Source organism: Pleurodeles waltl, chromosome 2_1, assembly GCF_031143425.1.
Source record: "Pleurodeles waltl isolate 20211129_DDA chromosome 2_1, aPleWal1.hap1.20221129, whole genome shotgun sequence".
Taxonomy (NCBI): domain Eukaryota; kingdom Metazoa; phylum Chordata; class Amphibia; order Caudata; family Salamandridae; genus Pleurodeles; species Pleurodeles waltl.
Genome location: NC_090438.1, coordinates 748,825,288 through 749,113,645, shown reverse-complemented (window position 1 = coordinate 749,113,645; position 288,358 = coordinate 748,825,288). Strand labels below are relative to the sequence as shown.

The 288,358-nt window shown below is 46.5% G+C and overlaps 1 long non-coding RNA gene across 1 annotated transcript; it reads left to right on the top strand.

The window, feature by feature from the left end:
- Positions 1 to 86,423: 86,423 nt before the first annotated feature.
- On the top strand, positions 86,424 to 216,567 carry LOC138259137 (uncharacterized). Its single transcript, XR_011198647.1, has 3 exons — positions 86,424 to 86,526; positions 215,680 to 215,792; positions 216,492 to 216,567. It is a non-coding gene; the product is annotated as an uncharacterized lncRNA (long non-coding RNA).
- The last annotated feature ends 71,791 nt before the right edge of the window (positions 216,568 to 288,358 follow it).

The window sequence follows — 288,358 nt, the reverse complement described above, 5'->3', positions numbered from 1 at the left end:
AACATATCCATGCACAAAATGGCACACGCAGAGACAATAACACTGCATTTGCATCCCAACAGGACCCCTACCCAACGTCACCGGACAATAGGTGCCAGCTACATCCAGTCCCCCCACAGAAGAGGCCCACAGTGATGACAGCAGCTCTGTACGCCGGGATCACGATGACTAGCCTGGCCCATCTGGGACCTCTGGACAGTTGGTTCCCCTGCCACAGTCCGAACCCACCACAGAGCCTCCCCACTCAGGAAACACCAGCACAGCACCCACCCAGCGGGCCCATGCCACTGTCCCCATGACACGTCAATCAGCAGTGTGTCCACCACTACAGGGACCCCAGGCAACCCCACAAACACAGGACGTGCAGGGACCTGGGGTCAGTGGCAGTGGTCCCACGGTTCAGGGGACAGAGGAACAGGACAACAGGGAAGCTGGGAGGACTGCTGTGCGACTGGGGGAGGACAGGCCCAGAGTACCCACTCTCCACGAGGCACTCTCCAACATCATGGGAGCATACCACCATTCCCAGGAGACCATGGGCACGGTACTGGCCAAGTTTCAGGAGACCCAGAGGCTGCAGGAGGGACACTATATGGGGATCAGGGATGACCTCACCAAAATCTACACCATCCTGGTCACCATAGCAGGGGTGCTGGCTAATATGGGCAAGACCATGAGGGAGGCAGTGGCTCAACAAAGGGTCCCTGACACTAGCCAAACTGATGAACAGCCTTCCACCTCCGCTGGCGCTAGGGGACAGGAGGTCCCGCCACAGGACCAACAGGCCACCAGCACCCCACCCCCTGCAGGAGGAGAACCACCCCGCAAACGGTCCCTGCGATCCAGGCAGAAGACAGAGAACATTGCCATGACCCCCTCCAGGAAATAAGACTCTCCTGATTGTCACCCTTCTGTCCCACTCTTTTACCCTGTCCACCTTGAACTGCCATTGCTCCCCTTCCTATGACCCATTGGACAATGCACCTGTGACACCAAGAGACTGGACTCTAACTGGACATTCCTCCACCATCACCCCAGCTCATTGCACATACCCCTATCCCCATTAGCACCTAAATAAACACCCTTTAAGCAAATACCAATCTGGAGTCAGTCTGATGATTCACAAATGTGTTACTACAACATGAGCAAAAAATTGCAAGGTATATGTCCATTTACTCATACAAATGTATGACAGTTGTAGGGCAGCAGAAGCCAGAATGGGGTACACAGATCTGATAAAAGGGAATCCAAAGGGAACAATCAGTGGCCATATACAGAGTATAACAGGCTGCTGTGTACAATGTCCTAAAGTTAACTGATATGTGAAGAGGAGTTACAGTCCCTTACCTGTGTGTTGCTGGAAGTACTGCAGGATGATGTGTGTTCTGTTGTCAACATCTTCTTCCTCTGCCTCTCCTTCTTCACTGTCCACAGGCTCCAACGCTGCCACAAGACCATCACCAGGCTCATCCTTCAGCAGAAAAGGCAGGTTGTGCAACATACAGCATGCCACGATGATCTGGCACACCTTCTTGGGTGAGTAGTACAGTGATCAACCCATCAGATGGAGGCAACTGAATTTGGCCTTCAGGAGGCAGAAAGTCCTCTCAATAATACGCTAGTTTGCCCATGTGCCTCATTGTAGCGTTCCTCTGCCCTTGTCCTGGCATTCCTCACTGGGGTCAGTAGCCATGAGAGGTTGGGGTAACCTGAGTCACCTGCAAATTTCGAGGGATACCTGTTAGACACACACTCACCCTTAGGGACTGCCCCATAGCCATACACCTACTCATACTGTGTTGAGACCTTGGGCTCTCCTATTAGTCACACCCGGTGCCTCTGGAGTTGGCCCATCTCATAAGGGTTGCTGCTAATCCTGATATAGGCGTCATGCACAGAGCCAGGATACTTGGCATTCACATGGGAGATGTACTGGTCCGCCAAACACACCATTTGCACATTCATCGAATTGTAGCTTTTTCTATTTCTGTACACGTGTTCATTTCTGCGGGGGGTACAAATGCCACATGGGTCCCATCAGTGGCACCAATGATGTTGGGGATATGTCCCAGGGCATAGAAGTCAGCTTTCACTGTGTCCAAATCCTCTACCTGGGGGAACATGATGTAGCTGCGCATGTGTTTCAGCAGGGCAGACAACACCCTGCTCAACACGTTTGAGAACATTGGCTGATACGTCCCAGATGCCATGGCCACTGTAGTTTGGAAGGAGCCACTTGCCAGGAAATGGAGCACTGACATGACCTGCACAAGAGGGGGTATACCTGTGGGCTGGTGGATAGCTGACATCAGGTCTGGCTCCAATTGGGCACACAGTTCTTGGATTGTGGCACAATCAAGTCTGTATGTGACTATGATGTGTCTGTCTTCCATTGTCGACAGGTCCACCAGGGGTCTGTACACCGGAGGATGTCGCCATCTCATATGCTGCCTCAGCGGGTGTAGCCTATGGAGGAGAACGGTGAGCAGAAAGTAATTTACCACATAGATAGCACAACTGTGTCAGAACTAATGTTACAGAATCCGTGTGTGAAATCCTAAGACCGTATATGTGCCAATATGTGCTGTGACGCAGTTGGGTGATAGGCCATGTGCTCCCCTGAAATGGAAGCTGACGGACTTGTGAGGAGTGACGAGGGGAAATGAGGTAACTGCGCTGGCGTTGTGCAGCATCACGGTAGGCGGTCGAAGACCGCTGCGCAACTCCGCATTGGTTATCATTGGGCCCTATGGGTCCTAGGAGCCAATGGAGATGTACGCCGGCGGTGACGGTACGCACAGGCGCGGACGTCACCGCCATTTTCTCTCTCTTCACTCAGTTGATACCTGACCATCAACAGGAGAGGACCTACACTGCAAGTGCTGCTGTGACCTGAGTCTGGAAGCGACAATGGCTACAGTGTCTGGGGAAAGGGCCCCTGCTTTCACAGTGGAGGAGTTGGACAAACTGGTGGTTGGGGTCCTCCCCCAGTACACGCTACTCTACGGTCCTCCAGATAAACAGGTGAGTACACTGTGAGCATGATGCGTGGGCAATGCCTGTTTGGAGTGGTGTGAATGTAAGCCACATGTAGGGGGGTTCCCTGAGTGCTGCATGTAAGGTGGTCAGTGTATGTGCGTCAGGGCACGGGTGGGAACTGGTGGGCAATAAGTATGGTGGTCCGGACGGGTGAGTAAATAAAGTTTTTCCCTCTGTTTACCCTCTAGGTCAGTGCCCACCAGAAGAAGGGTATTTTGCGTGACATCACCAAGGAGGTGCGGACCCTGGGGATCTATCACAGGCGGAGCACCCACTGCCGCAAGAGATGGGAGGACCTGTGCCGCTGGAGCAGGAAGACAGCGGAGGACCAGCTGGGGCTGGCCTCCCAACGTGGAAGGGGTGCCCGTCGCACCATGACCCCCCTGATGTTCCGCATCCTGGTGGTGGCCTATCAGGAGTTGGATGGGTGCTTGCGGGCATCACAGCAGCCACAAGGGGGTGAGTACAGTATCAGAAAGATGACTCTGCGTGGTTTAGGAACTAGCTGGGTGGGGGGGCTGTGGGTGCCCCTAGGCCAGGGCGATCATGCCAGGGTAGGTCTCTTGTTTCAGGCTCTGAAGCACCCCTACCCCAATGGTACAATTGGGCAGCTACTAGTGTGCAGGGTCCTGTGGGTGTCAGGTGAGCAGGTGCTGGCATTAGGCATTGTACCCCATGGGCTGGTGCCTACCATAGGGAGTGGTTGGTCAAGGCCTAGTGCATAGGGCAGCTCAGTGTGTGTTGTGTCCGCCAACAGTAGTGGTGTTTCTGGCATTGACCATGTGTGTCCTCTGTCTTTCCCCCCTTCTTGTTTTGTCACCCTGTCCTTGTGTGCATTAGCATCATCTGGCGGAGGAGCTGAGGCACAGGCATCCGAGGGAGCTGCATCCCACATGGCCCATGAGGGTGAATCCACGGAGGGTGATGGCACCAGTGGGACGGAGGGCGAGGGGAGCTCCACGATGGGGACAGGAGGGGATACCAGCAACAGCGACTCCTCCTCTGATGGAAACTCCCTGGCAGTGGTGGACACCTCTGTGCCCACCCCAACAACAGGTACAGCCGCCACCCCCCCACTAGCACCGCCCTCCCAGCAGCCCCTCAGGGTGTTTCCCGTGCCCGCTCACCCAGGAGGGTGGGCATCTCCTTCGCCCCAGGCACCTCAGGCCCTGTCCCAGTCAGCCCTGCTGCCCTCAGTGAGGAGGCTATTGACCTCCTGAGATCCCTCACTGTTAGGCAGTCAACCATTCGGAATGCCATCTAGGGTGTCGAGAGGCATTTTCAGCAAACAAATGCATACCTGGAGGGCATTCATTCTGGCATGGCGGCCCAACAGAGAGCATTTCAGGCTCCTCCAACTTCTACTACCCAGACCCAATCCCCTCTACCTCAGCCTATAACAAGACATAAAAGTGGCTCAGGAAAACATAAGCACCACACATCATCACACAGGCACTCACATAAGCACCATACCCAGGCACACATACCAACATCCACTTCCTACACTGTGTTCCCCTCCTCCACGTCCTCCACCTCCATCCCAGTCTTGTCTCCACTCACACTTGCATGCACTACATCATCAGCCACTGCCTCCATCACCAGCACGCCCATCACAACACACCGCTCATGAGCAATCACCACCCCCACAACCATTCACACGTCCCCTGTGTCCTCTCCCAGTGTGTCTGTGAGCCCTCCTCCCAAAGTACACAAACACAGGCACACACCCACTCAACAGCCATCCACCTCACAACAGCCTCCAGCCCATGTATCTTCATCTAAACTCAGCAGGCGTACACCTCCTACAACCACTACCTCTTCTTCCACTCCCACACCCCTCCATCTTCCCATCCCAGTGTGTCTAAAAAACTTTTCCTAGCTAACTTTGACCTCTTCCCTACTCCTCCCCCCGTCCTTCCCCTAGGGCCAGGATGTCTAGATCCCAGGCCAGCACCTCAGCCACCAAATCTGCGCCTGCTGTTGTCCCTGCAAGTCTGGGAGGATCGAAGGGGGCACCCGTCAGAGCTGCCAGTGTGCCCCCTACAGATGTGAAGGACCACCCGATTCCGCCACCTGCCAAGGTCAAGAAGGGTCCGGCACCCAGCAGGGCAAAGTCGCACCACCCACCCAGCAAGGCCTCATCCAAACACAAAGAGGACAGTGCCAAGGTCCCAGCAGTGCCTGTCAAGGTGGTGAAGGGACACAAAACAAAGGGCAAGTCACCTCAGGGCATGATGCCTCCTGGTGAGGGGCTGAAGACCACCATTTCCTCAGAGATGCCAGCGACCTGTACCACGCTCACCACCACCATAACGACCGCTACTTTCACCGCCGCTGCCACAACATCAGTCTGCAGCATCCTACCCAAGGATCAGCCATCCGAGGCTGCCGGAGACGGTCTGGTGTCTCCCTCCACCACTGCACCACAGGCAGCACTGCCGCAGCCACCACCACCTGCACCCCCATCTGCACCGCCACGTGCCCAGCCGGTGCCACAATATCAGACGTCAGCAGCATCCCCAGTGGGCAGCCATCCGAGGCTGCAGGTGACGTCGTGGACCCTGGACACGCCACTTGAGGCACCACCACCAGCACTGGCACTACCAGCAGTTTGCAGCATGAGTTGCTGCAGGATGGAGTATGCCTCTGCCTCCATGGAGTATCATGCTACCTGTTCCATGTACATCTCGTGGCTCAGACAACCAGGTGAGAGGATGTGAACTGCCACACCCCAGGTGCAGCATCACTGGGCACAAAGCCCCTTCCAGAACCAGTGGAGAAAGGCATCCACTCCCCCTATCTTTGGCAGGATGAAGCACTCTGGTCACAAAGCCCCCTCCAGAACCAGTGGAGAAAGGCATCCACTCCCCCTATACTTGGCAGGATGAAGCACTCTGGGCACAAAGCCCCTCCAGAACCAGTGGAGAAAGGCATCCACTCCCCCTATCCTTGGCAGGATGAAGCACTCTGGGCACAAAGCCCCCTCCAGAACCAGTGGAAGACGCCATCCACTTGAGAGACTGTGGCTTTTCACTCCCCAGGACCAAGCAGTGGGCAAATACCCACTTGAGAGACTGTGGCTTTGCACTCCCCAGGACCAAGCAGTGGGCAAACCACCCACCTGAGAGACTGTGGCTTTGCACTCCCCAGGACCAGGCAGTGGGCATGGAGCCCCCTCGAGGAGCAGTGGCGTTGTACCATCTTCCGGCTGAGGTGCCTCCCCTCCCCTTCCCCCTGAGGTGTCTGTGTTTTTTCGACCTGATGCCCCTGCAGTGTTCTGAGTGTTTTGAGGCAGGTGTCATGTGTGGGCTTCTCCCATCATTTTTGGGACCACTGGTCCACGGACATTTACAACAGACAGTGTACGGCCTTGTGTATATAATGTAAAAGTTTGTATATACTGTTTATTTAAAATTCTACTGCTATATCTGAATGTTCCAATATTAGACTGGTTAGACTCATTTTCTTTTGTCCTTGTGTTCTTCCAGGGGGTGACGGTGTGTACCAGAAATGTTGTTGGATGTGTTAGTGTGTATGTTGTTGTGGGTGAGGATGGGGGGGTGGAGGTGTTGCGTGCCGCGTGTGTGTGTGTCACTCTCTTTTCCCTCCCCTGTGTGCTGGGTGCAGTACTCACCGTCATTGCCGCCGCTGCCTTCTTTCTACTTCGTGGAGTATGAGAAGATACACCAACATGGGGAGGATCTGCAATTCGGGCTCCATGGCATCCTGGTTCTTCGTGGAGTGTCGTAAGGTGAGTGGTTCCCCTTCGATGTACTGTTTCTGCCATGGTTTTGATGTTGTTGGTACCGCCCCGGAAAAGCTGGCGGATTGGCCTCTCAGGGTGGGCAGTACATTGTCTTCTGCCTGTCTGTTGGTGGTGACCGCCGCTGTGTTTGTTGCTACCTCCGTGGCTGTCGGAATGTTAAAGTGGCTGTCTATGTTGGCGGTTTCCGCCGTGCTCGTGATCCCTTTTTTTTTACCGCCAGCCTGTTGGCGATGTTACCGCCGCTATAACACCGACCGCTAGGGTTGTAATGAGGGCCTGAATGTTTAACTCCTGGTGTTGCATGTTGGTGTTTCTGTATATTTGCTACTTTTTTGAATAGTAAAGATGCTCAGTGATGGAATATTTGTGGCTTTTCCCATGAAAATCTTTGGGTCGCATACCATAGATATGTCTGGACACTAAGGACTAAAGGATCACGTTTGGTTTCAATGGTCAACAGTGTCAAACTTCCACCCTGGTAGTTGTGGCTTCTAGACTAGGTGTATCAATGGTCATCTTCTTACTTTATTTTATTTTCGACTTCAAATATTTAAGGTAGATACCGAAAGGTAATCTGACTCTTTTTACTTGGCAAATACATTTTTTCCTTTCAATTTGTCTGCATGCATCTCATTCTGAGTACATCAATAATTAAAACCTAACAAAGCCTCTACCCCCTCTTTCTTCCCCTCTCTCTTTCAATTTGTCTGTCCATCTCTTTCTATAAATGTCTCTCTCGCTCTCTCACTGTCTCAATCTCTGACTTTCTCTCTCTCACTCTCTTCTGTCCCATACTGGGATGGAAGAGAGAGAGAGATTATTATTGCAATGGTCTCTCTCTATACAATGACTTCAAAGTGTTACACCAGCAAGGTGTTTGGTTCCAATGTCATAGGTATGTTTTGCTGCACTAAAGTACAGAGTTACTTGTGGTCAGCTGGTAAAGCGCACAAAGTGTGACTCTGTAGGTTGAAAGTTAAAATTGTGGTTTTGCATGGTAGTGATTCAGATTTTTTACTAGTTTTTTTAATATTAGTGCTGAAACATTTACAGCTTTTTCCCATGAAAATCTTATGGGTCGCATGCCATAGCTGTGTCTGGACTCCAGAGAACAAGGGTCACCTATGGCCTTGTGGTTATGGTATCAGACCTCCACCATCATGGTTGACTGTCCTAGCCTAGGTGTGTTACTTGTTATTCTCCTGCTTTAATTTATAAGTGATGTGACTCTTTTTTCTTGACAAGTAAATTTCTATTTCAAACTTGTCTGCAAACACTTCATTGTAGGTATAGCTATCACCAAACTCTTTCTCACTGTCTCTTTCTCTCTCTCTCCCTCTCCCTTTCCCTCTCCCTCTCTCCCTCTGTCCCTTTCCCTCTCACTCTCCCTATCTTTCCCTCTCACTCTCCCACTCTTTCTCTCTCTCTCCCTCTATCTCCCCCTCTCTCCCTCCCCCTCTGTCTTTCAGCTTGTCTCTGTCAATCTCTTCTCTAAATGTCTCTCTCTCTCAATCTCTGACTATGTCTCTCTCTCTTCCATCCCATAGTGGGATAGAAGAGAGAGAGAAAGAAAAAGAGAGAGAGAGAGAGAGAGAGAGAGAGAGAGACTGTTATTGAAATGGACTTGCCATAAAATGATTTCAAAGTGTCACACTATCAAGATGTTTAGTTCCAATGTCATAGTTATGTTTTGCTGCACTGAAGTACAGGGTCACTAGTGGTCTGCTGATAAAGCCCCTGAAGTGAGAAGTTGAATGTCCAAATCTTGGTATCACATACTAGTGTTCCTGTATACTTGCTAGTTGTTTTCAAAACTAAAGATGCTTAGTGATTGAACAGTTATGACTTCTTCCCATGAAAATCTTTGAGTCGCATTTCATAGCTATATCTGGGCAGCAGTGAATGAGTATCACCTGTAGCCTAGTGGTCATGGTGTCAGGCGTCCACCATAAAGATTGCGTGTTCTAGTCCAGGTGTATAAGTGAGCCTTTCCCTGCTTTATTTTCTTTTCAATGTCAAATATTTAAGGTACATACCAAATGGCGATTTGACTCTTTTTACTTGACAAATATATTTTTCTTTACCATTTGTCTCAAAACATCTCTTTCTAAGTATAGCATTCATCAAAGTCTAAAATAATTCTCTCTCTCCCTCTGTCACTCCCCCTCTCTCTTTCAATTTGTCTCTGTAAATTTCTTTATCTAAATGCCTCTCTCTTTCTCAATCTCTGACTTTCTCTCTCTCTCTCTCTCTCTCTCTCTCTCTCTCTCTCTCTCTCTCTCTCTCTGTCTCTCTCTCTCTCTCTCTCTCTCTCTCTCTCTCTCTCTCTAACAATGGGATGGAAGCAAGAGATAGATTGTTATTGCAATGGTCTCTCCACACAATGACTTCAAAGTATCACAGTAGCAAGATGTTTGGTTCCAATGTCAGAGGTATGTTTTGTTGCATTGAAGTACAGGGTCACTTTTGGTCTGTTGGTAAGGTGCCTGAAATGTGACTCTCTAGGTCGAAGGTTCAAATCCTGGTATGGTATGGTACTGTTTATGTTTATTTACTAGTTTCTTTAATATTAAAGATGCTTAGTGATTGAACATTTACAGCTTTTTCCCCTGAAAATCTTTGGGTCGCATGTCATTGCTATGTCCGGGCACAATAGATCGAGGGTGACCTGTTGCCTAGTGGTTATGTTGTCAGACCTCCACCATGATGGTTGAGTGTTCTAGTCTAGATGTGTCAGTGGTTATTTCCTTGACATACTTTTTTCTCAACTTCAAATTGTTAATGTCTATACCTAGAAGTGATCTGACTCTTTTTACTTGTCAAGTACATTTTTCTTTTCAATTTGTCCGGAAACATATCATTGTAGGTATGCCAATAATCAAAGCCTAAATAAAACTCTCTCTCTCTCTCTGTCTCTCTTTGTCTCTCTCTCTCTTCCATTCCATAATGGGATGAAAGAGAGAGAGAGAGATTGTTATCGCAATGGTCCCTCCATATAATGTGCCATTCTCACAAGAAGATATTTGGTTTCAATGTCAGAGGTGTGTTTTGCTGCACTAAAGTGCAGGGTCACTTATGGTCTGCTGGTAAATTGCATGAAGTGTGATTTTGAAGGTTAAAATCCTGGTGTCACATGGTAGTGTTTGTGTTTATTTACTAGTTGTTTGAAAATTTATTATAATGTGGCCCAGTGCCAACAGTGTCAGACCTCCACAATGAAGGTTGAGTGTTGTAGTCTAGGTGCCAGTTGTTGCTTCCCTGCTTTAGTTTCTTTTCAACTTCAAATGTTTAAGGTACATACCGAAAAGTGATCCGACTCTTTTTACTTGACAAGTACATTTTTCTTTTCAGTTTGTCTGGAAACATCTCATTCTAGGTATATCAATCATCAAATCTTTAAAAAAAAATCTCTCTCTCTCTCCCACTCTTTCAATTTGTCTCTGTAAATTTATTTCTCTAAGTGCCTCTCTCTTTCTCAATCTCTGACTTTCTCTCTCTCTCTTCCATCCCATAGCGGGATGGAAGAGAGAGAGATAGAGATTGTTATTTCAATGATCTCTCAATGCAATGATTTCAAAGTGTCACACTAGCAAGATGTTTGGTTCCAATGTCATAGGTATGTTTTGCTGCACTGAAGTACAGGGTCACTTGTGGTCTGCTGAGAAAACGCCTGAAGTGTGACTTTGTAGGTGTTAGAGTGGAGATTACAGTAATGCTTTAGTGACATAGAAGTCATAATTAGGGGACTTTATATTCACATTTAAAAACCTAACTGAGACACACTAATTTGTATTTTAAACTGCACTTTTTGTCTGATGGTGAATATTGTGCCTACCATAAGCTGTTTACCATGGCAGACGTTGTACCCAACTGTGTTTAATAAAATGCTAACCTGGTTTATAGCAGTGTTTGAGAATAATTTATCATTAGAATGAATTATTATGAGTAGAAATAGTTATGATTTATGTTGATTTGTATGAATTATTAATTTAAAGTTACACGTGTGCAGAAAAATAAATGCATGTCTCTGTCATGTTTAGTGCAATTTGTTAACAAAGATTGCATTAATAATAAAATGCTGTTCATATTTTATGAAATGATGACTAATGAGAGATATTGACGAGTTTTCATAATTTCCATGTTTTTTTAATGGGTGTATTCATTCATTCAATTACTTGTGTTAGCATACCTATGCCTGAAGTTTTGCAGTTGCAGCAGTAATAAAATATCTGAATAATTTATTTCCCTTTAACCTGAATTTTTTTCATTAGGTCATTTCACATGTTTAACAGAGAGTTATTTTGTATTGTGTTCAAGTTCATTCTGCAATAGCCTTAAACTGTTGCAATCCTAGAACATGAGAACTGGAAAGTAAAGCAGTACCATTGTTTAAATGTGTGTTCCCAGGTGAAAGGAGAAAACTGTTGTGAGCCATGAATTCACACCTACCCTGAGAGAATCTGGAGATGTTGCAAACCTAATGAATATTCTAAATTTCATTGGACATTGTTCTTTGACGAAATATGGTTCTACGCAGTGGACTAATCAAATTACATTGTACATTTCTAGTTAAGCAGAGACTTTTGCAACTTTTAGTCAGTCCCTTCTTTCTTCTCATGCTGTTGTCACCACTGAGTCCCTACTTGATGCTTCTAATGCTCAGTTCCCTCTTTGCCCCTCATTCTATTCAGTCTTGAGCTGTTAAGTTCCTTTTTATATTGCTTAATTGCCCCTTTGAATATGATTGTTAATTTGTCCCATTAATGTTTCTGGTGTGCAGCTCGTGTTCTGCACTTTCCCCTGATGATGTTCCTGATGTATTCTGCTGGTTCTGACGTATTTTGCAGCTAAACGTGATCTGTATGCTGCCTCCGAAAGAAGTATAAAATAGAATGTTATTTGTCTCGTTGTCTTATTTTAATTAGTTTAGCATGCTGACTCCTGTTTTATTTTGATTTTTATTAGTTAGTCTAATCTAACCCAAGATCGATAATTTTTCCAAATTATTTTCGTTTTGTTTTCTTTTACTTTTGCCTGCATGTGTTAGTCCGTTCCCACAGATGCTCGTCCTAATTTACGATAGTAATAGAGATAACTGCCCTCATAAAATTTGATGTATTGACCTCTGAATTTGGATGTTGACTGATGTCACCATCTAATTAATTAACATCTGTTTCTGCTGCTCAATTATATCATTGCTTGTGTGCATAATTCTTCTGGAATGTTTAATGGTATTGACAATGAGTAGACTTAACTTTTTCACATATTTGGGCAGTCTACGGTTTTCATTTATCTTTATAAGTTAGTTTTCTGCACTGTTTATGTGACTTTGGCTTTGTGGCTGTAATAAAGCTTTGACAATTTTAATTGATTGAAGTTTTATTTCCATGGCCCGACTGGTTATGGTGTCACATTTTTTGTTATATTGATTGAGAATTGAGTGAATGTCTTTTGCTTTACTACACTCTTCACTGGGTCCAAAGATCTCATCGGCCTCAATGCAACCCTTTTCAAATCCTTTTGTGAGGTGTTTGTTGAATCGTCGTACTCGAAGTGATTGTGGCGCCTTGTGCTCAAAATTGCCCATGTGGTTGCTGTTTACTGGTCCATCGTGGCCTAAGATTCTGGAGTAACGCACTTGTGTATGGAGACACTTGATTAATTGTCTGCAGTGAGGCATTGGTCATGTGGTACCATTGATGATCCCAGTAGTTTTCCTTGAGTGAGTGTGAGTTCTTGGTTGGTATTAGGTGAATCCTGAGAGCAAGTGGAATATCCGTATCAACCAGGGAGAGATTTGCTGGTCGAGTTTCACTGTGCAAATGTGAAGGCCACAGTCAGAAGTGTAGCCCGAACAGGATTCAAAGCATTTATGTCTTACCTGTAGTGAGGAGACAGGTTTTTGATTTTTTAGTTCTCGCAATATTGAGCTTTTAGAGCGTGTATGTGTAGTAGTGTAAGAGATAGCTGCAAAGCAACTTGCAGCTGCTGAGTGAAGTGAGTGTGATGTCATTTGGTCCGTGCTGGGATTGGTCAGTTAGTGAGAAAGCTGCGCACATATTGGTGGACAGTACTGAATCGTTATTGGTTGTGGACAGCTTGCAAAAAGGATTGTGGCATTGAAAATTACTTCCTGTTTTTTTAAGAATTCGTATTTGTGAACTGAAATTAGAGTAAAAATAAGAATTTTCAAAGCTTTAAGAAGGGCATTGAGAGGAGTTGTGTTTATTCAGGTTAGGGAGTGTGAGCCAACACAGCCCAAGGGTACTCAAGCATGCGAGGTGATAGAATCTAGAGGAGTTTCAGCATGTATTTGGATTAAGCCATTGTGTAAAATTACACAGAAAGAGGGTTCATGTTTCCATGTTATGGAACATTTAATTTGAGGATTCTACAGAACTTGAGGAGAATATTGTGCGAATTAAAGCCTCCTCCCAGACTCGCACAATTTGAAGCTCTTGCTATTTGGGAACTCGTGGCTAGACAAAAATAAATACTGACATTTGAGAATAGAATGAGGGGAGCAGAGAAAACATTGGCAGAAGCTAGATTGCATGAGGAACAGAAAATTTGGAGATCAGACATGCTAGAGGGAATAAAAATGTTTCCAGCAATAACAGAAGAGGGTGATGGGAATACAAGACCTAAAATGAAAAAAGAAACATACAGATAAGACAGAGCAGAAGGCAAATGAGAATAGAAAGACAGCTGCACAAGAGAGTGACTCAGAAAACGAGTTTATAAGCCAGCTTTTGATGAATTGTTCCCCACCATATCCTGAAATTGAAAGGACAACACAAAATGTAGTTCCAAATGTGCATACAGCTCCAGTTTCACAAAGTCCGGTTCAGGTAGTCCCAGGTTTACCTGCTTGTTTAGTTGCACAAGTGTCTGCAATTTATTCAGCAGTTCCAGTTGTCAGCACAGCATATTATAGCCCCAGTTGTGGGCCAAATAGTGCTAAATACAGGGATGATTCAAATGGAATTGACACCTAATGTAGCAGCATTGGTACAGATTCGTGACCAGTGGCAGACCATGTCTATGTATTTGCCAGTTCCGGCAATCCCAAATATGGCCCAGAATCAATCAGGATAGACTTTTGGTACAGTATTAACAGGCCAAAGTGCAGAGATTATGACTTTGCGAAATCAGACAAATCTTTCAGGACCAGAAGCATTGGCAGGTCCCATAACAATAGGTCTAGTTGTCCCACTGTATGCTTCAGGAAATACTGGGAGTAGCCTCCAGATCCCAAATCCTGTGTCTGCAGTAGTTTCATCATACTCAACTAATTCAGTAATGGAAAGGTTAGCTATATCTGTTCCAGCTATGACCACCATGCAAATTACAGGTCCCAACCAGATGTTAGATCAAACAGGTCCAATAATAGATGTGAGATGTCCTCCAGGAATTCCAGTTTCACACAGGCCCTCACAAGAACAGGTTGTGAGAGCACCATGTAATACCCCATAGAACCTGACAAAGAAAAACAATATTAGGTTGCAGGGATTTTCAGCACAGCACTTGACTGAAGGGTTGGACAGTCTTAGTGACGCAACAGGTGTAACAAACAACATTGTCAAAACAGAAGAGACCCCAGAGAGAGATAGGACAGTGAATGTACTGAGATGAAAATTAGAATTAAATGAATCAATTGAACGAACACTTGAGTTGGAAAGATTCGATACTTACACTGAGAATGAATTGGGCCTCATGTCCAAAGATATCACACACCAAGCAGGACAGACTTATGAGAGATTAGCCGAGTTAGCAGAGAAATACAAGATTGAATTGGACAAGTCAAAACCTTTCAAGAGGAGTTACAGATTATAATTCAGTTCAAAGTACATTGCAAACATGAGGTCACCCGCCATGAGAACACACATTAAAGAATTAATAACGAATATTCAAACATGGTGAGCATTAGATAAATGAGAAGACAGATGGACAAAGAAAATAGAGCAGAAGAAAGCCAAGTTGAAATTGCCTCCAGTTGGAGCAAATCAAGCTGAGGAGAGTGTAAAAATGCTACCAATGAGAGAGATACCAGGAGAGCCCAATAGAATGGTACAAGTAGACAAAGAGGCTCGTGAAACTTGCAAAATGCCTGTGGGAAGATTTGAACACTTTCTTTGGCATTGTAGGTCTAGTTAATTTGTGGGTTGTGTGCAAGCAGAGTGTTGATTGGCCAACCCGTGAACCGAGAGAGCTCCAGGAACAGGTGCCCCGTCTGAAAAGGTGATGAAGGGTATTACAAAGTGATTGAATTCCTGAAGAATAGAGTTTCCCCTAAAGATGTTGATTGGAAAAGGACTGATAGGACAGCACAGAAAACAAAGGAGTCGATTAATGCTTACTATGAGAGATTGTTGCAAGCATTTAAACAGGACAGTGGGTCATTAGTTATTGAGCTGAAAGACATGAGTCATTTTGTTTTCAGATTTGTGCAGGGATGGAAACCTGAAAACAGCAATATGATCCAGAGACATTTGATTTGCTGGCAGAATAAATCGATTGATGACATGCTGCAGTATGCTCGGTACTATAGTGATGAAATTGAATTGAAGCAGAAAACATTAAGGGAGAAAGTGATGGTGTTGCAAATTAAGTCTGCCCAAGCGGGAATACAGAGTCTGCAAGGGATAATGAACACTAGTGGGATGCATGGTACGTAATAGCAGGGTAACAATGTGTCTCAGTTCAGAGGTAAAGGACACAGTATTCAAGTAGATCAGAGTGGTATGCAGTCAATGAAGAAAATGCATCTGTGTCATGCTTGCGGAAATCTTGGACATTGCAGACGGGAGTGTCCATACAGTATTGTGAGTAATTTGGTGCAGAATGGTGGTGTTGCACAATCGGTGGACAATGGTCAAGTTCAAACCCAAAGACCCCGAATTTAAAATGTGTCTGTTCTTACTGGATTGCAACAGATGTGGATCCGGCGATAGATGCAAGTCCCTCAGCAAATGCTGGTTCCACAAGTCTCGCTGCAACAGCGACAGGCGATGGTTCCTCAGCAAAATATAAATAATAAGGTGAATGCAAATGTGAATCAGTTAATCACACAATATCCGTTGATTGATTTCAGTGATGAGGAAGTCTCCGAAACATATAATAGTGATAGCTTAGATTAGGAAGAATTTGTACTGGCTGCATCCTTAGAAGTGGATCAGCGTGGTCCATATGTAAATGTCAATGTGTTGGGATATTTTATTTGTGGTTGACATTGGAGCAACACATTCCACTGTCAGAACCGCAGAAGTTCCAGACATTCCTTTGTCAGGGAGAAACATACAGGTGGTAGGAGTAGTCAATCAGCATTTGACAAACCAGATTACAGAACATATCTCAGTAAAAATACAGTCCTTTGAAGATTTGAACCAATTTGTGGTTTGCGATTCAAGTCCTGTAAGTCTGTTAGGACGTGAGCTACAGTGCAAATTATACTGTTCCATCAGTTGCAATCACAATGGAATAGCAATCCAAATAGTGATGATGAGCTGCCCAGCAAAACTGATCCTCTCATTCCATTATTTCCAAAGATGACAGTTAATGATTTGCCTGAAGAGTTGCAGGGAACAGTTATGGTGAAGATTTGGGATTATTTCAGGAAAATATATTGGACTTATCAGAGGAGTTGAGCCAGTTTAAATTTAAATAACAGTAAATCCAAATGCAGTGTTTCCTAGGATACCTCAGTATAATATGGCCCCACAAGTAATTGTAGTAATTACACCTGTAATTGAAACTTTTGTTGAACAGGTAGTTTTGAAGGAAATCATGGGAAGTCCGTGTAATTCTCCTATTTTGGGACTGTGGAAGCCCAATGGAAAATACAGCATAGCCCAAGACTTGAGAATAGTGAACAAGATTGTCCTTCCATGTTGTCCTATTGTACCGAATCCTGCTGTGATTTTGTTTCAGATGCGTTATGAAGCGGAATGGTTTACTGTCATTTACTTGTGTCAGGCATTCATTTCCATTTGGCTCCACGAAGACAGTCAATTTTTATTTCATTTAAATTTGTAAGCCATGTATATCCAAGTGTTGCCCTCCTCAGGGGTCTACTGACTCCCCATCCATTTTCAATCAGAGTTTGAAAAAGAATTTAGAGTCCCCAAACTTGCCATTTCATTCAGTCTTAGTTCAATACATTGATTACTTGATGGTCGCACCAAACACGCGTGAAGCCTGTAGGAAAGATACCATTGCCTTATTGAACCATTTGGGTGAAAATGGGCATTAAGTATTCCCCACAAAATTACAGTATTGCCAGAACAAAGTGAAGTATTTGGGTCAATCCATAGAAAAGGGAGAAAGGAAGGTGTCCCAAGAGAGAGTTGGAGCAATCATGCAAATGAATCCACCTGTGACACAGAGAGATGTCAGAATGTTCCTGGGAGTGGTCGGCTGCTGCCGCCAATGGATCCCGAATTTTTAAATGATTTTCAAGCCTTTACAAAAATTGACACACAAAGAAATTACTGATCTGGTACAATTCGATGACACTTGCTTGAAAGCCTTCTCTGAGCTGAGAGAAAGCCTGTGCCGAGCCCCAACTCTGGGAATGCCAGATTACAATAAATGTTTTTCATGGTTTTGCCATGAACGTGAAGGTTGTGTACTTTCTGTTTTGACGCAGGTACGTGGAGGGTTGAAAAGACCAGTGGCTTATTTTTCTGCTACACTGGATACCATAACTGCTGCTTTGCCCCCGGCTGTTTAAAAACAGTCACCGCTATTGGTGTCAGCATAGGACAGTGCAAAGGCATCGTCCTGGGTCATCCTTTGACCGCTTTTGTTTCTCAATCTGTAGAGGTTCTTTTGACAGAAACAAAACCCAACATTTGACCAATGCATGCCTAACCCGTTATGAATCCCTGATATTAGGCTCTCCCAATGTAAACATTAAAAGGTACACAGCTTTAAACCCAGCAACACTTTCACCAGTGGTCAGTGAAAATTTTAATGACGCAAAGGAAGTGTAACATAACTGTCTCGATATGATTAACTATGCACCAAAGCTAGACCCGATATTTTAGATATTCCATTAGACAAAAATGTGTATGTCATGTTTGTCCTGTTTGAAAGATAATGCAGGAAATCTGAGAGCTGATTATGCAATATGGGCTTGGTGTGGTTCATTACTTCGGACAGTTGTGGTCCCAGAGGGGTTTTATGACCTCTTCAGGATCACCAATCCAAAATGGGGAAAGAATTTATCAATTGTTGAAATCATTACAGTTACCAATAAAGATTGCAGTTGTGAAATGTGCAGCTCATCAAAAGTCAAGTGATTATATCTTGTTGGGCAATGCCTACGCTGATCAAGTAGCGAGATTCTGTGTGCTACATTGCACATCCTTTAATGAGGAAAGGATTGAGGGAAGCAGCACCAATGAGACAAACCAAAGTTTTCTGAGTGCAGCAATTGACACCTGGGAAGAGGTTAAGAGATTACAGGAGGAAGTTTCTGAAGAGGAACGCAGAGGTTGGAGTAGAGCTAGTTGTGTTCAGAGAAATGAGAATTATGTTTGGGTTTAAAATGAAGGAAAAGCAGTGTTGACAAATAGTTTGTTGCCTTCAATGGCAAGGTATTATCATGGTTAGGTGCATCTTGGCAGAGATCCAATGATCAGGACATTTAAACAGACATGGTACAACCCCAGATTCAGACTTGCTGAAAAGCAGCGTGTCACAGATGTGTCACATGTCAGCAGGTGAACGCAGGGAAATGCACTGTGGTTAATGTGAGTCACATAGGCAGATCAAGTAGACCTTTTAACAGACTGCGACTAGATTTCATTGAGATGCCTGCATGCAATGGACTGAGGTATGTATTGGTGATTGTGTGTGTCTTCTCACATTGGGTAGAAGCTTATCCAACATGCAGAAATGTTGCAAAGCTGTTGCTGTGAGAGTTGATCCTGAGGTTCGGATTCCTGACTTCTTTGGAATCAGACTTAGGATCTCATTTTAATAATGAGATGATCAAATTGTTCTCTGCGGAGGTACAAATTGAGCAAAGATTGCACTGCAGTTACAGACCAGAGGCATCTGGATTGGTCGAGCAGATGAATGGAACTTTAAAGTCTGGATTAACAAAAGTGTGTGCTTCTACATCACTGAAATGGCCTGATTCATCACCACTTGTTCTGAGGAGCATGTGTAGCACTCCTGACGGGAAGACAGGATTGTCACTACATGAGATTCTCATGGGGTGTGCCATGAGACTAATAGCTGTGCCTGCAAAGGCACTTGTGAAGATTACAAATGATTTAGTGCTGAATTATTGCAAAGGACTAGATGAGATGAGATGATGTGGTTCGCTCTTTGTTTCATCAGGTGGAAGAAGCAACAGTTCAACCATCACAGGAACAGTGCATGACAGCGAGTCCAGGCAAGTGGATTCTCATAAAAAAGTGAGAAAGTGATGCTTAGAGCTGTGTTGGAAAGGGCCGTATCAGATTATCCTAGTGATTATGAAGTGTTCTGGTTTTCCGAACTGGGTTCATGTGAGCCACACATGCACAATTTCATGTCCTCTTGAAGATGCAAGTGCCTGTTCCTCTAGGGTCAGAATCGATGAGTGAAGGGGTCCAGGTTAGCCAAACTGTGAGGACTGGACAAGTGGCTGCTGCAGAGCCTTCACAAGCTGGTGAGAGTCTAACCACATCAGAGACTGAGGTGCAGGAGAGTGAAGTCAAAGTCAGTTGGCTCCTACTTGCTCTGCAAACATTGCAGTACCAGTAGTGCATGAAACACAAACTGTAAGAGGAAATCAGTGGCCCTCAAAAAGTGTAGAACAAGTTGCAGATGTGCTTCCAACTATTGCTGAAGTAGATGAAGTAACTGAAGAATCAGATCAGAGTGATGGTGAAAACAGTGCAAGAAGAAGATCAAAGAGAAAAAGGGTGCCAAGCCACAGATACTCTGCACCCGAATGGACCAACTTTGCTGCAAATGAATGGGAGAACAAATTTATTGCCATTTGTTTCGACTGTGCATATTCAGCTGAACATTGTGGAACTTGAAATTGCATTAGAGGTACATTTTTAAAAAACTTTGCCAATTGATGAACAGAGACACTATTTGCCGGAAGTGCTAATCAGTGATTACAAAATGGTAATTTATTAAAGACATTCCTATTGAACTCTTGTAAGTGAAAGCTTGATTAACTTTCTAGATCAAGAACTGTTGTAAATAAGTGCAAAAAGACTTTGAAGTGTTTTTGATTTTTGAGTTTGCTTTGCTCACGTTAAAAAACCCATTTAAAAGCCACTTTACATTTTTGATTTTGTTTTGATTTTTGAATTTGGTGTTTTTGCTCTGATTTTAGATAAGCCATGAATCTGGATCAGGGTAAACAGAGTAGGTGTAAATACATGTGTATTGGTTTAGCAATAGTGTGTGTGATAGTGAGTATATTAGTAACTGCTGAGTGTGTCAGTGGACAACAATTTAGGGAGCACAGTTACACCAGCGCATGGAGAAATACATATAAAGCAAGATCAATTTTATGACGATGAAAGATAGCTTCATCTTGACAACTCAAAGGGAGATTTGTCTTCTAATGTATACTAAAGATTACTGTATGAATACATTGAAACTATGGATGTGCGTGATTGTTAGGTGTGTACGGAAGGAGTTACATACCATAGTTTGCCTTTGACTTATGGTGTTAGTTGGAGCTTTGTTATTAACACATTTGTATAATCAAGAGTATATTCAGTATTTCTATTCTAATTATGATTTTGTCTTTTCTTTTGTGCTTATTAAACAGCATCTGAGTAGTATTGTTAAGGCAAAGAATATTGACACAGTGGAGGGTTTCTTTGAACTAACGCTAACCTTTGGCACTGCTTATGCTCACAAGAATAATCTGACATGCATTCTTACACAAGTAGAAAAGGATTTCATAAATCAGGTAGGTGACAGGAGAAAGGCAATGAAAATCAAAATAGAAAAAAGGAATAATTTAACAGGACTAGCAGAAAGATGCTACACATCTTCCAGGTGGTAATTCACAGTGATGCCTAGCTTTAGATTGGCAGCATGTAGGGAAGCTATGTATATTCAGGCCACAGTCAAAGACAAATAATACCTTTGTAGGGACTAATGAATGTAAACATGTTTTTGCTTAAGAGTACTTGGACTTTAATGTTAAACGGACAAGACCAAGCCATACCAGGTATTTATTTCATATATAGAAGAAATGCCTATTACAAACTGCTGAAAGGCTGGTATGGTATAGGCTATTCGGGGATAGTTTTTCTGAAAATCTACCATGTGGAGAAATTTGACAATCCAATCTGGAAAGGGAAGTCTAATTCCAGAACAAAGAGAGGAGCTAATGCAGCAGAGATTACAGGTGACATTTTTGGTACAGTGATCACATCTGTTGGTGTGTTTTTGAATGACATCAAGATAAGAAAGTTGTGAAGTATTGTAGATAACATGTCAAGTGATTATGCAGGTGCTATGCTTTTAGTGGACATGTAAATGGTTGCTATGAGATCAATGGTTTTGCAAAATTGTTTTGCGGTAGACATCTTATTAGGCATTGTACCTTTATCCCTGATAGCAGTAAGGAGATAAGGAGATTCATATCAATCATGACGAACCTGAAACATGACCCGAAAGATCTTGAAGAGAAAAATGTCGGGGAATCAATAAATAAAGGGTTTTCGAATGTTGGATCATGGTTTGGAGATCCACGAAAGGTAATTATGAGAATGATCCTGAAACCTATATTGATTGTGACTGCGTGCATTAACGTTGCATTTGGACTTTACAAATCATATAATTTTTGGAAGAAACAAATAGCTAAGAATAAACAGAGGAGGGAAGAAAGTGAAATGGTGAAAATGAGGAGCAGCTATTATAAGAACCTGAAGAGATTTGAGAATTTCAATCGACCAAGGCCCTTACACTATCAAACAGCCAGGCTTTGAGTTGTCTCATTGTAAATGAGACTGTCCTGTTTGTGATGGCATGAATTGCCATCAGAGGAGGGATTGTTAGAGTGACAATTTTGGTAATGCTTTAGTGGCACAGAAGTCAGCATTAGGTGACTTTATATTCACATTTAAAAGCCTAACTGAGATGCATTAATATTTATGTTACAGTGTACACATTTAGTCTGATGGTGGACATTGTGCCTACCATAAGTGGACATTCTGCTTACCATGGTAGACGTTGTGCCCAACCGTGTTTAATAAAATGCTTACCTGATTTAAATCAATATTTGAGAACAATTAATCATTACAATAAATTATTATGAATAGAAGATAATTATGATTTATGTTGATTTATATGAGTTAGTCGTTTAAAGTTACATGTGTGCAGGAAAATAAATGTGCATCTCAGTCATATTTGATGTAATTCGTTAACAATGATTGCAATTAATACTGAAATGCTTTGCATATTTTATGATGTATTAATTATGAGATATATTCATGAGGTTTCATATTTTGCGTGTTTTATTATTGATAATATTTATTCAGTGAATACTTGTTAGCTTAAATGTGCCTGAAATTTTGCAGTTGCAGCAGTAATGAAAAAGCTGAATCATTTCTATCCCTTTAACCTGAATTTTTTTTTATTAGGTCGTCTCACATGCTTAGCAAAGAGTTTTATTTTATTGTGCATAAGTTCATTCTGCAATAACCTTGGGTGTTGCAACACTAGAACATGAGGACTGGAAAGTAAAGCAGTACCAATGTTCAAATGTCTGTTCCCATCTGAAAGGAGAAAGCTGTTGTGAGTCATGGGAAGAATTTGGAATATATCCACTATGTACAGAGTTGATTGTTATTGCCAGTGTCTCATGGAAGGAGAGATGACTTCACATCTACCCTGAGAGAATCTGGAGATGTTGCAAGCCAAATATCTGTTCTAATTTTCATTGGATGTTGTCATTTTCCAAAATGTGGTCCTACTCAATCAACTAATCAAAATGTCTTGGACATTTCTATTAGGCAGAGACTTTTACAATTTTTAGTCAGTCTTTATTCAGTCTTCATTCTGTCTCCACTTAATTTGCACGCTGTTCAGTTCCGCATTTGATTTTTACATTGTTAAACTTCTTTTTGTATTGCTTAATTGACCCTTTGAATTTAATTGTTAATTTGTCCCATGCATGTTGATAATATGCAGCTCATGTTCTGCACATTTCCCTAATGATGTTCCTGAGACCCTCTGCTGGATCTGACATGTTTTGCTATTAAACCTGACCTGTATGCTGTTTCCAGAGGAGGTTTAAAAATTGCTATGTTATTAGACCCCTTGCCTTATTTTAATTAGCTTAGCATGCTGACACCTGTTTAAATTGGACTTTTAGTTAGTCTAATCTAACTCAAGATAGATGATTTTTTCAAATTATTTTTTATCTTCTTTTTGCTTTTTCTACAAGTGTTAGCCTGTTCCCACACATGCTTTTTTGCATTTGCAATATTAATAGCGATAACCATCCTCATAAAATTTGATGTATTGACTTTTGAATTTGGATATTGACTAATGTCACCATCTAAAGATTTTAATTCTGTATCACAAATGATGTCATTACTTGTGTGCATAATTATTTTGAAATGTTTAATGGCATTGATATTGAATAGATTAAATGTATTTCGCGAATTTGTCCAGCCAATGTTTTCAGTTATCTTCATAACTTAGTTTTACGCACCTTTTACGTGACTTTGGCATTGTAGTTGTAAAAAAGCTTTGAAACTTTTCATTGATTGGAGTTTTGTTTCCATGGTCGAACTGGTTATGGTGTTTAAATTTGTTGTTGTAGCGATTAAGATTTGAGTGAATGTGTTTGTTTTTTACCACACTCTTCACTGAGTCCAGAGATCCCATCGACCTCAGTGCAAGCATTTTCTAATTCTGACCTGGAGGAGAAAACTTGCTCTAACATGCGACCCAAAGATGTTGATGGGGAAAAGATGTAAATCTTCCATCAGTAAGCATCTTTAATATAAAAAAACAAATAAATAAACACTACCATGCGATAGCAGGATTTGAACCGTCAATGTCATACTTCATGCACTTTATCAGCAGTCCACCAGTGACCCTGTACTCCAATGCATCAAAACATACCTATGACATTGGAACCAAACATCTTGCTAGTGTGACACTTTGAAGTCATTAATGGAGAGACCATTGAAATACCATGGGATGGAAAAGAGAGAGAGTAGGTCATACATTCAGAGACAGAGATGCATTTAGAGAAAGAGAGTGACAGAGACAAATTAAAAGAGAGAGGAGCAGAGAGAGAGAGGGAAAGAGAAAGAGTGTTTTAGGTTTTGGTGATTGATATACTTAGAATGAGATGTTTCTGGAAAAGTGAAAAGAAAAATGAATTTGTCAAGTAAAAAGAGTCAGATCACCTTTCGGTATGTACCTGAAAAATTTGAAGTTGAAGAGCCATTTAGAGACATTTAGAGAAAGAGATTGAAAGAGACCTACTGAAAGAGCGCGGGGAGAGAGATGGAGAGAGAGTTTTTTTAGGCTTTGATGATTGATATACTTAGAATGAGATGTTTGTGGAGAATTTGAAAAGAGAAAATTATTTGTTAGGTAAAATGAGTCAGAGCACCTTGCGGTATGTACCTTTAATATTTCAAGTTGAAGAGGAAATAATGTAGAGGAACGACCACTGACACACCTAGACTACAACACTCAAACTTCATGATGGAGGTTTGACACTGACACCACTAGGCTATAGGTGACTCTTTGGTCTCTTCTGTCCAGACATAGTAATGACCTGCAACTGAAAGATTTTGATAGGGAAAAGACGTAAATGTTCTATCCCTAAGCATCATTAATATTTAAAAAACAGTAAATTAGCAGAAACACTACCATGCAATAACAGGACTTGAAAAATCAACCTACAGTTTTACACCACATGGGCTTACTAACGGACCACTAGTTGCTCTGTAATTCAGTTGAGCAAAACATAACTATGACATTGGAACCAAACATCTTTCCAGTGTGACACTGTGAGGTAATTTTTTGGAGAGACCATTGCAATAACAATCTCTCTCTCTTTCTCTTCCATCTGATTCTTAGATGGGAGAGAGCGAGAGAGAGAGAGAATGTCTGAGATTGAGAGAGAGAGAGACATTTAGAGAAAGAGATTGACAGAGACAAATTGAAAGAGAGAGAGGGAGAGAAAGAAGGAGAGAGTTTTTTATGCTTTGATGATGAAAATACTCTGAATTAGATGTTTCTGGACAATTTTAAAAGAAAAATATATTTGTCAAGTAAAAAGAGTCAGGTCATCTTTCGGTATGTACCTGTAACTATTTGAAGCTGAAAAGAAATAAAGAAGAGGAATGACTACTCAAACAGTTAGACTACAACACTCAATCTTCATGGTGGAGGTTTGGCACAATGGCCAGTATACTACACTTGACTCATTGTTTGCTAGTGTCCAGACATAGCTATGACATGCAACCGAGAGACGAGAAGACAACAGATATTAATAATATGTATTTATCCATACAGAACAAACTACACTAGTTTTATCCTTCTTTTTTTGTAAGAATGTTTAATTTATACAATAAGGTATTTCACCTCCCTAATGCCCCACTGGAAGGGACACAAAAGAAACTGGTAGCACAGGTAACAAATAAATAACAAAGAAACCACCAAGCAAATCAATAGCAGTAAAGAGCAGAATTAAAGCTGACTGCATGTATTGTAATATAAAAGGGTAGCCACCAAGAAAGGCAATAGCAGTACAGGGCAGAATCAACGCCCATCTGTTATATTGTATTGTAGACAATAAGGCCCATATTTATATTCTGCTTGCGCTGGATTTGCGTCATTTTTTTTTTACGCAAATCTGCCGCAAACTTAACTCCATATTTATATTTATATATTTATATTTTGGCGCTAGACATGTCTTGCGCCAAAATATTGGAGTTAATGACATTTTTAGTCTGTGGGAACCAAACTTGCGTCAATGAGATGCAAGGTAGGCGTTCCCGGGCAAAAAATGCCTCTAAGGCCCTAGAGCCTTATTTATCCTCCCGTGTAAAAATCACACACGGGAGGAGAAGGGCCTTAAATAAAGGCCCTAAGCCTGCTTAGCTTTATTATCTAATGCCTGGGTCTGGGAAGGCGTAAGGGGACCTGTAGGCAGATTTCCATGGTAGGAGACCATGGAAATTGCCCACAGGTGCCCTTCCCTGTCCCCAAGGACACCCCCACCCACCCCTTCCCACACCAGGAGGTCACACACGGATGGGGGACCCATCTGCAGGTGGTAAGTCCGGGTGAGTATTTTTTTTTTGTGGTCCAATGCCACTCGGGGGCTCTGACTTGGGGCCCCCTGCACGGCACTGGCCATTGGGGTGGTAGGCATGACTCCTGTCTTTACGAAGACAGAAGCCATGTTCATTGGGCTTGTGCACCAGAAAATGGTGCTACACTGCTTAGAGGCAATTTCTTTGCCTCTAAACAGTGTAGCGCAATAATTTGTCGCACAAGCCCCGTTTTCCCCTAATCCTCCCAGACCCTGTTTTTCGTCCTTTCAAATCCATTCCTAGACGCCGGCCAGGCACCATATTTAAGGAATGACGCTAGCCAGCGCTATACTTTTTGCCACAAACCTGCGCTAACACAGGTTTGTGGCAAAAAGTATAAATCTTGCATTCCAAAATGAGATGCTGTATAACCCAAACTTCTTTTTTTCCTGGCTAATATCTGCAGATATCATTCTACAGATCCATCCTCCCTCGGGAAATCAATTACTTTGCCCTTTCAGCCTAATTATAGATGTTAAAATCCCACTTTTTGCTGAATTTAATCTGTAAATTGACATACGCATAGCAAGCATGCCTCGGAAGTAGTGGTAACCTAGGCCCCTGATAATCTCTAGCCTGAATGCCCTTTTATTAGCAAAATAAAGAAAGAATACAAAAATGTATTACAAATATCAAAGCAGTTTCCAATTTAAAATTATTATCCAATGTCAACAAAGTTTTTGAGAGTTGATTGAGGGTCAACTCCACCCAGACAGGCCATTTCCTGTGAAATTTCATGACATGATATTCCAGTCTTTGACGGTAAAAGTGGGATGTCATATTGATACCAATTGCACCTGCTAATTAAGTTGGCAGCATTCGGGGCATTAGGGGGAGTGGATGCCTTTCTCCACTGGTTCTGGATGGGGCTTTGTGCCCAGTGATGCTGCACCTGGGGTGTGGCAGTTCACATCCTCTCACCTGGTTGTATGAGCCACGAGATGTACATGGAACAGGTAGCATTATACTCCATGGAGGCAGAGGCATACTCCATCCTGCAGCAACTCATGCTGCAAACTGCTGGTAGTGCCAGTGCTGGTGGGGGTGCCTCAAGTGGTGTGTCCAGGGTCCACAACGTCACCTGCAGCCTTGGACGGCTGCCCACTGGGGATGCTGCTGACGTCCGATATTGTGGCACCGGCTGGGCACGTGGCGGTGCAGATGGCGGTGCATGTGGTGGTGGTTGCGGCGGTGCTGCCTGTGGTGCAGTGGTGGAGGGAGACACCAGACCGTCTCCGACAGCCTCGGATGGCTGATCCTTGGGGAGGATGCTGCAGACTGATGTTGTGGATTCCTTTTTCCACTGGTTCTGGAGGGGGCTTAGTGCCCAGTGTGCTTCATCCTGGAAAGGATGCTGTGAGTGGATGCCTTCTTCCACTGGTTCTGGAGGGGCCTATGTGCCCAGTGATGCATCACTTGGGGAGTGCCAGGTCACAGTCCCTCACCTATGTGTCAGACCCACGAGATCTGCAGTGGGCAGGATGCATGACACTCCATGGAGGCAGGACTACAGTCCATCCGCCGGCGGCTATGGCTGCACAGTGGTGGGAGTGCCGGTGCTGGTGGCAGTGCTGGCAGTGGTGAGGGGAGGCTCCAGCACTTCCCCTGCAGCCTCGGACATCCGCCCACTAGGGCTGCAGCTGCTGGCAGTGGTGCTGACAGTGGTGCCGGTGGCGCTGCAGGTGGCGGTGCAGCTGGTGGTGCTGGTGGTGGGGCTGGTGGCGGTGCTGGTGGCGGTGCTGGCAGTGGTGGGGGGAGGCTCCAGCCCTACCCCTGCAACCTCAGACAGCCGCCCACTGGGGCTGCTACTGCTGGCAGTGGTGCTGACAGTGGTGTAGGTGGCGCTGCAGGTGGCGGTGCCGCTGGCGGTGCTGGTGGTGGTGCTGGTGGCAGTGCTGGTGATTGTACATTGGTCCTTTCTTTATTTCGGCGATCGGAAACATTTAAATACTGGTTACACGAACGCAGCGCACAGAGCATTTACGCGTTCGTCTGGAATCAAACACGGACGTTCTGATTATTTCGGCAGGAGTCTGAGTAAGGACGTCCCCACATAAGGTATATGATTTTGAGGTTATAATATAATAACGTGGCTGCTGTTGTGATATTGTTTACTTTGCCTAACAAGGCTAGGCTGGTTATGGCATGATAATGGAATAGTTTATGCTGTGTTTGTTTATAGGGTGGAGGACAGAGTCTGGAGTGGCGCTTTATTGGGGAGGCAGTCTTATGAATAACCATTGACTGTGAGTGTGTAGTCTGACAAAGGTTACAGGAATTTTCCTTTGGAGGTAATAGCTCAATTGGACATTTTGGATTGGGTTATTATTTTTATTGGGATCGTTTAGTTATAACGTGACAGCAAAAGAATCACACTTGCTCTTATTCATGTCGATCTACATCTCTTTTTTATGCCTATTTTACATAACTGGATAATTTTTTATTTATTTATTTATGCACATAATGGTGTTTTTGGTTGCATGTGTAGGGACTATTGATGCCTATTCTATGTAACTGCATAATTTTTGATTTATTTATTTATGCACATAATGGTGTTCTTGGTTGCATGTGTAGGGACTAGTATCACTATGGGTGTCTTCACGGACCAATTAGGTGTTTTTCTGAACTGCGATTGGGTCATTAGATACTAATTCACTTAATAGGTTTTGGATTATGGGGTCTCACTATGGATTAATGATATTTTTTGAGTATTAGACAGCGTGTATCTTGTCAATTTAAATATGACTGTATTGAGTTTGTTCTTGGTTTGATGATTTTTTCTGGGATTTAGATAAATTGGTATAAGAAGCAACTATATTCCAGCCCTGAAGAATTCAAGTGACGAAACACGTGCTGGCTGTGAGGTCGTTGCAAGGATTTTGGATATTTTGTTCAAATATAAGGCTTCAAAAAACTCTGGAGGAATACTCAAGATTAAATATAATGAACTATGGAGATTACTTGGATCATTATTTGACTATTTGGTGAAGTTGGAAGGGAATGGACTTACATCTTATGGAAAGAAACAAATCTGTGATTAGAGGGGAGAGTATTGATGTGTTTGAATGAAATTAAAGAGCTAAGAATTTTATGTTTTGTTATCTGTTTGAACTATTGCTTTTCTTTGAGCCGATTACTGTGAAATATTTGTTGTGTTGTTTACTTACATAGGAACTTATCAAAAAGGTGAGAGGCTTAATCTTTGGGATAACTATATACTTGTTCAACGGGTGCCTCAGTATTTTCATATTGGTAATTGATTGTTCATTCAGTCAACGTGTGGGGTTTAGGGTGTATTCCCCATTGTAGTGCACCGTTGCAGATTCAGAGGTTGAATTAATATAATCCAAGATAGTTTTTTGGTGCGCCATTTCTCCCACTAGAATACACCCCTTCTGGTAGAGACTTTAGATTATTTATAGGGGAGGGCTGCACAAGTGGGTCTTAAATTGCGATGGATAGAATTAGGGTGGCAGAGGAACTTATCAGCAGTCTTGAGAAAGGCAGCACAATAACGTTCTTCAATCACCCACGGAATGAGGGTCTTAAGAGGAAATTTATTAGGTTGGAGCAGTTGAAGAAAAATGAACTTTCAAAATGGTGGGATGGTGCTACATTGAAGCAATACATAAAATTAAATCGAATCCCAAGAGGTTTGAGGTCTCAGATATTTCCCACATACGATGACTTAGATACTGATTTACTTAACTTATGGGATAAAGAATTGACAGCTAGTTCTCTTAGACTGATGGAAATCTTAATAACTAATTCAGAAAGGAAGGTGGCCTCACTAAAGAAGGAAATTGTTACCTTGGAGGAGGAGATTAAGGAATTAAACCTTCCAGAGGCAACTGATAAAAATAAAAAAAAATTGGAGGAAGTACTATTAAAGAACCAGGAGGAAATTATGCAGAGAAAAACTCTGAAACTTAAGAGGGACGAGAGGGACTACCAGACAGGTAGGGTATTTACGTTTGCTAGAAAATATGACCATTTGGTAAATCTTCCATCGCCAAGACGGGGATCCCAGACATCAATGTCCTCTGATTCTACATCTATAAGTGGAGTGGTATCAAGTGAAAGTGAAATAGAAGGAGCAGCGGGTACATCTGTGCAGGCTAAGTCCGACAATAGAAGTGTTTTTTTACAAGAACTTTTGAGAATGAGACAAAGTCAACGAGATTTGAACAGGAGAAAGGTAGCTACAGGAGGATCAGGAGGGGTGGAAGAAGGCGCAGAGTCAACAGAAAAAATGGGTATGGTAACGAGATCCAGGGACAAGAAAATGTGATACTCAGGGACTCAGCTATTAATATAGTTAATTTATCGAGTGTGACATTATCACCAGATGGTACATCATTGTTGGAAAAGGGATTAAGTTTCTGCCCTACTAGTAGGGGTGACATTTGCAGGGCTAAACTGGATCTCTTTAAGTTCATTAGACGGCTGAAATCAAAGAAATATTTTAAGCTAAATCCTATTGGTTCAAAAATTAAGGATGTTTCAGCACTTAGGGGGTCATTCTGACCCTGGCGGTCGGTGATAAAGCGGCGGCCAACCCGCCAACAGGCAGGCGGTCGAAAAAATTGAATTCTGACCCTGGCGGGAACCGCCAACACAGCCCGCCACTTTAACACTCCGACCGCCACGGCGGGACAGACAAACAGCGCGGCGGTCACCGCCAACAGGCAGGCGGCAGACAATGTACCGCCCACCCTATCACAACTCACCAATCCGCCACCTTTTCCGGGGCGGAAGCCCCGCCGATAAAAACACGGCGGAAACAGACTACGAACGGGAAAACGCTCACCTATACACACTCCACGAGGAAGGAGGACAGCATGGAACCCGAATTACACATCCTACCAGCTATTGTCTACCTGCTCATCTACCAGGAGTACGAACGCCGGCGCAGACGACAACGGTGAGTACTGCACCTACGACACAGGCGAGGGGGGAGGAGGAAAGCTTACGGGCACACACATGCGCCATACACCAACCCCCCCACCACAAATACCTATACCCCAATGCCGAGCAACAAGTCAGAGTGACACCACACAAACCCCCCGGAATAATGCAAAGACACAATTAAAATGATCTATAAAATATATGTATAAATAGCTCCATTGAAGGTATGGGAAATATGCCATATAAAAGATACAAAAATAAGGAATGAACATATTCAACAATATATACATAGGCAAAAAGTCCTGCACATTCCGTAAAAGTTCCATAGTCCGTGGGCCGTGGGCCAGCGGTGCTTGAGACGGCGTTGCCCAGCGGAGCGGTGCTTGACAGGAAGGGCCCAGCGGAGCGGTGCTTGAGACGGCGGTGGCCAGCGGAGCGGTGCTTGAGACGGCGGTGGCCAGCGGAGCGGTGCTTGAGACGGCGGTGGCCAGCGGAGCGGTGCTTGACAGGAAGGGCCCAGCGGAGCGGTGCTGGACAGGAAGGGCCCAGCGGAGCGGTGCTTGAGATGAAGGGCCCAGCGGAGCGGTGCTCGACAGGAAGGGCCCAGCGGAGCGGTGCTTGAGATGAAGGGCCCAGCGGAGCGGTGCTTGACAGGAAGGGCCCAGCGGAGCGGTGCTTGAGATGAAGGGCCCAGCGGAGCGGTGCTTGACAGGAAGGGCCCAGCGGAGCGGTGCTGGACAGGAAGGGCCCAGCGGAGCGGTGCTTGAGATGAAGGGCCCAGCGGAGCGGTGCTCGACAGGAAGGGCCCAGCGGAGCGGTGCTTGAGATGAAGGGCCCAGCGGAGCGGTGCTTGACAGGAAGGGCCCAGCGGAGCGGTGCTTGAGATGAAGGGCCCAGCGGAGCGGTGCTTGACAGGAAGGGCCCAGCGGAGTGGTGCTTGACAGGAAGGCCCCAGCGGAGCGGTGCTTGAGATGAAGGGCCCAGCGGAGCGGTGCTTGAGATGAAGGGCCCAGCGGAGCGGTGCTTGAGATGAAGGGCCCAGCGTAGCGGTGCTCGACAGGAAGGGCCCAGCGGAGCGGTGCTTGAGATGAAGGGCCCAGCGGAGCGGTGCTTGACAGGAAGGGCCCAGCGGAGCGGTGCTGGACAGGAAGGGCCCAGCCGAGCGGCGCTTGAGATGAAGGGCCCAGCCGAGCGGTGCTTGACAGGAAGGGCCCAGCGGAGCGGTGCTTGAGATGAAGGGCCCAGCGTAGCGGTGCTCGACAGGAAGGGCCCAGCGGAGCGGTGCTTGAGATGAAGGGCCCAGCGGAGCGGTGCTTGACAGGAAGGGCCCAGCGGAGCGGTGCTGGACAGGAAGGGCCCAGCGGAGCGGTGCTTGAGATGAAGGGCCCAGCGGAGCGGTGCTTGACAGGAAGGGCCCAGCGGAGCGGTGCTTGAGATGAAGGGCCCAGCGGAGCGGTGCTCGACAGGAAGGGCCCAGCGGAGCGGTGCTTGAGATGAAGGGCCCAGCGGAGCGGTGCTTGACAGGAAGGGCCCAGCGGAGCGGTGCTGGACAGGAAGGGCCCAGCGGAGCGGAGCTTGAGATGAAGGGCCCAGCGGAGAGGTGCTCGACAGGAAGGGCCCAGCGGAGCGGTGCTTGAGATGAAGGGCCCAGCGGAGCGGTGCTTGACAGGAAGGGCCCAGCGGAGCGGTGCTGGACAGGAAGGGCCCAGCGGAGCGGTGCTTGAGATGAAGGGCCCAGCGGAGCGGTGCTTGAGATGAAGGGCCCAGCGGAGCGGTGCTCGACAGGAAGGGCCCAGCGGAGCGGTGCTTGAGAGGAAGGGCCCAGCGGACCGGTGCTTGACAGGAAGGGCCCAGCGGAGCTGTGCTTGAGATGAAGGGCCCAGCGGAGCGGTGCTTGACAGGAAGGGCCCAGCGGAGCGGTGCTCCTCCCGGCGGGGCCCTATTTAGCGGTTCTTGTCCAGGCGGGGCCCTGTTCAGCGGTGCTCCTCCCGGCGGGGCCCTGTTCAGCAGTGCTGCTCCCGGCGGGGCCCTGTTCATCGGTGCTTGTCCCGGCGGGGCCCGTTCAGCGGTTCTTGTCCCGGCGGGGCCCGTTCAGCGGTTCTTGTCCCGGCGGGGCCTGTTCAGCAGTTCTTGTCCCGCCGGGGCCCGTTCAGCGGTTCTTGTCCCGGCGGGGCCCTGTTCAGCAGTGCTCCTCCCGGCGGGGCCCATTCAGCGGTTCTTGTCCCGGCGGGGCCCTGTTCAGCGGTGCTCCTCCCGGCGGGGCCCGTTCAGCGGTTCTTGTCCCGGCAGGGCCCGTTCAGCGGTTCTGCTCCCGGCGGGGCCCTGTTCAGCGGTGCTCCTCCCGGCGGGGCCCTGTTTAGCGGTGCTCCTCCCGGCGGAGCCCTGTTCAGCGGTGCTCCTCCCGGCGGGGCCCTGTTCAGCGGTGCTCCTCCCGGCGGGGCCCGTTCAGCGGTTCTTGTCCCGGCAGGGCCCATTCAGCGGTTCTTGTCCCGGCGGGGCCCTGTTCAGCGGTGCTCCTCCCGGCGGGGCCCGTTCAGCGGTTCTTGTCCCGGCAGGGCCCGTTCAGCGGTTCTTGTCCCGGCGGGGCCCTGTTCAGCGGTGCTCCTCCCGGCGGGGCCCTGTTTAGCGGTGCTCCTCCCGGCGGAGCCCTGTTCAGCGGTGCTCCTCCCGGCGGGGCCCTGTTCAGCGGTGCTCCTCCCGGCGGGGCCCTGTTCAGCGGTGCTTGTCCTGTGTGTCTAGGGAGCCAGACCTGGGCAAGACTTCCCGCTCATTCACCATCCGAACTTGCGGTCGCGGCGCCCTCCTGTGATGGAGTCCTGGGCCCGTGGGTGTCGTCCGTCACACCCGGAATGGGGCTGGTGGGGCCCTCCTGGGCAGCTCGCCTGCTGCCTGACTTCTCCGCCCTGCTGCCCTTACCCTCCTTCGCTGAAGCTCTGTGGCCCTTGCCTCCCTTGGATGATGTGGCAGGTGACAGGGCAAGGCTACTGTCCTTGGTGGCAGCCGTCTCAGTCTTGTCGCGCCAGGCCTTTTTCTTTTTTGTCCTCTTCCCAGGGGGTGGGCTGGCTGTCCCCTTGCTGCTGGCCGATGTTCCTGCCCTAGGATCTGGTGGACTCCAATAGCCCTGCACTTTGGTCACAGTAGATGCAGGGCTGGTGGTGGCTGAGGTGCTTTTTTTACTCTTACCAGATGGAGGGGGTGGGTCAGTGATTGGAACGAGCTCAAGGTTGGAAAGGAAAAGGACTTTGGAAGGACAGGGACGGGTAGGTGTAGTGGGTTTGGGAGTGGAGGAAGAGGATGTGGTTGTAGGAGAGTCAAGTGTGCTGTCTTTGGGTGCAGGTGCCTGTGACGGAGGCTGTCGTGAGGTGGATGGCTGTTGGGTGGGTGGCTGCCTGCGTTTGTGTGCTTTGGAAGAGGGGGTGACAGACACACTGGGAGAGGACACAGGGGACATGTAACTGGCAGTGGGGGTGGTGACTGCACGTGTGTGGACTGTAATGGAGGGTGTGCTGGTGATGGAAGTACTGGCTGATCGTGGTGTGCATGCAGGTGTGAGTGGAGACGTCACAGGGAGGGAGGAGGGAGATGAGGAGGTGGGGGACACAGAGGTGGTAGTGACTGTTGGCATGTCTGCATCTGGATGTTGCTTGGGTGAATGCTTGTGGGATCTGTGGTGCTTATGTCTGGATGAGCTGCCCTTGGGTGTAGAGGTGTGTGCAGGCTGGTCTGATGGTGTGGATGGGATAGGCAGAGGAACAGGAGACTGGGACTGGGTGGAGGGAGTCAGAAGAGGGAGGCTGGAGACAGGGACAATGGCTGCCGTCAGTGCTGAGGCCAGAGCGTTGAACGATCGCTGATGGGCAGCCTGACCCGAATGAATGCCCTCCAGGTATGCATTGCTCCGATGCACCTCCCTTTCTACACCCTGGATGGCATTCAAAAGGGTAGACTGCCCAACAATGAGTGTCCTGAGGAGGTCAATGACCTCCTCACTGAGGGCAGCAGGGGTAACTGGGGCAGGGCCTGAGGTGCCTGGGGCGAAGGAGATGCCCGCCTTCCTGGGCGAGCGGGCACGGAGCAAAGGCTGAGGGGCTGCTGGGAGGGCGGGGCTGGTGCGCTGGGTGGCGGCTGTACCTGTTGTGGCGGTGGGCACGGATGTTGCCACCACCGCTAGGGAGCTCCCTTCCGAGGACGTGTCGGTGTCGCTGACGTCTTCACGGGTCCCCGTTGTGGAGCTCCACTCGCCCTCCGTCTCACTGGTGTACTCGGAGTCTGTTGTATGGCCCTCCGGGGCCATGTGAGATGCAGCTCCCTCGTGCGCCGATGCCACTTCTCCTCCGCCTGATGATGCTGATGCACACATGAACAGGAAGACAAAGAAAAGGGGGGGGGGAGAAATGAAGACAGGTTGAGTGCATGCATTGGCAACACCGTTGTCGCAGAGGACAGACACAGAAGCCCCCTGAACTAGGCCGCACAATGGGGGTACACTACTCAGTTATTGTGACTAGGCCTACAGGTCTATGGACGACAAATGCACACATGGGTGAGGCCGGACCATGGATAGCTGTACTTGGCACCCTACAGAGGTGGGGGGCGGGGGCACAGGGCTGTGTCTAACGGAGGGGCCTAGCCTACAGAATGCGCCCTGGCCTGGAGATAGCCACAGCCCTCCTCCCCCACCCAGACACCTTCACTGCGCGCAAAGATAGCAGAATGTGCTGATACTCACCCCCTTGTGTCTGCTGTGATGTCCTCACGCGCCCATCCAAATCGGGGTAGGCCACCGCCAGGATCCGGGACATCAGAGGGGTCAATTGGCGGCTGGCACCCCTCCTACGTTGGGAGGCCATCCCCAGCAGAGACTCTGCGGTCTTTCTGGTCCCGCGGCGGATGTCCTCCCACCTCTTTCGGCAGTGGGTGCCCCGTCTGTTGTGGACCCCCAGGGCCCGGACGTCCTTGGCGATGGCATGCCAAATGTCGATCTTCTGATGGGCGCTGACCTATGTGACATGTACAGGGTGGTAAAGGAAATCGCATCAGTTTTCTGCCTGGTCAATGTGAGTGGCCCCCCCCTCCCCAACCTTGCCATGTGGCACATGCTCTCATCTTTCGTTCGTTGCACTCCTCATTCGCTCCCCTCCCCACCATCTTACATACACCCCACTCAACACAGGCATAGCACATTCAACGTGCACCCTGTGTACTAATCTGGTGGTCTGGAGGACCGTAGAGTAGCGCATACTGGGGGAGGACCCCATCAACAAGTTTCTCCAATTCTTCGGAAGTGAAGGCAGGGGCCCTTTCCCCAGTCGCAGCAGCCATTGTATCTCCCAGACCGAGGTCACAGCAGCACTTGTAGTATAGGTCCTCTCCTGTGGATGATCAGGTCTCGAGTGATTAATCAGATAGAAAATGGCGGTCACGCCCGCGGCGGTGCGTACCGCGGCGGTGCGTACCGCAACCGCCGGCGCACATCGTCATTGGCTCCTGAGACCCATAGGGTTCAATGTTAACCAATGCTGCTTTGCGTCGTGGTCTTCGACCGCCTACCGCCACGGTGTGCCACGCCAGCGCAGTGACCTCACATCCCACTGTCACACTTCACAGGTCAGGCAGCCGCCATTTCAAGGGCCCACATGGCATGATTTCTACTGCGTCACACAGGCCTAGGCCTTGCATTGCCACTCATACAAGCCATTCAATGCATAGTGATTCGTGTACTGTGCAAGTTGTGTGAACGAACCTGTGGGTTGCTTGACTGTGTGCTCCATGTTGTCCTTCCTAGGCACCGTCCGCTGGGACTTGCGAGGAGAAGGATGAATCCTCCTGTGTACCGACCGCTGGTGGACCTGTCAACAATGGAAGAACGACATATCATACTTACATACCGGCTTGACAGAGCAACTATACATGAACTATGTGCCCAGCTGGAGCCAGACCTGATGTCCCCCATCCGCCAACCCATAGGGATTCCCCCTCTGGTGCAGGTTCTGTCAGTGCTCCATTTTTTGGCAAGTGGGTCTTTTCAGACAACAGTGGCCATATCATCTGGGATGTCTCAGCCTATGTTTTCTAAGGTTTTGTCCAGAGTGTTGTCTGCCCTGATGAAATACATGCGGAGCTACATTATTTTCCCTGAGGTGGGCGATTTGGCTACAGTGAAGGGTGATTTCTATGTCCTTGGACATATCCCCAACATCATTGGTGCCATTGATGGGACCAATGTGGCTTTGGTTCCCCCCAAAGAAAGTGAGCAGGTGTACCGAAACAGAAAAAGTTATCATTCGATTAATGTCCAGGTGGTCTGTTTGGCTGACCAGTACATCTCCCATGTAAATGCCAAGTTCCCTGGGTCAGTGCATGACGCGTATGTCATGCGAAATAGCAGCATCCCTTATGTGATGGAACAGCTACAGAGACACCGTGTGTGGCTAATTGGTGACTCTGGTTACCCCAACCTGTCGTGGCTACTGACCCCAGTGAGGAATCCCCGGACCAGGGCAGAGGAACGGTACAATGAGGCCCATGGGCGATCTAGGAGGATCATAGAAAGGACCTTCGGGGTCCTGAAGGCCAGGTTTAGGTGCCTGCATATGACAGGGGGATCCCTCATGTACTCACCAAAGAAGGTGTGCCAGATCATCGTGGCCTGCTGTATGCTTCACAATCTTGCATTGCGACGCCAGGTGCCTTTTCTGCAGGAGGATGGTCCAGATGGTGGTGTTCTAGCAGCTGTGGAGCCTGTGGAGAGTGAAGAGGAGGAAGACGACGGGGACGACACGGACAACAGGGAGACAGTCATACAACAATACTTTCAGTAGCACACAGGTAAGAATCAGCCACCCCATTTTACATTTACTTAAGGCCTCATGCGTCTCCACTGTCTGTGTTTCCCCCCAGTTCCTGTTAACTGATTTGTGACTTTCCCTTCCCTTTTCAGAGCTGTATGACCCACTGCCTGAGTTCAGCTTTGTTTGCCCATGGACTAAAGCTTATTGAAATTGGTATGTTGTCATCACAAAGTAACTGGACATTATAGCACCGTTATGTGTAATACATTTGTTAAGAATACAAGCAGACTCCTGTTTTTTAAAGTGGAATAAGTGATTTATTTTAAGTGCTACATATAGGTACATGATTGGGAAACGGTGATGGGTTGGGGTGGAGTAATGTCCATGGCAGAGTCCAGTTCTCAGTCGCACAGGTGCATTGTCCATATGCCTGGGTAAGGATGGAGCAGGGGCAGTTCAAGGTTGGACAGGGTGACAATGTGGGACAGTGGGATGACATCAGGGGGTATCTTAGGCTGGCGGGGGTCTTGCAATCCTACTCTGTCTTCTTGTGAGATCTCAGGTTCCGCTTGCGGGGTGGTTCTTCTTCTGCAGGAGGTGGGGTTCTGGTGGCCTGTCGATGTGTGGGGGCCTCCTGTCCACTAGCGCCGGTGGAGGTGGTAGGCTGTTCCTGGCCTGGGCTAGTGACAGGGGCCCTTTGGGGTGCCACATGGTCCCGCAATGTGGTGAAGATCTGGGTAAGGGCCACGACGATGGTCCCCATTGCGGAACCAATGTTCCTCAGTTCCTCCCTGAACCCCATGTACCGTTCCTCCTGCAGTTCCTGGATCTCCTGGAACCGGGCCAGTACCGTCGCCATCGTCTCCTGGGAGCGGTGGTATGCTCCCATGATGGAGGAGAGGGCCTCTTGGAGAGTCGGTTCCCCGGGCCTGTCCCCCCCCTGTCGCACAGCAGCCCTCCCAGTTCCCCTGTGTTCCTGGGCCTCTGTCCCCTGGACGGTGTGCCCACTACCACTGCCCCCAGGTCCCTGTTGTTGTTGTTGTTGGGGTGGTGGGTCAACCTGGGTGCCCTGTAGTGGTGGACACACCGCTGATTTACGTGTCCTGGAGACAGAGGCATGGGCCCGCTGGGTGGGAGCTGTGCTGGTGTTCCCAGAGGGGGTTGGGTCTGGTGTAGCCTGTGGCTGTCTGTGGGGAACCGACTGTCCAGAGGTCCCCGATGGGCCGGGCTGGTCGTCTGGCTCCAGGGAGACAGAGCTGCTGTCATCGCTGGGGGCCTCTTCTGGGGGTGGGATGGACATCTCTGTACCCTCCGTGGCGGTGTGGTGGCGTTCGGGTCCTGCAGGGGTATAAAGGTATGGTTATTGCTTCTGTGTGTGGCATTTCGTGTGATGGGTGGGTGTCCGTGTACCCATGTGCAGGCATTTCCTTGTGGGGGCATTTGTGAGGGTGGCTTGTGGGGGTGATGTGTGTTTGCAGTGGGCATGCTTTGGTGATGGGTGTCCATGCTTTGTGGTCGCATGCAGGGCTTGGTGTTGGGATGGGTGGGTTGTGATGGTGAGCCTTTTGCTAGGTGTTGATGTGATGGGGGAGGGGGTGAGGGTGGGGGTATGATTTGGCATGCAGGTGGGGTGGGGGTGGGAAGCAGTAGTGAAGATTTGCCTTACCAGAGTCCATTCCTCCGCCTACTCCTGCGAGGCCCTCAGGATGCAGGATGTGCAAGACTTCCTCCTCCCACGCGGTAAATTCTGGGAGAGTAGGTGGGGGTCCGCCGCCAGTCTTCTGCACCGCAATGTTGTGCCTTGATACCATGGAACGCACCTTCCCCCGTAGGTCGTTCCATCTCTTCCTGATGTCCTCCCGATTGCGTGGATGCTGTCCCACCGCGTTAACCCTGTCCACTATCCTTTGCCATAGCTCCATCTTCCTGGCAATTGTGGTGTGCTGCACCTGTGCCCCGAAGAGCTGGGGCTCTACACGGACTATTTCCTTCACCATGACCCTGAGTTCGGTGTCACTGAACCTGGGGTGTCTTTGGGGTGCCATGGGGTGGTGTGGTTGAGGTGTGGGGTAGCGTTTGTGGTGATGAGTGTGGTGCGTGTGGTGGTGTGTGGTGTTTGGTGCGTGGATTCTGTGTGGGTGATGGTGTTGTGTGCCTCTGTGTTGTGGGATTGTCTATTCTGTGCTCTCTCTCTAGCCTTCGTCAATGATTTTGGGTCGTAGGGGTTTGTGGGTGATGTGGGTGTGTGTTTTATATTGTGTTGGGTGTGTGGGAGTGGTGTTAGTATGTGTATCAGGTGTGTGTATTTCAAACTGACCAATGTGGCTGAGTTTTCTATGTGTGTGTGTATTTTGAGCGCAGCGGTGTGTACCGCCAATGGAATACCGCGTTTGAAAGACCGCCGCGTGGATTTGTGGGTCAGAATGGTATGGGCGTATTTCTGTTGGCGTGACGGTGGAGGTTTGGTCATCGCCATTTTTTCGCTGACCTTTGGTGTGGCGGACTTTTGTGGATGTCGGGTTTTTGGCGGTTTGCCAGTTGCGGGTCAGAATGACCGTGGCGGTTTACCGCGGCCGCGACGGTGTTATGGCGGTCTTCTGACCGGCGGTAAGCGCCTTTTACCGCCGAGGTCAGAATGACCCCCTTAATGTGGATAATATACCTTCTATTCAAGAAGTGTTTGATACAGCTATGTTGCTTTCTATCACAGAACATGAAGAAGTTCCCATTATTTTTTGACGGGTATTAGAGGATTTAGACATTACTTGTAATACTGGTGAAAGGAGTGGGCTCAAATGTAGATCAAAATGGATTCCTAAGTCATTTGACAATAGAAGTTTGGACTTTTTTTTAATTTAGTTTGTAGGGACTTCGATTCACACAAATCAAAACATGGTCCACCTAGAACAATTAGCAATCTAAATCAAGGAGATTTGAGAGCACTTAAGGATCTAGGTGAAAATGATCAAATTATGATAACACAAGCCGATAAGGGCGGTAATGTTGTTATAATGAATAGAATAGACTATGTCCAGGAGATACGACGTCAATTGGATGACATACAATGTTATGAAAAGATGGATTTTAATCCGATACCGAAATTGTGTGTTATCATCAATAAACAATTGGAGATCTGGCATCAATCCAATTTATTGAGCAGGGAGGAGTATTTGTACTTGAAGGTGGTGAAACCTAGATTTCCATGCTTTTACACATTACCTAAGATTCATTTTCCTTGCCTTCCATGCCTTTTCCTTCAGGTAGACCCATCATCTCAGGTATTGGTGGTCCGACTGAAAAATTATCTGAATATGTTGATGTCTTTTTAAAACCTATTGTACAAAATTTACCATCGTACATTAAGGACACAATGCATATTCTAAGCATTCTTAATGATGTGGAATGGGAGGAAACTATGCTATTGGTAACTTTGGATGTGGTCTCTTTATATACCTGTGTTCAACATAATGTGGGTTTGGAAGCCATAGAGTGGTTTCTGAACAAGCAACCTGCAAGTTGGTGGAAACACACAAGGATGTTGTTAGAAATGATATCCATGATTCTTGACAATAACTTTTTTATCTTTGAACATGATTGGTTCAGACAGAAACAGGGGGTGGCCATGGGCTCCAGAATTTCCCATTCCTATGCAGGACTCTTTATGGGCCTGTTTGAGGAGAGGTGGGTCTGGGGTCCAGGAGCTGCTCATTGGAAGACATTTATTCTTTATTGGGGTCGTTACATAGACGACTGTATCATGTTATGCACAGGTGGTGTTAACCAATTGTTGAATTTTGTTGATTACTTAAATTCTAACGATATGAACGTCAAATTTACATGTCAACACAGTGCGACACGCATAGAATTTTTGGATGTGGAATCGTATATTGAAGAGGGTCGTATAGAGAGTAAACTATTTCGTAAGTCTACTGCATGTCAGTGTTACATGCAGAACGTGCGCATCCTAGACACCAAATTGAGTCAATTCCCTATGGTGAGAGGATCAGAGCACGCAGAAATTGTAGTAAAGACTTGGAATTTTTAAAATTTATTGAGGAAATGGGAAATCGTTTTGAAGCAAGGGGATACCGGCATGGCACAATTAAGAAGGCACAAGATAGAATAAGACACGTTCCGCGACACATGACACAAGATAGAATAAGACACGTTCCGCGACACATGACACTTAAATCGAAAAATAAGAATGAACGGAAGGACAAAGGAGAGAAAGTGAGATTAATAACAGATTTTACAGATTGCACGTGGATATTAAAGAAACATGCCACTAAGCATTGGCATGTTTTACTCCAAGATGAAGTATTGGCAGAGTTTTTGACCAATAAACCAACTTTTACCTTCCGTAAGGGGAGATCACTGAAAGAGATTCTTAGCCCTAGCTTTCCTAAAACTATCTCTAAAGTCAATTGGTTGTCAGCACAGAGAATAGGATTTTATAAATGTGAAGATTGTGGACTCTGTAAATGGGCTTGCCATGGGAAGAAAGATTTCTCTAATTCATTGGGTGAAATATTCACTATTAGGTTGAGTATGAACTGCAATACTTCTTTTGTGGTTTATATTATTGTTTGCAAGTGTGAGCGATTTTATGGAGGAAGTACAATTAGACCATTAAAAGTGAGAATTGGGGAACACGCAAGAGCCCTGATACAACAAGATACTAGATATCCTTTGGTGGTACATATGATGAATTGTGAGTCTCAAAGAACAAGAATTGGTTTTACTTTCTTTGGTTGTGAACAGGTAATGAAAGACCCGAGGGGGGGATAGGGAATTGACGCTACGGAGAAGGGAAGCAATGTGAATATTGCACCTCACCTAAGGGCAGTGGAAGATGGGTTGAATTCGGATAGGGAATTGGAATATTTTCTGGGAACATAGACTCTGACATAAAATTGGGGTCAGGAAGGGATTATACCATCTGAGTTATGAACTTAAACATGACATAAATCAAGTTGGAAGGTGTTTAGTCTTGTTACGTTTTTCCTTATTATAAAAATGATCTTTTCAGAAAGAACTGTGATCTGGTGGATATTTGTGTCAATAATGAGATTACTTTGGGATTTAAAGTATTCTGTAAATTTAATGTATGTACTTACAATGCCTTTTCTATTATGAACAATGAGAACTTCTTGGGATTTAAATTAGTTTGAACATGTAATGTTTGTGCTTATAATGCATTCTTCATTTTTCAATTCCATGTATTGGGCGTATGGTGCATATGTATTTTCCTCCATGACTTGGTTTAATCCACGTTCATTCTTAATTTCTTTCTTTCTTTTTTCTTATCTTTCTTTCTTTGATACAACAATTTTTACTGTCACGTTATAATCATGGTGTTTTTCTATAAAGATGTATAAGGTCATTCCGGGTTGATATTACCTATGGTGGCTTAGTCTAATAGTAGTTAGGTGCTTTGTGATTTAGGGCCATCTAGTTGGGGGCCGTAGGATATATATTTTGATTTTTGGTCTAGTTTGATAGATGAAAGAGAGACTGCGTTTTTTTCTCTAGGAGATATTTATTGTCCTGTTTTTAGGTGTACTAAGTCTGAAATACTCCACGTGAGTATATATATGGGAGGTTAGAGTTTGCACCAGCTTATAGAAAGTAGTAACTGAACGGTTTGTTTACAAGTTTTTACATCAGCGAAATGAGGGTACTATAGGTACTAATTCACTGCGTGTTGGGTACCCTAAATCATTGGTTTGTTTCAAGTTAAATAATCTATAAATGTCCAGGGGAGGCTATTGCCGTTTGGGTTAGTGTATTATGAGTTATCTTGTATTATTTTGTTACGTAGGATCGTGGTTGTATATTTCTTTCGTTTTAGATTCCCTTTTTCTTTATATTCGATTGGTACGGGAGTTAGAGGTGTAGTCCTTCCTTTATTTTTAGTGCAGGATGATTGTACATTGGTCCTTTCTTTATTTCGGTGATCGGAAACATTTAAATACTGGTTACACGAACGTGGCGCACATAGCGTTTACACGTTCGTCTGGAGTGAAACACGGAAGTTCTGATTATTTCGGTAAGGACGTCCCCACATAAGGTATATGATTTGGGTCTTACGTGAGGTTATAATATAATAGCGTGGCTGCTGTTGTGATATTGTTTACTTTGCCTAACAAAGCTAGGCTGGTTATGGCATGATAATGGAATAGTTTATGCTATGTTTGTTTATAGGGTGGAGGACAGAGTCTGGAGTGGCGCTTTATTGGGGAGGCAGTCTTATGAATAACCATTGACTGTGAGTGTGTAGTCTGACCAAGGTTACAGGAATTTTCCTTTGGAGGTAATAGCTCGATTGGACATTTTGGATTGGGTTATTATTTTTATTGGGATCGTTTAGTTATAACGTGACAGCAAAAGAATCACACTTTGCTCTTATTCATGTCGATCTACATCTCTTTTTGATGCCTATTTTACATAACTGCATAATTTTTTATTTATTTATTTATGCACATAATGGTGTTCTTGGTTGCCTGTGTAGGGACTAGTATCACTATGGGTGTCTTCACGGACCAATTAGGTGTTTTTTTGAACTGCGATTGGGTCATTAGATACTAATTCACTTAATAGGTTTTGGATTATGGGGTCTCACTATGGATTAATGATATTTTTTGAGTATTGGACAGCGTGTATCTTGTCAATTTAAATATGACTGTATTGAGTTTGTTCTTGTTTTGATGATTTTTTCTGGGATTTAGATAAATTGGTATAAGAAGCAACTATATTCCAGCCCTGAAGAAGTCAAGTGACGAAACACGTGTTGGCTGTGAGGTCGTTGCAAGGATTTTGGATATTTTGTTCAAATATAAGGCTACAAAAAACTCTGGAGGAATACTCAAGATTAAATATAATGAACTATGGAGATTACTTGGATCATTATTTGACTATTTGGTGAACTTGGAAGGGAATGGACTTACATCTTATGGAAAGAAAAAAATCTGTGATTAGAGGGGAGAGTATTGATGTGTTTGAATGAAATTAAAGAGCTAAGAATTTTATGTTTTGTTACCTGTTTGAACTATCGCTTTTCTTTGAGCCGATTACTGTGAAATATTTGTTGTGTTGTTTACTTACATAGGAACTCATCAAAAAGGTGAGAGCCTTCATCTTTGGGATAACTATATACTTGTTCAACGGGTGCCTCAGTATTTTCATACTGGTGGCGGTGCTGGCAGTGGTGGGGGGAGGCTCCAGCCCTTCCCCTGCAGCCTTGGACAGCCACCCACTGGGGCTGCTGCTGCTGGCAGTGGTGCTGACGGTGGTACAGGTGGCGATGCAGGTGGCAGTGTAGCTGGCGGTGCTGGTGGGGCTGGTGACGGTGCTGGCAGTGGTGGGAGGAGGCTCCAGCCACTCCCCTGCAGCCTCGAATGACTGAAGTGCCACGGTTGGTGTTGTGTGCTCAGATCCAGCTCCAGCACCAGGCCCCCTATCCATCCTGCCTGCAGTGGCCGGCCCTTTGTATTTGCCCTTGGCAGCTGGTGGTCCCCTCTTGCCCTTGCCAGCTGGTGGTGCCTCCTTGCCCTTGGTAGCTGGTGGACCCTTCTTGCCCTTGCCAGCTGGTGGTGCCTTCTTGCCCTTGCCAGCTGGTGGTGCCTCCTTCCCCTTGGTAGCTAGTGGTGCTTCCTTGCCCTTGGTAGCTGGTGGTCCCTTCTTGCCCTTGCCAGCTGGTGCAGGCACACTGCCAGTGCTGACGGGTGTCTCCTTGGAGCCTCTCACACCTGCAGTAGCTGCCAAAACTACAGTGGCCATGGACTGGGTGGCTGAGGTGCTGGCCTGGGTTCTGCCTACCCTGGCCCAAAGTGAAGGACGAGGGGTGAGGGGCAGGGAAGAGGTCAAGGGTGGAGAGGAAAAGCTTTTTAGGGACAGTGGGGAAGGAAGAGGGTGAAAGTTTGGGAGTGGAGGAATAGGGAGTGGTGGTTGGAGGTGTCTGTCTGCTGAGTTTGGGTGCAGGTGCATGGGCTGGATGTTGTTGTGAGGTGGATGGCTGTTGGGTGTCTGAGTGCTTGCATTGTGTACTTTGGGAGGAGGGGGGCACAGACACAGTGGGAGATGACACAGGGGACATGCGCATGGATGTGGGGGTGGTGACTGCCAGTCAAGGGTGTGTAGTGAAAGGCGTGATGGTAATGGGGGTGGTGGATGAAGATGTAGTGCATGTAGGTGTGAGTGGAGACGCTACTGGGGGTGTGTTGGAGGATGAGAAGGAGGGGGACACAGTGGAGGCAGTGGATGTTGTTATGTCTGCATCTGGATGGTGTTTATGTGAGTGCCTATGGGATGATGTGTGGTGCTTGTGTTTGCCTGAGCCACTCCTGTGTGTTGTCTTGGGTGCATGCTGGTCAGATGGTGTGCTTGGGATAGGCTGGGTTGAGGAGAATGGGACTGGGTAGAGGAAGTTGGAGGGGGGAGGCTACAGACAGGGACAATGGCTGCTATCAGGGAGGAGGCCAGACCCTGGAATGATCTCTGTTGGGCCACCACGCCAGAGTGAATGCCCTCCAGGAATGCCTTTGTTAGTTGCAAATGCCCTGCCAGCCCCTGGATGGCATTCACAATGGTTGACTGCCCAACAGAGATGGATTGCAGGAGGTCAATAGACTCCTCGCTCAAGGGCATGGCCTGAGGTGCCTGGGGCAAAGTATATGCCCACCCTCCTGGGTGCGCGGGCACGGGAAACACGCTGAGGGGCTGTTGGGAGGGTAGTGTTGGTACGGGGGTTGCGGCTGTACCTGTAGTTGGGGTGGGCACAGAGGTGTCCACCACCAGCAGGGAGCTACTATCGGAGGAGGTATCAATGTCCGAACTGTCCCCTCCAGACTCTGCCCTGGTGCTCCCCTCGCCCTCCGTCCCACTGGTGTCCTCACGGTTGGTGGATTCGGCCTCCAGGCCCATGTGGGATGCAGCTCCCTCCGTCGCTGGTGCCCCTGCTCCTCCGCCAGATGTTGCTAATGCACATAAGGACAGGGTGACAAAACAAAAAGGGGGAGGAAGAGACAGAGGATACACTTGGTCAGTGCCAGCAACAATACCACAGTTGGCGTACACAACACACAGGGGACAGCCCTATGCACTAGGCGATGCACTACCAGTCACAAGGCTAGTCACCAGGCCATGGAGAATAATGCCTAACGCCAATAGCAGCATACCTGAGACCCACAGAACCCTGTCCAGTAGTAGATGCCCACTAGCATGTTTGGGGGTGGAGTGCAACAGACCATGCCCAACATGGGACCTACCCTGCAATGTTCGACCTGGCCTAGGGGCACCCACAGGCCCACATCCCCACCCAGATAACACCCCACCACGTGCTATTTGCAGAATTGGAAACTGTACTCAACCCCTTATGGCTGCTATGATGCCCTCAAGCGCCCATCCAACTCCGGATAGGCCACCGCCAGTATGCGGAACATCAGGGGGGGTCAGGGTTTGACGGGCACCCCTTCCTTGTTGGGAGGCCAGTCCCAGCTGTGCCTCTGCCGTCTTCCTTGCCCAGCGTCTCAGGTCCTCCCACCGTTTGCGACAGTGGGTGCTCCACCTTGTCGTAGACCCCCAGGGTCCGCACATCCTTGGCGATGGCTCACCATATAACCTTGTTCTGATGGGCGCTGACCTGCAGGGAAATAAACATAGACTAATGCTATCAGTCATACCGTACGGCCTATTACACTCATGCCCCACCATATCCCTCCCATTCCCTTACGCACATACATTGCCCACCAAACATGCAGCACTCTGCCCAGGACCCCTCAACCAGGCACCCCTTACACGAGGCATTCGCCCACAGCACTCCATGCATTCATGCCCCATACATCGTGCACACAGTGTACTCACCTGTTGGTCTGGAGGCCCATATAGCAATCGGTAATGGGGTAGGACCCCATCCACCAGTCTCTCCAACTCCTCCGAAGTGAAGGCTGGATCCCTTTCCCCAGAGACTCGAGCCATGGTCGCTTCCAGAAACAGGTCACAGCAGCACTTGCAGTGTCGGGCCTCTCCTGTTGAAGGTCAGGTAGCAAGTGAGTGAACAGATAGAAAATGTCGGTCACGTCCGCGGCGGTGCGTACCGTCACCACCGGCGTACATCACAATTGGCTACTGGAACCCATAGGGCCAAATGATAACCAATATGGAGTTGCACGGCGGTTCTCGACCGCCTCCCGCAACGGCGCACAATGTCAGCGGAATTACCTCATTTCCACCTGTCCCTCCACACGGGACAAGCATCCGCCATTTCAGGGGGGGCAGGCCATGGCACCTAACTGTGTCACAGACGGCATAAGCACATTTTGGGATTAAATATAAACATACTGTTTCTGTCACAACATGCAATGCATTGTACAATGACAAAATGTTGAAAAGTGACCAGATGCTCATCGTTTTTACCCATAGAGTGCAACCGCTGAGGATGAATAGGAGATGGAGACATCCCCCGTGTACAGGCCCCTGGTGGACTTGGCAACAATGGAGGACAGGCACATTATCCTCACAGACTTGATACGGCCACAATCCAAGAGCTGTGTGCCCAATTGGAGCCAGATATGATCTCAGCTATCCGTTAGCCCACTGGGATCCCCTCTCTTGTGCAAGTCCTATCAGTGCTACATTTCTTGGCAAGTGGCTCCTTCCAAGTAACAGTGGGCATGGCTGCAGGGATGTCTCAGCCAATGTTCTCAAACGTGCTGACCAGAGTATTGTCTGCCCTGATGAAACACATGTGCAGCTACATCGTTTTCCCCCATGTGGAGGATTTGGCCACAGTGAAGGCTGACTTCTATGCAATGGGACATATCCCCAACATAATTGGGGCAATTGAAGGTACACAAATTGCATTTGTCCCCCACCCCTGGAGAAATTAACAGGTGTTCAGAAATCGAACGAGCTTTCATTCTATGAATGTGCAGATAGTGTGCCCGGCGGACCAGTACCTCTTCCAAGTGAATGCTAAGTATCTAGGATCTGTGCATGATGCCTTTATCCTGAGGAATAGCAGCATCCCATATGTGATGGCTCAACTCCAGAGGCACTGGGTGTGGCTAATAGGTGAGCCCTGGTCCCCACCCAGTTGATGTAGGTATATGGGTGTGGGGTTGGCCCTAAGGGTGTGTGTCTGGCTAACAGGTATCCCTCGATATTTGCAGGTGACTCTGGTTACCCCAACCTCTCATGGCTGCTGACCCCTGTGAGGAATCCCAGGACAAGGGAAGGGGAACATTACAATGAGGCACATGGGTGTACAAGAATTACTGAGCGCATCTTTGGCCTCCTGAAGGCCAGGTTCAGGTGCCTCCATCTGACAGGTGGATCCCTGTGCTACTCACCCAAGAAGGTGTGCCAGATCATCGTGGCATGTTGCATGTTACACAACCTAGCCTTAAGAAGCCAGGTGCCTTTTCTGCAGGAGGATGGGGCTGGAGATGGGCCTGTGGCAGCTGTGGAGCCTGTGGACAGTGACGAAGAGGAAGCAGAGGATGAGGATGTGGACAACAGAACAACTATCATACGGCAGTACTTCCAGTGACACACAGGTAAAACACTGTAACTTCACCTTCCAGTGCAGTCTTGTGTAGTTAATTTTCTCTAGGCAGGCTGCTGTTCCCACTACTCTGGCCACTTACTGTACCCTTTGACATGTCTATTCACAGATCTTTTTGCCCTACTCTGGCTCCTGGTGTATAGACTGCAGCACATTACAGGTCATACCTATGTATACATAACTGTACAGTCGAATTGTAATGTCTACAGATTGTTAAATGAATACATCCTTAATTCATTTGACAGACTCCATACTTGTATTTTTTAAGAGAGTTTTTATTTCAGTGCTGAGAAGTAAATTGGGATGTGCTGGGGTGATGATGGGGGAAAGTCCAGGATAGAGTTCAGTCTGTTTGTATCACAGGTGCATTGTCCAAGGGGGCATAGGAAGTGGAGCAATGGCAGTTCAAGGTAGACAGGGTAACAGAGTGGGAAACAAGGGTGACAATCAGGAGAGTCTTATTTCATGGCGGGGTCTTGTCAATGTTCTCTGGCTTCTGCCTGGATCGCAGGGACCGTTTGCATTGTGGTTCTCCTTCTGCAGGGGGTGGGGTGCTGGTGGCCTGTTGTTCCTGTGGCAGGGCCTCCTGTCCACTAGCGCTGGCGGAAGTGGAGGGCTGTTCATCGTTGTGGCTAGTGTCAGGGGCCCGTTGGTGTGCCACTGCCTCCCTCATGGTGTTGGCCATGTCAGCCAGCACCCCTGCAATGGTGACCAGGGTGGTGTGGATGTCCCTCAGGTCCTCCCTGATCCCCAGGTACTGTCCCTCCTGCAGTCACTGGGTCTCCTGCAACTTGGCCAGTATCTGGCCCATCGTCTCCTGGGAATGGTGGTATGCTCCCAGGATGTTAGTGAGTGCCTCATGGAGGGTTGGTTCCCTGGGCCTGTCCTCTCCTTCTTGCACAGCAGTCCTCTCAGCTTCCCTGTTGTCCTGTGCCTCTGTCTCCTGAACCGTGTGCCCACTGCCATTGACCCCAGGTCCCTGAATGTCCTGTGTTTGTGGGGTGGCCTGGGGTCCCTGTAGTGGTGGACACACTGCTGATTGACGTGTCCTGGGGTCTCCTGGGACAGGTGATTGTCACTAGTGTGCATGCTGTCCCACGGCGTTGACCCTGTCCACGATCCTCCGCCATAGCTCCATCTTCCTTGCAATGGATGTCTGCTGCACCTTTGATACGAATAGCTGTGGCTCTACCCGGATGATTTCCTCCACCATGACCCTTAGCTCCTCCTCTAAGAACCTGGGGTGTCTTTGTGGTGCCATGGGTGTGGTGTGAGTGGTGTGTGTGAGGGTGTATGGAGTGATGTTTTGAGGTGTGTGCTGTGAGGTGCGTGGATGGTGTATGGGTGATGGAGTTCTGTGGCTCTGGTTGTGTGGGTGCTCTTGGTGTCTCTCTCTCTCAGTTGCAAATTTCTGTGAGTCGTAAAGGGTGGTGGGTAATGTGTGTGTGTTTTATAGTGTTGTGGGTGTGTGGGTGTGGTGTGTGTATGGGTGTCAGGTGTGTGTAGTTTGAATTGTCCAATGTGGTGTTGTTTTGTTTGAGTGTGTGTATTTTGAGCACAGCGGTATGTACCGCCAATGGTTTACCGTGGTTGAATGTCCGCTGCGGTGATTTGTGGGTTATAATGCTGTGGGCGTAGTTCCGTTGTCGTAACGGTGTGGGTTTTGGTACCGCCAGTTTATCACTGACCTTTGGGCTTGTTGTGTGTGCGTCTGTATAGTGACGGATTTCTATGTGTGTGTCATAATATGGGTGGCGGTATACTGCCGCGGTTGCGGTATGTTGGCGGCAGTCACCATGGCAGTAAGCGGGACTTACCGCCATGTCAGAATGAGGGCCTTTATCACTGCTGATCACTGCTAAAGTGCATATGCTCTCCCTTCTAAATTTGGTATGATTGCTTACACCTATTTGGCACATTTAATTTACCTGCAAGTCTCTTGTACAGTGGTATCCCCATTTCCAGGGCCTGTAAATTAAATGCTACTACTGGGTCTGCAGCGCAGCTCCAGCCACTCACAGAAGTAGCCTTTCAAACCTGTCTCAGGCCTGCTACTGCAGGGCCTGCGTGCACAGTTTACTGCCACAGGGACCTGGCATCTAAATGTACTGCCAGGCCTGGAACACCACTTTTACTACATACACTCCTACGTTAGGCCCTAGCTAGCCCTATGGGCCAGGTGCTGTGTCTTTAAAAGGTAGTGACATACAGCCTATTTGGTTCCTCACAACTTTGAGTGCTGTCTCTGTCATAGGATTGCATTGGAAATGCCCTGACATATGTGTTATTGCCGTATCTATGAGGGGTGGCATAGGTAGGTTTGGTATGGTTATAATGATAGGGAGAAATGTTGCTTACTGGTGCAGGTGGATTTTTTATTACCATTATAGAAATGCCACTTTTAAAAAAGTGGGCATTTCTCTGTGCTTATGACTCTGGTGTTTTGCAGGTTTACTTTAATCCACATCTGGGGCAGAGTGGCAGCTGGGCTCTGTGCATACTTTTCAGACAGCATGTGCACAGGGAGGGTGGAGATATTACCAGAGGGAATTTGCATATTGAATGGTCTTCCTGGGCTGGGAGAAGGAAAGGCGGGGCACACCTGCATTTGTAAAGGCTGTGCCCTGGCCTCCCACAGAGGGCTTGTTTACCCCCTACTGATGTCTTGAGCCAGTGCTGGAGGAGAAAGGGGACATTCCTGGAACTGGTTAGTGCTGGTTGGAACCCTTTCTCCCCCTTTGTGGAAGCTGTGCAAAATGAGTATAAGTACAGGGGGTTTTCCCCCACATTTTTAGACTTTCATGGACTAATGAACTAGACACTGGATGCTGCTAGAAATATTCGCCAGGAACCGCCTTAGTACTGCTCTTGTTGTGCTGACCTGTGACCTGCTAGGTCACTAAGAGGGACTGCCACTACCTGTGAACCCTTGTGCCTGCCTGCTTGTTTGGGCCCTGCAGCCTATGCCCCCGTTTGTGCCTTCATGGGCTGGGTTGGGTGCCTTCTTTCCCTGCACTCTCTTTCCCAAAGCACAGAACTGCTGTGTTCCCTCTGTGCTAGAGCGTGAGGAGTGCTTTATCTTTTTCAGCACGTGAGGAGCACTTTATTACTGAATTCAGCACATTCTTGGGGAGCAAGCAAGCACCCATGTCACCCCTGTGGGCCTCACCTACCTCTGTGACGTGGGAGGTGTCGCATGGAGTGCAGGAGCTAGCGAGGATAATTGCGCTCCATGTGGGTCCCCAGGGCACAAGCTGGAACAGCTTTTGGGAGAAAACACTGCGTGACCCGAGCAGGTCCAAGGCGCTGCCGCACAGCCGTGAGCCACCAAGGAGAAGGACGCCTGCCAGTCGGGCTGGAGTAAGAAGATTCCTCTGTCAGAGCCCCTCCTCTGCCCAGGGACCTGGGGGCCTAACTCTGGGCCAGACGGGGTCCCAAGCCAGGAGGCTTGCCCCACCCTGCATTTTGTTACAGGAGATGCGATGTCTCCAATGATGGAGTAAGACGGGGCTGGCTGGAGCCGCCCCTCTCTCCCCTCACAGTGCCCCCTAAATGGAGGGCCATGACTGTTGGGAGATCGACCCCCAAGTTCGGGGTTGTTTGTGGCAGTGTATGACACCTGGCCAGAATGGGAGGAGAACCTCGATGGAGGTCCCGTGCTGGCCCAGTTGCCTAAACTTACGCCTCTTGAGTTATAGGAGCACAGGAGCTCCTGGGGGGACGGAGCGCGTCCCCTTTCAGAAGCGTTGCAGCGCTATACCTTTTATATCGGAGGAACCATGGGGTGATTACTTCCTAACTCTTAGTTTCTATTGGCAGGATGTTATGCCCTCGTGGCCTCCTGAATATTATGGTATAACCTGCCTTAAGATTCCCATCACATGTTGTGTTTTCCTGTTAAGGAGGACCGTGTGTAGGTTCAGGCTATACAAAAACAAAGAGGGAGAAGGAGGTTCTGGGGCTTGGTCTGTTCTCTTTATAGCCTATATAACATTACAAAAGAGGCCCAGCTAAAAGAACTCCCACAGGATGGATAGGAAAAAGGATTTTCCTGTTAGATAAACCCTCACCCACCAGGGTTACCCCTTCCCTCTTTCCGTTCCACTACGGAGCAGGGCGTGCTACGACCTACGGGATACATGGGAGCACTGATTTAGTCTTGTCAATGTGAATCACAGGAGGGATAGGAGTGGTGGGGTCTTGGGTGAGTTAATAGTACCTGTCTCTTAGTCATTTCAATGATTTAATAGATCTCTTGGAGGCGGTATGATTAAAAAGGGGCTGCAGAAGTTGGGGATGTAATGTACCTGACTTCCTAGTCTACATGGTGGCCTCGTGAGGTCATTGGGGCTTCATGGGCTTACAGAGGCAGAACTAGGGATTCCCATATTGTTTTGATATTTATTTGGGAGTTTCTTTCTTGTGTTTAACGGAGGGAAACCCTATGATGAAGCATGCCACCAAGGAGTAAGCCTGGTGGGTGAGGGTTTTTCTAAGAGGAAAATCCTTTTTCCTATCCATCCTGTGGTTGTTCTATTGGGTGGGCCTCTTTTGTAATGTTAAATAGGTTCATGCTATACATTTCAGGAGGGACATTGCAACTGAGCTGGTAACCTGGATAGTATGAATGTGTGTTCATGATATGTGCCCCTTTTATGTGCATTCCTACTGTTGTCTTGTCATTCATGATCATGGACTTATTATGGTATGAGTATTTCTGGTGATAATGACAACCTGACTACTGCTTGTGCTGCAGAATACCAGTAACCTATATGTTTACCTGACTACTGGTTACTTTTGCAGGGTACTAGTAACTTGTGTGATGTTCTGACAATTGCTGGGGTAGCAGGGTATTAACCCACACCATCGGTCACATCCATGGATAAATATGATTTGGAACATTACCCCTAGAAGGCGTACATGTAGTAGGCGTTATATTCCACATTGCTTAAGTGAGTTGGTGAGAAACATGACATTTTTAGCACATTTGGTTACACCACATGCACACAACAGTGCCCCTCAGCATATTCAATTTGCACAACCACATGTGAGCTTGAATTGAAATAACCCTGATCGGCTGTTGTATCATGGTGAAGAACAAATTGATGACTCAGGATGGTATATTCAAATTGAGGTATCTTCAACATTTCATCATTAAAGCAAGATGCATTAGCCAGACATGAGGCGTATGTGAATTGTGAGGTCATGAGTTGGTTGGTGCATGCAATCCTTGACCTCTGAAAACTGGGCCAGCTTTGGACCCTGGACCGGGGCATAGTATTAGCTGTTGTTCCTTGTGTATGCATCATGGCAAGACAGAAATTGTGCAACAGAAAACAGGGAAGAATGATCTTGCACACCTCTTCTTTGGAATACAATAGCACATCCCCCTGAACTGTTACTTGAGGATTATAATGGTGCACTGTATAATTCATTGGGCTAGTGTGTGTACTCTGTTATACTTCTATAGAGGCAAAGTGATTGACAACTGAAGAAGGTGAGAAGATGTAAAGTGGGAACATACGCACAATCTTCTGTAAATAGTAATGAGGACTAGATTAGTGATTGTTCTGATTGACTTTCATTCATGTTTCACTTATGCTTGCATTTACAGCTGCCATCAAGGATTAGTTAGGTAGGGAAGGGTATTATCATTCGTCATGCTGATATGTCCCAAGTGAAAATGCGTGTCATGTGTGTGGATGCTATACTCATCAAACCGAGACATGTCTCTGCTGTGCACAATATTTAATTGACATCTAACTGCCAAACGACAGATGAAGATGTCATGTTGCATCATGAAGGGCAGCATCAACACATATGAAGAGCCCCTGGTATCGCAACAGCATGGGCATTGAGGAAGTTGCAGCATCGACTATTGTGATAACTTTGTACTGACTCCTTGGTAGATGAGTGCCATGTTTGCAGTCTATGATTTTGAGCATCCAAGGGTGAAATGGAAAGAGAAATAGAACCCCACACCACCTGTGACCTGCCCTGAAATAACTGAGGCATGGTGATGCATTGCTGCAGTTGACTGGTAAAGAATCTTAATACCTGGTGCAAGCACTGTGACTGGCTTATCAGGAAGGTGCCAACCATGACCCTGCTAGTCCTCTGGAGTGATACAGTGACCAGAAAGTGGAGTGCAACTAGTATCTTGATATGGACAGGGATGCATGCAAACAGACTGGTAGTGAAGTTTGCTCCTGTTCCTATTAGGCTACGAGGTCCAGGATCACTTGTAGAGGGAGGCAGTATCTCCCCACCATCTCTTCATCACACATGTCAAAGACAGAGGTCCTCTCACTGTCTATCCTTTGTCTTCTCTTTAAATAGTTATTCTTAGTATCAGGGTCTGTATATCAAGTGCCAACGCAATCACTGTGGAAAATTAGACTGTACTGGTTCTAGCTACTTATAGTGTTGATCTCTGTTTGATTAGTAGCTGGGTTAACGAATGACAGCTGTAGATAGATAGGAGATGGTGGCAGGTGTTCTAAATGAGTCCCCTCTCTTTACTTGGTCAGTATGTATACTTTTTTTTTATTTGAATGTTCTGTTTTCAGTCTTGCCGTTATTATGTCTTAGTATGTGTACTTATGCACCACTTCTATTTTGTGTATTCGTATGGCCATCTACAATCTTTTGTTGTGATTGACTGCACATACCATAGTTCTTCATTGACAGTGTGTTTTGATATAGTTTCTCCAAGTCATTTTATTTAATTCGTATATTGACCCATTTTTTGTAAACGTTGTTTGTGTACTATTGTTGCACTTGTGTTTTTTTTTTCACTTGATCTTTCATTTGTCATAGCAGTGTTAAGCCCTGCCTCCACTGTTTTTGGGTAATTGCAATGCATTTCCTGTAAGTGGACATTGACTGTGGTTTCTGAGTTACTTCAAATCTGTACGGGTGTAAATTTGAGCTGCATTGCTTGTAGTGCTACCTGAGTTGTGGGTGTCTCCTTATGTGAATGTGTGTGCAAGTGGAAGCGCACAATCAACATTTTCTTTTGCCAGCCACTTTGAAGGAGGCATTCTTAATATTTGTGTCCATCCTCCTGACCAAACCACCGCCACATTTACACCTCTGTAGTAAGTTTTCTACTGCATGATAATTAACTAATGTGGTAGACAATAACACCAGCAGAAGTCTGGTTATTACTGTACATACAATTACCAAAGGGGTTTTGAGGATAGCAACATTTTCTGACTGGTGGACAATAGAATGTAGGTTTAGAACTCATTGTCACAAATTGTTTAGTGAAATGGACCCTGTCTTTGACCCTCCAAGTAGTGGTAGTCTAGAGTATGTCTTACTTGTAATGACTAGTAAAGTACCATCCTATGAAAGTATTTAGAACCGATGGATGAAACCGTACAATCATAGGTAATGTTTCAGTGTTTGTAACTTGCTTCAAAATAGTTTTGAAAATTTTATATATTTAATTTGTTATATTTAAAATCTAGTTCAAAGAATCATACATTTTTGGAGGAGGAAAATGTCAAAGGAAAAGAATAGGGGTAATTTACCAGAACCGTTTGTTAGCCATTTTAATTATTATTTTATCATTATAAATGTGTGGAAGTTTTCCGCATTTGAATTATATATGTACAATAGTGTTAGTAGTATTTCATTTTACCTTTTTACGCATGTATATTGGCAACAGTGTAATTGTTAGACTTGTCAGACTTAGGTTGGTCGTTCCACAAACTTTTTGCCCCTATTTTTGTGCTGAAATTCCTTTTTGTTGCTTGAAGAAATTGTGCACTTTACCACTTCTAACCAGTGCTAAAGTGCTTGTGCTCACTCCCATACCAAATATCCAGGGCCTGTAAATGAAATGGTATCCATGGGCCTGCAGCAGTTATAGTGTCTCCGATTTAAGCAGTACCTTAAAACATGTCCCAGACCTGCCATCGCACCCAGAATGGAGTTCTAAACTGCCAGTTCGACTTAGAAATATAATCCCTTTGCCAAGCCTTAAACTCCCCTTTTATTACATTTAGGTTACCCCTAAGTTATGCCCTAGGTAGCCCATAGGGCTGGGTGCTGTGTAATTAAAAGTTTGGACATAAACCTTTAAGTTTCGTATGTCCTGGTAGTAAAAAACTCTTACATTTGTTTTTCACTACTGTAAAACCTACCCCTCCTATAGGATAACATTAAGGACTCCTTATTACATTTAATAGGATGTATTTCCAATTGGAAGCAGATTGCTATGTAATGCTTGTTATCTATGAAATTGTGGTGATAAACCCTCTTTAATGGTAAAGCCGGATTTATCATTACAATTTTGGAATGCCATTCTTAGAAAGTTTGCATTTTCCAGCCCTTAGCCCTTTGCGGCTGCAGTCTGTCTTGAGTCACATAACTTGGTCACATGACTTGGTGTAGCTGACAGGGTTTGTGAAACCTCTCAGACAGTCACAAAATAAGGGTATTAGGTGTGCCTCAATGGGCCATCTGCTGGCAGGATGGGGGGGCGGATCTGAGCCCAGCCTAAATTATAACTGAATAAGGTGTGCTCTTCCTCCACACAAAGGGCCTCATGAACCCAGATTTTCACTGCAGCCAGCTTAGAGCCAGGACAGGGGCAGCATGGTATAAAAACAGTACCTTCAGACCCAATCTTCAGTTCACTCCTGGGCCTGCATAAGAACTCTCAAAGGACTGTCTTCTGGCGTAACCTGCTGTGCACTCTGCAAGACTGCTTTGCTGTACCTAGAAGGACTGCTTTGGTGCCCGGAGCCTGCCTTGAACCCTTAAAGGCCAGCCCTGCTACTGAACCCTGCATCTTTACTGGGACCCAGGACTACCAGAGGGACTCCAAGGGCTAATTTGCTGGCCTCTGTTTCAGAGCCACACCGGCACTAAAGGCTCCTACCATCTGGAACCCACACCTAGACCCAGTCTGAGTGAGTCCTAAACCCCAAAGAGGTGTCCCACTAGTCCTGGATCCTTGACTCTTGAGGTGCCTAGATGGCCACATTTCAAAACTGAGGACTTAGAAACACATTGGTCAAAAACTGCTCTCAGAACTAGGAGGAGACTGGGACCAACTTGCTCATCTATCCCCGATGTGCTTCACCTATTGGATTCACTTTGAGTCTTCTCCTGTTACATTCTTCTCTAGAGAACCAAGGGCAAGATGTATCAAACATTTTTTGCGATCGCAAACGGCCCATTTCGCAAAAATGTGTTTTGGTATGTAACAAGTCCAATTTGCAATTCGGTAACTTGTTACCGATTCGCAAATTGGTTTTTGCGTCTACATACCGTTGCGGTATTAGGAAGGGGCGTGTCAAGGGTGTCCCTTCCTAATACTGAATCGCAGAGGCATGTATGATTGTTTTGTGACTGTGAATGAGGTCGCAAAACAATCGCAGTTACCACCTACTTCAAGCGACGGACCACTGCCTACTCTTAAGAAAACTTTTCATTTTTCATTTATAAATGCATCCCGTTTTCCTTTAAGGAAAACGGACTGCATTTTTTAAAAAAAGATTGCTTTATTGAAAGGCAATCACAGACATGGGGGGTCATTATGAACCCGGTGAGAAACCCCACTGTGTTCATGCTGGCGGTCTGATCACAGACTTTCAGCCCCCTTGAGAACCCGTCGGCTGAATAATATACATTTTGCTGGGTCGAGACATTGCCGACGGCTCCACAAGGAGCCGTTGTCAATATCGCTGTGCGGAGAGGGTGCAGCAGCACCTGTCGCGCAGATCACGACCTGTGCGCCGGGGGACTGCACGGGGGCCCCGAAGCACCCCTTCCGCCAGCCTTTTCCTGGCAGAGGAACCCGCCAGGGGAAGGCTGGAGGAACAAGGGTTGTTTATCAGGAGCATCGCTGCCCTGTCGGATAAAGTAATCCGCCATTGTCAAGCTGCCTGTCGGCGGCGGGCGGACGGCCGCCTGTGGCGGCCCTCCCTTGTTCAGAATATGGCAGTTCAGACCGCCATGCCGGTGGTGGTATTTTCCGCCACCACCGGAATGGTGGTCTGAACAGCCATGTTCGTACTGAGGGCCATGGTGGTCTGCTGAGCCCAGCAGGCCACCATGCCTGTGACTGTGGCCATTCGCAATGGCTCGCAAATTGCAACCTACCTCATGAATATTAATGAGGTAGGTCGATTTGTGAGCCCTTGCGAATCGCAGTATGAAACTCCTGGAGTTTCATACATTTCAATAGCGATTACTTAATTGCGATTCACTTAAAATCGCAATTAGGTAATTGCTATTGGGAAAAGTGATACATCTGGCACCAAATCCTTTTCAGTGGTCCTTCATCAAAGGGGTATCCAGTCTTATTGAACTGTCTTTGGCCTCAGTCCTCTGCCTCATCCCTCTAGAAATCTTCGACTTCCATTTCAGAGACTAAGGCCCTGATTTAGGCCCTCATTACGACTTCGGCGGTCTTGTAAGAAGACTGCCAAAGCCGTGGGAGCCAACATATGTCCAGTGCTGGCGGTATGCTTGGCTCCCTATTATGACTTTTCTGCTGGGCCAGCAGACGCAAACAGCGTTTCCATCCGCTGGCCCAGCGGAAAAGTCACATCAACATTGAAGCCGGCTCGTAATTGAGCCGGCGGCAATGTTGATGTTCATCGGTGCAGCAGCACCCGTCGTGCATTTCACTGCCGTAATTTGTGTAGTGAAATGCCGAACGGGGCTGTGCCTGGGCCACCTGCACTGCCCATGCCAAGTGCATGGGCAGTGCAGGGGCCCCCAGGGCAACCCCGAGTCCCCCTTACCACCAGGGCAGCACTGCTTGCAGCGCTGCCCTGGTGGATTATGACCCCCCAGCTGAGGCCTGGCGGTATCCTGGCAGGACCGGCGGTATGACCGTGGAGAATGCACCACAGTCATTATACGCTAGCGGAACATTACCGCCAGTGTTCTGCTGACCGCCGGGGTCATAATGAGGGCCTTAGTGTTTGGCAGACTTAGGACCATATTTTGAATTTGGTGGAAGGGTTACTCCATCACAAGGGTACAGATATCCTGTCCGTCAAAATATAAATCCCATTATATCCTATGGGATTTATTTTTTGACAGACATGATATCCATCCCTGTTGTGATGGAGTAACCCTTCCACCAAATTCAAAATATGGTCCTAAGTCTGAACGTAGAAATCGTAACAATAGCTTTGACCCAAAGCTATGTGATGATGATGCTTTCTCCTCGGGCACCTCCTGCAGCTTTTTCAACTGAACTTTACCTTCTCAGACACTTTTTCTCAGAATTTCCCCTAAGCCCAATGGTAAGTGCTAAACGATCTGAACCACTCTCCAATATGGTCGGCCATACTTTTCGACTTTGACTCAGTGTTGCTGGACTAGATGTCCGTGGTTGGCCCCTTGATCTTTTAGGCACTAGTTTTCACTAAAAACGTATTTACTCTTTTTTTCTAAATTGGTTTGTGTCTTTTCTTGTTTTTTGTGTTTTTACTTTATTACTGTTTGTGCACTGCATAAATACTTTACACATTGCCTGTAAGTTAAGCCTGACTGCCTTTTGTGTGAAGCTACCTAAGGTAAAGCGCAGGTTAATTTAGTTACTTTTTGTGGTTCACCCTGCAAGGGACTGTGGCTGTTGCTTGACCAGGGCTCAAACTCTAGCTAACCAACAAACCAATTTCTCACAGTTATTAAGTGTATTAGTTTGTTTTAATGGCTTAGGCTAACTAGCACTCAGTAAGGCCTTGTCTCCATCTTTCTTAAAATGACAGCTGAATCATAGTGCTCAGTTTGTGTTTATGTTTCCTCATTTTACAAAACATGCAGCAAAATGTGCACTGTTTATTTTGTATGACAATGACACCCGCTAAGCCTCATACAAGCAGTGCTCTGTATACTCATCATACGTGAGGGGCAGAGTCACATTAGTTCGACTGGGTTATCATATCCCACAAGGTGTCATAAAGGACGATCAGGGCAGGAACACAATAATATGGGGCAGATTGCATTCCTATTCCGTAATCATCGCCAATTGTTATGGCCCTCATATAGACGAGCACCCCTTTTTTGATAAGCTATGGGACCTGATTGCAAACGTCAAACCTAGACTGATACTATGGAGGGGAGACTTCAATGTAGTGTTAAATTCAACAGAGGATCGGTCTCCCAGACCTACTGTGGTAAACAACGTTGCTGCCAGGCATATAGTAGACATATTGAGAGACAATTATTTAGTTGATGCATGGAGGCAGATAAACGCCAACGAGCAAGAAGGTACCTTTTATTCTGGAGTGCACAACAGTGATTATATGACGGAACACCGAATAAAAAACAACTACTAACCTTAACAACGAGGTCGGAACACCGACCTCTCCTTACTACTAATGATTTTACCACGAATGCCTTAACAACGATATTTCGTTGTAAAGGCATTCCTGATCAAATCATTAGCAATAGGCACCATTCACCCTACATCCCTCACCCCACCCCCCCAACCCACACCAAAACCTAAAACCCCCTGACCCCCCACCCACTCCCCAAAACCAAAAACGCCCCACCCCCCCACCCCACCCTAAAACCTAAAACCCCCTGACCCCCCACCCACTCTCCAAAACCAAAAACGCCCCACCCCCCAACCCCACCCTAAAACCTAAAACCCCCTGATCCCCCACCCACTCCCCAAAACCAAAAACGCCCCACCCCCCCAACCCCACCCCAAAACCTAAAACCCCCTGACCCCCACCCACTCCCCAAAACCAAAAACGCCCCACCCCCCCAACCCCACCCTAAAACCTAAAACCCCCTGACCCCCACCCACTCCCCAAAACCAAAAACGCCCCACCCCCCCACCCCACCCCAAAACCTAAAACCCCTTGACCCCCCACCCACTCCCCAAAACCAAAAACGCCCCACCCCCCAACCCCACCCCAAAACCTAAAACCCCCTGACCCTCCCCAAAACCTAAAACGCCCCAACCCCACCCCAAAACCTAAAACCCCCTAACCCCCACCCCCTCCCCAAAACCAAAAATGCACCACCCCCCCAACCCCACCCCAAAACCTAAAACCCCCTAACCCTCACCCCCTCCCCAAAACCAAAAACGCCCCACCCCCCCAACCCCACCCCAAAACCTAAACCCACCACTTACCTTCGCCAACTCCCTTCTTTGTACCTTAACCACGCATGTTCGTTGTTCAGAACATACGTAGTTAAGGCACAAAAATACGAAGTCGTGGTTAAAAAAAGCGTTGTTACGCTTTCGTTAACCACGACTTTCGTAATAAAAAAGTCGTAAAAAAGGATGTTTACCCACAACAGTTGGTCTAGATTGGATTATTGTAAGTGCACCATTCCACGAAGAACTGTGACTTTTCGGCATGCAATGCGGACTCCATTCCGATGATTGGTACTATATGGGAGGCCATAAAGGTTACCATATGAGGCTATTGCATTGCTTAAAGCAACGGGGTTCAGAGGGCTTTGCGCACCACCCTTTCTAATTTAGAAAATTACCTTAAAAATCTTGAGCAAAGGCAGGGAGTTACTGGAGACCCAGCTAATTACCATGATATAAGACTTAAGCTAACAGAATATCAGGAAGTAGCCGAAAGAGAACGCTTGCACTGAGGCAAATATGCAACAGCTCGAGCTTATGGGGAAAGGGTAAGGTCCGGTCAAACATTAGCAGGCATGACGCCCAAACCCCCCACTGCCAACGTCATATTGGAGGTGCATGACTCAGATGGGCAACTGTGCCCAGACACATCAGACTTTCTTAACACCTTTGTACAATTCTATCAATGCTTATACAGCTCCCGCAGACAAACACGGGCTTTCTGGACAATATATCGATGGATTGGCTGAACAATCCTCAGAGACAATTCCTTGCTGCAGATATAACAGATGATGAAATAAGGGAGGCCATTATGCAGTTGCAATTGGGAAAAGTCCTGGACTAGATCGCCTTCCCCCTGACTATTATAAGGCATATGCAGACATCTTAATACTCATCCTAAAGGCGGTTTACCAGGAGGTTAGGGAAATGAGTAAGCTAACTGCTACTCTGCGTGAGGCTACTCTATTGGCGCTGCTTGAACCCGGTAAGCCACAGGCGGAATGGGACTCATATAGACCCCTTTCATTAATTAATGGTGATGTTAAAATTCTTGCCAAAATACATGCCAAACACCTTATGCCGCTTATGCAATTCTTGGTTCAGTCAGACCAATCAGGATTAATTCCAGGGAGGTCGACATCGCACAATCTGAGAACCCCCTTTACTATTATGCACAATATTGATCTAGATATCACCAGGCAGTCTTCCTTTATGCCACCAAGGACTTCGACTCACTCGAATGGGATTTTGTAATGGCCATCCTACATTCTCAACTTATAGTATGAGTGTGGATCAATTGACTTGCTTCAGACCCAATCTATATCTCCAGAGGAACTAGGCAGGGATGTCCCCTGTCCCTGCTATTGTTTGCATTGGCAGTGAAGCCCCTAGTGGCCAAGTTACGACAGTGCAATAGACCCACAAGACAGCCTAAATTAGTTTATGAAGGAGTTTGTCTTTTACAGTGAGCTCTTTGGAATACAGGTAGTCTGGTGGAAATCCCACATCTTTCCTCTGACACCCGCTGTACCACCATTTATCCCTGATTACCCATTACAGTGGTGTGCCACAGATATTAAGTATCTCGGAGTGGTCATCGTTAGGGATAAAGAGGAAACTCTGAGGGCAAATTAAGGTGTGGCACTGATTAAAATTATGGACTGCATTACCAGATGGATTTCCTTACCATTATCCCTTGCATGGTGCATCGGCCTCATGAAAATGATCATATTGCCAACATGTATATACCTATTTTTAAATATACCATACCCTGGGGGACAGCCCTTTTCCCAGGCGTTGCAATCGCAAATGATACAATTAGCATGGGCAGGAAAGCAGTCCAGACTGCAATGGGAACAACTTACGCTTCTTTTCTCCAAAGGGGGATTTGAGGAGCCCAATAAGGAAATATATTACCTCTGTGCACAAGTCCATTACGCCATTTACTGGTATAAACCCACCCCATGCAAGCCACATCTGGCTGTAGAAGAAGGCTACAAGGCACGATACCCTCTGACTCTTATTTAGGCACAGCATTACACTTCCTGAACTCCAGGGACTCCACTGTTGTGTGTACTTCAAATGCCTGGCTCAAAATAGCATTAAAAGCTGGAAAAGAAGTATTATATTCCCCAATGTCCTCGTTGCAGTATCACCCCTTATGTTCCGTTACACATTATACTGCATGCTGCCGGCTCCTCCTCCGATGAGGGTATCTGAGATGGGGAGACCTTTATAGGGACGGTAAATTTAAGACCAGAGAACAATTCTTTGAGAATGAGGCACTGTCACTATTAGATATCTTTCTATATGTTAGACTTAGGCACAACATGAAAGCAGCTATCCCAAACTTTCCAGAGGAACCCCCTCAAATTAAGCGCCATGCAAATATTGTTGCAGATAGAGACACTGTGGCATTTAGTCTCCACGCTGTATGCTGCCTTGCAGTTAGAAATTATGCCTGTTACAGAGCGCACACAAGCCAGATGGCAGGAAGGCGTGGATACGGAAATCACTGACAATATATGGAGCTCCTGTTGCACACAAACTGGAAAAATTGCTTTAAGCAGTTGACTGCATGTAATACATTAGAAATTCCTCCATAGGCTCTATTACACCCCCACAAAGATGTATCGGTATGGCCTAAGCCCGACCGATAGATGACAGAGATGCAATGAGGCGGGATCAGACTTTATACATGTAGCTTGGGCATGCAAGGCTATCCAACAGTATTGTTCAGATTTGGAAAATGTCCTGAGTGAAATGACTGATACCAAACTCACACTCACCCTGCTCATTGCTGTCTTGGGGCACACGGACTAGCTAAGCTCCTGTTATAGGAAATTTGTAGCTCTGACATTACTACTTGCTAAGAGACACATCGCTTGTTGGTGAGGTAGGGGGAGAGCCCCTAAATTCAAGGAACGGCTACCTGATTTAGTTTATTGCAACAACTAGTTAGATCTGTATACTGAGACCCTACCATTACTATCCAGATCAACAGATATTTGGAGCCCCATGCGCTATTATCTGCTAACGCATCCACTCAACACTGTAAACATGGTAAACGTTGTATAGTAATTGACACTAGAGCCAGCTAATATGCACACTAATTAGAATTAGCCAGCATCCCACTGCTACTCAATAGATTTCTTTGTCAAGATGATCGTTACTGCAGATGTACTGTGATGATATACGCTCGGGATGCACAGGATATAAAAATAGGTTGATGTTTGTAGTGCCAATGAAAGCTATTATAAATTACATGATGCACTTGTACCTTGTTTGTGTTCTTTTCTTTTGTTTAGCTATGTTAAAATGTACAAACAAAATAATTTAAAAAATAATTTGCTGGAAGAAGTATTTTACTACTTTCCAAGGCCCTTCCTGTTATCACTCTGTATTACACTCATTCATTATTGTTTCTATTCTTTATGCAATTAGTTTGTGCTAACACTTGACCTGAAGTCAAAAAGAGCTAATTTATATTCATGTAGTAGGTGTGATGCTTAGATGGTAGTATTATGTGATGTTCAAGAAATAATGAAATATGATTTGTCGAAGAAATGCTTCCACTATACTAGTATTGCACTTTTTCCGATTTCTTATGCTAAAAATGGCTATATAAATCCTTGAAATTTGGGATGAGTCAGATCATTTGGGTCTCTACTAAGGATGTTGCACGATTTTCTATTGATTTGCTGCACACTTGAAATTTAGCCTATTTCCTAAATTTTGTCCATTATTGCATTGGTCTGTATTAGAAAGTCTTTTAGGCAAATGACTTCTGAGCATTTTAATAAGATTACTGCTGCATTTGCATTTACAACGTTTCTGTCTTATACTTTGAATTTGCAATAAACCTTCATGGTTTTCTCTGAAATTCCTATCTCAAACTCACTTTATGAGCCAGTCCTTTCTTACTGATTGTATTTTGAAACCTTACTTCAATTGAGTCACATTACCTCATAGACTTAGAATTTAACACTGTTCCCCAGTCCCACAAAACTGGGCCCATCACTGTAATGTAGATTACCAAAGAAATAGTGTGTACACAGCTTTGGTGTCAAAAGTAGGTTACAGAGATAGGAGATCTTTTTAAACATAATTTTTGTCTCTGATCTGGATTGTGTCTATATTTCCCAAGTGTAATTTGGATTATTTGCAGTTCTCCAGTGTTGAGAAGGATTGAAAGTATCAATAGGGGAAAGACTGTTGAGTGATTGAGACTCAGTATGCATGTTGTTGGTGCACAATGGGATTTGTAGTTTGAGAGTGTGAATTTGTCTTGAACCGTGCTTTACATTGGGTGTGAGATTTTTTTTTTCTGTGTTGTTAATTTGCGGTTCAATTAGGTGGTCTAATTACTGTGATTTTTATGTTTTTGTCATATATGTGAAATGGTATTTGTGGTTTTGCTTGTCATAGTGTTTTAATGAAATTAATTGCAAACGCATTGAAGAAGTTGTTGAAATGTTATGTTCTTTGTGGATTAGGGTAATTGCATTTGTCGTAGACTAAGATCTCGAGATATAGGGCCTGATTAATGGTTTGGCAGACAAGGTTACTCCGTCACAAACGTGACTGATATCTCATCCACCATATTACAATTCAAATATTTCCTATGGCACTTGTAATACGACAAAAGGATAGCTATCACATTTGTGACAGAGTAACCTGTCCGGCGAACTATAAATCAGGCCCGGAGTGGTCAATTTCTCTGCAGAATTGTCAGGGAAACCAGATCCTCGGGGTCTGCGCATGTTCCCAACATGTCCACCACAAGACAGCTCCAATACTCTGATTAGAATGTCACAGAGTCTAAGGGAGTCCAAGTGGTGAAAAGGGGATTAGGTAAGGAACAGCTGGGAAGGAGACCTGTAGGAAACAAAAGGTTAAACACACACAATATCAAGATTATATCACATTAATCTTTACTAGACTATGGTTCTATGCATTGTCATGCCGTAACCATGGACAACTTAAGCATGGACTAAATAGCTAGGCCTCAAAACGTCTGGTTACCTGGGAAGGAATCAAGAATGATTAATACAACTTCTCAAATGAATCTCTTAATGAAAAGTTACACATTGACTAGGAACATAAGAACCCTCTAGAATTATGTTTTCAAAATCAAACATGGTCTTTTTGCATGAGGACAAGAAAATAATCTGAACGTTTTCTGGAACACAATAGGAGTTGTATTAAGGGACTTATTATGCACAAATAATGTAACATCTAGAATTTTTTAACTTTTAGTTTTAAATGCATAAACATGAATTACGCACATTGCTGATTTCAACAAGAATATGCAAAGGCCATGAAATGATCGCGCACACTGCAAGCGATCTGAAACATCAAGTTTTTAATTGCGGGAATGAATCGTGCGTCTTGCCGATTCGAATGCCACCTTGTAAATGCCAAGAAATGGTTGCGCACAATGAGTATCAAGAGTTAAACACTAGGAATGAATTTCGCGTCTTGCCGATTCGAATGCCATCATGTAAATGCCATGAAATGCTGGTGCACAATGAGTATCAAGAGTTAAACACAAGGAATGAATCGCACGTCTTGCCGATTCAAATGTCACCATGTAAATGCCAAAAAATTATTGCGCACAATGACTATCAAGAGTTAAACACGAGAAATGAATCAGGCATCTTGCCGATTCGAATGCCACCATGTAACTGCCAAGAAATGGTAGCGCACAATGAATATCAAGAGTTAAACACAAGAAATGAATTGCGCGTCTTGCCGATTCGAATGCCACCATATAACTGCCAAGAAATGGTAGCGCACAATGAATATCAAGAGTTAAACGCGAGAAATGAATCACGTGTCTTGCCGATTCGAATGCCACCATGTAACTGCCAAGAAATGGTTGCGCACAATGAATATCAAGAGTTAAATACAAGGAATGAATCGCGCGTATCGCCGATTCGAATGTCACCATGCAAATGCCAAGAAATGTTTGCGCACAATGAATATCAAGAGTTAAATGCAAGGAATGAATCGCGCGTCTTGCCGATTCAAATGTCACCATGCAAATGCCAAGAAATGGTTGCGCACAATGAATATCAAGAGTTAAATGCAAGGAATGAATCGTGCATCTTGCCGATTTGAATATCAACATGTAAATGCCAGAAACCAAGGGCACATTCACACGCACAAGGAAAAATCTCCCAATATGAAAATTAGGCTCAAGAACTCGAATGCCTTCGAAAACGGGATTGGGGGCCCAGCCCGACCTCCGTCTTACCGCCCAGATCAAGGATCACCAATACAATGGAGGGCAAGGCCTGGAAGATCAAAGTAGGCATCTGGAACAGGAGCGCAGGAATTTGCTGCTGCTCTGCATCGGGACCTCTGAATAGTGAGCACGTGGAGCTGGGCTGGCTCCCTTATATAGAGTCTGGCCCAGCCCACAAACCACACCCAGTCATGCTGCAGAGAAAGCTTCTAGAAGGCCCTGGAAAGGGACCACACCCTGATACACTCTGAAAGCCTGCAGCAATACATTGCAAATGAACAGTATTTACAAGCACCTTGAATATAAATCTTCAGGATTAAACTCTGCAATGCAAAAGGTTAAATAACAGCATATCAACATAATGCATGAATTACGTTATCTCATAAGTGCTGGGTTTTTGCATTCCAGTCGCCCGTAGAGCGCGCACTGCCCTGATGTTAACAAGAATAGTATGTTTTGTAAGGTGCCACATACACACATAGATTTTTGCCTCCATGATTTTCTGTATTAATAGGAATTTCCCAATGTTTAGATTTAATGTGTTCAACACTTGGTATATGTTGTAATTTTTCCATTTAATAGATCAATCCGGCGTGATTGGTATGTCGAGGTTGTGAGATAATTGGTGTGATTGAAACTATACTGAGACTTGGGGAGTACTAAGTGCACTAGGACAACAGTCCAAGGATCAATTGAGGAGTGAAATTTGCAGGTCGAATTTTACTCGCGATTGAGGGGAACAGTGAAAAAGAGTAGGCAAAAGCTGAAGGTTACTTTGGAAGGTTCCTGGAGCGATTGTATCACCCTACCTGTAGTAAATGGACAAATTTGTTTTCTTATTTTGGCTTAGAGTTTTGCTCGCAAATTAATATTGCATTGATTTTATGTGTGGGTTGTGAAAGAACTCTGTACGATAGGCTTTGTCAGCGTCTGAGCTAGCACGCTGAGGAGGGGTGTGTGTGTGTTAGTGTGACGTAAGTGGTGCCGCGCTGGGATTGGTTGATTAGCGAGAAGGGTCGCTCCTGGATTCGTCGATCAGTCCGACAATACAGTAACGCAATTGGAAGGTGAGAGGGTCGAAGAGAATTGTGGGATTGTAGTCAGTTTTCCTGATTGGTTGTTTTCCTTTTATGTTCGATTTATTACTTGATTTGCTTAGTTTAACTCAGTTTGTAAATAACTTTTGTTGTGGACATCAGGTTTGAATACAATTCAGTTGAAAATCAAGTTTTTCAAGGCTTTGATAAGTGCATTGAGAGGTGATGAATATATTCCGACACACAAAGGAGAAATTTGCCCACCAGAAAATACTCCAGCATATATCGTATTTGAGGAGAAGGGTGCAGTAGTATGTCTTTGGTTGAAACATTGGGTTAAGATTACAAGAAAAGAAGGTTGTTTGGCTTTTTTGGAGAATGGAACATTTAATTTGAGAATTTGTGAGAATTTGAGGTTAAAGATGTACAGTTTAAAACCTCCACCGAGGCCAGCACAATACGAAGCCTTAGCGATTTGGGAGCTGGTAGCTAGACGGCAACAGGCATTGAAATTTGAAAAGAAAATGAGGAGAGTAGAAAAGACTCTAGTGGAGGCTAGATAGGAAGAAGAGCAGAAAAGGTGGAGAGCAGAAATACTACAGGGAATTAGATTATTTCCTGCAAGGACAAATGAGGATGAGAATGATACAAAAGATGGGAAGAAAAAGACAAAGGGGTCAACAGAGATTGAAGAACAAAAATTGAAAGACTTGAAGTGAGTCATGTTTAATGATGACAATGAGATGGGTGAAGATGAGATAGTTTCTGAGATTTTAGAGACTTATCTTCTACTAAATATGAATCAGAGAAGTGATAGTGGATCAAATGGAAGTGAAATTAGTAATACAATTTCTACAGCACCATCCGCATCAGAGATATCAAGAGGTATTCTGAAGAATGAAAGAGTTCAGATGGAGAGTAGTTTCAATGATTCATTAAACAATAGACAGTAGTTAGAAATAAACATTCCTGAGATACAGAGAGAGGCTCAGTTTATAAGGACGACTGCTAATCTAGTATTGTCTCCTGGCCAGCAAGGATTGGGTGTAATCCAAAGAGAGCCTGTTCAAATACAGATTCCACAAATGCACAGCATGGGTGCAGGACAGATACAGAGGGCTGGATCTTTAGCTAATCCAGGTGCAATTTCTGTACCTATTACGATGGGTCTGGTAACTCCATTATATGAACAAATAAACAATAGTAGAGTGAATTCTCTGATCCAAGTTCTGAATGGGGTTTTGGAAAAATCAATTCCTAGACAAGGACAAGCTTTGAATGAGACTAATTCTTTAATAGATTTGTCTCCTGTTGAGAATTCCTGGATTATATCTTGCAATAGTCAGGAACAGAGATTAATGGTTCCACAACAATGTGCAAATTCGGGACGAGAGCGAGATTTGGGTGCACAATCTAATGGAGTCTCTTTGAAAGCACAAGAAATCTGCACAACAAATAATGAAGTGGTTGGAAGATTTAAATAATTCAAAAACACTAGAAAGAAAATGCAGGGAAGAAGACACAATAAACAGAGCGAGATTGACAATGGAAGGAAATGAACTTTTGGAAGGGACTATGGGGGTGAATAGACTTGAGTCCTATACTGAAGCCCAATTGAGATATTTGTGTAAAATTATTAACAGAGGAACAGAGAAAGTACACCAGCAGCTACAAGAAATAGCAGATGAATATGATATTGATTTATGAAAAATTAAAGGTGTGAGAAGAGGTTACACATTAAACATGGAGGAGGAAGATTTTATACACATGAGATCTGCAGGGATGAAAACACATCTTAGAGAATTACTTGAAAGAGGGCAAGTTTGGAGTGCATTAGACAAATGGGAAGGCAGATGGGTCAAGAAAAGAGAAAGACCAAAGAAAGATGATGTGACACAGGCAGGAGATCCAGTGAAAATGTTACCGATGAGGGAAACACCTGGAGGGAATTTTGTACATTTACCTTGGAATAGGGGTGATATTTTAAGTTTTACAAATGATTACCTAAGGTTGAGAGAGAAGCCAGTGGAGTGGTACCAACAGACAGATAGGTTTGCGTCTGTGGGAAGACCTGAATACACTTTTTGATACTGTTGTTCCAGCAGATTTGTGGATTGAATGCAAAATGAGTGTGGATTGGCCAACGAGTGAACTGCAAAGAGTTCTGAAAACAGGTGCACCATCTCCTGAAGTAATAAAATATTACTATAAGGTTATTGAGTTCTTGAAAACAAGAGTTTGCCCGAAAAACTTTGATTGGCAACGCATAGATAGAACATCACAGGAAGCGGTTTGTGCCTATTATGAAAGGTAGTTGAAGGCGTTCAAGCAATTTAGTGATTTAGTGAAGTCCCTAGTAAAGTGCACTATATATGCACAAGGCCTGTAGATTAAATGCTACTAGTGGGTCTGCAGCACTGATTGTGCCACCCACTTAAGCAACTCCTTAACCTTGCCTCAGGCCTGCCATTGCAAGGCCTGTGTGAGCAGTTTCACTGCCAATTCGACTTGCCATTTAAAAGTACTTGCCAAGCCTAAAACTCCCCTTTTTCTACATATAAGTCACCCCTAAGGTATACCCTAGGTAACCCATAGGGCAGGGTGCTGTGTAGACAAAAGGCAGGACATGTACCTGTGTAGTTTACATGTCCAGGTAGTGTAAAACTCCTAAATTCATTTTTACACTGCTGTGAAGCCTGCTCCCTTCATAGGCTTACATTGGGACTGCCCTCATATATTGTTTTAGTGGTAGCTGCTGAACTGAAATGAGTAGGAAGGTCACATTTAGTATGGCCAGAATGGTGATACAAAATCCTGCTGACTGGTGAAGTTGGATTTAATATTACTATTTTTGAAATACTACTTTTAGAAATTGAGCATTTCTCTGCACTTAAATCTTTCTGGGCCTTACAATCCACGTCTGGCTGGGTTTAGTTGACAGTTCCCTTCTGCATTCATTCAGACACACCCCAACACAGGATACTCAGCCTCACTTGCATACATCTGCATTTTGAATGGGTCTTCCTGGGCTGGGAGGGTGGAGGGCCTCACAATTGCATATCAAAGTACAATAGCCTGCCCTTACACAAAGGACTGCCACACCCCCTACTGGGATCCTGGCAGACAGAATTGAACTGACCCCCTAACTCCCAACAAGAAGGACTACTTGTGTGGCGAAATTTGACGCACAGCCTGCCAGAAACGACGCACAGCCTGCACCGCAGTGAAAAATTCACTGCACCCCAAACCGGCACGACGGGGCCTGACTTTGCATCGATAAGATCGACGCAGCGCCTGCGTAGCGACCAGAAATTTGATGCTTGGCCAACTGGATTGACTCACAGACAAGCCGGAACGACGCAACCCGACTTCCAGAGAGGAATCGATGCAGCGCCTGCCATGCGGTAGAAATTTTGTTGCAACGCCCACCAAATGGACGCAGCTCCTGTGACTTCGCCCTGCCAGCATAGGAAATCCACGCATCGTCCCTAGGGAGTCCGAAAACCACGCAACCCGAAGGGGATCCACGACCGGGCGCCAGAAATCAACACACAGCCGAACCTGCGTGAAAACTAAATTACACTTTGCCGTGTGCGGCCTGAGGAATCGACGCACACCCCTTTGTTTCCATGCATCTCCTCCTCTGCGGTTCTTTGTGGAGATTTTGCACGCAAACCAGGTACTTTGTGCTTGAAAAAGATATTTATTGCTTTTAAAAGACTTAAGACACTTTATATCACTTTTACAGTGATATCTCAACATATACTTATTGCATTTTAATCGTTTTGACCTGCATCTTATCAGATAAATATTATATATTTTTTCTAAACACGGTGTGGTGTATTTTTGTGGTGCTTTACTGTGTTATTGCATAATTTATTGCACAAATACTTTACACATTGCTTTCTAAGTTAAGCCTTACTGTTCAGTGCCAAGCTTCCCGAGGGTGGGCACAAGATAATTTCGATTGTGTGGGACTTACTCTGACTAGAGTGAGGGTCCTTGCTTGGACAGGGGGTAACCTGACTGCCAACCAAAGACCCCATTTCTAACAGAGAGCATGAATCACTTGATGTTCAGGTTTGTTGAAGGGCTGAAACCAGAAATAAGTCAGATGATTAAGAATCATTTAATTTGCTGGCAAGCAAAACCGATTGATGAGGTATTGCAGTATGCTAAATACTGTAGTGATGAAATCGAGTTGAAGCAGAAAAAGTTGAAAGAAAAAAAGTGATGGTGATGCAGATTAAGGCTGCACAGACAGGACTACAGGGAAATTTTCAGCAGCTGCCACTGAGGAATGGTTTGTTTTCGAGTCAAGGTCAAGGCAGAGGTCGAGGTGGATTGATGTTTTCAGTAGTTAATAGAAATGTGGATTTGAGTTCAGTGGTGATGCAGGGTGAGAGGCAAAGGCAAAATGAGTTACCCTGTCATAATTGTGGAGTAATTGGACATTGGAAGAGACAGTGCCCGATGTTAAATCAAGGTGGAGTTATGCAACAGACAAATGGTGTCAATCCATATCAGAGTATGAGAAGACCTAGAATCGGGGGTCAAAATCAACATTTCCACAATATTGTGATTGATATGCAAGGTTTTCAGCCTTTACAACCAATACAACAGGTACAGCATGCACAACCACAGGTACAGCAGGTACAAATGCCACAAATACAACAGGTGCAGATGGTGCCTGTACAGCAAATGCTCATGCTGAGACAGGTTCAAATGATACAGAGTCCTTTGGATCAACAACAGGTATTGCTTTCGCAAGTGGTCACAAATCAGAAAAAGAACAAAAGTGAAAAAACAGCTGAACAGTTTCCTTTACAAAGTGAGGATGAAATAAAACATGAATGGCCGTTGGATAGTTCAGATGAGGAGGAGTATATGATGGCTGCATCATTAGAAGTGGATCAGAGGGGTCCTTATGTGAAAGGTGAAGTACATGGTCATGAGGTTAATTTTCTTGTTGATACGGGAGCAACACGTTCGACAGTAAGAACTGTAGAAGTTCCAGACATACCAATTTCATAGAGGACAGTGCATATAATATAGTAGGAGTTGCGAACAAACAGTTGACTAATACTCTCATAGAACCAGTTCTTGTGAAGGTTTGCAATTTTAGAGATGTTCACAGTTTTGTCATTTGTGATTCTATTCCAGTGTCATTATTGGGAAGAGACTTGCTGTGTAAACTAAATTGTTCAATTTCGTGTTCAACTAAAGGGATTGAAATTGAGACAAACAGTGATGGAGAGGATTCGGCAATTATGGTCAAAAGAGGGATGGTGTCTCGAGAATTCCCTTTGATTGATCTTGATGATCAAACGGATGAAAATGATCAGACAAATGAAGATAACGATTCAGTAGATTTAATTAATTTCTTTCCAGTCTTTGAAATAAAAGCTCTGCCAATCGATTTACAAGAGAGAGTCAAGTCAAAAGTTTGGGGCTTATGAGGAAAAGACATTGGTTTGATTAAAGGAGTTGAAGGAGTCAGAGAAACAGTGAAAGAGAATGTGGTGTTTCCACAAACTGCACAATATCCAATGACGAATGAGACGATTGAAGGGATAAGACCTGTGATAGAACAATTTTTGGAACAGGGAGTTTTGAAAGAAGTGATGAGTAGCCCGTGGAATTCACCAATAATGGGTTTGAAAAAGCTGAATGGAATAATTTGTTTTGTTCAGGATTTGAGGAAAATAAATGATATTGTGGTGAAATGTTGTCCAGTTGTGCTAAATCCAGCAGCGATAATGTTTCAGATTCCGTGTGATGCAGAATGGTTCACAGCAATTGATTTGTGCCAAGCTTTCTTTTCTGTGCCTCTACATGAGGACAGTAGATATCAATTTGTTTCAAGTTTCTGACCAGAGTCTATTGTTGGTGTAGAATTCCTCAGGGGTTTTCGGAATCACCATCAATTATCAATAGAATTTTGAAAAAGAACCTGGAGTCATTGGTAATGCCTTACTAATCAACATTGGTGCAGTACATTGATGAGTTGTTGATCGCATCAAAGACAAAAGAAGGTTGTAGAGGGGATACAATTGCATTGTTTAACTTTTTGGGAGACAATGGTCATAAGGTATCTCCTACTAAGTTGCAGTATTGCCAGCAGGAGATTAAATATTTGGGTCATTTGAATGAAAAAGGATCAAGGAGAATCTCGAGAGAAAGAGTAACGGCAATAATGAAAATGAAAATAACTAGTTCACAGAAAGAGTTGAGAATGTTTCTGGGAATGGTAGAATATTGTCGCCAGTGGATTCCAATTTTTTTAGCCATTTTTAATCCACTGCAAAGGCTGACACATAAGGATGTTTCAGATCCCATAATGATGGATGAAGAATGCATGAGAACATTTACTGAACTGAGAGAAAGTTTGTGTCAAGCTCCAGCTTTGGGTATGCCTTATTACACAAAACCTTTCCTGTTGTTTTGTCATCAGCGTGATGGGTGTTCTTTGTCTGTCTTGTCACAGACACATGGTAGTATCAATCGTCCAGTAGCATATTTTTCAGCTATTCTGGATAATGTTGCAGCAGCCTTACCAGGATGCTTACGAGCAGTTGCAGCAGTTGAGCAAAGTATAACTCAAAGTGAAAATATTGTGATGGGTTATCCTCTGACAGTGATGGTACCTCATTCGATAGAAATTCTATTGACCAGATCAAAGACACAATAGCTGACAAATGCAAGGTTGACACGATATGAGACAGTAATTCTTGGAGCACCAAATGTAACGATCAAAATGTGGACAGTGCTTAACCCGGCAACACTGTTACCAAATGAGGTAGATGATCCAAACAAAATAGATGACATTCAACATGATTGTTTGGAAGTAACAGAATTATGCACAAAACCAAGAGATGACATTAAAGACTTGACTGGAAGACAGTGATCAAATTATCTTTGTTTATAGTTCCTGTTTAAGAGATAACAGATGTGCATTGCGAGCAGGCTGTGCAGTGTGCACAGTTACTGGCATACTAGAAGCCTCATGGCTTAAAATAGTAATTTCTGCTCAAGTTGCAGAATTGGTGGCTCTTACTAGAGCATGCCTATTCTCAGACCACATGAAAGTAACAATATACACTGATAGTCAGTATGGTTTCGGCATATCAAATGATTTTGGGCAAATTTGGTCACAGAGAGGGTTTCTAACGTCATCAGGTTCACCTGTGACAAATGGTGAAAGAATACATGATTTGCTACAAGCTGTACAGAAACCTGAGAAAATTGCAGTGGTTAAATGCAGTGCACACCAGAGAGGACAAGATTATGTAACTTTGGGAAATGCTTATGCAGGCCAGGTTGCAAAATGTTGTGCTTTAAATGGAATTTCATTCAAAGGAAATTGGGAATTAATGTCTGAATATGATGAAGTGTATACAAATTTTACGATGCAAACTGTTGAGACACTAGAATATTTAAAAGCCATACAGAACAATGTTCCAGAAGAAGAGCGTAGAGATTGGCTATAACATCACTGCATTCAAAGAAAAGATGATATTTGGGTGACAATAGAGGGGGAAGTGGTTTTACCAAACAGTCTGTTGATTCAAATGGCCAGATATTATCATGGTCAGGCACACATAGGGAGAGACACAATGATCAGGTGTTTTAAACAGCTCTGGTATAATCCAAAATTTAGACAAGTTGCTGAACTGGTTTGCCATAGGTGTGTGGTCTGCCAGCAAATGAATTTTGGCAAAGGAACAGTTGTCAACATGGGACATATAAGCGTGGCAGGAGATCCATTCAGTAGAATGCAAATGGATTTTATTGAGATGCCTGCGTGTGCTGGTTTGAAATATGTGTTGGTGATTGTGTGCATTTTTAGTAACTGGATTGAGGCATATCCAACAAGGAGGAATGATAGCCTTACAGTAGCTAAGCTACTTTTGAGAGAGCTAATTCCACATTTTGGTTTCCCGGTCTCTATAGAATCACATAGGGGAAACCACTTCAATAACGAAGTGATAAAATTGCTTTTTTCAGCATTAAACATCCAACAGAAACTATATTGTAGTTATCACTCAGAAGCCTCAGGACTTGTAGAGCAGATGAATGGAACTTTAAAGTCATGATTGGCAAAAGAATGTGCATCAACAAATTTAAAGTAGCCAGATGCTTTACCACTAGTGCTAATGTCAATGAGAAGCACTCCTGATACGAAGACTGGGTTGTCTCCACACAAAATTATAATGGGGAGAGCAATGAGATTGCCAGCAATACCTGCAAATGCACTTATGAATATTACAGATGACATGGTGCTAGATTATTGCAAAAGCCTAGCTGATGTGGTTCGGTCTTTTTCTTATCAGGTGGAAGCAACAACACTACAATAAACACAAGGTCAAGGTCACAACTTGACAGCTGGTGAATGGGTGATCATACGGAAGCATGTGAGGAAGTCTTGCCTGGAACCACGGTGGAAGGGTCCTTACCAAATCATACTTGCAACAACGGCAGCTGTGAAGTGTGCAGGTTTGCCGAACTGGGTGCATGCCATCCACACGAGAAAGGTGAATGACCCAACAGAACGAGAAGAAGAACTGTTGAGGTTACCGACAGCTGACAACATTGGGAGCAAAGAACAGGAAAGTGATGAGCCGAATACTGAGAATGAGCAAGATGTGCCTACTCTTATAACAGACAAAAGGGAAGAAAATGCAGAAGATGCTGAACGATCTGCAGAAAGAATAGAAGAAGAGTTGGTTCATGAAGAAAGAGAAATTCTGGTTGATTCTGATCAGAGGAGGGTGTCCTCGAAAGAGAGTGATCAGAAAGAGTTGGTTGAGAGAAGATCTGCTCAGAGGAGGGCGTCCTCAGTAGCAGGTGGTTTGGCATACCAAACTGAACAAAGGACTAACCCCATTGGGAAAGGAATTGAGGATAGTCCCGCCCAAGTGGATTATACTGTTCCTGAACCAGTTGCGGGAACGTCGGAAGAAAAAGGTTCAAAGTCAGGTGAAGACTCAATCTTGAGAAAGTTGTTAATGAAAAAGGCATTAAAAGGAGTCAATTGGCAAGAGAAAGCTTCAAAGAGTGGAAGAATTAATGTAGTACCACCAATTCAGGAGGAAAAGGAGTGTAATGAAAGAGAAAATACTAGTGGAGAAAAGGGTGAAAACAGTAAAAGACCGAAAAGAAAGAGAGTTACAAGCAAATTATATGCTGGACCAGAATGGGCGTATTTAACTACAAATGATTGGCAAGAAGAATTTTTGAGCTATTGTTTTGATAGAGATACTGACATTTTTTATTCTGGCACATGAAGATGAGAAAAGAATTTGGGAAAAAAAGTTGAAAATTATCTGAAAGTCGTGCTTGAAAGAGACATTAATGACTGGAATTGACAAACGAATAACAGAACTTGACAAGCTGCTATACCGGAAATTGACAAAGAGAGACTGTCCTCAGTGAATGAATTTTTGAGAAAAAAAACAAAAAATTTAGGAGGGATTTTTGATTGTTTACTTAATTTTTAAAGATTTTTGAAAATTGTGTTTTTTTATTTTTTTTAGACCATGGAGACCATGAGAAACTTGCATAACCAAAACAGTAGAATTAGTTGTTGTAAACTTTTAGGTATTGGACTGGTGGTAGCGAGTGTATTAGTGTGTTTATTGTTGTTTGTAGGGGTGACTGTTTACTAGACGAATGGAGCCAACCAAACTGCAAAAATTGATAATTCTTTGGATATAACTGGTTGTAGGAGGCTGGACTGGCTTGTAGTGAGTACCAAGGGGTACTTGCACCTTGCACCAGGCCCAGTTATCTTTTATTAGTGTATAGGGTGTCTAGCAGCTTAGGCTGATAGATAATGGTAGCTTAGCAGAGCAGCTTAGGCTGAACTAGGAGACGTGTGAAGCTACTACAGTACCACTTAGTGTCATATGCACAATATCATAAGAAAACACAATACACAGTTATACTAAAAATAAAGGTACTTTATTTTTATGACAATATGCCAAAGTATCTTAGAGTGTACCCTCAGTGAGAGGATAGGAAATATACACAAGATATATATACACAATAGCAAAAATATGCAGTGTAGTCTTAGAAAACAGTGCAAACAATGTATAGTTACAATAGGATGCAATGGGGAAACATAGGGATAGGGGCAACACAAACCATATACTCCAAAAGTGGAATGCGAACCACGAATGGACCCCAAACCTATGTGACCTTGTAGAGGGTCGCTGGGACTATTAAAAAATAGTGAGAGTTAGAAAAATAACCCTCCCCAAGACCCTGAAAAGTGAGTGCAAAGTGCACTAAAGTTCCCCTAAGGACAAAGAAGTCGTGTTAGAGGAATAATGCAGGAAAGACACAAACCAACAATGCAACAACTGTGGATTTCCAATCTAGGGTACCTGTGGAACAAGAGGACCAAGTCCAAAAGTCACAAGCAAGTCGGAGATGGGCAGATGCCCAGGAAATGCCAGCTGCGGGTGCAAAGAAGCTTCTACTGGACAGAAGAAGCTGCGGTTTCTGCAGGAACGCAAAGGGCTAGAGACTTCCCCTTTGGAGGACGGATCCCTCTCGCCTTGTAGAGTCGTGCAGAAGTGATTTCCCGCCGAAAGAACGCCAACAAGCCTTGCTAGCTGCAAATCGTGCGGTTAGCGTTTTTGGATGCTGCTGTGGCCCAGGAGGGACCAGGAGGTCGCAAATTGGACCAGGAGGTAGAGGGGACGTCGAGCAAGACAAGGAGCCCTCTTAGCAGCAGGTAGCACCCGGAGAAGTGCCAGAAACAGGCACTACGAGGATGCGTGAAACGGTGCTCACCCGAAGTCGCACAAAGAAGTCCCACGTCGCCGGAGAACAACTTAGGAGGTCGTGCAATGCAGGTTAGAGTGCCGTGGACCCAGGCTGGACTGTGCACAAAGGATTTCCGCCGGAAGTGCACGGAGGCCGGAGTAGCTGCAAAAGTCGCGGTTCCCAGCAATGCAGTCTAGCGAGGTGAGGCAAGGACTTACCTCCACCAAACTTGGACTGAAGAGTCACTGGACTGTGGGGGCCACTTGGACAGAGTTGCTGGATTCGAGGGACTTCGCTCGTCGTGCTGAGAGGAGACCCAAGGGACTGGTAATGCAGCTTTTTGGTGCCTGCGGTTGCAGGGGGAAGATTCCGTCGACCCACGGGAGATTTCTTTGGAGCTTCTAGTGCAGAGAGGAGGCAGACTACCCCCACAGCATGCACCACCAGGAAAACAGTCGAGAAGGCGGCAGGATCAGCGTTACAGAGTTGCAGTAGTCGTCTTTGCTACTATGTTGCAGTTTTGCAGGCTTCCAGCGCGGTCAGCAGTCGATTCATTGGCAGAAGGTGAAGAGAGAGATGCAGAGGAACTCGGCTGAGCTCTTGCATTCGTTATCTAAAGTTTCCCCAGAGACGGAGACCCTAAATAGCCAGAAAAGAGGGTTTGGCTATCTAGGAGAGAGGATAGGCTAGCAACACCTGAAGGAGCCTATCACAAGGAGTCTCTGACGTCACCTGGTGGCACTGGCCACTCAGAGCAGTCCAGTGTGCCAGCAGCACCTCTGTTTCCAAGATGGCAGAGGTCTGGAGCACACTGGAGGAGCTCTGGACACCTCCCAGGGGAGGTGCAGGTCAGGGGAGTGGTCACTCCCCTTTCCTTTGTCCAGTTTCGCACCAGAGCAGGGCTAAGGGGTCCCCTGAACCGGTGTAGACTGGCTTATGCAGAATTGGGCACATATGTGCCCAACAAAGCATTTCCAGAGGCTGGGGGAGGCTACTCCTCCCCTGCCTTCACACCATTTTCCAAAGGGAGAGGGTGTCACACCCTCTCTCAGAGGAAGTTCTTTGTTCTGCCATCCTGGGCCAGGCCTGGCTGGACCCCAGGAGGGCAGATGCCTGTCTGAGGGGTTGGCAGCAGCAGCAGCTGCAGTGAAACCCCAGGAAGGGCAATTTGGCAGTACCAGGGTCTGTGCTACAGACCACTGGGATCATGGGATTGTGCCAACTATGCCAGGATGGCATAGAGGGGGCAATTCCATGATCATAGACATGTTACATGGCCATATTCGGAGTTACCATTGTGAAGCTACATATAGGTAGTGACCTATATGTAGTGCACGCGTGTAATGGTGTCCCCGCACTCACAAAGTTCAGGGAATTGGCTCTGAACAATGTGGGGGCACCTTGGATAGTGCCAGGGTGCCCTCACACTAAGTAACTTTGCACCTAACCTTTACCAGGTAAAGGTTAGACATATAGGTGACTTATAAGTTACTTAAGTGCAGTGTAAAATGGCTGTGAAATAACGTGGACGTTATTTCACTCAGGCTGCAGTGGCAGGCCTGTGTAAGAATTGTCAGAGCTCCCTATGGGTGGCAAAAGAAATGCTGCAGCCCATAGGTATCTCCTGGAACCCCAATACCCTGGGTACCTCAGTACCATATACTAGGGAATTATAAGGGTGTTCCAGTAAGCCAATGTAAATTGGTAAAATGGTCACTAGCCTGTTAGTGACAATTTGGAAAGAAATGAGAGAGCATAACCACTGAGGTTCTGATTAGCAGAGCCTCAGTGAGACAGTTAGTCACTACACAGGTAACACATTCAGGCACACTTATGAGCACTGGGGCCCTGGGTTACCAGGGTCCCAGTGACACATACAACTAAAACAACATATATACAGTGAAAAATGGGGGTAACATGCCAGGCAAGATGGTACTTTCCTACACTGGTACATCTCTAACTACAGATAAGTTTAGAATAGATATTAACTACTTACATGAAGAGAAAGAGTTTTTCTCTAATGTTTTCTATTGCCTATTGCATGAGCATGTTGAAGTGATGGATGTGACAGATTGTCATGTATGTACACAGATTCCAACTTCAGTGGAAGAAGGAACTACTTACCATAGTTTGCCTGTAACTTATGCTATAAGTTGCAGTCTTTTACTAACACGCTTCTATAACCAAGAATATATTCAATATTTCTATTCAAATTATGACATGGTATTCTCATTTGTACCTGCCCTAGGTTATTTGAATAGAATAGCCAAAGATAATAACATAGTTGTTACGAGAGATTTCTGTGAGCCTACTTTAACTTTTGGCACTGCATTCGCGCACAGGAACAATTTAACATGTTTACTAACAGATGTAGAGAAGAAATATTTAGATAAAACAGAAGATAGGAGAGAAATAAAGACAAAGATAGTTAAGGGAATAATTAGTAGAAGACCTGGGATTAATTATACTTATACTGATATTACTAAACAAGGAAAACTAACATTGGATGCTGAACACGTGGGAAGACTTTGTATATATAGGCTTTGGAGTAAGAATGATAGAGTGTTTGTGGGAATGAGTGAGTCTAGACATGTTTTTATGTTTAGGAGTAAAAGGGATTTTATGATGAATGGACAGGATCCACCAGTGCCTGATATTTACTATATTTGTGGCAGAAATGCATATTACCATCTTCCTAGAGCATGGTATGGAGCATGTTATTTGGGAATAGTCTTTCCAAAAATCTATCAATTGGAAGACTTGAGTACATTTCCTGAGATGATGAAATTTCAAACGAGACACAAGCAAGAGTCAATTTCTAATATTGTGAGAGACATTTTTAGGGCTTTAGTTCCTTCAGTAGGAGTAGTTCTGAATTCTATCAAAATACAGAAGTTGTCTACAATATTGGATAACATGTTGACAAGTTATTCTGGAGCTATCATTCTTCTAGATACTGAGTTGGCTGCTACAAGAGCTATGGCACTTCAGAAACGCCTTGCGTTAGACATTCTTTTAGCAAAGGAGGGTGGAGTTTGCAAATTACTTGGTTTGAATCATTGTTGTGCATACATTCCTGGTAATTCAGGAAAAGTTAGAGAATTGATTGAAAATATAACAATTAACAAGGAAGATTTAAAAGAACTAACAGAAACTACAGTTTGGGATAAAGCTGGCAAGGGAATTACAGCTGTGGGAAATTGGTTTAGTAATGTGGGAAGAGGTATTATCTTGACAATAGTAAAATGGGTGTCAATAATTGTATTTTGTCTAATTGGGATCTGGGGAACATATAAAATGATAAAATGTTTGAAAAGGAGAAAACCAGCGAATTGACATACAAAACGGGTGACTTTTGAAAATGGTCGCCACAGTTCATTTCTGTTCCTAACTGAGCAAAATTCTAACTAAACTTTGTGGTTATTTTCCATAGTTCAATGCTTATATGAAAGTGTGTTAGATGATTTATGCTTTAACAAATGTGTACTCAGCTACCCCTAGTGGGTTGCTGCGTTATATCTTACAAGGCCATGTAACCAAGTTCTTGCATAAGTTGAATGTTCTATTGTCTGAAAATGTTACTAATATGTGGTTTCTTCATCAGGGATGGAAGTGAATGTTGCAAGAGAGAAAGTTTCTTCCTGAGAAGTTTAGACGGGATGGAACAATGGAGCTACAGACGAGACAGAAGAGGAAAAGTTACTGTTGTGAATATGTCCTGGTTAATGTGATGTATTTGCATTTTAAGTTATCAATTAGAATTATTATTGGCTGAATCATAACTACCCCATGTACTGACCAATCATAAGCTGTTTGAAGATTAGTATAACAACCTGAGTAGGATTTTCTTGGAGCAGAATTTAGAATTGCAGACTTCAGACTTTAGAATTTTAGACAGAGATTAGATTTTTGACTCTAGGGGGGATATTGTGTGTCCAGGAGTTCCTGTTGGTAGTTTGAGTCATACTAGCAGTGTGGGTTTAGCTGTCATTATGCCTGATTCTCTTAAGACTTACCTGATAGTGTCCCTTTGCTGAAGTAGACTGCATGTTGTTGTTCTAAGGGTAATGTATAAAATTGTAATGATATATATGTCTCTTTTGCTTTGCAGGAACCAGCTGCAACTTATGATATGACTGCTGCATGCTAATAATGTTTTTATATAATAACCCGAGTTAGAGTGATTTTTCTAAATTTGTGTTTCTAAATTCTTTTTACATGAAGCCCAACATGTTGATGCTAATTTGTGGTTAGTGAGGGTATTAACTTTGAATGCTAAAGATTTATATTGACACTCTTTGATTGTTTGTACTAATGCATACGTTGCCATTATTACCAATTCTAGTATTGCTAATCAGTGTTATTATTTTGGAAATTATTTGTTTGATTACTTTGATTAAACTCAGATATATAAGACATTCTAATCAACCACTATTCATTTTATATGTTTATCACCTGTGTTTGAGAGTTATCTTTGTAACATTAGCATTGTTAATCTAGGGAAATAAATGTTATAGTTCTTTTAATAAACTGGTGTGGTTATTTTTTTAGATTAACAAGATTAACACAGAGTGATAGATCAGTAGGAAATTATAATGATATACTTTATTCAAATTTCTTAGGGGTGTACTAAAATAATGGGTCATAGGGATTGCTACGTTTGTACATAACTCCTTTATCAGCTGAAGAAGGTGCAATTTATTTTCAATTGCTTTTGTCATATAGTATTTAGTGTATTGCTTTTGTCAGTGTTTTCTACAAGCAAGCGTTCTATTTGCCATATCGTGCAGATTCCAACTCTTCCCTGGAAGAACTCCCTATATCTGAAGACTGTGGGAAACATATTACTTGTCTTAAGTAGTTAACAAGATTGTACAATCCAACTCGAAAATTAATATTATTAAAAATAAGCATGTATGCAGTCCGAGTGAAGAAGAGCATGATTTTGTTAAGGAATGTAATGAGAGGAGAGTGAAGATCCTGAAAATTAGTGCTATGATGGTAGGGTTATGTGATGTTTAAGAAATAATGAAATACGATTTGTGGATGAACTACTCGCCCCAGGCCGATTTTGCAGCTTCTATTGAGAAAATGTCTCTATCTAGACTTGAAATTAGGAGCAAGCCATATTTTTGGATCCCTTGTAGGGATGTTGCACGATTTTCTGTTGAGTTGCTGCACACTTGAGATTTAGTCTAATTTATTGATTTTTGTTCATTATTGCATTATTCTGTATTAGTGAACCTTCATGGCAAATTGCGTCAATACATTGTTGCATTTGCATTTGCCAACTTTCTTTATTGTACTTTTGTGATATGATTTTTTTTATATCTATGATCTCAACTCCCTTTTTGAACCAGTCCTTTCTTATTGACTGTATTTTGAAATGTTGTTTGAATCTTGACTACAGGGACAAATAAGGTCATAGACTTTGAGATTAACACCATCCCCCACCCTCTGTCCAACCCGCCACACCGTTGTATTACAGATTGTCTAAGAGACAGCGCACTCGCAATGTTTAACATAGAACTTCAAAAACGCCCCCTTCTAAAAAAATAATAGAGACCGGTTTAGCTACTGTTTAAACAGGTGATGCAAACAAAAATAGGCACTTCAAAGGCAAAAACGGAAAGGAATTGTGCTGTATGTAGGACTGACAGGCTGGAAGACCTCGGAGATTTCTCAATTGGTTTATCCGTCTAAAATCCGAAAAACAAAGAAAATTGTAGGTCATACCACTTTATGTCCGGTACATTGCAGGTGCCCACTAGATGGCAGAAGACGGCAATGTTTAAATCGGCGTACTACATAAACTGCTCCATTAATGGGGTGAGTAAACCCGCCTGGGTCGACGTGCGTGGGGGAGGGGAGTAGAGCATTGTGGTGTCCCGTGCCTGCGAGCTTACGTGTCAAAACAATTCAGCTATCCCCGCAGGCCACAAACAGCACGAGGCGAGAAGCGTTGCCACATAACAAGGACAATGGACAATGCGGTGCGTAATAATAGAGAAAAAAGCACGATCATTCCCCTGGAAAATGCCGACAGCTGCATATCGGTGGGGGTCGGGGTGGGGGCGCTCTGCATTCAGTGGCGCAGTAAAAGAATCAATGCATCAGAACACACAAAGGATGTGTTATTGCTACAATGTATTATTACGAATCTCCCTTCAAATGTTAGTGATTATTATCTCGCCCTTCCGTGCATTTCTGCATTTTTTTAATGCATTTTTGTAATGTGTCAAACACATTGAGGTGTAAAGCCACCCTGAATATGCTTACAAACGAATGAGATTCGTGTGGGTAAATAAGGTATGAATAAACACATTTGGGGCCTCATTTACAAGGATTTTGCACAACCTAGGCTTCATTTTTTTACGCTAAGGTGGCGTAAAACAGTCCCCCACTCCACGCCCTATTTACAAACTGGAGCAATGTCACCATTGTGCCAGTTTGTAAAGCCTTGCGCCACATTATACATGCGCCAGGTATAATGTATGCATGATAGGCGTTCCCCCGTTAAAAGCCCCACAGAAATAGTACAGTGAAATCTACAAGATTTCAATGCACCATGCTGCTCCAGCATAGCGTAATTTTTTAACGCCTGCTCAGGGTAGGTGTTAAAGGTGATGCTGTGCTTTTGTCTATGGGGCCCCTTAACATTGCTGGACAAGCATCAAAATGTTGACACTAGTCTAGCAATGTTAAGGTTTAGCGCCACAACAGTGTCAGAATTTCTGATGCTGTTGTAGACACTTTGCCCCATGGAGCCCTGTTTTGTAAATACAGCGCTGTGCCCCCTGGTGTTTATATGGAATATTTAATAAGTCTGTGCAGAATAAATACCAACAATAAGTGACAAAAACTAGAGGACTACTGTGAGGTAGAAATATCAGATATTTATTCTGTTATTTGGTAACAAACCCAATGGCGATGTGAAAATAGCATTATTAACCACATACTATGCCCATAAAAATCTTTATTGAGCCACACCTGACGTATCGGCCCTCATAATGAACATGGCGGTCTGGACTGCCATGCCGGCGGTGGCAGTAATTGCCTCCAACGGCACGGCGGTCCAGACCGCCATATTACGAACGTGGCTGAACCGCCACAGTTGAAACGCTGCCACCGGTAGGCTCCCGCCACCAGGCAGCCTGGCAGCGTTTCAGATCCAATAGGACAGCGCAGCAAGCAGCGCTGCCCTCTGGATAATGAGTTAAATTTCACCAGCCTTTCCCTGGCGATTTACACTGCCAGGGAAAGGCTAGCAGAATGAGTCACTTGGGCCGTCCCTGGGGGCCCCTGCACTGCCCATGCGCTTGGCATGGGCAGTGCAGGGGCCCCCTTGCACAGCCCGTCGCGCATTTCACTGCCAGAAATACGGGCAGTGAAATGCGCGACGGGTGCTGCTGCACCCGCTGCACTGCCACAGTGGCGCCAGCTCCATTTGGAGCCAGCATCAATGTTCAGGCCCTGTTTCCAGCTGGGCTTGTGGGCGGAAACACTGTTTCTGCCCGCCGGCCCAGCTAGATGTTCTTTATGTGGCCGGCAGGGGGGTCTTCTCGCTGGCGGTCTTCTGTCGACCGACAGCACAGATCTCGGAGGAGAATCCCGCTGAGATCGTAATGACCCCCATAGTCCTGCATCCGAGGGTCCAAGACCAATCATGCAATTAGTACAACAGTGAGCAGAATATTCCTGTATCCTCCTCTCTTCCTTCTTATTAACTGCCTTTCTCCCTCCTTTCCTGAAGATTTGTCATGTTAGTAATTCTTTACCAATGTCCTACTTGAGGTAAAAAAGAGTAAGGAGCATGGAAAAGGTAGGGGGAAAAGGGAAGGAACAGGATGAACAAACATACCTCACCTTCACAAAGTGACTACAAAGCTATTGGCTTTGCCCGTGCTTGTTGGTGAACCATTGTTTAAAAAAGGCAAATAAAAAAAGTTCAAAATACATACTTTAACCCCTTCTGTGCCGAGGACATAACAGTTACATCCTCGAACAGGATTGCACTGTGCCAAAGACGTAAACATTACTTCCTGGCACTGACCCATTCCCCTGTGGGCCATTTAGCCACCCTGGCAGGGATGGCAGCGGAAGCACTTCTGCTGCCACCCGACCCCCCTGTGACATCTGATGACGTCAGCATGCACCGCACGGTGAGATCATCAGAGGTTGTCCCGAAGCGCTGGAAGCTATGCTTTTAGCACATTCCTGGGAGAAATAGATCAGTTTCTCCTCTGGAAGGTGGAAGTTAGAGAGACATCGAAGGAAAGGAAAGGCTTTTCCTTTCCTTCGATGTCTCTTTGAGCATTCCTGTTGCAAAATGGCTTAGCGAAGAGTCGCTCCCGTTTGGGGAGAATTATGTTGGACATTTCTGCCCCCTTGGGATCAGCCATTATTTTTATGTCGATCTGCTCCCAAGGGGGATGGAAACCACTAGACATTAGAGATTAATTTTATACATTTATTTTCGTGTTTTGAGGGCGGCCCCATGGGCAAGGGGTGCTCCCCTTTGGGGGCAATATGTTTAGGCTGTTTCAGCAGTATTTGTAGGCCGATCAGCCCAAAAGGGGGTCAGAAACCCACTAGACACCAGGGATATATTTTTTTGTTTATTTTACGTAAGGGGAGCGGCCCACTTAGGCAAGGGTCAGCCCCCCCACCCCCCATGGGGACATTATACTTTAGGCCATTTCTGCTCCCTTTGGGGGCAGATCAGCCTATTTTTATTAACCCATCTACTCCAAGGATGGCAGAAACCACCAGATGCCAGGGATTTCTTAAAATTATTATTTTATATACGGGAGCTGCCCCATAGGCCAGGGTCACTCCCCATGGAGGCATAATTCATTAGGCCATTTCTACCCCCAGATCGGCCTATTTTTATTAGGCCCATCTATCTGCAAAAGAAACCACTTAGGCACCAGGGATTGTTGTGTGTGCGTTTTGTTTTGGGGAGCAGGCTCCTTCGGCAAGGGTCACTCCCAATAGGGGGACATTACTGTTGGCTATTTTTTTCCCCCCTTGGGGGCTGATCAGCCTATTTTTATCAGGCCCATCTGCCCACAAGGGGTGCTGAAACCACTTAGGCACAAGGGATTATTCTATATGTGTGGTACCATTTGTATTGGGAGACTTGGGAGAGTACTGGGTAGAAGAAAGTTTGTGGCTTCCCTCAGATTCCAGAACTTTGCAGCACCAAAATGTGAGGAAAAAGTGATTTTTAAGCAACATTTTGAGGTTTACAAAGGATTCTAGGTGATAGAAACCAGTGAGAGCCTCACAAGTCACCCATCCTGGGTTCCCCTAGGTATCTAGATTCAGAAAATGTACAGGTTTGCTAGGTTTCCCTAGGTGCCTGCAGAGCATGAGGCCAACATCTCCAGCTAGGCACTTTGAAAAAAAGCTCTGTTTTCATTGGAAAAATGTGATTTGTCCATGTTGTGTTTTGGGGTATTTTCTGTTGCGAGCACTAGATCTACCCACACAAGTGAGGTACCATTTTTATCAGGAGACTTAGGGGAATGCTGGGTGTAAGCAAGTTTGTGGATCCCCTCAGATTCCAGTACTTTGTAGCACCAAAATGTCAGGAAAAGGTGTTTGTTAAGCCAGCGTTTGATGTTTGCAAAGGATTCTGGGTAACAGAACCCAGTGAGAGCCCCAGAACTCAGTCCATCCTGGATTTCCCTAAGTGTCTAGTTTACACAAATGAATAGGTTTGCTAGGTTTTCCTAATTGCCGGCTGAGTTAGAGGCCAAAATCCACAGCTAGGCACTTTGCAAAAAACACATCAGTTTTTATTGGAAAAATGTGATATGTCCACGTTGTGTTGTTTTTGGGCATATCCTGTTGCAGACACTAGGCCTACCCACACTAGTGAGGTTCCATTTTTATCGGCAGAGTTGGGGGAGAGCTGGGTGGAAGGAGGTTTGTGGTGGCCCTTAGATTTCTGAACCTTGCAGGACCGAAATATGAGGACAAAGTTTTTTTTAGGTACATTTTGAGGCTTGCAAAGGATTTTGGGTGACAGAACCCAGTGAGAGCCCCAAAAGCCACCTTGTCTTGGAGTTCCCTCGGGTTCTGGATTAGAAAAATGTAAAGGTTTGCTAGGTGTTCCTAGGTGCCGGCTCAGCTAGGTTCCAAAATCCGCGACTAGGCACTTTGCAAAAAACACGTCAGCTTTTTGTGATGTGTCCACGTTGTGTTTTGGGTCATTCCCTCTCTCAGGCACTAGGCCTACCCACACAAGTGAGGTACCATTTGTATCGGGAGACTTGGAGGAATACTGGGTGGAAGAAAGGTTGTGGCTCCTCTCAGATTCCAGAACTTTGCAGCACCGAAATATGAGGAAAAAGTGTTTTGTTCGTCAGATTTTGAGGTTTGCAAAGGATTCTGGGCAACAGGACCCAGTGGGAGCCCCATAAGTAACCCCACCCTGAATTCCTCTAGGTGTGTAGTTTAAAAAAAATTCTAGGTTTGCTTAGTTTCTTTTGGTGCCGATGTAGCTAGAGGCCAGAATCTACATCTAGGCAGTTTGTGAAAAACAAATCCATTTTCATTGGAAAAATGTGATGTGTTCACAGTGTGTTTTGGGGGATTTTCTGCTGTGGGCACTAGGTCTACCCACACAAGTGAGGTACCATTTGTATCGGGAGACTTGGAGGAATACTGGGTGGAAGAAAGGTTGTGGCTCCTCTCAGATTCCAGAACTTTGCAGCACCGAAATATGAGGAAAAAGTGTTTTGTTCGTCAGATTTTGAGGTTTGCAAAGGATTCTGGGCAACAGGACCCAGTGGGAGCCCCATAAGTAACCCCACCCTGAATTCCTCTAGGTGTGTAGTTTAAAAAAATGTCTAGGTTTGCTTAGTTTCTTTTGGTGCCGACGTAGCTAGAGGCCAGAATCTACATCTAGGCAGTTTGTGAAAAACAAATCCATTTTCATTGGAAAAATGTGATGTGTTCACAGTGTGTTTTGGGGGATTTTCTGCTGTGGGCACTAGGTCTACCTACACAAGAGAGGTACCATTTTTATCGGGAGACTTAGCGGAATGCTGGGTGTAAGGAAGTTTGTGGATACCCTCAGATTCCAGAACTTTGCAGCACCGAAATATGAGGAAAAGGTGTTTTTTTAGCAAAGGTTTAGGTTTGCAAAGGATTCTGGCTGACAGAACCGAGTGAGAGCTACACAACTCACCCCATCCTGGATTCCCCTAGTGTCTAGTTTCCAAAAATGTATAGGTTTGTTAAGTTTCACTTGGCGTCGACTGAGCTAGAGGCCAAAATCCACAGTTAGCAATTGCAAAAAACGCTTCTGTTTTAATTGGAAAAATGTGATGTGTTCACAGTGTGCTTTGGAGAATTTTCGGTCGGGGGCACTAGACCTATCCACACAAGTGTGGTGCCATTTGTATCGGAAGACTTGAGGGAAAAGTGGGTGGAAGGAAGTTTGTGGCTCACGTCAGATTCCAGTACTTTGTAGCACCGAAATGTTAGGAAAAAGTGTTTTTTAAGCCAGAGTTTGATGTTTGCAAAGGATTCTGGGTAACAGAACCGGGTGAGAGCCCCACAACTCACCCCCATCCTGGATTCCCCTAGGTGTCTAGTTTCCAAAAAGTTATAGGTTTGCTAGGTGTTCCTAGGTGCCGGCTGAGCTAGATTCCTAAATCCTCAGCAAGGCACTTTGCAAAAAACACATCCGTTTTCATTGGAAAAATGTGATGTGTCCATGTTGTGTTTTGGGGCATTTCCCGCTGTGGACACTAGGCCTACCCACACAAGTGAGGTTCCATTTTTATCGGCAGACTTGGAGGAATGGTGGGTGGAAGGAAGTTTGTGGCTGCCCTTAGATTCCAGGACTTTGCAGCACCGAAATATGAGGAAAAAGTGTCTTGTTAGCCAGATTTTGAGATTTGCAAAGGATTCTGAGTGACAGAACACAGTGAGAGCCCCACAAGTAACCCCAACCTAGATTTGCATAGGTTTGTAGTTCAAAAAAATGTGTAGGTTTGCTAAGTTTCTTTAGGTAGCGGCTGGGCTTGAGGCCAATATCGCCAGCTAGGCACCTTGCAAAAAACACATGCATTTTTATTTGAAAAATGTGATGTGTTTACCTTGTGTTTTGGTGGATTTCCGGTCACGGGCACTAGTCCTACCCCTACAAGTGCGGTACCATTTGTATTGGGAGACGTGGGAGAGTACTGGGTAGAAGGAAGTTTTCTTCAGATTCCAGAATTTTACACCACCTAAATGTGAGGAAAAAGTGATTTTTTAGCCACATTCTGAGGTTTGCAAAGGATTCTAGGTGACAGAAACCAGTGAGAGCCACACAAGTCACCCCATCCTTCATTCCCCTAGGTATCTAGATTCAGAAAATGTACAAGTTTTCTAGGTTTTCCTAGGTGCCGGCAGAGCTTGAGCCAACATCTCCAGCTAGGCTCTTTGGAAAAAAAAAACTATGTTTTCAATGGAAAAATGTGATTTGTCCATGTTGTGTTTTGGGGTATTTTCTGTTGTGGGCACTAGGTCTACCCTACAAGTGAGGTACCATTTTTATCAGGAGACCTGGGGGAATGCGAGGAAAAGGTGCTTTTAATGCCAAAGTTTGAGGTTTGCAAAGGATTCTGGGTAACAGAACCCAGTGAGAGCCCCACAACTCACCCCATCCTGGATTCCCCTCGGTGTCTAGTTTCCAAAGATGTATAGGTTTGTTAAGTTTCTCTTGGCGCCGACAGAGCTAGAGGCCAAAATCCACAGCTAGGCGCTTTGCAAAAAACGCTTCAGTTTTCATTGGAAAAATGTGATGTGTTCGCAGTGTGCTTTGGAGGATTTTCGGTCTGGGGCACTAGACCTACCCACACCAGTGTGGTACCATTTGTATTGGAAGACTTTGGGGAATAGTGGGTGGAAGGAAGTTTGTGGCTCCCTTCAGATTCCAGTACTTTGTAGCACCGAAATGTCAGGATAATGTGTTTTTTAAGCCAGAGTTTGATGTTTGCAAAGGATTCTGGGTAACAGAACCCAGTGAGAGCCCCACAACTCATCCCCATCCTGGATTCCCTTAGGTGTCTAGTTTCCAAAAATGTATAGGTTGGCTAGGTGTCCCTAGGTGCCAGGTGAGCTAGATTCTTAAATCCGCAATCAATCAATCAAAGAAATTTGTAGAGCACGCTACTCACCCGTGAGGGTCTCAAGGCGCTGGGGGGGGGGGAGAAACTGTGGGAGGGGGAGTCAGGGAGGGTCACTGGTCGAACAGCCAAGTCTTGAGGTTCTTTCTGAAGACCAGTAGGTCTTTGGTCTTGCGAAGGTCAGTGGGGAGGGAGTTCCAGGTTTTGGGGACGAGGTAGGAGAAAGACCTGCCTCCTGTGGTGGTGTGCTGGATGCGGGGGACTGTGGCTAGGGCGAGGTCGGCTGATCGGAGGTTGCGTGTGGAAGTGTGGAAGTTTACTCTTTCATTGAGGTAGGTTGGGCCGGTGTTGTGGAGGGATTTGTGTGTGTGGATGAGGATCTTGAATGTGATTCTCTTGTCTATGGGGAGCCAGTGTAGGGATTTGAGGTGTGGTGAGATTCGTTTGTGGCGGGGGAGGCCAAGGACGAGGTGCGCGGCTGTGTTCTGGATTCTTTGGAGTTTGCGTTTGAGTTTGAGTGTGGTGCCGGCGTAGAGGGCGTTGCCGAAGTCCAGTCTGCTGCTGCAAGGCACTTTGCAAAAAACACATCAGTTTTTATTAAAAAAATGTGATGTGTCCATGTTGTGTTTTGAGGCTTTTACCGTTGCGGACACTGGGCCTACCCACACAAGTGAGGTTCCATTTTTATCGGCAGACTTGGAGGAATGCTGGGTGGAAGGAAGTTCGTGGCTGCCCTTAGATTCCAGGACTTTGCAGCACCGAAATATGAGGAAAAAGTGTCTTGTTAGCCAGATTTTGAGGTTTGCAAAGGATTCTGAGTGACAGAAGACAGTGAGAGCCCCACAAGTAACCCCAACCTAGATTTGCCTAGGTTTGTAGTTCAAAAAAATGTGTAGGTTGGCTAAGTTTCTTTAGGTGCCGGCTGTGCTTAAGGCCAAAATCCCCAGCTAAGCACTTTGCAAAAAACACATGCATTTTTATTGGAAAAATGTGATGTGTTTACTTTGTGTTTTGGGGTATTTCTGGTCACGGCACTAGTCCTACCCACACAAGTGCAGTACTGTTTGTATTGGGGAACTTGGGAGCATACTGGGTAGAAGGAAGTTTGTGGCTTCCCTCAGATTCCAGAACTTTGCAGCACCAAAATGTGAGGAAAAAGTGATTTTTTAGCCACATTTTGAGGTTCGCAAAGGATTCTGGGTGACAGAAACCAGTGAGAGCCACACAAGTCACCCCATCCTGGATTCCCCTAGGTGTCTAGATTCAGAAAATGTACAGGTTTTCTAGATTTCCCTAGGTGCCGGCAGAGCTTGAGGCTAAGATCTCCAGCTAGGCACTTTGAAAAAAAAACCTCAGTTTTCATTTGAAAAATTTGATTTGTCCATGTTGTGTTTTTGGGTATTTTTTGTTGTGGGCACTAGGTCTACCCTACAAGTGAGGTACCATTTTTATCAGGCAACCTGGGGGAATGCTGGGTGTAAGCAAGTTTGTGGATCCCCTCAGATTCCAGGACTTCGCAGCACCGAAATGTGAGGAAAAGATGCTTTTTATGCCAAAGTTTGATGTTTGAAACTATTCTAGGTAACAGAACCCAGTGAGAGCCCCACAATTCACCCCATCCTGGATTCCCCTAGGTGTCTAGTTTCGAAAGATGTATAGGTTTATTAAGTTTCGCTTGGCGTCGACTGAGCTAGAGGACAAAATCCACAGCTAGACGCTTTGCAAAAAATGCTTCCGTTTTCATTGGAAAAATGTAGTGTGTTCACAGTGTGTTTGGGGGGATTTCTGGTTGCGGGCAGTAGTCATACCCACACAAATGTGGTACCATGTGTATCCGGAGGCTTGGGGGACTATTCGGTGGAAAGAAGTTTGTGGCTTCCCTCAGATTCCAGTACTTTCCAGAACCGAAATGTTAGGTAAAGGTGTTTTTTAAGCCAGAGTTTGAGGTTTGCAAAGGATTCTGGGTAACAGAACCCAGTGAGAGCCCCACAACTCACCCCATCCTGGATTCCCCTAGGTGTCTAGTTTCCACAAATGCATAGATTTTCTAGGCTTTTCTAGATGCCGGCTGAGCTAGAGGCCAAAATCCACAGCTAGGCACTTTGCAAAAAACACATCAGTTTTTATTGGAAAAATGTGATGTGTCCTGTTGTGTTTTGGGACATGTCCTGTCGCGGACACTAGTCCTACCCACACAAGTTAGGTTCCATTTTTATCGGAAGAATTGGGAGAATGCTGGGTGGAAGGACGTTCGTGGCTGCCCTTAGATTCCAGGACTTTGCAGCACCGAAATGTGAGGAAAAAGTGTCTTGTTAGCCAGATTTTGAAGTTTGCAAAGGATTCTGGGTGACAGAACACAGTGAGAGCCCCACAAGTAACCCCAACCTAGATTTGCCTAGGTTTTTAGTTCAACATTTTTTGTAGGTTTGCTAAGTTTCTTTTGGTGCCAGCTGAGCTTGAGGCGAAAATCCACAGCTAGGCACTTTGCAAAAAACACATGCATTTTTATTGAAAAATTGTAATGTGTTTACAGGGTGTTTTGGGGGATATGTGGTCACGGGCACTAGTCCTACCCACACAAGTGTGGTACCATTTGTATTGGGAGAATACTGGGTAGAAGGAAGTTTGTGGCTCCCCTCAGATTCCAGAACTTTGCAGCACCGAAATGTGAGGAAAAAGTGATTTTATTAGCCACATTTTGAGGTTTGCAAAGGATTCTGGGTGATAGAAACCAGTGAGAGCCTCACCCATTACCCCATCCCAGGTTACCCTAGGTATCTAGATTCGGAAAATGTAGAGGTTTGCTTGGATTCCATAGGTGCCGGGAGAGCTTGAAGCCAACATCTCCAGCTAGGCACTTTGAAAATAAAACCTGAGTTTTCTTTGGAAAAATGTGATTTGTCCATGTTGTGTTTTGGGGTATTTTCTGTTGTGGGCACAAGGTCTACCCACACAAGTGAGGTACCATTTTTATCAGGAGACCTGGGGGAATGCTGGGTGTAAGCAAGTTTGTGGATCCCGTCAGATTCCATTACTTTGCAGCACCAAAATTTGAGAAAAGGTTTTTTTTAGGCCAAAGTGTGAGGTTTGCAAAGGATTCTGGGTAACAGAACACAGTGAGAGCCCCACAACTTACCCCATCCTGGATTCCCCTAGGTGTGTAGGTTCCAAAAATGTATAGGTTTGTTAAGTTTCGCTTGGCGTCGACTGAGCTAGAGGCCAAAATCCATAGCTTGGCGCTTTGCAAAAAACGCTTCTGTTTTCATTGGAAAAATGTTGTGTGTTCACAGTGTGATTGGGGGGATTTCAGGTCGCGGGCACTAGTCCTACCCGCACAAGTGTGGTACCATTTGTATTGGGATACTTGGGGGAATACTCAGTGGATGGAAGTTTGTGGCTTCCCTCAGATTCCAGTACTTTGCAGCACCGAAATGTGAGGAGAAGGTGTTTTTTAAGCCAGAGTTTGAGGTTTGCAAAGGATTCTGGGTAACAGAACCCAGTGAGACCCCACAACTCACCCCATCATGGATTCCCCTAGGTGTCTAGTTTCCAGGAATGTATAGGTTTGCTAGGTTTCCCTAGTTGCCGGCTGAGCTAGAAGCCAAAATCCACAGCTAGGCACTTTGCAAAAAACACATCAGTTTTTATTGGAAAAATGTGATGTGTCCATGTTGTGTTTTTGGGCATTTCCTGTCGCGGACATTAGGCCTACCCACACAAGTGAGGTTCCATTTTTATCAGCAGAGCTGGGGAAGTGCTTTGTGGAAGGAAATTTGTGGCTGCCCTTGGATTTCAGAACTTTTCAGCACCGAAATGTGAAGAAAATGTTTTTGTTTTAGGTAAATTTTGAGGCTTGAAAAGGATTCTGGGTGACAGAACCCACTGAGAGCCCCAAAAACCACCCTGTCTTTGACTTTGCTAGGTGTCTGGATTTGAAAAAGGTATAGGTTTGCTAGGTGTTCCTAGGTGCTGGCTCAGCTAGGTTCCAAAATCCACGGCTAGGCACTTTGCAAAAAACATGTCAGCCTTTATTGGCAAAATGTGATGTGTCCACGTTGTGTTTTGCGGCTTTTACTGTCGCAGGCACTAGGCCTACCCACACAAGTGAGGTATCATTTGTATCAGAAGACTTAGGGGGATGCTGGGTGGGGGAAGTTTGTGGCACCCCTCAGATTCCTGAACTTTGCAGCTCCGAAATAGTAGGAAAAAGTGTTTTTTTAGCTACATTTTGAGGTTTGCAAAGAATTCTGATTGACAGAAACCAGTGAGAGCCCCACAAGTCACCCCATCCTGGATTCCCCCTAGGTGTCAAGATTCAGAAAGTGTACAGGTTTGCTGGGTTTCCCTTGGTGCCGGCTGAGCTGGAGGCCAACATCTCTAGCTAGGCACTTTGCAAATAACACGCCTGTTTTCATTGGAAAAATATGATTTGTCCGTGTTGCGTTTTGGTGCATTTTCTGTTGTGGGCACTAGGTCTATCCACACAAGTGAGGTACTGTTTTTGTCGGGAGAATTGGGGAATGCTGGGTGTTAGGAAGTTTGTGGATACCTTCAGATTCCAGAACTTTGCAGCACCGAAATGTGAGGAAAATGTATTTTTAAGCCAAAGTTTGAGGTTTGCAAAGGATTCTGGGTGACAGAAACCAGTAGGAGCTCCAAAACCCGTCCAATCCTGGACTCCCCTTGGTGTCTAGTTTTCAAAAATGTATAGTTTTGCCAGGTTTCCATAGGTGCCGGCTGAGCTAGAGGCCAAAATCCACAGCTAGGCACTTTGCAAAAAACACATCAGCTTTTATTGGAAAAATGTAATGTGTCCACGTTGTGTTTTGGGGCATTTCCTGTTGCGGACACTAGGCCTACCCACAGAAGTGCAGTTCCATTTTTATCAGGAGTCGTGGGGGAATGCTAGGTTGAAGGAAGTTTGTGGCCACCTTTAGATTCCAGAACTTTGCAGCACTAAAATGTGAGGAAAAAGTATTTTTTTAGGTACATTTTGAGGCTTGCCAGGAATTCTGGGTGACAGAACCCAGTGAGATCCCCAAAAGTCACCCCGTCTTAGACTTCCCTATGTTTCAGATTTCCGAAAATGTATAGGTTTTCTATCTGTCCCTAGGTGCCGGCTGAGCTGAATACCAAAATCCACGGCTAGGCACTTTGCAAAAAACACATTCATTTTCATTGGAAAAATGTGATGTGTCGACGTTGTGTTTTGGGGCATTTGTTGTAACGGTCACTAGTCCTACCTTACAAGTGAGGTACCATGTTTATCGGGAGACTTGGAGGAATGCTGGGTGGAAGAAGGTTTGTGGCTCCCCTCAGATTCCATAACTTTGCAGCACCGAAATGTGTTGAAAAAGTATTTTCTTAGGCAAATTGTGAGATTTGCAAAGGATTCTGCATGACAGAACCCAGTGAGAGCCCATTCCTGATTTCCCTAGGTGTCTAGTTTCCAAACATGTATAGGTTTGCTGGGTTTCCCCAAGGGCTGGCTGAACTAAACTCCAAAATCCACAGCTAGGCGCTGTGCAAAAAACATGACTGTTTTAAATATGATCTGTCCTTCTTGTGTTTTGGTGCATTTTTCTGTCGCTGGCTGTACGTCTACCCACACAAGTGAGGTTCTATTTTTATATGGAGACTTGGGGGAATGCTGGGTGGAAGGAACTTTGTGGCTCCCCTCAGAATCCAGAACTTTGCAGCACTGAAATTTGAGAAAAAAGTATTTTTTAGGTAAATGTTGAGGTTTGCTAAAGATTCTGGGCCACAGAGCCCAGTGAGTGCCCCACAAGTCACCCGTCCTGGATTTCCCTACGTGTCTATTTTCCACAAATGTAGATGTTTACTTAGTGTCCACAAGTGCCGGCTGAGCTAGGTTCCAAAATCCACGGCTAGGCACTTTGCAAAAAAAAGTCTGTTTTCATTAGAAAAATGTGATGAATGCACATTGTGTTTTGGGTTATTTCCTGTAACGGACACTAGGCCTGCCTACAGAAGTGAGGTACCATTTGTATCAGGAGACTTGGGGGAATGCTGGATGGAAGGACGTTTGTGCCTTCCCTCAGATTCCAGAACTTTTCAGCACTAAAATGTGTGGAAAAGTGTTTTTTTAGCCAAATTGTGCCATATGTAAAGGATTCTGCGTGACAGAACCCAGCGAGAGCTCCACAAGTCACCCCATCCTGGATTCCCCCAGGTGTCTAGTTTCCAAAAATGTATAGGTTTGCTAGGTTTCCTGTTAGACTTTTCATCCTTGGTGTGGTCTCCCTTAACTTTTTGCCTCTGTTTCCCAGGTTGTTGATGTGTGCTGGACTCTGTTTTTGCTGTTTTTGTTACTCTGGGCACTTTACCACTGCTAACCAATGCTAAAGTTCAAGTGCTGCTATACAAAATGTGCATGTAATTAGTTCATCCATGATTGGCATAATTGATTTACAAGTAAGTCCCTAGTACAATGAACTGGAGGCGGCCAGGGCCTGTAAATCAAATGCTACTAGTGGGCCTGCAGCACTGGTTGTGCCACCCACATTAGTAGCTCTGTAAACATGGTTCAGACCTACCACTGTAGTGTCTGTGTGTGCAGTTGTAAACAGTAAATTAGACTTGGCAAGTGTACCCCCTTGCCAGGCATAAACCTTCCCTTTACTTACATGTAAGGCACCCCTAAGATAGGTCCTAGGTAGCCCCATCGGCAGGGTGCAGTGTATGGTTAAGGTAGGACATATAGGGGGTGATTCCAACGCTGGCGGGCGGAAACTGCCATTTGGCCGCCATGCGGTCATAATTCCGCGGCCCCCATTCTGACATTCCCGCTGGGCCGGCGGGCGCTAACCAAGTTAGCGCCCGCCGGCCCAGCGGGAATGAGGCCGCAACACAGGAGCCGGCTCCGAACGGAGCCGGCGGTGTTGCAGCGGTGCGACGGGTGCAGTTGCACCCGTCGCGCTTTTCACTGTCTGCCATGCAGACAGTGAAAAGCAGGCCGGGGCCCTGTTAGGGGGCCCCAGGACACCCGTTACCGCCAGCCTCTTCCTGGCGGTGAAAAACGCCAGAAGCAGGCTGGCGGTACGGGGGTCAGAACCCCCAGGGCAGCGCTGCCCTGGCAGATTCTCCCAGCCGGGGCAAAAACGGCGGATGACCGCCGGCCCCGGCAATCCGACCGCAGCTTTACCGCCGCGGTCGGAATGGGGATTGAAGCACCGCCAGCCTGTTGGCTGTGCTTCCGTCATTCGTGGCCCTGGCGGTCCAAGACCGCCAGGGTCAGAATGACCCCCATAGTAATGTGTTTTATATGTCCTAACATTGAAATGCTGCTAAATTCATTTTTCACTGTTGCAAGGCCTGTCCTTCTCATAGGTTAACATGGGAGCTACCTTTAAAAATGGTGAAAGTTCAGATTTCCTTTGGGAGCTGATAGAATGTGGAGTTTGGGGTCTCTGAGCTCACAACTTAAAAATACATCTTTTAGTAAAGTTGATTTTAAGATTGTGTGTTTGAAAATGCCACTTTTAGAAAGTGAGCATTTTCTTGCTTAAACCATTTCTGTGACTCTGCCTGTTTGTGGATTCCCTGTATGGCTCAGTTTGACAGTTGGGCATGTTGCACCTCTCACTAGACAGTGACACAAAGGGAGCAGGGTGTAGTCTGCATTTCCTGATGAGCCATCTGTGCTAGGAGGGAGGGGAGGAGTGGTCACTCACACCTGAAAGGGCTGTGCCTGCCCTCACACAATGCAGTCTCAAACCCCCTGGTGTGTGTCTGGGGTCTGGCCTTGGCATGGCAGGATTTCACAACCAAGAAAGACTTTCCTTTGAAGTAAGCCTACTTCAAAGGGCAAAATGGGTATAAGAAGGGCACCCAAAACCACAGACTTTAGAACAGTTCTGGAAACCAAGAGGAACCTCTGCCTGGAGAAGAGCCGAAGAGCTGAGGAAGAAGAGCTGCCCTGCCTGTGACTGTGCTTTGTGGAGCCCTCCTGCAGTTGCTGCTTCTGCCTGTGCTAGAGAACAAAGACTGGACTTTGTGCTGCCTTCCTTCTTGTGAAGAACTCTCCAAGGGCTTGATTTAGAGCTTGCCTCCTGTTGTTTGAAGTCTCAGGGACAGCAAAAACTTCTCTCTGCCAGCACCTGGTGCCTCTGCTGAGACTCCTACTCTGCCAAGTGGTGCCCACCCAGTTCCTCGGACCCTGAAAAGAGAAGCTGGCAGCCCAAGAGTGAGAAATCCACACACCGACCGCCATGCGGGGAAAAGATCGACGCGACTCTGATCTGCGGCTGAAAAATTGGCACGCCGCCGGCTTCATGGCTGAAAATCGATGCTCGCCTGCAACGAACCGGAAGATAGAAGCTGGGGAAATGCCACGCAGCTTCGCTGACGAAGGCTGGTGAGATCGCAACCCGCGCTGCGTGGATTTGGATCATCGTGCTGCAGGATTTCTGACACAAACATCGCTGGGCATGCAAAAATGATGCACGGGCTGCCTGGACCCGAGAGTGCGGTTTGAATCGACGCAATGCTCTCCTGTGGAGAGAAGAAACGATGCACTCTGACTTGACTGAAGGAGAAACAACGCAAGGTCTCGAATGCAAGTGAAATTGATGCATCACAAGCTCTTTTTGACACACACTCGCCCGTGGGGGTTATTTTTGACACACCCAAGTATATTTCCACGCTAACAGCGTAAGCATTGTGTTTAAAACTACATGAAGACTCTTTTTGGCTTTTAATTGATAACTTGACTTGTGTATTGGGGATTTTTGTCGTTTTGGTCTTGTTTTATTTAGATAAATATTTCCTATTTTTCTAAACCTGTGTTGTGTCATTCTGTAGTGTTTTCATTAAGTTACTGTGTGTGTTAGTACAAATACTTCACACCTAGCACTCTGAAGTTAACCCTACTGCTCGTGCCAAGCTACCAAGGGGGTGAGGGAGGTTAGCTGAGGGTGATTCTCTTTTACCCTGACTAGAGTGAGGGTCCTTGCTTGGACAGGGGGTAACCTGACTGCCAACTAAAGACCCAATTTCTAACATTGGTGATCAGCGGTTGGGATTGTACTTGTATTTGTACTTGACATTCAGTGATTAAGTGTCCACTACTGTTTTGAGTTCAGACCACTACCTGACCACATACTACTTGTCTTGTAATTTTTGCTTTTATCTCTTTTTCTTGGATTTTTCTCAAATCCATTTTTTGTGGCAATCTTTGATTGACTTCTGATGTTCATTGGGAACTTGTTTTCTGCCTTTTGGAACTTTGCACTTTTGTTGACTTTTCATCATGTCCCAATCTGGAGATGCATCAGTTGGGGCTGCTCTTGACCTAGAGAAATTAGAGAGCTATATAAAGGCTCAGTTTAAGCAGTTCTGTAAAAGTTTTAACCATCGCATTAAGAGCTCATCCAAGAAGGAGGAGCTGCAAAAGGCGCTTAGGATCTGGGTGACAGCCAAGAGCACTGAAGGGCACACATAGGATGAGTAGGAGGAAGAGCAGTCCATACACAATGGTATTGTGGGTGGGCCTGTTATGTTCAGAGAGAAGGTCTCCAGGGCAGGTAGCAGTGTCTTATCTAAGGGTCTGACCCCTGAAGAGTTGCAGGACAGACAGGCAGAGAAGGAGCACCAGAGGAAGTTAGAGAAAATGAGGATGGCCATAGAGGAGAAAAGGTGTTGTTGGCTCATGAGCTCAGCTTAAGGGAGCTGGATCAGAGGACCCAGTCTAGTAGGGATGGTGGCAGCCACATCACAGTGCAGCCTGAGAGGAGGTGTGCACATTCCTAAAGATCTTGTGAAGGATTACAAGAGGGAAAATGACATATACTTGTGGTTAAAGGGGTATGAGTCTGCTCTCAATATGAATCTGGTCCCTGAAGCTCATTGGGGGGGCGGGTCTGTGGAAGCACTTTAAGGGAAAGGGGAGGGATACACTGACAGCCTTAGGGGATGCTCAGAATCTCACCTACACTATCATGAAGGATGCCCTGCTCCCAAGATATGGTCTCACCCCTGAGTAGTATAAGGATACGTCTAGGTCCTATAAGAAGAAGTAATCCCAAACATGGTTGTAATGTGTTGATTCTTTTTGCAGGTCACTGGATGGTTGGGTGAAGGGCAGTAAAGTAACTACGTATGAGGGGCTTTACAATCTGATTGCTTGGGAGCACTTGTACAGTTTATGTTTTCCAGAGCTGCGCCAGTACCTGATTGACAGCAAGCTGACTGATCCCAGGAAGCTTGCACAGGAAGTGGTCCGCTGGGAGAGCACCAGGGTCCTAAAGAGGTATGGGGAGACCACGCCAATGGTGGGCAGGGTCCCTCCCCGAAGAAAAGGGGGGGTAAGGGAGTTCTCTAAAGGGCCCCAAACTGATTCCCAGGGTAAAGATTCCCAACCCCACAGTGAGAAGAAGCCATGGTTCTCCAAAGGGAAGCCAGTGGCAGGGGGGCCCCCATGTAAGTGTTATGCATGTGACCAGGTGGGTCATGTCAGGGGGGACCCCAAATGCCCCAAGAGTACACGGCACCCACTGGTGCGTAGCCCCAAGGTTTGGCTAGTGTACCGCTTGGGGAGGAGTTGGTTCCAGGTGCGTGGGAGGCAGCTGAGATTACCCCTGTCTCACTAGGGTACAGTGAGATAGTCCAGAGAACCCTTGTGCCTGAGAACACTAAAAAGTACAGGCAGTGGGTGACCATCAATGGACAGAGGGTGGAGGCTCCAAGAGACACAGGAGCCAGTGTGACTACAGTGAGGAGTCAGCTGGTACCTGAAGAGCAGATTGATCCCCGGGTACTTCACCAAGTAGTTGCATTGGACAACTCAGAGCGCCTGTGCAGAGCGGCGCAGGTTCCCTGTGAATGGGGGGGTCTGTCAGAGTCACCAGATCCTCTGGGTCTGTGCACGTTCTCAACACTTCCACCACAAGACAGCTCCAATACTCTGGTTAGATTTGTCACAGAGTCTAAGAGAGTCCAAGTGGGGAAAAGGGGATTAGGCAGGGAACAGCTGGGAAGGAGACCTGTAGGAAGCAAAAGGTCAAAACACACAACATCAAAATTACATCTCATGAAAACAGTACCATGCTATAACTCTAAGCTTCGTCATTCTGAAAACATGAACAACCCTAGAATAGTCCTAAACTGACTAGGCTTTAGATGACCGAATACCTGAGGAGGAAACAAGAAAAGTTAAATAGAACTTTCAAATTCAAGTACTTTCTTTAGCATGAGAATCAGTAAACACTTTGAGTAATTTCTAAACAATCATATGAATCTCCATTTAAGAATACATATCAGGAACACACAGCATTACATCTAGAATTCTGGTCGTGTTGTGTTCTTCTCAAAACATTGGAAAGTGAATTGCGCAAATTGCAGGTTTTTATATGTGTAATAAATACCATAAAGGATTGTGCACCATGAAATCACACAACGTAGATTCAAGGAATAAATCACACGACTTGTCAACTCGAAATGCTATCAAGGAAATGTTCTAGAATGGTAGCGCACAGTAATTTACATTATTTATACATGAGGAAAGAATCGCGCGTCTTGCCGATTCCAATGCCACCATGGAACTGCCAAAAAATGGTAGCGCACTATGAATAACATGGATTAAACACAAGGAAGGAATCGCGCATCTTGCCGATTCGAATGCCACCATGAAACTGCCAAGAAAAGTTAGCGCACAATGAATATCATGAATTAACCACAAGGGAAGAATCGCGCGTCTTGCTGATTCTAATGCCACCATGAAAATGCCTCGGAAATGATAGCGTACAATGAATATCAAGAATCGCACACAAGGAAAGAATCGCGCGTGTTGCTGATTCGAATGTCACCATGAAACTGCCAAAAAATGGTAGTGCACTATGAATAACATGAATTAAAACTCGAGGAAGGAATCGCGCACCTTGCCGATTCAAAAGCCACCATGAAACTTCCAAGAAATGGTAGCCCACAATGAATAACATGAAAAGCACTCAAGGAAAGAATTGCGCGTCTTGCCAATTCAACTGCCACCATGAAAATGCCTCGGAAATGGTAGCGTACAATGAATTTCAAGAATTACACACAAGGAAAGAATCCTGCATGTTGCCGATTCGAATGTCACCATGAAACTGCCAAGAAAATGGTAGCTTACAGTGAATATCAAGAATTACACACCAGGAAAGAATTGCGCGTGTTGCTGATTCGAATGCCACCATGAGACTGTCAAGGAGTGGTAGCGCACAATGATTAACACTAATTAATCACAAGGAAAGAATTGCGCGTCTTGCCGATTCGAATGCGTGCATACAAATGCCATGAAAAGTCTAAACGCACAATTACACACACAAGAGCAAAATGTTATTAACATAAAGAATTAGGCCCAAGAATTCCAGCGTCTTTGATTACGGGGTCGGGGGCCCAGCCCAACCTCCGCCTTACCGCCCTGACTAAGGATCACCACGGTAGTATGAAGCACAGAGGCCTGGAAGGTCAAGGTAGGCCACTGGAACAGGAGCTCAGGAAGTTGCTGCTGCTCTGCACAGGGACCTCTAAATAGTGAGCACGTGGAGCTGGGCTGGCTCCCTTTTATAGAGTCTTGGCCCAGCCCACAACCACACCCAGGCATGCTGCAGGGAAGCTTCTAGAAGGCCCTGGAAAGGGACCACACCCTGACTCACTCTGAAAGCCTGCAGCAATACATTGCAAATGAACAGTATTTATAAGCACCTTAAGAATGAATCTTCTGGGTTGAATTCTGCAATGCAAAAGGTTAAACAATAACATATCATCACAATGCATAAATTACATTTACTTGAGAGTGCTGGGTTTTTGCATTCTAGACGCCCGTAGAGCGCGCACTGTCCTGATGTTGACAGGGTCTCAGGTTCCTTGAAGGTAGCTGTGAGTCCAACCATGCCTGTATATTGTTTGCTAGGCAATGACCTGGAGGATTCCCCTTGGAAGGAGGTGGAACACAGGTCTCAGTTGGAGCTGTTGGGTCTGCCTGGGTTGGTATGCATATCAACCTGGTCAATGGCAGCCCTTCAGGTTGATCAAGAGCCCCTGGAGCCTGAAATAGTGGCCCAGGGGATCGCCAAAAGAGTAAGGGCAGGGGGCGCGAGAAATTGGCCCCACAAGTTCCCATGGTCCAGGTGTAGGTGGAGCCTGAAAGTTACGCCCTAGAGCCTACAGAGGAACAGGTGGCTGAACTGGGGGAGGTCCCTGAGCTGTCGCATTTCCAGCACGGAGGGGGACCCTCAAGGGAAGCATTCTATGCAGCACAGAAGTCATGCCCTACTCTGAAGGGTTTGCGACAGCAGGCTGCATAGCAGGCGGCTGGCAAGGAGCCAGGATCTCACCTGATCTACTGGGAGGACGACCTCCTGTATAGTGAGCCTAAGGTTCCTGAGCCTGGTCAGCCAGTTTGCTGGTAGTACCCCAGTGCTTCAAGGCCTTCCTACTGGGGTTGGCTCATGATGTGCCTTTAGATGGACATTTGGGGCAGGACAAGACCTTTGAGAGGCTTTTCACCCACTTTCACTGGCCCCTAATGCACAGGCACTCAGATGCACATTGCAGGTCTTGCCAAACTTGTCAGCAAGTGGCAAGGGTGTGGGGAAATGTAAGGCTCCCTTCCAACCTTTACCTGCTGTTAGTACGCCATTTGAAAGGATAGGTATTGACAATGTGGGGCCTCTGGATCTCAAGACAGCCATGGGCAACTGGTTCATCCTGGTCTTGGTGGACCATGCCACCCGGTACCCAGAAGCCATTCCTCTGAGTTCGATCACTTCCCCTGTTGTGGGTTGTGTTTTGATGTTTTTTTTTACCCGCGTGGGGTTCCTCAAGGAAGTGGTATCTGACAGGGGTACCAACTTCATATCCACATATATGAAGTCTCTGTGGAAGGAGTGTTGGGTAACTTATGAGTTCACCACCCCTTACCAACCCCAAAGAAATGGTCTGGTTGAGAGATTCAACCGCACCTTGAAAGGCATGATTATGGGCCTGTCAGAGCCCTTGAGGTGGAAGTGGGACGTCCTCTTGCCATGCCTTCTGTTCGCTTACAGGGAGGTGCCTCAAAAGGGACTTGGGTTTAGTCCCTTTGAGCTCATCTATGGCCACCCTGTGAGGGGACCTTCATGTCTGGTCAAGGAGGCTTTGGAAAAAGCCCCTAGTAAACCCCCCCAGGATGTATTCAGTTACATGCTGGCTCTGAGAAACCAGACTGCCCGCTTTAGGAGTCTCGCACAGGAGAACCTGGAAGCAAACCAGGAGGACATTAGACGCTGGTATGACCAGAATGCCACTCTGGTCGAGTTTCAAGCTGGCCAAAAAGTGTGGCTGATGGCACCAGTGGAGCCTAGGGCGCTCCAGGACAAGTTGACTGGGCCATTTGAGGTGGTGGAGCACAAGAGTGACGTCACCTACCTGGTGGACTTGCAGTCTCGAAGGAAACCTTTAAGGGTCCTGCATGCCAACCGCCTCAAGCCGCACTTTGAGCGGACTGAACTGTCCATGCTCCTTGCGACAGATGATGGGGTGGAGGAGGAGAGTGAGCCTCTTCTTGACCTCCTGTCTGCAGGAGAGAAAGATGGGTCTGTGGAGGGAGTGATCCTCTCCCCCTCCCTGACTGAAGAGCAGCAGAGGGACTGTCGACAGGTGTTGGAACAGTTCACCTCACTATTTTCCCTGATCCCAGGGGTCACACACTTGTGCACACATGATGTGGACACTGGGGACAGTCGACCCATTAAACAGAAAATTTACAGGGTGACTGACAGGGTCAGGGTATGCATTAAGAATGATGTATCCAAAATGTTAACCCTAGAAGTTATTGAGCAGTTCAGCAGTCCTTGGGCCAGCCCAGTGGTATTGGTCCCAGAGGCTTCTGCACCTGGTGCCACTCCAAAACTTAGGTTCTGTGTGGACTACCGGGGACTCAATGTGGTCAGCAAGACTGACGCACCCCCCCTCATGCTGATGAGCTCATTGACCGGTTGGGAGCTGCCCAGTATCTCAGTACGTTTGAGTTAACGTCTGGGTACTGGCAGATTGCCTTGACTGAAGGGGCCAAGGAGAGCTCAGCATTTTCTACCCCAGATGGACACTTTCAATTTAAAGTGATGCCATTTGGGATGAAGAATGCCCTTGCCACCTTTCAGAGGTTGGTCAACCAGGTGTTGGCTGAGCTGGATGACTTCAGTGCCGCCTGCCTGGATGACACTGCTTTGTTTAGTTCCACATGGGAGGAACATCTGCAACACCTCTGGAGAGTGTTAGAGGCCCTGCAGAAGGCAGGACTCACTATTAAGACAAGCAAGTGCCAAGTAGGGCAGGGTTCTGTGGTGTACTTGGGACACCAGGTAGTGAGTGGCCAGGTGGCACCCCTACAGCCAAAAATTTACACCATTCTGACTTTGGAGCCTCGCATGACCCAGACTGAGGTGAGGGCCTTTTTAGGCCTCACTGGCTATTATAGGAGGTTTGTCAAGGAGTATGGTACCATTGTGACCCCCTTGACTGAGTTGACCTCTAAGAAACAACCAAGGAAGGTGATCTGGACAGAGGCTTGCCAGACCGCTTTTGATGCCCTGAAGACTGCCATGTGCACAGCACCTGTGTTGAAGGCACCTAACTACTCCAAGGAGTTTGTTGTGCTTACAGACGCCTCAGAGCATGGTATTGGAGCTCTCTCATAGCTTAATGAAGAGGGCCTAGATCAACCCATAGCCATCATTAGCAGGAGGTTACTTCCCAGGGAACTTTGGTGGAGTGCCATTGAACGTGAAGCGTTTGCTGTGGTCAGCGCACTGAAGAAGCTAAGGCCCTACTTGTTTGTGACTCACTTCTGGGTTCAGACTGAAAACAGGCCCCTCAGATGATTAATGCAGATGAGGGGTGAGAATCCAAAACTGTTGAGGTGGTCCATTTCCCTACAGGGGATGGACCTCACGGTTGAACACCGCCCTGGTTCAGAAGACACCAATGCTGATGGTCTGTCCAGATTCTTCCTCCTTAGTGATGAGAACTCCCATGAGGTTGGGTAGTTGCTCCCCACTTTCTGCTGGGGGGGACACGTGTTAGACTTTTCATCCTTGACGTGGTCTCCCTCAACTTTTTGCCTTTGTTTCCCAGATTGTTGATGTGTGCTGGACTCTGTTTTTGCTCTTTATTTTACTCTGGGCACTTTACCACTGCTCACTAGTGCTAAAGTGCAAGTACTCCTAAACAAAATGTGTATGTAATTGGTTCATCCATGATTGGCATATTTGATTTACTAGTAGGTCCCTAGTACAGTGCACTAGAGGTGCCCCAGGCTTGTAATTCAAATGCTTCTAGTGGGCCTTCAGCACTGGTTGTGCCACTCACATTAGTAGCTCTGTAAACATGGCTCGGACCTGCCACTGCAAGGTCTGTGCATGCAGTCTTAACTGTAAATTCGACTTGGCAAGTGTACCCACTTGCCAGGCCTAAACCTTCTCTTTTCTTACATGTAAGACACCCCTTAGATAGGCCCTAGGTAGCCCCAAGGGCAGGGTGCAGTGTATGGTTAAGTTAGTACATATTGGGGGTCATTACAACATTGGCGGTATAAGGCGCTTACCGCCGTGCAGAAGACCGCCAATACACCGCCGCGGCCGTGGTAGACCGCCACAGCTATTATGGCACACAACACGGAATCCGCCGAAATTCAGACACCCATACAACACCACCACACCAAAGGTCAGCGATAAACTTGCGGAAACAAAACCTCCACCTCCACGCCAACAGAAATACGCCCATGCTATTACGACCCACGAATCCAGGCGGCGGTCTTTCAACCACGGGATTCCATTGGCGGTACACACCACTGCGCTCAAAATACACACACATATAAAAAACACCGCCACATTGGGCAATTCAAAATACACACACCTGATACACATACACACACCACTTCCACACACCCAACACAATATAAAATACACACCCACATCACATACAAACCCCTACAACCAGAAATTCTGAGAGAAGGCCAGAGAGACAGCACAGCTATTGACAACCCCATCACACAGAGGCACACAACACCATCACCCACACAACATCCACGCACAAAACACCACATACCACTACACTCACCACACTCATCAACACATACACCACCCCACACATCACACATAACACCCCATGTCACGCCAAAGACACCCCTGCTTCTCCGAGGAGGAGCTCAGGGTCATGGTGGAGGAAATCGTACGGGTAGAGCCACAGCTATTTGGCTCACAGGTACAGCACACATCAATAGACAGGAAGATGGAGCTATGGTGTAGAATAGTGGACAGGGTCAACGCCGTGGGACAGCACCCAAGAAATAGGGAGGACATCAGGAAGAGGTGGAACGACCTACGGGGGAAGGTACGTTCAACGGTCTCCAGGCACAACATCGCGGTGCAGCGGACTGGCGGCGGACCCCCACCTCCTCCCCCACAACTAACAACATGGGAGGAGCAAGTCCTGACCATCTTGCATCCTGAGGGCCTCGCAGGAGTCGGTGGAGGATGGGACACTGGTAAGTCAAATCTTAACTATCACATCCCCCACCCTACATGCATGCTATCACACGCCCCCACCCTCACACCCTCCCCTATCACCCCAAATCCTCACCAATCTACCCATGACACCAAGCACCCATCCCAACACCAAGCCCTGCATGACACAACTAAGCATGGACACCCTTCACTAAAGCATGCCCACTGCACATACCCAGAACACCCCCCCAACCATCACCACACAAGCCCCCACACAGGAATGCCTGCACTGGGGATCACGCACACCCAACCATTGCACACCATTACACACACAGATGCAATAATCATGTGCTTATACCCCTGCAGGAACCCTAAGGAACGTCACCACACCAGAGGGTCCAGACAACACCACTCCACCCCCAGAAGAGGCCCACAGTGACGACAGCAGCTCTGCCCCACTGGATCCTGATGACCAGCCCGGACCATCGTGGGCCTCAGGACAGTCGGTTCCCCTTGCCCAGCCACAGCCCAACACCGAGCTGCCACCCTCTGGTAACACCAGCACAGCACCCACCCAGCGGGCCCAAACCTCCCTACCCAGGACAGGTCAATCAGCGGTGTGTCCACCACTACAGGGCACCCAGGCTAACCCACCACCCCAACAACAACAGGGACCTGGGGGCAGTGGTAGTGGGCACACGGTCCAGGGGACGGAGGCACATGAACACCGGGGAACTCGGAGGGCTGCTGTGCGACAGAGGGAGGACAGGCCAAGGGAACCAACTCTCCACAAGGCCCTATCCTCCATCATGGGAGCATACCACCACTCCCAGGAGACGATGGCCACGGTCCTGGACAAGTTGCAGGAGACCCTACGTCTGCAGGACGAACTGTATTTGGGGTTCAGGGAGGAGCTCAGGACCATCAGCTCCGCCCTGGGCACCATTGTAGGGGTGCTGACGGACATTCAAAAGACCTTGAGGGACACCGTGGCACTCCAAGGGGCCCCTGACACTAGCCAGGATGACGAACTGCCCACCACCTCCGCTAGTGGACAGGACGCCCCGCCACAGGACCACCACACCAGCACCCCATCCCCTGTAGACGGACAACCACCACACAAGCGGTCCCTGAGATCCAGAAACAGGACAGAGCAAGATGGCAAGACCCCGCCAGGAAATAAGACCACCCTGATAGTCCCCCACTGTCCCACTTTGTCACCCTGTCCAGATTGGAACTGCCCCAGCTCCACTTCCAATGCCCAGATGGGCAGTGCACCTGTGAGACGAATAGACTGGACTCTGCCATGGACATTCCTCCACCATCACCCATCACCATTTTACAACCTTCCTTGATTTTTTTAGCACTTAAATAAACACCCTTGAAAGCCAAAAAAATCTTTAGTCAGTCTATGATTTGGAACTTTGTATTATCAATTACAGTGTCATAATGGGTTACCCATTGTAAGGCTAACATACCAATGTCACACACCACAAGCCCTTGAAGGATGCAAGCAGTTGACACGTAGGTTACTACACTTGGGAAACTGAAATGGAAGGGTACAACTCAATTAACAAATAGTGAGTGAAATGTCGGTACAGGATAGAGGTAGACGTGTGAAAGTTAATGTAATGTTAAACCAGAAAATGTTCTCACCTGTGTGTCACTGGAAATATTGCTGTATGACTGACTCCCTGTTGTCGTTTTCTTCATCCTCAGCTTCATCCTCATCACTGTCTACTGGCTCCACAGGCTCCACAGCTACCACAACACCGTCATCTTGATCATCCTCCTGCAGAAAAGGCACCTGGCGTCGCAATGCCAAATTATGGAGCAGGTGATGATGATGTCGCACACCTTCTTCAGTGAGTAGAGTAGGGATCCACCTGTCATATGGAGGCACCTGAACCTGGCCTTAAGAAGGCCGACGGTGCGTTCCATTACCCTCCTAGTCCGCCCATGGGCATCATTGTACCGTTCCTCTGCCCTGGTCCTGGGATTCCTCACTGGGGTCAATAGCCACGAAAGGTTGGGGTAACCAGAGTCACCCAATAGCCATACACGGTGCCTCTGGAGTTGACCCATCATATCAGGGATGCTGCTATTCCGCAGGATGTAGGCGTCATGCACTGAGCCAGGGAACATTGCATTTACCTGCGAGATGTACTGGTCTGCCAAACAGACCATCTGGACATTCATGGAATGATAACTCTTCCGGTTTCTGTACACCTGTTCACTCCTGCGGGGGGACCAGAGCTACATGGGTCTCATCAATGTCACCCATGACGTTGGGGATATGTCCAAGGGCATAGAAGTCACCTTTCACTGTAGGCAAATCCTCCACCTGAGGGAAAATGATGTATCTCCTTACGTGTTTCAGCAGGGAAGACAACACTCTGGACAGCACGTTGGAAAACATAGGCTGGGACATCCCTGATGCCATGGCCACTGTTGTCTGAAATGACCCACTTGCAAGGAAATGGAGCACTGACAGCACCTGCACGTCAGGGGGGATTCCGGTCGGATGGCGGATTGGTGACATCAGGTCTGGCTCCAACTGGGTACATAGTTCCTGGATTGTGGCATGGTCAAACCGGTAGGTGACGATGATATGTCTTTCTTCCATTGTCAACAGGTCCACCAGCGGTCGGTACACCGGAGGATTCCGCCATCTTCTCATATGTCCCAGCTGACGGTGCCTAAGAAGGACAACAGCGAAGAACCAGTCACTATTCCTCCAGGTATGTACCCACAGTTACACACAAGACTACACCAACAAAAAAGCCTTCCTGTATGTATGTTGAGTATAGGCCTAGCTATGCGTGACGCAGTAGTAAATGAAGCCATGTGGGCCCCTGAAATGGCGGCTGCCTGACCTCTAAACTGGGACAATGGGATTGTGGGGTAACTGCGCTGGCGTTGCACACTGTCGCGGTAGGCGGTCGTAGACCGCGGCGCAATGCTGCATTGGTTAACATTGGACCCTATGGGTCCCAGGAGCCAATGAACAGGTGCGCCGGCAGTGATGATGCGCACGGCCGCAGACGTCACCGCCATTTTCTATCTGTTCACTCACTAGATACCTGACCTTCGACAGGAGAGGACCTACACTGCTAGTGCTACTGTGACCTCGGTCTGGAAGCGACGATGGCTGTTGCGTCTGGGGAAAGGGCCCCTGCCTTCACTGCACTGGAGTTGGAGAAACTTGTGGATGGGGTCCTCCCCCAGTACACGCTACTCTGTGGCACTCAAACCCACCTTAGCAGAGTGCCAAGTTGAGGTATAGTTGCCCCTGTGGCATCCATGTGCGCAGATTCCCACCATTGCCATGTAGGCCATGTCCCAGAAATTGCATGTGCAGAGGTCAGGAGAACGGCGTAATGCAGGGGGCTGCTGCGTCTGTCTTGTCCGCCAACGGTAGCGGCATGCCATGCACTAAAACTCTCTTTGTTCTGTCTCCCCCCCTTTTCCTGCTCTCCCTGTCCTTTTGTACATCAGCATCATCAGGCGGAGGTACAGTGGCACCGGAGCACGAGGGAGCTGCATCCCACATGGAGGGCCACACCACAGACTCTGAATGCACCAGTGGGACGGAGGGCGAGGGGAGCTTCACCTCGACCACCGGATCACCTACCAGCGACACAGACTCGTCCGCCGATGGGAGCTCCCCTGTGGTGGCGGCACCACCTGTGCGCCCCACTTCTACAGGTACAGCCGCCACCCCCCCTACCAGCACCGCCCTCCCAGCAGCCCCTCAGCGTTCGCCCCGTGCCCGCTCACCCAGGAGGGTGGGCATCACCTTCGCCCCAGGCACCTCAGGCCCTGCCCCAGTCACCCCTGCTGCCCTCAGTGAGGAGGCCATTGACCTCCTCAGGTCACTCACTGTCACTCTACCATTGTGAATGCCATCCAGGGTGTAGAAAGGGAGTTGCAACACGGTAATGCATTCCTGGAGGGCGTTCATTCTGGTCAGGCTGTCCTTCAGCGAATCCTGCAATCTCTGGCCTCAGCACTGATGGCAGCCATTGTCCCTGTGTCTAGCCTCCCCCCTCCAACTTCCTCCACCCAGATCCAATCTCCTGTACCCCAGCCCATCCCAAGCACACCTACAGACCAGCATGCACACAAGTCAACACACACAAGTAGCTCCAGCAAACATAGGCACCACACACACCACAGGCACTCACGCAAGCCTCAGACACATACAGACACAGCAACATCCACTGTCTCCACTGTGTCCCCCTCCTCCTCCTCTCCCTCCTCCCTCCCAGTTTCGTCTACACACACACCTGCATGCACCACATCTACAGGCACTAGGACTCGCACCAGGACACCCAGCACCACAAGCCGCTCACCTGCACTCACCACCTCCACTGCCATTTACACGTCCCCTGTGTCCTCTCCCAATGTGTCTGTGACGCCCCCTCCCAAAGTACCCAAACGCCAGCAGTCACTCACCCAACATCCATCCACCTCACAACAGCCTCCAGTACCTACACCTGCACCCAAAACACCTAAAGTGACACCTCCTACAACCACCTCCTCTTCCTCCACTCCCAGACCCCCTCCAGCTACCCATCCCAGTGTTCGTCAGAAACTGTCCCTCTGTCAAATTGACCTTTTTGCCCCCCCCTCTCCAATTCATCAGTCCCGTCGTAGCGCCTCAGCCAAAAAGCCTCCAGTACCAGTGGTGCGTGTTCCAGGTTTTTGGAGTGCACCGGCCACCAGGGCAGGCAGTAGGACCCGGAGCCAAGGCAGTGGCAGCCCACCCCCTGTAAAGGCTCTGAAAATGGAGAGTGGACGATGGGACCGTCTTAAGACTCCTGGTGGGACAACAAGTGACATGGGATTGAAGGCGATTGGTGAGTCAGCTGTAACTCCAACAAAGGTGGGGAAGGTCCAGAGGAAGTCTGCCCAGCCTGTTAGTGTCACGGCGGAGAAGTGCGCCATCATATCCGGCGTTCCAGACACAACCGCCAGCACCGTCGTCACTGGTCCAGATACCACCGCCAGAGTCACAGCCCAGGAGGGCACAAGTATCGTCACTGGTCCGGAGACCACCGCCAGAGTCACAGCCCAGGAGGGCACAAGTATCGTTACTGGTCCGGAGACCACCGCCAGAGTCACAGCCCAGGAGGGCACAAGTATCGTCACTGGTCCGGAGACCACCGCCAGAGTCACAGCCCAGGAGGGCACAAGTATTGTCACAGGTCAGGAGACCACCGCCAGAGTCGCAGCCCAGGAGGGCACAAGTATCGTCACTGGTCCAGAGACCACCGCCAGAGTCGCAGCCCAGGAGGGCCCAAGTATCGTCACTGGTCCAGAGACCACCGCCAGAGTCGCAGCCCAGGAGGGCCCAAGTATCGTCACTGGTCCAGAGACCACCGCCAGAGTCGCAGCCCAGGAGGGCCCAAGTATCGTCACTGGTCCAGAGACCACCGCCAGAGTCACAGCCCAGGAGGGCCCAAGTATCGTCACTGGTCCAGAGACCACCACCAGAGTCACAGCCCAGGAGGGCCCAAGTATCATCACTGGTCCAGAGACCACCTCCAGAGTCACAGCCCAGGAGGGCACAAGTATCGTCACAGGTCAGGAGACCACCGCCGGAGTCATTGCCCAGGAGGGCCCAGGATGCCACAGCCCCGCTGGGCAATGATGGAACGTCATGCCACACACCAATGCCCATTGTAGAGATCATCATGCCACACACCAATGCCCAGTGTAGAGATCGTCATGCCACACACCAATCCGTATCAGAACCGCCATGGCAAAGCACCGCTGAACAGTCCTGAAACGCCATGTGAAAGCACCGCTGAACAGGGCAAAGACCGCCATGGCAAAGCACCGCTGAACAGGGCAAAGACCGCCATGTGAAAGCACCGCTGAACAGGGCAAAGACCGCCATGGCAAAGCACCGCTGAACAGGGCAAAGACCGCCATGGCAAAGCACCGCTGAACAGTCCTGAAACGCCATGTCAAAGCACCGCTGAACAGGGCAAAGACCGCCATGGCAAAGCACCGCTGAACAGGGCAAAGACCGCCATGTGAAAGCACCGCTGAACAGGGCAAAGACCGCCATGTGAAAGCACCGCTGAACAGGGCAAAGACCGCCATGTGAAAGCACCGCTGAACAGGGCAAAGACCGCCATGGCAAAGCACCGCTGAACAGGGCAAAGACCGCCATGTGAAAGCACCGCTGAACAGGGCAAAGACCGCCATGGCAAAGCACTGCTGAACAGGGCAAAGACCGCCATGGCAAAGCACCGCTGAACAGGGCAAAGACCGCCATGTGAAAGCACCGCTGAACAGGGCAAAGACCGCCATGTGAAAGCACCGCTGAACAGGGCAAAGACCGCCATGGCAAAGCACCGCTGAACAGGGCAAAGACCGCCATGTGAAAGCACCGCTGAACAGGGAAAAGACCGCCATGGCAAAGCACCGCTGAACAGGGCAAAGACCGCCATGTGAAAGCACCGCTGAACAGGGCAAAGACCGCCATGTGAAAGCACCGCTGAACAGGGCAAAGACCGCCATGGCAAAGCACTGCTGAACAAGGCAAAGACCGCCATGGCAAAGCATCGCTGAACAGGGCAAAGACCGCCATGTGAAAGCACCGCTGAACAGGGCAACGACCACCATGGCAAAGCACCGCTGAACAGTCCTGAAACGCCATGTCCAAGCACCGCTGAACAGGGCAAAGACCGCCATGGCAAAGCACCGCTGAACAGGGCAAAGACCGCCATGGCAAAGCACCGCTGAACAGGGCAAAGACCGCCATGGCAAAGCACCGCTGAACAGGGCATGCACCGTCTAGGAATGAATGGACCGCCACATCAGGCATCCTTATCCCATGTGCAGCTGGGACAGTGACAGGACAGGTACTTTCACGTGGAGACTCGTTCAGTCTGGGCACCAGTCCCCCTCCAGAACCAGTGGAGACCTGCATCTACTTGAGAGACTGTGGCTTTGCACTCCCCAGGATGGCACAGTGGGAAAACCACCCACTGTAGTGACTTGAGAGACTGTGGCTTTGCACTCCCCAGGATGGCACAGTGGGCAAACCACCCACTGTAGTGACTTGAGAGACTGTGGCTTTGCACTGTGGCTTTGCACTCCCCAGGATGGCACAGTGGGCAAACCACCCACTGTAGTGACTTGAGAGACTGTGGCTTTGCACTCCCAGGATGGCACAGTGGGAAAACCACCCACTGTAGTGACTTGAGAGACTGTGGCTTTGCACTCCCCAGGATGGCACAGTGGGCAAACTACCCACTGTAGTGACTTGAGAGACTGTGGCTTTGCACTCCCCAGGATACATCAATGGGCATGGAGCCCCGTCGTGGATCTGGCTTCGCATTAATCTGGCTGAGGTGCCCCCCCTTCCCTTTCCCCTGAGGTGCCTGTAGTGTTTCTATCTGATGCCCCAGCAGTGTTCTCTCCGATTTTGGTCAGGTATCTATTGTGGGCCTCGCCCATGCTTTTTTGGACTGTTGGTGCACGGACATTGTTGTGTACATATCTGCACTACTTCTCGGATTGTATGTGTAAATAAGAGTGATTTTGAGACATGTATATCTGTATATTTTTGTATGACATGTATATTGGCACATTACAATGTTTGCCCAATTTTCGCATTGTCTTTGCATTCTTCCGGGGGGATTGTGGGTTGTTACTGTGATTTTTGTGACTGCATTGGTGTGTATGTTGTGATATGCGAGGGTGGGGGTGTTTGGTGGGTGTCCCCCTAACTTTTGCCTCTCCCCTCCCCGTGTCGTAGGTGCAGTACTCACCGGTATCTTCTGCGCCTACGTAGCTGTTGGTCGTAAAGGAGCAGAAAAACAAGGGCAGGTAGGATTTGTAATTCGGGCTCCATGGTGTCCTCCTTCCTCGTGGGATGTGTTGAGGTGAGCGTTTTCCCATAGAAAAAGCTGTTTCCGCCGTGTTTTTATCCGCGGTGCATCCGCCCCGGAAAAGGTGGCGGATTGGCGGGTTGTAATAGTGTGGGCGGTACATTGTCTCCTGCCTGTCTGTTGGTGGTAACCGCCGCGCTGCTTGTCTGTACCGCCGTGGCGGGCGGTGTGTTAAAGTTGCTGTCTTTGTTGGCGGTTTCCGCCAGGGTCATGATTCCCTTTTTTTGTCCGCCGGCCTGTTTGCGGTATTACCGCACCTTTAACACCGTCCGCCAGGGTTATAATGAACCCCATAGTAATGTGTTTTAGAAATACTGCTAAATTTGTTTTTCACTGTCCCTCTCATAGGTTAACATGGAGGCTACCTTTAAATATTCCCTTTGTGAGTGGATGGACATGTGGAGTTTGGGGTCTCTGAGCTTACAAATTAAAAATACATCTTTTAGTAAAGTAGATTTTAAGATTCTGTGTTTGAAAAAGCCACTTTTAGAAAGTGAGCATTTTCTTGCTTAAACCATTTCTGTGACTATGCCTGTTTGTGGATTCCCTGTCTGGGTCAGTTTGACAGTTGGGTTGGTTACACCTCTCACTAGACAGTGACACAAAGGGAGCTGGGGTGTAGTCTGCATTTCCTGATGCGTCATCTGTGCTAGGAGGGAGGGGAGGAGTGGTCACTTACACTTGAAAGGGCTGTGTCTGCCCTCACACAATGCAGTCTCAAACCCCCTGGTGTGTGTCTGGGGCCTGGCCTAGGCAAGGCAGGATTTCACAAACAAGAGAGACTTTCCTTTGAAGTAAGCTTACTTCAAAGGGAAAAATGGGTATAAAAAGGGCACCCAAAACCACAGACTTTAGAACACTTCTGGAAACCAAGAGGAACCTCTGCCTGGAGAAGAGTTGAGGAAGAAGAGCTGCCCTGTCTGTGACTGTGCTTTGTGGAGCCCTCCTGCAGTTGCTGCTTCTGCCTGTGCTAGAGGACAAAGGCTGGACTTTGTGTTGCCTTCCTTCTTGTGAAGAACTCTCCAGGGGCTTGATTTATAGCTTGCCTCCTGTTGTTTGAAGCCTCAGGGACAGCAAAGACTTCTCTCTGCCAGCACCTGGAGCCTCTGCTGAGACTCCTACTCTGCCAAGTGGTGCCCATCCAGTTCCTGGGAACCTGAAAGGAGAAGCTGGCAGCCCAAGAGTGAGAAATCCACACACCGACCGCCGTGTGGGGAAAAGACCAACGCAACTCCGATTTGTGGCTAAAAAATTGACACGCCGCAGCCTTCGCGGCTGAAAATGGACACTTGCCTGCATCGCAACTGGAAGATCGGCTCCTACTGCTGGAGAAATGAAGTGCAACATTGCTGACGGAGGCTGGTGAGATCGCAACCTGCGCTGCGTGTTTTTCAGATCATCGTGCGGCAGGATTTCTGAAGCAAACATCGCTGAGCATGCAAAAACAACGCAAGGCCTGCCCGGACCCAAGAGTGCGGTTCGAATCAATGTATCGCTCTCCTGCAGAGAGAAGAAATGACACACGCCGACTCCACTGAAAGGAGAAACGATGCAAGGTCTCTCTCGTGAGTGAAATAGAAGCTTTGCAAGCCCTTTTTGACACACACGTGCCTGTGCGGGGTTATTTTTGAAGCCCCTAGGTACATTTCCACGCTAACAGCATTAGTGTTGTCTTTAAAATTACATGAAGGCTCTTTTTTGTTTTTAATTGATAACTTGACTTGTGTATTGTGGATTTTTGTCATTTTGGTCTTGCTTTATTACATTAAATCTTTCCTATTTTATTAAACCTGTGTTGTGTCATTTTGTAGTGTTTTCATTAAGTTACTGTTTGTGTTGGTACAAATACCTTACACCTAGCGCTCTGAAGTTAAGCCTACTGCTCGTGCCAAGCTACCAAAGGGTGAGCGGGGGTTAGCTGAGGGTGATTCTCTTTTACCCTGACTAGAGTGAGGGTTCTTGCTTGGACAGGGGGTAACCTCACTGCCAACCAAAGACCACATTTCTAACATTTTCCTACGGGCTGGCTGAGCTAAAGGTCAATATCCACAAGTAGGCACTTTGCAAAAAACATGTCTGTTTTAATTGGAAAAATGGAATGTGTCCTTGTTGTGTTTTGGGCCATTTCGTGTTGCGGACACTAGGTCTACCCACTCAAGTGAGGTTCTATTTTTATAGGGAGGATTGAGAATGCTGGGTAGAAGGAACTTTGTGGCGCCCCTCAGAATCCAGAACTTTGCAGCACTGAAATGTACGGAAAAAGTATTTTTTAGGTAAATTTTGAGGTTTGCAAAAGATTGTGGGTGACAGAGTCCAGTGAGAGACCCACAAGTCACCCCATCCTGGATTTCCCTAGGTGTCTAATTTCCACAAATGTAGAGGTTTACAAGTTGTCCCCATGTGCCGGCTGAGCTAGATACCAAAATCCACGGCTAGTCACTTCGGAAAAATGTGATGTGTCCATGTTGTATTTTGAGGCATTTCCTGTCGCAGGCACTAGGCCTTCCCAAACAAGTGAGGTACCATTTCTATTGGAAGACTTTGGGGAATGCTCGGTGGAGGGAAGTTTATGGCACCTCTCAGATTCCAGAACTTTGCAGCACAGAAATATGAGGAAAAAGTGTTTTGTTAGACAGATTTTGAGGTTTGCAAATGATTCTGGGTGACAGAATCCAATGAAAGCCCCACAAGTAACCACATCTTAGATTTGCCTAGGTTTGTAGTTTAAAAAAATGTATAGGTTTGCTAAGTTTCTTTAGGTGCCGGCTGAGCTAGAGGCCAAAATCCACAGCTAGGCATTTTGCAAAAAACATTCATGTTTATTGGAAAAATGTGATGTGTTCATAGTGTGTTTTGGGGAATTTCCAGTCACAAGCACTAGTCCTACCCACACAAGTGCGGTACCATTTGTATCGGGAGACTTGGGGGAACGCTGGGTAGAAGGAAGTTTGTGGCTCCCCTCGGATTCCAGAACTTTGCAGGACCAAAATGTGAGGAAAAAGTGTTTTTTTAGCCACATTTGAGGTTTGCAAAGGATTCTTGGTGACACAAACTGGTGAGAGACCCACAAGTCACCCCACCCTGGATTCCCCTAGGTGTGTAGATTCAGAAAATGTACAGGTGTGCTGGGTTTCCCTAGGTGCTGGCTGAGCTAGAGGCCAACATCTTGAGCTAGGCACTTTGCAAAAAACACGTCAGTTTTTATTGGAAAAATGTGCTGTGTCCATTTTGTATTTTGAGGCATTTCCTGTCGAAGGCACTAGGCCTACCCACACAGGTGTGGTACCATTTGCATCGGAAGACTTACGGGAATGCTGGGTGGAGGGAAGTTTGTGACACCCTTCAGATTCCAGAACTTTGCAGCATCGAAATATGAGGAAAAAGTGTTTTGTTAGCTAGATTTTGAGGTTTGCAAAGGATTCTGGGTGACAGAACACAGCAAGATCTCCACAAGTAACCCCATCTTAGATTTGCCTAGGTTTGTAGTTTAAATTTTTTTATAGGTTTGCTAAGTCTCTTTAAGTGCCGGCTGAGCTAGAGGCCAAAATCCACAGCTAGGCACTTTGCAAAAAAACATCTTTTTTTATTGGAAAAATATGACATGTTCACAGTGTGTTTTGGGGGATTTCCAGTCACGGGCACTAGTCCTACCCGCACAAGTGCAGTACCATTTGTATTGGGAGACTTGGGGGAATACTGGGTGGAAGAAAGTTTGTGGCTCCCCTCAGATTCCAGAACTTTGCAGCACCGAAATATGAGGAAAAAGTGTTTTGTTCTCCAGATTTTGAGGTTTGCAAAGGATTCTGGGTGACAGAACCCATTGAGAGCCCCACAAGTAACCCCACCCTGGATTCCCTAGGTGTGTAGTTTAATTTTTTTTATAGGTTTGCTAAGTTTCGTTTGGTGCCGGGTGAGATAGAGGCCAAAATCTACAGCTAGGCACTTGCAGAAACATATCCATTTTCATTGGAAAAATGTGATGTGTTCACAGTGTGTTTTGGGGGGTTTTCTGTTACAGGCACTAGGTCTACCCACACATGTGAGGTACCATTTTTATTGGGAAACTTGGGGAAATTTTGGGTGTAAGGAAGTTTGTGGATCCCCTCAGATTCCAGACCTTGGAAGCCCCGAAATGTGAGGAAAAGGTGTTTTCTAAGCCAAAGTTTGAGGTTTGCAAAGGATTCTGGGTAACAGAACCCACTGAGAGCCCCACAACTCACCCCATCCTGGATTTCCCTAGGTGTCTGGCTTCCAAAAATGTATTGGTTTCTTAAGTTTTCCTTGGCGTAAACTGAGCTAGAGGCCAACATCCACAGCTAGGCACTTTGCTAAAAACGCTTCCGTTTTCATTGGAAAAATGTGATGTGTTCACAGTGTGTTTTGGGGGATTTACGGTCGCAGGCACTAATCCTACCCACACAAGTGTGGTACCATTTGTATCGGGAGACTAGGGGGGATAGTGGGTGGAAGGAAGTTTGTGGCTACCCTCAGATTCCAGTACTTTGGAGAACCACAATGTGAAGAAAAGGTGTTTTTTAAGCCAGAGTTTGAGGTTTGCAAAGGATTCTGGGTAACAGAACCCAGTGAGAGCCCCACAACTCAGCCCATTCTGGATTCCCCTAGGTGTCTAGCTTTCACAAATGTATAGGTTTGCTAAGTTTCTTTTGGTGCCATCTGAGCTAGAGGCCAAAACCCTCAGCTAGGCACCTTGCAAAAAACACGTCTGTTTTCATTGGAAAAATGTGATGTGTCCACGTTGTGTTTTGGGGCATTTCCGTGAGGTACCACTTGTATCGGGAGACTTGGGGGAATACTGGGTGGAAGGAAGTTTGTGGCTCCCCTCATATTCCAGAACTGCGCTGCACTGAAATGTGTGGAAAAAGTGATTTTTTAGCCAAATTTTGAGGTTTGCAAAGGATTCTGGGTGACAGAGCACAGTGAGAGCCCCACAAGTCACCCTATCCTGGATTTCCTTGGAGTTTAGATTAGAAAAAATGTATAGTTGTTCTAGATTTCCCTAGGTGCGGGCTGAGCTAGAGGCCAATATCCACAGCTAAGCACTTTGCAAAAAACATGTCTGTTTTCATTCAAAAAATGTGATCTGGCCACATTGTGGTTTGGGGCATTTCCTGTTGCGGGCTCTCTAGGCCTACCCACACAAGTGAGGGACCATTTTTATAGGGAGACTTAGGGTAATGCTGAGTGGAAGAAAGTTTGTGGACTTCCCTCAGATTCCAGAACTTTGCAGCACCGAAAAGTGAGGAAAAAGTGTTTTTTAAGCCAATGTTTGAGGTTTGCAAAGGATTCTGGGTCACAGAACCCAGTCAGAGCCACACAACTCACCACATCCTGAATTGTAAAATATATAGGTTTGCTAGGGTTCCCTAGGTGCAGGCTGAGCTAGAGGCCAAAATCCACAGCTAGGCACTTTGCAAAAAACACGTCCTTTTTCATTGGAAAAATGTGATTTGACCATGTTGTGTTTTGGAGCATTTTGTGTTGCGGGAACTAGGTCTACGTACACAAGTGAGGTTCCATTTTTATAGGGAGACTTGGGGGAATGCTGGGTGTTAAGGAAGTTTGTGGATCCCCTCAGACTCCAGAACTTTTCAGCACTGAAATATGAGTAAAAAGTGCTTTGTTAGCCAGATTTTGAGGTTTGCACAGGATTCTGGGTGACAGAACCCAGTGAGAGCCCCAAAAGTCACCTGTCTTGGACTTCCCTAGGTTTCTGGTTCCCAAAAATGTATAGGTTTGCTAGGTACTGGCTGAGCTAGAGTTCAAAATCCACTGCTAGGCACTTTGCAAAAAAGACATCAGTGTTTATTGGAAAAATTTGATGTATCCATGTTGTGTTTTGGGGCATTTCCTGTTGCAGGCACTAGGCCTACCCACACAAGTGAGGTACCATTTGTATCAGAACACCTAGGAGAATGCTGGGTGGAGGGAAGTCTGTGGCACCCCTCAGATTCCAGAACTTTGCAGCATCGAAATATGAGGAAAAAGTGTTTTGTTAGCCAGATTTTGATGTTTGCAAAGGATTCTGGGTGACAGAACCCAGTAAGAGCCCCACAAGTACCCCTATCTTAGGTTTGTCTATCTTTGTAGTTTAAAAAAATGTATATGTTTGCTATGTTTCCCTAGCTGCAGGCTGAGCTGGAGGCCAAATTCCACAGCTAAGCACTTTGCAAAAAACATATCCGTTTTCACTGAAAAAAATGTGATGTGTCCACGTTGTGGTTTGGGGGCATTTCCTGTCACGGGCACTAGGCCTACCCACACAACTGAGGTACCATTTTTATCTGGAGACTTGGGGAAATGCTGAGTGGCAGAAAGTTTGTGGCTCCCCCTAGATTCTAGAACTTTGCAGCACCGAAATGTTAGGAAAAAGTGTTTTTTTAGGCCAAAGTTTTAGGTTTGCAAAGGATTGTGAGTCACAGAACCCAGTGTGAGGCACACAACTCACCCCATCCTGAATTTTTCTACATGTCTAGTTTCTAAAATGTATATGTTTGCTAGGTTTCCCTTGGTGCCCGCTGAGCTATATACCAAAATCCACAGCTAGGCACTTCGCAAAAAACACGTCCATTCTAATTACAAAAATGTGATGTGTTCACGTTGTGTTTTGTGGCATTTCCTGTCGCAGGGACTAGGCCTACCCACACAAGTGAGGTTCCATTTTTATCGGAAGACTTAGGGAAATGGTGGTTGGAAGGAAGTTTGTGACTCCCCTCATATTCCAGAATTTTGCAGCCCCGAAATGTGTAGATAAGCTATGCTTTTAGCCAAAGTTTGAGATTTGCAAAGGATTCTGCATGACAGAACCCAGTGATAGCCCCACAAGTCACTCCATCCTGGATTCCCCTATTTGTCTAGTTTCATCAAATGTATAGGTTTGTTAAGTTTCCCTTGGTGTCGATTGAGCTAAAGGCCAAAATCCAGAACCTAGGCACTTTTGCAAAAAACACTTCAGTTTTCATTGGAAAAATGTGATGTGTCCACGTTGTGTTTTGGGGCATTTCCTGTCGCGGGCACTAGGTCTACCCACACAAGTGAGGTTCCATTTTTATCAGGAGACTTGAGGGAATGCTGGGTGGAAGGAAGTTTGTGGCTGCCCTCAAAATTCAGAACTTTGCAGCACCGAAATGTGAGGTAAAGTATTTTTTAGGTACATTTTGAGGTTTGCAAAAGATTCTGGGTGACAGAGCCCAGTGAGAGCCCCACAAGTCACCCCATCCTGGATTTCCTTAGGTGTCTAGTTTCCAAAAATGTATAGGTTTACTAGGTGTCCCTTTGTGCCGGCTGAGCTAGATATCAAAATCCAAGGCTAGGCACTTTGTAAATAATACGTCTGTTTTCATTAATAAAATGTGATGTGTCCACGTTGTGTTTTGGGGCATTTCCTGTAATGGACACTAGGTCTTCCCACACAAGTGAGGTACCATTTGTATTGGAAACCTTTTGGGAATGCTGAGTGGAAGGAAGTTTGTGGCTCCCTCAGATTTAAGAACTTTATTATTTATTTAAAAAAAAAATATTTATTGCATTTATAAATATACAACAACCAGCAAACAAAGTAAGGTCCATGCCTAGACAGCAAAGGGCCAGTGCAACCTGCAAAAGCTCCTATCAAAGTTAACAACTTTATTCAGGCGATAGACGAAATAACAGGATTAAGCAGTCTTGTGTTGCAACATGAACATCCATCAACCAGCAAGGCATGGGAACATGGAGAAAAGGGTGGAAAGATAGAGGAAAAAAGAAAAACACCAGAGAGGGAGGGAAATGAAAAAAGCAGCATTCTGGCGAAACACTCCTGGAAAGTGGATCAGGTCATCTCAATGCCTCTAGAGGAGGCCAAGTGCTGCAAAATAAATTGGGAGGGAGGCACAAAAAACTAATCAGCTCCCCGAGCTGCCAGGTACGTCATCAAGGGGGACCATATATTGAGCGGGCGGGATCCCTCCGGCATCAGTTCCCAATATGTCACCAACTGTTCCTGACAATATGCTGCATCCTTTAGCCAGTCCGCACAGCGGGGCACCCACCCACAACCCCAGCACATCGCCAACCTACGCTTTGCAAGTAGCAACAGCAAACCCACAAACTGTATGAAGGCAGTGGGGACCTCCCGTACATAACCCAGAAGCACCATCTCAGGAGTGCACAGCAGCTCCAGACCTGTCATCTCGTTGAGCACACCCAACACCTCAGACCAGTATTCACGCAACGCCCCGCAGTCCCACGCCAAATGCAAAAAGCCCGCCTTCAAAGCCAAGCAGCGTTCGCAGAGAGCATACACCCGCAGACCCATTCTTTTAGTTCTGCTATGAGTGTAACATACCCGCTGTAGAAAATTAAAATGTATGAGGCGAAGTCTGTAGTTAGGGGAGAGCACCTTCATCTGGGCACAGCAATAGCTCTATTTCTCCTCCCAGCGCACTCGAGCCCTGGATTCAACAAAAAATGCCATACTTTGCAAACAAACATATAAACACATAATAAGCCGGCGAGCAGATTGCGCCTTGTATAGTAACTCCAGCACCTGACAAAGTGGAGGCTCGTCGGGGAAGCAGGAGTATCTCTCCTGCAGCAAAGCCCATATTCTGAAAAAACATAGGCGATGAATCACAGACTCACTGTGATTGCCCAACGCAGTCTCCTGCGAGAGAAACGTCCTCGCCGGGAACCAAGCTCCAAGCATAGTCATATCTAACTCCTGGAGTCGCTCAGAAAGCTGGCCATCCTCCAATGGGGACAGGCCCACCACAGCCCGCACCAGCATATATGGCGCAAAGACATCCCGCAACCCAGCCCGCCGCAGCAAGCAAGACCAGACCCATGCCAAGCACACAACAATGTCTATGCCATGGTGACTAGGTCAAGGTGACCCGCCAACAACCACACCCAATCTGTCCGGCCACACCGAATCAGCTTCAGGAGCCAAATGTGGTAAATAACGAACAGGATGCAGCCAGAAATAAACACAATGGGCCTGTGCACAGTAATAATAAAGTTCCAGGTCTGGGGCGGCTAAGCCACCCCGCTCAAACGTCAACGTTTCCCAGAGGATTCTGGGCTGTTTTCGGGCCCATGCAAGGGTCACAAACAAGGATCGGAGCCATCGCAAAACATTTGTGGTAACAACAAGAGGCAGATTAACAAAAAGGTACAAGAACTTAGGCAATACCACCATCTTGGCTATCGCAATTTGTCCGGTCAGTGAAAGCGGCAACGAACGCCAAACCGCCACTTTCCTCCAGCCACACAACCACTGTACCATAATTAGCCGTCCAGAGCTCATCCACCTTCCGGCTCAGCCAGACACTCAAATATCGCACCGGCCCGTCCTCCCAACATACGGGGCAACTAGAGGAGCACCGCACCGTACCATCAGTTGAGGGCAGCACCACCGACTTGGACCAGTTGATTATAATTCCAGAGATCCGACCAAAATGGACCACTTCACCCAGCAGGATATCAAGATGAAGCTGCGGGTCAAGGACATACAGTGCAACATCATCGGCGTAGAGGGAAATCAAGACAGGGCGGTGCCGAAATGCCAACCCCCTATGGTTGTGATGCTGTTGTAATCGTGCCACAAGGGGTTCCATAACCACCACACAAAAAAAGCGGTGAAGGAGGGCAACCCTGACGAGTGCCTCGAGCAACCGAAAAAGAGTCTGAAAGCGACCCATTGACCCTCAAATGAGCAGTTGGCTTAGAGTACAGCAGACGAATCAGCTGAATGAATCAGGCACTAAGGCCCACTCTGGCCAGAAGAGCAAACATATACATCCAGGCCAGTGAATCAAACGTCTACGCGGCGTCCAAGAAAACCACCACTGCACGATCCTCAGGCCCGAGCATATGGGAAGTCGCAAAACAAATACGGAGATTGTAAGAGGTCGAGCGACCCAGCACAAAGCCCAATTGGTCCGACAAGATCAGGGACAGAAGCAGGGGCTGCAGTTGTATCACAATAAGTTTCACCAAGATCTTAGGCCCTCATTACAACCCTGGCGGTCGGTGATAAAGTGGCGGTAATACCGCCAACACGCCGGCAGTAAGAAAAATGGAATTGTGACCACTGTGGAAACCGCCAGCACATACAGCCACTTTTACACTCCCACCGCCAGAGTGGTAGCAACAAACACCGCAGCGGTAACTGTCAACAGCCAGGCAGAAGACAATGTACCGCTCACAGCATTACAAAAAGCCAATCCGCCAGCTTTTCCGGGGTGGTTCCAACGCCATCAAAAGCATGGCGGAAACAGTACACAGAAGGGAAACGACTCACCTCTGGACACTTAAGGAAGAACCACAACACCATAGAGCCCGAACTGTAGATCTTCCCCATGCTGGTATACCTCCTCCTACACCAGGAACATGAACACCGGCGAAGACCACCACGGTGAGTACCGCACCTAGCACACAAAGGAGGGGGAGGAAAAAGAGATTGACACACACACGCAACATCCCCACCCCCAACACCGCACACACAAACAGATGCAATCACATTACATATACACCCCGTATCCCTTAGGAATAACGTAAGGACAAAAGGAATTTATTAAATTAAGTGTAATATTACAAATTTAGATAAATATGTCCTTAAAGCAATAAATAGTATGTACAATATATACAAATGGAGGGACAATGGCCACTCCAAAATGTCCGTGGCCCACGGGGCCATAACACATAGGCCAAGGCCACACTTGACTCCTGCCTCAATACGGAGAGAACACTTCAGGGATATCAGATCGAAAACACACAGGCACCTCAGGGGGACGGGGAATGAGGGGACACATCAGCCGGAAGATGGTACAACACCCCTGCTCCTGGAGGGGGCTACAAGCCCTCTGCTTGGTCCTGGGGAGTGCAAGGCCACAGTCTCTCAAGTGGGTGGTTTGCCCACTGCTTGGTCCTGGGTAGTGCAAAGCCACAGTCTCTCAAGTGGGTGGTTTGCCCACTGCTTGGTCCTGGGGAGTGCAAAGCCACAGTCTCTCAAGTGGGTGGTTTGCCCACTGCTTGGTCCTGGGGAGTGCAAAGCCACAGTCTCTCTAGTGGGTGGTTTGCCCACTGGTTCTGGAGGGGGCCTTGTGCCCAGTGTGCTTCATCCAGGTAAGGAGGGGGTGAGTGGATGCCTTCTTCCACTGGTTCTAGAGGGGACCTTGTGCCCAGTGTGCTTCATCCAGGCAAGGAAGGGGTGAGTGGATGCTTTCTTTCACTGGTTCTGGAGTAGGCCTTGTGTCCAGTGTTCCTCATCCAGGCAAGGAGGGGGTGAGTGGATGCCTTCTTCCACTGGTTCTGGAGGGGGCCTTGTGCCCAGTGTGCTTCATCCAGGCAAGGAGGGGGTGAGTGGATGCCTTCTTCCACTGGCTCTGGAGGGGCCTTGTGCCCAGTGTGCTTCATCCTGGATGGTGCAAGGTCACAGTCTCTCACCTGGGTGTCACACCTACAGGTGTTGCAGTGGCCAGGACGCAAAACAGCCCATGTAGTCACGACTACACACTGCTCGCCGGCGGTGACGGCTGCTCAGTGGATGGCATTTGTGGGGCTGGTGGCGGTGTTGTCAGTGGTGGGGGGAGGCTCCAGCCCTTCCCCTGCAGCCTCGGATGGCTGCCCACTGGGGCTGCTGCTGCTGGCAGTGGTGCTACTGGCAATGCAGGTGGCGGTGCTGGCAGCAGTGCAGGTGGCCATGCTGTAAGTGGTGGGGGAGCCTCCAGCCCTTCCCCTTCAGCCTTGGGCGGCTGAAGTGCCATGGATGGTGTTGTTTGCCCAGATGCCACTCCAGCCCCAGGCACCAGATCCGTCCTGCCTGCGGCGTCAGTTCATTTCACATTGGCCCTGGCAGCTGTAGTCCCCTTTGTGCCCTTGGCAGACGGTAGTGCCTCCTTGCTTCTGCCAGCTGGCGTTTCCTTCCTCCCCTTGCTGGCTGTTGGTGCCTCCTTCCCCTTGCTGACTGGTGGTGCCTCCTTGCCCTTGCTAGCTGGCGGCCCCTTCTTCCCCTTGGCAGGTAGTGCAGGCATAATGGCTATGCTGACTGGTGCCTCCTTGGAGCCTTACACACCTGCAGTAGCTGCAGAAACTACAGTGCCTGTGGACTGGGTGGCTGAGGTGCTGGGCTGGGTTCTGGCCACCCTGGCCCAAAGTGAAGAACAGGGCAGAGGGGCAGGAAATAGGTCAAGGGTGGCGAGGAAAAGCTTCTTAGGAACACTGGGGCGGGAAGAGGGTGAAGGCTTGGGAGTGGAGGAAGAGGGAGTGGTTGTAGGAGGTGTCTGCCTGCTGTGTTTGGGTGCAAGTGCATGAGCTGGATGCTGTTGTGAGGTGGATGGCTGTTGGGTGTCTGAGTGTTTGCATTTGTGTACTTTTGGAGGAGGGAGCACAGACACAGTGGGAGAGGACACAGAGCATGTGTGCATGGATGTGGGGGTGGTGACTGCCAGTGAGGGGTGAGTTGTGATAGGTGTGCTGGTGATGGAGGTAGTGGATGAGGATGTAGTGCATGCAGGTGTGATTGGAGATGCTACTGGGAGGGAGGTGGACGAGGAAGGAGACACAGTGGAGGCAGTGGATGTTGATGTGTCTGCATCTGGATGGTGCTTGTGTGAGTGTCTGTGGGATGAAGTGTGGTGCTTGTGTTTGCCTGAGCCACTTCTGTGTGTTGATTTGGGTGCATACAGGTCTGAAGGTGTGCTTGGGATAGGCTGGTGTTGAGGGAATTGGGACTGGGTAGAGGAAGTTGGAGGGGGGAGGCTGGAGACAGCGACAATGACTGCCATCAGTGAGTTGGCCAGAGCCTGGAATGCTCTATGTTGGGCTGCCACGCCAGAGTGAATGCCCTCCAGGTTTGCATTTGTTTGTTGCAAATGCCCTGCTAGACCCTGGATGGCATTCAGTATGGTTGACTGCCCAACAGAGAGGGATCTCAGGAGGACTATAGTCTCCTCACTGAGGGCAGCAGGGCTGACTGGGAAAGGGCCTGAGGTGCCTGGGGCCAAGGAGTTGCCCACCCTCCTGGGTGAGCAGGCACGGGAATCTCGCTGAGGGGATGCTGGGAGGGCGGTGCTGGTACAGGGGTGGCGGCTGTACCTGTTGTTGGGGTGGGCACAGAGGTTTCCGCCACTGCCAGGGAGCTTCCATCGGAGGAGGTGTCGCTGTCGGCACTGTCCCCTCCTGTCTCCGTCATGGACCTCCCCTCACCCTCTGTCCCACTGGTGCCCTCACCGTGGGTGGGTTTGGTCTCCAGGTCCATGTGGGATGCAGCTCCCTCAGTTGCCGGTGCCTTTGCTCCTCCGCCAGATGATGCTGATGCACACAAGGACAGGGTGACAAAACAAAAAGGGGGGGAAGAGACAGAAGATACACTTGGTCAATGCCAGCAACAGCTCTACCGTTGGCGTACACAACTCACAGGGAACAGCCCTATGTACTAGGCCATGCACTACCAGATACAATGCTAGTCACCAGGCCATGGGGTACAATGCCTAACGCCATTAGCTGCACACCTGAAACCCACAGGACCCTGGCCAGTAATAGATGCCCTCTAACATTATTGAGGTTGGAGTGCATCTGAGCTTGCCCATCATGGAACCTACCCTGCCATGTTCGCCCTGGCCTAGGGGCACCCACAGCCCACATCCCCCACCCAGGTAACACCTTAACGCGTGCAAAGACATGATTATGAATCTCCACTCACCCCCTTGTGGCTGCTGTGATGCCTTCAAGCGCCCAACCAACTCTAGATAGGCCCTCACCAGGATGCGGAACATCAGGGGGGTCAGGGTAGGATGGGCACCCCTTCCTCGTTGAGAGGCCTGCCCCATCTGGGCCTTCGCCGTCTTCCTTGCCCAGCGGCGCAGGTCCTCCCACTGTTTGCGGCAGTGGGTGCTCCGCCTGTCAAAGACCCCCAGGGTCCTCACCTCTTTGGCGATGGCACGCCAAATACCCTTTTTCTGATGGACACTGACCTGCAGAAAAAGATACAGCAGAAAAGGTATTATTCATACCGTCTGGACTGTTGTACTCATGGCCCAACATATTCCTCCCATCCCCTAACGCACATACATTGACCACCATACATGCAGCACTCTGCCCAGGACCCCTCAGCCCCCCCTACACGAGGCTTACACTCACAGCACTCCATACATTCATGCCCAACGCATCGTGCTAACAGTGTACTCACCTGTTGGTCTGGAGGACCATAAAGTAAACGGTAGTGGGGTAGTACCCCATCCACCAATCTCTCCAACTTCTCCGAAGTGAAGGCAGGGGCCCTTTCCCCAGACACTCGAGCCATGGTCGCTTCCAGACACAGGTCACAGCAGCACTTGCAATGTAGGTCCTCTCCTGTTGAAGGTCAGGTAGCAAGTGAGTAAACAGATAGAAAATGGCGGTCATGTCCGCGGCAGTGCATACCGTCAACGCCGGCGTACATCACCATTGGCTCCTGGAACCTGTAGGCCCCAATGATAACCAATGCCGTGTTGCAAGGTGGTCGTTGACCGCCTCCCGCAACGGCACACAATGCCAGCAGAATTACCTCATTTCCATTTGTCCCTCCTCACAGGTCAGGCGGCCGCCATTTTAGGGGGGCACAGGCCATGGCACCTAACTGCGTCACAACAGACGTAGGCACAACAATGGACCTACACGTTCACATACTGTTTCTGTAAAAAAAGAAAAGCATATTAATCTGAGTATATGTTTAAATATGACCCTCTGCTCACCGTTTTTTAACCTAGAGTTCAACCACTGAGGTTGAATAGGAGATGGAGAGATAACCCCGTGTACAGACGCCTGGTGGACCTCGCGACAATGGAGGACAGGTACATTATCCTAACCTACAGACTTGATAGGTCCACAATCCAAGAGCTGTGTGCCCAATTAGAGCCAGACCTGATTTCAGCTATCCGCCGCCCCACAGGTATCCCCCCTCTAGTGCAGGTCCTGTCAGTGCTCCATTTCTTGGCAAGTGGTTCCTTCCAGGAGACAGTGGCCATGGCATCCGGGATGTCATAGCCTATGTTCTCAAGCGTGCTGACCAGAGTGTTGTCTTCTCTGATGAAACACACGCGCAGCTACATTGTATTCCCCCAGGTGATAGATTTGGCCACAGTGAAGGCCGACTTCTATGCAATGCGACATATCCCCAACATCATTGGTGCTATTGATGGTACACATATTGCCTTTGTCCCCCACCCCCGGAGAAATGAACAGGTGTTCAGAAATCGAAAGAGCTTTCACTCTCTGAATGTGCAGATGGTGTGTTTGACGGACCAGTACATCTCCCATGTCAATGCAAAGTATCCTGGCTCTGTGCATGATTCCTTTATCTTGAGGAATAGCAGCATCCCATATGTGATGTCTCAACTCTAGAGGCACAGGGTGTGGCTAATAGGTGAGCCCATGGTCTCCACACAGTTGATGTAGGTATATGGGTGTGGAGTCGGCCCAGAGGGTGAGTGTCTGGCTAACAGGTATCCCTCAATATTTTCAGGTGACTCTGGTTACCCCAACCTTTCATGGCTACTGACCCCAGTGAGGAATGCCAGGAAAAGGGCAGAGGAACGTTACAATGAGGCACATGGGCGAACAAGGAGGATCATTCAGCACACCTTTGGCCTCCTGAAGGCCAGATTCCGGTGCCTCCATCTGACAGGTGGATCCCTGTACTACTCACCCAAGAAGGTATACCAGATCATGGTTGCATGTTGCATGTTGCACAACCTGGCCTTGAGACGCCAGGTGCCTTTTCTGCAGGAGGATGAGGCTGGAGATGGTCGTGTGGCAGCGGTGGAGCCTGTGGACAGTGACGAAGAGGAGGCAGAGGAAGAGGATGTGGACTACAGAGCTACTATAATTCAATAGTACTTCCAGTGACACGCAGGCAAGACACTTTAACTTCACCTTCCATTGCAGTTTTGTGTTAGACATTGTACATGGCAGCCTGATTTTTCTATTTCTGTGGCCACTTACTGTACCCTTTGGCATCTCTATTTTCAGATATCTGTGCCCCACTCTGGCTCCTGGTGTGTTTACTGCTGCCCACTACAGGTCATACCTATGTATATTTAACTGTACATTTGAATTGCAATGTTTACAGCTTGTTAAAATAATACATATTTCAATCAATTGACAGACTCCATACTTGTAATAGTTCCAAGGGTGTTTATTTCTGTGATAATAAGTGTAGGGGGTATTGCATTGGGCTTGGTTGATGAGGGAGGGATGTCCAGGATAGAGTACAGTCTAATTGTATCACAGGTGCATTGTCCAAGGGGGCAAAAGAATTGGAGCAATGGCAGTTCAAGGTGGACAGGGTGACAGAGTGGGACACAAGGGTGACATTCAGGGGAGTCTTATTTCCTGACGAGGGTCTTGCAATGTTCCCTGGCTTCTGCCAGGATCGCAGGGACCTTTTGTGGTGGTTCTCCCTCTGCAGGGGGTGGGATGCTGGTGGCCTGTTTTTCCAGTAGAGGGGCCTCCTGTCCACTAGCGTCAACGGAGGTGGAGGGCTGTTCATCGGTGTGGCTAGTGTCAGGGGCCCATTGGTGTGCCACTGCCCCCCTCATGGTGTTGACCATGTCTGCCAGCACCCCTGCAATAGTGACCAGGGTGGTGTGGATGTCTCTCAGGTCCTCCCTGATCCCCAGGTACTGTCACTCCTGCAGCCCCTGGGTCTCCTGCAGCTTGGCCAGTATCTGGCCCATGGTCTCCTGGGAATGGTGGTATGCTCCAAGGATGTTGGTGAGTGCCTCGTGGAGAGTCGATTCCCTGGGACTGTCTTCCCCCTGATGCACAGTAGTCCTCCCAGCTTCCCTGTTGTCCTGTGCCTCTGTCCCCTGAACCGTGTTCCCAGTGCCACTGACCCCAGATCCCTGATCGTCCTGTGTTTGTGGGGTTACCTGGGTCCCTGTAATGGTGGACACACTGATGATTGACGTGTCCTGTGGACAGAAGGATGGCCCTGCTGGGTGGGTGCTGTGGCAGTGTTTCCTGATTGGGGAGTCTCTGTGGTGGTTTGGGAATGTGGCTGGGTCACCGACTGTCCAGAGGTCCCTGATGGGCCAGGTTTGTCATCCTGATCCAGGCGTGCAGAGCTGCTGTCATCACTGTGGGCCTCTTCTGTAGGGGGACTGGATGTTGCTGGCACCTCTTCTCCAGTGACGTTGTGTGGGGGTCCTGTGGGGATATAAATGCAGTGTTATTGTTTCTGTGTGTGACATCCTGTGCATGGGTATGTTTCCCTCTATGGTTGTTATTACCAAGGCAGCTTTGGCTTGTGTGAGTTGTGATTTGGGTGGCTAAGTGATTGTCACTAGTGTGTATGCTGTGGTGATGGGTGTCCATGCAGGTCTGTGATGGGGGTCCATGCACTGGTGTAGCATGCAGGGCTTGGTATTGGGATGGGTGGTTTGAGATGGTGGGGTATATGTGAGGTGGTGGAGTGATGGGGTGAGGGTAGGGGTAGGAGTTTGTGATGGCATGCAGGTTGGGGGGATAAAGTAGTAAAGATTTGACTTACGAGAGTCCAGTCCTCCTGCTACTCCTGCGAGGCCCTCAGGAAGCATGATCGCCAAGACTTGCTCCTCCCATGTTGTTAGTTGTGGGGGAGGAGGCGGGGGTCCACCGCCAGTCCTCTGTACAGCTATCTGGTGTCTTGCAACCACAGAATGCACCTTCTCCCGTAGGTCGGCCCACCTCTTCCTTGTTCTTGGGTGCTGTCCCATGGCGTTGACCCTGTCCACGACTCTCCGCCATAGCTCCATCTTCCTAGCAATGGACGTCTGCTGCACCTGTGATCCGAATAGCTTTGGCTCTATCCGGATGATTTCCTCCACCATGACCCTTAGCTCCTCCTCAGAGAACCTGGGGTGTCTTTGTAGTTCCATGGGTGCAGTGTGAGTGGTGTGTGTGAGGACATGTGGGGTGATGTGTTGGGGTGTGTGATGTAAGGTGCCGGAATCACATCGTCAACCGAGAAGGGGACATCAAGATATTGCCTGTGTGAATCTTCTAGCCAAAGCAGACTTATCTCCTCAAAGTAAATGACGGCATCCGAAGCGGACATTCCCGGGCACTCGGCGTACAGATCTGAGTAAAGGTCAGACATGACATGCTGAACCTCAGCCGTACCTGTGCGCATCGTCCTCCCAGAGTCGGAAAGTTCAACGACATAGTTCCCGGCCCATGGCTTGATGAGCATAGCCGATAACGTCTTCCCAGCCCGCTCACCCTCGCCATAACGCCATGCCTTTGCCTCCTTACCCAAATAACATACCTCACTCTGCGCTGCCTCCTCATTACAGGACCGGACCTCCCGGAATTCAGCCAGAAGGCTCGCCGACCAAGCCAACGCTAATCTCCTTTCCAAATCAGCTAGGCGCACCTTCAACCCCACCAGTTCCCTACGAAGTGTCCTCAGCCCCCCATGCTGCTTAGCAAGGCAGATTCCCCAGATAACAACCTTGAAGGCCTCCCAAAGGGTGCCCACCGAGGACACCAAGCCCTGATTGATATCAAAGTAGTCGACAATAGCAGTATGAATTTCGTCCCGGAAGACAGGATCCCTCAGCGCCCCACAAGGCTGCCGCCACGAAAATGTGCGTCCAGGGCCTCCTGGCACATGCAACTCCATAAAGACCGGCGCATGGTCAGGCAGTGTACGAGGCATATGCTCAACAGAGGTCGTCCAGAGTCCCACATCCCTGTTACCTAACCAGCGGTCTATTCTAGACCAGCTGGCGTGCTCATGATTGAGGCACATTCCCTGCCTTTCCTCGCCAGGCTTGTCTCTCCATAAATCCACCAGAGCACCTTCCTCCATAATATGCGCCAAGGCTCTCGACGCAGCTACATGTTGAGGTCTGGCTTTACTTTCCCTGTCCGCCACCGAGTCCAGAACCACATTAATGTCTCCACCGCACAGCAAAGAACCAGGGCCCACGGAGCCAATCAAGTGCCAGACCTCAACAAAAAACCCAGGATCGTCAACATTGGGGCCATAAAGGAAGACGAGACAGAACGGCCTATCATACAACATGCCCTTCAACATGACATATTGAATACACGGATCTAACAGCACCCTTCTTGTGCACCATGGTAGGCCCTTCCGGATCAGAATCGCAATGCCACGCGCATACCCGAGTATGCCGCCATATTACTCTCACCAATCCAGCCAGCCCTCACCCTCGCCTTCATTCCATCAGACAGATGCATTTCCTACAACATGCAGACATCAACCGCATGGCGCTGTACATACGCTGACAACAGTCTCATCTTGCGGCTATCATTCAGCCTCCTGACATTCCAACTGAGGCACCTAACGGCAAGCGCGTCTGTAGTCACCATCCCGACAATCACTCAAATGCACACCAACCCCAGTCAGCCGACAGGAACCAACAGCTGCTAAGAAAAGAAAAGAGGAAGAAGAAAGAAGAGAGATAGCAACAACACCATCAAGGAATCCAACAGCTAACCCTCACCCACGCTGGCTCCCCAATCGTGCCAGCCCAGTAGACCACCCCCACCCAAACTCAAAACCTGCAGCAAAACAACATATGTCAGATTTGGACTCATCCACTGGGGCATCAGCGAGGCCATCTTATAACCTCCCCAGTAGGGGGTGGGTGAGCAGGGGTATCAGGATAGCGTTCATAATCCAGCATCAGCCACCAAGGAACCAGCTCCTCACAAAGCGATGTCCAGGCTCGGCCCACAGGCAGAGGCGCAGAGCAGTCAGCAGCAACAACCAAAGTTTTGTCATTATCACTACCATCAGGAAGTGCATCACCCACCTCCCACTCCGGAGCACAAGCCAGAGGCGCTTTCTTAGGAATAGTCTTAACATACTTGGCTGCCAGCTTTGGATCAATAAAAAAGTGAAACTTGCCCTTGTGCAACACACGTAAATTGGCAGGATAAATGAGAGAAAACTTAGCATCCGTCTAGCTTAGGGTACACATGACCGGGAGAAACACCCAGCGTGCAGCCTGCCCCAGGCGTGTAATCTGGAAAAATGCTGAGCTCATCGTTGTTTTAAGTCACTGGACGTCGCTACCGAGCCAGCTGAAGTACGGCATCCCTAGCGCGATAGTTCAATAAACGCACAATGATCGGCCGCGCTGGCACCCCCGGTGGAGGCCTGGGGCCCGGCGATTGATGCGCCCGCTCCACCACTAACACCTGAGAGAGCTTGCCCGGGAACAATGATGTGAACATAGTCTCCACGTAATCCTCCATGCATCCCATGGCTGTAGACTCAGGTAGGCCCAAGATGCAAACATTATTGTGGCGGAGCGGGCCTCAAGATCTTCGTTTTTATTACGAATGAGCTCTAGCACACGTTCCATCCTTAACAATTTCTCTCCATCTTCACAGCGGTTGTCTTCCAAATCCGACATCAGAGACTACACATGGTGAAGACGGGTGGCATGTCCATCCACCCTTTCCTTCAGGCGATCCATCTGCGCAGTCATGTGGTCCAGCTTGCCATCAATACTGGCCCGGCTATGCCTAAGATCTACAAACGTAGCTTTCACAGTGGACGATTGCATGTCCTCTTCCTGGGGAAGGTCATCAATCGACCTACTCGCCTGGCTACTTTTCTTCTTACCCTCGAACGTCAGCCTGGGCTGTTTCTGATCCGCTTTCCCCATTCTGGGCATAGGCACCACCACCCGCTGGTTGCTGCCGTAAATGTCCCTGCTCAAATGCACACACCGGACCAATAAAGAATGTGTGGGAACCCCACCTGCTGCCCGGCCAGGCCAGGCCAAGAGATGTACACCAGCACCAACAGCCCCAAGTAAAACTGGTTCAGCCCACCAGACCGGACGGTGGTTAGCAAAATCAGGTGCCTTCACGAAGCCTCCACAGCTGACAGCAGCGCCAGAGGCCGCAAGGCGAGAGGCCCAATGCCCCGAGCCGCGAGGCCAATCGTCCCGCCCAGGGGCAGTTTCTCCCCCCCAAAAACCAGGCCAGGAGCAGGGCCAGCGCCCACTCACCGAACTGCGGCGTCCTCCGTTGTCCAGGGCTAAATGCGGCAACAGGGCAGCTCCGGCATCTATGTTACCTGGCAGGCCCAGATGCACGATAGGAAGCGACGGCACAGCTCCGACTGCCCAGCTGGGCCACCAGCCAGCCAACCACGGCGCCCGTGGAGACCCGCTGGCCGATATACCCACCGAACAGGCCCCACGAGCAGCCCACCTGCCAGGATCCTGCGCGGCTTCAGCCGCAAACCACAGCGTCCCCTGACTCCCCCTGGCAGGGAGCAGAAAGGGGCTGAACCACTGCAGCCAGCTGTGGGAGTGCCAAAATATAGGCTGCTCCAATGATACAGCCGCAAGGCGGGCACTAGGCCCAGCGCCTCCTCGCCTCTCCTCACCACTGCTGCCGGTCCCGCAAGTGAATCCGCAGTGCTTCGGGCCTGCACAGCCTCACCTCGACTCCCCACACCAGAGGGGCCTCATCCAGCGCCCCCCAGCCGAACCTAGCAGGGGAAATGGCAGGATAAAATCCCCTGCTCTGCAGAGCCCCACAGGGTGGCGCCCATTAGCTGGAAGTCCAAGCCACGCCCCCCAGATTCCAGAACTTTGCAGCACCAAAATATGAGGAAAAAGTCTTTTGTTAGCTATATTTTTAGGTTTACAAAGGATTCTTGGTGACAGAACCCAGTGAGAGCCCCACAAGTAACCCCATCCTGGATTCCCGTAGGTGTGTAGTTTAAAAGAATGTATAGGTTTGTTAAGTTTCCCTAGGTGCCCGCTGAGCTAGAGGCCAAAATCTACAGCTAGGCTCTTTGCAAAAACATATAAATTTTCATTGGAAAAATGCGATATGTACACAGTGTGTTTTGGGCCATTTCTGGTCGCGGGCACTAGGCGTATCCAAACAAGTGAGGTACCATTTGTATTGGGAGACTTGGGGGAATGCTGGGTGGGAGGAAGGTTGTGGCTCTCCTAAGATTCCAGAACTTTGTTTTTTAAGCCAAAGTTTGAGGTTTGCAAAGGATTCTAGGTAACAGAACCCAGTGAAAGCCCCACAACTCACCCCATCCTGGATTCCTCTAGATGTCTAGTTTCCAAAAATGTACAGGTTTGCTAGGTTTCCCTAGGTGCCGGCTGAGCTAGAGGACAAAATCCACAGCTAGGCACTTTGCAAAAAACACATTCGTTTTTATTGGAAAAATCTGATGTGTCCACGTTGTGTTTTGGGGTATTTCCTGTCGTGGACACTAGGCCTACCCACACAAGTGAGGTTCCATTTTTATCGGCAGAGTTGTGGGAGTGCTGGGTGGAAGGAAGTTTGTGGCTGCCCTTAGATTCCAGAACTTTTCAGCACCGAAATGTGAGGAAAAAGTTTGTATTCTAGGTACATTTTGAGGCTTGCAAAGGATTGTGGGTGACAGAACCCAGTGAGAGCCCCAAAAGTCACCCCATCTTGGGCTTCCCTAGGTTTCGGGTTTCCAAAAATGTATAGGTTTGCTAGGCGTCCCTAGGTACTGAATGAGCTGAATACCAAAACCCATGGCTAGACACTTTGCAAAAAACACACCCATTTTCATTGGAAAAATGTGATGTGTGCACGTTGTGTTTAGGGGCATTTCCTGTAACGGGCACTAGGCCTACCTTACAAGTGAGGTACCATGTTTATAGAGAGACTTGGAGGAATGCTGGGTTGAGGAAGTTTGTGGCTCCCTACAGATTCCAGAACTTTGCAGCACCGAAATGTGTAGAAAAAGTGTTTTTTGGGGGCAAGCTTTGACTTTTGCAAAGGATTCTGCATGACAGAACCCAGGGAGAGACCCACAAGTCACTTCACCCTGGATTCCCCAAGGTGCCTAGTTTCCAAAATTGCATAGGTTTGCTAGATTTCTCCGAGAGCCGGCTGAGCTCGAGGCCAAAATCCACAGCTAGGCACTTTGCAAAAAACACGTCTGTAGGAAGTTGGCTCTGTATGTACTATTTCAAAGTAAGAAATAGCATGCACAGAGTCTAAGGGTTCCCCTTAGAGGTAAGAAAGTGGCAAAAAGAGATAATTCTAATGCTCTATTTTGTGGTAGTGTGGTCGAGCAGTAGGCTTATCAGAGGGTAGTGTTAAGCATTTGTTGTACACACACAGGCAATAAATGAGGAACACACACTCAAAGACAATTCCAGGCCAATAGGTTTTTTATATAGAAAAATATATTTTCTTAGTTTATTTTAAGAACCACAGGTTCAAGATTTACAAACAATACTTTAAATTAAAGGTATTTCACTCAGGTATCTTAGGAACTTTGAATCATCACAATAGCATGTACAGGTTTGGCAAAATTGGCAATAAGCTATTTTAAAATTGGACACAGTGCAAAAATCAACAGTTCCTGGGGGAGATAAGTATTTGTTAGGTTCACAGGTAAGTATAGCACTTACAGGGTTCAAAGTTTGGTCCACGGTAGCCCACCGTTGGGGGTTCAAAGCAACCCCAAAGTTACCACACCAGCAGCTCAGGGCCAGTCAGGTGCAGAGGTCAAAGTGGTGCCCAAAACGCATAGTCTTCAATGTAAATAGGGGTGCCCCGGTTCCAGTCTGCCAGCAGGTAAGTACCCGCGACTTCGGAGGGCAGACCAGGGCGGTTTTGTAGTGCACCGGGGGGGGGGGACACAAGTAGGCACAGAAAGTACACCCTCAGCGGCACAGGGGCGGCCGGGTGCAGAGTGCAAACAGGCATCAGGTTTTCAATAGAGATCAATGGGGAGACCCGGGGGTCTCTTCAGCGATGCTGGCAGGCAAGGGGGGTGGCTCCTCAGGGTAGCCACCACCTGGGCTAGGAAGAGGGCTGCCTGGGGGTCGCTCCTGCACTGAAGTTCGGTTCCTTCAGGTCCTGGGGGCTGCGGGTGCAGTGGGTTTTCCAAGCGTCGGGTTCCTTGAAGCAGGCAGTCGCGGTCAGGGGGAGCCTCTGGATTCCCTCTGCAGGCATCGATGTGGGGGCTCCCGGGGGGTCAACTCTGGCTACTCACGGGCTCGCAGTCGCTGGGGAGTCCTACCTATAGTGTTGGTTTTCCGCAGGTCGAGCCGGGGGCGTCGGGTGCAGAGTGGAAAGTCTTCAGGCGGGAAACGTGTGGTCTTTAAAAGTTGCTTCTTTGTTGCAAAGTTGCAGTCTTGGTGAACAGGGCCGCTGTCCTCGGGAGCTTCTTGGTCCTTTTAGATGCAGGGTAGTCCTCTGAGGCTTCAGAGGTCGCTGGACCCTGGGGGACGCGTCGATGTTGCAGTTTTTCTCAAAGTGGGGAGACAGGCCGGTAGGGCTGGGGCCAAAGCAATTGGTGTCTCTGTCTTCTCTGCAGGGCTTCAGGTCAGCAGTCCTTCTTTGTCTTCAGGTTGAGGAATCTATCTTCTCTAGCTTCCTAGGTTCTGGGGGCCCCTAAATACTCAATTTAGGGGTGTGTTTAGGTCTGGGAGGTTAGTAGCCAATGGCTACTAGCCCTGAGGGTGGCTACACCCTCTTTGTGCCTCCTCCCGGTGGGGAGGGGGTCACATCCCTAATCCTATTGGGGGAATCCTCCATCTGCAAGATGGAGGATTTCTAAAATTCAGAGTCACCTCAGCTCAGGACACCTTAGGGGTTGTCCTGACTGGCCAGTGACTCCTCCTTGTTTTTCTCATTATCTCCTCCGGGCTTGCTGCCAAAAGTGGGGGCTGCGGCTGGAGGGGCGGACATCTCCACTAGCTGGGATGCCATGTGGCGCTGTAACAAAGGGGGTGAGCCTTTGAGGCTCACCGCCAGGTGTTACAGTTCCTGCAGGGGGAGGTGAGAAGCACCTCCACCCAGTACAGGCTTTGTTCCTGGCCACAGAGTGACAAAGGCACTCTCCCCATGTGGCCAGCAACATGTCTGGTGTGCGGCAGGGTGGTAAAACCAGTCAGCCCACACTGGAAGTCGGGTATGTTTTCAGGGGACATCTCTAAGATGCCCTCTGGGTGTATTTCACAATAAAATGTACACTGGCATCAGTGTGCATTTATTGTGCTGAGAAGTTTGATACCAAACTTCCCAGTTTTCAGTGTAGCCATTATGGTGCTGTGGAGTTTGTGTTTGACAGACTCCCAGACCATATACTCTTATGGCTACCCTGCCCTTACAAAGTCTAAGGTTTTGCTTAGACACTGTAGGGGCATAGTGCTCATGTACCTATGCCCTCACCTGTGGTATAGTGCACCCTGCCTTAGGGCTGTAAGGCCTGCTAGAGGGGTAACTTATCTATGCCATAGGCAGTGTGAGGTTGGCCTGGCACCATGAGGGGAGTGCCATGTCGACTTAGTCATTTTCTCCCTACCAGCACACACAAGCTGGTAAGCAGTGTGTCTGAGCTGAGTAAGGGGCCCCAAGGTGGCATAAGACATGCTGCAGCCCTTACAGACCTTCCCTGGCATCAGGGACCTTGGTACCAGGGGTACCAGTTACAAGGGACTTACCTGGGTGCCAGGGTTGTGCCAATTGTGGAGACAAAGGTACAGTTTAGGGAAAGAACACTGGTGCTGGGGCCTGGTTAGCAGGCCTCAGCACACTTTCAAATCATAACTTGACATCAGCAAAGGAGTCATTTCCTTACACAACCCCCCACTCAAACGAAAGAGGATTAGACTAACCTTTCCCAAGAGAGTCTTCATTTTCTAAGTGGAAGAACCTGGAAAGGCCATCTGCATTGGCATGGGCAGTCCCAGGTCTGTGTTCCACTATAAAGTCCATTCCCTTTAGGGAGATGGACCACCTCAACAGTTTTGGATTTTCACCTTTCATTTGCATTAGCCATCTGAGATGTCTGTGGTCAGTTTGAACTACAAAGTGAGTACCAAAGAGGTATGGTCTCAGCTTCTTCAGGGACCAAACCACAGCAAAGGCCGTCCTCTCAATGGCTCTCCAACGCTGCTCCCTGGGGAGTAACCTCCTGCTAATGAAAGCAACAGGCTGGTCAAGGCCATCATCATTTGTTTGGGACAAAACTGCCCCTATCCCATGTTCAGAGGCATCAGTCTGCACATTGAACTGCTTGGAGAAATCTGGAGCTTTTAGAACTGGTGCTGTGCACATAGCTTGTTTCAGGGTGTCAAAGGCCTGTTGGCATTTTATAGTCCAGTTTACCTTCTTAGGCATTTTCTTGGAGGTAAGTTCTGTGAGGGGTGTCACTATTGATCCATATCCCTTCACAAACCTCCTGTAGTAGCCAGTCAAGCCAAGGAATGCCCTGACTTGTGTCTGGGTTTTTGGATCTACCCAGTCCAGAATAGTCTGGATCTTGGGTTGGAGTGGCTGAACTTGGCCTCCACCTACAAGGTGTCCCAAGTAAACCACAGTTCCCTGCCCTATCTGACATTTGGATGCCTTGATAGAGAGGCCTGCTGCTTGCAGGGTCTTCAAAACCTTCTTCAGGTGGACCAGTTGATCCTGCCAGCTGGAACTAAAGACAGCACTATCGTCAAGATAAGCTGCACTAAAGGACTCCAAGCCAGCAAGGACTTGATTCACCAACCTTTGGAAGGTGGCAGGGGCATTCTTTAAGCCAAAGGGCATTACAGTAAACTGATAATGCCTATCAGGTGTGGAGAATGCTGTATTTTCTTTTGCTCCTGGTGTCATTTTGATTTGCCAGTACCCTGCTGTCAAGTCAAAGGTACTTAAGTATCTGGCAGAACCTAGTTTGTCAATTAACTCATCTGCCCTTGGAATGGGATGGGCATCTGTCTTGGTGACAGAATTAAGTCCTCTGTAGTCCACGCAAAACCTCATCTCTCTCTTGCCATCCTTGGTGTGAGGTTTGGGGACTAAGACCACTGGGCTAGCCCAGGGGCTGTTAGAGTGCTCAATGACTCCCAATTCCAAATTTGCTTAGACACTGTAGGGGCATAGTGCTCATGCACCTATGCCGTCACCTGTGGTATAGTGCACCCTGCCTTAGGGCTGTAAGGCCTGCTAGAGGGGTAACTTATCTATGCCATAGGCAGTGTGAGGTTGGCATGGCACCCTGAGGGGAGTGCCATGTCGACTTAGTCATTTTCTCCCCACCAGCACACACAAGCTGGCAAGCAGTGTGTCTGTGCTGAGTGAGGGGTCCCCAGGGTGGCATAAGACATGCTGCAGCCCTTAGAGACCTTCCCTGGCATCAGGGCCCTTGGTACCAGGGGTACTAGTTACAAGGGACTTACCTGGGTACCAGGGTTGTGCCAATTGTGGAGACAAAGGTACAGTTTAGGGAAAGAACACTGGTGCTGGGGCCCGGTTAGCAGGCCTCAGCACACTTTGAAATCATAAGTTGGCATCAGCAAAGGCAAAAAGTCAGGGGGTAACCATGCCAAGGAGGCATTTCCTTACAACGTCTATTACTATTAGAAAAATATGATGTGTCCACGTTGTGTTTTGGGTCATTTCCTGTAAAGGACACTAGGCCTTCCCACACAAGTGAGGTACCGTTTGTATTAGGAGACTTGGGGGAATGCTCAGTGGAAGGACGTTTGTGGCTACCCTCAGATTCCGGAACTTTGCATCACTGAAATGTGTTGAAAAGTGTTTTTAGCTAATTGTGACATTTGTAAATGATTCTGCGTGACAGAACCCAGTGAGAGCCCCACAAGTATCTCCATCCTGGATTTCCCTAGGTGTCCAGTTTCAAAAAATGTATAGATTTGCTAAGTTTCCCTTGGTGCCGACTAGATGCTAAAACCCTGAGCTAGGCACTTTGCAAAAAACACGTCCGTTTTCATTGGAAAAATGTGATGTGTCCACGTTGTGTTTTGGGGCATTTCCGGTCACAGGCACTAGGCCCACCCACACAAGTGAGATACCATTTGTATCTGGAGACTTGGGGGAATGCCGGGTGGAAGTAAGTTTGTGGCTCCTCTCAGATCCGGAACTTTGCAGCACCAAAATGTGTGGAAAAGTGTTTGTTTAGCTACATTTTGAGGTTTGCAAAGTATTCTGGATGAAATGGCCCAGTGAGAGTCCCACAAGTAACCCCATTCTAGATTCCCTCCGTGTTTGGATTAAAAAACATATAGAAGTTTGCTAGGTTTCCCTAGGTGTGGGCTGAGCTAGAGGCCAAAATCCACAGCTAAGCACTTTGCAAAAAACATATCAGTTTTCATTGAAAAAAAAATTGATGTGTCCATGTTGTGCTTTGTGGCATTTCCTCTTGCGGGCACTAGGCCTAACCACACAAGTGAGGTACCATTTTCATCTGGAGACTTGGGGGAATTCTGAGTGGAAGAATTTTTGTGGCTCCCCTCAGATTCCAGAACTTTGCAGCACCGAAAAGTGAGGAAAAAGTGTTTTTTAAGCCAAAGTTTGAGGTTTGGAAAGGATTCTGGGTCACAGAACCCAGTGAGAGCCACACAACTGACCCCATCCTGAATTCCTCTACGTGTCTAGCTTGTAAAATGTATAGGTTTGCTAGGTTTCCCTAAGTGCTGTCTACGCTAGATACCAAAATCCACAGCTAGGCACTTTGGAAAAAACACGTCCTTTATCATTGTAATAATGTGATGTGTCCATGTTGTGTTTTGGGGCATTCCTGTCGCGGGCACTAGGCCTACTCACACAAGTGAGGTTCCATTTTTATCGGAAGACGTGGGGAAATGCTGGCTGGAAGGAAGTTTGTGAATTCCAGAAATTTATAGCACCGAAATATGTGGAAAAAGTATTTTTTATGTACATTTTGAGGTTTGCAAATGATTCTGGGTGACAGAACCCATTGAGAGCCCCACAAGTCACCCCCTCCTAGATTTCCCTAGGTGGTAGGTTCCAAAAATGTACAGGTTTCCTGGTTTCCCTAGGTGCCGGCTGTGCTAGAGGCCAAAGTCCACAGCTAGGCACTTTACAAAAAACACATCAATTTTCATTGGAAAAATGTGATGTGTTGACGTTGTATTTTGGGGCATTTGCTGTCCCTGGCTCTAGGCCCACCCACACAACTGAGGTTCCATTTTGTATCGAGAGACTTGTGGGAATGCTGGGTGGAAGGAGGTTTGTGGCTCCCCTCAAGTTCCAGAAGTTTACAGCACTTAATATGAGGTCAAAGTATTTGTTTAGGTACATTTTGAGGTTTGCAAAGGGTTCTGGGTGACAGAACCCAGTGAGAGCCCCACAAGTCACCCCATCCTGGATTTCCCTAGGTGTGTGGTTTCCAAAAATGTATAGGTTTGCTAGGTGTTCTGTGTTGCTTCACTCTTCAGAATAACAAAACTATGCACTTCAGGATAGTTTAGGGCACAATGTGAAACAATCACTCTCACACACCTTAGTAAGTAGAATAATCAAGTTTATTTATGGGGCAAGTTCTCATATAGCAAAACTGACCACACTAACATATCATGAAAAATAACATGAGAATAACTGCAAGAATAAGTGCATATTACACACACACACACACAATATGCTTCAATGCTTATAAATTGAAAGGCTTCACCGAAAAGAGATTCTGCATCCCTCCGCGCACACAAAGCCGGAGAACCCAAATCGACTGGCACAGGGAGTCTCCTTTGGGACAATCAGTCCTCCTGGCGTTGCGTCCAACCCAGAAGAGAGTTCCTCCACAACCGCCTGCCCACCTCCGGGCAATGACTGCAGTACTCATAGAGTGACAGATGGGAGCGAATGTCACTCACATCCACCATTCCATCCTGGTTTGTATTGTTAAAGATGTGCAATAATACCGCAGCAGGAGTGGGCACTGCCACTAGACAAGTGGTAATCAGTTCTTGAACGCTTCGCATGTTACTCATACAGAAGTGAGATAAATGCAGCACTTCCTGCGCCAGAAGAATCCAAACATTGTTCGGTTGATGTAACAGTGTTGGCATCTGCGGCTGACGATTGAATCTTTGGGCTATGAGTCCCTCCTGCTCCCCGGTGGAGCCTCCCGAAAGGGCTCCATACACCACACTCATTGCACAGTCACCCCACAGGATGATCTGAAAAGAACAGAAGACAAAACACGTATTATCAATCTCGCAAATAGCATTTGTCAGCTGGAACATGTTCCCATTTGTCTTGACCAGGTCGCATAACTACCAGGATATTGTCTGGTCCAGTGGCAATGACATGAGCGAGTTGAGGAGAGTTATTTGGGGATTCAATCCACACTTTGGCCCCTGGGTTCTTGTCAGTAGATCCGAACCCTCCTTTGCCTCTTACAGTGAGAAGGGCTGGGGCACTCCCCTTCTTGACAACACCTCCATAAACCGGCATGATGACAATTTGGGCAATGCGATCACTGGGTTGCACCACTAGGTCTGTGTCACCACTGTTTAAGAAAATGACTTTCAACTCGCCCTGGTAGTCTGCATCTATCACGCCTCCTAACATTTGATGCCTCTAAGGGCGAGCCTAGATCAAGGGGCGATTAGACCATAATGCTCAGAGGGAATCTGAATTCCAACCCCTGTTTCAATCAGAGTGATGTCTCTAGGCTTCAATCGATGCATGTGTAAAGCATGCAGGTCAAGTCCTGCAGATTCTGGTGTAGCTCGATATGGGGCCAAAGCTCCTGGAGCTGTTTCCCAATACACAATGGTATTGCTTGCTGTAAATGGATTAATCTGTAAAGCAGGTGTGATCATTCTCATGAGAGGTGTCTCGGCATTCGCAAGGGGTCAGTTGTTCAAAATTTGCAAAGCATTGTACAAATTATCCCTCCACCCCTTCAGTGTACCATCAGACAGTTTGCGCAATTGTTCTTTCAACAACCCATTCATTCTCTCAATCAGTCCCGCTGCTTGTGGGTAGTAAGGTATGTGAAAAATCCACTCGATGTTGTGTTGTGCACAATAGTCCTGCACTAGTCTGCCCTTGAAGTGGCTGGCGTTATCAATTTGAATTTGGAGTGGCACTCCATAGTACAGAATCAACAGATCTAATGTTTTCAGGGTGCTCTTCTGAGTTGCATGCTTGCAGGGAAAGGCTATGAGATAACCAGAGAAAGTATCCACCACTGTGCAGGCATACTGACACCCTCTACTCACTGGCATTGGTCCAATGTAATCAATCTGCCATATCTGTCCTGGCAATTTGCCTCTGCCTAACTGGCCTCTCACCACCTGTGGGACCGGTCTGTGCTGTGTATGCTGACAAATGGGACATTTAATGATTGCTGTTTTAATTAAATCTAGGGGAAGATGCATCCCTCTAATCTCTGCCCACCTGTGAGTAGCTTTTTCTCCAAGATGTCTGCATTTCCCACCAAATTCCCACCAAATCAGAATTCCCACTTAGCCATTCCCACCAAATCAGAATTCTGCGCCTCGAATTAGCCTCTTGAATCTTGGCTCGATCGTCTGCAAGACAATTGAATCATTGGTCTAATGAATCAGTTGGACAGTGAGCATCCACATGATAGACAGTCACGGTGCTTTGAGGTAACATTTCCCAGATCTCCTGCCATAACTCCTTCCCCCATACCTCTTTGTTATGGATTTTGTACTGATGTGCATGCCACGTGGGAAGCCAAGTAGCTAATCCATTGGCGGTAGACCAGGAATCTGTATAAATGTGACATTTTCTGGGTAGCTCTTGTTTCAAAGCTTGATACACAGCGTAAAGCTCTGCAAACTGGCTACTTCTTCCCTGTCCTGTAGTTGTTAAAAGCTTCTTTGTAACAGGATTATAGGACACTGCTTTCCAGTGCCTTTTCGCTCCCACATATTTTGCTGAGCCATCTGTGAACCACACATGTTTTTTATCATCTGCAGACAAGTCTGCGAACGGCTGGCCCCATCCTACTGGAGATTCACACACCGGAGGTACATCGTGCAACATTTCTGAATTCTCCACGGGAGCCCTGGGCTACCTGCTCATGCAAAACGGCGGTTCCTTTTGGACCCGCTCGTGCCCTGTCCTGGACATACCATTTCCATTTTATAATGCTGGCTTCCTGCGCATGCCCAATTCTGTGAGTCTTAGGAGAACTCATAACCCACTGCATGATGGGGATTTCAGGTCTTCAAATCACATTATGTCCCAATGTAATTTGCTCGGTATCTACCGGAGCCCAATAGCAAGCCAGCAGCTACTTCTCAAAGGGAGTGTACCGCTCTCCTGCCTCGGGTAACTTCTTTGTCAAAAATCCCAGGGGCATCCTCTTTCTTCCTTGTTTTTGCCATAAACTCCAATTAGCATGCTGCCCCTGGACTGTCACGTTCAGCTCGATGTCTCCCTCCCGAATCGGCCACAAATCCAAAGCATGCTGAATGGCGTCTTTCACCAATTCAAACGCACGCTGCTCCTGCTCTCCCCATTCAAACGCATTCTTCTTTCGTGTAACTTTGTACAATGGGGGCAAAATCTGAGACAAATGGGGTATGTGCTGTCTCCAATACCCGAATAGTCCAACAAAACTCTGGGCTTCCTTCCGATTTCGCAGCACTGCAAATTCTTTAATCTTTTGTTTCACTTTTGGCAACACTTCTCTGTGTCCCTGATTCCACTGAATGCCCAAAATTTTCACACTCTGAGACGGTCCCTGCACTTTCTCGGGGTTAATCTCCAACCCTTTATTCTGCAAATATTCCACCACCCTGTCTAGCTGGATCTGCACCTGTTCTTGTGTCTCTCCCTGCATCATCACGTCATCTATGTAGTGGGAAATGTGCACTCCGGGAACCACTGGTACTTCATCCAAATGCTCTGCCACCAGCCGGTGACAGATAGTGGGGCTATGTAAATACCCCATGGGCAATCTACAGAAAGTGTACTGGTGCCCCGCCCACTGGAATGCCAGCTGGGGCTGGCTGTCAGTGGCTATTGGTATGGTGAAGAACGCATTGGCAATGTCAATTGTGGCATACCAAGTCCCACTGTGTTTCTGTATGTTTTCAATCAAGGTAATGGTGTCTGGGACTGCCGCAGAGGAGGGGTATATTTATTCAACTGGCGATAATCAATGCAAATCCTCCAACTGTTATTACTTTTGCGAACAGGCCAGAGGGCATTATTCCACCCAGTGGTGATGGGAATTATTACCCCGGCCTCCAGTAAATCATGTATAGTCTGGCTAATCTCTTCATGTCCTCCCGATATTCTGTACTGTTTCATTTGAATCACCTTAGTGGCTTGGGGAAGTGGTACTGGAGGAATCTTCAACAGCCCCACCCTCGCGGCGGGTATTGATATAAATCTTTCGGAACCAAATTGATAACATCCATCTTCCAAATGTAGGGTCATCCCTTTCAAAATGTCAATCCCAATAATGTACTCGGGAATGGGCACAATCAAGACAGTGTATTCTCTCTTTGGGAGTGCCCCTATTTTCATGGGAACCACTATCTGCACTGCTGGGGTTTCTTTTCCGCACAATCCCGTAATGGTGAAGTACTGTCCCTTGAATTTTCTTGGGTTTCCATGAATTAAAGAGGCCTCTGCTCCGGTGTCAACAAGGGCTCGAACTTTCTGAACATTTCCATGTTTCCCAAAAAATTCTACTTTAACATGTGGTCTGTTATCTTTGCGAGCCCATCCCTGCACCGGAGTTTGACCTATTTCCTAGTCTATTTTCACTAGGCGCACATCAGAGTCTGCCCAAGTCAGATCTGGATACAGTCTGCGGTAATTCTCAGGGAGCTCCTCCTCCCTGTCTCTGCCTCGCAATCGCTCTGAGCTTACTAGCTCCCTCTCCCACTCTCTTCCTCGAGTTCTCTTGGGACCTGTCAGTTCCCGGTCTCTCTCCCTGCTCCGGGTTCCCTCTGAGCCTCAGTGCTCTTGCTCCCAATCTCCATCATCTGGGGATCTCTCTCTACTGCGGGGCTCTCTCCCTCTCTCTCCCTTTTCATCCTCGCGCTCCTCCCATCCTGCCTTTCTCTGGTTCACCAGTTTGTTATCTTTCTTGTTCCCTTTCCTGCTCCCCTCCTTCTTATCCAAACCGCGTTTGCGGTACATCTCCCACATGCCCTTGGTGGTTATCCCATCAATGTCATCCCTGGCCACCCCATCTTTCAGCAAGGCCAGAAACATGTCCCGCCTTGACACCCTGTTGTTATCAGTACGATTCTCAGACCGTGAATTCCTCTCTGGCTTAGTCCACTCCCCTAAATCACTTATCTCACGCACTGCTTCAACCACCTGAGATAGTGGGTTACCAGTCTAATTAATTAACAAAGTCATGATGACATACTTGTATGCAGGAGGAGCGGACCTAATCACCCGGTTTCGCACAGACACATTTAAAATTCCATTCATCAAAATATGAGCATTACCCAGAAAGATAGCTGTTTTCATCCCTTCCTCCTTCAATCTCTGTACTGCATCTCTCAAAGTATACCAAGGTTTAAGTAGAATAATCAAGTTTATTTATGGGGCAAGTTCTCATATAGCAAAACTGACCACACTAACAAATCATGAAAAATAACATGAGAATAACTGTGAGAATATAAGCACTCTGTGATATCATGAAAAATAACACGAAAATAACTGCAAGAATAAGTGCATAGTACACACACACACACACACAATATGCTTCAATGCTTATAAATTGAAAGGCTTCACCGAAAAGAGATTCTGCATCCCTCCGCCGCACACAAAGCCGGGGAACCCAAATCAACTGGCACAGGGAGTCTCCTTCGGGACAATCAGTCCTCCTGGCGTTGCGTCCAACCCAGAAGAGAGTTCCTAAACCAGCCCATCAAGGCTTCTGACCTTTATAGTATTTACTAACGCCCAGGAGTCTTTGTAGAAAAAGACCCCCTCCTTTACAAATTGTGCAATCAGCGGTACCTTGTTCACCCTTCGAGACGTCTCCTCGGAACGGGCCAGGTTCCCGGAAGAGGGCTCAAAGGTGAAGCTTGCATTCCTCCTTGAGTACAGGCGCATCCCCCTGTTGTCCTAACTGATAGCTCGTGGAATGTAAAAAGCGCCCTTCGTATCAGGCAGATGGAGCGAAGTTGAGCAGAAAAACACCCCACCCTGCAGCTTGCAGAAGCTTGTGAAAAAACACAGAACAGTGCTTTACGCACAGAAGCAGACTCGACAAAATGGAGTTGTGAACCAATGTAAAATGGAAGCAGAGGCCAATGTCCATATAGTATATTTCATTGCCCTTACTCTGCACCACTGTTCACCTTGCACGTAGTACATGTAGCAATACAGTGTTCCTAGGTGCCGGCTGAGCTAGACACCAAAATCCACGGCTAGGCACTTTGCAAAAAAACGTGTTTGTTTTCAATGGAAAAATGGGATGTGTCCACGATGTGGTTTGGGCCATTTCCTGTAACGGGCACTAGGCCTACCCACACAAGTGAGGTACCATTTTTATCAGGAGACTTGGAGGAATGGTAGGTGGAAGGAAGTTTGTGGCTCCCCTCAGATTCCAGAGCTTTGCAACCCCGAAATGTGTAGAAAAGAAGTTTTTTGTTTGCCAGATTTTGATGTTTGCAAAGAATTCTGGGTGACAGAACCCAGTGAGAGCCCCACAAGTCACTACGTCCTGGAGTCCGCTAGGTGTCTAGTTTAAAAAAATAAATATAGGTTTGTTAAGTTTCCCTTGGTGTTGACTGAGCTAGAGGCCAAAATCCACAGCTGGGCACTTTGCAAAGAACACATCTGTTTTCATTTTAAAATGTGGTGTGTCCACGTTCTATTTGGGGGCATTTCCAGTCACGGGTGCTAGGTCTACCCATACAAGTGAGGTACCATTTGTATTGGGAGACTTGGGGGAATAGTGGGTAGAAGGAAGTTTGTGGCTCCCCTCATATTCTAGAACTTTGCAGCACCGAAATTTGAGGAAAAGTGTTTTTAGCCACATTTTGAGGTTTGCAAAGGATTCTGGGTGACAGAACCCAGTGAGAGCCCCATACGTCACCCCATCCTGGATTCCCGTAGGTGTTTTGATTACAAAAGTATAGGTTTTCTAGGTTTCCCTAGGTGCTGGCTGACCAAGAGACCAAAATCTACAGTTAGGCACTTCGCAAAAAACACATCGATTTTCATTGGAAAAATTTGATGTGTCCACGTTGTGTTTTGGGACATTTCCTGTGACGGGCACAAGGCCAACCCACACAAGTGAGGTTCCATTCTTATCGGAACACTTGGGGAAATGCTGGCTGGGAGGAAGTTTGTGACTCCCCTCAGGTTCCAGAACTTTGCAGCACCGAAATATGAGGGAAAGGTATTTGTTAGGTACATTTTAAGGTTCGCAAATGATTCTGGGTAACAGAACCAGGTGAGAGCCACACTACTCACCCCATCCTGGATTCACCTCCGTGTCTAGTTTCCAAAAATGTACAGGTTTGCTAGGTTTCTCTAGGAGCCGGCTGAGCTAGATTCCACAATCCACAGCTAGGCACTTTGCAAAACAACTTGTCTGTTTTCATTGGAAAAATGTGATGTGTCCATCTTGTGTTTTGGGGCATTTCCTGTCGTGGGCACTAGGCCTACCACACAAATGAGGTTCCATTTGTATCGTTAGACGTGGGGAAACACACAATCGAAGAACAAGTGTTATTGCCAATTGTCTTTCTCTACATTCTTGCCTTCTAAATGTAAGAACTTGTGTAAGAAAGAAGTCATTTTGAGAAATGCCCTGTAATTCACATGCTAGTATGAAGACACCGAAATTCAGATATGTGCAAATAACCACTGCTTCTAAACTCCATATCATGTGCCTATTTTGGAAATATATTGGTATATTGCTTTTAAAAAGCTCGCATAGTTGAAAAAAGTTACAGGAGAAAACATAGACAGAAATGGATGTTTTTCAACTCAATTTCAATCATTTTGTATTTCAACTGTTACTTTATATAAGAAAACCTTGAAGAAACTACACAATGACCCCTTGCTGAAATTTGAATATTTTCTACTTTTCAGAAATGTTTAGCTGTCCGGGATCCACAACTGGTTTCACACTCATTTCAGTCACTAACTGGAAGGAGCAAAAACAATAGTAAAAATGGGGGATGTCCCAGTAAAATGCCAAAACTGTGTTGAAAAATGTAGTTTTCTGATTGAAGTCTACCTGGTCCTGAAAGCTGGGAAGATAGTGATTCTAGTACCACAAACCTTTTGTTGATGCCATTTGCAAGGAAAACAGATGCTTTCTTCTGCAGCACTTTTTTCCCATTTTCCCCCAAAAAACTAAATTCAGCTATGTTCTGGCTAATGTCTTGGTCTCCTCCAGGAGAATCCACAACCTCTGGTTACCTTTAGAATCCACAGCATGTTGAAAAAAAGCCACAAATTTGTCATGGACAACTTATATGGACAAAAAGTTATGGTTGCCTAAGTGCAAACTGCCCCAAGTAGCAATAAAAAGGCTTGGCACAGGAGGGGAAAAAGGCCTGGCAACAAAGAGGTTAAGATGTCTCAAAACCAAAGACTGAATTAAAATGTTTCAATCTTTATAAAGAGCATTGCTTATTTTTCAAATATTTGTTACTCAGGAATCAATGAACCAAATTTAAAAAGCATGTTGCACTTGATCTAGATTATATACAAGACGACATAAATGACTAGTTACAGGTACTTAAAGAAATATAACAGATTTCTGAGGCATGAATGAAGTGTCAGAAGGTTTCCTTTATTTTATCCATGACTCAGATCTGACCAAATGCCCAGGCCCTAACGTGCTCTGCGGCAGCCCCAGTTACAGTAAGGGCACCTTCTTCCTCAAACACTGGTTGATTCAGGGCAGCAGCCTGCCACTCCCTCAGCACCATGAACGCTACTTTTGTGTTCCAAGGCCTTTGTTTTCATACAACATGCGAAATGCAAGAGGTGAAACTAAACCAATCAGAATAGTCTTTAGACAAAGCCCAGGAACAAAAATAGAAAATGTTTCTGTGTTGTTACTGATTAGCTAGATACATTGAAGAGCAACTCAGAGAGTAATTAGGAGTGGTGTGAGGGGGGGAGAAGCACATGGGAATGCAAGAAAACACACTCCCATGGAGTAATCAAAGAAAGAGAAATAAGTAAGTCCTTGATGTGAGCTCTGGAAGGATATGCGATGTTTGAAATGGGGTCTTTGGTTGACAGTCAGGTTACCCCCTATTCAAGCAAGGCCCCTCACTCTAGTCAGGGTAAAAGAGAATCACCCTCAGCTAACCCTTGCTTACCCCCTTGGTAGCTTGGCACGAGCAGTAGGCTTAACTTCAGAATGCTAGGTGTAAAGTATTTGTAACAACACACACAGTAACGCAATTAAAACACTACAAAATGACACTACACAGGTTTAGAAAAATAGGAAATATGTATCTAAACAAAACAAGACCAAAACAACAAAAATCCACAATGCACAAGTCAAGGGATCAATTAAAAAGCAAAGAGTATTTATGTAGTTTTAAACACACACTAACACTGTTAGCATGAAAATGTCCCTTGGGTGTGTCAAAAATAACCCCGCACGGGCGAGTGTGCGTCGAAAATGGCTTGCAATGCTTCGATTTCACTCAAGAGTGAGACCTTGTGTAGTTTCTCCTTTTGTCGGGTTGGGTGTGCCGTTTCTTCTCTCCGCAGGAGAGCGATGCATTGATCTGGTCAGCACTCTCAGGTCTGGGCAGGCCTTGCATTGTTTTTACACGCCCAACGGTACTTGCGTTGGAAATCCAGCCACACGGTGATCCGAAAACCACGCAGCGCCAGTTGCGATCTCACCACCTCCGTCAACGATGCTGCACATCATTTCTCCAGCTCTGTGCGTCGCTTCTCCGGTCGCGTTACAGGCGAGCGTCGATTTTCAGCCACGAAGCCGGTGGCGTGTCGATTTCCCAGCCGCAGATCGGAGTCGCATCGATCTTTTCCCTGCACGTCATTCTGTGCGTGGATTTCTTCCTCTTAGGCTGCCAGCTTCTCCTTTCAGGGTCCCAGGAACTGGATGGGCACCACTTGGCAGAGTAGGAGTATCTCCAGAGACTCCAGTTGCTGGCAGAGGGACGTCTTTGCTGTCCCTGAGACTTCAAACAACAGGAGGCAAGCTCTAAATCAAGCCCTTGGAGATCTTCACAAGATGGAAGGCACACAAAGTCCAGTCTTTGCCCTCTTACTCTGGCAGAAGCAGCAACTGAAGGATAGCTCCACAATGCAAAGTCACAGGCAGGGCAGCTGTTCTTCCTCGGCTCTTCATCTCTTCTCCAGGCAGAGGTTCCTCTTGGTTTCCAGAAGTGTTCTAAAGTCTGTGGTTTTGGGTACCCTTCTTATACCCAATGTCTCCTTTGAAGTAAGCCTACTTCAAAGCAAAGTCTCTCTTGAATGTGAAATCCTGCCTTGCCCAGGCCAGGCCCCAGACACTCACCAGAGGGTTGGAGACTGCATTGTGTGAGGACAGGCACAGTCCTTTCAGATGTGAGAGACCACCCCTCCCCTCTCTCCTAGCACAGATGGCTCATCAGGAAATGCAGACTACACCCCAGCTCACTTTGTGTCGCTGTCTAGTGTGAGGTACAACCAGCCCAACTGTCAAACTGACCCAGACAGGGAATCCACAAACAGGAAGAATCACAGAAATTGTATAAGCAAGAAAATGCTCACTTTCTAAAAGTGGCATTTTCAAACACACAATCTTAAAACCAACTTTACTAAAAGATGTATTTTTAAATTGTGAGCTCAGACACCCCAAACTCCAAATGTCCATCCGCTCCCAAAGGGAATCTACACTTTAATCAGATTTAAAGGTAGCCCCATGTTAACCTATGAGAAGGACAGGCCTTGCAACTGTGAAAAACAAATTTAGCAATATTTCACTGTTAGGACATATAAAACACATTACTATGGCCCTCATTACAACCCTGGCGGTCGGTGTTAAAGCGGTGGTAAGACCGCCAACAGGCCGCCAGTAAAAAAAAATGGAATCACAACCATGGCGGAAACCGCCAACATAGACAGCCACTTTAACACTCCGACCGCCACGGTGGTAGAAACAAACACTGCGGCGGTCACCGCCAACAGACAGGCAGAAGACAATGTACCGCCCACACTATTATGAGAGGCCAATCCGCCACCTTTTTCCGGGGCGGAAACAACGCGATCAAAAACACAGCGGAAACAGGACTTGGAAGGGAAAACACTCACCTCTACACATTCTACGAGGAACCAGGACGCCATGGAGCCAGAACTCCAAATACTCCCTGCGATGGTACTCCTACTCCTCTACCAGGAGCACGAAAGATGGCGGTGACGACCACAGTGAGTTCTGTACCTACAACACGGGGGGAGGGAAAAGAGAGTGACACACACACGCAACACACAACACCCCCAGCCCCACACTCACCCACAGCAACAAATACATGCTGCAACATTACATTTACACCCCTCTACCCCCCCTTCAAGAACGCAAGGACAAAAGGAAATAAGTTGAACAATTGCAATAAATAAAAATCCATTAGTCAAAACTTGAAATACAGTATAAACAATTATGTACACCAACTGCACAAGTCCGGATAGTGCACCATTCATAGTCCGTGGACCCCTGAGCCCAAAATGCATGGGCGAGGCCCACACTCGATACCAGACTCCAAACGGAGAGAACACTGCAGGGGCATCAGATCGAAATGAAACAGGCACTTCAGGGGGAAGGGAAGGGGGGGCACCTCAGCCGGATGAGTGCATGATGCCAGCTCCACGAGGGGGCCCCAGGCCCACTGCTGTATCCTGGGGAGTGCAAAGCCACAGTCTCTCAAGTGGGTGGGTTGCCCACTGCTCTATCCTGGGGAGTGCAAAGCCACAGTCTCACAAGTCTCTCAAGTGGGTGGGTTTCCCACTGCTGTATCCTGGGGAGTGCAAAGCCACAGTCTCACAAGTCTTTTCAGTGGGTGGGTTGCCCACTGCTTTATCCTGGGGAGTGCAAAGCCACAGTCTCTCAAGTCTCTCAAGTGGGTGGGTTGCCCACTGCTCTATCCTGGGGAGTGCAAAGCCACAGTCTCACAAGTCTCTCAAGTGGGTTGGTTGCCCAATGCTCTATCCTGGGGAGTGCAAAGCCAAAGTGCAAAGTGAATAACAGTCTCCACTGGTTCTGGAGGGGGCTTTGTGCCCAGAGTGCTTCATCCTGCCAAGGACTGAGGTAGTGGATGCCTTTCTCCACTGGTTCTGGAGGGGGCTTTGTGCCCAGAGTGCTTCATCCTGCCAAGGACTGAGTTAGTGGATGCCTTTCTCCACTGGTTCTGGAGGGGGCTTTGTGCCCAGAGTGCTTCATCCTGCCAAGGACTGAGGTAGTAGATGCCTTTCTGGTTCTGGAGGGGGCTTTGTGCCCAGAGTGCTTCATCCTGCCAAGGGCTGAGTTAGTGGATGCCTTTCTCCACTGGTTCTCGAGAGGGCTTTGTGCCCAGAGTGCTTCATCCTGCCAAGGACTGAGGTAGTGGATGTGTTACTCCACTGACGGTGGTGGAACATGCAAACTGCCCTGGCTCCTGGATCTGACCACCAGCCTCGTACGACTGACCACTGGGGATGGCAGCCATGTCTGTGGTGGTGCCACTGGCTCAGGATGTCATGGGGCTGCTGGTGGTGCTGGCGGCGGTGTCAGTGGCATCAGTGCTTGCGGCAGACTCTGTGGCCATGATGCTGGCGGCGGGCTCTGTGGCATTAGTGCTGGCGGCGGGCTCCGTGGCATCGGTGCTGGCTGCGGGCTCTGTGGCATCGGTGCTGGCGGTGGGCTCTGTGGCAGCAGTGCTGGTGGCGGTCTTTGTGGCGGCGGTGCTGGTGGCAGTCTTTGTGGCGGCGGTGCTGATGGCGGGCTCAGTGACTGCGGTGCTGGTGGCGGGCTCAGTGACTGCGGTGCTGGTGGTGTGCTCAGTGACTGTGGTGCTGGTGGCAGGCTCAGTGACTGCGGTGCTGGTGGCGGTGCAGATGGTGGTGCTGGGCTCAGTGACTGTGGTGCTGGTGGTGGGCTCAGTGACTGTGGTACTGGTGGCGGGCTTAGTGACTGCGGTGCTGGTGGCGGTGCTGGTGGCGGTGCAGGTGGCGGGCTCAGTGACTGCGGTGCTGGTGGCGGGCTCAGTGACTGTGGTGCTGATGGCGGGCTCAGTGACTGCGGTGCTGGTGGTGGTGCAGGTGGCGGTGCAGGTGGCAGTGCTGGTGACGGTCTTGTCCGCCATGCAGGTTGGCGTCGACGTGGACCTGCCCTTTATTTTCTGGCCCTTCCCCACCTTGGATGGTGGCGCAGCTATCTTGTCACTATCCACTTTTGTTTTGCCTGAGCCCTTGGTGGCAGGTGTTTTCGCCTTCTCCTTCCGGGATGTGAGCAACTTTTTTACTTTTGGAGGTGGCGGAATGTCCTTGCCCTCGCTCCGTTGAACACTGGCAGCCCTGTTGCTTGGCACACTCCAAAAGCCCGCAGTAGCTGGCCCGGTGATGTGGTGGCTGAGGTGCTGGGTTGGGACCTGGAAAGGCGGGCCCTAGGGGACGGACGGGGGAGGTGTAGGGAAGAGGTCAATATTAGACAGGAAAAGCTTTTTAGACTCACTGGGACAGGTAGATGGAGGGGGTTTGGGAGTGGAGGAAGAGGTAGTGGTTGTAGGAGGTGTACGTTTGCTGACTTTGGGTGAAGGTACATGGGCTGGAGGCTGTTGTGAGGTGGATGGCTGTTGGGTGGGTGTGTGGCTGCGTTTGTGTAGTTTGGGAGGAGGGCTCAAAGACACACTGGCAGAGGACACGGGATGTGTGAATGGTAGTGGGGGTGGTGAGTGCACGTGAGTGGTGTGTGGTGATGGGCGTGCTGGTGATGGAGGTAGTGGCTGAAGATGTTGTGCATGCAGGTGTGAGTGGAGACGAGACAGGGAGGGAGGAGGGAGACATAGAGGAGGGGGACACAGTGGAGGCAGTGGATGTTGGTATGTGTGCATGGGTATGATGCTTGTGTGAGTGCCTGTGGGATGTGTGGTGCCTATGTTTGCCAGAGCCACCCTTGTGTGTTGAGGTGTGTGCATGCTGGTCTGATGGTGTGCTTGGGATAGGCTGAGGTACAGGGGATTGGGTCTGGGTGGAGGAAGTTGGAGGGGGAGGCTGGACACAGGGACAATGGCTGCCATCAGTGCTGAGGCCAGAGCCTGAAATGCTCTCTGTTGGGCTGCCTGGCCAGAATGAATGCCCTCCAGGTATGCATTTGTTTGTTGCAACTGCCTCTCTACACCCTGGATGGCATTCAGAATGGTAGACTGCCCAACAGTGAGGGATCTCAGGAGGTCAATAGCCTCCTCATCGAGGGCAGCAGGGCTGACTGGGGCAGAGTCTGAGGTGCCTGGGGCGAAGGAGATGCACACCCTTCTGGGTGAGTGGCCACAGCACAAACAATGAGGGGCTGCTGGGAGGGCGGTGATGGTAGGGGGGTGGCGGCTGTACCTGTTGATGCGGGGCCTGCCACCGCAAGGGAGCACCCATCAGAGGAAGAGTCACTGTTGCTGATGTCACCTCCTGTCCCTGCCGTGGAGCTCCCCTCACCCTCCGTCCCACTGGTGGCTTCAGACTCCGTTGTCTCACCCTCCAGGGCCATGTGGGATGCAGCTCCCTCCTGCTCCGGTGCCACTGCTCCTCTGCCTGATGATGCTAATGCACGCAAGAACAGGGAGACTACAAAAAGGGGGGGGAAGACAGAAGAAAGACATGCTCAGTGCATGCAATACCACTACCGTTGGCAGACACTACAGACACAGCAGCCCTCTGCACTACGCCATGCACTTAGAGTTCCCTAATTAATCACAGGGACATGGGGTACAAGGCCTATGCCCGATTGCTGTACACACGGAAGCCACAGGAGCCTGACTAGGTGTAGTTGGCTCTTACCACTGGTGAGGTTGGGTTGCCAAATAGCCTGCCTCACGAAGGGACCTTGCCTACAAAACTCGCCCTGGCTTAGGGGAACCCACAGCCCACCTCCCCCACCCAGACACCTCATAATGCGTGCAGAGTCAGATGGATGTGACTGTACTCACCCCCTTTTGGCTGCTGTGATGCCCTCAATCGCCCATCCAACTCCAGATAGACCACCGCCAGGATCCAGAACATCATGGGGGTCATGGTGCAACGGGCACCCCTCCCACGTTGGGAGGCTATCCTCTGCTGGGCCTCCACCATCTTCTTGTTCCAGCGGCGAATGTCCTCCCTTCTTTTACAGCAGTGGGCGCTCCGTCTGTGGTGGACCCCCAGGGTCCGGACGTCCTTGGCGATGGCACACCAAACATCCTTCTTCTGGTGGGCACTGACCTAGAGGAATAGTACAGGGGAAAAGGAAAATCTTTAACCGTCCGGACCATCACAGTCATTGACCCACGTTCCCACCCTTTCCCTGACACACATATACTTACCGTCCGCTCATGCAGGCTTCAGTCCCCCCGTATCTTCCATCCACAGCACTCCAAGCAGCCATTGCCCATACAGCATGCTCACAGTGTACTCACTTGTTTGTCTGGAGGACCGTAGAGTAGCGTGTACTGGGGAGGACCCCATCCACTAACTTCTCCAACTCCTCCGAAGTGAAGGCATAGGGCACGTCCGCTGGGGCAGGTGAGGAGATGGCGGCATCCTCCGGTGTACAGACCGCTGGTGGACCTGTCGACAATGGAAGAGAGACACATAATAGTCACCTACAGACTTGATCGTGCAACAATCCATGAACTGTGTGCCCAGTTGGAGGCAGACCTGATGTCAGCTATCCGCCATCCCACAGGAATCCCCCCTCTAGTGCAGGTCCTGTCAGTACTCCATTTCCTGGCAAGTGGGCTTTTCAAACCTACAGTGGCCATTGCATCAGGGATGTCCCAGCCTATGTTCTCTAACGTGTTGTCTAGAGTGTTGTCTGCCCTGCTAAAACACATGCGCAGCTACATCGTGTTCCCTCAGGTGGAGGATTTGCCCACAGTGAAAGGTGACTTCTATGCCGTGGGACATATCCCCAACATCATAGGTGCCATTGATGGGACACATGTGGCCTTGGTATCCCCCCAGGAGTGAACAGGTGTACAAAAACCGGAAGAGTTACTATTCAATGAATGTGCAGATGGTGTGTTTGGCCGACCAGTACATCTCCCATGTGAATGCCAAGTTTCCAGGCTCAGTGCATGACGCTTACATTTTGAGGAATAGCAGCATCCCTTATGTGATGGGGCAACTCTGGAGGCACCGTGTGTGGCTAATAGGTGAGGACAAGGACCCTATATAGTGTGAATAGTTGTCTGGGGTTGTCCCTAAGGGTTAGTATGTGTCTAACAGTTGTCCCTCAACATTTGCAGGTGACTCTGGGTATCCCAACCTGTCATGGCTAATGACCCCAGTGAGAAATTCCAGGACAAGGGCGGAGGAGCGCTACAATGAGGCACATGGGCGAACTAGGAGAGTGATTGAAAGGACCTTCAGCCTCCTGAAGGCCAGGTTCCGGTGCCTCCATATGACAGGTGGTTCTCTCTACTACTCACCAAAGAAGGTGTGCCAGATCATCGTGGCCTGCTGTATGCTGCACAACCTGGCTTTGCGACGACAGGTGCCTTTTCTGCAGGAGGATGGTCCAGAATGAGGTCTTGTGGCAGCTGTGGAGCCTGTGGAGAGTGAAGAAGAGGAGGCAGAAGAAGAGGATATCGACAACAGAAACAACGTTATCCAGCAATACTTCCAGTGAGACACAGGTAAGAAGATGTCACTGGCTCACACATCTCATACAGTTGTTAGACCTATCATATGTCTGTCACTTTCACCCAGTGTATGGACCCTGACTTGTCACTTTGCCTTTCCATTTCACAGATGTGGGTCCCACTGTGTGACCTCTGCTATATTACCTCATGGACTAGAGCTGTGTGACATAGGTATGTTGACAATACAATCGACATTGCCATTCTCCTTAGTTATTGCAAATACACATTTGTGAAAGCACAGACTGACTCCAGATTGTTTTGTGATTCAAGGGTGATTATTTCAGTGCAGATTAGTGGAGGGGGTAGTAAAATGGGCAGGGGTGATGGTGGAGGATTGTCCATGGCAGAGTACAGTCTATTTGTTTCACAGGTGCATTGTCCAAAAGGGCATAGGAAGTGGAGCTAGGGCAGTTGATGGATGGACAGGGTGACGAAGTGGGACAGAAGGATGACATTCAGGGTGGTCTAATTTCCTGGCGGGGATCTTGGCATTGTTCTCTGTCTTTGTCCTGGATCTCAGGGACCGTTTGCGGGGTGGTTCTCTATCTGCAGGGGGTGGGGTGCTGGTGTCGTGGTCCTGTGGCAGTGCCTCCTGTCTACTAGCGCTGGCGGAGGTGGTGGGCTGTTCATCATCGAGGCTAGTGTCAGGGGCCCCTTGTTGTGCCACAGTGTCCCTCCAGGTGTTCACAAGGTCCTTCAGCACCCCTACAATGGTGACCAGGGTGGTGTTGATGGACTTAAGTTCCTCCCTGATCCCAAGATACTGTTCCTCCTGCAGCCGCTGGGTCTCCTGAAACTTGGCCAGTACCGTTGCCATCATCTCCTGGGAATGATGGTACGCTCCCATGATGTTGGAGAGGGCCTCGTGGAGAGTGGGTTCCCTGGACCTGTCCTCCTCCTGTCGCACAGCAGTCCTCCCAGTTCCCCTGTTTTCCTGTTCATCTGTCCCCTGAACCGTGTGCCCGCTGCCACTGCCCCCAGGTCCCTGATTTTCTTGGGTTGGTGGGTTTGCCTGGGTTCCCTGTAGTGGTGGACACACTGCTGCTTGATGTGTCCTGGGGACAGAGGGATGGGCCCGCTGGGTGGGTGCTGTGCTGGTGTTTCCTGAGGGGGGAGGCTCTGTGGTGGCATGTGCCTGTGTGAGGGGAACCAACTGTCCGAGGTCCCAGATGGGCCGGGCTGGTCATCTTGATCCAGTTGGACAGAGCTGCTGTCATCACTGTGGGCCTCTTCTGTCAGGGGAGTGGACATGTCTGGAACCTCCTGTCCGGTGACGTTTGGTAGGGGACCTGCAGGGGTGTAAAGGCATGATTATTGCATCTGTGTGTGCCATCGTGTGCAATGGGTGGGTGACCCTGTACTCCATTGGATGCATTTTTATGTAGGACCTTGTGTGATAGTTGGTTTGGGGATCTGTGTGGGTATCTGTAGTGGACATGCTTTGGTGATGGGTGTCCAGGCTTTGTTGTTGCATGCAGGGCTTGGTATTGGGATGTGTGGGTTGTGATAGTGGGTCATATGTGAGGTGTTGGAGTGATGGGGTGAGGGTGAGGGTGGGGTATGTGATAGCATGCAGGTAGGGGGGGGATGTAATAGTTAAGATTTGACTTACCAGAGTCCATTCCCCTGCTACTCCTGCGAGGCCCTCAGGATACAGTATAGCCAAGACCTGCTCCTCCCATGTTGTTAGTTGTGGGGGAGGAGGTGGGGGTTCGTCGCCAGTCCTCTGAACTGCAATCTGGTGTCTTGACACCACAGAACCCACCTTCCCCTTTAGGTCGTTCCACCTCTTCCTGATGCCATCCCATGTTCTTGGATGCTGTCCCACTGTGTTGACCCTGTCTACGATTCTGCGCCATAGCTCCATCTTCCTAGCTATGGCGGTGTGCTGCACCTGTGATCCGAATAGCTGTGGCTATGGCTCCACCATGACCCTGAGCTCCTCCTCAGAGAACCTGGGGTGTCTTTGCGGTGCCATGGTGTGGTGTGGGTGATGTGTGGGGTGGTGTGTGTTGTGATGTGTGAGGGGATGTGTTTGTGTGTGTTGTCTGCGGTGCGTGGATGTTGTGTGAGTGATGGTGTTGTGTGCCTGTGGATTTTAGTATTGTTGATGGTAGTGTCTCTCTCTGTGCTTCTTTCTCAATTTTTGTTGTAGGGGTTTGTGGGTGATGTGGGTGTGTGTTTTATATTGTATTGAGTGTGTGGGAGTGGTGTGTGTATGTGTATCAGGTGTGTGTATTTCAAATTGTCCAATGTGGTTGTGTTTTGTATATGTGTGTGTATTTTGAGCGCAGCGGTGTGTACCGCCAATGGAATACTGCGGTTGAAAAACCGCCACGTGGATTCGTGGGTCGTGATAGTGTGGGCGTATTCCTGTTGGCGTGACGGTGTCGGTTTCGTTATCGCTAGTTTATCACTGACCTTTGGTGTGGCAGACTTGTGTGTGTGTCTGGATTATGGCGGATTCCGGCCTGTGGGTCGCAATAGCTGTAGTGGAATTCCACCGCCGCAGCGGTGTGTTGACGGTCTTCTGCACGGCGGTAAGCGGGATTTACCGCCAAAGTTGTAATGAGGGCCTATATGTCCTACCTTAACCAGACACTGCACCCTGCCCTTGGGGCTACCTAGGGCCTACCTTAGGGGTGTCTTACATGTAAGAAAAGGGAAGGTTTAGGCCTGGCAAGTGAGTACACTTGCCAAGTCGAATTTACAGTTAAAACTGCTGTGAGAAAACAAGGCTGATTGCAGAGGCCCCCCTAACTTTTTGCCCCCATTTTCTACTTTTGGCTGGTGTTTTCCTGACTCTGATGGTGCCCTGGGTACTGCTAACCAGTCCCAGGGCCTGTGCTCTGTTTAAAGTCAATATGCAAATTAGCCTAATTATAATTGGCTAAGTCAACCTACCTATAAGTCCCTAGTATATGGTAGGGCATGTAGGTTTAGGGATCACAGCATAGGTAGTGCACTGCTGAGGTGCCCAGTGTCATTTTAAAGGCAGGCCTGCCTTGCTGGCTGCTTTTAAATTAAAGTTATATGCAAATTCGACTTTGGAATTAAAAGTAGTTCCAAAGTCTTAAACTACCTTATTTGTACGTATAAGTCACCCCTAAGGTGTGCCCTATGTGCCCCTAGGGCTGGGTGCCATGTAACTATAAGCAGGGACCTTATAAAAGTAGTTTTATAAGCCCTGGTGAGGTAAAAACAGCCAAATTTGTTTTTCCCTCATTGTAGTGAATGGCCTTCATAGGCTAGAATGGGGAGAATTTATTTTGATTTTAAAAGTCCCCTTAAGTGACAGATACAAAAGTTTGGTATCAAAGTAATTGTTATAATAAATCCCACAACTTCCAGTTTTGGGATTGAATATAACTTGTTCAGGTAAAGAGTTTTAAACTTTACCTGAAAAGTTGCCAATTTCAGCCCTGCATTGTTTTTGCTGCTGTGCTCTGATTGGCCAGCCTCTGGCAGCCTGGCCAGGCTGCCTTGATGAGGTGTGAAGTAGCGTAGCTTCACACAAAGAGATGTGCCTGTGGGAGGGAATCTCCCCTCAGCAGTTGGTGAGGCAGGAAGGGGGAGGGCTGCCAAACTGGTCTTCAAAGGCAGAGAAAGACATTTGGAGCAACCCAGCAACACCCCCACATCCTGCAACCCCAGACTAGGTTCCCCCTTGATTAGATTAGGAGAGGGGTGTGTTTATGATTTTTAGCCACACCAGTTGGTGAGCTCAGCCAGATGTAACCTCCAAAAATAATTTTCAGCCATGAGGGATTTTTGAAGAATGTTGCCTCCTGGGATTGATTTTTGCCACACTTCCCAGGAAGTGGTCATCACAGGGGAAGGACCCTGCACCTGTTTAGAGAATCAGGACCCCCCTCTTTTTCACCCAGCAGCAAGGATAAAACTGGCAGACCTGCACCCACACCTCAGTTCCCTACCACATCCCTACCAGGAAGAACTACAGAGGAAGAAGGACTGCCCTGCTGGACCCCTGGCCTACCCCTGAAACCTACACTCAGAAGGACTGCACCAGCTGCACACTTGGGCTTCACCATAAGAAGGACTTTGCCTGGCTTCAACTGGTTCAAGGAGGGACTCCCTGTTTGCTACAGGTGCAAAATTGCTAACCAGAGTCCCCTGCACCAACTCCTGAAGAAATCAACCAGCTGACCACTGTTCAGTGGCCAAAAAGGAGTTTGCACCAAGTGCATTCTGGGAGTTGTAGTCCACACCCCCAAGGATCATCTTAGAGCTTCGGTCCCTTGGGGTGAGCTGTGGACCCCAAAAGAACCTTAAAGGAACATCTGGGAGAAGGTCCAGAAATTTGGAGAACTTTTGAAAAAAAGCTCCATAGAGGGACCGACCTGCCGTGGCAACTCTAGCCGGCTTGCCTCAACCTCGACCCGGCCTGATTTGCAGGTTCATCCCGGTGAAGAAAATCTCCAAAAAAGAGACCAAAACGACAGGAGCACCGCCAACAGGCTGGCGATGCCCCCGGTGTATTTGGACCGCGGCGGTAGTGCCGCGGTCGCACCGCCGGGGCCGGCGGTATACTGCCATTTTAGCCCCGGCGGTGATAATCCGCCAGGGCAGCGCTGCAAGCAGCGCTGCCCTTTGGATTATGACTCCCCTACCTGCCAGCCTGTTTCTGGCGGTTTGCACCGCCAGGAAGAGGCTGGCGGTACGGGGAGTCATGGGGCCCTGGGGGCCCCTGCACTGCCCATGCCACTGGCATGGGCAGTGCAGGGGCCCCCTGACAGGGCCCCATGCGGCTTTTCACTGTCTGCACAGCAGACAGTGAAAAGAGCGACGGGTGCAACTGCACCCGTCGCACGGCCGCAACACCGCCGGCTCCATTTGGAGCCGGCTCCCATGTTGCGGCCCACATCCCCGCTGGGCCGGCGGGCGGAAACTTGGTTTCCGCCCGCCGGCCCAGCGGGGATGTCCAAATGGGCAGTAGCCACCCGCCAATGTTGTAATGAGGCCCTAAGTCCGAACATACAAAGTTGACCGGGACTTCCCAGCCAGCGTATCCGAGGAGGGCTCCAAGGACGTCAGATCAAGATCTAGGTTTACCCCGGTTGAAGGATTTTCACCTCGAAAAAACAACGAAGTCCGAAGGTCAGAATCTCCACCAAGGATTCCCACGACACATTTCCGAAAAAGGGTTTCAGGAGGTCGGATTGGACTGGCAGGTTCGTCCCGCTGAAGAAAATCTTCAGAAAAACGACTAAGTGCAAAGGTAAACTTTTGACCGAGGCCTCCCGCGGCCTGTTGCCGAGTCGGGCTCCATCGCGGTTGGCCTTAAACTTTGAGTTTGCCCCGGTCGAGGTGCAACCAGATGACCTGATTGGCGCTTTTTATTTCTAGGCACTAAAAAAACAATAATTCTTTAAAAATTCATATCTCCGGTTCCCCTTATCCGATTTTATTTGTTTTTGTGTCATTTTAAAGATAAAAATATAATCTATTTTTATAAATTGGGTGTGGATTTTTAAACTGTTTCCTGTGTTTTATGTAATTACTGTTTTGGGTTATTTGAATGCTTTACACTCTGTCTCCTAAGTTAAGCCTTGTCGCTCGTTGCCAAGCTACCAAGGGTTGAGCTAGGTTTAATTTACTGAGACCTAACTGGACCTAAGTGGAGGTTAGTGGCCTATTGCTAAGTATAGGTACTTACCTGCCCTTACCAATAACCCATTTTCCAACAACTGCACACACAGACACCGCAATGGCAGGTCTTAGACATGATTACAGAGCTACTTGTGTGGGTGGCACAACCAGTGCTGCAGGCCCACTAGTAGCATTTGATTTACAAGCCCTGGGTACCTCTAGTGCACTGTACTAGGGACTTACTAATAAATCAAATATGCCAATCATGGATAAGCCAATTACATACACATTTTGTAAAGGAACACTTGCACTTTAACACTGGGTAGCAGTGGTAAAGTGCCCAGAGTAACAAAAACAGCAAAATCAGAGTCCAGCACACATCCACAACCTGGGAAACAGAGGCAAAAAGTTAAGGGAGACCACACCAAGTATGAAAGGTATAACACAAGACATCCAATAAAGAGGATGATAAAGAAACTATCCTCCAAGGAAGGAGCCAACAGAAGAAGAGAAAGGCAAGCATCAAATAGGAAGCAATGAAATGAGATTAAGAAAACAGCCAATAAATTAAACACAAATGGCTGACCAAAGCCTACTGTGAGTATTGGTGTCAGACGAAAGTTATCACTAGCATGCATCTCTGAATGGTGCTGTGGGGACAGTATAGAACCCACCAGTCTCCTTCCCCATCAATAGTGCTGAAAATGTCCAAGACTATAGTTGGCACAAACAGTGAAAAGGGAGCACTGAAATAGGGATAGGCGGAAAAGCACAGAAAAGACGTTGGTTTGTAGTCTCATGGCTCATCTCCTCAGATGGAGGTTCTCTCAGGTTTTCTGCAGTCTGTCATGAGTGAAGGCTTTTTTATATTGAACAGAACACACAACTACTTTTACTTTCAGTTGTTTCATCAACTTAAACCACATGCCGTTTTGTCACTTACATGATTTCATATGAATGGTAGCATTCTACAGGAAATGAGATTTACCTTAGTTTTATTCACTATGGTAAAATTCAACATGTCAATGGCACAATATATTTATCTTGCTAGATCCAAAAGAATCAGCATAAAAGTAGTCTTGCTCCATTTTCCTATAGCATTGGTTAATGCTCCACAATTTGAGACACTAATCAAAAACAAAGATTCACACAGGATAAGCAGATAGTACTGCATAAGCCCAAGAGTTGCTTTTTGCAGCACACCTTTCAGAGCCTGGCAGATTCCCTGTACATTGGTGCTGTGGACTGTACACCTGCTCAACAGGAGTCCTATATTCCTACAAGTAATATCATTTGTAACCCTGCTAGGGAGACAAATTGAGCATTTGTAGTATGGAAAAGCATTCCTCAAGCTTAGTGAAATTATGGCGCTCACATAGACATTGAAGGACAGCCTCCACCTGTACCAAGTGCTCAGCTTCAGCACTGGGGTAGATTACCAACTGTCTATAGAGACAACAACGCATACACCCAGAAAGTCCTGAAATAATTAATTTATGAAAAAAACCTGGATCCAGACCAAAAGCTGTGACAGAGTGTATGTGGAGACCATATTTTGCAGTCATCCACTCAACTCCTTCTGAGACTCCAACAAAATGGTACTCCTCACATAGGTTAATTTTAGCAATAAACGCTTTCTGTGATATTTGTTCCAGGAGTATTGGAATCATGGGTAACAAATACATCTCCTTTATGGTGACTTTGTTGAGGGCTTTGTAATGTATAGACGTCTTGAGTTCCCCATTCTTTTTCAGTACAAAAATAGAGTGCTAGGGATGCCAGAGATGTGAAGTATCAGATAATTTGTTTGGCAGATGGTTGTTGATTATATTCATGCAGATGTCAATTTTCTTTCTCGGTTAAGGAGTATACTTGACTACATGGTAAAATTGTTGCTGATCTGTGTGGCAGTCAAAACTCCTGTGAGAGGACATGAGACTAGCTTTTGTTTTGCTAAGCACATCTTGTAACTCACTGTTTTGAGGTGGTAGACAGCCCTTTATAGTAGGCTCTACTACTGCATAAGAAAATAGAATAAGCAACCATGGGGATTCCTCAAAACAACTCTGTTAACAGTGAATAATGGCAAGGGCTACCTTCTGCAGGTACCAATCGATCTTTGGATTGTGTGCATTGAAAGAATAGATACCCGGTATGATTCCAAAGAAAGTAGCAAAAATCTGATCAGAACTTACAGATCAGTTGAGAGTTTGCCATTTGGGGGTTTCTTCCATCAGTCTGACAGAACAAATTACTCCACTGGCCTGAAAAAGTTCCCCTTGCCAAATTCTGGGATATCTGCCGGCGCAGTGGATAACTCTAGAATTGGCAGGAATGCCTGCCAATGTTTGTAAGTTCAACAGATGGCTCCGTCAACATGAAAGAGTCACACAGCAAAGTTACAGTGTTTTTATTTTTATTTTCCGAAACAGAAACCCAAAGTAGGATTTTGTGTTAGAAAATCAATACCGCCACATACCACGCCATCAGGGGAGTTTTGTCCCAGGACGGGGAGGGGAGAGGTCATTTTGTAGTTTTCACTGCCTCTTACCACCAGATTTTTTCTAGTGGTGACTTACCATGGAAACTGTCCATGTGTTCGGCAACTCTAAATGGGATGGGCGGACATGTGGCCAAAACCCTAACGGACCCTACTCTGTTGCTTCGTCTGAGATTTAGGCCATCAGCAGAGACAGGGTAGTCTCCACCGTTGACATAATGAAGGTCCACCTGTCTCTAAATAAGGCGGGCGGAGAGAGTACTCTGTCATCGTTACCGTCATCATTGGCAAACTCAAAACTCAAAAACTCAAAATTGGCATCTAAGTCTTTCAACATGGCCTTCATCACATTCTTTGGTAATGGATTTTGTTTTATAAATATTCAGCCCTGAGGATGTTCATTATCATCTATGGCTCGATCAGGTTCTGTGTGCACTTTCTTAAAAATAGGTATATCTAAGGATTTAGCATAAGCTATGTCAATGAAATTCCTCATTGGCCTGAATCCAGGACTTGTATGGCTACTCATCGTTGACGAGACAGGGCCACATCTCATAATTATGGCCAGATAACATTATTCTTGATTCAAAATATTGGCCTGAACATAGGAGCCTGGAATTGGGTTTGTGTCAAACAGAGGATTGTAATTTACTGTTTGGGCATTGGTGCTTTCCTGAGCTTCCAGGATCATATCCACTGCTACTGCTTTGATTTATTAAAGCTTTGCGGAATGTTCTTCAACAAAGTGTTCAACTTTGCTGCAATATAAGCACATATTCTACTTCCAATGCTTCATTTTCTTCACTTTTGTTGAGTGGACCATGTATCCCTTCAATATGCATTGACTTTAAGCCATTGGTGTGGGGGGGGTACAGGTCATTATCCTTTTTGTACTGACAAATGAAAATTAGTTTATTCGTATCACCTTCTCTCTCTACGTCTGGTATCCAGTTTCACTACTAGGTTCAAAAGTCATCATATTGGGGTTCGGAATAACACCTACCTGTGCCTTTTAAATCATTACTAAGGTCCCAATAAAAGAGAGAAGAATGTTTCTCCTCTGGCAGTTTGCTTCTGCATCTAGTTAAACACAGTTAAGGAAAGAGATCCTTACTTTAGATTAAGCAGCTCATTATCCACTGCCCGCAGTTTTTTTTTCGTGAACAACTTCTGTGATGCCTCTCTGAAGGCAGTGAAGGTTTATAGTAAAGGGTCATCTTGCTCAACTAGAGGTATTAACTAAGTTGTAGTATTATCCCCTCCTCCCAAGTATGACATTATGAAGGCAGACTTCTATGAATTGTCAGGGAATGCTGGTGGCTAAAACAAGATCTGTGACATTGGTTTATGAATATGACAAAGTTTGCACTATCACCACAAAGGTGTTTGGGTGGTGCCAAAGAGAAGGGAGGTAAAGTGACCACTGTCAGAGCCCAGGACTGGGGCCCTCATGTCATTGAAAAAGGGAGACTGGGCTGAGGGTTGGATGTCTGGACGTGAGATGCTTACAAAAGGGGTCTTGGTAAAGGCTGGGGTGTAACCCGTTCTTGGTATGGACCAAGATTCTCCCTTGAAGAATTAATAAAGACAATAGTTGTTGGATTTCTGGAGTGTGGTGATTTCATGCCGGTAGCACTGAAAATTGCAGGATTGGTCTCCCTCATCACCAGCACCAGTAGTGAAGTGCACCACTCAAACTTCTTTTAGCACTTTGTTTCCCATATATATATATGTATATATATATATATATATATATGGGAAACATATGGGTTTGTTTTGAGATTATATATATATATATAATCTCAAAACAAACCCCTTTTAGGGTTAGAGAGATGCATACATTATACAAAAAAGAAAAGAGAACTCTGGGTAGTTACCATGTTTAGGTGGAGTGCAGCTCCAGTAAGGAGCACCCTGCAACACAAGCAACAGTCTAGATTTGCTCACCTTAAATGTCTGTTTCTCTAGAAAAGTTTCAAGCATAGGATTAGCACAGTGCCATCCATACTGAACTAGAAAGGTACAAAGGCCCTCATTATGACATTGGCGGTCAGCTCACAGCCACGCCGGTGATGGCGGTCGTACCGTTGCCAGGCTGGTGGTGAAGACCGCCAAATTATGACCATGGCAGTGATCCCTCCAATAGATAGCCAGAGTACCACATGAACCGCTAGTGCGGTCCGGAGCATGGCAGTTCCCATCCCCAGGGTGGCGGAACACCATGCTCCGCCCACCATATTATGACATAGCAGACCGCCAGGATTTCCGGGGCGGGACTACCGCCACGAAAATCCTGTTGGAAACGAATCATATAAAGGAGACACTCACCTCCAGGGACACAGAGGAGTCTGTGGTCACCACGGAACCCGAACTTGAAGCCCTGCCGATGTACCACGCAATGGCAGTCCAGGAGCAGTAACGCCAATGACAACAGTGAGTACAGCCTCCTAGCACACAAGGGAAGAAGGAGAGTGGCACACCCACACGCACAACACACACCATACACACATACCACACACCGAGAATAATCTGCTGAGAAAACCAACAACAACATAATCCAGATGTAAAGAAAGCCAGGACACATACCGTTGGTCCAACCACTGCATTCCGGTGGGAATAACGACCACATTAAAATACAACAACTATATACCCAAAGGGCCATTGGCCAGTCCAATGTCCAGAAAAAGCCACAGGGCAACATACAAGGCCCAACTTGACTCCTGACAGCCCAAGTCACTCCACTGGGAAGGGACATCATGATGGAAGGCAGGCACCTCAGGGGGCAGGAACGTGGGTGTGTTCTTGGGAGGGGGGTCCTTGGACTTGGGTTTGGGAGGGGGCAGATCCTTGCGTTTTTGTTTGGGGTTCGGAGGAGTGGCTTGGAGTGGCGGGTCAGAGTGGTAGTCTTGTGCCCCTTACTGCTAGGGTTTGCTTCAGGGCGAGGGACATGAGAATACTGGCAACTGGAGGTGCTGGGCTTGGGGAGTGGGACCTTCCTATTCTGTACAGGACAGGGGTGAGGAGGAGGAAAGTGGTCAAGGTGGGCAAGGTCCAATGAGGTAGGTTGTGGGAGCAGGTATGAGAGTGGAGATAGAGGTAGTGGTTGTAGGAGGGGTAGCTGTGCTGGACTGGGTTGCAGGAGAATGTACAGTATGCATGTGTGAGGTGGGTGGCTGTTGAGTGGCTGAATGGGAGTGTGTATGTGTTTTTGAAGGGGGTGGTCAGACAGGGTGGGAGAGGACAAACAGGTCATGTGCATGTATTTTGTGGTGGTGTCTGCAAGTGAGGTGGGAGTGCTGCATGTGCTTGTAATGGTGGTGGTGGTGACTGTGCATGTAGTGAATTGGATGCTAGTCTGCATGCCTGCTGTTGTGGTGACTCTGGGCAAGGCTGTACAGGTGGCAGGATCTAGGACTGAAGATGAGGTGCTTGGAGGTGAGAGTGCTGATGTGACTGTGAAGGAGGGGGAAGGGGAGACAGTGGAGGCAGTGCTGTGGAGCCTGTGCTTGTCTTTGCGAGTCCTGTCTGTTGTCTTGGATGGTCTGATTGTGTGCTTGGGATGGGTGGGGAAAGAGGGCTTTGAGACTGGGAACAGGTAGTTGGAGGGGGGACAGAAGAACCAGGGACACTGGCTGCCGTCATAGTGGAGGACAGAGCCTCAAACAATCTCTGTAGGGCAGCCAAGCCACTGTGAATGCCATCCAGGTTGGTTGTGCATTGCTTCATCTGGGATGCCAGCCCCTGGATGGCATTCACTGTGGTTGACTGCCCTACAGAGATGGATCCCAGGAGGTCAATAGCCTCCTCAGTGAGGGCAGCAGGGCTGACTGGGGCAGGGTCTAGGTGCCTGGAGACGCCCACCCTCCAGGGTGAGTGAGCATGGGCAACTGGGTGGGGGGTTACTGGTAGGGCGGTGCTGGTAAGGGGAGTGGCGGAAGATGAAGTAGCTGGGATGGTCCCAGAGGGGTCCGACATCACCAGGGAGCTTTCATCCGAGGAGGAATCAGAGTCAGTAGTATCAACTCCTGTCTTACCCGTGGGGCTCTCCTCACGCCCCAACCCACTGGTCCCCTCATTGGTGGACTTTGCCTCCTGGGTCCCGTGGGCTGCAGCTTCCCCACTTGCCGCTGCCCCTTTGCCAGATGATGCCAATGCACACAAGGACAGGAGAAGAAAAGGTGGGAGGGTGGGAGAGAAAGAAAGGGAGCAACAGCAATAACAGCACATATGGCATACACATCATAATGACTCACAGCTAATTAACACCATGCAGTAACAACCACAATCCCACACCATTGCCCCAGAACTACAGCAGAAATGACCTCAAACACTACCATCTGCACACCTACTGGGACTCACTAAGCCATGCCTGCCATGGTATGCCAGCTACTTGTCAATACCAAATGTACATACCACTCTTCATTGCTAAGCAGTACTCTACAAGATTAGCTAAACAGCCATATTGGGCCATCCACTGACTAGAATATTGCACCCATGCAACATGGCAGCCATTAAGAAAGAATTCCACACAGTGTGTGGCTGCTTGCTGCCCTCAAGCGCCCTTTCAACTCTGGATTGGCCACCGCTAGTATGCGGGTCATTAGGTGGGGTCAGGGTCCGAGGGGCACCCCTCCCTTGTTGGGAGGACATCCCCAGCTGGTCTTCCTCGGTGTTCCTGGCCCAGCTTCGCAGGTCCTCCCGCCTCTTCTGCAGTGGGTGTTCCACTCAATATATACCCCCAAGGTCCACACATCCTTGACAGTGGCATGCCGTAACCCTTTTTTCTGATGGGTGCTGACCTGCATAGGGAACACAGACGAAAGGACACAATGAACTTAACACTCCATTCTGTTACAGCAATGGCTCACATACTGAGCCCACATCAACCTCACACATTACTAGTTCCTCTACATACACATTGCATGCAGCAAAAATACAATCCCCAAATAACTGCCAGCACACACATACATTTACATACAGCCATGTTGCATCCAAAGTTCCCCAAAGGGGCTCACTTGTTGATCTGGAGGCCCATACAACTTCCCATACAAGGGCAGGACCCCATCCACAAGCCTCTCCAATTCCTCCGATGTGAAGGCTGGGCCCTATCCCCTGTAGAACAGGCCATGGTGGGTTCCCGACACAGGACACAGCAGCACATGCAGTGGAGGTGTTGATGTGTTGAGATTCAGGAATCAAGTGAAGTGGGATAGAGAAAATGGCTGTCATGTCCGCGGTGATGAAAACGGTCATCGCCGGTGGTGATCATCATTGGTTCCTGTGCTCCATAGATGTCAAAGTTAACCAATAAGGGGTTGCACAGCTTCCACCATGATGCCAAATGCCAGTGGAGTGAGGTCACTTCCACCTGTCCCTGCATACAGGACTGGTGGTTGCCAATTCATGATGCTGTTACTCATTACAGTCAAATTAATCTGCGTCATAGGTACCAATGGTAGACACCAAGGCAATTCCAGTCCGCTACATACTTTCATTCGCTTGTAGCCTCTAGCACTCAAAAGAGATCTCATACCAGGGCACTGCTTGCAGATGAGTAGTTGACAGGACATTTAAAATGGGATGCTACTAATCACAACACACAACTCCGACTCCATCAGTGAGACACAATGGTTAATGAAAAGTATTAGTATTTTTAAGGATGTCCATTTGCATGTAGAGGACACCTGTGCAAATTACAATCATTGTTGGGGTATATCGGGTGTGACTGTTCTGTGTAAGGTGATATTGTGTGTCCATCCTTCCTGCATTCACACACATCTCATTTTTGGTTTACATAGATACCAACTATTGCGGAGGAGAAGGAGGAGGCAAGCACTCATGACCAGACCTCTAGTGGACTTTGCTACATTGGAGGAATGGCACATCATAATGAACTGGACAGGGCCACAATTAGTGAACTGTGTCACCAATTGGAGCGAGATCTGATTCCTGCTCTCCGTAGCACTACAGCAGTACCCCCAGAAATACAGGTACTGTCACTGCTCCACTTGCTGGCAAGTGGTTCTTTCCAGGTGACTGTGGGCTTGGCTGCAGGAATGTCACAGCCAATGTTTTCGAATGTGCTTAGCAGAGTTTTGGCTGCCTTTCTGAAACACATGAGTATCTATATCTCATTCCCCCAGAGTGAAGATTTGCCCACTGTAAGTCTGCATTCTACACCATGGGACACATACCACATGTGATTGGGGCCATTGACGGGACCCTTATTGGCTTGGTCCCTCCCGGGACAAATGAGCAGGCCTTCAGGAATAAGAAGAGTTACCACTCAGTCAATGTCCAGATGTTGTGCCTAGCAGATCAATACATCGCCCACATTACTGCCAAGTTTCCTGTATCTGTGCATGATGCCTATGTATTGAAGAATTGCAGCGTCCCACAGGTGATGGCACGATTACAGGGAAAGAGAGTGTGTCTCATAGGTGAGCTTGAGTTTTAACATAATGTATGTCACTGTATGCCACCTGAAGGTGTACTCTGAGCCATTGTACATGTGTAATGTGTGTCTCTCACTACTTCCAGGTGACTTAGGGTACCCAAACCTGACTTGGCTGTTGATACTAATGAAGCATCTGAGGACAGGGGCAGAACATTGGTACAAATAAGCACATGGTCGTGCCAGAAGGGTTATTGAAAGGTCTTTTGGTCTACTGAAAATCAGGTTCTGGTGCCTCCATGTATCTGGTGGATCCCTACTCTATGCCCCTGGGAAGGTCTGCCAGATAGTGGTGGCCTGCTGCATGCTGCACAATTTGGCCCTCAGATGCCATGTGCCATTCCTGCAGGAGGAGGGGGGAGACAATGCACCTGTGGCAGCAGAGGACACTGAAAATAGTGATGAGGAGGAGGAAGAGGAGGATGTGCACAGCAGGACACATCTGATACAGCAGTGCTTCCATTGACACTCAGGTAAGACAGAACATCTCTTCATACCTCCATTACAGTTAAGTGCTGTGTGGCTGCTGAGTTGTGCAAACCACATATGTGTGCATTATGTGACCTGACACTGTTCCACCTTTGGTCAGTTGTGCCAGTGTTATGGTGATAATGAACAAGCTTATTCTGCCCAAGCAATGTGTCAGCAGTTTAGCTTGCTCAGATACATGCCCACATCAAACTGTGTCCTCATCCCATACAGTACTTACCATATGTTGCTAGGAATGTCATGTGGCTTACAATGTGCTCACACATCCGCTCTGCAACTTCAGTTTCCCTGACAGTGTGGGCCAGACTAGGTGGTCCAGGGGAGGGATTGGCATGCTGACAACATGGCATAGCTAATACTGTGGCATCTTGTGTGAGAGCCTGAAATGGATTGTTTCTCCTCACTGCTGGTGTTCGGAGTCAATTACTGTGCAAATTAAGGAGTAGAAGTGACCAGCTAGATGTAGGCTGTTATGTTACAAGGGCTCATGTTGCTCTAATACCTTTACTTATCATTTGACTGTCAGTAATGCTTTTCATTTTTGCAGATGTTGGTGTGGTCACAACTGTGAACTCATGTGATGACTATAGACTGCTTTCACACATTTGGTGGATGGATTCACACTTTACAGACATTTATACATTTGCACAGGATATGCAGGTTAAGACATTGCAGGCTGTTGTAAATAAAGCACTAAAAGTTCAGTTGTGTTCAAGGGTGTTTATTGAAGTGACAAAAAGGATGGGATAGTGTAATAGAGTGGGGTGAAGGTGGACAAAATCGTCAGTTTAGTGGGATAGTTGGTTTGTAGCACAGGTCCAGTATCCATGGGACCATAAGAAAAGGAGCAATGGCAGTCCAAAGTGAACAAGGTGTCTTAGTTGCACATAAGGGAGACATTCAGGAGGGGCTCATTTCCTGGCGGTAGATTGGGTCTTGACTACAGTCTCTGGTGTCTGACTGGGTCGCAGGGAATGTTTGTGGGGTGGTTCTCCTGCTGCAGAGGGAGGGGTGCTGGTGGCCTGTGAGTCTTGTGACGGGTCCTCCCATCCACTAGCTGCAAAAGATGTTGAAGGCTGGTAAGTACACTGGCCAGTGGAAGGGGCCCGCTGGTGTGTTGTATACTCATGCATGATTTTGGCCATGTCACCCAGCACCCCTGCAATGGAGGCCATGTTGGCAATGAAGGCCTGCAACTGCTGCATGACCTCCTGGTGGTGTTCCTCCTGCAGTCGCTTGTTCTCTTGCAAAATGGCAATCATCTGGCCCAACCTGTCCTGAGATTTCTGGTAGGCTTTCAGGGCATCTGTGAATGCCTCCTGGGCAGTTGGTTCCCTCGGTTGGGCCTCCCCTTACATGGCTATCCTGACACTGGCCCTGGCCCCCTATGCCTGTGTCCCCTGAACAGTATGTCCACTCCCACTGACACCAGAGCCTTGTCTTGCCTGTGTGGTGTCGACTCGGGTCCCGGTACAGGTGGGCACACTGTTGATCAACCTGTTCTGGGGACAGAGGTTTGGGGATCTTGGGTGGCTGCTGTCATGTTGAATTTGGATGGGGGGGCCCTGTGGTTGACTGGGTGTTGGCTGTGGAACCAGACTGACCAGTGGTCCCAGATGGGCCAGGGAGATCATACAGATCGAGGCATCCAGAGTTGCTGTCATCAGTCAGAGCTTCTTCTGGTGGAGGACCGGGTTGCCGTGGCACATGCTCACCGCTGACATTGGCTGGGTACCTGTGGACATGTAAAAGATTTTGTACAGTCATTGTCAGTTACATATTCAGCATTTCTGGCTTTCACTATGGGATGGGTGTTTTCCTACCACTTTTGTATGGTGATGGATTGTGGGATTGGTAGTGCTGCATGCTGCCCATGCATTACTGTTGTGTGTGCATGCAGAGCTGGGAGGGATGTGCTTGCAGTGGGTAGGGCATGCAGGGGTACACAGTTGCAGGTGTTTATGGAGGTAGTTCTCTGTATGGGATGGAGTGGGGTGACACGAGTCAGGATGAGGGGGTGACATGCCATGCAGCTATCGGTGATAGTAGGGTAGTAATGACAACTTACTAGTTCCAGCCCTCCAGTGATTAGTGAGGTCCTCTGGATGCAGGATTGCCAAGACTTCTCCTCCTATGCTGTCAACTGTTGTGGGGGATGTGAGAGTCCTCTGCCAGTCTTCATGATTGTAAGATGGTGCCTTGAGGCCACTGCTTGCACCTTCCCCGCAGGTCGTTCCACCTCTTTCTTATGTCATCCCTTGTGCGTGGATAGGTTCCCACGGAGTTCACCCTATCCACGATCCTCCGCCATAGCTCCATCTTCCTGGCAAAGGATATCTGCTGAACCTGTGCACCGAACAGCTGTGGCTCTGCCCTGATGACTTCTTCCACCATCACCCACAACTCTTCATCAGTGAAACAGGGGTTCTTCTGTGGGGACATGCCTATAGTGTAGTGGGTGTAGTGTGTTTGTTGTGCAGAGGGTGTTGAGTTATGGTGTGAGGTGTGTGATGCGTGATGGGTGTATAGGTGGTTGTGGTTTGTGTGTGCAGTTCTGGAATTGTTTGGGCTGTCAAGGTGTAGCAATATTTGTGTTTGATAGTGCTGTTGGTGGGTGTGTATGGTGTGTGTATATGTGTCAAGTGTGGGTTTTTCAATCTGGCCAATGTTGCCTTCTGTTGGTGTGGAGTGGCCAATTCTACCGCAGAGGTCTGCACGCCAATGGGTGACCACCATTGAGTGTCCGCTGTGGTGATTCGTAGTCCATAATTTGGAGGACGGTGTGTTGCTGGCATGGCGGGGAGGGTGATGGATCCCACAGTTTTTCACCTCTGTTGGGTCTGCCGGAATTGTTGTAGCTGTTGGTTTCGTGTTTGTGTGTCATAATCTGGCAGGCGGATTGCCGTCCCCGTGGCGGTCTGTTGGCGGTCTTCGGGAAAGGCTGCCAATGTCATAATGTCCATTGACATTTGTACAGCAAAATCTTTAAGCATAGGATTGCACCCTCGCTGAACTGTAAAATGACAAAAGCCTTTTACCACCAGCACTGTACTCCAGCTTTGTATTGTTAAAATACAATCCCAACCAACATGGAATGAGCAAAACCAAACCTCTGACATGTGTTTCACTATTATTATAGCTCATCAGAAAGGTTTAGCATTTTCCAGACACAAGAGAGCACCCAGAATTAGTCAATACAAAACCCTGTCAGAGTTAGAGTGACGCATACATTATGCAAAAAAAGAAGAGAGAACCCTTGTTAGTTCCCATGTTTAGCTGAGGAGCAGCTCCAAAAAGGAGCACCCTGCAACACAAGCGACACTCTAGAGTTTCTCACTTCAAATGTTTATTTTTCTAGCAAAGTTCTTAAGCATAGGATTAACACAGTGCCATCCACGCTGAGCTAGAAAGGGACAAAGTCAAATGGCAAAAGACTTTGGCATAATTTATGGATCACTCTAACACTGATTCACCCACAGTTTCTGTAAATTATATACAAATAAAAATGTTAGTGAAGATGAGTATTTCTTAAATATTATTTACAAATGAATATTTAAAATTATTTTTATTATTTAATCAACATTACATTTAAGGCATTAATGTGTTGGATCCTTTTGATTTTATTAGAGCCATACATAATCTACATTAAGCTATATTTATTGTAATTTATTATATGTATATTTATATATTTTTTAATAAATATACTTTACTGAATTTCCCTATACTTTCAAATAGGGAGTGGTCCACTCCAGTCATGGAGATTTTCACCAACAGGTAAAAAATTACTTGTAGTAACTTTTCCCTTGTAGGTTCATTCATAGGAGACTCCACCATTTCATTGAAGTGGAGTGCAGACATGTAAGTTTACAATTAGGTGTAAATCTCCACCTATAAATGGTGACTAGCAGCAAAGTAGAGACCCTTCTCCTAAGGGTAGGAATACATTTACATGAATAAATCTAGATGTGTACATTTACCTTTGTGAATCTGGATTGTGGGTGTTTTTAAACAGCTGAACCAGCTGTGCACACATTTACTGTTTGTCAGTGTTTCCTATGTGTCTCCATACCTTATCTGTGTACTAATTTTTCACATCTGTGCTTACCTGCACTTGCTTTTCTAAAATACTGTAATGATCCTCCTTGGAGGTCAGTTTGTGGATTAATAGAGTTGTAGGAAATCCATTATTGATCAAATAAAACATCACACAATGACAACGACTGTGGACGGAAGCAGCTTTTGTTTCTATTGGGTTTGTGTGGTCTTTGAACAGATTGCACCTTAGATGAGGCTCTTTCAACATTTATGAAACAAGCTATGGAGAGCCAGAGTATGACTTCTGTCCTGAGTGGTACTGGGACACATTTTGTGTGAAAACCTGTATAACAACAGGAATGGTGGAAGATCTGCGTTCCTAAAAGAATATTTTATGGTTCTCTTAACATGACTGAGACTTGGGCAGAGTTCAACATAATAACTAATATTATTATTTTAAATACCATACTACTGCCTTTTCTAAGGTCTGTAAATAAGTAGTTACTATTACACATTTTAATGTACTGATCAGTCAAGAAAGAGGTACCATTATCTGAAGGAGGTGTGGAGAGGAGTCTTTTTGCCTATCGGATCCCAAGGTAACTGCATTGCTGGTGCCAGGGGTTAAATGATGAGGGAACATTAAGGATGAAAAGGGAAACTGCTACCTGCCACCATAGATCATTGAATCGATGTGCTGCTGAGATCTGTGTAACCCCTTACAGAACAAACAACAATGGCTTGAGTCCTCTCAGTGGTGACCCTCAACATTTTGAGCAGCTGCAGCACCAAGGCTAGGATGGCACATTGCCTGTTGTGCATACATTCAAAACCTTTCCGAAGAGGTTGGGACCTATTTGCATGTGTAGAGTATAGTAGTTTATGATGTGGCTGGGCTGCTCCTAATAAAAATTACCTACTAGGGTAACTCAACTTCTCAATATGTGGAAAACCAAAGAGCTGACACAAGCAGAAGTTCTTTGAGTGGCAGCAGCAGTACATTCAGGATGCTGAACTTGAATATCACCTAAGTGAGAATTGTCAGAACTCACATATTAACTCACTCATCCCTCTATATATTGCTCTCATTGAGTTAAGCACCCTCTCCAGAAATCTGTCTGTAACCTACAGGTCACTCATACCTGTGCTGAATATGTTCTGTGAGTGATGAAAGCATGTAGTAATCTGCAGGGAATGGAAGGTTGCACTTGTTGCCTTCTGTAAACTATAGAAGCTTGCTTTGTTACTGCCATGCCACACCTGTTCTGTGAGAAAGCAAACCATGCACTGCTACTGTTGAATTTCTGCATGTCCTGTGATGGTAGCAAGCTTGTGCTGCTATTGCCATATCTGTATCTGTCATCTGAAGAAGGAAAGCTTGCACTGTTTCTGCTCAGGTTGTACCTGTTATATGAAGAAGGAGTGTTTCCACTGGTGTTGGCCCAGCCTATGAAAAAATAAAGGTTATGTTGAATGCACTTGCATAGCATGTGCTATGCAAGGGCGTAGCTTTTGGGGTGGGTATTTGGGGTGTTATGCCACCCTAATAAATGTATTTTCAGGGTAAAAAGTTGGGTATAACTGCTTTCAGTTGGTATGGTGAGGTGTATGTCAGAGTCCACCATTAAATTTTACATACACAAACCCCTACAAATAGTCTCTCCCCCTCTCTGTTTTTCTTGAAGTCTTCAAAGTTTTTGGTTGTTTTAAAAGATATTGGCCCTGATATAGAGTTTGGCCGATGAGGTTATTCCATCTGTCTCATTACGATGTCCATAGGACATAATGGAATCGTAAAAAGGCAGATGGGATACCCATCACGTTTGTGACGGAGTAACCCATTCGCCAATCTCTAAAGAAGACCCATTGTGTTTTCTCTCACTTAGTACTCTACCAATCTGTGTGCCTCTCCCTTTCCACCACTCCTTGAAAGCCCCCCTCATGCACCCTGCTTCTTACTTAATATAAATGTATTTTGTAAGTTTGCGCCACTTTTGCGTCAAAAAATTATGCAAATGTGGCGCTAAAAAAATATAAATACGGGCCAAAATGATTACATTGCCAATGCTTGTTTTTAGCCATGATGTGAAGAAAGAGTGAACCATCACAACATAGGTGAGCAGAGCCAAACAGTTTTCAAAATGAACCTGAAGACCTTGTAGATAGCTAGAATGTGACTCCATGATATGTATAACACCTTCAGCCAGTTATAACATTTTAGCCAGCCAAGGGTTAAACAGCCCAGTGGGTGACAGGGCAAAGATAGCCTTTATATGTAAATGCAGGGATCTCACTGCTAATTGGCTGACATTACCACTCTTTGTAGAAACAAATACCATGTTAATAAGGTGTTATTTGCCATAACAATGTGAGGAGCAGCACCTGAACCTGTAGTAAGAGACACTCAGAAAGAAATAACAATGTGCTGACACCCTTCTTTCCTAGCCTATCTTCGGCATAGAGGTTTGTGCTGTCAGGAGGACCCTTTTAGTACCTGGGTGGGACACACCTGTTTTAGCATAGTTTTACAGGTCATGTTTTATTCATCTTTGATTACTGTTAGCAAGGCTGCTTTTAGCAATGGCTTTTACACATTCTATCAGTTTGGTTTTATTCTAGGAAAGCAAGGAACAGGCTGTTCATTTAGCTGAGCCTTTGCACAACATATATAATCAGTACTTTCTGTCCAAGGCTGTGGAGCAAGGTACACAATATGCTAACTAGTGTTGCCAGTCCAAAAGACAGCTTCTGTTACCAAGACACAGCATTACATCAGAGCTGTAGTTCCAATGCGGTTTGGGTTTATTATATAAACAACACACTGACCCAAGGAGGGCAGAGTGCATTCCAGCCATGACAGTCCTGGCACACATGCTGTATGACACAGCTTTGCTGGTGCTGATCTGCCAGCTTCCCGAAAGGAATGCCATTTACACAACAGGCTAACTCCTGACACTCTAACCAGGTATGGGGCTTGGGCTTACCCCTTAGATTGGGCCAGGCAGAGGCTAATATGTACTATGCGCTCAGATATAGACAAAGGGTTAGGTATGAATCTCTAGAACTTCTAGAATATCTAGAACCACATACATCATCGTTGGATTACTCATCCACTTTACCCTGATTATAATGTTGATTAGCTTGCTTTGTCTCACCTGCCTAATTATCACAGCACATGCCCTATATACTGTTATTGTTTCAATAAATGTATTGAAAACATATCTCGCATCTTTGTGTCTCACCTTAGCATGCATGAGTAACTGAATGAAAGGGGTGTTATCTGTTCCCATGATTTCCTTGGGGTGTTGTAGTGTCATGGTCTGGTTTCCATAATCACCTTTTACCCCAGTGGGTTTGGAGAATGGGTGAGGCACTCCTAGCCAGGAGTTAGGCTGACAGCTACTAAAAGGTGTGGATTGCACTCAGCCTCCCACACTCTACAGTGATGCTGTCCTAAACATGCAGTTCTATTACCAAAGTAGGAACAGCTTAACATTTTGGCACCAAACGTATCAAGGTCAGGTATTTTTTTAATGTTTCTCTCTAGTAGTTGTCTCTTGTATGCCTAAGGTGCCCTATTCACCTTTATACAGAGATGTTCGTGGTGTTAGGGATAATCTTCCTCAGCTGTATAGGTAGCACTTACATTTGTCTGTAGGTTGTTCAAGCTGGAAGCTTGGTGTTTTAGTCTCGGAATTCTGTTTTACAAATGTGAATCCAGTAGTTATTCCAGTAAATTGCAGACATGCTGTCACACAACATGTTCTTTTAACTGGGCTTTCAATCAAAAAGGGGGGAGGGACCGGGAGGTTATGTGGTCCAGTGTACAATCTCCCAAACTGTAGTCAGTAAATATCAGGTACACTGTTCCAAAGTAGACTATCGTCCTAGGGGACCACCGGTCTCAGGAGCGAGAGCCCTCAAGCATCACAATGGATGGCTAGCATCATCATCGTGAAATGCTCCTCATCAGGCCGGCACTGCAATGCCAGGCGGGCACCCCGGGAGGGGGGCTCTAGACCGTGCTAATCTAATCGTGACTGGTGAGATCTACTATGCAGTCAAGGATGCTTACATTCAGGCACCAGTAAACAAAGGAGAGGTAAAAAAATAGTTAAAATTGGTTATTCATCTCACAATCAACATCATAATTTAATCAGTATAATAAGGATGAAGATCAAGATTAAAACCAAAAAATTGAAAGTCACACGTAGAGTATAATGCTCAAAATACTTAAAAAAATCAATACAATCTCAGAGGACTCCAAATATTATAGGACCTCTAAGTTCAGGTCGACATGTTTCGCATCTAGCGGTCCAGCCGGATCCAGTGACGCTTCATCAGGACCAAACACTTACAATAATTAAATCACCTCTTCATAAGACAAAAGGAACCACCTCTAATTAGGGTAGATAAACCGGTCACTTACATTTAAGTACACTGGTTAAGTCAGGTCACCCTGGAAAACATATAGAAAAAACACACACCAAAAGACCCAAAATGTGGTTAAAAAGGTGGTCAAATGAATATACAAGTGATGGGTCATTAAAGGGTGTATTGAAACGAGCTTACCATCCCCAAGTCGAGAACAGGTCCCTCGGGAAGCACGTTCCAAGGACTCAGATTGACACTGTACACAGTAAACAAGACCAACATCAGGTTTTTACACAACCATCCTGATATAAAGTGAATTCTGTCACTTGTGCAATTTTTAAAAAAAGTTAGAGAAGAAATTAGGAGAATGGAGTTTGCTCAGCATTAAAGGATATGCTCAAAACTGCTGGGTCTCGTTGATAGCAAACAAAATGTAGCCCAAGGTTGATTGTCTTAAAATACCATCATTACGGTAGGACTATAGCCCAAGTTAACCTCGTTGAATAATAGAGGCAGCAAAGTGTGCTAGCTTGTCAAAAATGCAAGCGGCCTGCGCGTGTCACAAAAGTAAAGTAAAATGTACTCACATATCCGTCGCTGGTCCAATACTATGGACCTACCCTCTGGAACAGTGTCCCGAAAAACCATCTGAATCGGGCGCCGTCAGAGTTATAAGAAAGACGCAGCGAACCCGGAAGAACTGGATCTCCAGGTTCACGCGCGTCTGAATGGTGGAAATAGAAAAGGGACTAGCGCGATGTAGTCCCTTGGTAAAAACCATCAAAATAAAGGAAGGACTACCTTCCTAATGGAGCCGGAGGACCGGGGGGCTGCATAGAGGTTGGCACTGACAGCGGAGAAGGAGGAGGCAGGCAAACCCCAATCTTATTAAAAATAAAGCGTGCCTATAACCAAAAAGGCCTAATATTAAGTTGATTTTACATATAGAGTCACATAGTGGGGAAACGATGGAGTGGACATTGGTTGTGACCTATTCACATCGGTTATACAAGGTAGTGGATTAAATGTAAGAGAATCTAAGTGTGAATATAGATCCTCAGCATTAGGATGAGAGTGAAGTCCAGGGGATGTCATCGTTTAGCCCCCGTAGGTTAGTCCCCAATTTAAACACCCATCTTTGTTCAATCCTAAACAATGCCCCAGGGTCATCAGGTCGAATTCTTGGTGCTTCTATTACCACCCACCAAAGGTCATCGGGGGAGTGTGAAGAATCCCAAAAATGTGCACTTAGTTTGGTTGTGATTCTGTTGCATCTGATGTTGCTTCTGTGTTCGTTGATACGTATCTTTACAGGTCTGGATGTCATCCCAATGTAGCGTAAATCACAGGGGCATGTTATCATGTAAATACAGTTCCTAGTATTACAGTTAGTGTGTTTTTTAAGACGCCAGGCACCCACAGGATCCAGATTCAGTGTCAAAAGGTGTCTGGTGAGAGAACATACATTACAGTTACCACAAGGATGGTGACCCTCCACAACCTGGGCTACCTAATGGGGGTTGAGATGTTACGTTTATGATTGAAGCACACAATGAGTACAGAAAGGAAGCATTTTATTAATGGGTACGTTTTCCTGCATTCAATGCCAATTCAAATACATTTCACACATACACTGCGGCTAACCCTACAGCACAACATAGAGCATACAATTATTTAGAAATACCATTACCATACCAGGAACATCAATATTGGTTCCAAGGCACCCTTCCACACATTGTTGAAAATGTTAGATTGGGTCCCCTCAGTAATGTTTGGGCCTAATGGCCAGTTCTAGCTGCTTACACACAATGTCCAAACCTACAAACCTTACAGGCAGCAGATTGGCACCCACTATACAATAATCTAGTTATATTATATAGACACTTAATATAATTTGTAATACAAACATTAAATACTGCCCTAGTAAGGGCTGCACTAGATGCCCAACAACAATTGGCTATACCAGGGATTAACCCACTAACTATTGATGCTATTATTGGTAAGGTTCCCACAAAACGGGAAGAGATTCCGTTTTGGACTGCTCAAAAAACAAACCAGCTGAAAGCAGTGTTTCACCATATGGGACACCATGAAAAACATAGGATTCTCACAGTATGTTTACCTCTTGGGATGGTACCCTCATTAGATGACTGTGCTGCATGGGGCACAGTTTGTGCTGCAATATATACCATAACACTTGCGATCTTTACCAGAAGTGTTAAAAAAAATTCAAAATGAATACGGGCTGCCCCTGCCTGGACTTGGTGATGAAATGAATGTGAAATTTTGCCACGGTATCCTCAATTATTTTAAGTAATATAAAGAGGGAAGCAGCAGCATTGGCAGTTTGCTAACGCCTTGTGCAAATTCCTTTAATAGACCAGGAGTGCGAGTTACCAAAAAAAATTGCAGAGACTTATACATGTTTATGTCGTGATAATTTGGGTCCAGACCAAATAAGCCACAGCTTAAAAGCAATCCTGAAAAGAATAATACCAGGCAAGTGCAAGAATTTTCTAAAAAATAATGGGACAAACAAAAATCAAGTGAAGATATAGTCAAATCAATGGGAACATCTCTGCATTCGGAGAGCTCTGAAAAACGTTACACCTTACATTATTGTGATAATTTGAAATGGCCTTACAGGTATCAGTATACTGATACACAACGTTCTCGTTGCTTTCAGAACTCATCTAACAAACTGACCGAGAGAGGTGGGCAGTTAGAGCATGACAAGAAGAGTACGTGAAACCAAAGAAGGATTCACAACTCTCGTCTGACGTAATAATAAAAAAGGAAGAGAAACTTCCTCCACAAAAACCCCAATTCAAAAAGAATAAGGCTACAGGAATTTCGGCAAAATATACCACACAAATTGAGTATGTTACTGAGGAAAAGGAGGCAATGTGGCAGAGGTCACAATAGTTTGCCAGAATCTTCAAGAATTTCTGGATTTTAGAACAACTAATGACTACATAGAAGTTGAAACCCTAGACAGGCGAGTCGCCCCTTCCAGGCTGTGTTTATAAATTAAACATACAAATTGAGGGGGACAGGACATAAGAGGCACAAATAAAGTTATTTTCTAGGAAAGATTATTACTTAGTTAGGACATTCTCTTGGCTGAAAAAGATTGACCACTAGAGTTTGTTAGAACCCTCGCAAAAGGGGGATATTCTACTATCTTTCATAGTCCTAGTTCTAGAGCAAGTAAAGCAAGTCTATGCTGTAGATTGTGTACTTACACAATCTCCAGCGCTGTATCACAACCATGCAGGCTGCAATAGGGATGTTCCTTATCGTGTCATACCCATAAGGTCCTACCCGCAGGTATAACCACAGTACCCTATAAAACATAAAGCAAAAGCCCCTGTGAGGTAGATTCTCGAATAGCTCGAGTACCAGGGAGTAATCAAACCCTGCCTATGTCCTATGAACAATACTTTGTTTCCCGTAGCTAAGTTGGATCATTCCTATAGAATAGTCTTAGATTACAGACATTTAAACAGTCATACACATACATTTGCTATACAAATCTCACCCAGTGCGACACTTAACATACAAAATAACCCAGATATTTCCAATGGTTTCTGCTGCCAAAATATGGTGCCTGAAAGCAGAGATCTAACCTCTTTTTCCAAGCTCGGCTCTTAGTTCCAATTTTGTTGACTTCCCCAAGGGTAAAAGAACAGTACAGGGCTGTTCTTTGACGGTGAGACATCAGTATTGCATGATATTGATCCAGAGGCATTGTCCTATGTAGATTACATATATCTGTTTGAGATGATCTAAACACACATTTGATCAGAGTTGATCAAGTTGTATTGGGATTTGCTGAAGATGACTACAAATTCAATTTCAAGAAAAGAAAGATTCTTTTTGGGATATGAGCTTTCTAATGAGGGGAAGAGTCTGGCACCACACTCCCTTGAGAAGTGTGCACATCTACAACTACCAAATACCATCAAAAAACTGCATTGTTTGTTAGGATTCTTCAAATTTGGCAGAACATACATACCTGATGATGCGCAACAAATAAAACCACTTTATGACTTAATTCTTTCAGATGTTTCAAGTAAACATTAGACACCACAACACACAAGTACTGAGGTCATTACAGACTGACATGCTTGAAGCAAAGCACTTCAGGGGGCTATTGGCTTTTCCTTTGCCACATTTAATGAAAGTGACACAGTGCCGATTTCATATAAATCATTTTGCATCCACTGAAAAAATACTGACTGCATTTCAGATGGCTGTCATTAAGGAGAGACCACTGGCTCAGAGAAAACGCATCATTGTCATAACCCCAGTACATTCCTTAGAGGCAGTCATATAGGCTAGCATTCCAAACACAAAAGCATTACCTGCACAATGGATACAATTGGCCACTTCCCTGACTGCCACTGATGTAGATTATGTGTTTGACTCCAAATTGCAGACTCAGGAAATTCTCCAATACCGACTTGAGTATCCCATGACCACCAATGTCATGCCTGTAGATCAGTATAAATATATTATGTACACTTATGGTTTAGATCAACGTGCTGTAGGTACTAAACATCAATACTCTGTGGCTTGAGCAGCTGTTTATAGAGTACTGAGGGATGGTGAATTCCACCTTCAACAAACCTTTACAAAGCCCCTTTGGGATCCCACCACAAAACATTCTGAACTAAAAGCAATTATTTTAGCACTGGAACATACGGATCCTGAATTACCCACACTTATTGTGTGCAATTCATACTATTGTGTCCAGTCTTTCAATGAAAACCTGCACTACTGGTGCCTTAATGTATTCAGAGACTCCAAAGGAAACACCATCAAGCATAAAATGGTTTGGGAAAGGTGGCAGGTCTCAAAGATAGACTGCCCCGGGCTGATGTGATACACACATTGGGCCATCAACGTGTTGGAATACAAGTTGTAAGGAATTTACTGGCTGATGAAGCAGCCAAATCAGCAGTTATAGCTGCAACTGTAGCTGCGATTACTCATTCTCATACAAAGGTAAATGAGGAAATACTGGATATGGTGAAAGCTTCAGCTGACAGCACGCTTTACCCAAAGCATAGCCAGCAAAATATTCCTACCACTTAAGTGCCCAAAACATTGCTTATGTCACAATTCCAGGGGTGGGTGATCGTGTTATTCCCAACCAAGACCATAGGCTAGAATTAATTCAAGCAGCTTATGAGTGTGTTGCTTTTGCCCATGCTTGTGTGGCGGCTACTATTTCATTGCTCCAAAAATGTTACAGGCGGGATGGTCTGTATGAACAGGCTAAACAGTATATCCTTAGTTGTGACATCTGCCAGCAAATTAAAGGTTTCATTGTAAAGCACCCACCACAGACACCCCTCTTAGTCTCCAGCAAGCCTATGCAGTATGTGTACTTGGACCATTGTGGTCCTTTAAAGTCAGACCATGCATACAAATACATTTTACGTGCAGTGGACTCTTGCTTCAGGTTCCTTTTTGTGTGGCCACTGTGATTGGCTGATGCTCGCCCTGTTATTAAAGTTTTGCATGTCTTCATTGGGACATATCCTGTTGCTGCATTCCACTCAGACCAGGGCCATGCTTTTACCTCATAGGCTTACAGGAATACCATGGGAACACTGGGTGTAGCTGTGCATTATTCTTCCCTCTATCATCCAGATGGAAATTTGATAGTGGAAAGAAAATACCAAGACTTAAAGCAATCCTTAACAGCTGGAGTAATAGGTTCAGGTCGCAGTTGGATCTATCACCTATATGGGGTCCAGAGACTGCATTAAATAATCTGCCCAGAAGATGTTTGGGTGGCCATACCCCAACATGAAGTTCTGTTTGGCATCCCAGTGTTTGTCCCAGATCTAGATGATCCTGGCGCAGTTGTGGTAGAAAATCCCTTTGACATGAATTAACGTGTCACTGTCTTGCGTGAATGACATTTCCGTGTTGAACGTTCTACTGCACATGCCACCACTTTGTGAATGAGAGATTCACCAACATCTACCAGCTGGATTCTAAAAGTCGGGGATCTAGTTCTTGAAAAGATTGCTGTGACAAAGGAGTTTGGCCTATCATACCGAGAACCGGTGCCAGTTCTCGGAGTCCCAGGTGTCATAAGGATTCTTGTATCGCAAGAAGCCTGCTGGATTTTGTCCAGCAGCACCTCTGCTTGTAGGTGACTGACCCACTCCTACACCAGTTGGCCACTTTCAACCCAAATCTCCCGGCTCTCCAGTAGCACCTCACCCAAACCCAAACGGTAATGGGGATTTGTGGTAGCCTATTGCATGGAACTCTGAAGACCCCTCAGGGAAGTCGTGGTGAAAAAGCCTTACCCTTTTCTAGCTAAATACATGTCTCTTACACACACACACAGACAAGAAAGAACATGCAGCATAGTTTTCAAAACTATTATTGAAAAGACTGCAATCTACGATCAAATGCATGAGCTGCAATGATTAGGATAATGAGGAATAGCAAAATCAGGATTGTGAAGATCAGAGATTTAAAGATAAACAGCGCAAACATATTGCAATAAACATGAATATATAATTCCTACCTACAGCCTGTTCTTTAGTCTCTAGCGAAAGCATGGCGGTGTAAGCCCAATCTGTCTGTGCAGTGCCCAGGAGAAGCACAACCGACTCCCGTTACCTTAGTACAAGGTTGGGCCTCCAGTCTCCAGATCATGCTTCGTAGAGACACAAAGGCTGAGGTTGACTGCAATATGACATGCAGTGTAGATGGAAAATCCTGGCTGGAACCCTCTCTCAAACCCTTTGTCCCACAAGGTGTTTATATAAGGAACATACTTTGTTCTTGCAAAACAATCCTGACATGGGTATGCACCTAAGTGTCAGACTGCACAGTCTTGTGGCAGCAACACAAAAATATTATCCTGTGTTCTCCGCATTCTGTTCTTGTCAACTCAGAGCAGAAGAACACAATGAAAATATGTCATAACACTGATAGTCACGTTCTTGCAGAATTGCAACTGATTATGAAAATAAAAAGATTACCACTAAAACAAATTGTGCTAATAGGAATAAAATGAATACATAAAAACAGACCATATTATCTTGGAGAAGGGCACAGGCCGCAATCCCAAGACAAGCCAAATACAGTGCCCAGACACACAACTTAAAAATTGACCCACAACACCCTTGCCTGTTGCCGAAACAGGGGTGCAAAGACCAAAGCCCGAAAATTCTCTAACCAAGAACCTTAAAGTATATTAAAAAATCATACATAGGAGATTATGGGGGTCATTACAAGTTTGCCAGTTTTAGGACTGCCATGTTGGCAGTGTCAGTTGTACAGCCAAAAGGCTGGCGGAGAAGACTGCCAAATTATGACCATGCTGGTATTCACAACAGAATATAGCCAAACCACCGCCGGCAGTGCGAGTGCAGGCAGGCCACCATGAACAACAGTAGCCTCCTTCAGGTCGGTGGAGACCATGTTTACGCTGGACAGATTACAATGCAGCACACCGCCAAGGTTTCCCCAGCGGTCTCACCACCACGGAAACCCAGGCAGAAACCAACTGTATTAAAGGAGACACTCACCTTCAGGATCCCATACTCGTCCGGAGCTGCCATGGAACCAGAACTACACGTCTTGCCACTGCTCGCCCAACCAGCAACGACAGCAACCGTGAATACAGACACTTACCTGTTACTATTGTAAAAGTACCTACGCACATACAACATAAAGATTGGGAACGGGTGGCAGGTGTGACACACACACATTACCTCATACTGACACACACACTCACAGACAGCCACATACACACCTGCACATACATAGTACACACACTACGGCCATCTCACAAACACACACACACACATGTACAACACAGACACTAACCCCCAGATACACAGCGCTGCCACAGTCACGCACAACAACACACAACACCACGAAACAACACTTCTGCACCACAACACCAGCAAAGCATTGGCAAGCACCCACAATAGACACTTCCCCTTGACTAACATACATACAACACCATGTACCACCACCAGGAAACGAACACACAATATCACAACCATACATCTCAACATACAACATACCCCGCAAACACACATCACAATGTATCTAACATGCCATTCTCCACACACACTCACGCACACAGTCCAATCACACAAAGGCACACAACACTGCAACAAACACATGTCAACACAAACACCACTCAATACCATCACAACAACATGTCTCCAACACACACATGCCTATCACACACCCATTACTGGGGGACAAATGCTGTGCACACAACCTCACATGCTGGCCAGACAAAACAGGTAGCACAATCACCACTGACAGACAAATATTCACACACAAGCAACATCAGCCAAGAACAAATCTGCCCGAAGAAAAGAAATGCAGGACAAAGTTGTAACGGTGAAACCAACAACAGGTTAGTCCAAATATATAAAATTTGAATAAATAATGTTAAAATGTCCATAGGCCAGTCCAAAATAATATTGTGCAACATGCTCACAAAACACGTGTGTGCCCCCAACTTGTCTCCTGACTGCCATGTAACCTCCAAAGGTAGGGGCATCAATGGGGCAGTCAGGCACCTCAGTGATAGGGGGTTTGGGGGGGTTTGGGCTTTGGATTGGGAGGGAGACCTTTGGGTTTGGTGTTGGGAGGGTTAGCTTAGGTCAAGGCTTAGGGGAGGGTTGGGTACACTTGGGAGGGGTTGACTTCTTGGCAGGGGAAGGGGCATGGGTACTTGCAGGGGGGGCAGGAGAGGTCTTAGAGTTGGAAGGGCCGGACTTGGGGAGGGACACAAAATGTTTAGGGGTATCACAGGGTGGGAGAAGAGTAGGGAAAAGGGCACATTCCGAGAGGAAGGCTTTCTTTGACAGATGGGGATGGTCATGGCAAACGGGTTTGGGTGTGGAGGGTGAGGGAGTGGTTGTCTGAGGTGTTGTTGTAGATGTCTTGGGTGCATGTTTGTGTGAGATATGCTTGTGGGTGGTAGGTGTCTGTTGGGCAGGTGAGTGTGCACGGTGTTGTGTCTTGTGAGGATGGGGGTAGAGATGCTGGGAGATGCTGTGGTGGATGGGTGACTGTCTTTTTGGGGTGGTGACTGCAACTATGGTGGATGTGTTGCATGTAGGTGTGTCTGTGGTTGTGGCTGCTGATATGGTAATGGGTGGTTATCTGAGGATCTGCTGTTGTGCTGTCTGTTGGTAAGATAGGCGTAGTGGCTGGATCTGTAAATGTTGGTGTGTTGTCTACAGGTGTGTCAGGTGTTGTGTCTGTTATGCTGGGGGTGGTGGGGTGTCAGGGCAGGTTGTGACTGTTGATGTTTCTGCAGGTGTATGTTGCTTGTGTGCATGCCTGTGGTGTGTCTTGTGGTGATTATATTTGTCTGAGCTGTTCTTGGGTGTTGAGGTAGGAGAAGAGGGGTTTGGGATTGGGAGGAGGGAGGTGGAGGGGGAACGCATGACAAAGGGTGACTGACTGCCATCAGTGTGTATGCCATAGTCTGAAAGGATATCTGTAAGCCAGCCAGTGCATCATGAATGCCCTCCAGGGAGTTGCAAGTCCCTGGATGGCATTCACAATGTTCAACTGATCACAGAGATTATCCTCAGGAGGTCAATAGCCTCCTCAGTGAGGGCAGCAGGACTGACAGAGCCAGGGGTAGAGGTGCCTGTGGCAAAGGAGACACCTGCCCTCTTGGGTGAGTGGGTACGGCCAACTGTGTGGGGAACTACAGGGAGGACCTTGGTAGTAAGGAGGTGGCGGATAATGATGGTGCTGGGGTGGTCCCAGTTGGGTCCGTGTAGGAGGCTGGCCAGGTTTGTGGTGGGTACCATAATTACTTACACCTTATAGCAGGTCCAGTTATCCCTTATCAGTGAAATGTAGTCAGTGTCTAGAAGCCAGGCTGTCTAGAGGTAGCTGTAGGCAGAGCAGCCGAGGCTGAACTAGGAGACATGCAAAGCTCTTGCAATTCCACTGTAGTTTCACAGTACTCACACACATGAAAGACAATACCCAGTGTTACCAAAAATAAAGGTACTTTATGTTAGTGACACAATACCAAAAATATCTTAGAGGTTATACTCCTTAGGAGGTAAGTATTATGCACAAAATATACACTAGTAACCAAAATCAGGTAAGTAAGCAGTCATAAAATAGTGCAAATAGTGAAAATCACAACAGTTTGCAATGGGTCTGGGGGAACACAAACCATATACTAAAAGTGTGGAATGCAAATGTCTGTTTCCCACCTAGGCAAGTGTAGATGAATGCAGGATGGTTTTCGTTGCTGGATTCTGCCAACAAGCCTTGGCTCATGCAAGAAACATGTTTGCCGGGAAAGGCGCTGCCCGAGCCCAGGAGGATCCTGGGGGTCTCACCTCAGGATGAGGAGAGAAGGGGGGCTCTCAGCACTTCAGAGAGCCCTCAGAAGACCAGGCAGCACCCACAGGAGTCCGAGAACAGGGGTACAAAGGAGTTGCAAATGTCAGTCGTCGCGGCACTACCCAAAGGGATCCCACGCCGCCAGAGAACAACTCAGGGAGCTGAGCGTTCACAGGATAGAGTGCTGGGGACCTGGGCTGTTCTGTGCGCAAAGGATTTTTTGGAGAAGCACATTGAAGCCCTAGGAGTTGCAAAACAAGTGTTGCCCAGGGGTGCTGTCTGGCACAGGGAGGCAAGCTCTTACCTCCTCCAAATTTGGAAAGCTGGACCTTTGGACAGTCAGGGTCACTTCAGTCCACCATCTTTGATCCAGGGACCATGCTCAGTGAGAGGAGAGGGGGCCCAGAGTACCGGTTGTTGATGCAGAAAAGTGCCTGCTGAAGCAAGGAAGTGACTCTGTCACTCCACGGGAGATTCCTTCAATTCTTCCAGTGCAGGCTAAAGTCAGGGAGCCTTCTGATGATGCACAACCTGGAAACTGTTGCAGTTGGTGCCAGGAGCTGAAGTTACAGGGTTGCAGTAGTCACACTGGATACTTTGTTGCAAGTTGTAGTGTTCCTGGAGCAGTTCTGCGGTTGATCCAATGGTAGAAGCTGAAGCAGAGGATGCAGAGGAGTCCTGCTGGAGACTTGTAATCCGAATCTAAAGAAACACCCAGTGGAGAGACCCTAATTAGCCCTGAGAAGGGGATTGGCTACCTTATCAGGTATGAGCCCATCAGGAGGGGTCTCTAGCATCACCTGCTGGCACTGGCCACTCAGATGCTCCCAGAGCATCCCAACACCTTGGAATCCAAGATGGCAAAATAATGGGACACTCTGGAGGAGCTATGGGCACCACCCCTGGGGTGGTGATGGACAGGGGAGGTGACACTCCCCCTTCCTTTGTCCAGTTTCGCACCAGAGCAGGGCCCTTCAAAGCACTTCCAGAGGCTCTGGGAGGATACCCCTCCCATGCCTGTAACACCTATTTCCAAAGGGAGAGGGTGTAACACCCCTGTCCCAAAGGAAATACTTTGTTCTGTCTTCCTGGGATAGGGCAGAAGCCTGTCTGTGAGGTGGCAGTAGCTGGGGCTGCAGTGGAAACCTAAGAGAGCTGGTTTGGCAGTACTGGGGGTGAAATATTGAGTTACCAGTATGCAGGTATAAATTTAAAAACAGAGAGCATGAGCACTGGAGTTCTGATTAGCAGTACTCCAGTGCCAATTTAGAAAACAGTGAAACACACTGACAAGCAGGCCACAACCCATAAGCACTGGGGTCCTGACTAGCAGGATCCCAGTGACACAGTCAAAACATACTGACAATCAGGCAGAACTTGGAGGTACCATGCCAAGAAAGATAGAACTTTCCTACAGTCCACTACTACCAGGGAGTGTCCACTGGAGAAGGATTCGGAGGATGATGATGTTGATCCTATCTCCACCGTGGCACTTCCCTCGCCCCTCAGGCCACTGGGTCCCTTGCTGTCGGTTGTCTCAGCACTCCAGGTCCCGTGGCCGACAGCTTTTCCACTCCTGTAGCCCGTCTCTTTCGCCTGACGATTCTGATGCACACAAACAGAGAGAGAGGAAGAGAGAGGGTCATCACATTCCTCACACACACTCACACACCCACACACACATATACACACACACACACACACATAGAGAGGGTCATCAAATTCTTCACACACACACACACACCCCTGCACACAAACACACACACATTATAACATGCACAACAGTACGTATACATGTCCTGCTAGGAAAGTCCCAGGCAAAAACCCTTCAGAGCCTACATTATGTCAAAAGATGATACTTCCAACTTCCCCCTCTGTCGTCTGTCTCACCGACAGCATAAGCCAACTAGTTGAGCAATACTTGATCATCCCATCAAATCATCTGTAATTCTAAGGAATCATTCATTTTATGGCCTGGCTAAAACAAAACTTTCATCCCCATACAGCTCATCACTGTCCATCATCAGTCTAAGGAAATGCAGGTGACAGATAACACAATATCATGCCTACTCCGACTCCAAGCCTGCCCAGTCCACCACCAAAAGTCATGTTCCATGAATGGAAAGTAATCTCACTTCACATATGACACATGTGACATAGCACCTTGCCTTCCAATCACATACCTAGCTGATAATTCACTACATAGCTCACACAATGGCAACAATCTCTTATTAATACACTACACGTGGCAGTCCTATACAGTGGCCATCACAAGTTAACATTCCATGTCTGGGAAACATCTAGGTTCTTAAGGAAATTCTGCACTACCTATTCAGATACATTTTCACATAGACAACAACTCCATGTACTGCAATTGGGTGCTACCTAGCACACATGATACATCAACAGACAATCACAGGCAGCATAGTTACAGCAACAAAACTATGGACAGCATACAATGTCCTAGACGGGCTCATAACATTCCACCTGATATGCTGATTCAGAGCCTCTACATGACAACATGAGTACACCTACATCACTTACAGCTGTCCTGATGTGATTCTCACCAAGTCCTGACTAAACACTTACACAACTGAAAAACAATGTACCCATGAATGACACATTCCTCTAGACAAAAGCTATTTTACTGACAACATATCCCACAACACCAACAGGTATGTGTCAAATGGAACATCTGCTACACAAGTAAATCAGGCTAAAGTGATCAGAGCTAAAAACCATACCTTCGAAACAGCCTCAGATTAGCTAAGGTAAGTCTGGGAAAAATGGCCTACAATATATGATCAGGCACAAAGTATCAATTGAGACATGATGTAGGCAGCAAATAGTATATGTAGCACTCTTAAAGGTATGACATTGGCCTTTCTAGCATGGACAATATATATGGGCAAAGGGTTAAGCCGCCTAGCCACTTGCCTTCTCTACAACAAACGCCTTGCGATAGAAGTTATTTGTACACATGTCCATGTAATACCAAGACATTTTAAGGACCAATAGACAACATGAGTACCCCATTGTGGGATGTCCATCCTTTTCAAACTTCACATTCCCTATTGTATGAATATGACATGACACTATGGATACCTCCTCAAACCTCATAGGAACAGTACTAAACTGGCCATACCAAAAGCCTGATTTGGATGTCAGCCTCACATGAAGTCACCAACTGTTTCAGGACATAGGATAACTAGGCCCTGTAAATAATCTGTCAGACCCAATGTTGCACATAGAGCAGATCCATTTAAATAGGAGGGGTCTGACACGTTTGAGATACATAACACACCATTTGGATGAATGGACCTTGGGACACTAGGTGGGAAGGATGACACAGCAGCTAACAAATATATATGGCTGAGTAGAGTCACACAAATGGCTCGGTCACATGTGCATCGCCACATGCAGTCATACATTTTGCTGGACACAGGTGATCAACATGTTTCCATGCACAATACGAAGGCCACATCTCTGTCTGTAAATTGGCAACTGGAGTACCATTTATACCCAGTAGTCAACATACATGTAGCACCTAAAACATTGTCATAGCTGCAGTACTGTGACAGCATTCACCAAACTATCCGAGGAAAGTACATGGGTTTTGTCAGCACTAACTCCCTTGTGGCTGAAGTGCTGACATTCGACTCACCTGGTCCTCTGGTGCACCATATAGTTGTTCATACTGGGGTAGGACCTCCTCCACTAACTTTACCAGCTCATCTTGGGTGAAGGCAGGGGCCCTATCACCTGCAGGATGTGGCATGATAGCTCCCAAAGGCAGTAGACAGCAGCTCAGGTTGTGGAGGTCTAGCTGGCAGCAGTGTCAGGAGTCAAGTGAGCAATACTGCAGAAGATATTGGTCACGGCCGCCATGCACGTTACCGTCACCACCGACAGGCTTCGCTATTGTCCCAAGTCTGCCAAAGGCAGCAATGTGTTTCAATGACAAGTTACACCCCGGTTGTGACTGCCTACCGCTATGATGACTTCCTCTGGGGGACTTAGGTCACTTGCACATGTCCAGGACAGTTGCTTAGGCGGCTGCCATTTTGAGCACATTTCATATATGGCAGTATTTCATGATCTGCGTCATTAACTTTACCCCATATTGTGCTCTACATCTGTAAGTACTGCCCTCATTTTATGGTGACCATTTGTGCATCTGTACTGTAAACGCTGTGTTGTTGGAGGACATGTGGTGATAGCTATGTCCAGCTACTCTGAGGTTCCTATTTGTCAGAAAAATGTTGATGAAGTCCAACAATATGTGTGAATCGTGTATAACTATTATTCTTACACACATTTACAGTAACAGTTGATTTAATGAGTTCAATCCCATTGTTATAGTAGGCAATGTGCACCAAGGAGGGTATAATTGGATGTATAGCTATGTACTGTATTGTATATGTCAGATGTAGTAGCCGTCCTCTATAGCTGTTAAGTGTGAGGAATGTAATTAGCTGTACATGATGTGTGCATTCTGCATTTGACATACTATGTTTACATGTTTTCACATAGTTACCCTGCCATGAGGAGAGTAAGACAACCATCAGTGTACTGTCCACTATTAGACCTGCACAGCGTGGAGGAAAGACATTGGGGGTCATTCTGACCGCGGCGGGTGGCAGTCGCCGCCCGCCATGCGGTTACTGCCGAATGACCGCACCGCGGTCAAAAGACCGCGGCGGTCATTCCAACTTTCCCGCTGGCCCGGCGGGCGACCGACAAAAGGCCGTCCGCCGGCCCAGCGGGAAAACCCCTGCAACGAGGAAGCCGGCTCCGAATTTAGCCGGCGGAGTTGCAGGTGTGGGACGGGTGCAGTGGCACCCGTCGCGATTTTCACTGTCTGCAAAGCAGACAGTGAAAATCTTTGTGGGGCCCTGTTAGGGGGCCCCTGCACTGCCCATGCCACTGGCATGGGCAGTGCAGGGGCCCCCAGGGGCCCCACAACACCCGTTCCTGCCCTCCTGGTTCGGGCCAGGGGAAAACCGGTGGGAAACCGGTCATTTCCAAGGGCTCTGAGGCCAGTTGAGTTCAGTGGAGAAGTGGCATGACAATTAGGGGCTTTCAGTGACTTAGAGAGAGGTGTAGTGGGTAAAAAGTTAATTGGGGTGGGTTTATGTGGTGAGGGACCATGCAGGACAAGACAATTGTGTGACAGGAATGTTGTGGGTACCTACTAGACTGCAGTCCCCCAGGTATTCCTGTCAGGCCCTCAGGATTCAGGTTGTTCAAAGACTTCTCCTCCCATGATGTGAAAGTAGGAGGAAGAAGTGAGGGCTGACACCATTTTTCTGTACGGCTAGCTGGTGCCTGGATGCCATGGAACACACCTTCCCCTGTAGGTTGTTTCACCTCTTCCTGATGTCCTCCCTTGTGGGTGGACGACTGCCTACAGAATTGACCCTGTCGACTATTCTTTACCACAACTCCATTTTCCTGGCAATACATGTTTGTTGGACCTGTGCCCTGAACAAGTGTGGCTCTACCCTTACAGTTTCATCCACCACAACCCTCACCTCAAAGTCGTAATGAAACCCAACATGTCTAAGTCGACAAGCAATGCAGGCCAAAGGTCAGGCTGAATTAAAAGGCAATTTGGTGTCCCATTTTACACTTAGAAAGGCCAATGATCAAATTTCAACAGTAATTATGGTCTTGCAGAAAATCTCTGATGTCATCAAAGGAGATTGAGACCAAAAAGGACTCAACTTCGGCAGGTGACACATTGATCAATGTATTGGCAGAGGGATCCACAGAACAGAAGTGTGAAGAACCTCAGGCTCAGAGTGAACTGAGATGATAGCACTGTCCATTGTGCCAGATCTTGTTGGAGCCAGTAGATCCACAAGCAGTGGCTCATAGAATGCCTGGTGAATCACCCTCAGTCTCAAGGGGCATGTCTGTGAATGAACCTTCATCAAGAACATTAACAGATCCTTGTCCACAGGAGGTACAGGCTGCATGGCAAGACACTATAGGTGCACATTCAAATAGACATCAAATGCAATGGAATACCGGCTGCACACATGAATTAGGACTGGTCGAAATGTCAGTACCAGTCTAGCTCCAGCTCCTCAAGCATGGAAGCTCCAAAATACTGCATGATGCAATCACAACACAGCTGGCCTGATGGTAGCTCCATCATTCTATTTTGCTGAGATAGGACAGTCGCCGAACATCAAAAATAGCCACAGCAAAATTCTGCCAATCAATACCAAAGTTATAGGGTATCCACCAAAGACACTCAAAAAGAGTGAATTTATAGCTGAAGGTATTACTACAAACATGATCTGGAAGGTGCTGCCAAATCCAGAATCAACAGCCTTAAAAAGTACACAATCACTGCAGTATTTGATACGTTGAAAATTATGCTGACCAATTCTCAAAAATGTTTGGGGAAATTGGTATTTAATAGGGACTGTATCTCAGCTGATGACCTTGCTATCTGGAGATCGTAGATCTGATGTCAGAGTCAAATGTTTTTAGAACAATAGCACCTTTATTCTGCCCAGCTTGCCAAAATATACATTTGAAGTAGCAAAGTGGGGCCATTAGTCTGCTACTTATATCTCTCTTGTGGGGGGAATAAAACAGGTGGTGAGGGAGCATGCAGGACAAGACAATTATGTGACAGGAATGTTGTGGGCACTTACCAGACTGCAGTCCCTCAGGTATTCCTGTCAGGCCCTCAGGATTCAGATTGTTCAAAACCTTCTCCTCCCATGATGTGAAAGTAGGAGGAGGAAGTAGAGGCTCACTACCTTTCTTCTGTACGGCTAGCTGGTGCCTGGATGCCATGGAACACACCTTCCCCTGTAGGTTGTTTCACCTCTTCCTGATGTCCTCCCTTGTGGGTGGACGACTGCCTACAGAATTGACCCTGTCGACTATTCTTTACCACAACTCCATTTTCCTGGCAATACATGTTTGTTGGACCTGTGCCCTGAACAAGTGTGGCTCTACCCTTACAGTTTCATCCACCACAACCCTCACCTCAAAGTCGTAATGAAATCCAACATGTCTAAGTTGACAAGCAATGCAGGCCAAAGGTCAGGCTGAATTAAAAGGCAATTTGGTGTCCCATTTTACACTTAGAAAGGCCAATGATCAAATTTCAACAGTAATTATGGTCTTGCAGAAAATCTCTGATGTCATCAAAGGAGATTGAGACCAAAAAGGACTCAACTTCGGCAGGCGACACATTGATCAATGTATTGGCAGAGGGATCCACAGAACAGAAGTGTGAAGAACCTCAGGCTCAGAGTGAACTGAGAAGATAGCAGTGTCCATTGTGCCAGATCTCGTTGGAGCCAGTAGATCCACAAGCAGTGGCTCATAGAATGCCTGGTGAATCACCCTCAGTCTCAAGGGGCATGTCTGCGAATGAACCTTCATCGAGAACATTAACAGATCCTTGTCCACAGGAGGTACAGGCTGCATGGCAAGACATACTATAGGTGCACATTCAAATAGACATCAAATGCAATGGAATACCGGCTGCACACATGTTAGGACTGGTCGAAATGCCAGTACCAGTCTAGCTCCAGCTCCTCAAGCAAGGAAGCTCCAAAATACTGCATGATGCAATCACAACACAGCTGGCCTGATGGTAGCTCCATCATTCTATTTTGCTGAGATAGGACAGTCACTGAACATCAAAAATAGCCACAGCAAAATTCTGCCAATCAATACCAAAGTTATAGGGTATCCACCAAAGACACTCAAAAAGAGTGAATTTATAGCTGAAGGTATTACTACAAACATGATCTGGAAGGTGCTGCCAAATCCAGAATCAACAGCCTTAAAAAGTACACAATCACTGCAGTATTTAATACGTTGAAAATTATGCTGACCAATTCTCAAAAATGTTTGGGGAAATTGGTATTTAATAGGGACTGTATCTCAGCTGATGACCTTGCTATCTGGAGATCGTAGATTTGGGGGGTCATTCCAACTTTGGCGGGCGGCGGAGGCCGCCCGCCAAAGCTCCGCCGCCAGAAGACCGCACCGCGGTCAAAAGACCGCGGCGGTCATTCTGGCTTTCCCACTGGGCTGGCAGGCGACCACCAAAAGGCCGCCCGCCTGCCCAGCGGGAAAGCACCAGCAACGAGGATGCCGGCTCCGAATGGAGCCGGCGGAGTTGCTGGTGTGCGACGGGTGCAATTGCACCCGTCGCGATTTTCAGTGTCTGCCAAGCAGACACTGAAAATCAATGTGGGGCCCTGTTAGGGGGCCCCTGCAGCGCCCATGCCAGTGGCATGGGCACTGCAGGGGCCCCCAGGGGCTCCACGACACCCGTTCCTGCCATCCTGAAACAGGATGGCGGGAAGGGGGTCGGAATACCCATGGCGGCGCTGCTTGCAGCGCCGCTGTGGAGGATTCCCTGGGGCCACGGGAAACCGGCGGGAAACCGCCGGTTTCCCTTTTCTGACCGCGGCTGTACCGCCGTGGTCAGAATGGTCCCAGAAGCACCGCCAGCCTGTTGGCGGTGCTTCCGCGGTCGTTGGCCCTGACGGTCCATGACCGCCAGGGTCAGAATGACCCCCTGGATGTCAGAGTCACATGTTTTTAGAAAAATAGCACATTTATTCTGCCCAGCTTGCCAAAATATACATTTGAAGTAGCAAAGTGGGGCCATTAGTCTGCTACTTATATCTCTTGTGTGGGGGGAATAAAACAGGCAGTGAGGGAGCAGGCAGGACAAGACAATTATGTGACAGGAATGTTATCGGCACTTACCAGACTGCAGTCCCTCAGGTATTCCTGTTAGGCCCTCAGGATTCAGATTGTTCAAAACCTTCTCCTCCCATGATGTGAAAGTAGGAGGAGGAAGTGGAGGCTCACTACCTTTCTTCTGTACGGCTAGCTGGTGCCTGGATGCCATGGAACACACCTTCCCCTGTAGGTCGTTTCAACTCTTACTGATATCCTCCCTTGTGCGTGGATGACTGCCTACAGAATTGACCCTGTCGACTATTCTTTACCACAACTCAATTTTCCTGGCAATACATGTTTGTTGGACCTGTGCTCTGAACAAGTGTGGCTCTACCCTTACAGTTTCATCCACCACAACCCACAACCCTCAACTCGTCATCAGTGGGTGTTTTTGTGGGGACATGGTAGTGGTTGTGTACACAATGTGTGGGGGTGTTGTGATTGAAAGTGTGCAGTGTTTGGTAAATGGTGAGGTGTAGGTGCTGCGATGTGAGTGGGAGACGGTTGTAGCGGATTGTGTGTGCTAGTGTTATGTGTATTATGATTGTTGTGTTGATGTGGGGTGAGTGAAATGTGTATGTGTGCCTATAGTGTACAAGAGCTAAATCTAATATTTTTGGCTTCTCAATGTATGTTTATGGCCTTCTGAAATGGATTGTGGATTGTGTAGATGTGTGTTATATAGTGCTGTGAGTAGATGTGTGGATGTGTGTGGGGTATTCAAACTATCCAATGTGGAATTGTGTTCTGACAGAAGTGAATTTAGATCGTCGCGTTTCGGACTGCCAATGATTTTCCTCCCTGGAAGAGTTGCTGTTGTGATTTGTGAATCATAATTTGATGGGTGGAATTTTGTCAGGCTGGCGGGGCTCGTGGTTAAACCGCCTCTTTTCCATCCTGCAGATATTTGGTTGTTTTTTTGGTGGTGTTCTCTGTGTTACTTGTAATATGGCAGTCGGATCATCGCCAACTTGACGGTCTTTTGGCAGCTACAACCACAGCAGTCTTCCCAAATAGCTGCCAAAGTCGTAATGAAGCCCAAAATGTGTAAGTTGACAAGCAATGCAGGCCAACGGACAGGCCGAATTAAAAGGCAATTTGGTGTCCCATTTTACACTTAGAAAGGCCAATGGTCAAATTGTAACAGTAATTATGGTCTTGCACAAAATCTCTGATGTCATCAAGGGAGATTCAGACAAAAAAGGACTGAACTTCAGCAGGTGACACATTGATCAATGTATTTGCAGAGGGATCCACAGAACAGATGTGTGCAGAACCTCGGTCTCAGAGTGAACTGCAAAGATAGCCCTGTCCATTGTGCCAGATCTCATTGGAGCCAGCAGATCCACAAGCAGTGGCTCATAGAATGCCTGGTAAATCAACCTCAGTCTCAAGTGGCATGTCTGTGAATGAACCTGCATCGAGAACATTAACAGATCCTTGTCCACAGGAGGTACAGGCTCCAAATGCAATGGAAAACCTCTGGGGTTTCTTAGAGTCTTTCCGATGTCCAGTCAACCCCTCAGCGGTAATTGTCGAGTCCTGGGTGCAACAGGCAGGGTTTGGCACCTTTTTCTTCTTGCAGCAGGACTTTTGTTCTCAAGACTTGAGTCTTCTTTGTCACTGGTCTTTTTGTGTCCCTCAAATCTGATCTGCAGGTCTAGGGATGCCCATTAAATACTTCAGTTAGGGGGTGTTTATGGGACTACCTGGTAATGGCCAATGGGCCATCTACCTTAGGGTGGCTGCACCCACTATGTGACCACTTCCTGAGGCAAGAGGTCACATCCCAAACCCTGACTCACTATTTTCCTATCATGCAAGATAAAGGAAAATGAAATGGAGAGGTCACCTCGCCTACTACAGGCAGAAGGTAGCCACTCCTCCTAGTCTTCGTTCATTTTTCCACTGCGACTTCTGGCAAAAGTGGGGGTTTGCAAAAGAGGCAGCCATCTGCTGCTAGCAGCAGGGCTGGGGGTCGAGTTTCAAGGGTGGCAAGCCCTTTGAAGCTTTCAGACATGGTAGTGCACATTCCTGTGGGAGGAGGTATGACACCTCTGACCAGGAAGCGCTTTGATGTCTTGTCCCAGAGAGCAAAGGCCTTCACCCCAGGGATCCAGAATCTTGTCTGGTGGTTGGGACTGGCCAGCAACCATGCCAGGGCTACTTAGCTTTGCAGGGGTCACCTCTAATTTGGCCCCTGGTACATTTTGCAATAAATACATTACTGATAGCAGTTTGGATTTGTTGATCTGAGTTGTTTGATACAAAACAATTCAGGGTTCAGAGTGGCCTTCATTTAGCTGTGAAACTCATACTGACCAATGTCCAGCACATCCATTTAAAATGTCTGCTCTGTACAGTTACTATGTCCCAGGTTTAGCATGGATACAGTAGGGGCATATTGCTCATTGACCTAAGCCTACACATGCATTATAGTGCACCCTGCCTTAGGCTATAAGGCCGGACAAATGGGTAGCTTACCTATATTGCATCTAGTATGTAGTGGACAGGTCACACAGGCTGTGTGCCATGCCATGTTTGCATTTTAGGATTGCACCAGGACACTCAGCCTGCACTGGCAGGGCTGAGAGCACTTGGATGAAGGGTCCCAGATCATGGCACAATCTGTGCTGCTGCCCTCAGAGACCTACCCTTAGTACCACATGCCCTGGGTGTTTAGTACCATTTACTAGGGACTTCTAGTGGCAGTAAAGGTGTTGCCAATTGTGCCAATGCATCACAATAGTTTTGGGAAAGAGAGCTGGCCCTGGGAACCTGTTTAGCAGGGGCCCAGGGCACTTACAACTTTGAAACCACATCATACCAGGCAATATGTGAGGGCTTACCATGTCAAAAGAGGCACTTTCTCCTACCCTTCAGATAGCATGCTAAATTGGCGACCTCTGCTTTGCAAAGGCCAGGCAAGGACATCTGCTTACAGATCATAGAATGACTAACAGTAGTCTTACATTCGCTTCCGCTAGGAAAGACCTCTGTTTTGCCATTGCCGTTCAGACACTTGTAATCGAAAGGTAACTCCCACACCTCGTGTATGTGGCTCTCTCGTAGCCACTCAAACCTGCTTTAAGCATTTTGTGCCACGAAAGGTAGAAATGGGCAGATTTATTACTCCATGTATTAACCATACTAACGAGGGGAATTCTGCTACTATAAAAGGCACATTTTCCAGATTCTCAATGTTAAGCTTCTTTTTTAGCCATTATCAGTTTTTGTCTAGACACATTAAAAGTGGCAAACAATTCAGTACCTTTAACTTGCTTCCAAGGCATGCGGCCACTTTTGAGAACCTGCAGTGTCCCACTTAACTACATGATAGAACGCAGCTGACTTTGTCCATGTTGTAAAATGGACATGTCATTCTGATCAATGTCAATTGCAGATGCCACTATGTTATTCAAGGTGTAAATTCTGTTAGACAAAATGTTCATGCCAATTTTTGACAACAGCTAAAGCCTTTGTCATGTTTCCCTTATCAACCTGCTTTAAATGTGCAGCAGCTTCCATCTGGGAAAGTTTACAGATCTCATTATATATGGCATACAGGAAGCGCTTTGAGCGTGGCCTCCTGGGTCCTAACAAGAAAGTTTGTAAATCAACTTCCTCTGACAGGAGACTAAGGTGTTCTTTGACAGCTGGAGGAGCGTAACTATTGTTGGCACAGTTTACCCACATTGTATGTAGTAACGATCACTGAATGTTGAGCCAAGACATAGCGAGGGTCTGGCTGGCTTGCTCTGAAATCCCCTGAGGATTTGCCTGGCACCCATTTGTGTCTATTGGCCACAATAACCACCCGCCTAGACTCAAAAATGAGGAATTAAAGGTACCATTCTGAACCCAACAGTAAGCTGTTCTTCAGTAACATTTAAAAGTGTTTGCCAATTGTGAAAGTTAGCTGGTGTGGGGATAATGGGCTCATTCAATTCTGTTTGTTGAACGGCGTCATTTAAAAAAATAATTTGTAGAGGAATAAAGCATGCTTTAAACAAAGCTTCCCTATCCTGTTTCTGCTGGTCGTTTGATCCTTATACATTCTTCAACTCCGAAGTGTTTTTCCAATACTCATATCCTTCAACAGCAAGTTGGGAAACAAAGGAATCTCAATAGATCAGTTTTGTGTCGGTTAGCAATATTTTCCTCACTCTAGAAAGTGGCAATTTGAAATAATATGAGCATTCCTACTGTCATGCCCAGTAAAATACACAAACTTGTGTACATGCGTTTTAGAACTCCACAGTGGTGGAGTTGAACAATGTTCCCATTGTGTGTAATTATAAACTAATCTTGGAGTACTAGCTCGGTGCAGAAAGTAATGTCTGTAATGGTGATAGAACATTTTCCCATAATTCGCTCTGTTCAGATACAGGTCTTCACTTTCAAATACAGTATAATATTCAAGCTCAGAAAGCATAGAATCAACTGTTTTAACATCCCGATACCAGGTGTAATAACATCACTCATTGACATTTTAAACACATATGGAATATGAATGACCTCAGGACCATATAGATCAAATGGTAATTTATCCCAAGCAATCCCAGCTGGAATCGGAACTGCTGAAAAGTTCACAAGGGATAAGTCTCTTCTGACTTTATGGGAAGATAGGTAAGGTGTCAAAACCTCATCGACTGCCTTGACGGAAGGGCGTTCTGGAAGATAATTACTATTTATCAAGAGAAAGAAGACAATACTGAAACCAATCCAAAGCAGAAAGGCAAGGAATGTCAACAGTATCCACAGATAATACCATGGATAAATTAAGTAATTGTTTTTAAGTCACATGAACAACTTACGTGTCTTTGATACAGTTTCAGTTGTAGATGAGCTGTGCAAACACAGGAGCTGGTGCAGAGCTGGTGGATGGACCAATTTGTTGTGGTGGTTCATAGTAGACAATGTCATCCATCTCTGCTGAATTGGGATAATAAATATCCACATCTCTGATGTTTCATGTAGATAAAGTGGTAACAGGAATCAACAGAAGCTCATTCTCCACCCTCCCTATGCTTGAGGAGGCAATTGCAACATTGGTACTTGCAGAAGCATTGTTTACTGCTTGTAAAGGTATACCCTGTCAGGTAGTGAGAGGGGAATGGGTACTACTCAAAGGACCTCTTGATCTACTGTGCATGATCAGCCACATGGTGCAATTTGACATTATCAATTGAAACAAATCTGTTCTCTTTGGAACCAGGCAGCGATAGTAGGATGACAGTTCAGGTACCATGTATTCTCAAGACTGGAACTGGTGCTCTGTACGATGGGTCAAACTCCTTTTTCACAGCATTCTATCCATGAACTACATCTCCGCCTTTAGAAATCCAGCCTGTAGAAGTTGCTGATAAATGCCTTATTCCCAAGGTGATGGCTCAGGCAGACGAATTCTCAACACGGAATTGTTGTAGCTCCTGTAAAACAGCTACACGTTCATTTATGTCAAACGGTGTGTCTGCTGCCACCACACCAGGGCCATCAAGATCTGGGACATACATAGGTATCCCAATTAGGACCTCATAAATGGTGGGGCCTCCAGAGGACCTTCTGGGTAGATTATTTAGTGCTCTCTGAATCCCACATAGGTGATGAAGCCAACTATGGCCTTAACCTAACACTCCACTGTCAAGGACTGCTTTAAGTCTTAGTTCCTTCTCTGCATAGCACTGTTTTTCTCAGGATGATGGGTGGCGGAGATCTCCTCTCTGACTTCTTCTGTCTTTGTTTATCCAGTGTTTTTAGAACCCTCTTGCGCTTGTGTGGTACCTTCCTTAGGGGTGGTATTCTGAATTTGTTTTTTAGTGGTGCGGGTCCCCACACTATCCCGTCCTATACTAGTATAGGTTTCAGAGATAATCTTTGCCAGCTTACGCTCCTGTTCCTGTTGAGAAATCACCCGGAGCTGTTGGCGAATGGCCAACACTGCTGCTTCCCCTTTAATGTTGCTTAAAATAATTGAGGACACTGTGTGAAAATTGTGTATCAGTTTCATCCCCAAGTCCAGCGCCAGGGCTGCCCTGTGTTCATTTTAAATTTGTTTTAACACTTCTGGTAAATTGGCAAGTATTGGGGTAACATGTGTGGTAATGTAAATTGCTGCAAAGACTTGTGTTACAGTCCTCTATTGAGAGAACCATACCAAATGGCAAGCCCATTGTGAGAATTCTATGTTTGTCTGGGGATCCCGTACTGGAAAACACTGCTTCCAGCCGATTTTTTTTTTGTGCAATCCAGAACGGAATCTTCTCCCAATCTGTGGATGCTTTTCCCATTATTGAGTGGACTGTTTGTGGATTATTTCCTGTAACCGCCAGTTTATAAACACCTGGTGCAGTCCTTACTGGGGCGGTGTTCACAGTCTGCATGATGAAGTGTATTACACATCTTAAGATAAAAAATGGGGGTCAAGGCAAAAATTAAAATCAAGAAATTAAATAGGAAGGATACATTACAGGAAAATCGTAAAGAAAAAGAAAAAATTGAAGTGAAGGACAAAAAACGGGAAGTCAGTTTTGTTACCAAATATGACCTGTACAGTAATCATGTCTATAACGCACTAAGAAAAAATTGGCATATATTGGATTCTGTCACATTCTTGCCAGAAGGTACCATATCTAAAAGACCGAAAATGGTCTATCGAAGAGGTAACACTCTAAAAAACATACTATGTCCAAGCTACGTAAAAGATAATCACAATAATTCTGAGGTTGGAAAATGGTTGGATGTGAAACCGGAAGGTTTTTATGTGTGTGGGAGTTGCTCCGTATACAAAATAGGAGTTAATAAAATAAAAAAGTTCAAATATAATACCCCGAAGGAATATACCGTCAATTCGTTTATTAATTGTAACACGACATTTGTGGTTTACGTCTTGGGATGTTCATGTGGCAAATTGTGTATTGGTAGTAGTATACGGAGTCTATATATCTCTGTTTATATAAGAGCTATAAAAAACAGAGATATAAAATATCCTGTCGCTACACATGTACAGTTTTCCCATCCCACCAACACTCAGATTTGGTTTCATGGTTTAGAACATGTACCTCATGATGAAAGGGGAGGTGACAGGGAATTGACATTAAGAAAAGCTGAGGCAAAATGGATAAATTGATTATGAACAGTGCAAGAAGGATTAAATATCAATACTGAATTTCAGTATTTTTTGGGAACTTAATTAATTGTGTGGTCAGAAGTGCCACTTGTCAATTGCTATCACTGTCACAGGATTTAAAGTAAGGTTCTCTAAATTGATGTTTGGTGGAAGTGTTTAGTATAAGTATCAATACGATATATAAAATAATGCAATCGGTTTTATTGATATGTGGCTTAATGGCTTTTGGTAGTGGAGCACGTTATAGGCATTAACCTTGAGATATGGACTGATGCTTTCGTTGTAACAATTTGCATTATTGCTATATGTTGTAACAGGTTTATATTATCCTGTTTCAGCAGAAGATAAAACAATAACACTTTTTAGAACTTTTTGTGTATGATCAATGTGAAAAAAACGTGATTCTAAAATGGCTGTTATTATTACATATCTTAATACGAGGTTTAAAACGTCGTTATTGTTATATGGTTTAAAAATGAGGTCATTTTGTTTGTTTAAGGTGGAAGTGATTCACAAGTGTTAAAACGTCTATTTTATTTTAGTAGATGGTGAAAATAACAACTCATATCCAAACTTGCTTATGGCGATTTTGTACAAGAGTAAGGCAAAAGGTACCTCTCTAAGATGGCCGCCACCATTATATGTTTTTATAAGAGATTTTTCTGACATGCCTATTGCATTATATATAAAAGGTGCCATTTCAAAATGGCCGCCATTTCCACACGGTTCAAGAAATGTTTATGTAGATTTTGTACAAATGTAAGGCAAAAGATACCTCTCTAAGATGGCCGCCAATATTATATGTTTTCAAAAGAGATTTTACTGACATGCCGATTGCATCATATACAAAAGGTGCCACTTCAAAATGGCCGCCACTTTCACACGGTTCAAAAAATGACGTTTTCTAAGGTTTTTTGCTTTGCTCTAGACATTAGTTATTGCATAAGTATAAAAATGTACACTTTGTTTTAATGAGAAGATAAAATAATAATATATATTTAACCGGTTTACGTAGAGTCCATATTAACATAGGGTAATAGGTGTCTCTTCAAAAATGGCTGCCATTATCACATGTTAAGAAATGAGACACTATCAGTATGTTGAACGTATTACATGCTGTAAATGTGAGGTATGGATCATTGTTTTCGGTGTAACAATTGACTATCTTGCCATATACTATTGTTGGCACGCTTTATTTGGTCTTAGTGGGCGATTGAAACAATAATATATATGAAATCGTGTTCCACATAGTGCAAAGTTTATCTAAAGGTGTATTTTAAGTGCCACTTTAAGATGGCTGCCACCGTTATATCTCCCAAAAGGAAGTGTCTTAATTTGTTTCAGGTGGAAATGGTTAGTGCAAGTATAAAAACGACGAGTGAGAACACAATCGGTTTTATTGTCAGGAGATCGGATGGCGTTCTGCCGTTGAGCGCGTTACATACTGCAATTATGAGGTATGGGTTGATTTTTCTTCTGTAGTAGTGTGTACTATCTTTAGTTTGCCCTAGTAGATGATCAATTAACAACAAAAAATTGATATGTAGCCTCATTTCTAATGGAAATGTAATAGTGTTGGAAAAATTGAAAGATGAGAATTAGAAGAATATAAAATAAAATCTTTGAAATTTAGAGTTGCTTGTAATTAAAAGTAATTGATAACCAAAATTAAGTCAAATGTGGAGGAGAAAGTTTGTTACTCTGTGAGAAGTAACATATATACAATTACTATACTAAGAAACTAAAACATTATTTTATAACATTTGATATTTTTAAAATTAAGAGTTTAAAATAAATTTAAAGATAGAAAATGAAAATATACAATAAAATATATAGTAACATGACACAGTTAGTTTTGGAGGAAGTGAAGGAAATGAAGGAATACATAAAAAACTGACAATGTTGGAAATTATTGCACTAAATCAGAAAATTACAATATAAAAAAAAACATCTTAGCCTTTTTCCCTCTATTTATATATTTTTCTATGAGTTTAGTCATTAGTTTAAAATTTTTTTTTTAACAAAATTCAAAATTACCATGATGGTGATTATTGATTATTTTAACTGTTCACGGCATTTCATATTTATTATGGGTGGGAGATGTATATAGAATATCATATTGATTGATATGTTATGTATTTGTATATTTTTTATAGCCCTGAAGAAGTCCGTGAGGACGAAACGCATTGGCTATGATGGATTAGACATTGTCATTGTGGATAAATAAAGAACTTAAAGTTTTCATAAGAACTCTATTGAATTATGTGATTTGTAAAGAAATGTGATAATTTTGTGGATATTAATGGACACTTTAATGTGCTGGATCTCCATCTTCATGTATTACACATCTGTATATTGCTTCTAGCTCATTGTTAAGTGTGCGCTCTTCAACTACTGACATAGCACAATGGGATGTGGTGTATTTGTGCCAAATATGGGCCACGTTGGTCCATCATTACTTAAATGACCTGGGGCCATATTTATACTTTTTTAGCGCCACATTTGCGTCATTTCTTTACTCCAAATCAGAGCAAACTTACAAAATACAATTGTATTTTGTAAGTTTGCGCTGCTTTTGCGTCAATAAATGACGCACATGTGGCGCCAAAGGTATAAATATGGGCCCTAATCTCATGGGTTGTATTACATGTGGACGGGCGCCATTGAACAAGTTTTGATGTTCTTGATAAGAGAGAGGTATTTCTAATTATTGATAAGCTCAGTACTGTTGTTGATTTGTTTGCTATTGTGTATGTGTGAAATGTATGTGTATTTGCATCTGTTTCAGCATAGGTGACCCAAAAGTAAAATATGTCTGTTCTATATGTGTTGTGGACTTTAATGACGAATGTGCTTCTCCTCCTTCTTCTGTGATGCCATTAGCTAAAAGAAACTGCGTGAGTTGATGTCTGCAGTTCTCCCTAATATTTATTGTGTTTGCCATGTTAAAGAATAGGTATCAGAGTTGGAAACACCAATGGGGGGGAAATCATTTTTAGGTTCAAGCTTGAACAACCTACAGCCTAGATAGCTACTCCCTATTCAGCTGAGGAGAATTGCCCCTAAGACCACGGATGTCTCCTTACAATGGCACTTAGGGTACCTTTAGTGTGTTTGAGACAGAGATACTCAGGAGACCTGTAAAATTAGTGCCTACACCATCGTTGGTGGCACCCTGTCGTAAGGACTCTCTTATCTCAAGGAGGCTGCTAGATTTGGGGAGGGAGCACCTCTGCTCGTAGGTGACTGAGTCAATTCCATGCCAGTTGGCAGCTGTCCACTCAATCCTCCTGGGTCCCTAGCAGCACCTAAACCAAACCCAAATGATAAAGATGATTTGTGGTAGCCTGTTACATGGAACTCTGAAGACCCCTCAGGGAAGACGTGGTAAACAAGCCTTACCCTTTTCTGTCTAAATGCAAGTTTCTTAGACACACACACACACTCACACACCCACACACACACACACACACACACACACACATAAGAAAGGAGATGCAGGATAGTTTTAAATACATTTATTGGAAAGACTGTAATCTAAAATCAAATGCATGCGCTGCAGTGATTAAGATAATGAGGAATAACAAAATCAGGATTGTGAAGATCAGAGATGTAAAGATGAACAACCCCAACATATTGCAATAAACATGAATATATAATTCCTACCTAAAACCTATTCTGTAGCCTCTAGCAAGAGCATGGTGATGTAAGTCCAATCTGCCCATACAATGTTCCTGAGAAGCACACCCGTTACCATAATACAAGGTCAGGCCTCCAGTCTCCAGATCAGGCTTCGTAGAGACACGAAGGCTGAGGTCAGCTGCAAACTGGCATGCAGTGTTGATGGAAAATCCTGGCTAGAACCCCCTCTCAGACCCTTTGTCCTACAAGGTGTTTATATAAGGAACATGTTTTGTTCCTGCATAACAAGCCTGATGCAGGTATGTACTTAAGTGTTAGACTGTTTGCGCAGTCTTGTGGCAGCAATGCAAACATATTATCCTTCTTCGCATTCTGTTGTTGTCAACCCAGAGCAGAAGAACACTATAAAAATATGTCATGCATAACACTGATAGTGATGCCCTTGCAGAATTGCAACTGATTATGAAAGTGAAAACATTACCACTAAAACAAGCGGTGCTAAAATTAATAAAACAAATAAATTAAAACAGAGCATATTATCTGAGTGAAAGGGCACAGGACACAAGCTTAAGCTAAGCCAAATTCGGTGCCCAGATACAGAGCTAAAAATGGACCCACAACAAAGGTACCAGAACTGTGATTCTACCACCACTTCCGTCTATGATGACAAACATTTTGTCTCCATTGATCAAGTTAAATTGCATCATGTGACTGATCCTGTACGGCAGCCCTTGATGACTCTTGGGTAGTTCCCTATTCCCTCTCACTACCTTAAAGGAGATACATCTTCAAGCATTAAACAACAACGAAATCATTTCCCTTTGGAATCAACTTTTGTTTATTCCAATTATCGCTGCAAGCAACAGAAATGCACCTGGTATAAGTCTACAGCCCTCTACTGCATCTGAAAGCAACAGAATTGTTTACGAGAAACCATCACCGGAGATGTCTACCAGTTCTCTTTCAACTGCAGTGGCTAGACTTCACAAGGACTGCTTCTGGATATTTTGTTGACATTGATGGCTTCTCTTCAAACTCAACAACACCATCGCTTCATGGAATGGGTAAGTGTTTCAACTGGCTTAAATTCACCTATCTGATCCGTCCATGGTCCTACTTCTGGATTATATTGAGTTTGCGTGCTGTCTTCTTGTGGATTGGATTTGTGATTGTTTTCTTTCTGCTTATATATGGGCATTATCTTCCTGAATACTCTGCTGTTAAACTGGTAAATGAGGTTTTGAAGCCTCACTTGTTGATCAGTATAGGGAAAGGTGCGTAAGACATTGTGACGTGAAGGGTTAAATAGCTTGAACATTGTAGATGAGTGTGATGCCTGCTGAAACCTGAAACAACGTGGAAAAGTCCACAAAGTCGTTTTCAAGTTTGTTTTCCAACATTCCATAGATTAAATTATTCGCAGCTGCATGAGTAAGAAGCAGGATGTGTAGGAGAGAGAGACGAAGGTCGTCTTAACCCTGGGAACCGGAGTACAGGAAAAAGACAGAAAAAACAATGGCTAGGGAATGGCAGAGCAGCCAAGGGACACGTGCTGATAACATAGCTAGAAGATGCGAGAAAGGGATAGAATCCAAGCTTCAGGTTATTTAAGCACGGAAGCGCGGGTGAGGGGTTTGAAGCTCGCAGATGGGGTTGTGAAAGCTGCCATCGCCAAGCCCACAGCAATGCCTCCCTGGTTTTGCTGTTCAGAGACCGTGATGCTCGAGGGGGAGAGAGGTCCAAGCGGGCAGTAGAGGGCTTCCCAGCACTTGTGGATTAAGTTAAGTTCCACACAGGGATGAAAGCCCTTTGTTTCTCTGCTCTATTATGATTGACTATTATGCTTGCACTATGTTTATAATCTGAAGTATTCAGCTCATTTTTATTTTTCTTCCTGAACATCTTAATGTGAGCTTGCTGCAGTAATTGAAATATGTGTTTCGTATACAGTTAATCAGAGCTTATATCTGCCAATGAACTCTTTGCTCATATATAAACAGATGTCAATGAACTCTTTGCTCATATATTAATAGATGTCAATGAACTCTTTGCTCGTATATAAATAGATGCTCTTTATTGCTGGTTTTCATTCTTCTTCGTTGATGTGCCAAATGCATAAATTTTCCTGAAATTCTAGTAAAGCTAAATTGTGTTCATAATTGGCGTGTGGTCCTTCATTGAGCGTCCTTATTGACTTATATCGAACAGATCAGGTGTCAATCAGTCACCTGGATAAGACACTTCTCTTCCCACAAAGTACAAAGAGACTTGTCCGTTGTGGACATTTCTGCTGTTTCAGTTACTGATGGGATTGTTTGGGCTAAAGCCTCGTAGGACATATTTGGCCCAGCTGAAACTGTTCAAATTCTGTATGTTTTCAGCATTTCTGTAAATGATATTATTACACCTGGTATTGTATCTGATAATTGAAATGTAAAAACAGTTGACTCAATGCTCTCTGAGCCTGAATATTATACTGCATTTGAAAGTGAAGATATGTACATGAACTCTGCAAATTATGATGAAATGTTTTATTATTATTATTACGGACACCATTACCTGCACAGAGCTAGTATCCAAACGTACAGTTTTCTGTAACACACAATCAGAACATTGTCTGACTGCACCATTTAACCTAACCCACAAACAGCAAATAACGGTGAAGAAAGATGCAACATATACAATGCTTAACATGGACAAGTTAGAAAAGTTGCCTGTAAACATCGTCATCAGTGTGTTTAGTCCATGGATTGATATATGTTAAATATAACCCTTTCAATTCACTTCATGTTTAAAACATTTTCCCGAAGGCAGGTTTGAAAGTTTTGGGGAGAGTTTTAATAATGAGGTATGGGAACTGCCTTTCAATTACAAGTGTATGAGTGGGGAAAAGGAAGTTTTGCTTTGCAGTAGCAACTGAGAAATTTCAGTAAGCCATTAAATCATTTGTAAACAGGTCGCATCTCACGGCTTATATAAAGCATTGGCATCTAACTTAGCCTGCTAGTTGAAGGACATTCCCATCCCTTTGATTTGCCCAGTGTTTCAGTTACTTTCAAATGGAACTTACTTGATGCTCAGTGATCAAGGCTGTTGTGGAATGAGAGCAGGTGCCCCGTATGTGATTTCTGTTTCTCAAATAGTGACCTACTGTGGAAATGTGTTATTTCCTCCCACATGTGAGATTAAACTAGCAAATGCATGGCCTCACACTGCTACTTTCAATGTCAAGTTTGATAAGCTGAGCAGGCTAAAGGCATTATTGTTTAAAAAATGTGTGGTGCTTACATCTGCCCATGAAAACTACAACCTACAAGTAGCGAGGCCATCAGCGTAAATACCAATGTTCCAAGGCACTTTGGTGAACTTCTGAGTCACATTTATTAATGCTTCTAACACTGCAGGGGTTGTGCACGTTTTAAAGGCAATACAGCATGGTTTTGTGAGTACATTCCAGACTGTTTTTGAAGTAACACAATCTGCCAACCCCATGCTATTTTTGAATATTTTTGGATTCATATCGCTTGTGTTGGCATTAATTGGTGGTATCTTGCTATTATTCTTTTTGCTCCACAATGGATGTCTCATCTCAAAGCTAAAGATTGGTAGAGTTGCCATCAACCCAGCTGTGTTGTGACTGCATGATACTGTACTTTGGAGTACCGCTGTTGGAGGAACTAAACAAAGACTGGTCATTGTCCTTTTGGCCAGTATTATGCTGTGTGCAGCCTGTTTTCTGCTGCTTGTAGTGCCCGTTGGAGAGTACACTGGAATTGTGTTGTGTTCAGCGACAGGTCCTTTCTACTGACATAAATTTGCTGATGTTCCCATTGAGGGTTAATTACCGGAGTTGTACTGTGAAAATACGGTTGCTTCTTGTTGCCTCTATGAGCCACCTTACATGGACAAGGATGCTATGGCTCCAGGAGTTTGTCCACAGGCATGGCACAGAACTCTGCCTCCTCAGCTGAAGCTGTGGCCTCGGATCATGTTTGTTCCTTTGACCTTTTGGATGAGGCTTTGGTGATAATATCGTCTGTGGAAGCGAGGTTCCTCTTGGATTCCATTTGAACTGATATTTTTGATGACCTTAGACTAAGCTCCGATGACTTTTAGTTTGATCCTATTTAAAAATTATGAACTTAAATTGGTTGCCTTTTGTTTGGCATGTTCTGCATATGGGCAGAGGTATTTTTAGATTTGTTTGGGCATTTTTTGTGTTCTTCTTTGTAGAATCTGTACTCCATTCCCGCAAAGGGAGGTTGTTGTGCCCTTTTAGGACACAGGATGGTCGCCCCTGTTTTAGCTTTGTTTTACAGCTCATGTTTTAGTCATGTTTTATTAGTGCTAGCAAGGCTGCTTTTTTAGCAATGACTTTTACTTATTCTTTCAGTTTGCTTTTATTCTTGGAAATGAAGGAACATGCTGCTCATTTAGTTTAGCCTTTGCACTGTATATATAATCAGTACTTTCTGTCCAAGGCTATGGAGGATATACACAATATGCTAACTATTGTTGCCAGTCCAGGAGACAGCTTCTATCACCAAGACACAACATTACATCAGAACTGTAGTACCAATGTGGTATGGGTTTATTAAATAAACAGAACACTGACCCAAGGAGGGCAGAGGGCATTCTGGCTACGACGATCCTGGGACACATGCTGTGTGAGACGCAACTCGGTTGGCGCTGACCTGCCAGCATCCAGAGAGGATTGCCATTTACACGACAGGCTAATTCCTGACACTCGATCCGGGTATGGGGCTGAGGCGTATCCCTTATTTTGGGCTAGGCAGAGAGTTACAACCACTGTGCTCTCAGGTATAGACGTAGAGTTTGGTAAGAATCTCTCAAACCTCTAGAATATCTAGAAGCACATAAATCATGGCCGGATTGTTCATCTTCTTTACCCTGATTGTATTGCTGATTATCTTGCTTTATTTCATCTGCCTAATTTTCCCAGCACATGCCTAATATACTAGATTGCAATTGTTTCAATAAATGTATTGAAAACGTATCTTGCATCTTTGTGTCTCGTCTTGTCATTCATGAGTAACGGAGCAAAAAGGGTATAATCTCCTTCCATGACTTCCTTGGGGAGTCGGCGTGTCATGTTCAGGTTGTCATAATCACCATTTACCCCGATGGGTTTGGAGATTTGAGTGAGACACTGTGAGCCAGCCAGGAGTTAGGCTAACAACTACTAAAGGTGTGGATTGCACTCAGTTTCCCATGCTCTACAGTGCTGCCATCATAAACATGCAGCCCCATTACCAAAGTAGGAACCGCATACAGTGTGATTCAGGTGGAGTGCCTGTAACACCAATATGATGTATCCTTGCTTGAACAGGAGCACAACATGAGATAGCCAATGACTCCATAGACTGCCCCCTATCCATTTGAAGTAAGAGGTTTGTTGCAAACTGTGTAAAGCACATTAAAGCTAATGAGAGTGTATTGTGTGTTCAGTCACTGCAGCAATCCTTAGGCACAAATGACTAGATTATATTCTAGACACAGAATAATGTTATCAATGACCTATGATCTTGCATTGTTGTACAGGACCCTTAGCACTAACACATGCCTACTGAAGCCTTTGGTGTCCAGTGGCATGTGGTGATGTTTGAAAATGGTGGGTGGCAATACTTACTCTGAATAGTGTGAGGTGAGCCTCATGTCTTCTAGGAGAGCTTGTAGGGGTTTCTCCCCTTTGAGATAATGAAAATAATAAATACAGTCAAATATTTTATTTTGAACCACATTACTTACATAAACATGTTAAAATGCCAATTATGAAACATTCCAGTATGTTTTTAGTGTGCAAATAAAGCTGAATGCTTACCACAGGTTGACCTCAGCATTTTTTTTATTTGATTTTGGTCCCCCTCCACCGTATGTTAAGAATTATCTACAGTGTGCCATTGGCAGCATCTTGTCTTGATACCACTCATATGCCAATGGTGATCGGTATGCCAAATAATACTGACGATATGTCAGTACCAATATTTTGTCATTGATGCTATCTTATGCCATGGGTAATCCTTATGTTAAAAATTACTTTCAGTATGTCAGGGACAGCATTTACTCATGCCCCCCTTACTTCTTCATCTCCCCAGCCATGGGTACCTCCTTGAGGCCTGAAATTATCTCTAATATGCCAGCACCAACATTTTGCCATAGGTCATTTTACCATAGTGCCCAACATATCAAGACTTACTTCCAGTATGCCAAGGCCTTTTTTTTATTTATTTTTACTATGGGTGAACCTGTTAGGCACTTGCCTTAATTTGTTCACTCTGTTTCTCTAATCAGTACGGTTTTAAGTTAGATTTATGTACAGATGAGAATAGGTTCCACTAGTCTCTAAACTTTACATTTTTAGGCAGCAACCACTCCCCAGACTCTTGCTTATGCTAGCCTTTAATTTCCCCATGTTTGATGTACCACCAGCTACTCTCCTGGTTTCCAACACACACTTTGCTCACTTATTGAAAGAGTTATGTATTCAATTCAAAATCAGATTGCACCTTAGTGAGCACATATTTGTTGTTGAAACATTTTTATCAGTTTTCTGCTGTCCCTATGAGAAATATAGATTTCCCCCATCCACATGAGATATATTGATGATTACTAATTTATTTTTAAGTGATCAAAGAGTGTGTTGGAAACCATGAAACTACCAGAAAGTACATAAAACATGGTTCAACTAGAGGATGACATGAACCAGAGACTGCTGGGGGTGCTTGTTCAGGCTCGCATTTTGCAATGGTGGCCCTGTATGGATGAATTACCTTTTGTTTGCCAGGGTCCGCATTTTGACACTGATGCACTCCATTGTACCAAGAATTACCCCCAATATGCCAATTCCACAATGTTGGCTAAAAGCCTGCACTATTCCTCATATACTTCAACATAAATCTATCATTCTTCAGCTCACAAAAAATCCAAAGAAGGTCTTCTATATACTTATATACTTAATGTATTAGAATCAACTTTAAAAACCATCAACTCATCACTCTTCAGTTGTTTTTCAGTGTTATACTGTAAATTCACCAGAAAGTTACCATAAACCTCCATAAGCCTCCTTTATGCAATGGCAGTAAAAATAAATGAGGCAGAATAATTTGTTATTTAAAGTGATATCAATAACCCTACACTAACACATTTATTACTACAGTGAAAAGGTCAAATTCTAGTTTACTGCCACATCTGAGATTAATTGACACGAGAAATCGCCAATCAATGCTTCGTGGGAAATTGAGTTAAGAGATAGGAGAGGTAAAAGCCCCACCCAAATAATAAACACAATCCTTGTCAGGGTGAACACAAAAGTTATTAAATTAACCTGTGCTTACCCTCTGTTATCCTAGCACAAAAACAGTCAGGCTTAACTTAAAAGTGCAAAGTATTTATTCAGCACACAAACAGTAATAAAGTGAGAATCCAACAGGAGAAAAATTCCAAACCAACTTAGAAAAATAGAGTACATTTTAATAAATAAAATGACAACAAAATGAAAAAAATCCAATTAGTATAACCGGCACAATAACTTTTTTAAGTTGAGGTAAAATAGCACTAAGAAGCAGAAAGTGCCACTCGTGGTCATCTGGTCGTGCTAGACCAGTGGAAAGTCACATGTTCCGGCTGACTGCAATGGAGTACGGGTGAGATACACGGACCAGGTTACTTTTATTAGGTCTGGTGCAAAGGGTGCAGTTCGCATCGGTGAAGGGTTAGGACTCACTTATAAATACCATGCACCATGCCCTAGGGGTGCTTAGGGCCTACCTTAGGGGTGACATATAAGTATCAAAAAGGAAGGTTTAGACCAGTGGTGAAACAAAACGTGACGCACCCCTGCAAAGGCCCCTGGAGAGGCACCCTCTCCCCTGGACCCAGTTGGGGGCCTGCTACCCATGCACAATGTACTCTGCTGAGGGGATGGCCTGTGGGGTCCTTTGTTACATACTGGTTTTAGCCTGGTAAAAAGGCTAATTTTGCCAGGTGAAAATGACAATTTAAAACTGTACGACAGGCCACAGAGGCAGGTTTGAGACATGTATTACAGTGCTACTTCAGTGAATGGCACAATGGTGCTGCTGTCCACTAGTTACATTTAATTTACAAGCCCTGGGTACAGGTAGTACAATTTACTAGGGTCTTACAAGTAAATTAAATGTACCAATTAGGTGTCGACCACTTTTACCATGTTTTGAGGAGCGAGCACAAGCACTATAGCACTGATCAGGTTGGGGAAAGTGCATAGAGTCCTAATGTCAACGAGTTCAGCAAAATTAGGGAGAGAAGGCATAAAGTTTGGGGTAAAACGACACCAAGTATTACACGCCTAACACTGCCTCTTATATTAGAAGTTACTGTTACTGTACACATGCTACAACTCTCCTTAAAGAAAACTACTTAAATGTGATTTTAACTGGATGTAGAAATTTAACCCTTTGATCAGGCATTCGGATTTTGGTTAAATATCTTTTGAATGCTGTGTATTCATGACAAAAATGAGGCACTCTTGTATGTAATGGTGTTGGAATATGAGCAGTTGAAATTAAAATGTCCTAAAGATTAGACTGATTAAAATGAGTACTGAGGGGTTTATGTAGCTGTAAAACAATTTTTTTCATCAATGTGAATGGAGGCATGCATTCCATGTATGGCATATCATATACTTTAAAGCGCTAAAAATAGTCCATGAAAGAGTCATCTTTCCATGTTCAGCATTCACGTCTCATTTCATTTAATACCTCACTATATTTAACATTTTGGTTAAGATGATGGTTTTACTAGGGAGTTTGTTTCTTAGAGGTGCAGGAAGTTATGTTCAGACAGATACAATTTTAAAAATGAAGAAATGTGTGCTGCTGTGGATAGTGAGACCCTGCAAATGGGTTGCTATTTGTGGTTTTTGTTTCAAAACTCTCACTTCCTTCCAGTGGGTGAATCAATCTGCTTGAATGTGCAAAGTTGTCAAAATCATTTTAATTATGAATTCATTATACGGAAATATTAAAACATGTTTAAAATATATATTTAGGCCATTACAACCCTGGTGGTCGGTGTTAAAGCGGCGGTAATACCGCAAACAGGCCGGCGGAAAAAATGGGATTATGACCATGGCGGAAACCGCCAACATAGACAGCCACTTTAACACTCCGACCACCACGGCGGTAGAAACAAACAACGCGGCGGTCACTGCCAACAGACAGGCAGAAGACAAAGTACCACCCACCCTATTACAAGAGGCCTATCCGCCACCTTTTCCATGGCGGAACCAACGCTATCCAAAGCATGGCGGAAACAGTACACAGAAGGGAAAACACTCACCTCTCAACACCCAACGAGGAACCAGGACGCCATGGAGCCCGAACTACACGTACTGCCCATGTTGGTTTACCTCCTCTTCTACCAGGAGTACGAACGGCGGCGACCACGGTGAGTACTGCACCTACAACACAGGGGAGGGGGGAAAGAGAGTGACACACACACGCGACATGTAACAACCCCACCCTCACCCACAACAACATACACACAAATACATGCAGCAACATTACATATACACCCCCCGAACCCCTGGAAGAACGCAAGGACAAAAGGAAATGATTGTAACCATTGTAATCATGAAAAATCCATTATTCAAAAGTCAAAATTCAGTATATACAAATATGTACACCAACTACACAAGTCCGGATAGTGTTCCAATCATTGTCTGTGGACCACTGGGCCCAAAATGCATGGTCGAGGCCCACACATGATACCTGACTGGAAACGGAGAGAACACTGCAGGGGCATCAGATCGAAAATATACAGGCACCTCAGGGTGAGGGGGAGGGGGGGAACCTCAGCCTGATGAACGCACAATGCCATTGCTGCACGAGGGGGCTCCATGCCCATTGATGTATCTTGGGGAGTGCAAAGCCACAGTCTCTCAAGTCTCACAAGTGGGTGGTTTGCCCACTGCTTTATCCTGGGGAGTGCAAAGCCACAGTCTCTCAAGTCTCTCCAGTGGGTGGTTTGCCCACTGCTTGATCCTGGGGAGTGCAAAGCCACAGTCTCTCAAGTCTCTCCAGTGGGTGGTTTGCCCACTGCTTTATCCTGGGGAGTGCAAGGCCACAGTCTCTCAAGTGGATAACAGTCTCCACTGGTTCTGGAGGGGGCCTGGTGCCCAGAGTGCTTCATCCTGCCAAGGACTGAGGTAGTGGATGTGATACTCCACTGGTTCTGGTGGGGGCATGGTGCCCAGAGTGCTTCATCCTGCCAAGGACTGAGGTAGTGGATGTATCTCTCCACTGGTTCTGGAGGGGGCCTGGTGCCCAGAGTGCTTCATCCTGCCAAGGACTGAGGTAGTGGATGTGATACTCCACTGGTTCTGTAGGGGGCCTGGTGCCCAGAGTGTTTCATCCTGCCAAGGACTGAGGTAGTGGATGTATCTCTCCACTGGTTCTGGAGGGGGCCTGGTGCCCAGAGTGCTTCATCCTGCTAAGGACTGAGGTAGTGGATGTGGTACTCCACTGGTTCTGGAGGGGGCATGGTGCCCAGAGTGCTTTATCCTGCCAAGGACTGAAGTAGTGGATGTATCTCTCCACTGGTTCTGGAGGGGGCCTGGTGCACAGAGTGCTTCATCCTGCCAAGGACTGAGGTAGTGGCTGTATCTCTCCAATGGTTCTGGAGGGGGCCTGGTGCCCAGAGTGCTTCATCCTGCCAAGGACTGAGGTAGTGGTTGTATCTCTCCACTGGTTGTGGAGGGGGCACGGTGCCCAGAGTGCTCCACGTGCAGTGTGGCCGGTACAATTCCCTCACCTGGGTGTGCGTGCCATGAGATTTACGAGGTTCAGGTAGCATGATACGCAATGGAGGCAGCGACATACCCCACACTGCTGCAGCTGCGCCTTCCACCTGCAGGTGTAAACAGTGATGGAAGAAATGCCTCATGGAAGTTGCCCAGGGTCCAGGAACTCTCCTCCAGCCTCAGGCGACCGACCACTGGGGATGGTAGCCATGTCAGCGGTGGTGCCAGTGTCTGAGGACGCCGCAGGCCAGTGGCTGTGCTTGCGGCGGTGCTGGCGGCGGTGCATGGGTCAGCACCTGCAGAGGGACACAGCAGGACGTTTCCTGCAGCCTCAGATGGCTGCCCACTGGGGAAGAGGCTGGGGACTGTCGCTGAGGCTGTAGACGTGCCGGGGGCGGTGCAGGTGGCGGTGCTTGCGGCGGTGTCTGTTGCGGCGGTGCTTGCGGTGGTGCATGGGTCAGCACCTGCAGAGGGACACAGCAGGACGTTTCCTGTAGCCTCGGACGGCTGCCCACTGGGGAAGAGGCTGGGGACTGTTGCTGAGGCTGTAGACGTGCCGGGGGCGGTGCAGGTGGCGATTGTGGTAGCGGGGCAGCTAGCGGTGTTCGCCGCCGTACAGGTTGGCGTGGTCGTGGACAGAAAGTGTGACACTGGTCCCTCAGTCGGTGCCACCATGCCCTCTCCTGACCTGCTCTTCAGCTTTTGGCCCTTCCCCAGCTTTGATGGTGCCGCAGTTGTCTTGCCACTATGGTGTGCTTTCAAAATTCTGGTGATGTGGGTGTGTGCTTTATATAGGATTGGGTGTGGTGTGTGTATGTGTATCAGGTGTGTGTATTTCAAATTGTCCAATGTGGTTGTGTTTTATAAGTGTGTGTGTATTTTGAGCACGGCGGTGTGTACCGCCAATGGATTACCGTGGTTGAAAGACCGCTGCGTTGATTCGTGGGTCGTGATACTGTGGGCGTATTCCTGTTGGCGTGACGGTGTCGGTTTTGTTATCACCAGTTTATCACTGACCTTTGGTGTGGCGGACGTGTGTGGGTGTCTGTATTGTGGCGGATTCCGGGCTGTGGGTCATAATACCTGTAGCAGAATTCCGCTGCAGCAGCGGTATGCTGGTGGTCTTCTGCACGGCGGTAAGTATGATTTACCGCCAGGGTTGTAATGAGGGCCTTAATGTCTATACATTGTCTCTCTATATATCTTTTACACACTACCTTCAAAAGTAATTAATGTAAGCATTAAAAAAAAAAATAAGTGACATTGTACATCAGACAGAATAAAGATGCCACTGTTTTAAAACCCAATGAAAGTGTCATGAGCTACACATTTTTCACTGGCTTGTAACACCTTATGTATGTAATGCAAACACAGGAAAAGGACAATTTGAACTTGTAACAGCAGAGATAAAAAAACATTTTTCATGTACTTGTTCAGCATTCTGTACAAGAAGGTGAATGATTCTGAAGGCTTTTTCTCCCGCAGCATGTCTCCCACTGTAAACACACTCTGTGAGTAAGGTGAATCCTCTAGCTCTTTATTAGACTGATGTGACCTTAACAAGGAGCTATCAGTCGTGACTCGCTTCCCTCTGAAGGGGCAGGGTGGGTGCCTTCCCTCGTCATTCCAGGCAGGCACAGGGTCTGAGCCTGCCCTGCGGCCAATTTTGACGCTGCTCAAAGCCGCTTTAGGATTGACTGGGAGCACCCAGCCAGTGCAGTCCTAGGCAGACTGGGAGCCTGTGCAGGCTCTCTCCAGCCCGGCAACTGTGTTGCTGGGCTGGAGAGAGCCTACTCTGCATGTATGTTTGGCCAGATCGAGATGGGCGGCCAAACATACATGCGCAGTGAGGGGAGTGCATAGTGCACTCTTGTGCACTCCCCTCCTCATCGTCATCCCCAAAGCCCCGCCCCTTTAACAAATGAAACAAAAATAAACACGGTTTATTATCATTTCTTTTGTTAAAGGTGATTTGCAGTGACTGCTGCTGGTGGTGGGCAACACTCCTCCACCCTAATGGAGGAGCTACTAGTGATGTGTATTGATACTGTAAAGAGGCTTGCCTCATGTGCTAGCAATGAATCTCCATAGTAGACATTGACTGAATAGGAGATAGTTAAATGCAGCCTCTGATAGTGTAATGCTGTCTGATTTACAATAGCAGTTATTGGCCTACAGCTGCATTCTGGGTACTCTGATTGTAAGTTTCACACTCAGCATTCTAATCCGTGAGGCAATAAGCAATATTCAGCAAATAGGATATCTTTGCACACATTGTCCACCCTACTTATACACATAGGTGCCTCTCAACAGGTTAAATCGGTAAAGCACTAATGCCACATATCCACCAAGGCCTGAGTCTGCCCCCCTTCACTCAGGTTGACTATACTGAAGGCTGTGGGGTTTGGCACTGGCTTCTTCACAAATGTGTCTCAGAGGCAGAGCTGCAGAGTTAAGGAGGCACACTAAAAAGCATCACAAATGCAGCAGCCTTTTAACTTCTTTCAGACTCCTCCTTGCAACTTTGGTTTGGTCACTGAGTCAGCATGGGCCATATGCTGATATCCCAGACACCGAAGGTAATAAGAACATCTTCTATGCTTGTACAGGTCAGCTGCACAGTCCCCTTTATTGTAGCAACCCGTTCACACTGTTTAACCACGTGTAAATCCACATTTGAAACCTTTGCAGTGATGTGAGAAGCCTCCCTGAAAAGTAATGCAGTCCTAGACATTTTGACAGACATTAAGGCCCTCATTATAACATTGGCGGTATATACCTCCTACCGCTGCAGCGATAGCCGCCAAAAGAATGTCGCCGATTCTACCAGCTGTCTGCCATATTCTGACCACAGCCTGATTTCCACCAGAAGGATGGCAGAAATCCGGCTGTGGACATGCCGGCAGATGGCGGTAAGGTGGCACTGCTGCCAGCAGCAGCGCCACACCAGTAGTCCGCCGCAGACGGTATCATGACACATGATATGGCCTGGCGGTGTTCTGCTGGTGGATGCTGCTGCTGGCAGCAGCGCATCGTCCTGTCTCCTGCCGGAGGACCCCCTCACAAAAGGTAAGTCGGGTGCTCTGACAGGGAAATGGGGTGGGGTGTGTGTGTGTGTATGTCTGTGCATGCGTGTATGCAGGTGTGTGTTGTGTGTGTGTGCATGTATGGATGTGTGAGTGCGTGTATGTTGTGTTGTGTGTATGCGTGTGTGCCTGCATGTATGTAAGTGTATGTGGATGTGTGTGTGAATGGATGTATGCATGCATGCTTGAATGTGAGAATGAGTGTGTAAATGCGTGTGTGCGTGTGTGAATGAAGGTGCATGTATGAAGGGGGGTCTGGAGAGGTAGGTGGTGGTGGGGAAACCTGGGGAGGAGGAGGGACGGGAAAGAACCCTATCAGTGACAGGGAACGATTTCCCTGTCACTGATAGTGCCAACTGCCATGGTTTTCGTGCTGGTACGGAAGCCACGAAAACCATGGCGGTAGGCAGGGTCATAATCCAGCAGGCGGGCTGGTGATGGCCTCTTGGCTGGAGACTGATGTCTCCCGCCCGGCAGCCGTTACCTCCGTGGCGGACGGTGTGGTACATTGGCGGTTTGGCTATGGGGAAAAGTATTGCCAACCTGTTGGCAGTACTTTTCTCCATTGTACCGCCGCCCGCCAGGGTCATAATGAGGGCCTAAATGTTAGTTCACTCACCTTTATTCCATATAAAGCAAGACATTATTCTGGGAGCTTTAGAGCCCTTCCTTTCTGGCTTTCAACAGAAGCTAAACATTCCTTTCAGGTTTCCTACCAGCAAATACAGTTGAGATACTGGGTGCCTATTAGAATGGGAGCTGCAAGATGGCCAAATGCCTGGCTTACTCTCCCTCCTTGCATCTCCCTTTGGACCGAGCTGGGAAGTAGAGCAGCTGGGTGCTGTCCCCTACAGGGCTCAGTGCAGTCACTCATTCTGGATTTGATATTCTCGTGGGTACCATCCAGACAGCACCTATGCCTATTTGATGTCCTCTGTATCACAAGTAAGTGTTCAAGTTGTCCCACACTTCTATGGCTCAACAAAGAGAAGTATTTTGCCACAAATGTGCCTTTCTCGATTAAGCGTACATCTATGCCAATGATCCAAATGAAAATATAATTTTAATGGTCCTTGTTGATCAATACCAGACACATTATTGTTTGGTAAACTTCATAAAAGGTTGATTAGTGCAGTTGAAGATTATTTGAAAGTTCAAAGAAATATTGTAGTTTGTATTAAATGTTGTTGTTGACCCTCTTCATTCTAGGAATGTAAATGCTAACTAATGCCCCATCTAATACCTTGATGGAAGAGGGACAGCGCCTTCCTCAACAGAGTTCTCAATTGTGACGAAACTTGAGATGTTAATGCGAGAGGGGCTTTTTCGGTGCCAGTGGTGGTGATCAACTGTGAAGCATGCTTGGAAATATATGCTTCTCTTCCTTCCATAGTTTTCATGGTGAGAATTGGTGGAAGATACTATTGTCCCGGTTCACAAAGAAAAGAGTAAAAGTACAGGCAAAGTTTTATGGCTCCACTTGAACATACTTTTACTCATTTTCTAATTTACAAAAGCATGTCACAGTATTGCTCGCAATCGATGCCAGACTCATGTTTCCAAATGTACTTTGGCACCTCTCATGTTAATGTTTAGCCATGTCACACACAGGTGGAAGGACAGGTTAATGTGTAAAAACAAATTTTTTCATTTTTATCTTTTTAATCCACAAGGAAAACTCTTTTCCGCATGTTTCCGTAAACCACCATCAAGTCCAAGAGGGGCCAGGGGATGAAAATGACTTTGTGAATCAGGCCTTGCACCTCCATTTTGTTTTAGAAACTCTTAAACTGATACCCCACATAATAATTAACTATTCACTTCAGTGTGACAATCAGTGGCTTAATTGCATGGATATTACCTAGCTAGGCCTCCGGATTAAAGCTAGCATGGTTGATGAGGGATGACACCCGGAAACCGGTCTTTCCGGTCCAGGGAGGACCTGGCCTGCCAGTTCGGGCTGGGCTGTTCCCAGAGGGAGCAGGCCCAAGACTGATTTGCATGTGGCTGGGTCCAAATTGGAATCGTGTGGAGAGGAAAAAAACTAAGGATTTAGGCCCGGATCTGTGACTGGCCGTGAATGTTTGATTTGCTCAGCATTCCGTCAACCATCTGTTCTTTTTGCCTTTGAGATAGATAAGGCTGATCTTCCCTCCAAGACTAACATAAGGCAGAAATTGGAAATGGGCAGCATTAAAAAAAAATACTGCTTTATATTAAAAGTAGTCACATACATGGTGGTCTTCTGACCCCAGCAGGCCACCTTCCCTGTGAGTGCGGCCATTCCCAATTGGGTCGCAAATTGTGACCTACCTCATGAATATTAATGAGGTGGTTCTTTTGAGACCCCAAGAGGAATCGCAAAGATTGTGAGTTACACTGTTGTGCATTTGGTATTGCCATTTGCAATTTACGAATTGCAAAGATTTGCAAATTGCAAGTCACAATACTAAAGGGTCATACATCTGGCCCATAGTCTTCAATGTCATCATATATGAACACGCTACGACTATGAAGAAGACTGCATGGTCCTGTTAGAAATTAGGTGTCTAGTTGGCAGAGGTATGCACCCTGTCCAAGAAGGGACCACACTCAAAGTCAAGGTAAGACACAACACAACCTAAATTATCCCTTGCTCACCCTTTGGTAGCTTGGCACAGAGCAGGCAGGCTTAACTTAGAAGGCAATGTGTAGACTATTTGTGCAATTACTCATATAGTAATACAGTGAAAACACCACAATAAATATACAATATTTATCTGAATAAAATAAGACAAAAATGAAAAAAGTCTGAAATGCACAGTCAAGATAAAACGTTTTAAAGGTTTAAAAGAGTCTCAATCTTTAAGAATGAGTGGTTGTGTCCTTTTAACACAAAGTACCTGGGATGCATCAAAACTAATGATGCAGAGGAGCTGCAGAGGAGGAGATGCATCAAAAAGTAAAGTGATGCATTGATTCCATCCAAGCTGCAAGGCGATGCATCCATTACCAGGACCATAGCCTTGGTTCCTAACTGCGTTGTGGGGATATTTTGACACCCAGGGTCGATGCGTGGAAAACCCAGAATGCGTTGAGCAGAGGCAACAGGTGCTGCGTCGATCTGGCGGGTGATGCATTAATTTTTGAGCTGCATCAACCCGGCAGGCAATCCATTGAATTTTGCAGTTATTACATTGTTTTTCTGATGCACTGGATTTTATTTTCTTTAGTGAAATCTTTGATAGACCTGAGTCCCCAGAACAGGAAGCAAGCTCAATCCAAACCATTGAAGCGCACTTGAGGAGGAAGGCAGAGTCCTCCCAGCAGAGTCTGGGGTCGGCAGGCAGCAGGGCAACAAGCAGACCAGCAGTCCTTCCAGCAAAGCAGTTCAGATGAGTACTTTGGGCAGCCAGGCAGTCCCTTGGACAGAGTCCAGTTGTAGGTCCAAAAGTGTCTGATTTGGTGGGGTCACAGACCCAGTATATGTACCCAAAAGTGCCTTTGAAGTGAAAGAAACTTCAAAGAGTGGTTTTGAAGTGCACAAGTTCCCCTTTCAACCTAGCCCTGTCTGCCAGGAGCCCTTAGCTGAGTGTCCTGTGCTTATGGCTGTCTGGGTAGAATACACAGGGGGAGCTCTCAACCAGCGCAGACCAGATGTGGATTGGAGAAAGGCTGTAAGGCATGGATGGAAGTGAGGGCAGAGAAATCCCTACTTTATAAAAGTGGCATTTCTAAAATAGTAAAGTAAAAAGCAACTTCACCAGTGGGTAGGATTTCTCACTACCATTCCAACCATAACAAATATGACAACGCAATTCCTCTTAGATCGGAAATTACCACTTAAAAGCATAAAGGGGAATTTCTAATGCTAGCCTATGAGAGGAGCAGTCTCCACAGTAGTGAAAAACGACTTTGGAAGTTTTTCACTACCAGGACATGTAAAACTTATAAGTACATGTCCTGCCTTTTACTTACATAGCACCATGCCCCATGGGCTACCTAGGGCCTACCTGAGGGGTGACATATATAACAAAAGGAAAGTTTAAGGGTTGGCTAATAGTTTTAAATGCTAAGTAGAAGTGGCAATGAAACTGCAAACACAGGCCTGGCAATGGCAAGCCTGAGACATGGTTAAGGGGCTACGTATGTGGATGGGACAGTGTTGCAGGTCCACAGGTAATCTTTAATTTACAGCCCCGGGGCACATATAGTGCACTTTACTAGGGACTTACAAGTCAATTAGATATACCAATTGGGGATTAGCCAGCCTTACAATGTTTTAGGGAGAGAGCACATGCACTTAAGCACTGGTTAGCAGTGATAAAGTGCTCAGAGTCCTAAAGCCAATAAAAACGAGGTCAGAAAAAGAGGAAGTGGAAGGCATAAACTTAGGGGTGACCCTTCCAAGAGGGCTATTTTCCAACAGGGCCTCTCACTCATTGCTGGCATTTGAGGAGAAATTCTTCATACACCAAAGCATTTGCAAAAATATGTCCAGACCAAGAAGGATATGCAAAACCTGAACCTAGAGATGGAGACTTGGGGTACCAATATGGGCTTTGGATCATTCTATAATGCATTCATCAATCTGACTCACTTTGTGGTCTTCCTCAAGGCAAACCATCCACTAGGTGTTATCACATAACCAATTTTTGTTCAGAATTCATGCAAGGTTTGAGAGAAATATTAGATTGGTCAAGGGAGAAAAGTCTCAAGTGATAACCTGGTCCTTCTTCTTCACTCTTATGCCTCCATTCTTATATTTGTTTGTTGCTGAGGTCATCTGTCTCCTTATTCTGGTTCCATAAGTGTCCCACATCGATGGAGTGTGATCACTGATAATGGTTGGCACAAAAGTATATATCTAGGTTTCTTAAGGAGATGGATCACTTCTTCAGCATGAATTACATTGAAGAAACATTGTTATTAGTATTAGGGATGCACCTAAAACAATTGTGAAATGAGTTGTTATCTCAGTGGAGATCAGAAGGTTGAGGTGGCTTTATATCAGCTCTTGTTCCACATTCTTACTTTAGACTCATCAATTCACAGGCTGGAAAAAACTTAGAACTATGAAAAATGTAACTACATCATATTAGTATGAACAAAATCCTTGGTAAGATAGTGAGGTATCTAATAAACACTGAGAGAGCGAAGAGATGTGCTAAAGCGATTAAGACGGTGTAGATGTTGGCCAATTATTTAAAACGAAAAAGGCACAGTCCTCATGGCCACTTGGCTGCAATATATATATATATATATATATATATATATATATATATATATATATATATATAGATATATATATATATATATCTATATATCTATATATATATATATATATGGTATGGATGCAAGGCTGAAAACAACAGATATAAAGACTGCTGATGAATTCTGATCATTCTATGACACAGGTTTTGACAGTCTTGTCTCTGAATCTAAGGAGGTAAAATCTGTGTTTTGGGGACAATATATCTGACCTCCCCCTAGGAGTCTCAGAAGTCAGTTTTACTGTCATAGATGTGTTGTATATAAGACTTGCAAAACCAGCATTCCTTAAAGATTGGCAAAGAGCTTGGGCCAGAAGATATTGAAAGTGTTACCCAAATGAAAGTCAAGAACTTGGACGGTTTTGCAATGCTACAATTCTTTCATCCACAAGACAGTAACGTTCCCACTAATTTTGTAACATTTATGCTAATTCCTTTCATTATTTCAAACTGTAAAATAATCCAGGGAGACTCAAGGATTTTCCATCATCTTTCATACAGTTGGTCCACAATCCACTGCAACCAGGGTTCCTGCGGGGGTGCTTGCTTACTGATAAATCAAAACTGATTTGTCATTGTATTAGTGCTATGCACTATGACCTAATATCAGCAGAGTTCTGTCTTTCAAAGTAGAAAAAACAATTATAGACTTTCTGTGGCTTTGTACTGCCATCCATTAACTTTGTGAGTGTTCTTATCAGACCACGTCATGAGTTATACCGCTCCCTTTGAGCAAATATCTTTATGAAAGGGGCTCTCTCTCCGACGTTCCCACTGCACCAGAAACTGAGTAATGCTAATGTCCTTCTTCTTTCCCATTTTAGTTGGATGTGGAGCCACTTCCTTTTACCCATTAGGGAGGAAACAGGTGTTAGCAAGATATAGTTTGGGACACAAATGTCTAAATGCTCAGCATATGCAAAAGATGTTTATCTTTGACCCTGAGTATTCAAGTACCAGCAATCCTCAGTATCGTGTAACATTACTCTTAGGCCTCTGGTTATTTGACTACTGAGGGAAGATTTAGTTTTCTCTCTAAATCAATGATGTTCTCTAAAGATTTTGGATGGTGCAGGTGTAAGTGAATTTTATGCTTGATTAATCATCTCTGAATAGATTTTGCCAACTCCTCTAAAGACACTGCTCATGCCAACCTTACTAGCCCATCACAAATTGCATTTTGTAGTACCTTAAATAGTGCTACAATCATATTGCTAATCACATGCTACAAAATGCTGTTCACAAACCTATGTATAGAGGTCTCTGTCTCTGTCTTTTTTAAGATCCATTGATTTTGTAAATTCCTAAGTAATTACTGTGTACTTTTACTACAAGGTATTTTGTTTACTTTACAAAACCTGCAACACAACTTATAATGTAAGGCCTGACTGTCCAGAACTCTACCACCCATCTGCAGCTGAAACACTTTTGAATACCAACCAGTTGCATCTAGGTTGCAAAGGTATCTCTTCCACATTTTTCTCTCCCACATTTGTAGCCTCTATCCACCATCATTCGCGCAGAGATCACTGCCTACTGCAACAAACAGGAAAGTATTGAGAGAGTGTAATTTAAACGTTACTTATTTATAGATGTGAAAGCTTATATTTAACTATGCTGCAATAATAATATCATTCATTGAAACGTATTTTAAACGTGGAGAATTTTTCACATGCATAAACTCATGTCGACTGTAAGAAATAATTGCTTGTATTATGACTAACTGAAAACATTAACACGTATGAAGACTGCATTTTATTAGAATCCATACGTCTTAAGTTAGCGTGAGTCGAAAACTAGCTCTGTAGCTCTCATATTAAAGCGTATTTTTCTGTTTCTCCAGTGTGATGACTTGCAAAAGGCCATGACCCAGCAGTTGTTCTTTTCTTTGCTTATTTGCAACAATGCTAATTTTTCTCATCCGCATGCTAGCAGCTTTAGTATAAAATTATGGACTTTGCAACAAACATGGACACTTTCAAGGACATTAAATCGCGGAAAGGAGAACTCTTGACCCGAAGTGTGTGCCAGAAAATGAAGTAACCCCGGATGTGCCACCTACGAAAAATGTCAATTTTGAAGACCAATTAGAAGAATGAAAAATATCATAGAATGACAAATGCATTACTTAATGTATAATTTGATAGGTTACAGATAGTGGGGTGTAGTGACTGTCCAATAGAATTTTGGGGGAATGTATTACGAAAAAGGGATAAAAACCCATGACACAAGAGACAAAGAGCATTAGGTAGGGAATGATATTGATTGCATCCAGAAACTCTGTCATTCTATTTGGTGATTGAGACTTAGACAAAACCATCCTCACCCTTTTTGTCCCTTTACATTTTCCTCCTTATGAAGGAAGTGTCCCTTGCCCTTAGATTAGATAAACTGACGGCGATCTAACTGATGTCCTGAAGACGAAGACTGATCCTGTATGCTGACCTATTTCGAGGAGGGTAATTATACTGTTGCTAATGGAAATTCATTTGTTTGCCTTTTCTTTCTAGGTACCAACTGCTGTGTATTTTTGATTAGTGACCTTAGTTAGATGTTTTCCAAATTGATGTTCTAAATTGTTTTGCATGATGCCCAACATGCTAATGCTAATTAGTGGCTAGATGAGGCATTCACTTGACTGACGTAGTTGACGTGACTGACGTGGTGCTATGCTGAACTGAACATTATATAAGATTTAGGCATTTAGATTATTCATCTTCATATTACTATTTTATGATTATGATCTTTGTATTATTGTCATATAGCGACTATGCTCGTTTGCTTCTTGGTTTTGAGATTAATACATTTGCTATTAGATTGTAATCAATAGGGAATAAAATTCACAAAACTCCAGTAAGGTGTGGTTATTCATGACTGAAAGGTCATGGTTGTGCCGAAGGTTTACTAATGTCAAAAGAGAAATATATTGTGGTGATATATGTTGACAATATTATTGATGTATTGTTTGATGTATTGATTAGTTATCTCGTCTTATGGTGTCTCACCACTGGGTCCAAAGATTCATCGACCTAAAACGAGTCCTGATGTGTATAAAATTAACATAGACGGACACGTTACCAGTTCATACAGGAAGAATAGGTCTGCCATGCAGTCATTCTGAGCCATTTTCTTAACACAGCAACACAATTATCCTGCTCCTTTCTTGTTGTAACCCCTAACATGACTGTAGGACAAGAGCAAAGGCCCCCCCATTCAGTGATGAAGAATCAGACATCATTTGTAAGGGTGTCCTCCAAAGGGACCCTCAGCTTTATGGGGGTTCTGAGACCCAGCTGAGCAACTGAGCGTGGGTCTACATTTGTAGAGACATTGCCAGGAAGGTATGTGACAGGCAATAGGAGGACCCATGTTACTGGGGCAGGATTACAGCCTAGGACATTCTGGGATTGTCCTCCCAGCCACATTGTCAGCACCCCAGCACGACACCACTGTATAGGTGTGCACCGTGAATATTGGCACCAGCATATTGAATCGATGGGACACAATATCGAGGATAGAATATCAAAATTAAAATATCAATAGGTAAGTAAGTCTACATTTCTGTGCCTAACTTTATTGTGTATATATATAACACAAGGAAGAAAAAAAAAGCGCTGCACTTCCGGAGATCATGATAAACTGTACGTTTATTCCTCTTGATACCAGTTGAGGCAAAATCTGGCACCACAGCGCATTTTGACATCCGTCTTCTTCATGGTAGTTTCTGCCGTCATGATGGACGAACAGCATGCTGGTATTTATAGTTAGCATGTGACCTTCAGCTGCGAACCAAAATACAGAGGCTTCTCCTCCACTGCACGTTCATTATACTCCTGATTGAAATCATGTGTAAAGGACAAAGTTGCAACATCTTTCGGATTTGCTTTATGCTCCAAATGTCACGTTCTTAAAAATATAACATCCTCAGATTCAATATTAGCAATATGCTGATTAATAGAGCATGTGATGATTTAAAACATTCCTACATGAATTCACTGTTCTTATGTGATATTTGTAGTTCCCATGTGACTAATGGCGCCACTTCTCCCCCACCGTGCGTTCATATTACTGCTGATCAAAATCAAATGTGAAATACAAAGTTTCAGAATTTTTGGGATTTACTTCATGCTCAAAGTATTGCGATCTGAAAAAAATATATAACATCCTCGGGTTCAAGAATTAGCAATATCCTGATTTACAGAGCATATGATGATTTAACACATTCCTGTATGAATTCACCTTTCACAGTTCCTCTACCACCATGCCGAACGTGCATTTCAAATCTCCATGAAACACAGCCTCCACGTTCCCAGCTGAAATGTGACCTACAAAATAACTTGTGCTCGCCGTGCCTCATAAAGTAAACAAACTGTAGAAAAACCAAAGTCTCCAGGCCCTGAATTTCAGGGCCACATCAGCAAAATAGGTTATTTGAATGAAGAAAGCACAAGATGCTATGGAAGTCCGACTCAATTGTCCTCAAATCTTCCATATCTTCACTTCGAAAAGACGCTGCATTCCGGCCACTTCCTAGTGGCGAGTCTAAGGCAAGGGAGCGACCCTTAACTCATGCCAGTTTTATTGCATCCCTTTATGATAAATTATTACACATTGGGACTCGTTTTAGGCCAATTAATCTTTTGACCCTGTTGAGAGACACCTTAGGACAAGATAGCTAATCAGCATGTCAATCAATACGTCAATAATGTCATCAATATTAATCACAACAATGCACTCTACTTTAGTCAAAGACATTAATCAAACTCAAGACACCACCATAACATTGTAGTCATGAATAACCACACCAGTTTAATATGAATTTTAGAGATTTTATTCTCTATTGGTTACAATACTACTAGCAGATTTATTAATCTCAAAACCAAGAAACACAATAGCAAAGTCACGATATGGCAACTTTTCATCAAAACAAGAATCACAAACATTAGAATATAGCACGGCGTGAACATAAACTATCATTAGCAGAGTATATCATCACATTGCTCAACAAAGCATAGATTCAGTCATTTGTCCGTTTGCGTCAGTTTAGTGAACCCCTCCCCTAACCTCAAATTAGCATTGGCATGTTGGACTTCATGCAAAACAATTTCGTAACATCAATTTGGAAAACATCTAACTATGGTTCCTGTCAAAAGAAAAGCAGTTGGTACCTAGAAAGGAAAAGCAAACAGACAATCACAATTTCATTGTCATATAGTTACCCTCCAAGTTTGGGTCAGCACTCAGGTTCGGTCTTCGTCTTCAGGACATCAGTTGATTCGCCATCAATCAGGAACTCAGCTCATGGGTAAGTAAGGGGCACTTCCCTCATAAGGAGGTAAAGTGTAAATGGGCAATCTAAGGACAAGCATGGTTTTAGATAAGTCAGTCAGTCACTAATAAAAGTGACAATGTTTCTGCATCATAGAATATAGCATCAGCATCTCCCCCTCTCCTAGTCTCCTACTCCCTAATTCTAATTCACTTCCTGGTGACAGGGGTTTTTATCCCCTTTTCGTTGTACATTCCCCTAAAATCTGGTTGGACAAAGGTTGCACCCCACTATCTTTAACCAATTAGAAAACACATTATGTCATTAAATCTTTCACCCCGCATTAGTTCTCAGGCAGTTTATTGGTCCATATGATTGACGTCTTCAGAGGTAGAATGTCCGGTATGATTTCATCTTTTTGTAATTCTTTGCGCATCTTCGGTCAGTAGCTCCATTGTCTGTACCGGTTTGGTCGACCTTGTATCTAACATTAGTCTACACTGTTGCATTTAGCTAGTACATTTCTACAAGCAATATGAATTTTCATGAGAACGGATCTACTATAGTTACATTCAGCAGCTAACTTTTGGAAAAAACAAGAGTTCATGTCCTTTAGCGAGTCAGCACACTGCACATTAGGAAAAATACATTTAAGGTGAGAGTCAAGCAGCTAGGCCTCAACTCATGCTAACTAAGGCCTTCAAGATTTATTAGCAAAACTTTAATAACATAATCATTAATAATTAGTATAAAACTATTTATAAACAATGATTCATAAACATTAGTCATTTTAATTAGTCCCCTTATACATTGGCTGCCACTCCCCATGGTCACATTTCAAGTGCACGTTTAACAAAACATGTTAATACAGTTTCTATGCAACATTATTATACATTAGTTCATAAACATTTCACGTTAATATGGATTATATAAGCTACGGTCTCTCAGTCCCTCCTCTGATGACCCTAGTCATCACACAAACCTTTCCCTTTCAACCTTTCACTTTAAATTTTTCACTTTGCGCATAATGCTCATTTCAGCATCTTGCCCCTTGTGTGAACTTTCCCAAATTTCATTAAACATTTTCTCCCTTTAATTTTCTTCATTTATTTTACTTCGTTTTGTCCAGTTTCTCTTGATTCTTTCATTAATTTTGCATGCTCCCCATAAACCCAATAAATAAATCAGGTCAATTAGTAGACCCCCTAATATTTTTGCAAGTACTCCGTTCCAAATATTGCTAAACCAACTCCCTACTCTGGCAATTCCCTTTCCAACTTTTTCCCAAACTCCAGGTTCCTTCAGCCCTTTCAAATCTGCACTATCTCTTGTTAGGTTAGTAAGCATACCTCTATTGTTTTTACTATTATCAGGAATGAACGAACAACAATTACGCTCGTTAAGCATCTTACAGACTCCGCCGCTCTTTGCTAAAAGAATGTCTAAAGCAAGCCGATTTTGAAGAGCCATAGCTCTTTCTGCAACAAGTTCAGTATCCATCAGGAGTATAGCCCCTGTAAAATTTGTCAGCATGTTATCCACAATAGTAGACAACTTTCGAATCTTTATGGAGCTTAAAATAACCCCTACTGAAGGAATTATGGCTCCAAACATGTCACCAACGACAGCAGCCGCTGTCTCTCTCTTTTGTCTAGCATGTTGCAATTCAGACATTTTAGGTATTTGTTTTAAATCATCAGTCTGGTAAATCTTTGGGAAAACTACTCCCAAATAACATGTCCCATACCATCCCTTAGGGAGACGGTAATAAGCATTATGTCCACATATGTAATAGATCCCAGGGATCGCTGGATCCTGTCCATTTAACATGAATGTCCATTTACTCTGAAACAAAAACACATGCCTGCATTCACTCGTTCCCACCAATAAAGTGCAATGATCAGATTTTGGCCTATATATACAAAGCCTTCCTACATGTAATGCATCTATAGCTAATTTGCCCTGTGTCTTTATTGCGGAGTAAGCATAATCGTTTGCATATGTGCGTTTCTCTAGCCCTTTTTCTAGTCTTTCTTTCAGTGCTTTGCGTCTATCATTAGTGTGATCTAAGAAGCTCTTCTCTACAGGTGTTAATAGACAGGTCAAATTATTGCGATGTGCATAAGCTGTGCCAAAGGTTAGTGTCGGCTCAGAGAAACCTCTAACTAATTTTATACTATGCTCCTTAGCTAACTTGTTCAGAAACTCAATCACAGGTACAAAGGAGAACACTACATCTAGATTTGAATAAAAATATTGCACTTGTTCCTGGTCATATAATCTTGTTAGTAACAAACTACAGCTTATCCCGTAGGTTAGTGGCAGGCTATGGTAGGTGACCCCTTCTTGTACTGATGAAGGAATCTTTGTGCACACATAACAGTTTCTCGCGTCCATTGTATCAACATACTCATTCAGGAAGCAAGAGAAAACATTAGTAGAAAGTTCCTCTTTTGAAATAGTTCCCTCATGCAAGTGTTCTGTATCTTGCTCAAACTTTTTCCACGGTGTTAGTGTAGCAGTCTCAGGCTTTGAAGCATTGTTAGTCACCTTTTTATCCAACCAAGGCATTCCCACAATCACACCTATAATTATTACTGCACATACAATACCTAAGATAGCACTTAACCAACCACACAATTTACCCTTTTTGCTACTACCTCTAGTGTAATCCATGATCTGTAAAAAATCAGATAGCAGAATAACTCAAAACAAATAATCAACTTGAGGACGGTTTAAAAGCGCTTTTTTTTTTTTCTTCTTTCTTCTCTTCTAGAATAAACTCTCTCTTTCTCTCTGCGTGTATTTACAGCGTTTCACTCACCCCAGGACCCTTTTGTCAAATCAGGTTTAGCAGCTTGTCATAATCGGTTTCAAAGGTCAATTCAGGTTATCAGTGTCACATCCGGTAATTTTTCAGACTCTTTTCAGCTTTAAATTTTCAAATTTCAATTTTTAACACAGTCTTTTTCTCTAGTTGATTTCAGGTGCCATAATATTGGCCTGGTACCTCTCGATCAAAACAGAATGCTAAGAATTCTTGTTGCCATTCAAATGTTGTTGCATATGCCCATTCAAGACCTGCGTACCTTCTGTTCGCGATTCTTTTTCTTTTCAGTCTGCGTTCGCTTTGCAATTCTCCTTCACTAAGATCCTCTCTACTGGTTGTGTCAATTTCTTCCTCTATTGTTTCACCTGGAACAACCTTTTCTCTTGCAGCTTGTTTCTTTGGCCAGTTATCACCTTTATGCGTTTTCTTCCTGCTTGGCTCTTCAGCACGTTGAACAGCACCCTCCTCTTGTGCTATGGTGTTTTCTCTTAATGGACCTGCAAGCGGCTCAGGAGGAGTTGATGTGCTTTGACCTCCTTCTGCTCCTTCCCCCTCGTCTTCGGGTTCTGTAATGGGCTCAAGTTCTAATACGTATCCGTCTACTTCTGGGAGAACCTCTCCTTGACTTAGTTCTCCTGCTGCCTCTACTGAGATAGGCTCATTGTCACCTCTTTCTAACACGTTTACTGTTTGAGGGACTAGGCCGTCCTCAGTGGGCTCTCCTTCGGTCTCAGTTCCCCTTTGGATATTATCCGGCCCTGAGACTTCCTTCTCTGGAGTTGCTGAGTCGGAAACTTCAAGTTCCTCATCAGTCGGACATGTTACCTTCTTTGTGTGACTGGCATGTATCCAGTTTGGAACGCCTGCACATTTCATAGCAGTGGTTGTTGTCAGTATTACTTGATATGGCCCCTTCCAACGCGGCTCCAAACATGACTTCCTCACGTGTTCCTTGACAACCACCCAGTCACCGGCTTGGTGTGACCTGGATCACTAAGGTTAGCTTAGCCTCCACCTGGTGAGAAAAAGAGCGGACCACATCAGCCAGACCCTTGCAGTAGTCCAACACCATATCATCCGTGATATTCACAAGAGCATTTGCAGGTACTGCGGGCAGCCTCATAGCTCTGCCCATCAAAATCTCATGGGGAGATAGTCCTGTCTTCTTATCAGGTGTGACATCAGCACTAAGGGCAATGCATCTGGCCACTTCATATTGGTAGCTGCGCACATTTTTGCCATTCTCGACTTCAAGGTACCATTCATCTGTTCCACTAGTCCTGATGCTTCAGGGCAGTAGCTACAATGCAGCTTCTGTTCAATGTCTAATGCAGCACATAAGAGCTTAATCACCTCATTGTCGAAGTGTCTGCCCCTATCTGATTTTAAAGAGACCGGAAATCCGAACCGTGGTATTAACTCTCTAAGCAACAGCTTTGCTACTGTGAGACTGTCATTTCTACGTGTAGGGTAGGCTTCAATCCAATGACTGAAAACACACACAATCACCAACACGTATCTCAAGCCTCCACACACAGGCATCTCAATGAAATCCATCTGCATCTTGCTAAACGGACCTCCAACTCTCCCTATGTGGCTCAAAGTCACCACAGTTCCTTTTCCTGCATTCATCTGTTGACAGATGATGCACCTGTGACAGGTAACTTCTGCAGCTTGTCTGAATTTTAGATTGAACCAATCGATTTTGAATAATCTGATCATTGCATCTCTCCCAAGGTGAGCCTGACCATGGTAAAGCCTTGCAAACTGTGACAAAGGACTGTTTGGCAAAACCAACTTCCCTTCTTCTGAGACCCACAAGTCGTCAGCCCTCTGTACACATTGCATTCTCTGCCAGGAGCGTTTTTCCTCTATGCTAGCACGGCCCTGCAGTAATTTTAGCTTGTCTAATGTATCAACCACCCTTAATGCAAAGTTCAAGCATGTTTCATTTTCAGTTTCAGGTAGTAGTTCCCACTGTTCCTTGAACGATATACAGTTCAACGCGCAAAACCTTGCTACTTGATCTGCATAACCGTTTCCCATTGACACAAAGTCTTGCGACTTGACATGAGCATTGCATTTCACCACGGCAATTTCAAGAGATAACTGAATCGCATGCAACAAATCCTTAATCTGTTCGCCATTTTTCACTGGTGAGCCAGAAGAGGTCATGAAACCCCTCCGTGACCATAATTGGCCAAAGTCATGTACAATTCCAAATCCGTATCTGCTGTCAGTATAGATAGTGACTTTCAGGTTTACAGCTGCGTGGCATGCCTTGTAAGGGCGATTAATTCAGCCACTTGTGCGGAATACACTCTTTCGAGCCAGAAGGCTTCTAGGATGCCAGTGATTGTACACACAGCATAACTAGCTCTCAGTATTCCAACTGAGTCTCTTAAACATGATCCATCAACAAATATAATGTAATCATTTTCTACTAACTGTGTATCTTTGATGTCAGGTCTGGGTTTGGTGCATAGTTCTGTTACCTCAAGACAATCATGCTCCACTTCCTCTGTATTACTAATCTCAGCATTTTCAATAGGAAGTAGAGTTGCCGGGTTCAATATTGTACACCTCTTCAAAGAAACATTTGGAGACCCCAGTATAATGGTCTCATATCTCGTTAACCTAGCATTTGTCATATGCTGAGTCTTAGTTCGGGTCAACAGAATTTCAACTGAATGTGGAACCATTACTGTCAAGGGATGTCCCATCACTATGCCTTCACACTGTGTGAGGCTCTGACCAACTGCTGCAACTGCGCGCAAACAACCCGGTAAGGCTGCTGCGACTGGGTCCAAAGTAGCTGAAAAATATGCTACAGGGCGGTTTGCACCTCCATGGACCTGTGTTAAGACAGACAAAGAACAAGCATCACGTTCATGACAAAACAATAGAAAAGGCTTCGTGTAATCAGGCATACCCAAAGCTGGCGCCCTGCACATGCACTCTCAAAATTCCATGAATGCCTCAAGCTCTTCCTCTGATAAAATTATGGTACTCAGGTCGTCCTTAACTTCCTTGCCTGTCAGTTTTATCAATGGCTTAGAGATAATCGAGAAGTTGGGGATCCACTGGCGACCGTAAACCACCATTCCCAAAAACATTCTGACATCTCTCTTTGTTGTCGGGCGGTTCATCTGCAGTATAGCCGTCACCATTTCTTTTGATATTCTCCTAGACCCTTTCTCAATCAAGTGCCCTAAGTACTTTACCTCTCTCTGACAGTATTGCAGCTTTTTTGGGGACACTTTAGTGGTCATTACAACCCTGGCGGATGGTGTTAAAGCGGCGGTAAAACCGCAAACAGGCCGACAGAAAAAAAATGGAATTATGACCGTGGCGGAAACCGCCAACAAAGACAGCCACTTTAACACTCCGACCGCCACGGCGGTACAAACAAACAGCGCGGCGGTCACCGCCAACAGACAGGCGGAAGACAATGTACCGCCCACAGTATCACAACGTACCAATCCACCACCTTTTCGAGGGTGGATTCACCGCGAACAAAAACACGGCAGAAACAGGATTTCAAAGGGAAAACGCTCACCTCTACACACCCCACGAGGAATCAGGACGCCATGGAACCAGAGATACAGATCCTGCCAGACCTTATCTTCTTGCTCCTCTACCAGGAGCACGAACGCCGGTGGCGATGACCACAGTGAGTATAGCACCTACGACACAGGGGAGGGGTGAGGGAAAAAACAGGGACACACAAAGTGGCGGCCGGCAGCTTTAGGAGGGAGGGGGCGGGAGGGACACACACACACATTCATTATTTCACACAGACATGCACGCACGCACATCCATTAACAACACTCATACCATTCAAACATGCACGCACGCACCAAACATTCATTTTAAAAGATCACACACACTCATTCTTTCACACACACACGCATGCACATCCATTAACAACACTCAAAACACTCAAACATGCACGCACGCACCAAACATTCAATTTAAAACATCACACACACACATACACACACACACACAGTTACCTTCAGCCTCCAGGAGGGTTGGGACTGCTGCCTTCCCTCATTGGCTGACATTAGGTCAGCCAATGAGGTAAGGCAGCAGTCCCAGCCTCATCACAGAGTGGGATGGGGTCAGTGAGACTGCTGACCCCACCCCACTCTGTGACGAACTGTCACTGATTGACACTCGCCCTGGGCACTTCAGGGCTTAAACTGAAGCGCCCAGGAAGAGTGTCAGTTGGTGACGCTTTCCTCGTCACCCAGGGGAGGACCTCGAGGCACCTTTGCTGAGCCGAGGAGGTCACGCCCATGGGAGCTGTGATCTCCTCAGCCCAGCAAAGTTCAGCTCAGGCAGCCAGGAGTGTGCGCAAATCGCGCATGTCTCACTCCTGGCTGCCTGAGCTGTACATGGAGAGTGTCTGCCAGGCTGACCTTTGTTCAGCCTGACAGACACTCTTTATGAGGAGCAAAAGGTGGGGGGGCGTGGCCCCTCCGCCCTAAAGGACGGGCCGCCACTGGACACACACATGCAATACGCAACACCCCCACCCCCACCCTCACCCATGACAACACACACACTAATACATATTGATACATTACAGTTACACCCCGCAACCCCCCCCCCCCCCGGAAAAATGCAAAGACAAAAGAAAGTGAGTGTAACCATTGTAATATATTAAAATCCAGTACGCAAAAATATATATATACACTATAAACAAAATATACACCAATAATATTAGTCCAGGTAGTGCTCCATTGAAGTCCGTGGAACACTGGGCCCACATGGTATGGGCGAGGCCCACACCCAATCCCCGAACATGACAGAGAGAACACTGCAGGGGCATCAGATAGCAATAAAACAGGCACCTCAGGGGGAAGGGAAAGGGGGGGCACCTCAGCCAGTTGAGTGCACAACGCCAAATCCACCAGGAGGCCACATGCCCACTGTTCCATCCTGGGGAGTGCAAAGCCACAGTCTCTCAAGTCTCTACAGTGGTTGGTTTGCCCACTGTGCCATCCTGGGGAGTGCGAAGCCACAGTCTCTCAAGTCTCTACAGTGGGTGGTTTGCCCACTGTTCCATCCTGGGGAGTGCAAAGCCACAGTCTCTCAAGTGGATGCCTTTCTCCACTGGTTCTGGAGGGGACCTTGTGCCCAGAGTGCTTCATCCTCCCAAGGACAGAGGTAGTGGATGTGATACTCCACTGGTTCTGGAGGGGGCTTTGTGCCCAGAGTGCTTCATCCTGCTCGTGGCGGACTCAGTAGCGTCAGTGCCCATGGCGCTCATGGGCCAGCGGTGCTTGTGGCGGCTTTGCCCTGTTCAGCGGTGCTAGTGGCGGCTGTGCCCTGTTCAGCAGTGCTGGTGGCGGTGGTGCCCTGTTCAGTGGTGCTAGTGGCGGCGGGGCCCTGTTCAGCGGTGCTTGTGGCGGCGGTGCCCTGTTCAGCGGTGCTTGTTGCGGCGGGGTCCTTTGCAGTGACTCAGCTGCTGGCGGTCCTGTCTGGCCCAGCAGGGCTGGTGCTGGCGGTCCTGTCTGGCCCAGCGGGGCTGGTGCTGGCCGGTCCTGTCTGGCCCAGCGGGGCTGGAGCTGGTGGACCTGTCTGGCCCAGCGCGGCTGGTGCTGGCGAAGGCCTCCTGGGCAGCAGGGCTGGTGGCGGTGGCCTCCTGGGCAGCTGGGCTGGTGCTGGCCTCCTGGGCAGCAGGGCTGGTGGCGGTGGCCTCCTTGGCAGCGGGGATGATGGCAGTGGCATCCTTGGCAGCAGGGCTGGTGGCCTCCTGGGCAGCGGGGATGATGGCGGTCTTCTCCGCCGTGCTGCTCTTCCCAGACTTGCTGACTTTCTTGTGGCCCTTCCCCACCTTGGAAGGTGTCGCAGCTGAATCCACACTCCCACCTGTACCCCTGGGAGCGGCTTTGGTGGCTGGAGTCTTCCCCCTCTCCCGCCGGGCACTGGCCAACTTTTGATGCATGACAGGTGGGGGACTGTCCGTGCTGTGGCTCCGTGCCACACTGGTGGCCGGTGCACTCCAGATTCCGGTGACTACAGGCACCACTGGTCCCGAAGATGTTGTGGCTGAGGTGCTAGATTGGGACCTGGAGAGTCGGGCCCTAGGAGACGGACAGGCTGAGGGAGGTGTGGGAAAGAGGTCAAGGTTGGACAGGAAATGTTTTTGGGGAACATTGGGACGCGTAGCTGGAGAGGGTTTGGGAGTGGTGGAAGAGGTTGTGGTTGTAGGAGGTGTTCGTTTGGTGGCTTTGGGTGAAGGTGCATGCGCTGGAGGCTGTTGTGAGGTGGATGGCTGTTGGGTGGGTGTGTGCCTGCATTTGTGTATCTTGGGAGGGGGCGTCACAGACACACTGGGAGAGGACACAGGGGGCGTGTGAATGGCAGTGGGGGTGGTGACTGCACGTGAGCGGGGTGTGGTGGTGGCTGTGCTGGTGATGGAAGTAGTGGCTGTAGATGTAGTACATGCAGGTGTGAGTGTAGACGAGACTGGGAGGGAGGAGGGAGACGAGGAGGAGGGGGACACAGTGGAGGCAGTGGATGTTGGTGCGTCTGCATGTGTGTGATGCTTGCGTGAGTGCCTGTGGGATGTGTGGTGCTTATGTTTGCCAGAGCTTCCCTTGTGTGTTGACGTGTGTACATGCTGGTCTGAAGGTGTGCTTGGGATATGCTGAGGTAGAGGGGATTGGGTCTGGGTGGAGGAAGTTGGAAGGGGGAGGCTAGAGACAGGGACAATGGCTGCCATCAGTGCTGAGGCCAGAGTCTGAAAAGCTCGCTGAAGGGCCCTCTGACCAGAATGAATGCCCTCCAGGAATGCATTTGTTTGTTGCAACTGCCTTTCTACACTCTGGATGGCATTCAAAATGGTAGACTGCCCAACAGTGAGGGACCTGAGGAGGTCAATGGCCTCCTCACTGAGGGCAGCAGGAGTGACTTGTGCAGGGGCTGAGTGCCTGGGGCTAAGGTGATGCCCACCCTCCTGGGTGAGCGAGCACGGGGCAAAGGCTGAGGGGCTGCTGGGAGGGCGGTGCTGGTAGGGGGGGTGGTGGCTGTACCTGTAGATGCTGGGGCACAGATGTTGCCGCCACCACAAGGGAGCTCCCATCAGAGGACGAGTCCGTGTCACTGGTGTCAGCTCCTGTCCCCGCCATGGAGCTCCCCTCGCCCTCCGTCCCACTTGTGAACTCCGAGTCCGTAGTGTTGACCTCCAGGGCCATGTCGGATGCATCTCCCTCCTGCTCCGGTGCCACTGCTCCTCCGCCTGATGATGATAATGGACACAAGAACAGGGAGACCACAGAAAGGGGGGGGACGACAGAAGAAAGACATGTTGAGTGCATGCATTACCGCTACCGTTGGCGGACACGACAGACACAGAAGCCCCCTGCACTACGCCGCATTTGGGCTCCACTGTTCAATCCCTGGGACATGGCCTACAAGGCTATGGACGACATCTGCACACATGGATGACACAGGAGCCTGATTAGGTGTACTTGGCACTGTACACAGGTGGGTTTGGGGTGCCACAGGGTCTGCCAGAACAAGGGGACCTAACTAGCATACTCACCCTGGCCTAGGGAAACCCACAGCCCACCTCCCCCACCAAGACACCTCCACTGTGTGCAAAATCAGCAGAATTAGAGTGTACTCTCCCCTTTGTGGCTGCTGTGATGCCCTCAAGCGCCCATCCAACTCCGGGTACGCCACCGCCAGGATCCTGAACATCAGGGGGGTCATGGTGCGACGGGCACCCCTCCCATGTTAGGAGGCCATCCCCAGCTGGGCCTCCACCGTCTTCTTGCTCCAGTGTCCTCCCATCTCTTACGGCAGTGGGTGCTCCGTCTGTGGTAGACCCCCACGGTCCGGACCTCCTTGACGATGGCACGCCAAGTATCTTTTTTCTGGTGGGGGCTGACCTACATGAATTGTACAAGGGGAAAATAACGTTATTACCAAATGCACCGTCACAGTCATTGGCCCCCATCCCTATCCTTGCCATGATGCACATGCACTCACCGTCGTTTCATGCACGCCTCAATCTCCCCCCCATCTTTCATCCACCCCACTCCACACAGGCATTGCCCATACAGCATGCTCCCAGTGTATTTACCTGTTTTCTGGACGACCGTAGAGTAGCGTGTACTGGGGGAGGACCCCATCCACGAGTTTCTCCAACTCTTCCGATGTGAAGGCAGGGGCCCTTTCCCCAGACGCATGAGCCATTGTCTCTTCCAGATCGAGGTCACAGCAGCACTTGCAGTGTAGGTCCTCTCCTGTCGAAGATCAGGTATTGAGTGATTGAACAGATGGAAAATGGCGGTCACGTCCGCGGCGGTGCGTACCGTCACTGCCGGCGTACATCGTCATTGGCTCCTGCGACCCATAGGGTCCAATGTTAACCAATGCAGCATTGTACCTCACATCCCATTGTCCCACTTTACAGGTCAGGCAGCCGCCATTTCAGGGGCCCACATGGCTTAATTTTTAACTGCGTCACACAGACCTAGGCCTTGCCTCAACACTCATACAGACAAAATTTGGGTTTGAATGGTTTTCTGAGTAAGCTGTGGGTACGTACCTCTGAGTTGGTTGACTCTGTGCTCGCTGTTGTCCTTCATAGGCACCGTCCGCTGGGACATGTGAGGAGATGGCGGCATCCTCCGGTGTACAGACCACTGGTGGACCTGTCGACAATGGAGGAAAGACATGTGATCATCACCTACAGGCTGGACCGTGCCACAATCCTGGAACTGTGTGCCCAGCTGGAGCCAGACCTGATGTCAGCTATCCGCCATCCCACAGGAATCCCCCCTCAAGTGCAGGTGCTTTCAGTACTCCATTTCCTTGCAAGTGGGTCATTTCAAACAACAGTGGCCATAGCATCAGGGATGTCCCAGCCTATGTTTTCCAACGTGTTGTCCAGAGTGTTGTCTGCCCTGCTGAAACACATGCGGAGCTACATCGTTTTCCCTCAGGTGGGGGATTTGCCCACGGTGAAAGGAGACTTCTATGCCCTGGGACATATCCCCAACATCATAGGTGCCATTGATGGGACCCATGTGGCTATGGTACCCCCCGCAGGAGTGAACAGGTGTACAGAAACCGGAAGAGTTATCATTCCATGAATGCGCAGATGGTGTGTTTGGCAGACCAGTACTTCTCCCATGTTAATGCCAAGTTCCCTGGCTCAGTGCACGACGCTTACATCCTGCAGAATAGCAGCATCCCTTATGTGATGGGGCAACTCCAGAGGCACTGTGTGTGGCTATTAGGTGAGCACCTGGAAGCAAGTCAATGGTAATGGTTGTCTGGGTCTGGGGATATCCCTACAGGTTAGTGCCTCGCCAGGCTAGTGCCTCGCCATTTGCAGGTGAAGCTGGTTACCCCATCATGTCATGGCTACTGACCCCAGTGAGGAATCCCAGGACAAGGGCAGAGGAACGCTACAATGAGGCCCATGGGCGAACTCGGCGGATAATAGAGCGGACCTTCGGCCTCCTGAAGGCCAGGTTCAGGTGCCTCCATATGACAGGTGGATCCCTATTCTACTCACCAAAGAAGGTGTGCCAGATCATCGTGGCCTGCTGTATGCTTCACAACTTAGCTTTGCGACGACAGGTGCCTTTTCTGCAGGAGGATGGTCCAGATGGCGGTGTTGTTGCAGCTGTAGAGCCTGTGGACAGTGAAGACGAGGAAGCAGAAGAAGAGGACATCGACAACAGGAACTCGGTGATCCTGCAATATTTCCAGTGAGACACAGGTAAGAATACAAACCTGCCTACTACATGTACTATAACACTACTACCTCTCTACTGTCTGTTGTTTTTACCCAGTGTATGGTCACTGATTTGTCACTTTCCCTTACGATTTCACAGATGTGTGTCCCACAATGTGACATCTGCTTTGTTTCCTCATGGAATAGAGCTGTGTGACATAGGTATGTTGACATTACAATTGAAAGAGCATTTTGACACTGTAATTGCTAATACACTATTTCGAAATCACAGACTGACTCCAGATTGTTTTGTGCTTCAAGGGTGTTTATTTAAGTGCTCAATATTGGAGGGGGTTGTAAAATGGTGAGGGGTGATGGTGGAGGAATGTCCATGGCAGAGTCCAGTCTATTTGTCTCACAGGTGCATTGCCCAAATTGGCATAGGAAGTGGAGCTGGGGCAGTTTGAGGATGGACAGGGTGATAAAGTGGGACAGAAGGATGACATTCAGGGTGGTCTCATTTCTTGGTGGGGGTCTTGGCATCGTTCTCTGTCTTTGTCCTGGATCTCAGGGACCATTTGCGGGGTGTTTCTCCCTCTGCAGGGGGTGGGGTGCTGGTGTGGTGGTCCTGTGGCGGTGCCTCCTGTCCACTAGCGCTGGCGGAGGTGGTGGGCAGTTCATCGTCTAGGCTAGTGTCAGGGGCCCCTTGTTGTGCCACAGTGTCCCTCCTGGTGTTGAGTACTTCCTTCAGCACCCCTATGATGGTGCCCAGGGTGGAATTGATGGCTCTGAGTTCCTCCCTGAAGCCCAAATATGGCGGTCTTCTGCACGGCAGTAAGCGGCTTTTACCGCCAATGTTGTAATGAGGGCCTTTATCTCCATTCTTTCCCAAATGGTTCAGTAAGGTAATTGTGTCATACCTGCAGTCGTCTTCTGTTCTGGACGCAATCAGCAAATCATCAATGTACAGTACCAGAGTCGAACTGAAAGGCAGTTCCAACGACTCTAAGTCCTTCTTCAATATCTGATTGAAGATGGATGGTGACTCTGAAAACCCTTGAGGAATTCTGCACCAACTGTACACCTTGTCCTGGAATTTGAAACTGAAGAGAAATTGGCTGTCCTCATGAAGAGGCACCGAAAAGAATGCTTGTGACAAGTCCACAACCGTGAACCACTCTGCATCACACGGAACCTGAAACATGATCACTGCTGGATTTGTCACTATGGGGCAACACTTTACCACGATATTATTTATTTTCATCAAATCCTGCACAATTTGGACCTTTCCACAAGGCTTTTTCAGACCCATTATTGGTGAATTACACGGGCTGTTCATCACTTCTTTCAGAACTCCTTGTTTCACAAAGTCTGCAATTATCTGCGACACCTGAATAAGGACATCTTGTGCCATGTGGTACTGCGGCACCTGGGGAAACACTGCATTTGGCTTTACCTGTACTTTAACCGGTTCTACTCCTTTTATCAGTCCCACTTCCTTTCCTGTCAGGTCCCACCCTTTCTCTGTCACTGTTCCCTGCAACTCAGCTGGTAAATCTGACACTGTATGCATCGGGAATAAGGTTATCAAAGGGTATTCCTCATTTATGGTCTCTGTCTCCAATTCTGAAAATTACCCATCATCCCTCTCATCATCACCGTTTGTTTGCACCTCAATCCCTTCATTAGAACAGGTAATTGAACATTTCGTATTACACAGTAAGTCTCTTCCCAGTAGGGACACACGACTAGAATCGCAGACTACAAACTTATGCAGTCCCTGAAAGTTTCCAATCTCAACCTGGACTGGGTCTGTAATCGTTTTTGTCAAATACTGATTTGCTACTCCTACCACCCTTATAGTACGCCCTGAAAGTGGCAATTTCTGGATCTCTGCACTTATGACTGTAGAGTGTGTAGCTCCTGTATCAACCAAGAATGAAACCTTGTGACCCATTACCTTTCCCTCTACATAGGGTCTCCTCTGATCTACTTCTAGGGACGCTGCAAGCCTGCACTCCTCACTGTCAGAACTGTCATCCGACCATTCATCATTTATTCCATCCTCACCACGCAATGGGAACTGCTGCACTGTGTTATTTTGAGCCATTATTTGGCCTGTGACCTGCTGAGGAAGCATCACCTGTCGCTGTCCCACTGGAGCTAATGGTAGTTGCATTTGCTGTCTAGGTACCATGGGAACCTGCTGTTGTACCTGCTGCATTTGTGCTGGTTAAACACGTGGCATTTCTATTTGCTGGATGGGCTGTAACCCCTGCATTTGAACCATGTTATTCTGGAAGTTCTGATTTTGACCTCTTGATTTTGGACCCCTCATATTTTGAAATGTACCGACATCAGTGCTTTGTTGAAAGACACCATCATGCACCACATTTGGGCATTCCCGCTTCCAATGCCCCACGCCCCCGCACACGTGACATGGTGACATCTTTTTCATCCCCTGTGCATCATTTTGAACCACCACAGTATTCAAATCTAGACCGCGATTCACAAAACCCCGACCTCGGCCTATCGGCTGTGCCTGAAACATGCCATTCCCTTGCAGGGAACCATCTGTTGCATTCCATTCCTCTGCATACCTGCCTGTGCTGCCCTAATCTGCATCACCATCTCTGTCTCCTTCAACTTCCTCTGTTTCAGCTCAATCTCGTCACTTCAGTGTTTTGCATACTGCAATACCTCATCAATCGGCTTTGCCTGCCAACAAATCAAATGATTCTTAATCATCTGGCTAACCTCTGGTCTCAGTCCATCAACAAATCTAAACACAAGATGGTTCATGTCGTTCGGCTCAATAGTCTCAATGCCGCTGTAATGCTTGAACGCTTTCAATAATCTCTCATAATAAGCATGGATTGACTCTTTGACCTCCTGTGAGGTCCGGTCGATTTTCTGCCATCAGTCACTTTCGGCAACACTTTCTGCTTTAAAAACTCAATCACTTTATGATAGTACTTCATCACCTCCTCAGATGGTGCTCCAGTCACCTTATCCCTTGCTGGTTCTTGCGTCGGCCAGTCCACACCCCTTTTGCACTCAAGCCATAGATCAGGTGGAACAATGATTTCAAACAGAGTATTCAAGTCCTCCCAGAGACACTTCGCAAGCTTCACAAACTGTCTGTCTGCTGGTACCATTCTATTGGCTTCTCCCTCAACCTGGGATAATCATTTGTAAAGGACAAAGGGGGTCATTCCGACCCCGGCGGGCGGCAGGTGCCGCCCGCCAGGCAGAAGCCACCAAAAGACCGCACTGCGGTCAAATGACCGCAGCGGTCATTCTAACTTTCCCGCTGGGCCGGCGGGCGATCTCCAAAAGATCGCCCGCCGGCCCAGCGGGAAAGCCCCTGCAAAGAGGAAGCCGGCTCCGAATGGAGCCAGCGGATTTGCAGGGGTGCGACGGGTGCAGTGGCACCCGTCGCGATTTTCAGTGTCTGCAAAGCAGACACTGAAAATCTTTGTGGGGCCCTGTTAGGGGGCCCCTGCACTGCCCATGCCAGTGGCATGGGCAGTGCAGGGGCCCCCAGGGGCCCCACGACACCCGTTCCCGCCAGCCTGGTTCTGGCGGTGTAAACCGCCAGAAACAGGCTGGCGGGAAGGGGGTCGGAATCCCCATGGCGGAGGATTCCCTGGGCCAGGGGTAAACCGGCGGGAAACCGCCGGTTCCCCTTTTCTGACCGCGGCTTTACCGGCGCGGTCAGAATGGCCCAGGAAGCACCACCAGCCTGTTGGCGGTGCTTCCTCTGCCCTCCACCCTGGCGGTTTCAAACCGCCAGGGTTGGAATGAGGGCCAAAATGTCTCCCCTAGACCACGGTACATGGACTAGAACCCCTCCAGCTGTTTCTCTCATTGGTAACATCTTTACTGATCCCGTATCTGGTGAAGCTTTAGCCTGACTTGATCCCGGACTGTCACTTTTATCCTTATCTCTTTTCTTTGCCCATCTGCCTTCCCACTTTTCTAATGCTCCCCCGATCTGCGCGCTGTGCAGTATTTCTTTAAGATGCGCTTTCATTCCGGCAGACCTCATGTGTTTAAAATTCTTAGAGTCAAAGTCTAATCTGTAGCTTCTTTTCAAATGTTTAGTATTCTCAATGTCTATATTGTATTTGTCTGCCAAGTTTGCTAACCTCTGATGTAGCTTACCCACTTCTTTAGTGATTTTGGGGCACAGATATCTCAATTCTGCTTCTGTGTATGACTCTAATCTGTTTACCCCCATTGTCCCTTCCACTAGTTCCACGGCTTCTACTCCCAGTCTCACAAAATTTAGGTATTCTTCCCTTTCTGGCTTCTCTGCAGCTACCGCAGTATTTTGTGAAGCATAGGTCTTTTCTAACCACTCATTCAACTGTTGCACAGTAAAACCTTACAATGAAATATTCCCTGCATGCATCATCGGTGACTGTGAGGCACTTGTACTTATTGTCTGTGGGGTCAGCACACCTAACCCTGCTTGCCTCATTGCCTCTAAAGGTGCTTCAGTCGGACTAAGGTCTAACAAGGACCTGGGTCCTTCAGCTGATTGCTCTCTTGGTGCCATTAATTGGGGAGTTCCTATGGACCCTCTGCTTATTGCCTCTTGGGTCAAAACTCCCTGATCACACATACCAGGCTTACCCTGTGCATACAATGGTACCGGGGGACCAACTGTGATAGGTAGCGATATGGCAGCTGGTGTCTGTCCTGGTCCCAAACTCCGTGGAGCGGTAACTCCCAAATGTTGACTTACTGTAGCTGGTGCAGGTACAAACGGAGGCCCTGCTGCTGGACTATAACCCAGAATTAACTGTTGCTGTGGCTGGGGCACCAATTGCGGAGTTGGCTCAATCTGCACCAACCTTGACTTTGTATATATCGGATCAGGTGGCACCATCAGACTCGTGGTAGTCTCTAGTACTGGGACGTCTGGATAAATCCTCTGTATCGGCGGCGGAGGTTTCACCTGTATCTGCATGTCTGGCGTAGTGGGTACACTGCTACCATTCTGTATCAAAACCGTATCACTAGTCTGCACTGTATTTGTAACGTCCTTATCCTGCGTCTGGTTCCCAGGACCCGCACTAGTGCTCGGGGCATTGTCATCCATCGCATAAGGTGGCGGTCAGTCATGCAACAATTGATTAAGAAACTCTTCATCATCTGAATCATCTTCGTCTACCCAAGACCTCTTAGTCTCTTTAAGTTTATTAGAGCCCTTGTCTGTTTTACAAGTGGCTTTCTTTCCCTGTGTTTCGTATTCTTGTGTTATTGCTGGAAACAATTTGAGTCCATCCACTATTCCCCTTCTCCACATTTTACTCTTGTTGTCCCATCTGGCCTCAGCTAAAGTCTTCTCTGCCCTTTTCATTCTCCTCTCAAATTTCTGCTGTCTCTGTCGTATGGCCATTAAATCCCAAACTGATAATGCCTCATACTGAGCTGGCCTTGGAAGTGGTTTCTGCACACTCAACATCCACCTCAAATTCTCTAAAATTCTCGTATTGAACGTTTCGTGCTCCGGAAATACCAAACATCCCTCCTCTGTTAATTTGCGCCACTGTTTCATCCATAGGCAAGGCGCAAATCCCTTTTCCTCCATTACTATATAAGCTGGGGTACCCTCAGGCGGTGTAGGTTCCCCCTCCCTCGCCATAATGTATGCGTCTCCTTTCAGAGCGCTCCTAAAAGCTTTAAGAAAATTCATTTTTGCGTCTTTTACTTTTGTTTTGAATTTAATCAGGAAGTGACTTTAATTCCCAGGACACTCTTCACCCACCTCTTCTCAACCTATTGCCTCTCACAGATGGCTGCCAATCCGTGCGCGACCCCTCTCAGCAACTGACCTATCCCAGTGCGGCACCACTGACGTCACACTCACACACTGCAGCTGACAGTCTTGCGGCTTGTCCTCCTCACACTGGATTCACACCAAACTAATGCAAAATTAATGCAAGCACCTTTAACAACAACAACAACTCAAATTTGTCGGTTTACTACAGGAAGGTTATACAATCACTTCAGAACTTTACAGAGATTTCACTTGAAGCCTCGGCCGCTACTCTCTCCTTCTCAGTTCCAGGACTCGCAAGCAGAATTTGACCCGCAAATCCTACTCTCAAATTGTCAATGGTTTTTTCTAGTGCACTATAGAACTTGCCAAATCTCCATCGAAGGTTTCACCCACACAATTTGACTCAAACTCGACTTGTCAACCACACCCGATTGACCTATTAAACCGCACAAATTACAACATAAACCCAAGTGTCTCCTACACTTGTCAATATACTCCGGAGTCTTAGACCGCGATGGGTCCGTACATCATCAACCAACCACGTGGATAATTTTTTAGCACAAAGCGCCACACTCATATGAAGTACGCCGACTTCCCTACTCTCGTACTGCGGAGTACGCACACTCCTACTAAAACAACATTACCTGGCCTAAACACACACAGACTTCACAAATCACCTGCAAAATGCATAAGCTGAGCAAGCGCAAATTCTACACCACACATGCTAAAACGGCGAGAACATTCCCAACTCACTTGGGCAGGCTCCGAGAACCCGGGAAAGTCATGGGGAATTTAGAATCACATCATACCTCTAATTTGCATTATCTCAGAAAAACAATCTAAACAGTAATTCTCTGTCCTAGGGCCCTAAAGGGCCTAAACCGTCGCTCTGCTACCAGAACTGTTAACGCGTCCCTTTATGATAAATTATTACACATTGGGACTCGTTTTAGGCCAATGAATCTTTTGACCCTGTTGAGAGACACCTTAGGACGAGATAGCTAATCAGCATGTCAATCAATACGTCAATAATGCCATCAATATTAATCACAACAATGCACTCTACTTTAGTCAAAGACATTATTCAAACTCAAGAGACCACCATAGCCTTGTAGTCATGAATAACCACACCAGTTTAGTATGAATTTTAGAGATTTTATTCCCTATTGGTTACAATACTACTAACAGATTTATTAATCTCAAAACCAAGAAACACAATAGGAAAGTCACGATATGGCAACTCTGATAAGATTTCATCAAAGCAAGAATCACAAACATTAGAATATAGCACGGCGTGAACATAAACTATCATTAGCAGAGTATATCATCACATTGTTCAACAAAGCATAGGTTCAGTCATTTGTCCGTTTGCGTCAGTTTAGTGAACCCCTCACCTAACCTCAAATAAGCATTGGCATGTTGGACTTCATGCAAAACAATTTCGTAACATCAATTTGGAAAACATCTAACTATGGTTCCTGTCAAAAGAAAAGCAGTTGGTACCTAGAAAGGAAAAGAAAACAGACAATCACAATTTCATTGTCATATAGTTACCCTCCAAGTTTGGGTCAGCACTCAGGTTCGGGCTTCATCTTCAGGACATCAGTTGATTCGCCATCAATCAGGAACTCAGCTCATGGGTAAGTAAGGGGCACTTCCCTCATAAGGAGGTAAAGTGTAAATGGGCAATCTAAGGACAAGTATGGTTTTAGATAAGTCAGTCAGTCACTAATAAAAGTGACAAAGTTTCTGGATCATAGAATATAGCATCAGCATCTCCCCCTCTCCTAGTCTCCTACTCCCTAATTCTAATTCACTTCCTGGTGACAGGGGTTTTTATCCCCTTTTCGTTGTACATTCTCCTAAAATCTGGTTGGACAAAGGTTGCACCCCACTATCTTTAACCAATTAAAAAACACATTATGTCATTAAATATTTCACCCCGCATTAGTTCTCAGGCAGTTTATTGGTCTATATGATTGACGTCTTCAGAGGTAGAATGTCCGGTATGATTTCATCTTTTTGTAATTCGTTGCGCATCTTCGGTCAGTAGCTCCATTGCATGTACCGGTTTGGTCGACCTTGTATCTAACATTAGTCTACACTGTTGCATTTAGCTAGTACATTTTTACAAGCAATATGAATTTTCATGAGAACGGATCTACTATAGTTACATTCAGCTGCTAACTTTTGGAAAAAACAAGAGTTCATGTCCTTTAGCGAGTCAGCACACTGCACATTAGGAAAAATACATTTAATGTGAGAGTCAAGCAGCTAGGCCTCAACTCATGCTAACTAAGGCCTACAAGATTTATTAGCAAAACTTTAATAACATAATCATTAATAATTAGTATAAAACTATTTATATGCAATGATTCATAAACATTAGTCATTTTAATTAGTCCTTGTGTACATTGGCGGCCACTCCCCGTGGTTACATTTCAAGTGCATGTTTAACAAAACATGTTAATACAGTTTCTATGCAACATTATTATACATTAGTTCATAAACATTTCATGTTAATATAGATTATATAAGCTACGCTCTCTCACCAGCAAAAACGTTTCCGACACATCTGAGAAACCTTGGTGCAACAAAACAATGAGCTGTGACTCTGTATGTGCGAGCTTGTTTATTTAATAAGCAGCAAAACGAGCAAAAAGACCTGACGTGTTTCAGAGGCTACGCTCCTTGCTCACAGTTTACAGCCGTCACATTCTACAATGTAATTAAATAGCTACTCACTTCCTATTTCCACATTATAAACACAAACAATGGACTAACATACCAACCCCATAATGAATGAATACATGTCGGCCATCTTACAATAGTCCATGGCTATTTCTCGTTCCTAAAGACGACCTAATGTTCAAGACTTATCCCCTTCGCTGCCAGGCCTTTTCCACCTCCTGTGCCGAGCCTTTTTTTGGCTATTTGGGGCAGTTTGCGCTTAGAACCTCATAACTTTTTGTTCACATAAGCTACCCACGCCAAATTTGCGTCCTTTTTTCCCAACATCTTCGGGATTCTAGAGGTACCCACACTTTGTGGGTTCCCCTGAAGGAGACCAAGAAATTAGCCAAAATACAGTGAATTTTTTTTTTTTATTTATTGGGGAAAAAGGGCTGCAAAAGGCAGCTTGTGGTTTTTTCCCTGAAAATGGCATCAACAAAGGGTTTGCAGTGGCAAGATCAACATCTTCCCAGCTTTCAAGAACAGGCAGACTTGAATTGGAAAACCCAATTTTTCAATACAATTTTGACATTTTACTGGGACATACCCCATTTTTACTATTTTTTGTGCTTTCAGCCTCCTTCCAGTTAGTGACCAAAATGGGTGAGAAACCAATGTTGGATCCCAGAAAGCTAAACATTTCTGAAAAGTAGACAAAATTCTGAATTCAGCAAGGGGTCATTTGTGTACATCCTACAAGTGTTTCCTAATGAAAATAACAGCTGAAATAAAAACATTGAGGTGAAAAAAACAGCCATTTTTCTCCACATTTTACTCTGTAACTTTTTCCTACGATGTCAGATTTTTGAAAGCAATATACCGTTACGTCAGCTGGACTCTTCTGGTTGCGGGGATATATAGGGCTTGTAGGTTCATCAAGAACTCTAGGTACCCAGAGCCAATAAATGAGCTGCAACTTGCAATGGGTTTTTATTCTATACCGGGTATACAGCAATTCATTTGCTGAAATATAAAAAGTGAAAAATAGGTATCAAGAAAACCTTTGTATTTCCAAAATGGCCACAAGATAAGGTGTTGAGAAGCAGTGGTTATTTGCACATCTCTGAATTCCAGGGTGCCTATACTAGCATGTGAATTACAGGGCATTTCTCAAATAGATGTCTTTTTTACACACTGCCTTACATTTGGAAGGAAAAAATATAGAGAAAGACAAGGGGCAATAACACTTGTTTTGCTATTCTGTGTTCCCCCAAGTCTTCCGATAAAAATGGTACCTCACTTGTGTGGGTAGGCCTAGCGCCCATGAAAGGAAATGGCTCAAAACACAACGTGGACACATCACATTTTTTCACAGAAAACAGAGGTGTTTTTTACAAAGTGCCTACCTGTGGATTTTGGCCTCTAGCTCAGCCGGCACCTGGAGAAACCTAGCAAACCAGCGCATTTTTGAAAACTAGACACCTAGGGGAATCCAAGATGGGGTGACTTGTGGGGCTCTGACCAGGTTCTGTTACCCAGAATCCTTTGCAAACCTCACAATTTGGCCAAAAAAACACTTTTTCCTCTCATTTCGGTGACAGAAAGTTCTGGAATCTGAGAGGAGCCACAAATTGCCTTCCACCCAGCGTTCCCCCAAGTCTCCAGATAAAAATGGTACCTCACTTGTGTGGGTAGGCCTAGCGCCCACGAAAGGAAATGGCCCAGAACACAATGTGAACACATCACATTTTTTCCCAGAAAACAGAGGTGTTTTTTGCAAAGTGCCTTCCTGTGGATTTTGGCCTCTAGCTCAGCCGGCCCCAGGGGGGGCAGAAATGGACTAAAATAAATTTGCCCCCCAACCCCCGCGGGAGCGACCCTTGCCTACGGGGTCGCTCCCCCTGCGTGACATTGGTGCAAAAAAAAAGGTCCCCGGTGCCTAGTTGACCTAAAATCGGCCGATTTGCCCCCCAAGGGGGGCAGAAATGGTCTAAATACAATTTGCCCCCAGGGGAGCGACCCTTGCCTAATGGGTCGTTCCCCATCTCTAAAAAAACAAACAAACAAAAAAAAAAAACACACACAAAAAAATTAGCCCTGGCGCCTAGAAGTTTCTGCCCCCCCGGGGCAGATCGGCCTAATAACAATAGGCCGATCTGCCCCCAGGGGGGCAGAAATGGCCTAAAACAAATTTGCCCCCGCCCCTTAACCCCCCTGGGGAGCGACCCTGGCCTACTGGGTTGCTCCCCCTGCGTGACATTGGCGCAAAAAAAAAAGATCCCCGGTGCCTACTTGTTTCTGCCCCCCTTGGGGGCAGATTGACCTAAAATCCATTTGCCCCCCAGAGGAGCGACCCTTGCCTAATGGGTCGCTCCCCATCTCTAAAAAAAACAAACAAACAAAAAAAAACTAATTTTTTTTATTGCCCTGGCGCCTAGAGGTTTCTGCCCCCCCTGGGGGCAGATCGGCCTAATAACAATAGGCGAACCTGCCCCCAGGGGGGCAGAAATGGCCTAAAATAAATTTGACCCCTTGCACCCCCACCCCCCCGGGGAGCGACCCTTGCCTACGGGGTCGCTCCCCTTGCGTGACGTTGGCACAAAAAAAAGATCCCTGGTGCCTAGTGGTTTTTGCCCCCCTTGGGAGCAGATTGACCTAAAATCGGCCGATCTGGGGCAGAAATGGCCTAAATACAATTTGCCCCTCCAGGGGAGCAACTCTTGCCTAAGGGGTCGCTCCCAATCTGTAAAACAAAAAAAAACAAAAATCTGCGGTGCCTAGTGGTTTCTGCCCCCCTTGGGGGCAGATCGGCCTAATTAGAATAGGCTGATCTGCCCCCCAGGGGGGCAGAAATGGCCTAAAACAAATTTGCCTAAGGGGTCGCTCCCCAACTCTAAAAAAAAATCAAAAAAAAAATATATGTTCCCTGGTGCCTAGAAGTTTCTGCCCCACCTGGGGGCAGATCGGCCTAATAATCGGCCAATCTGCCCCCAGGGGGGGCAGAAAAGGTCTTTAAAAAAATGCCCCCCTTGGAGCGACCCTTGCCCAATGGGTCGCTCCCTCATGGCAATTTCATTAGAAAAAATAAATCCCTGGTGTCTAGTGGGCGTTTTAGCAGCCGGATTGCTTTCAATCCAGCTGCTAATACGCTCAGAGAGACTTCAAAGGGAAGGAAATTCTTTTCCTTCCCTTTGAAGCCTCTCCGGCTTCCTCCACATGATCAGAAGAGAAATGCACTGCATTTCTCTTCCGATCGCGCTGGAAGCTGAGGCCTCTGTGATTGTCAGCGCGCGATCGCACGCTGACGTCACGGGGGGGTTGGTGGTATAAGGGGAAGGGCTTCCCCTTCCATCCCTGCCTTGGTGGGGTGGGGGAGGACCCCACAGAGGGAGCGCTAGCACTCCCTCTGGGCTCTGTGCCCAGGATGTAATGGTTACGTCCTGGGCACACGAGCACTGTGCCTCACGACGTAACCATTACGTCCTGGGCACAGAAGGGGTTATAGATTTCATTGTTATATTATCTAATCCTCACTTCATGTGATATTACTGTACAAGAATACTACCATACAGATACCTAGTGGACAACCTTACTGGGTTAAAATGGATGAGGCAGTGAAACAAGTGCTACCAGATCGTCCAGTTATCACCTAGTAAAACAAGATCTTTAGGACAAGATCTGACTAAAAGCTTTATGACAGTTTCCCCTAAAAGGATAGTTATTTGGCTTACAGCGCACCAAAAAGGATTTTGATGCTGTCAGAAATGTAAGGCCTGTCAGATAGGATGGAGCAATAACAACATTTAAATCACAAAGTGGCAGGAAATTCCAGGTAAATGATTCTATTAATTGTGAAACTTTTTTTGTGGTTTATGTTGATGAGGCAAACAATATATTGAGAGCATTATCAATAAACTCAATTTTTAAATATTGCAACATCTTCACACCTTTCAAAAGAAGGATAAACGTATATGCAATGGCTTAGCATATATGGCATAATCATGAAGGAAAGAGTATCGGTTTGTGTTATTATGGGATTCATCATGTGAAGAAAGCTCTCAGGGTTGGATATCAAGAATGTGCACTACAACAGTCAGAGTCAAGATGGATCATACTGAATATGGATCTGCCCTGGAACTTGAACTCTGATGCAGAATTACATGTCTTTTTGCAGTAGAGAGTATTCTGACTGATTATTAGACTGTGTATTGGATTATAACATACACGTTTAAAAAAAATGTTTTTTATTGAGCTACAAGCATGAAGTTTAGCATAGTGATGTCAACCATTAGATGATTTATGAGGGGACCACCCAGGAGATAGGATGCATGGGCCATGTTAAGGCCCGACCCCCATGCTGGGCTCATATGACACAACCTTTCTGGGAGCCCCCTTCCAAGGGTGTGGCACCAGAGCCCAAGTGGAAGCCACCATGAGGGGGGATACTCCACGTGCCATTGGATGTATAGACGTTACTGTCTGCCGAAGCCCTGGGGCACGCCAGGTGAGCTGAGATTATGTGCCCCTCTGCCTCCTGGATGTACCTTGCCTCCTTGATTGAACTGTACTGGTTCCTGTGGCCTGCTCCCACGTCCCTGACTCCCTTCCGAGCCCTTCATGCTGACAGTAGTGGGCCTGAACCTACCGGCACCACACATTTCTCTGGCAGCAGACTACTCCTCTCCCCAGCCTGCCGCTGACTTGCTGTTTTCCACAACAGCTCAGCTGCAACTCTACCCCAGGGACAGAAGGCAACACATCCAAACTGCCTGCACTGGCAGCCCCCCCTTGAGGCACATGGGGTACAGGGAGGACCAACATCACTTGGCTGGGGCAACCCCTTACTAGAACAACTGACTGTGCAGCACTGGGGCTGTGTCCATGTGTCATGGACGCAATGTTGCAGACTCACTGGTGCCACACGGATAAGGCCCCCCGCATCAGCACCATACTTGAGGCGCACAGCCGGACATCCCTGGCGGATACTCTTTGGAGGCAAGCTCCATAGGCATTGCTCTAGTTGGGAGAGAGGTGGCCTGCATTGGGAGCCTGTATTTTATCCCTGTGTTTTCTACACCAGCGGGATACCAGAACACCTCATATCAAGTTAGGTGGGTAGCGGTGACATGGCACCCACCTGCTCTTTGCTACCAAACCTGACTCTATACCATAGAGACTTTCCCTGTTGCTGCCCCCTCTGAGACCCGCTATGGTCTTTCACATTAAAAATACACACTCAATACCCTTCTGGACTTTATGCCACTGAGACAAACCTCCCTGATGACCCACAGTATCTGCAGGCTCCGGTCAGTCATGACGTCCTCATCATCTTCGGCTCCAGCCTGAGCCCTTGTCCAGTGCCATACCTGACACCCACCCAGAAAATGCTATCCCTTCAGCACCTCAACCAGACAAGCTGAACCTGGTGCTGACAGCAATAGAGCACTCAAGAGCTTCAATGAATTCACATCTAAGCGCTATTGCCACTGACATTAGTTCCCTTAGAGATGATCACAGTAATCTTACCTATATGGTCTCTGAGGGTGAGAAACAGATTACTACCCTCCAACCTATAGTGAAAGACTACCAACGAACCATACAGGACTTGTGGGATCTAGTCTGACACCGGAAGGACAGGGCAGATGAAATTAAGGGCCACTCCTGCAGGAGTAACAGCCACATGCTAGGCTTGCCGGTAGGGTTCGAGGATCGTGATCCCACTCAATACCTCAAAACCTGCTTCAAATCCTTCACTCTGGCCTGTGAACTTACCTTATTTTTCATGCTGGAGAGAGCACGCTATGTTTCCGCCTGTGGGCCCTTCCCGGGGGCCCCTACCTAGCCCATGTTGGCAAAACCTCTCCACGTCAAGGACCGGGAGGCCCACCTCCAAGCCGTTCACTGGGCTGGCTCCCTCAGAGTGGAAGATAAAACTATCATACTCTTCCCAGACTACACCAAGGCAGTCCAGCATCAAAGGTTCTCCTTTCTAGAGGGTAAATGTTGTTTACATCATGTTGGAAAGTGGATTATTGGTAAGGGCAGGTAAGTGCCCACACTGAACAATAGGCCACTAACCTCCACTTAGGTCCAGTTAGGTATCAATAAATTAAACCCAGCTCAACCCTTGGCAGCTTCGCAACGAGCGACAAGACTTAACTTAGGAGACTAGCGTGTAAAGCATTTAAAAATCACAAAACAGTAAATAGGTAAAACACAAAACACAATAAAAATCCAACACCAATTTATAAACATAGAGTATATTTACATCTTTAAAATGACATCAAAACAAATAAAATCGGATAAGGGGAACTGGTGATATGAATTTTTAAAGAATTAGGCCCTCATTATGACCCTGGCAGACTGCGTTATTTTGAAGAAAGGTACTCCCAACAGGCTCGCGGTGCCTTTCCCCCAAAAAATGACATTGTAGGTTTGTCTCAAGCCAAACTGCCAATGTACCACTCTGTCCGCCAGGGCAGTAACAGTCACCGGGTTGAAACATCAGTCTCCAGCCAGGCAGCCGTCACAGTCCCATCCTCGGGATTATGACCCCGCCTACTGCCATGGTTTTCGTGGCAATCTTATAGCCACGAAAACTATGGCGGTAGGCACTATCAGTACCAGGGACGTCCTTCTCTGACACTGATAGGAGTCATCCCCGCCCCCCTCCCTATAGTCCTCCCCCACCCGACCCCCGATATACACACACCTACACGCACAGACATACACACGCATACACACATTCACCCACGCATACATACATTCATTCACACACACATCAACACACACTGACATACATCCTAGCACACACACATTCACACAACACAACATACACACACACTCACACCCATTCATGCACACACGCATTCCACAAGCCTCACATGCACGCATACAAAAACAGTCACACACACAACACCCCCCACCCCCCTCCCCTGTCGGAGCAGCCGACTTACCTGCTTGCAAAAATAAGGTAGTTTAAGACTTTGGAAGTACTTTTAATGCCAAATTTGCATGTAACTTTAATTTAAAAGCAGCCAGCTAGGCAGGTCTGCCTTCAAAATGACCCTGGGCACCGCAGCAGTGCACATATGGGTGCACTACCTATGCCGGGGTCCCTAAACCTACATGCCCTACCATATACTAGGGACTTATAGGTAGGTTGACATAGCCAATTATAATTAGCAAAATTTGCATACTCATTTTACACAGAGCACAGGCCCTGGGACTGGTTAGCAGTACCCAGGGCACCATCAGAGTCAGAAAAACCCCAGCAAAGAGTGAAAAATGTGGTCAAAAAGTTAAGGGGCCTTTGCAATCAGCCCTGTTTTCCCACACACCAGCACAGAATCCTATATTCATTTTTATTCCTGGCTCGCCTCAAGATCATTGCAAACAACACCACCTTGTTCTTTAGTGAGGAAAAAGGAAGCCTGGGACTGGACAAAGCAGCAATACGGGCTACAGCACTGGACCACAAAAAATCTCTTCAATCCATATCCAAGTCTAAGAGCAAGAAACGGAACCAGTCCCAAGCAGGAAGAACTCATTCGATGTCTGCAGCCCTACAACTGGATTTAGAACAAATTATTGAGGAGAGATGGCGTGCCTTACGAGCAGCAGCGGACCTCATGCCTCACAATATCAACACTGATGACGAAACAGGCCCCACCTCTTCACATCAAATGAAGACACAATCTTGTCAGAGGACTCTGGACAGGGTATCCGGTCCCACCTTGGAATGCCTCAATAAATGACAGACACTCTCCTATGATCATAATGAGAAAATGACCACCATAATGTACTGTCTGTCAATAATATTGCACTCCTGCTCCACACATGCACCTCCAACTCATTTTTGCTTTCCCTCTGCTCCAAGGGCCATCCACAGATTTCATGAACCTATACACTACCTTCAGTAGGGCACTCCTATATTAACACCACATCTGAGCTAGTTATTTAAAGTTTTCTCAGACTGGCTCTTTTTGGGTGTACTGTAGTTGCGGTAGGCCCTTCCTGTGTTATCTAACTAGTTTTTATTGACCCATACCCCTGACAGTGTTTCACCAACCCATCAAAACTGTGGCAACCCTAAAACACCTGCCACATACATGCACTTTGGGACATAATTGGCTGCTGCTGAACGAACCACAGACTTCCTTACCCCCAGCGCTCTCAATACTACCCACTCCTCATGCGGGCTTCCCATGACACACTACGTCTCCTTACATTACACATAAGGGGTATGCATGCTGCTCTCAAGAGATACACAGTATACTCCTAGATTAAGAGACAAAATGTGCACATAGTTCTCCTACAGGAGACGCACATCACAACAGTTGAGGTACAATGATTACTTATTCCTTGGAGAAGCCAAAGTTATGCAACTACCTATTCTGCATATGTCTGTGAAACACTGCTCTGGGTCTATCCAGGAGACCGTTATCAGGTCTTGGACACCACTATAGACACCAAGGACTGCTATATGTTATTGGAGGGATGCTTTGATGGTCGCCCCCTATTACTTGGCAGTGTCTATGCCCCCAATATTACCAAGGGGACTATTGGGACGCTCTCTCCTCTGTTCTTGCCCTATGGACCACTGCCTGCTCTGAAAAAATGAAACGAAAACGTTTCATTTTTTCATTTTGTAATGCATCTCGTTTTCCTTTAAGGAAAGTGGGCTGCATTACAAAAAAAAAGCAGTCACAGACATGGTGGTCTGCTGTCTCCAGCAGGCCACCATCCCTGTGAGTGCTGCCACATCGCAAGGGGGTCGCAAATGGTCTCAGGGAAACCATCCTACATTCTGGATTGCGAGTCGCAAATTGCGAGTCGGTCTGACTCGCAATTTGCGAGTCGCAATCCAGAATTGTTGTAGATCTGGCCCTTGATTCCTTATCATAGCACTATCTTTCCTATCTCTGATCAGAATGGGACCACATTTACTCGCATACACACAACTACTTTACACCAACCTGACCTTCTTAGTCTGCTTGAAGCACCACATCTCTACCTCACTCCAGGTGAGTAGGGAGACCTATCTCCCCGCTACTCTTTGGGCTTGCGTTGGAGCCCTTTGTGATACGTCTCTGGAAGGAGGGCAGGGACTGGGGGATACCTCTAGAGACAGGACACTTGTAGTCTCATTGTATGCCGACGACCTCCTCATCTACATACGGCAAGTGACCCTAGGCCTCTCTCCGATTGTTAATACCATAGATGAGTTTGCTAAGGCCACTGTATTCCAGGTAAACTGGGATAAATCCACAATATACCCACTCCAACCTGATCAACTGTCCCACTCGGTAATCCTAGGCACAACTCTCTTCCAGTGGCAGGGTCCAGCCCTTTTTTTGGGTTCCCATTTTTATCACACACCATTAGACATGTACTAAGGCAACTTGCAGATGGCCCTGATGGACATCAAAGCACAAATGCATTTCTAGCATTCATTACCCTTGCCCCATTTGGGCAAGATAGCGCTTGCAAAAATTATCATACCGCCCCACCTACTCTATTACTTCACTAACCTCCTCATACACCCTCCCCGCTCCTTCTTATATATGTGTATGTGTGTGTGTATGCATGTGTGTATGTATGTATGTGTGTGTGTGCATACATATATATGTGTATGTTATTCTATGCATAACATGTTCATAGGTCATTGGAATCCCTGCTCTCCTCTTTATATCACACCTATTAAATGCCTTATTATCATAAGCATTTCACTATTCCAAAATTGAGGAAGAAATAAATGTTAGAAAAGTACACTTATAAATTAACTTCAAATATTACTAATCTTGAAAGTCTGTGTTTATACAATACTACTTTTCTTCTCATATTATTATACCCATTATTATATTCCTTGCACATATATTCCCTTACTATGCATTTACATATCTTTTTATTTATTACTCTAGTCCTACTGTACTAGAGAAAAATTCAATAAAAATAAATAAAATAAAATCTATAAATAAAATTAAAATTATAAATAAGTAAATTAAAGTAACAAATAATAATAAAAAATAAATAAATACATTAAATACAAATAAAAATAATTAATAACATAAGGTATATACATGTAAATAAAATTATAAATAAATAAAACTGATATAAATTTACTCTTGTAAGCTTTACTTTGTCTACCCATCACCATATGTCATGTCTCTATAAATCTATCCTCCATCCCCACTGTGACTCATCCCAAACCCATTCTACTACTTTCATCCTCAAAATAACCCTGCTTAAGCTCTTCCCTCCTTTTCCACATCTAGCTCACCAAAAACTCAGTTTACTACTATGATCTCCCCAACAACCCTACTAAATTCTCCCTCTCACCTTCGACTCATCCAAAACCCCTCCTGCCACTATGATCTCCCTAACCCTTTCCACAGACATTTCCCTCCTCCATCTCTGCTTTACTCATTCCAAGCCTCCTCCCATTACTATAAACTCCCAATTAACACTTCTGGATTCTTCCCTCTTCTATCCCTCCATTATTCTAGTCAGTCCAACTAACAAACTCACATATTGTGACGGGATGGTAGGGAAGGAATCACTCCGTCAGAGGTCCAAGTGTAAAAACAAAGAGGTTTTATTGGAATTATATGGATGAAGCAAGTGCAGGTACGTCTTTTCTGATCATTAATTGCTGGATAGAAGGTGGTGAGGGTTTGTTAGTATTCAAGTTTTCACTCTCCTCTTCTCTGCTCCACTTCTTTAGGGATTTCCCTGGGAGGTACATGCAGAAAGAAGAGAACAGAAGTGGTAAGTGGACGGGGTATTATGACCGTATGGTAAGTATCAAATTCCTTATACTTTTCTCCTCACTTTCTATTACTGATATTAGTAATTTCAGTGTTTCTTTTATCTTTAACCTCATTTCTTTCTATGGTTTTATTTACTTTTTCTTCCCCCCCCTTTTATAGTGCTCGTGATCCTGTGCGTGATGACTTCGGTGGTATACACTCTTATTATTTACGTGGTTAGTGGTAAGTGAAGTTTTCAGCTGTTCTCCCACCCCCTTCCCTGCACTCCTTTCCCCCCCCCCTTTTATAGTGCTCGGTTGTGCCCTCGTTCGACTCTCTCTCTCTCTCCGCTGTTATTCAGGTTCAGGCTCGTGATCCCACGCACCTGTACTGCCACGCTTCTCCAGAAGCGTGGCGGGCTGCAGCAGCTCGTCCTCCCGGTCTCTGGGCTTCAGGATGGCTGATGTCCGTTCCCCACCGTCACCGCCAAGATACGAGTGCTCCGCCTGCCTCCTTGGACTCCTTTGGCTCCGTCCTCTGCTCCTGATATCCGTATGGTTGTCATCCGTCTCCTTGGTTTGATGGGATCTCCCTGCTCCTCGATCGCCTCCGACTCCTTCCTCATAAACCCCGCACGCCGAAAACTTCGACAGCGGCGATTTTAACTTCCTGACATCCCGCCATTTACAAACATCCAGCCAATCACGGGTGGTAAACTGGGCTGCCTAGGCCCACCGGTGGCAGTGTCAGCACAAGTGAAGTCCGAGTACGGGCGAACAGCGTCCAGCCCGTCACATACACTCCCCCTAGAGAGCGGCCTGTCGAGCCGCTCAGAGATCGGGTAGCGGGAGAGAAAATCCGCAGTCACCATTTGTTTTCCGGGCAGATGTTGAATTTGAAATGAAAAAGGCTGTAGGGAAAGAAACCACTGGAGAACGCGGGGGTTAGTGTCCTTATTATGGGCGAGCCATGTAAGAGGAGCGTGATCAGTAATGAGGGTAAAGGATCTGCCAGATAGATAATATCGGAGGGATTCCACAGCCCACTTTATTGCCAGGCATTCTTTCTCAATAATCGGATAATGTGTTTCACGGGGCAGTAATTTCCGGCTGATGTAGAGAATGGGGTGGGATGTCCCATCCTCTTGGGGTTGTGACAATACAGCCCCAAGGCCCACGTCGGAGGCATCAGTGTGTAACAAAAAGGGTTTTTTGAAATCAGGACAACATAATACTGGTTCAGAGATAAGAGCAGCTTTAAGACGGTTAAAGCTTTGTAACGCAGTCACTGAAGGGGACCCTAGGGTGTTGGGATAGGATTTCTTTAACAATTCCGTAAGGGGTTCGGCTACTGTGGAGAAGTGAGGAATGAAACGTCTATAATACCCCACCAATCCCAGAAAAGCCCGAACATCTTTCTTTCTTTTAGGGAACGTCATATTGGAGATAGCTTCTACCTTTTCGACTTGGGGAAAGATCTTACCACCTCCTACAACGTAACCCAGAAATCTAATGCTCGTTTGACCTAGCCGGCATTTCTCAGGATTGGCAGTTAAGTTTGCATTTCGTAACGCCTGTAAAATGGTATTGAGATGGGTCATATGTTCTTCCCAGGAATTGCTATAGATAACAATGTCATCCAGATAGGCTGCGGCATATTGTCTAAAAGGTCGTAAGATTTCGTCCATGAGTCTTTGGAAGGTGGCAGGAGCTCCGTGGAGCCCAAAAGGGAGGACTGTAAAGTGGTACAATCCCGAAGGGGTAGCAAACGCGGTTTTCTCTTTATCTTCTTTCCTTAGGGGTATCTGCCAGTACCCCTTAGTAAGATCTAAGGTAGATAGGTATTTGGCCTGACCCAATCTCTCAATGAGTTCATCAATTCTCGGCATAGGATATGCGTCAAAATAGGTTACATTATTGACTCCCCTATAGTCTACGCAAAACCTGGTACTACCATCTGGCTTAGGTACCAGTACTACAGGCGAACACCACGGGCTGGTTGATGGTTCTATAATCCCAGCAGCTAACATGGTTTTGACTTCTTTTTCTATAATCATTTGTTTGGCTTCAGGGATGTGGTATGGTCTCTGGCGGTGAACCGTATTGGTTTTAAGGCGGATGGGATGTTGGACTAGAGGGGTTCTTCCTGGATATTTGGAGAAGATATCATGATGGTGTCGTACTAGGTGGGTTAGGTGGTTGTGATAAGACCTAGTAAGGTCAGGATTGATCCAGGGTAAGGATGGGTTAGGGAGTTCAGGTTTGGTTAGGGTGGGGTATGGAATGTCTTCATTAATGTCAGTATTGATGTACCGAATGTTATGGTATTCTGTAGGATCTAACCATTTTTTAAGCAGGTTAATGTGATAAATCTGTTCCCTGCCACTTCCTTGGGGTATGGCCAATTTGTACGTGGTGGGATTAATCTGAGCTGTCACTTCAAATGGCCCTTGCCATCAAGCCAATAACTCTGTGCTAGGAAGCAATACCAGTGCCTTGTCCCCTATGGTCAAGGTTCGTATTGTGCTTCGGGTATCATATAGGGGGTTATTCTAACTTTGGAGGAGGTGTTAATCCGTCCCAAAAGTGACGGAAAAGTGACGGATTTACCACCAGCCGTATTACGAGTCCATTATATCCTATGGAACTCGTAATACGGCTGGTGGTATATCCGTCACTTTACCGTCACTTTTGGGACGGATTAACACTCCTCCAAAGTTAGAATAACCCCCATAGTCTTTTCTGTTTTTCCTGGGCCTCTCGCAAAGCAGTATGGGCTTCTTCCCAAACCGTGTGTAAATTCTCTCTTAACTCCCGGGTATATGTTAATAAATCTTTCACTTCTTCTTCCGTATCCTCCCATTGTTCGGCTAACATATCCAACAAAGTACGAGGTTGGCGGCCGAACAGTAATTCGAATGGGCTATGACCTAGGGATGCCTGTACATGTGTACGGATAGCATATAAGACTAACGGTAACTTTTTCTCCCAATCTTTGCCTGCGTCTGATATACTTTTTCAGAGGAGGGATTTAATAGTTTTATTGTATCTTTCTACCAGTCCGTCAGTTTGCGGATGGTAGACTGAGGTGCGAATTTGTTTGACCCCTAATAAGTGGCATACTTCCGCCATCAGTCGGGACATAAATGGGGTTCCTTGGTCTGTTAATATTTCTTTCGGGAAACCCACCCTCGAAAAAAATTCAATCATTGCTTGGGCAATGGTTTTAGTGTGTATACTGGGAAGAGCTATGGCCTCTGGATACCGTGTAGCATAGTCTACCAACACCAATATGTATTGCCTACCCCGCGTGGAGGGGGTGAGGGGGCCAATGAGATCCATCCCAACTCGTGTAAAAGGGATATCAATAATCGGAAGGGGTTGGAGTGGGGCAGGAATTTGAGAAGAGGGGTTGTATAACTGGCATTTGGGACATTCCGCACAATGTCTACGTATTTCACCATAAACCCCGGGCCAATAAAACCGTCTAAGTACTGCCTCTTCAGTTTTTTCCCTTCCCAAGTGTCCTTCCCTGTTATCCCCATGTGCAAGTTGTAATACTTGTTGCCGATGACTTCTGGGTACCACTAACTGAAGGTCGTTTCCCCGGGTGGGTGTGGGTTTGCGATACAGTAATTGGTTGTGAACTATGAACCTGGGACCTACCCCTTGTATGTCCCCAGACTGCGCCTGTTGCCATGCATATTTCAAGGAGGGATCCTCGTTCTGAATTCCGCCGGAAATCTCCTGTAATCGTACAAACTCTCCCAGATGGAGAAAAATCTTCATCGGACGGGAGGGATTGCCAATAGGAGTGTCTTTGCTCTCTTTTTTGTCTTTTACTGAGGGTAACTCGAATTCTTCTTGTTCCCTCTGGCATGTCTCCTTCGGGTGCTTCCGCCCACCAAGACGTCAGCATGTGTTCTTGCCCTGCTCGTTCCAATAAGGAGGAAAAATCCACATAATCGGTACCAATGATTATGTCTTCCTCTAGTTTGGAGAGTACTCCAACTCTGATGTCCTCTGACCGCTCTCTCCATTGTAATTTTATTGTAGCTAAGGGATAGTACCGCTGATCTCCATGTACACATGTGATTAGAACTTGTTGTCCTTTTTCTATTTGGTCTGACGATACTAGATTACTTCTTATTACGCTATGACTACAACCGGAGTCAATGAGGGCTGTTCTTGTCTCATTATTGACGACAATGGGAAGGATATATTTGGGTTTGTCTCCTCCAGACCAGAACACCCTTCCCTTAGTTAGCCCAATCTCTATGGGTTCTTCGGTTTCCTTTATATGCGGACAATTACGGGCAATATGTCCCCACTCTGAACAACTGTAACATTGGGGTCCAGGGCCCGCGTTTCCTGATAGCCCGGGACCTGTGGCGGATGATCTATCCATACCAGGTGTTATTACAGGTCGCTGGAGACTATTTCTTGATGTGGTTGGCCGCATAGGGGGGAGGGGAACCTGACTTGTGGTAGCCCGGAAGTCTGCACCTCTATGATAAGCGCAGGCAAGATCTACCGCAGTGTCATTTGTTAACCCGGGATGTTGTCTTACCCAGTTCCTGGTGGTGGGTGGTAAAGCATCCAAATACTTTTCTAATACTATGACATTAAACATATCGTCTTTTGTGTTTTCCGTGGGTTGTAACCATCTCCCGGCAGCATGTTGAACTCGGTAATATAAGGTGCGGGGGTTCTCTTGATGCTGCCATTTCGTCTGTCTAAACTTAGTAAGATAACTTTCAGGATCTAAGCCTACTCGTTCTAGAATCGTCTTTTTAAGGTCTTTATAAGGCAGGTTCCCACTTGGATTAACGGCTTGGTACGTGGTTTGTAATTGTCCAGTGAGCAGGGGGCGATATATTGACCCCATTTGTCCTCAGGCCAGTTAGCAGTGCTGGCCACTCTTTCAAAGTTTGTGAAAAAAGAGTCCGGATCGTCACACTCCTGATACTTTTGTAACACACTACTGGGCACCGTAGGATGTACTTTAGTATGGGCGATGGTATCACTGAGCTTACCTAATGCGGTTTCATGAACCAGCTGATTATTGGCCATAATTGTTGCCTGGCTTTTAAGTGCGGTCTGCAACGCCTCCCTTTCTTCTTTGGCTTCTTTCATCTGTTGCTCCCATATCATTTGGAGATGCCGTTGCCCTTCAGGCAACTGGGCGACAACATCAGCTATTGTGGGTTTTTCCTCCATGGTGGCGGTTTCCTTCAGATCCCGCTTCTGACACCACTTGTGACGGGATGGTAGGGAAGGAATCACTCCGACAGGGGTCCAAGTGTAAAAACAAAGAGGTTTTATTGGAATTATATGGATGAAGCAAGTGCAGGTACGTCTTTTCTGATCATTAATTGCTGGATAGAAGGTGGTGAGGGTTTGTTGGTATTCAAGTTTTCACTCTCCTCTTCTCTGCTCCACTTCTTTAGGGATTTCCCCGGGAGGTACATGCAGAAAGAAGAGAACAGAAGTGGTAAGTGGACTGGGTATTATGACCGTATGGTAAGTTTCAAATTCCTTATACTTTTCTCCTCACTTTCTATTACTGATATTAGTCATTTCAGTGTTTCTTTTATCTTTAACCTCCTTTCTTTCTATGGTTTTATTGACTTTTTCTTCCCCCCCCCTTTTATAGTGCTCGTGATCCTGTGCGTGATGACTTCGGTGGTATACACTCTTATTGTTTACGTGGTTAGTGGTAAGTGAAGTTTTCAGCTGTTCTCCCACCCCCTTCCCTGCACTCCTTCCCCACCCCCCTTTTATAGTGCTCGGTTGTGCCCTCGTTCGACTCTCTCTCTCTCTCTCTCTCCGCTGTTATTCAGGTTCAGACTTGTGATCCCACGCACCTGTACTGCCACGCTTCTCCAGAAGCGTGGCGGGCTGCAGCAGCTCGTCCTCCCGGTCTCTGGGCTTCAGGATGGCTGATGTCCGTTCCCCACCGTCACTGCAAAGATACGAGTGCTCCGCCTGCCTCCTTGGACTCCTTTGGCTCCGTCCTCTGCTCCCGATATCCGTATGGTTGTCATCCGTCTCCTTGGTTTGATGGGATCTCCCTGCTCCTCAATCGCCTCCGACTCCTTCCTCATAAACCCCGCACGCCGAAAACTTCGACAGCGGCGATTTTAACTTCCTGACATCCCGCCGTTTACAAACATCCAGCCAATCACGGGCGGTAAACTGGGCTGCCTAGGCCCACCGGTGGCAGTGTCAGCACAAGTGAAGTCCGAGTACGGGCGAACAGCGTCCAGCCCGTCACACATATCCTCTGCTCAGATTAACTCATAATAATACTAAAACTGTACTCATGTTTCCGTATACTAATCTACCACTAATTCCTCTTGGGTTCCGGAGTAGCGTGCTACTCGCCGAAAAACGCTTTGACGCCTCGTCAGGGGTCGTAAGCGCTATATTAATACTATTACAACTACAAATCTTTAACAAGCGTGACTTACTGGCAGGTAACTTAATCTGGGGCAATGGGAGTTGTTGCTTGGCCCTTCCTAAGCTCCAGCTTCCGATAGATCATGGAGGGGTAGTCGCCACATCATTAGAAGCTCATTATTTAGGGGCACAGCTACAATGGCTTTCCCGATGGGCAGACGGTAGGCATGTTGGGGAGGCTTGCAACACAGGCAGCATAATGTCTTCTCTGGTGATCCACTGTCTTATTCTCCTGATGCCTCCACCCCCCCACCGTCCTTACAAGTGGTTGTGGCTCGCACATGCATAGCTCCAGACACACATGCGTATGCACCTGTGATGCCACTAGCAGGCCTCCTGAGGTTCAACGGATACCATACACACAGTGAGCTGGCCCCCTGGATAGAGCACTTGATCACTATAGCCGGTGACCTTTTCCAAAACAGTCAGTTCCTCTCCTTTGACCAACTGAACTCAGATTATGGCATCCCACCTGCACAATTCCTTGCCTACTGACAACTCGTTCATACATTCCATGCTGCCTGGAATGTGACAGAAACAGACCCCACACCTCACCCAGTATTACAAACAATTCTAACGATGGGTCCTGGCTGCCACCTTATTACCTGGCTATACAAAGCCATCCACATGCAAACCATGCCATCCTTAGACCTCTCTGACACACATGGAAGGAGAAATGTGGGCGTCCATTACACGACAAAGAATGGGAACTGCCCTCGAATAGCCACAACAGGTGTCTCGCAACTCCTGCTTCAAAAACCTACAATTCTTCATGCTACACTGTGCATACCTCACTCCAGCCTAGGTCAATTGCATTTTCCCCTCTTGCAGAGGTGCAGTGCTCACGCTGCCGATCCCCAGGTGCAGATTTGCAACATATGACATGGTCCTGCCAGCTCTCCACCATTACTGGCAGGCAGTACACGAAACACTGCGACATGTCACAGAACTCGCTGATATCCACACTTGTGAGGCATGCTCACCTGGCATTTTGAAACATTGTCAACAACACAAGATAAGCACCCGATTTACCTTTTCCTCGCTAAGCACACACTTTTCATGCATTGGCTCTCTCCAATGCCTCCCTGTCTGACTGCCTGGCATGGAGCGGTACAGAAATGGGGAGCTGTGGAGGAAGACACCCTCCAATATGAGGAAATATGGGGCTTCCGTAAACGGCCTGTCTCTCCACAGTGGGCCACACTTCTATCACAGTTCCTGCAATGCACAGCTAGTGAACTTGCCCCATCGCGACACACACCTTACTCCCGTAGGTCATAAACTGACCTCCCATCCCCTCCTGCTTGTTCAGCAGTGGCGTATTCAACCTACCCACACAATCATTGTGCCCCTACTTTAGCACACTAGGGGCCAGATGTAGCAAAGGGTTTTTTCCATTCTGTGTCAATAGGAAAATGTGTTTGTGCATATGGCCCTAGGTGTATTGTACCAATTTGCACCCCCACTCCCAAGTTCTACCACTACCTCCCCCTTTGATTCCCACCCCAGTTCCTATGGTAAATCACTCAGCAGCTTATTTTATCTACCCCTGTTCCACTTTGTGTAGACAGGAAGCCCATGAGACGACTTATACACCATAGACCTGCATGAGATCGCCCATCTGATGTGCCATGTTATAACTCTGCATCGATAGCTGTGAGTGCACTAATTGTTATAACTCACTATAACTAACCTAACCTTGTTATGAAAACCCAATAAAAGAGATCTTTAAAAAAGTAGATGATTTATGTTTCTAGAGGTTGTTTAGGACTCTCAAATTTCTATCCCTCCTCTGGTTTATACACAACAAAAAAATGGGGTATAGCTGTTGATCTTGAAAGGATTACTGTTACCCTTAAGATGGGTCAAAACATGTGTCCATTTTTGGGAGTAGAATGAATCACCCTAAAAGTATTTTGGTATAAATGTTCTTCTGATGAGAATGAGTTCTGCCAACAGATTTTTCTTTTTGGTAAGAAGGATGTTAAGGTCCATGAAGGTATTAACTTGGCTACATTACAAGTGTTCAAAGTCAGCAGGAGTCTAAAAAAAGGAGAATTGTCACATAAATAAGTATTACTAGAACTGTGCACCTTTTCATATTTCTGTGATCCTTAGGAACTATGTTAATTGAATCTCTTTGAATTTGGTCAGTATGAAGATCTGGGAGTATTTGCACTGTTATGAGCACTTTTTAGGAGTTCATGGACAATGATAATTAGACTATTGAGTGTAAAAATATTAGGATTGTCATTCGTGTTGGTAGGCATCAGTCATTCTATCAGGATTGAGTATTACATGACTGTTTTACATGTTGGTTTAGGAGCACTTAAATTTTCATGAGCATCGTTTTGACACATGAAAATTATGGGTAGTGGTAATCATATTATTAAGTGCAAAATTATCAGGATTGCTTATGTAGGTACTCGCCACTTTATTAGAATTGTACATTCCACTATCGCTTTATATGATGACTTAAGAGTACTTTGATCTATGTTATTAATTATAACATCCTCAGTACTGTTACAGGACAACGTCAGCACCAGTTGCTTTATCACAACTTTGCTACGAGCATCTGTTTGACAGATGTCAATGTCATAGTCAGATAGAATCATTTTATTAGGGGCAATACTACTAGCACTGACAATGCTTTACATAGGCACTAGTCACTTCCTTATATTTGTGCAGATGGAGTTATGTTCTTAAGTGCAATATCATCAATACTGTTACTGGATTATATAGGCACCAGTCACCCTCTTACATCTGTGGATTTCATTAATGCTTAACAGGGGGTGTTAAAGGCACTCTTCCTCTTATGGGCATCTGTTTGACATTTGAAAATACTTTGGGTAGTCACAAAGATGACAGTATGGTATTCATGAACATGATAGTATTAAATACTGTTATTGACTTATGTAGGCACTGGTTACTTTATTAATATTTTGCACATGACTATTGCTCTAGAAGAAAACTTAATAGTACTTTAACTATGGCATGGCAAGCCCATGAGGAGCAGCGATCATAACCTCTGAACCGACTGAACCGATATAACTAAACTCATGACAATGCATTTATTGAGGATTTAAGAGCAATATGATTTAAACTACTGAAAATCAGTTCCATTTATTACTGATAATCATAATGGTGTTACTAAATGCAATAATATTTGCTCTGTTATCAGCTTTTAGAGACATCAGTTGCTTGTGTGACGTTACGATGCAGATAGCTCATTAATGTTTGCCACTGTTACGTCGCTTTATATGCACTCTCGAGACAGAGAAGCAACACATAATACTAACCAAGCTCTGATGTGTTGTCTATGTCTATTAATAGGAGGGTCGGTCAAACTCTTTTTAACACACTTGCACTTACTCAGTTTCATGGGCAGTTGAAGGCTAAAGCTGAAATGTGTCACTATGGCCCTCATTACAACATTGGCGGTAAAAGCCGCTTACCGCCGTGCAGAAGACCGCCAACATACCGCAGCGGCTGCGGAATCCCGCCACAGCTATTATGACCCACATCTCGAAATCCAACAAAATTCAGACACCCACACAAGTCCGCCACACCAAAGGTCAGTGATAAACTGGCGAAAACAAATCCTCCACCGTCACGCCAACAGAAATACGCCAACACTATCACGACCCACGAATCCACGCGGCGGTCTTTCAACCGCAGTATTCCATTGGCGGTACACACCACTGCGTTCAAAATACACACACACATACAAAACACCGCCACATTGGACAATTCGAAATACACACACCTGATACACATACACACACCACTCCCACACACCCAATACAATATAAAACACACACCCACATCACCCACAAACCCCCATGACAAAAAATTCTGAAAGAAGGCCAGAGAGAGACACCACCATCCACAAACTAGCAGCCACAGGCACTCAACACCATCACCCACACAACTTCCACGCATAAAACACCACATACCACTACATATCACCACACTTATCACCACACACACCACCCCACACATCACCTACACCACCCCATGGCACGGCAAAGACACCCCAGGTACTCGGAGGCGGAGCTCAGGGTCATGGTGGAGGAAATCGTCCGGGTAGAGCCACAGCTATTTGGAGCACAGGTGCAGCACACCTTAATTGCAAGGAAGATGGAGCTATGGAGAAGAATAGTCGACAGGGTCAACGCAGTGGGACAACACCCAAGAAATCGGGACGACATCAGGAAGAGGTGGAACGACCTATGGGGGAAGGTGCGTTCCATGGTCTCAAGACACCATCTTGCGGTTCAGCGGACTGGCGGCAGAACCCCACCTCCCCACCCACAACTAACAACATGGGAGGAGTAGGTCTTGGCGATTCTGCATCCTGAGGGCCTCGCAGGAGTCGGTGGAGGAATGGACTCTGGTAAGTCAAAGCTTTACTAATATATCCCCCACCCTTCCTGCATGCCATCACACACTCCTACCCGTACCCTCACCCTCAGCACTCCACCAACTCACATATACCCCACTATCACAAACCACCCATCCCAACACCAAGCCCTGCATGCAACCCCAATGCATGGACACCCATCACTAAAGCATGCCCACTGCACATACCCATACAACCCCCTAAACCATCATCACACAAGTCCCCATATAGGAATGCAAGCACTGGGGTACACCGGTCACCCACCCATTGCCCACCATGATACACACAGATGCAATAATTAAGCTTTTACACCCCTGCAGGACCACTACCCAACATCACCAGACAGGAGTGTCCAGACATCTCCACCCCACCCACAGAAGAGGCCCACAGTGATGACAGCAGCTCTGTCCAACTGGATCCAGATGACTAGCCCGGACCATCGTGGGCCTCGGGACAGTCGGTTCCCCTCGCACAGGCACAGGCCACCACAGACCTTCCACCCTCTGGTAACACCAGCACAGCACCCACCCAGCGGGCCCATACCTCCGTACCCAGGACACGTCAATCAGCTGTGTGTCCACCACTACAGGGAACCCAGGATAACCCACCACCCCAACAACAACAGGGACCTGGGGGCAGTGGCAGTGGGCACACGGTCCAGGGGACGGAGGCCCAGGAACACAGGGGAACTGGAAGTGCTGCTGTGCGACAGGGGGCGGACAGGCCAAGGGAATCCACTCTCCACGAGGCCCTCTCCTCCATCATGGGAGCATACCACCACTCCCAGGAAACGATGGCAACGGTCCTGGCCAAGTTTTAGGAGACCTAGCGCATGCAGGAGGAACAGTATCTGGGGTTCAGGGAGGAACTCAGAACCATCAACTCCGCCCTGGGCACCATCGTAGGGGTGCTGAAGGAAATACTAAACACCAGGAGGGACACTTTGGCACTCCAAGGGGCCCCTGACACTAGCATGGGCGATGAACTGCCCACCACCTCCGCCGGCGCTAGTGGACAGGAGGAACCGCCACAGGACCACAACACCAGCCCCCCACCCCTTGCAGATGGAGAACCACCCTACAAAGCGGTCCCTGAGATCCAGGAACAAGACAGAGCACGATGCCAAGACCCCGCCAAGAAATGAGACCACCCTGATTGTCAACCAACTGTCCCACTTTGTCACCCTGTCCATATTGCAACTGCCCCAGCTCCACTTCCTATGCCCATATGGGCAATGCACCTATGAGACAAATAGACTGGACTCTGCCATGGACACTCCTCCACCATCACCCCTCACCATTTAACTTCCCCCTCCAATATTTTGCTTTTAAATAAACACACCTAAAGCACCAAGATCTGGAGTCTGTCTGTGATCTTGAAATAGTGTATTTGCAATTACAGTGACAAAATTTCCAGGAATTAGTAATGTCAACATACCTATGTCACACAGCTCTAGTCCATGAGGAATCTAAGCAGATGACACACGTTGGGACCCACACCTGTGAAACTGTAAGGGAAAGTGACAACTCAATGACCATACACTGTGTGAAATCGACAGACAGGATAGAGGTAGAAGTGTAAAAGTACATGTAGTAGGCACAAATGTATTCTCACCTGTGTTTCACTGGAAATATTGCTGGATGACTGAGTCCCTGTTGTCAATGTCTTCTTCCTTTGCTTCCTCCTCATCACTGTCCACAGGCTCCACAGCTGCCACAACACCGCCATCTGGACCATCCTCCTGCAGAAAAGGCACCTGTCGTCGCAAAGCCAAATTATGAAGCATACAGCAGGCCACGATGATCTGACACACCTTCTTTGGTGAGTAGAATAGGGATCCACCTGTCATATGGAGGCACCTGAACCTCGCCTTCAGGAGGCCGAAGGTGCGTTCGATCACCCTCCTAGTCCGCCCATGGGCCTCATTGTAGCGTTCCTCTGCCCTGGTCCTGGGATTCCTCACTGGGGTCAGTAGCCATGACAGGTTGGGGTAACCAGAGTCCCCTAATAGCCACACCCGGTGCCTCTGTAGTAGACCCATCGCATAAGGGATGCTGCTATTCCGCAGGATGTAGGCGTCATGCACTGAGCCAGGGAACATGGCATTCACATGGGAGATGTACTGGTCTGCCAAACATACCATCTGTACATTCATGGAATGATAACTCTTCGGGTTTCTGTACACCTGTTCACTCCTGTGGAGGGGGGACCAAAGCCACATGGGTCCCATCAATGGCACCTATGATGTTGGGGATATGTCCAAGGGCATAAAAGTCACCTTTCACTGTAGGCAAATCCTCCACCTGAGGAAAAACGATGTAGCTCCGCATGTGTTTCAGAAGGGCAGACAACACTCTGGACAACATGTTGGAAAACATAGGCTGGGACATCCCTGATGCTATGGCCACTGTTGTTTGAAAACACACACTTGCAAGGAAATGGAGCACTGATAGCACCTGCACTTTAGGAGGGATTCCTGTGGGATGGCGGATTGCTGACATCAGGTCTGGCTCCAACTGGCTACACAGTTCCTAGATTGTGGCACGGTCAAACCTGTAGGTGATGATCAAATGTCTTTCCTCCATTGTCGACAGGTCCACCAGCGGTCGGTACACCGGAGGATTCCGCCATCTCCTCACATGTCCCAGCGGATGGTGCCTATGAAGGACAAGAGCGACCACAGAGTCAAACAACTCAAAGGTATGTACCCACAGTCCACACAGAACACCAATCATACACAAAATGTGGCCCATATGTGCGTTGAGAGTAGGCCTAGGTATGTGTGACGCAGTTGGTAATTAGGCCATGTGGGCCCCTGAAATGGCAGCTGCCTGACCTCTAAAGCGGGACAATGGGATGTGAGGTAACTGCGCTGGCGTTGTACACCGTTGCGGTAGGCGGTCGAAGACCGCGGCGCAATGCTGCATTGGTTAACATTGGACCCTATGGGTCCCAGGAGCCAATGACGATATACGCCGGCGGTGATGGTACGCACCGCCGCGGACGTGACCGCCATTTTCTAACTGTATAATCACTCGATACCTGATCTTCGACAGGAGAGGACCTACACTGCAAGTGCTGCTGTAACCTCGGACGTGACCGCCGCGTACGTGACCGCCATTTTCTAACTGTATAATCACTCGATACCTGATCTTCGACAGGAGAGGACCTACACTGCAAGTGCTGCTGTGACCTCGGTCTGGAAGAGACAATGGCTCGTGCGTCTGGGGAAAGGGCCCCTGCCTTCACTGCAGAGGAGTTGGAGAAGCTCGTCGAGGGGGTCCTCCCCCAGTACACGCTACTCTACGGTCCTCCAGACCAACAGGTAAGTACACAGGGAGCATGTTGTATGGGCT